At 34.7% G+C, this 288,358-nt stretch overlaps 5 protein-coding genes and 1 non-coding gene across 19 annotated transcripts in view; 3 read left to right on the top strand and 3 right to left on the bottom strand.

Annotated features, from left to right (window-relative positions):
• LOC128993318 (NFX1-type zinc finger-containing protein 1-like) overlaps window positions 1-86,759 on the top strand; it is a 98,343-nt gene extending 11,584 nt beyond the window's left edge. Inside the window, exons 2-19 of the mRNA XM_054417134.1 lie at window positions 1-2,553; window positions 3,957-4,099; window positions 6,522-6,605; window positions 7,539-7,810; window positions 11,900-12,043; window positions 16,248-16,527; window positions 17,398-17,602; window positions 24,460-24,573; window positions 26,941-27,139; window positions 31,918-32,184; window positions 32,754-32,988; window positions 34,025-34,190; window positions 48,431-48,572; window positions 53,117-53,316; window positions 56,712-56,995; window positions 59,795-59,958; window positions 61,051-61,217; window positions 85,479-86,759. The exon at window positions 1-2,553 is cut by the window's left edge and continues 426 nt beyond it. Coding sequence (XP_054273109.1) covers window positions 1-2,553; window positions 3,957-4,099; window positions 6,522-6,605; window positions 7,539-7,810; window positions 11,900-12,043; window positions 16,248-16,527; window positions 17,398-17,602; window positions 24,460-24,573; window positions 26,941-27,139; window positions 31,918-32,184; window positions 32,754-32,988; window positions 34,025-34,190; window positions 48,431-48,572; window positions 53,117-53,316; window positions 56,712-56,995; window positions 59,795-59,958; window positions 61,051-61,217; window positions 85,479-85,926 — 6,067 coding nt within the window. The 3' untranslated portion in view covers window positions 85,927-86,759. The remainder of the gene's footprint in view (window positions 2,554-3,956; window positions 4,100-6,521; window positions 6,606-7,538; window positions 7,811-11,899; window positions 12,044-16,247; window positions 16,528-17,397; window positions 17,603-24,459; window positions 24,574-26,940; window positions 27,140-31,917; window positions 32,185-32,753; window positions 32,989-34,024; window positions 34,191-48,430; window positions 48,573-53,116; window positions 53,317-56,711; window positions 56,996-59,794; window positions 59,959-61,050; window positions 61,218-85,478) is intronic.
• An 8,269-nt stretch (window positions 86,760-95,028) lies between these two features.
• Window positions 95,029-95,099, bottom strand: Trnag-gcc (transfer RNA glycine (anticodon GCC)). Its single transcript has one exon. It is a non-coding gene; the product is annotated as a tRNA-Gly (tRNA).
• A 23,983-nt stretch (window positions 95,100-119,082) lies between these two features.
• Window positions 119,083-210,128, bottom strand: LOC128991610 (serine/threonine-protein kinase OSR1). Of its 8 annotated transcripts, XM_054414636.1 has the most exons (14): window positions 200,398-200,470; window positions 192,538-192,720; window positions 173,039-173,104; window positions 156,021-156,232; window positions 155,716-155,828; window positions 144,044-144,294; window positions 141,144-141,309; window positions 139,464-139,699; window positions 138,664-138,778; window positions 137,875-138,033; window positions 131,046-131,150; window positions 122,703-122,818; window positions 121,429-121,615; window positions 119,083-121,325 (listed from the first exon to the last, which is right to left on the bottom strand). In XM_054414636.1, exons 2-14 carry the CDS (start codon window positions 192,597-192,599, stop codon window positions 121,248-121,250), a joined length of 1,866 nt encoding a protein of 621 aa, XP_054270611.1. In that variant the 5' UTR covers window positions 192,600-192,720; window positions 200,398-200,470; the 3' UTR covers window positions 119,083-121,247. The 8 variants fall into 8 exon arrangements, with proteins under 8 accessions (XP_054270611.1, XP_054270614.1, XP_054270612.1 ...); XM_054414639.1 differs by lacking the exons at window positions 173,039-173,104; window positions 192,538-192,720; window positions 200,398-200,470 and adding exons at window positions 200,987-201,071; window positions 210,106-210,128; XM_054414637.1 differs by lacking the exons at window positions 192,538-192,720; window positions 200,398-200,470 and adding an exon at window positions 200,987-201,039.
• Window positions 171,640-214,854, top strand: LOC128991611 (uncharacterized). The gene is made up of 5 exons (XM_054414645.1): window positions 171,640-171,754; window positions 212,925-213,005; window positions 213,348-213,476; window positions 213,979-214,137; window positions 214,661-214,854. Exons 1-5 carry the CDS (start codon window positions 171,677-171,679, stop codon window positions 214,832-214,834), a joined length of 621 nt encoding a protein of 206 aa, XP_054270620.1. The 5' UTR covers window positions 171,640-171,676; the 3' UTR covers window positions 214,835-214,854.
• A 6,661-nt stretch (window positions 214,855-221,515) lies between these two features.
• On the bottom strand, window positions 221,516-281,752 carry LOC128991537 (tRNA-dihydrouridine(47) synthase [NAD(P)(+)]-like). 5 transcript variants are annotated; one of them, XM_054414506.1, is made up of 11 exons: window positions 281,535-281,752; window positions 253,584-253,711; window positions 252,803-253,025; window positions 251,806-252,178; window positions 250,631-250,825; window positions 247,931-248,047; window positions 246,626-246,802; window positions 239,853-239,993; window positions 238,544-238,717; window positions 237,766-237,947; window positions 236,970-237,178 (listed from the first exon to the last, which is right to left on the bottom strand). In XM_054414506.1, exons 1-11 carry the CDS (start codon window positions 281,558-281,560, stop codon window positions 237,100-237,102), a joined length of 1,815 nt encoding a protein of 604 aa, XP_054270481.1. In that variant the 5' UTR covers window positions 281,561-281,752; the 3' UTR covers window positions 236,970-237,099. The 5 variants fall into 5 exon arrangements, with proteins under 5 accessions (XP_054270483.1, XP_054270481.1, XP_054270484.1 ...); XM_054414509.1 differs by lacking the exon at window positions 281,535-281,752 and adding an exon at window positions 260,193-260,211; XM_054414505.1 differs by lacking the exon at window positions 281,535-281,752 and adding an exon at window positions 257,366-257,571.
• On the top strand, window positions 253,031-282,174 carry LOC128991538 (sulfiredoxin-1). 3 transcript variants are annotated; one of them, XM_054414512.1, is made up of 3 exons: window positions 253,031-253,049; window positions 263,277-263,413; window positions 280,660-282,174. In XM_054414512.1, exons 2-3 carry the CDS (start codon window positions 263,279-263,281, stop codon window positions 280,861-280,863), a joined length of 339 nt encoding a protein of 112 aa, XP_054270487.1. In that variant the 5' UTR covers window positions 253,031-253,049; window positions 263,277-263,278; the 3' UTR covers window positions 280,864-282,174. The 3 variants fall into 3 exon arrangements, with proteins under 3 accessions (XP_054270487.1, XP_054270486.1, XP_054270485.1); XM_054414511.1 differs by lacking the exon at window positions 253,031-253,049 and adding an exon at window positions 257,938-258,099; XM_054414510.1 differs by lacking the exon at window positions 253,031-253,049 and adding an exon at window positions 258,113-258,346.
• The last annotated feature ends 6,184 nt before the right edge of the window (window positions 282,175-288,358 follow it).

The raw sequence follows: 288,358 nt of genomic DNA, 5'->3' as shown, positions 1-288,358 counted from the left end.
TGATGGTAAGAAAAGTTTTGATGATTCCAAGAAAGATGGGCATAGTAGAGGATGGAGGTCGAATATTAGTGATAGCAATAATCAAGCCCAGAGAAGTAATGAACGTGTCAATAAAAGTAGAGAGCCAGAAACATGGACAAAAAGATCTAATAAACCTATGGGTTATAAGTTTTTGGAAAGTTTGTTAGATAAAGAAACAAGTTTTGTTTTAACCACTTTGGCAAGTCCAAGATCTGGTTTTCAAGAACTAGTAAATGAAACTCCAATAAGACCTGACTTGTTGATGTTAATAATCAAGGTTTTTGACAAAATTAATTACTCTGAAGCGCAGCAACTAAAAGTACAGATATTTTCAAATACTTTTAGGCCTGAGTTTGTTGATGAATTGAAGAAGTTTTTTTCACAGATTTGTATTGATGATAACCGTACAAGACTAATGGCCATGAACACTTTCTTTGTAAATGTTCTTAATGTCTTAGACACCGTAGTAAATCATTTCCCCTCGCTCATGAATGAGAAAATGAAAAGCACTTTAAACACGTTAAACCTTGCTATGCTAAGTGTTAAAGATGAACATCATATTCAAGTCAGTGAAGAACTGTTTTCACAACTTAAAGAACTTACAAACCAGGTTAGTTCTTACATTGAGCTTAGAACTAAAACTAGCAAAGAGCACCGCTACAATGTAAATAGAAAAGAAATTCCACCACCCAACAATTATAGAGACATTCCTTTAATCCCAACAGAAGAGGATTTAACGACAGATGGATACCTGCGACAGAACATTGTCAGAGGATCATACAGAGATGTGGACCACTACCTAGATATTCAGTTCAGACTATTAAGAGAGGACTTTATAGCTCCTTTAAGAGAAGGAATTTTAGAGTATGTAGTTAGTCTAAACACTCCTTCAGCAAAGCGCAGATATTCAAATGTGCGAATATACCCCAAAGTTAAATTTGATAACCCCGTCACATCTAGAGATGTTTTTGGTTTCGACATACAGTTTGACTGTGATAAAAGATTGCCTCGCAACATAAACTGGGAATATAACAAAAGATTCATGCCTGGCTCATTACTACTCTTGAGTGATGATAACTTTCAGACATTCTACCTCGCAACTGTCGTCGAACGTAAGATTGATAAACTGCAAAAGGGGAAACTATTTATAACATTTGTCCCAGGAACTGATATCCCGGAATATCTTGTCAATCCCGGAGTGTTTTTTGTGATGGCAGAATCTGAAGTGTATTACGAGGCTTACAAACATGTATTGTCTGCCCTTCAGCGAATGAATGAGAAGAATTTCCCAATGAAGCAGTATATTGTAGACGTTGATACAACTTGTTTCCCTCCAGCACATCTGGTTGATAACTCTGTTTACAAGATTTCTAAATTCGATGTAAATCTGCTTGATGACAAAAGTTGGCCATCCCCAGAAGACTTGAATCTAAACCTGTCTCAACATCAAGCTTTGAAATCCGCTTTGACAAATGACTTTGTCGTTATTCAAGGACCCCCAGGCACCGGCAAAACCTTTCTTGCTCTCAAGATAACAGAGATCCTTTTGAAAAATCAAGTTTCATTCAACACTCCGATTGTAGTCATATGTTATACAAACCATGCATTGGATCAGTTCCTCGAGGGAATCTTGAAATACACAAAAAATTTAATAAGGATTGGAATGCAGTCACAGAACGAGACTTTACAGCTGTACAACCTAGAAGAAGTGAGAAAGAAAATGAAAGAAGCTAGGAATACAAATTATTCAGCTCTCTTCAGAGAAACAATGGATCAGAAACGTGGGTATCAGTACAAATTGCAAGCAATAAAAGATAACATTGAGCAACTCTCAAATCCAGTGGGCATTTTGGACATACATGTACTGCGCTCAGTAATAACCCCTCTGCAGTATAATCTACTTTCAGAGGATCCCAATGTTTTGTTAAGTTGGCTGTTTTGCTATGACGATCCAGAGTTTCAAACCAAGGAAAGAAATGAAGGATCCAACATCTTAGATGAAATACTGAACGAGAATGACAAACCAAAAAAGGAGCTTGACAGAACTAATTTTTTAGAAGAAGCTACAAATGTAACATATAATCCTGAAGAAGAGCTCGAAGAATTTGATGAAGAAGAGAACGCTAAACGCCTAGCTGATATGAAAGAAGATGACTTCTACGAAGAAGATTTCTTTGATGAAAACTACGACAGTGAATTATCATACAGTTTATCTTTTGATGCCATTAATGCTAAGATAAACCAAATTAGAAATGATTTTGCAAACAGAGAATATGAATCCCAGGATGCTAAATATTACTATAATCAACAATGCAAACAGCAAATTGATGAAATGAATTGGCAAGCACAAGTCATGCATGAAAGGTTTGAAAGATGTAGAGGTTATGTATTCAATCCCGATAGATTTCAGTTGTTTCAAAATGTTGGCAATTTGTGGGATATAGATGCAAATGACCGATGGGAATACTATATAACATGGGTTTATTTATACATGTGTCAACTAAAGCAAGTTGTTCAACATTACACCAAAATGTAAGTAGCCTACTCAATCACTTTAAATTTTAAATTTAAGTTAGCCTATGTTATACATAAAATTATAATATATATTAATCGTACCTAATATAAATTATACATAAGTATTTATTGAATATTTGAGTGGATGGGGCCAATAACTCTAATTTTATTTATATAGATTTGAGTGGATGGGGCCAATGACTCTAGCAAGTCACAACCTAAATAATCTTTTTAGTGACATTTTCCTGAATACACCACTTAAAAGCTAAAATGTGATGTGATGAATGATTTGGAAACAAAATTGATTTTTTTAATCTGAGGAATTTAAGCAATACAATCTATATTTTTCATACCAGGTTTGCTGCTACAATGACGGTATAATAAAGTGGGTTTTTAGTAAAATGTTCTAGCTTAGTATGAAATGAAAAAAATGAATTTGTCAAATTTGACTAAAATATAATCTACAAACAAGCAAATGCCTTAACTTATCCTCTATATTCATAACTTAAGAACTTCAAATTAACTTAATTGATTTTTTAATATTGTCTCCGTGACACACTAAAAGAATTCTTCGATCAAAATTGTTAAGCAAGATGAAAATTCAAATTGCAACCTCTGTATGACACTATGTATTTCTTAAAGAAATTGATTGATTGACTATTTAGTGCATAACAAAGATTAAAAAGCCTATATTAAATTATTTATTTGTTGACCTCTACAAAATGATCCACGAAGAAATTGCTATTTGAAATTCGTTAAAACAATTCATTTTGTACATTATAGCATTATTTTACAATCAAAGGCGGCTACAGGAAAAATTTCCAAAAGATTGTACCTTTAAATTCCCTTGTTATGTTCTTATAACGGAGGAAAAGTTAACTGTTAGAGTTACCTTGTTTTTTTATTTATTTTGTACACATTTTGTAAATTTAGCCTTATTCTTTTATATGCAATTTTTTTCAAATATCTGTTACAGATATTTGAAAAAAAACTTTTTATTTTCCTGTTGCAGCAAACAAACCTAACTATTTAGGTAGGTACTTGTTACTAGATAGGGTACTTTAAATACTTTATTACTTACTGAAATGGCGAGCATGCGAAGGTACTGTAGGTATTTTAAGCCAAAAAATCAATGGAAATTAGTGTAGGATGAGTGGTGCGTTCTTGTAATCTTGTTACTGACTAAGGTCGACATGTTCCTTAGACAATACTGTTAATTAATAGCCCATACAGCCAATGGCAAATAAGGGACCTACAGTTTATAGTGGAATCTGAACCACATTTTTGCCTTGTAATTTACTTGTTAAGTCTAACTAGGCCTATACTAATGAAAATCTAATTTCATACTCTGTTATATAGGGTAAATATGCAGTTAGTGTCTTTCACATGGAATTGTACTATATTGAATTGTTTTTTTTCAGTTACCAAGACATAATCATGAGACTACACGAGTTGCGGCAGTTGGAAGATGTGAGATTTGTACAGACCGCTTCTGTGGTAGGCCTCACCACCAGTGGGGCAGCAAAGCGCCGAGTGCTTTTGGAAAATTTAGGCACCAGAATCGGTAAGTTATTAATTTAGAAATAAAACATTCTTTCAAATTTTAGTCGCAACATTAGCCAATGGCCATGATAGGACCTATTGGGCTTTCATACCATGACTTCTTAAAGCGATCACAGTCCTATCTGTAGAGTTTTTTGTCTGTATCAGTCCTACAATTTTTTTTAGGAAAGGTAAGAACTACTAATAATCAACCCCATTGTGATACATGTATCATTCATTCTGAATACAACATTCTGACCGGTTATCTTATTAAAAAAATGAACTTTCAACTGCTTTGTCCATGACTTGTCTGAAAATACACAACTTGAGTACCTAATATTTGCCTTAGAAAATTGCAACTGTTATCAGTGGTGATTAATGGGACTTAGTGCTTTTACTGATGTTTAGAAAACAATAATTTTTGTAAACATTTGGTTTTGGAATCTGTGGAGGTAAGTGAGTGGTTGTTTATCTGTAAATCAGCTGGAGTTAATTTACTAATCAACCTCATTTGGCACTTAACACGTTCACTGCGCTACGAGATCCCGAGGTCTCGTATCGTACCTAGCCCGTAGTGCGGGACCCATAATTTGGCTTCTTCCCAAAAATTACGACATCGATATTTCGGCGTACAGTTATCGTAAAGAAATTAAACTTGTACATATATAATGCATTTTTCTTGATGTATCAACTAGTAACTATGAAATGAACGAGATAAATAGATCTCGTAATGCACTGAAGTAATAAACTTTTACTTAATTACGATACGAGACCCCTGGGTCTCGTATCAAAAGTAGTTGTTCCAAGCACTACTTGAGGCTAATGGGGTGATTAGTAACCATGGTAACCTTTGTTGAATGCTTGGATGAAAGAAGGAAACCAAAGAAATAATTCAAGAACAAAGAGAAAGAATAATGGCGTTTTTATACTGTTATTAGCACTAACGGATGCGTAATAAAGGTCACTGGTAAATGACCTAAAATATCACGATTGTGCAATGTTGTATTTTGATGTAAACAAGCAAATCATTTACATTAATTCGAATATTTCTCCTTGTCCCTACTAAATCATACAAAAATCAATGCTAAATAATCGTCAAACCGGACAAGAAATTTCCGATAAACAACTTTGTATCATTAGTTTTTGTTTTGCGATTGGGATCCCTTTCCCAGCCCTTTAGGGAAGTGGTGCAAGTCTAAATATAGCTTCAAGGTTGCACCCATCCCTTCCCCCCGCCCACTCGACTCACTGTTGGCATGCACTCATTTCGAGGTCATAGCCCAACCCCAAAATTATAACGAAATAAATACAGTAATTTGTAAACATATTTCATTTGTATTTTATTTAGCCTGAAATCAGCCGTAAGGAAACGCATTAATATAAAAAGTGACAAAAGAAAGATCAAATATATTTTTTATAACGATTACGATTATAGGGAATTCGTAAATAAACAGGTAACATATATTTTTCTTAATTTGTTATTGTAGGAAAAGAATAAATACAAATAAACAATGAACTATTACAGCTGTGCGGTACGAGATCTCGGGGTCTCGTACAATGACGTCATTTACTTCCTGGGCTGGCTGAAGATTGTCAACATTGTACTGGTTCAGATAAACAAACACTCAGCGCTCTCTTGCCTTTCTTTACGAGGTTATGATGCGCAAAAGATTACTGCGCAACGTAATCTCGGGGTCTCGTATCGCACCTGGGTAATCATAGCGGACGAGACCTATAGATCTCGTAACGCACCATTGGAATAATGGTGGAAAATATGCAACGCAGTGAACGTGTTAAAAAGAGGATTTCATGCGAGTACTGTAAACACCTTCCCGTATGACTTGAAAACTTTACTTTTTGCCACACTTCCTGCAACAGATATACTGGATAAGTGAAACACAACCCATACAATGACAACACTGTTCAATATACAGAAACATGTCATACAAAAACAATCTGATTGTAAAGAATTAAACTAGATTCTTAATTATAATATTCCAAATACAAATCAATTAGTCATAGAACATTAAAATATTATTGCAGTCAAATCAATCATTGCAAAGACATGAAAACAATATGTACAATTAAAGTTAACTGTCTCAATTAGATACCTACAGTGGGACCCTTCTGATAATTATTTAGGTGCGACCGACAGAGGGTTTACTTTAAAGGTAATGTTTTTAAACCTTTGCGATATTTGTGAAAGTGCAATATGCTTGACCAAACCTGTAGAGCCTACTGGAGAAGCTCATATTATGCCTTTGAACAATGTCATGTGTATGTCAGAGTAATCGGTAAATTTATGGTACTCCAGCTGGCTTTACCCTTCACTTTCTGTAAACAATGAACTTCTGGTCTACAGAAAGTACAGAAAAGACTGCTTACTGTGTAGAATGGTAAAAACTGTATTATGTTAATTCTATGGATTGTTTGAACATTTACAGTGATAGTGGAGGAAGCCGCAGAGGTGTTGGAAGCGCATATAGTCACATCTCTTGCCCCAAGTGTCCAACATGTCATACTGATTGGTAAGTATCAAAAGTCTGCCCAGTTCAAATCCTTCCTATTACCAGTGATGAAGTTGTAGTTCAGCTGTATGTCCAATTATATGAAAAAAGGTTTGGTCTCTCTCTCATCTGAAACTGTTATCATTTTATTTCTACCTCATAACTAACTTGCATAGTGAGTTGATAATAATATGCACCTTGATATGAAGTGGAAAACTAACTGTAGAAGTTTGATTAAATATATATTTAGATCTATTTAAGTTAGTTATGTTGCAACCTACGATTGACTCTGGACTCATATTTGAAACTAGATAGTTAATAATAACTATACACAAACAATGTGTCATAGATTTGAATATACCCTTCTAATTCACCGTTTACAAAATATAACAATTATTCTGTTCCTTTGCCATCTTATCTAATCTCACAATAATAGTTTCAAGCTCTTGTAAAGTACAACACTGCTCAAACAATAAGAAATGTGCAATTTTCTTACTTTGAAATTTATCAAATTTTATTAACCATTCAAGTGAACAAACTAAAAATGTAATAAATTTCTAATGTACGAAGAATTATAGAACACCCAACACCAACACAATAAATTCAACAGCAAAAACACTCTGTAATTGGTGATGAAATTTTGAAAATTGATGTGTCTAAAATTGTAAACAAAAAGTTACCCATAACGCTGATGGCTATTCCCAATTTAGTAAGGTCTCTGATTTTCTACCATATTGTCATTTGATTTTTTACCTCCAGCTATGCCTTTTTGTTAACCACTTTTTTTATGAATCTTGAAATTTAAATAGTTTTTTTAGGCTTTGGCCTAATTATGTTCCACACCAACTGCATAAGGTACCTAATTAGACACATGTTTTGTGTTGTTCTAAATTTGTGTTTCTTTAAGACGCCCTTTTACTTTATTTTTCTCTGATAGTAGTACACCATTTTCAGGTGACCACAAACAACTGAAACCCAACCCAGCTGTTTTCAAACTGGCTAAAAAGTACAACATGGACTGTTCCTTGTTTGAGCGGATGTTGAACAACGGGTTGGGTTGTTCTGTTTTGAACGAACAGCATCGGATGAGGCCAGAGATTGCGTCACTCATCTCCCCCACCATCTACCCCCAACTGGCCAATCATCCCTCAACACTAAACCGTTCAAAGGTCAGAGGCATCGACAAGTTTGTCTTCTTCCTCACCCACGACAAGCCGGAAGATCAGGTAAGGAAGATATGTGAAAGTTGCATTCTAATAACAGATGTTGACAAAAATTAGTGTCCACCATGAGAGAGATATTCGAGGTCAATATAAGTGAGTTTGTTTACATTATCATCATTGTCATCATTAAAAAACCCTTAAAGCCAATGCTAAAATTATTAAAATGTCATTTGAAGTTGTTTATGAAAAACAGATTTTCCCAGAACAAAGCCTAGCATAAATATTGTTTTTGGCCTAAAACTAAGATATTTCAACGAATTTGAACAAAATTGTTGGAGCTGTTTTTGAAATCATTAAGCAAGCAAATGTTAACTTGTGTAAGTATAGATTTTCCTCTTGAATATTGATAAGTCTAGAACCACTTACTTAAAATATTTCAATTGATAAAATTAATGTTATCATTTTTGGTAATTAGCAGATGTTTGAACTAGGTGCTAACTATTTGAGGAATTAAACCTTTTCTATTCAAACAAAGTAATAAAATAAATAAAGTGTTCAGTATTTAGTTTCAAGATATTTTACTGTTTCATAAATTGGTGTAGGTTTTAACAGAAAATGAGTATTTGACTCAATACCAGATAAGAGTGTTGGTGTTAGTCATCACTTATCACTGACAGATAAAGCTGTTATCTGATACGTCATTATCAGCTCAACTTAATATTCCCTAAGTGTTTTAATACTCATAACATAACACTGGTGTATTTTCTTAGCACTATACACAAAACAAATGTCCAGTCCTTAGCATAAGCATAGAGTGAATAAGCTGTAACTATTAATAATATAAAACCAACAAGCAATAAAATTTCTACCCTGGGAGATCTCCAGTTTTCTTTTGTCAGATGATAAAAGTGGCTCATATTTTATTTTATCTAGGCCTATCACATTTTATGAAATTTATGGCAATCATTAAAATGTGCTTTTTAAAATGCCTAAACTGAGAAAAATCCTGTTACTATTCAAATCAAATCTTTATAATTCATTAAATAACATGTGTTACAATAAATGTCGTCAAATTTAAACAACTAGTGTACCTGTGGCTCGAATTCGAGCAATTGCGAAGCATTACAGGCGACTCAAATATTATGGAAATACTCACACTCTACACAACAGTTAGATACAATCAAAATCTTTTATAAATATCTTATCTTTTTTCAAAAAGCTGATCTTGTTTTTTTTAATGTTTTCTACAAATTTTTCTCTCTCATAGCCGCATTAGGTTGTCTATGATAACGATTATAAATGAAAAAAAAAACATTTCTATTTCTTCTACTTGGTTGTGTTCTATGACTTTTTCTATGTTTCCATTGTTTGCAAATCGGTTATTTCAATGATTACTCAAGAAATGTAGGACAGTGTTAATTCAGTTTTATTTCTAGCCTATATCAAATTGTCCAGGATTTCTCACTCTTTTCCATTCTAATAATTACACCAACCCAAGTTTCGTCTATAGATGCAATATGCCAATGAATATCACGTACGTACAATCTCCAAGAAGTGGTAAAAAATGCAGAAACCAATAGATACAGTAGCTATAAGTTAACTCCAAAAGAAATAATTTTAAGAGTTACTGTGATATTAGGATTTTCCACTGATTTGGTAATAGAACATTATATTTCAAAACATGACACGATGCAGAATAAAATCCATTTTAAAATCAGAAAACCCCATTGCAAATACTGTACTTCATTTTGACAAATAATTTAAATATTAACAGCTGTTTCATTAAAAAGTAGTGTAGAATTATGCATATGGTCGTAATGTAAACAAATCTGAAGAGGCAACTTTAACCCTCCAAGTGTCCATAGTTTAGGCCTTAATTTAATGTCCACCTATTTTTGGCGCATTTGCAAGGTTTTATTAAAACGGATCTGAGAAGCTTAAAACAATGTTAATTCTAATGTTCTATATACCATTTTGTTTGGAAAATCATGGGCTTCAATATTATATATAAAACATAAGGAACATTTAAAAAAAAAAAAAATTTTTAGGTAAAAAAATATAATTTCGAAAATTTTCAAAAAAAAAAATAAGTTCGCGCTCAATGAAATTGTATAAATTATAGGCCTATAAATATTTGAAAATAGCCACTTTGTTCTAAATTTTATGAGGATTACAAATATATAATAATATAAGGAAGTAGATTTGCAAATAAATAAGTTATGGGCAAAAAACTGATTTCAGTACATAGCGTTTAGCTAAGAATGCATAGCCTAACCATAGCTAGGAATCTTGCTGATAATTTACATCAATATCACTACCTACTTCTTCAGGATCATCAACCAGCACTTCAAAACCACTTAAATCTTCTTATAATGCACCACGTATATCACTACTTTTGATTTTTAACACTAAAACAATGATAAACGTAATAAAACACATCAGTCATCGGTCCGGGGGAACCTAGCTGTTTACAAATACACGCACGTCAGCTGTCTGCTACAATATTTTCGGAACTAAAATGAATAGCGCTTAGAGACAGACCTCTGGAGAAAGCTTAGAATATTACGGAAAGAACGATACCTAACTCGATCCAGTTCAATCCAATTCAGTCAGTCATAGAGCCTTCGCCGTAAACGATGTCTGCGTGTCGAAAAATCGACAAGTAACACTACACAAAGTGTGCTGCTTGTCGAATTTTCGTCAAGTAACACTGGGAGGGTTAAAGGCTTCTGGGGCAGAGCCCCAAGGGAATTTACCTCGTTTCTCTTTGATGGCTCATCTACAGAACAATACCTTTCTTTAGAGACCCCTACCAAGTTTCTACGCCCAGCCGTTCTCTGAAATTAGCTGTGACAAAAACCCGTTTTCCCCCCATAAGAATAACATGGGATGGAAATTTAAAGGCCACTGGGGCAGAGCCCCAAGGGAATTTGCCACGTTTCTCTTTTGATGGCTTATCTACAGACCAAGCCCTTTCTTTAGACACCTCTACCGAGTTTCTACGCCCAGCCGTCCTCTCGAATTAGCTGTCACAAAGAAAAACAGTTTCAAATTAATATATAGATAACCATAAAAATAACTCAAATACATGACTAGGCCTACAGCAAGCATGACATTAAATATTCTCTATTAATATGTTTCCAGACAATCAATAAACAATCTCAGATAAGCAGGGTACGTAAATAAGTTAAAAAATATCATACCTAAAGGCTCGGGGAAAACGACTTATGTTGATAAATAACACTTGAGAAACTTTCCACACTTGGGGCTTGTGCATAACATTTCTCTCATGTTCAGCAAATTGCCACTTCGCACACTAGTTATAAATACCCCCGCCGCAGCAAACCTGCAGACTAAGCGAATTTCCATTGACCTGATTGGATTTACACTAAAATGCCTCCATAAAAATAGCACATTTATTTCCTATTTAAATAGAATGAGTTTAACAAGTACCTTAGGTTTTCTGCAACAGGGAGGGTAAAAAAGATTTTTTTATAAAATGATAATAGTTTAGTAAGAAATAAAAGTATTTTCCAAACTCAAGTTATCGTGCGGATGGACACATATATATATATATATATATCTCTATATATAGATATATAAAAATTTGAACGAATGGTGTTTTTGGCCTCTGGGGACATCAAAATGAAAAAGTTAATCGGTCCCGGGCTTAGGTCTTACCATGAGACCTACGGTAATAGCTACTTCCCTATAGGGAAATTCGCTAATAACTATAGTTTGTATTGTCTTGTAAATTGAAGGCTTATATTTGAACTAGTTGGTATAAATTATTTATAGTATATGCATTGTTAGTCTAATTTAAAACTAACTAACTTATTGTAAGTATGTGGGATGTAGTATATAACCGAACACTGAATGGAGCGCTGTGTACAATGACGCCACAAGCAGCTACTGTTTAGAATTGATTATTGTTGTTTGAATTGGGCAGCTCTTTATGTTAATCAAAATAAGAAGGTTACAATACCTGCAGACTGCCTTTAGTGGTTCTTAAATATCCAACAGGATTACGCGTTTCGGTATTTGTTAAGTCTTTATGTTAAGTTTTGAAGAAAATCTTAGGAAATTTGACTTAGGCCTAATCACTTTAATAACATAATAGATTTTATGAATCACTGTGTTTGTTCTATGTAGTTGCCAGACTCGTCCAGTAAGCAGAACACGCACGAGGCAGACATTTTGATGGAGTTGTGCAAATATTTGCTGCTGAATGACTATAAGCCTGAAGAGATAACCATACTAGCGACATACACCGGCCAGGTGTGGTATATGCGCAAGGTAAGTAACAACATACACTATAACATGTAATCAGCACTATGTGATTGGGTGGAACAGCAAGTTTACTTACTCATAGAAATAGTTTAATTAAAGGTACCAATTAAAGGTACACTTGTAACATACAGGGTGTTTCAAAAAGAATTATCCGATCTCGTAGGTTTATAATTTGAAAACTAATAATTATATATGGACACTAGGTTATTTTATACAGGGTGAGTTTCTACTAAGTGCGTTAATTTTTACCAGTTATTCTACTCACTAAAAGGAACAAAAAATGACAAACAAAAATTTTCCATCCCCACTCGTTATGCTGTAATGGCCGATTATGTGAATTTTTAAAATTACCTGTAGTAGCTTCACTAAAACGAGCATAGAAATTAAGCCAATACACGTACAGCATAATAACTTATACCAATAAAAAGAGCATTAAATTTCCTACAAAACCATTGCAACACCTGTAACATACAACCATATTTTCACCGTTGTATGTCTCACATAACATAAAAAAAGAAGTTTCAAAATTATTAAGGAAATTGACAGGAAAGCAGGCTTACCTTTAAATAAGTCCATAGAGACACATAAAACATCACAAAATTAAAAGTAGAAATTTTCGTGGTCACTGACCACTTTTTCAACCACTGGAGATTGGAGAAATGGCAAAGGCAGTTGCAATTTGAATCTATTACACCTTGTCCAATTGGTCTTCTGGAGGACGACGATTGGCTCAGGACAAGGTGTAATAGATTCAAATTGCAACTGCCTTTGCCATTTCTCCAATCTCCAGTGGTTGAAAAAGTGGTCAGTGACCACGAAAATTTCTACTTTTAATTTTGTGATGTTTTATGTGTCTCTATGGACTTATTTAAAGGTAAGCCTGCTTTCCTGTCAATTTCCTTAATAATTCCTGGCAATGCCCTATCTTTTTATAAGATAAGTTTCAAAATTAATTCTTTACAACTTCACAGTGGTTTTACAACTATACATACTAATGTGATGTTTTGTCAAATTACGTAAAAAAACTTTCCCATTTCATGCCCTTTAAAATGATGTAACCCATAAGGTTATTGCTGTATTAAAAGTTCGAAAAATTAGGTCAAAACCGCGTCAAGGTCAGAGTTTTCGGAATCAAAACATTGAACCAAATGTAATACAGTATCTGTTAATTTCTTTGCTATCTTATAATCAGCTGACATCTGATCAGCTGGGTGTTAAACTTTGTTTACAAAACCAGCTGATTGCAATTGTTGGCTTGTAAACATTTAAATTATTAACAATTTCATTATTTTATAAATCTATGACAAAAATTCAAAATAAATTTGATAAAAATCTAGGTTAATACATTTGTACAAATAAACAAAATGAATCCTGTAAAGTCTGGTTTCTAGATTTTTAATCAAAGTAAGTTTTCAAAATGTCCACCATTTTTGCTCTAATGCATGTGGTCATAAATATGGTCTTTTCTAAAAGTTTCTCACTGTTGCCTTTAATTTTAGCTCCTCTTGAAGAAGGTTGGAAGCTTAAGTCCGATTTCTTAGCTCATCCGCTGTTTGAACTAGTGTTCGGTAATTTTCCTGTTTGAGGTAACCTCAAGCGTAGTAGTCCATTGGAGTCTGGTGACTGTGGTGGCCAAGCAATTGATCCGCCTATTCCAATCCACATTGGGAAAGTATTTCCAATGTAAATTCGCACCCCATTATTGAAGTGGGGAGGTGCACCATATGCTTGCTAAACTTTTCGCTTACGTACATCCAACGGGACGTCTTCAATGAGCCTTGGTAGAGTATCAGTAAGGACGTTGAGATACTGACAGCAGTTTAATGAATATGGAACATCAATGAAAGGGCCAACTAACTGGTTTTAGAGTAATCTATTCAACTTAAATCTTGTTTGGTTTCGACACTGGTGTATCACATGTGGGTTTACTGTAGCATAGTGATGTCCATTATGGATGTTGTAAATACAATCCCGAGTAAACTTGGATTCGTCTGTCCACAAAATCGACTTGAGGAAGTCACGATGATCAAGTCAACTAACAGAGCGACATAACTGAAGTCTCTGTAGACAATCTCTAGGTTCAATAATCTGTACTTGTGTAAAATGGTAGGGATGCAATTTTTCCTTTCTCAATAGCTGAGAAATACCTAAGTCACTAAAAACTGTCATTGTTCTTGTCCGTGGACCGTCCTCAAACCACCCCAACACATCTGACTCAGCACAACACATACACAATACACATCTTGTATCACGTTCCCAACAGAATTATGTTTAGTGGCCACGGAAACTTGTATGGACACTGATGAATATTTGTTCATTTGAAAGTCACCTATTAGGAAACTGACGACTGTATTCACGTCAGATTACAGCTGTATTTGATAACAGAACCCGGAAAATAAAATCATATCAAGACACTTTGTTGGTGAACACCAACATAGCACTAAACAGTTATAATATTTTTCAAGTATGTTCATGAAATAGTTAATAATTTAAATGTTTACAAGCCAACAATTGCAATCAGCTGGTTTTGTAAACAAAGTTTTAACACCCAGCTGATCAGATGTCAGCTGATTATAAGATAGCAAAGAAATTAACAGATACTGTATTACATTTGGTTCAATGTTTTGATTCCGAAAACTCTGACCTTGACGCGGTTTTGACCTAATTTTTCGAACTTTTAATACAGCAATAACCTTATGGGCTACATCATTTTAAAGGGCATGAAATGGGAAAGTTTTTTACGTAATTTGACAAAACATCACATTAGTATGTATAGTTGTAAAACCACTGTGAAGTTGTAAAGAATTAATTTTGAAACTTCTTTTTTTATGTTATGTGAGACATACAACGGTGAAAATATGGTTTTATGTTACAGGTGTTGCAATGGTTTTGTAGGAAATTTAATGCTCTTTTTATTGGTATAAGTTATTATGCTGTACGTGTATTGGCTTAATTTCTATGCTCGTTTTAGTGAAGCTACTACAGGTAATTTTAAAAATTCACATAATCGGCCATTACAGCATAACGGGTGGGGATGGAAAATTATTGTTTGTCATTTTTTGTTCCTTTTAGTGAGTAGAATAACTGGTAAAAATTAACGCACTTAGTAGAAACTCACCCTGTATAACAAATTAACTACAGTAATTACGATTTTTTTACATACCATTTACAGGTGCTCAACAGGGCGTCCTTTAGATGGACAGCATATGTGCAACTTGCAATACAAATTTACTTAGGTAAAAAAAGTTGTGAAAACAATTGAAAATTTGAAAATAAATACAATTTTTTGATAGTAGGTGGTTTTTTGGGATGAATGGGTGCGATTTTCGGAAAACTCCTAAGAGTGTCTTGTAGAAAATCAATTCCTGCCCATGGAAATTCTTTCAAATCGTTGCTAGCTCTTACTGCTTTCTAGTTATAACGGTTTAAAAAAAAAACATATTTTTGTCGTTTTCAGATGTCCAACATTTTAGATTTTTCGGGGGGTTGAAATTTGAAAATGGGAATTTTGGATATTTTCTGGATAATTTTTGGTGACATTCCACACCGTTTTCAAATTTCAAAAGTCTCTAGCACGTTTCTAAGAGATGAGCATACCAAAGTGGGTCTCATTCAATGCCATTCCCCATAGGAATAACATGGGGAAAATACAAAATTTAACATGGGGGAAATACAAAATTTCAGGGTGTTTAATTCTTACGGCATTTTTACAACTACTGAGCTGGGCGTTGACAGAAGCGTGCTACTGCTACTTGGCAGAAACCCCGTGAAACTCGAGAACTTCCTCTTTCTAACAGTATATAGTTCGATCAAATCAGATTCATAGATGAGTAGCTATGATTTTTCAAAATTGGATGATTCTTTTTTAAACACCCTGTATTTTAGGTCTCATAGGTTCCTCTAATGCCTGCCAAAAGTGGCAATGCCGCAGTTCCAGCCTACCAAGACAGCTGTAGCACTAATTTATGCAGTCTGCACAATGTTTATGATGGTAACACATTTGTTATTACTGTTATTATTATGGTGAGTAGGCTGCAGGTTGCCACATTGCATTAGAGGAGACTATGGTTATGGTAATATCACTAAACAATTTGTACGTGATTGGTTAGGAAATTGTAAATAGTTCTAAGAAGAGATCTGATTTAAAGGCATGTCATGTCACGAACAGAAATACAAAGTTTAGCAAATTAAAAAGCTATTTGTTTCATAGAAAAAGAAAGAGATGGGGCTCACTCTGCCAGACATGAAGGCTGTTAGGATCACCCCGGTTGACAACTACCAAGGAGAGGAGAACAGAATCATTCTGCTGTCCCTGGTGCGCAGCAACAGGGAGAACAAGATCGGCTTCTTGAGCACAGAGAACCGAGTGTGTGTGGCTCTGTCTAGAGCCAAGGAGGGTCTGTACGTGGTGGGAAACATGGACAACTTGACAAACAGCAGCAGTATCTGGCCAAAGATCAAGCAAACGCTGGAGTCCATCAATGCCTTTGGTCAGTATCAATAAACAATTTCCAATTCTCTTAATTTGTGATTTCTTAAATAGATACAATGGCGTCACAAGATTAAAGGTTGCTCTTTCTTTACAGAGGTAAAATTTTTTTACACAGTAGTTGTTTAACACATTCGCTACTGATCACCACATATTGCGACAGTGCGGTTTTTGCCTCGGCCCGAGGTATACATTTTAATATCACACATAGACCGGGTGTCGCAGTACACGTAGACCACGGGCCAGTGATGCAGCAAAGTAAAAAACAGTTTTGCCAACTATCATATGACGTCACTAATCATCATATCCACAGACCAAGTGACACACATATGTGACAGACATCCCTGTAGAGAACTGAAGAAAATTTGGGGCCTTCAAATAGACCGTTAAAAAGATATAAGCTTTTTAATAACATTAAGACACCGACACAAATATGCGACGTCAGTCTATTTTATTTCAGGTGACCAGCCGTCGCAGAAACTGGCGGTCGCATATGTACGTCCCTGGTTCATATGTATGAAAATTTAAGTACTATTGCGTAAAAATCTCATCCATTGAATAAACCAGCTCTCTACTACCCAATCTCGAAGTTGTTTCAGTTTGTTTCAAATCCACTGCGCTTAGAGACTAAAAAATCTTGTAGCGCCTGTAAGGTCTTGGTTATATTTGTACCCGACCCCACTGCAGAGGTAATATAGGGATTTATAACCGTTAAGAGCTTTAGTGACTTAAACGTTTCTTTATAGTTGTGGTTGCAAAGGTTGAAAAGTGACCTTTCCCTTATAGATTTTATAGATTGGAGTTTTATTAAAGTTTGTCTCAAAGGTCCCTCCCCATGAGATTTACTTATAAGGTACATTTTTTCTTGTAGGTCAAAGACTGTTGCTGCGGTGTGAGAGGCATCCAGAGCAACTGACTGAGGTATCCCATGCCAATGACTTCAAGGCAGTGCCGGACGGTGGCTGTAGGCTCAAATGCAACTCTGTTCTCCCCAACTGCGGTCACATCTGTCCTCGGATTTGTCACATCATCGACAAGGACCACTGCCTGTACAAGTGTCAACAGAAATGTGAAAGGTACATTACCCTCTCTTTGTTAAGATTTATACCTCTCCAAGCTTTTTATCGAGGAAAACAGGCCTTATTATACTATTACTGATTTTTTGCTTCATATAAGTTGAAAATCAATTTTATGTAATTGTAAAAAATAAACTTTCAAAGGTTTAATGAAGAATTTTAAAATGCTTGTGACGCAAAATTCTAGGGGGGGAATCGTGGTGTATTAATTTAATTATAAAATGAATTATATATTTCTAATTCAGATTCAAATATTACAAGTATTAAATTTGCTAGCTCGATCCATGTACCGTTAGATATCGTACGATGTGACGTCATATGGCCTGATCGAATAAACTAACCCCATTGGTTGTTTCCATCACACCACCTTCCGTTCCCACTGCTACCTCGATCACCCGACACTCTCTGTACAACAGTCATCGTCCTACCTTACCGGCTCCCGCACACCAATGCAGTTTTTCTTAACATAAAATGTGTTAATTATTTCGAGTACCCGATCCTCCTTCGCTCGCATCCAGGTTCGGATGCGACAATGGCGACGAGTGCGACAACCTACTGTGTGGATAAAGGAAGCGCGTTTTACAGTGCAGTGCCATTGTTTCGGTACGTTACATGCCACTAGACGGCAATTTTTACACCGCGTTCGGTAAATTAACGTTGATAGAAGAAGAAGTTACTACAATGAGTGTCATCGGAAATTTCGGGCCGTTCGACAGTTCGGAGGAGACGTGGTCTACATACGTGGAACGTTTTGAACTTTACATAAAGTGTAATGGAATTTCGGACGACAAGAAAGTAAGTGCGTTTCTAACAGTAATCGGAGTTAAATCGTACAATCTGCTGAAAGACTTAATTACGCCTGAAAAACCATCGGAGAAGTCGTTTAAGGACATTGTGAAAGTGCTACAGGATCATCTTCATCCTAAACCCTCGTTTATCACGGAGAGGTATAAATTCAGCAAGCGCGACCAACTGGAACACGAGACTATTTCGGAATACATCGTTCATTTAAAGCAATTATCAAAGCATTGCCAGTTCGAGGACAAGTTACCGGACTATCTCAGGGACCGATTAGTGAGCGGTATTCGGAATAATTCGATTAAGAAGAGACTACTGGCGGAGGACAACCTGACGTTTACCAAGGCGGAGCAGCTGGCGACATCGCTAGAGACAGCAGAGAAGGACGCAGCATCCCTGACGTACCACGGCGGCAGCGGCAGCACGGGGACAGCGATGAGGCTTCAGAGATTCTCCTCAGCGCAACGACCTCAACGCAGCAAACAATCAAGTGCCGTTCCAAGTGTTGTGCAATCTACAGAGTGCTATTGTTGTGGAAAAAAGGGTCATTTAACGCACCAGTGCTATTTTCGTGAATACGTGTGCAATTTTTGTAGAAAAAAGGGTCATTTGGAGAAGGCATGTAAATCAAAAAAGAGGGGTAAGTCCTATCATTCTTCCTCTAAAAATAGTTCAAATGCCAAGGTTAATTACTCCAAAAATACTCAGGGTAACAGATACCAACATAAACAATATTATGTGGAAGTAGATGAATCTAAAAATAACGATAAAGTTGTAAATGATGAGGTATATGACATTTCTAATATTTTTTAAACTGACAGTGAACTGACTGTTAATGTAAATCAGGGTATGGTCAACAAAATTGAACCTATTCAAATAGATTTGCAAGTACAAGGTAAACAAATGAGATTTGAAGTAGATTCAGGTGCTTGTGTTTCTGTTGTTTCGGAACAATTTTACAATAAGCACTTAAGTGATGTAAAACTAAACCCCACAGATCTAGTTCTGAGTTCCTACACTCATGAAAAAATCAAACCTGTAGGTAAAATCAATGTTAATGTTAAGTACAAATCAGTAGAAAAATGCCTATCATTGTATGTTATAAGCAACGGTGCTAATCCTCTAATTGGTCGGGATTGGATTAAAGATCTCCAAATTGTTGTTAGTATCCCCAACAATGTAAATAGTGTAATGTCGACTTCAAATGAAGTAAAAGTAGAATCAGGTAATGAGTCTAAAGTTGTGCGAGATTTATTAAACGAATTTCCAGAGGTATTTACCACTAAGCTAGGCTGTTACAATGGAGATCCTGTTAAGTTAAAGCTCAAATCAAATGTAGTACCTAAGTATTACAAACCAAGACCTATACCTTATTCTTTAAAAGACAAAGTAGAACAGGAATTACAATGTTTAGTTGACGATGGTATCATTTCCACTGTTTCAACTAGTGATTGGGGTACACCTATTGTTCCCGTACTAAAACGTAATGGCAAAATACGCATTTGCGGTGACTTCAAAGTTACCTTAAATCCATATCTAGAAGTAGATAGACATCCTATACCTCGCATTGAAGATCTTTTTGCAATCTTACAGAAAGGAAAACAATTTTCTAAAATAGATTTATCATCAGCCTATATGCAACTTAGGTTAGACGATGAAAGTAAGAAACTTTGTACCATAAGTACACACAAGGGGTTATTTGCATATAACCGACTTTGTTACGGAATATCTTCTGCCCCAGGTATTTTTCAACGGGTAATTGAGCAAACACTACAAGGTATCCCGGGTGTAGCGTCATTTCTTGATGACATTATTGTTACCGGAGCTGACACAGCTGAACACCTGTCGAGACTAAGAGAAGTGTGTAGTAGGCTAAAGACAACAGGGTTAACTGTTAGTAAAGATAAATGTCAATTTTTCAGTGATAGCTTAGAGTACTTAGGGTACGTAATTAGCCAAGAGGGTCTTGCCACATCCAAAGATAAAGTCAAAGCCATTGTAGAGGCACCAGTTCCAAAAGATGTTACACAGCTCAAGGGTTTTCTAGGTCTAGTTAATTACTATGCAAAGTTTGTACCAAATGTTGCTACCATTCTAACACCCTTGTATCAATTATTAAGGAAAGACGTAGTTTTTAAATGGTCTTTGTCATGTCAAAAGGCGTTTGAAGCTATAAAAGAAAGATTAGTTTCAGCTAATGTGCTAGCGCACTACAACCCAGACTTGCCAATTAAATTGTCATGTGATGCGTCACCCTACGGTATCGCAGGAGTGTTAAGCATTGTTGACAAAAATGGAATGGAAAGACCAATTTCATTCACAAGTAGAGTACTAAACTCAGCAGAAAGGAACTATTCTCAAATAGACAAAGAGGCACTAAGCATTGTTTTCTGTGTAAATAAATTCAATCAGTATTTATGGGGCAGGAAGTTCACTCTTTGTACAGACCATAAACCACTATTAGCTATATTTGGTTCGAAAAAAGGGTTACCAGCATTTGCAGCTGGCAGACTACAACGCTACGCGTTATTTTTGTCAGGTTACGATTACGACATTAATTATGTTAAGTCACAAAATCATGGTAACGCGGACGGATTGTCTAGACTTCCGCTAAATTGTAATGACAGGGAAGACAGTAATGTAAATATTGATTATTTAGGAACATATCTCCAATGTATATCAGAGTGCGATGTACCAATAGATTTTAATGATGTGCGTAAGGAAACTCAAAAAGACAGTGAGTTAAACAGAATCCTTGGATATGTTTTGTACGGCTGGCCAATCAATTCGGACGTTAATCTAAGTGACTATGTCAAAAGGCAAGCTGAGCTAACAGTTGAACACGGAATACTAATGTGGGGCTATAGAGTAGTCATTCCAAAATCATTAAGAGGGGCTTTATTAAAAGAATTACATAATGGACATCTAGGAGTTGTAAAAATGAAGTCGTTAGCCAGGTCGTATTTATGGTGGCCTTCTATTGATAAGGATATTGAGGCCGTGACTAACAGTTGCTCAGCGTGTCTTGCACAGCGGGAATCTCCTGTTAAAAGTAAACTTCATGTATGGGAATTTCCTCCCAATGTTTGGCAAAGAATTCATGTCGATTTCCTTGGACCATTAAAAGGACAAATATATTTAATTGTACTAGACGCCCATAGTAAATGGATTGAGGTAGAACTTGTTAGTTCCACTTCAGCCAAACAGACCATTGACAAACTCAGGCCTATGTTTTGTAGATTTGGCTTACCAGAAATAATAGTTAGTGATAATGGTCCACCTTTTTGTTCTGAGGAATTTTCAAAATTTTTGAAACAGAATGGAATAAGACAAATCTTGACTCCACCTTACCATCCAGCTTCTAATGGCCAAGCTGAGAACGCGGTAAAATCAGTAAAGAAAAGATTAAAATGTGCAATCTTTGAAAATGAGGATGTAAATATAGCTTTAAGTAGATTTCTTATCTCTTATCGTAACACAGTCCATAGTACCACTTGTGAATCTCCCGCCAAACTTATGTTTAATCGACCATTAAGAACTAGGTTAGATTTAATCAGACCAAACATTCAGTCAACTGTTGCTCAAAAACAAGAGAAACAGATCATAAATGCAAGGGGTACTCATACTAGACAATTAGCTATAGGACAATGTGTACTAGCAAGAGACTATAGAGGGAAGGATAAGTGGGTTGAATGTACGGTTGTTAGACGACTAGGGCCAGTAACATACATTGTACAACTAGAGACAGGCTTAACTTGGAAGCGACACATAGATCAGCTGGTAGGCTTGCAATCAGGCAGCAACATCAACACGGAACATAGCAGATACTACGATCCCGTGACGTCAACATCAGCTGTTACTACTTCCTGTGTATCGTCAGCACCGGTGTCGTCACCAGCCAGGCCGCCCCACCAGCACACCCAGCCTCAACAGCTGAGTTCCCCCACTACTACGCGTCACTCACCAACTACACGCCAGTCCGAGCGGCATAGTCCTATTGTTGCAAAACGCCATTCTTTACAACCCGATCAGCTGACTGCTACGTCACCTGTTACAACTAATACTAGACGATATCCACAACGGGATAGGAATCCTCCAAAGAAAATGGATTTGTAATTGTTTGTTATGGTTTTATATTTACGCTTGTTTGCAATTCTATTGTGTTTATTTTCAGCACTGATGTTTCAATATTTTTGTGTTTATTTTCAGCACCGATGTTTACAATCTTTAATGTTGTTTTTAACTCTGATGTTTTCAAATTGTGTTTTTATTTTCATTACTGATGTTTTCAATTTGTGTGTATACATTTTTCCATAAAAGTTTTATACAAGCTATGTTCAAAAGTAAGGGCGGAGGAAATGTGGTGTATTAATTTAATTATAAAATGAATTATATATTTCTAATTCAGATTCAAATATTACAAGTATTAAATTTGCTAGCTCGATCCATGTACCGTTAGATATCGTACGATGTGACGTCATATGGCCTGATCGAATAAACTAACCCCATTGGTTGTTTCCATCACACCACCTTCCGTTCCCACTGCTACCTCGATCACCCGACACTCTCTGTACAACAGTCATCGTCCTACCTTACCGGCTCCCGCACACCAATGCGGTTTTTCTTAACATAAAATGTGTTAATTATTTCGAGTACCCGATCCTCCTTCGCTCGCATCCAGGTTCGGATGCGACAGGAATAAACTAGAATTCACCAAGTCAGGCTAGGCCTACCCCTAGAACCGGCCACACTCAAATTTCTTCCCCGGAGTGCTCAGAAGGAGCCGAGAAAAATCCAGGGGTCGATACGAAGTTGTTACGGCTTTGACTGATCAATTGATTTAAAATTTAATCAAAGGCTCAGAGCTCTAGAAGCGCTCAGGAAATCCTGCAGACGCCCAGTTGGAGCTATATCATCCCAGCCTTCGTAAAAGTGTTTTGGTAAATTTTGCCTAACTTTTGGATTGTCTCTGTAGGGCCGACGAGTATCCAATCTTAAGCCGATGTGATTTAAATACTCGTAATAAACTGTAAACTATCTGGCTAAAGACATGGCTAAAATCGGCCGGTTTAACTTTATTATGTGAAACGAAGTGCTATTGTGAATAAATATGTAGTTGTGGATGTGTTTGTGTACTTCACTGTGAATAAAAATAGGCCTACGTTCTTTGGCCCATAGCCCAAGCTATGGCCAACACATAGGCCTCGGAGTAGGCTATTGTGGTTAAAAATCGGGTAAGTTCTGATGTTCATTTATTCGTAGTACGTTTTTACCCCCCTTAAAATTTGGTACCTTACATGCTTCAGAATCAAAATTCAGAAGATGAATGTTTAGTTTATCCTTTTATTGGGCTCATCTCAGAGGTTACATATTTGAAATGATTTAGACCTGAATTTAAAGTTTAATATAGAAAGCAATATAACAACTATCCAAAACATTTATTATGTCCAAATATTTTTGTTTTTAGGGAATTTCCAATATAGGGAATAAGCTATTACCGTAGGTCTAATGGTAAGACCTACTTTACCTTTTCTTTTTGTTTTGATAATCCCAGAGGCCAAAAACACCATCCGTGCGAATTTTAATTTATATAGGCTATATACTAATCTATTATATTATTCATATAAATGTGCGTTAGCACAGTAACTCTAGTAAGAAACGAGCATTGGACGATGGGAACAGGGTTGTATGGGGTAAAAATTAGTTTTTCTCATTTTTGACTCTCAAAACATAGAATTTTCCAATTCTTCTCTAAAACATTTTGAAAAGGTTAAAAAAAAAACTAATAATAACGTAATATAGAATTTGGTAGGATTGAGGATACTAATAACGGAGGTGCTCATAATTAGCAGTTTTTTTTTCTATGTATGACTATCAAATAAGTTTCAAGGCCTAATAAGTGTTGCTGATTGTTATTGTCGTAAAAACTAGTGAAGATGTAATGTAAACACCTTCTTAATATTAAACAGCTAGTTAGGCACACTGATTGTGGAATGATTAAAGTAATCACAATCTTGTCTGTCTGCTTCTCACTGAAATCCTTCACACATTTATTTCAGACCTCCGTGTGACGTGGAAGGACACAAGTGTCCTTTGAAGTGTTGGAGGAACTGTGAACCTTGCATTATATCTGTGGAAAAACTGCTGCCTTGTGGCCACACAGCCACTCTCGCGTGAGTATTTTATCTTGTTGAACATTTCCTCATCAAATTAAAAAATAGGTACTAAAATGATTTATACATATGAGTTCAAAGACCAGGGTTTGGACTATTCCCTTAAAAACACACAAAATGCCAATGGTGTGGTTGTGAATAACCATACAAAATAAAACTCTTAAATTAATCTGGTTGAACACCAATTGATTAAGGAGTCGTAGACAGTTTCACCCTATCCCTTGAACCCATAACTAAGTGTTATAACAAATTAACTATGTAGAGGTCCGTTTTAAATACTGTACAATATGTGAAAGCAACCGTTTGTTTACCTTAGAAACAGTTTAGGGTTTTTTCTCATCTGCCAGACTGGTTTCTCAGCAATAAAGGAAACCTTGTGAATAAAATCATTACTTACTTCCTACTGTGGCCACTGGTACCCTAAATGGTACTTGGACCTACCCAAACACACTGCTTCACATCTTACGTCCTCCTTCCTTCTTCCCAGTTATCTTAGGTCCTTTTCTACTTGGTCCCAACATTTCAGTTTCGGTCTAGCAAGGTGTCTTCCCCTTCAGGGTTGTTCTCCAGTTTCAGTAAAGAGTGTTCTTCTTTGTTAAGATATGTCTGCCCATCTCATCATTCCTTACTCCTTACCTAAGGTCAATAAATCATTACACTGAATTTAAATGTTTGATGGTTTAAAATCAATAGAACACTGAATTAACATAGTTTAACTGATACCAACCTACACCAATGAATATTTCCTAGCTGTTTTCTCAATGGTTATGACACTTACTTGATCCTTGATGTCTTCATTTATAATTGGATATTCCAGATTGATTGTGTCAGGTTTCTTCGCATTTTCTAAAACTGTATACAGGATGATTAAAAAAGAATGACTCAATGTCAAACAGTTATATTTATTTAAACAAAACGGTACACACAAACCAGTTTTACCTCAAATTATACAAAAGCATCAAGTTTATGATGATGTATTACAAGTGTTCTATGTGCCCTCCATTTGAGGCTCAGATGACATCTAGACGGTGGGCAAATCCATCCCAGACTGTTCGCAAGATGTCTTCTCGGATAGTAGCTACTGCATCAGTTATCCTGATCTTCAGCTCCTCAATATCACGTGCTAAGGGAGGATCAAAAACACAATCTTTAAAGTATCCCCACAGGAAAAAATCACACGATTATGTCAGGGGACCATGGAGGCCAGGAATGCATAGCCAAGTCTTGTGGTCCTGTGCGTCCTATCCAACATTGAGGCAAGTTGGTGTTGAGGAAATGGCCATTGTGGTGGTGCTCCATCTTGTTGAAAGATGAAGTTGTCCGAGTCAGGAATTAGTTGAGGTAATAACCAATTTCGTAGCATTGCTAGGCATGATGCAGCATTCACTATGTTTTCCTAAAAAAAAGTAGGGTCCATAAACCTTTGTTTGTGAAACCACACAAAAAACGTTCACTTTAGGCGAATCTTGTTCATGCTCCACTGTTTGATGGGGGTTTTCAGTTCCCCATGTAAGAACATTATGTCAATTAACTTTACCGCTCACATGAAATGTGGCCTCATCACTGAATATCAACCGTGGCAAAAAGGTATCCTCCTCCATGTCTTCACCGGAGCACTTGTGCTGCAATCGGTATGGTCTTAAGGCCAAACGCCGCCTTAACACACGCCACACAGTAGTCTGAGCTACTCCAAGTTCTCGGCTTGCACACCGTGTTGACGTTCGCGGGCTCCGTTGGAACTTTTCCCGAATCTGTTGAACTGCCTCTTCAGATGTGTGTGGTTGACCGGCACTTTTCCCCTTGCATAAACACCCAGTATTGCCCTGTATATAAGCCTTTTGTGAATTCTTTATTTCACCTGGGATTTATCCAGCTGTCTAATCTCCTCTGGTAGGCTATAGAAATATTAGATCACAGATACTGAAAGAAAAGCTATGTACAGTTTTTGAAAGTCTACAAGCGGGGATGTCATTCACTCTTGCGGCTGAGGATTTTGGAACATACTGGCGAGTGTCCCCATAATACAACACTATTGGTAATATGGCTATGAAAAGGTGTATGGTACACATTAATCAAATATCTCTCAGTAACAGCATATTTCAGCTTCCCTAACAGACAAATCACTCTTGACCACATGGTACATGCCCCTCTATTGCCCTTCCAATTCGCAAAAACAAATCATCACCAGTTCACCAGTAACTAATTGTGACCACTCCCAAATAAACACATTTAGGTATTGGTTCAATTTATCTCCTCTACTTCTAAGAGTAATCACTCAAGGATATTACTGCACCTCCACTTTCTACCCAGTAAGTTTCTGGTGTTAGAAACTTAATTACTTTGCTACAATGAAACATTGGCTTGCAGATGCCATCAGGAACCGGCAAATCACAAGTGCCTGGAGATAGTGCCTGCCATACATCCGGCATGTAACCATGAAATAACCAAATTCTGCTACTTGGACGTAAACCACTGCAGGTGTACCAATAACTGCTCATTCAGGCTGCCGTGTGGTCATGCCTGCAACCGCAATTGCCATGTCAACGATGACCCCGATCACCTACAGGTAAAATATACATTGTCGTGGAAATCATATTTTAAAAGTTAATTTACTCAATGCATTTTTTTCTTTGCTAGGATTTTTGTTTTAGAGAACTGTAATTTTGCATTTAAGAACTTGATAAGTAAACTAACTGTTTTTTATTGGATAATCCTTCTTCAACTATATTGGGGCTTATAATTGCTCAATAAATGTTATGAGAATAACTTGCTTATGTTACATAAAACAATGACATTAACAAAAAGTACCAAAAAGCAAATGTAATTTATCAAAACTAGGGCAAACAATTACCTAAATAATATAATAAAAATAATCAATGTGCTCTTTAAAGTTTGATATGTGTTCAGTTTTAAAGAACGAGTACTCTAAAATAGAGTATAGTTTTATTGTATGGTATAGGTTTATTTTACAAAAATCGCGGTCATGGTGCGATTGTTAATATGTCCCACGTTCACGGAGCCATCTTAAAGATCTCCCAGAATCACGGAGACATTGTCATCGCCTCTTAGGTTCACGGAATCATTGTGAACATCTCTCTCCAGCAGAGACATAATTGTTTCCTGTGACGCAGAAAAATCGTGGAGGATCAGATCCAATCCCGTCTAGAGAAAATCCCAAATCAAATAAAATCCCCTCCTTACAATCAGAAATATTTTTTCCCTGAATACTTCACAAAAATTCGGGAGCGGTACATCCCTACCATATACTGTATTTATTACTGTACCATATACTGAATCTATTTTTAAATAACTATTTCCTCATCTCCATTTCCACCTTAAATTGGTACAAATAGGTTAAAATACCAGCCTAAAGTGACCACAGAAACACTATAGGTATATTTGTACTTTCTCCCTCAAATACATAGATTAGGAGGATAAAGTATTGTTTTTGACCAAATTTTCAATACCTCCCTGAACACTGTAAGTTTTAGGGTTCAATCAATCAATCAATCAAATTCTTTATTTCATAAAATATACAGATTGGTACATGAAATTGTGTCAACATAAGTTTTCTTATCTAGATCGCTAAAACTAGGGATTTTACAGTAGTCAAAACAGAATATATATAACAATTATTGACCTTCAAATTGATTTTCCTTTCTTTAAATAATAATAAGTCCAGCTGCTTTATTATTTACCGTCGAAATCGGCGGTTACTTTCAAGGCTTATGTTAATTCAAATAACTGCGATTAATTAGGTGAAATACACATATTTTGAGCATTTAGCATTGTTTAAAGAGTAACTAGGGTACATGTTGCTCGAAATCGAGCAATTGCAAAGAAGTACAGTAGTTATTTATAAACAAATAACTTGTTTAAAAACTAATAACAGTCATAATTTCCCATGATTTTAAAAGAGTCAACTAAAAGATTATTAACTAATGGAAATACTCACAATTTGAATTTACATAACAGTCCTATTCCAGTTTAAAGGTATAATTTTTAACAATCAAACTGCCCATGGACGGGTAAAAGTTAGCTTACAATTTAAGTCAACGTAAAAAGGCTGTCAGCTTTTTTATAAAATACCGTGCCTTTAAAACAACTCCACATAAATTTATTTAATTTATTTTTGTTATTTAGCCAATTTGTAGACAATAAGGTGTAGACTACTTTAAACTCTACAGGCCAGAGATAGGGAAAAACTGGCAGAACTCTGAAATGGTGTTATTTATCATATGCCAAATCCTTGAAAAGAAATTCCATAACTAATTAACTTATATCATTACAAACCAACATCCAAAACTATACACATTTTTAATACAACATAGATAATTTACACATTGACTGTTTACAATTAACATATGTTCTTCTTCAAACTATTAATTTTTGCTTCGCAACGGGAAAAATCTGTTTCATAATCATTGAAATCAAATTATAATAAATAATCCATCATAAAGTAATTAAATAGATCTACCACATAGTTATTTTTTTTGGATCAGCTGTCTGATTTTTTTTTTAAATAGGCATTTGACGGTTCTGATTGTTTACATTTAAATGTCAAAGCAAATGTAAACATTGTGAATTTTCTCATGCTTCCATGGAGACCAATTATTAATATTTAATTTCTGACAACAGCTGGAGTTTCAAAACAATGTTTGTTTCCCATGTTTATCTTATGGAGAAATACGAAACTTTAAAGGGCCCTAGGGCCTCACTCTCTAATTATTTGTCTAAAAAGAAAGTTTCCTGTACAGCTTCACGTTAAAACGCTCTTTCCAATGACACCAAAAACATGTCAATCGGTTCAGTAGTTTCGGAGGAGTAATTGTCACAAAAATCCTGCTTGCGTATTAAATAAGTATAGATAAGTGTAAAAACAATAATGATATTAAATGCGTTAGTTGCCAAATATGGTTCATCATTCAATGAATAAAATATTTCCCATACCGTACGTCATCGGAGTTATTATTAGTATCTTATATGGTATCTCTTCCTTTGGAAGAACCTTTAAATAGTATTAAAATCGTATTGGCGGATCTTTTGTAGTTAAACACTTCCGTGATTTCATCAGTGTAATATGATTTTATTTGAAAATAAAATTTTTTTGGGAAGATATATTCTAACTTCAAAGGGAGGTATATCCGTTACAGTGTAAGTTTGATTTTTCCTTCGTCACGTCGCGTCAGTTCATATCGTACTTCTGTGCCAATGAATGAATCCTCTAGCATAGTTTTGAGAAATTGGTTGTGGGGTTACTGTTAAAGCTGGAATTCCTTGACATGCAGGATGTCAGTTAGTTGTCTCAGCCTTATCAATAACATAAAGTTGTCAATATAATCTCTCTACGGAATGTTAGGTGTAGTGGAATACTTGAAGTGAAGTTGGCTTTTATTCTTGAACTGTTGGGGGCCTCCTAGTTTGTATGGTCTTGGCAGCTTCAATGGCAACAAATAATGCAAATGACATAGCAATGGGACATTTCCAAAAAGCAAAAATACTGTAAATTGGCTGTTACGTATATATTGACGTTTACATATTATTGTTAATCAACGTATCTTATAAAGGATTATGTGATCTAGTTTAAAAGGAATATGACCTTTCTGTCATGACAGTAGCTGCTTAAATAGTATTTTCTCTTTGTACCATATTTTACAGCCAAAATGTCGTGTTATTTTCTATAATGTTACCAACCCAGTGTGCCAAAGTTCGTAATATAGGCAGGTGCAAATAATTTTTCAAGATGGTTAGCATTTTAGGCAAGGTATCTATGTTTGGATTTTATTAGACACGATAAGAGCAGATATTTCTACATAAATATTTGATATGTGTAGGATAATATGATAAAATGTAGGCAAAAGTGGTGAAAAAGGCAGACACCAACCCGTACAATAGATATAAGATATTTCAATAAGAAATTATTTAAGAATTGCTGCGATAAAAGGATTTTCCACAGATTTCATAATGGAACGTTATATTGCAAAACATGACATGATAAGAAGAAAATCAATTTTAAAATCAGAAAATAACATTGCAAATACTTATTTGGTAGAATTCAGTAACTCCCAATAAATATGTGTTGTTTGAAATACAAAATGAACAGCTGTTTCATTAAAAAGTATCATTCACATGGCCAAAATGTAAACAACTCTGTGGAGGGATCTTCAAAGGCTTCTGGGGCAGAGTCCTAAGGGATTTTGCTTAGTTTTTCTTTTGATAACTCATCTACAGACCAAGACCTTTCTTTGGACACCTCTACCAAGTTTCTACGCCCAGCCGTTCTCTCAAATTAGTAAGGACAAAGTTTCCAATTAAATATTTAGATTCCAAGATTCCCCCATGTTAATCTTATGAGAGAAATTCTAACTTTGATGGCCTGTGGGGCAAAGCCTGAGGATTTTTATTACATGAATTGGTGAAAGGGGGAGTCTAAACAAAAAATACTTTATTTTGACACGTCGTTTGTAAAAATCCGTCCATTATTAACGGAGGAGTAGTGTTTCGTAGAAATCGCCTTCACGTATTATATATAAGGATAAGTCCAGCTGATTAATACATCAAATAAAAATTAAAGTATAGAAAACAAACATAGAACAAATCAATGGAGATACGTAAATGTTTTAGTTTTTTAGTGATTTTCAATTACAAAAAAATTCTTGAATGGAGTAAAATGCAGATTCAATTAAAAATCTTTTTAATGATTTTAAAAATTTATTTGGATTTGTCTCCAATTTTAAAGTTTCTGGAAGGTGATGTAAAAATTTGTTTCCTAAATAACTAGTTTTTTTCTTTTAAAATTCCAAATTGTGCTGCTCTACCAATTGGTGTCATCTTTATGAATATGGTTACCTATTGCAATTTTATCATTCGTCAAAACCAATTTAATTGACTCATAAATGAAAAGACTGTAGACTGTGAATAATTTATGTATACAAATTTAAAGACTTGCCTTACCAAGGCCGTTGATCTTAAATTCAACATTATCCTCTATGCCCTTTTTGCTGGTGCAAAACTCTGTCCATGTTTTTTTTTTTTTTTTTTTTTTTTTGTGGTAGATCCATAGACACAGACACCATAGGCAATATGTGAATGAATTAATGCATAATAGACTGCTTTTAACGTTTCAATATTACATGATGTAGCAATCAAAATTTATTACAATTCATTTTTATTTTCCCATAAATCTCCATAGTTATCCCCTCTCCACTTACCCATTTTGATTGTTTTGCTTACAAAACAAGTAGGATGTTCAATTTTAATGTCAAGCTTTGGTAGAAAGTATGTGTCAGTTTGCTGATGTTGTTTATTTAAAATAGCTTACCAGTTTGTGTATCCTTGTTGCAGTACAATTGTTTCAAGGATTGTGCCAAAGAGTTTACTGGCTGTGCCAAAAAGTTGCACAAGTGCAAGAAGCGATGTTACGAGGATTGTGGAGATTGCTTAGTGCTGATGCCTACAACACTACCTTGCGGACATCACTATGAGATACCCTGCAGCTCTGACCCGAATACCTTCCAATGTAAAAGACATTGTAAAAGAACCATGACATGCGGTCACAAGTGTAAAGCGCTCTGCTGGGTGGAGTGTGACCCCAATCATTGTAATGAATTGGTAAGGGTATTTATCATAACCGATCTCCTTGTACAAGAATAGATTTTATGTTAGGTGAAAAGTCTAGGTTTTGATGACCCTTGAAGTGAAATCCACAGATTGATTGTTTGACATGAGAAACATTAGTTTGCTTTTCCGAGTTGTCATTCGTCTATGGGATTTTATTTTATGTCTTCTTACAAACAGTATGCAGACAGACATAATTTATTCATTTAATTTATTTTGTACAAATTACACTGATTTCGGAGGTGATATTATTGGCAATGCGTATTGCGAGTAGACTTTTTATTCATTTGTCAATCCATAAACTTGTTTGATGTCCTTGAATTATAATTTTATTTAGATAATGATAAACGATTAGTAGATATTAATAGATACCTCTGAGATTCCGTTCATAATGCCTTAAAATTGACTACATCCAATTCATTAAATAAATGTACAAGCGAGTAATCACTTGATCACTTGTGGTAGTACAATGTACTGCATCTTGCTCAATTTATATGCTCTGATTTAAACCTGTTAAAGTATTTACGTCACATTCTGTATTCTGAGACGGTTTTTATGCTTAGGTCGATAAATTGGCTCCCTGTGGACACATCATGACTAAGATTAAGTGCAACGAAGGTACGGACAAACGGGTGTGCAAAGAAAATTGTCAACGCAAACTTAGTTGTGGTCACCCGTGTCCTGACAAATGTTTCAAAGATTGTAAGAAGGTGAGATGCAATAAGGAGGTGGATAGTCCAGTGAAACCTCGATGTGGACATTCTGACATCAAAATACCCTGTTTTCTCGCTCAATCAGGTTAGTTTTTACAAGTCTTGAACACTTTTATAAGATTTTTTCACTAAAAGATCATCATGTTGCTGAATAAAACTAGAATAAACATTGTTCTAGATTTTTTGGGGTTTTGGGGCATTCCAACCCCTAGCTGCTTCAATTAATTGTTCAACTTTGGTAGCACACCTCTGCTTAATTTGACATTAGTTGCCTGAACGTCTCATCTCAAGGAGGAGACGTCACCAACTCTTGACCGCCCACCGCCATCTAAAGCTTGAGTTAGTTGTAAATATATGTTTTATTAAAGAAAGTTTTATTTTGAAATGTTAGACGCTGTCTATCGGGCCCTGGCTGGTCAAAGACGAAGAGGAAGAGTAATAAGGTAATCTCCTCTGGTTCACAAGCTGCAGCCTTCTTAGAGAAATCAAATCTTCTTAGGGCCAGGGCCACAGTCCAGTCACCAGTGCACTAATTGTAGTTTATTATTTGTATATTTGATCGGTAGTAGTAGTTAGTAGTAAATGATTTTAATTAATCAGGATATAAATCATGCAGTAGATTATTTCTATCCCTAGGATACCTCAGGACTGTATCAAACGAATGTCCAAACTAAATTTCTAAATCATTTGAAGTTCATAAAAAAATTATTATGTTTCAAAACCAGACATGGTAAGTGTGTAAAATTAGTCAACTGCAGTAATGTACTACACAACTTTTAAGGATTTATCAACAACATCTGTAAGGATCAAAACAGCACCTGACAAAGAGCAAATGGCCATGGATGAGGTGACTTTCCCAACCTAATGGAGGCAAGTAAGGGGAAGTCAACTGATTTTGTGTAATGCATTATTAGTAGATCCCTCTGTGAATTTCCGTCATTCAAAATTTTCAAAGACTTGATTTCCATTGGAATGATGCTTGACTTATCATAACTCAGTGGAAAGTTTACATTACAGTCACAAGATGAGGCTTTTTACAAAATATTGTACATTTTTATGTTTATTTACCTTTACAAAATGACTCCATTTGTCTTTTGATTTGCTAATTATTTTATTTGCAGGCCTGAATGGAGGTAGTGACGAGCTGCTGGAGTTGTGTGAACACCCGTGTGGGAAGCTCATGAGATGCGGCCACACCTGTGAGGGAACATGTGGTGCCTGTCTGCAAGGAAGACTGCATGTGCCTTGCGACAAGCCATGCAACAAGACGTTGATTTGTGGCCATAAGTAAGTTGAAAGGGATCAAAAAAGTCGCTTTAATTTAATTAAGATGCCCTCACAATATCCTAAAGGCATTTATGTTTCTCAATTATGAGTATTTTTATTGCTTGGGCAGTTACATTTGAGCTCAGTTAGCCTGTCATAATAGACATTAGCCCAGTCAAATAAAACAAAAAATTGCCATTCCGGTGAAAAAATCCCCGGAGAGTTGGAAGTTTGTTTAAACGTTCCTCTTGCTCATTAGATTGAATAAAATAAAAAGTCCTGATGGGTGGGGGTCGAGCTTGACTAAGGGAAGGGCTCTGAATGTGACTTTTTTAAGTTTTTCGCTTATATATCGGAATCTGTAAGTCATATTGAAAAGTGTTAAATACAAAACTTATAGCTGACAAAATTCCCTACAAAAATGACACTATGCATTTTTTTGTACGACTTAACCGTTTAAAGCTAAAGGGTAAAGAAAATAACAGTATATTAAAATCGTGTTTTATTTGCATTTTTGTTTTTAAACTTAATATTACTAAAAATAATTTTAATGATTACAAACATGGGTCATGTCGTTTAAACTAGGGGATCGAGGGATTATTCAGAATCATCCACATTCACAGAATCGTCGTCTACCAGAGGGCCATTGGTGCACACTCCCTCTCAGTTCCGCACATTGTTGAGCAGTAGACCCTCGCTTTATGCATAACGTGTTCCACATCCAAAATTGCTAAATATTGTTGTGAGGATAGCGGCCGGAGTAGTAAGATCTAGGATAGTAAGGGGTTGTAGTAGTCCTTCGGTGCCCGTTGTCCAACCCCAATCAGTTAGTGGTAGTTTATTTCCCAGCCATTCTTGCACTTGCACATTTTCTATAAGAATGCTGCTGGGCAGAGCCTTTTGTTGGTGGCAAAGACGGGAGGTCTGCTCTCATTCTAGTGGTGGAATTGATGAATGCGATTTATCGATATGTACTGATGTTGTACATCAGTAGGATCATCCGCTCACCGGCTATTGAGACTTCCTTTTGGGCCAAAGTCGGGCCGTAAAATACGTTGGTGATGGTATCGAGATGATTTCACAATTAATGAATTGCCTTTTCTGAAAAATGACGAGGTGGTATCACACCCACTAAACCCGTGAATGAACAATATGCTTCTGGCAAAGTCACATTTCTGTAATTCATCAGAGTAATAACTTCTTTGTTCTACTTTAGGCTACATTTTTTCTTGTTTGAAGAAGATAATTTCTTGATCGAGTGGAGCAATCAGTAGGACCAGCAAATTTATATTCTCTTCAACGATAGCAACATGACCACTGAATGCTGCTTTTTTCACTGCACAACGCACAATCGTTGTATCAGCATCAGCTTCAGAACGTCTGACTTCTATACCCTCGGAGATCATTTTCTGAGAAATCATTTTGATGAACTTGGTCTTATTTTTGTCATTACAAAGAAAGTTTTCTTTCTATACTCTCACTGTCATTTCTTCAGTGAAATCAATGTCGACTGATACGGTCTTGGTGATGGCTCCTGTTCAGCATGTTTTGTGCTGTTGACAGTATCTGAGTAACCATTAAACACAACAGTGCAGAATTCACCATAGTGTTTCTTTATGTACGTCACATATTGGTTGATTACAACTGAAAAAGTTGAGTCTACGCCCCACTTAACGTGATGTAACAAAAAGCCACCATCAATAAAATTATTTTAGAGCTTAAGGTCTGGAGCTAACTAGTGAACATAAAAAAATCATATAAAGAAGACTTGTGTCTTTCTCATATCTCTTCCATCAAACAGAGCTATAAGGGGAAAGGCGCAGCTCGTGGCGCAGAAGTCCTCTAGATCCTTGTTGTTTTTCTTTGAAATTGCAACTCGTTGTAATACGAGTAGTGGATCTACCACATGCACTACTTTATTAATTTTGATAGTGCTGCTCATTGAGACCAATGATAAGACTTTGTCTTTTCAAAACTGTTTCATATTCCATGCAAATAAAACACCATTTTAATATACTATAGTCTATTTTTGTTTTCTTCAACTTTGTTAATTGTTCATTTGTTAAATTGTTTATAGTCTATTGTGATTGTTAACCCTGTAGTTTAAAGGAATTTGTACATAACATAGACTCATACCCAAGTTACCTCTGATTATTTAGACAATGAACATTGAAATTTTATGGGGGCGATGTCTACTTGTACCGGCGTCTAGTTGTACCTGCTGCATTTTGGTGACAGGCGTCTAGTTGTACCCCGTCCAAAGCTGTAGAGACAACTTGACGATGGTGCGGACGTCTAGTTGTCTCTACGTCTAGTTGTCTCTACGTCTAGTTGTACCTCTTAAAAATCTACAGGTACAACTAGTCGGGAACGTCACCGTCTACTTGTACCTCATACGTCTGCGTCTACTTGTACCTACGACTACTTGTACCTACGACTACTTGTACCTACGACTACTTGTACCTACGACTAGTTGTACCTACGCCCACTTGTACCTACGTCTAGTTGTACCTGCGGCTAGTTGTATCTCCCCTTCAACTTGTCACCGGTTTAAGAGATTTATTTTATTTCTTTAAAAATCATACAATCTTACAACAATTTATTATAAACAACTTGCTACAAAAGCCAGGAAAATTTGGCTTGTCTGCAGCTCATTGAGAAACAGTTTGTTATTAGTCTTTCTTTGCTTTTGTTGACGTTATTTTTAATAAATAATTTATATTACTCCAGAGGTTTAACTCTACTACTAAAGGCAGCAAACATGTTTGTGAATAAATATTGGTTTACTAAGGTAGCTTTGGTCTTGTGTTTGATGATAATGATAATAAAAAGGCTTCCCTGATTGAAAGATTGGAAATCGTCTTCGTCAAAAATGAAAAGGCAAATAAAGGTGTGTTGAGATAAGCTTAGTTCTTGGTCAAAACCGCTAAATTAGCATCCCTACGAAGTTATTATTTCTACGTTTATGCTCCTTTTGGAAAGGTTTAACAAAATTAGTGTAAAGTAAAAGCATCCCATTGACCAAACGTTTTGCTAGATTTGTTTCTGATCAACATAAAAACTACTATTAGCCTAGTGTAAGATTATGTGGTGGTATTCCTCCTAAAGGTGCGATTGATTTTAAATATTCTATCAAAAGGGGTCTATTCAACGGCTGATTTCTAACTATTTTGCGACTGGTTAGGTTTCCATTACCCAGTTAAAAAACAATTAATTACTTTTCATCAGAATCTTCGACATGCATATTTTTGGTTGGTTCTAAGAAACGGAAACTACCTCTAGGTTTTACTGTTATATATGGATGCTTCCTTTAAAACCGTACATGCTGGGCTATATTATTTGAACCTTATTTGGAGTACCTGGTTAAAATCTCCTCTAAAAAATTATGTGTTTCCGCCCATTGGAACTTGTCATAGTACTTACTTGATGATTAATGAACAAATATATTGCCTGTCCTGAACGAACCTATTTCATCTTTATTCCCAGGTTGATTTCCAAGAGTGGCCGTTGAGGTTTATCCCTTTATACAATAATTGATTAAACACCACAATAAATTAATCTAAAATTAAAATTGGTAAAATAAAATATAAAAAAATTGAATAAATCTTGAACATATGTTTTGAAATTAAAACAAAGCAAAAGTTTTCCATTAAATCCTGAATCATTTATTTTTTAATTATAATTATCAATACATTTTCAAAGGAGAAACAAACGCAATTAATATCAATATTGTTTTTACACTTATTATTCTTTAAACAATGCTAAATGCTCAAAATATGTAGCCTATATTTCATCCAATTTATCGCAGTTAGGTGAATTAACGTAATCCTTGAAAGTAACCGTCGATTTCGACGGGTTTCACCTAGTTACTATTAAATAGTATTAGATAATATATCGATGTTCACATGACCGGACGAGTCATCAGCTCTATCCCTAGTCCGTCGGTCATTATCCCTCGAGGCACCGGCCGATGGACCAGGGAACAGCTATGATTTACACTATCACCCTCTACTACGACATTTTTTTTAGGTAAACATTCCAACGCTCATGATGACATCGAACACTCATGCATATTTGTATATAGGCCTAGCCAGTCCAAAACCTGAATACACTGTAGGTATGAATCAGACCGCTTATATCATAAACAACTAAATATTAAGGCTAGTTTCCTAACCAGAGAACACACAAGAATGGCACTTTACAAGACTTTTTATACCAAGCCTTCATAAACTAAGAGTATTTCATAAGTTACGTTGCCTGTGTAGATTTAGACTTAAAATCAGTATAAAATCAGTAATGGATTGAAAATCTAAGTGTTATTTACGTTTTGTTTGCACTATAATGTAGTGTACCTGTTTCTCGAAATCGACTAGTTTTTAAGCTATGTGTATTACCAGGAATTATTTCAAAACTAATAAATAAATAACGTCTTTGTTGGGCAGCGTACATCAGATTATAGATCTGTTTTACATTAAAACTTTTGTCATTCAAGGAGTTTAAAATACTCAACTAAAAGCTTATGTTATTAATAAAAAAATCACACTGTTCATAACAGTTTGATATAATCAACATTTTTTTGAAAATGTTTAATACTGTGAGTGAAAGAGTTTTTTTTTAGCAACTACCACAGTACTACGTAAAATCAAAACAATATTTAGGTTGATTGGAGGTCAATCACTTTCTCGCAACTACGCGATAGAGGGCTGACCCAACACCCCAATAACTGGAATGGATTGTTGTGAGAGGAAACTCTAAGAATTTGCAAATGAAGTCCATTCTGAGTAACGTGTGGGGATTAACGGGACATTCTGTACGCTGTTTACAAAATATTTCCTTTGCCTTTCCAAGTACTGAATCTATATGGTTTTGCTTATATTAAACAATAAGTCAAATACGTTGTAGCAGATGTCTTTAGCTGCATTTTACAACAGGTATTTCGTTCACCTTTCTCAGAAATAGCTGTTCATGGCGTGTTCCTGAATCAACAATAAGGTATATTGTGTTATTGTCCTAATAAACACGAGAGACATTCGCCTATCTTTATGGTCGTATTATATAAATAACATTGAACTGATTAATTTAACAAATGATCATTGTTAATTTATTGTAACAATTAGGCTATTTATGTACTGTACATTTATGTTTTATGTTTTACATTTATGTTTGTTTTGTACTGTATTTATGTTTTAGTATATATACTGTTTAAATATTTATTTATTCAATCAATGTCCTGACTAATCAATACACAACCTAAACGATATTAAATAGAGATTTGATCATATTGTCATGGCATCTCTTTATAAGAAATCTGTCCGGAGTATGTGCAATTTTGGTTTATTAAACTTATTGGTAAATTGGTGTAAGATTGTTTTAGGTTTATTCGTAATCCGGACGCATACGAAGTTGAAGCTTTTGCTTTGGTATTAACAGTCAAGTAAAATAAATAAATAATTAAAATAAATAAATAATTAAATAATCTTATAAATTTAAGAAAATGGGTTATTCATTTGGCTCTGCTACCCGACCATTTTTATTATTGAGGTCTCAAATTAAAGGTATGCACGCACAGATTTGCCATCAAGCATCGGCGTATATTTTTCTATTATCTCACTCGGCTTATACGTAAACGAAATTGCTCCCCATGTTTTTCTTATGGGAGTTAAATTTGGTTTTCATGATTTTCTTCGTTAGGCTAAACAAATCATGTTAACAATTTAATTTTTGAGTTGTTCTAATTCTTATAACGTAGTTTTCTTAAGTTATCTGTTGTGGCTGCCTAGAAATAATCGGACGTTTGTTTCTCCTTTGAAAATGTATTGATAATTATAGTAGTGGTAGTTAGTTATGTTACAAGACTATGACAAATTGCCAATTATTGAGTCAACTTGGTCCCCACGCACAGGCTTCGCATATGTGGGCCCTGTCGATTTTCAGAAATTACGTTCATTCTGTATCTATTATTCTTTTGTTATGAATTGCTTTTGATTTTATTTATTTGATTTAATTTTACTATGGTATTTTTCCGGACAAACTCCATTAAACATATAGCACGGGTCGAGGTTAATTTAACAACTTAAAACTAATTCATTCAACAATAGTTTACCTGAAAACTATTTTACTAATATTTGTTTAAAGTTTTACAGAATACACTTACACATGATGCTATTGTATGTTTTTATTTATACATGATATAGGTACTTACAACAAAACTTGTGAATTTTTGTGTTTATTTATACATTTATTGTATGGCAACAACGTAAACTTAAAGATAGGAGCGAGTGTATGCAATTCCAAGATAGAGTTTAGTATTCACCGATCCTACGATAGTTTAAGAGTATATTTCGTACCTAGGGCCGAAAATGACTTTTTTTCAGCTCGGGATCATTTTTAAGTTCGAGACGAAGATGAAATCGGTCCGTGGTACGATTGCTGTTTTTCACCAAACTATACAAAACTGAGAAAATATATCAATAATGTAGGCAAGCATGTTTCTTTACAACCTTTTTATCAGCTCGTGAACATCACAGAGAAAATATCCGCATATCGGTGGAAATGTATTTTCCTGTCGATCTACAGAATGCCTTTATAAATTAAAATAGGCTAAAAAGACATAAAAAAAAGAATTACAAATGTTTAAAACTAACATGGGTTTAACGGGTTGCTATGCTGGTGACGAAATAACAACTAATTATGAAAATAAAATCAAAACAAATGGAACATATTCCAATCACATTTATTATTTACAGTGTATGTTAAAAGGAGAAGTATGTGTAGTACATTGCATAGTTTTTGTCGAGTTTTCAACCGCTGGACCTCAACTTCATTGTACACTTCATTGTTCATTGATCACTGGGAAATCCATTGTAAACTATAAGATATGCACACTAATCAATGCAAATACTTTAAGGTTATGTGAAAAAATATTTAAAGGAATCAGCAAAAATAGTAATACATAATTGCTGGGCAGCGGTCTATTGCAATTCATTAGGGATATACTGCTTGTATATTTAATGATATACTAGCTGTGTGCCCGTTCTACGCACGGGGATCTTATTGTAGTCAGTTATTGAAACCTTTTTATTAAGAACAGAATTTGGTTTGCATATTTTCAGATATGCTGGCAAAACTATTATACAGTATATAAACCTTCGCAAATACAGTAACTGACAGTTTCAAGCCAAAACAAATGCTTCGAAATTAAATGTAACCTGGGTCGTATTGGTCCATATGTTAAATCCAATGATTAAACTAAAAAATGCTTTATAGATCTATGAGGCATAGCCCTAATGTAGGCCTATAATTGAAAGTTACCTTCCACAATGGTTAAAAGTATATAAGGGACTACTTCAACCTCCCAATTTAACACTTTATTCGTGTTGACATTTTCATTATAAAGGTACTTTTGTCCTTTCCGTGAAACACTGAGAAATAAGGACATTAATGCTTTACTAACAGACATACACACAAAAATACAGAACTTAATTAGGGGGTTTGCTACGCTTTAAGCATAACAAAGTACTTGTAAAATTAGTATCTAAAATATTTTGTTAATGTCATCAAATTTCATCATAACAATGTATATTTGCTTGGACCGATGATGACCCGAAATGACGGCTTACTATATGAAATGAAGACGACTGGTCCAGGGTGGTCCAGCCACCCTGGTATAGACGATTGGTAATTTATAGTAAATATTACCAAAATAGGCCACTAACTATTGATACATAAACAACGTAAAGCGTTTAAACAATTCATTATGGTTAGTTGAATAAATGTTTTACTAAAGTGCGTTATCGTTTTCTTAGCATAAACTAACATTTTGGAATCAAGAAAGAAAAAGCAAAAATTGTACAGCTAAGACATCAATTAAATTGAATACGCCTGTAATAATAAATAAGGTGCAACACCAACGATAACTAATTTGTAAAGTACAGTGATGTGTTGGTACTTAAAAATGATTCTTGCTACTACCAACAGTACCAACGGTTCTAAGGAATAGAACCGGTACCAAAAACCAACGTTCACAGTTGAGAACTATAGTACAGCCGACCAATTATATGAGTTAATCAAGTCCCGAGGTTATTGATCTCTTGGTTTTTGATTTTCTCGTAAAACGTTTTAAAACGGCAATCAAAGTTATTTCCCAATAATTGCTTTATTTGTAAACAACTTTTAATGTAAACTTATCTGTGTCAGTTTTTAAAAAAAACAACCTCATACAAACAACTTTTTGTTATTTAATAGATTAGGCCCTACGTACCTATTCTCTAAACAATGATTGGTAAAGGCTATCTAATAACATTAGATGGAAATGTGACAAAAATCACACAACGTTGGGTTTTTGGACGTTTGTAATTTTATTTCTTAAGTAGGTAGGCCGTGTATTCTAGGGAAAAGTACCGGTATCAAGGATCGTCGTCGAACAGTTTGTTATGAATAATTTGGTAGGCGTACGTACCCAAGAGCATGGCTGTATGGTCCAGCGATTGTATCACACGGTGAGTAGGTACTATTGACTATATATATATAGTCAATGGTAGGAACAGAAAATAACACATTGTTACAATCCACCACTGCAGTTGTGATTTTTTACTTACCACTTTACACAACCGCCATTGAAGCGCCGTGTCAATGAGTGGAAACCATATTTCTAAGCCATTGGCGACGATCATTATTAAATTTAAAGTTTCCCAGCCGTATACAACACTGATTCAAGGTCTTCTTTCTGGTTATCAAAACTCAAGAACAATTTATACACAAAGAATCTCTGGTTCCTGAACTGGATGATGCCTAGTTATTTAATTTCATTTACACGGTTACACTATTACACTATATTATTGCACTTTCGATTAATTAAATCCGTTATGTAAGAAAAACGTTTTTAATCACTTGGGATTTACATTCAAAACGTGATTGAAAAAGGTTGCGGTATTTGTAAACAACATTTGTAAACATATCAGTGACAGCTAGGAAAAATAATCTTGATCCGAACAGCTGTTCGTTATTTCATAGATGATTATGCAATAAAAATTGGACGAAAACTTGACATAAATCGCACAAAACTACATTTTTGAACGTTCGTAATATTATTTACAAAGTAGTGAGGCCATATTTTAATGGCTAAAGACAATCTCGCCAATCCAGTGAATACATTAAAATGACTTGGATCTTGATAGGTACTCTCGTTTTCCAGGAGAAGATAGCGTAAAATGCCATCTTGAGTGTTACAGACAAAGGGAAAGACAGACAGACAGACAGACAGACAGAAATTGAGATAAGACTCGTTTCTGCTTATTTAATGTATAAGACGTAAAAATAACCTAAAAATATATAATTCTGAGCAATGTACAGACAAAACTCTAATTTTATTTATATAGATATATAAATGTTTTAATTAAATAAGCGATTTTCGGTACTAGGGCTGGAAAATTTTAATCACAACTATAGCTGCCATTTCGACCCTGGACAGCAATGCGTAGCTTTCAGCCTCCAATTAACGTCTGTAAAACTACTAAAACATCGTATTGCGGTGAAAAATATTTGCCAATCATACTCAATCGACTGCAGTTCCTGATTTAATTAAGGGTATTATTAAAAAGTACTCGTGCAGTAATCAATTAAACAGGGTAACGAATTGAAGGATGGATACAACTAGACTATAAGGACGCAAAATACGCGTAGGTACAACTAGACGTAGGGACTACTAGACGGAGGGACCACTAGTCGTAGAGACTACTAGTCGTAGAGACTACTAGTCGTAGGGACAACTGGTCGCATCCGTACAAGCTACGTGATACTACTTGTCGGTGGGATACACGTCTAGTTGTACCTACGTCTACTTGTACCTACGTCTACTTGTACCTACGTCTAGTTGTACCTCCTAAAAATCTGCAGGTACAACTAGTCGGGTGAGCCACCGTCTACTTGTACCTACGTCTAGTTGTACCTACGACTAGTTGTCCCTAGGCCTCGAGGTACAAGTAGACGGAGGGACAACGAGACGGAGGGACAACGAGACGCGGTCCCATTTTATGTTCTGCTCCACTGACAATGTCAATGCATGTAAATGTCCATGATAATAAATGATTTGATTTGATTTGATTTGACTGTTATTTTATTTACCCCTTAGCTTTAAACGGTTAAGTCCTACAAAAAAATTCAAAAATGTGTATGACACTGAAGAATCCCTGTATCCCCTAGTTTAAACGACATGACCCATGTTTGTAATCATTTAAATTATTTTTAGTAATATTAACTTTAAAAACAGAAATGCAAATAAAACACGATTTTAATATACTGTTATTTTCTTCACCCTTTAGCTTTAAACGGTTAAGTCGTACAAAAAAATGCATAGTGTCATTTTTGTAGGGAATTTTGTCAGCTATAAGTTTTGTATTTAACACTTTTCAATATGACTTACAGATTCCGATATATAAGCGAAAAACTAAAAGAAGTCGCATTCAGAGCCCTTCCCTTAGTCAAGCTCGAAACCCACCCATCAGGACTTTTTATTTTCTTCAATCTAATGAACAAAAGGAACGTTTAAACAAATTTCCAACTCTCCGGGAATTATTTCACCCGATTATTCTAATTTAACTGGGCTACATTGCTGACATAAACAGTGGGTAAGGCTATCCATCTTTATCTACCTATTAGCTCGGCTACCTCTAAGACAGCCCCTACCAGTTCAATATTATTTTATTTTCAAACCCTCCCATTAAAATCACTACCATATGGCTACACATCCAGTGCTGCTGGCCTTCCCAGCATTCTTGTGTTTCCTTGTTAGTCTGAAGTATTGGCCTTTTTTAAGCACAACCAGTGTTTATATAAGCTACAGTGACCCACGTACGCAGCCAGTACATCTGCTTACCCAAACGAGCTCACCGGAAAAAATTATCTTTCAGTTTCTGATGGCAAAGGGTTCAATTAATCTCAACATGTGAACCACCTACAAAGTCGTTATAGATCTAAAATGGAATACAATTAATAATTAAAGATGGGTTTATTTTTTTCCTACAGTTACCTAACAATGTACATGTTCTCTCACTGATTTGAGAAAGCAAAGTGGCCAATTCGCTCATCAGTGAGACAATGTCTCACTCTAAATTACTCTGTCTCACTCACTCCAGATTTGCAACGTCAAGGCAAGAAATAGTGAGCGCGTAACATGCAGACAAGGTCTTATGCGCGCGAAATACGTTTGGCAGCACTGGTTGTAAATCAGCTGGTCAGCTGGTTGTACTGTTGTATCGTTAAAATGTAATATTAAAAGTTCACTTCTGTGTAAAAAATATGTCACGTTTCTTTACCAATTTATTTGTTTTATGGTAACTGTAGGAAAAATATAATGTGCAACTCGAGTGCAAAGTGCAATTGACTCACTCGAGAGAAATCCTTTGCTCACTAGTTGCACAAATAACTATAATGTCGGTTAAGTTTGACCTGTTTTTATTAAAAAATCAAAAATCGAAAAATTAACATAAAAAATCAGTTTGGTCTATAGGTTTCAGTTGTTGTGCATCAATTTTGCCCCGTTTTATTAGATTCCGACAGTCATTATTTATTATTTGGGTAATGATGCAATTGCAGTTTTTCTACAACATTGTTACTGCCTTACCTTGTATTGTTATAAAATCCTGTACTGTAGTTTTAAACTAGACTTTTAGTTGTAAATTTTATAGATGCCATAACGTGTTAAGTTCAGGGTACGTTGTGTAACCTTATCGTCTCCAAAATATAATGGCCTCCACTTAAAGCATTAGTTAAAAATGTTTAAGCATGTGTACTACCTTCGGGTAAGTACATAGTAAAATTCAATTTAAAGGTGAAAACTAAAAAATTGACAGCTGACAACTGATTTAATAAAAACCAAACCGATAAATTTGGCAACCGATCCATTACTAAATACAATACTTCCTTAATCCTTGCTAACACAGTAATCAGGATTTTTGTGTGGACAGCAGGCTTATTTGAATAGAAAAGAGTCCAAACTGGCATTTAAAAAAATGAATGATTAGAAGAATATTTCACTGTCACTGACATCAGAGTGAAACCTTTATACCAAGTTTGAATTGAAAGAATCTCAAGAATCCTGCCAATTGTGTTCTTTTAAAAATAGTTTACTGTTTAAAAGTATAATAAGAACCGTTATGAACAACTGATAGCAAACCAGTATTTTTTGCAGATAAGAGCTCTTTTACTAAGCACAAACTTGCAGTCCATTTGTAAAATTTAATCAAGTACTACCTGGCGTGTGTTGCTGCGCTTAACAACTATTATTTTAAATGGTAATTTGTTCTGTACGATAAATAATAAAAAATTATACCAAAAACAAAAATTGTATATTTATTTTACTTAATTGTCAGTGGATAAACAATATTTTTGTTTTTCATTAGGTATATAATTTTATTTTAGGCATAAGTTACCCTTTTATGTTTACATATTTAATGTTGGAGAATTTAAACGTTGTTGAGTGCACAGGTGTGCTGCAATTGGGGCTTAATATACAGGGTGGTCATAAATTATTGTACACATTTTAAGATGACATAAATAAAAAACCAAGCAACATAGAAACATGGAAATTGGTTCATTAAATAGCAAATTTAAAACAGTTTTATACAGTAACTACAAAAAATTTATTATAAAAATGTCAGCAATTATGAAAAGTAGTTAAAAAAAGTAAAGTAGTATGAAAAAACACAGTCAAAATCACCTAAACTGTTATTGTAAGTTATGTTCTTTTGAGATGAGGACCCTTTAGACTATATGTTGGACACTTCCCAGTCGTTCGAACTGACTGTACCACCATTTTATAAAATTTTTACACGGAGAATTAGGGCTATACTCTAAACAAAACCTTCTTTGAACAGTTATTGCGGATTTACTTTCATTAAACCAAAGACTTTGCTTTTTATTGAACCCTAGTAAAATTGTTACTTTTAAGTCAGTTTAAGGTTTGATTCACCAAATATCATACACAGCTGGTGGAGAAAGGTCCATTGTTGGTTTTGCCATGCTAACTATGCCATGCTATCCATGCTGTATATGCCACAACACGAGTCTTTGAGGAAAAAAACTTACACAAACTGTTTGAGTGATTTTTGCACATTTGTATAACCACTTTTTATAATTATTGACATTCATGTAATTATTGTTTTGCAGTTACTGTATAGTAGCTATTTACCTTACAAGTGTAGTAAGAGCGTTTTTACATCACGCAGGTGAATGTTGTATGCAACGAGCGGAAGCGAGTTGCATAATTTACCGAAGTGATGTAAACACGCTCTTGCGTAACGTGTAACGTACAAGATTTTACCTGACCCGACAATATACAGGAGGTTACGAATAATATTTTTCATTACCCATTTCACTCATCTTCTAACAGTAACGTTCATTTACAAACAAAAGCTAGGTTAGGAAAATTCTTCAAAACATAACAATAAAAATCAAGCGCACAGCTGATTTCTAGCGTTGAACGTCGTTGGCTCCATAGAGGTATATTTTTTAAGTTAAGCACTCAATGTTATTTAAATGGGTTTCATTACATCACCGAGTGAGTTTTTTTCAACTTTACATCACCCGAGAAGTAACGAAGTTATATACATCACGCTTGGGATAGGGAAGTTTAACATGGCGGGTTAGGTAAAACTATTTTAAATTTGCCATTCAATAAAACAATTCCCAAGTTTCTAAGTTGCTTGGTTATTGGTTTATGTAATCTTAAAATGTGTCCAATAATTTATGACCACCCTGTATTTAGACTTATCCAAAAATAAAATAGTTCTCTGTACTGCATTCTGTGGAAACAGTGTGGCACTATTTCATATCATGACTAATACAGAATGTTGTGATTATTGAAACCTACAAAACAGTTGGTGAAAGTAAACATCTGCTTTTAAATTACATTTATTTCTAAACATTGTAGTTCCAAACATCTGACATTGGATCCCTTAAAACTCTCTGGGGCGGAGACCTTTTGACGGATCTGCACCAAACTTCACACAAACCATCCTTGAATAATGCTTAATAATGCCTCAAAGTTTCATTACAATCTGTCCAGCGGTTTTGGAGTCCATAAGGTACATACATACATACATAGTTCCTCTTTTATCTTGTAGATATAAATTTTCTTGCCTAACTTTTTTCATCTTAACAGCTAAAATATTTTTTTTAACTTGACAATTTAGATTATTAAGGTATTTTTTATTACCCTTTATCCCTTCAACCTTGTGTTATCAATGTTATTTGTTGTGTTTTAGGTGTGGGAGCACATGCAGTGTACTGTGTCCTCCTTGTAAAACAAGATGTCCAATTCAATGTTCACATAAAAAATGCTTTGATCCGCAAGATAAAAAGAAAAAACAACATTGGTGTAGTCAACCTTGCCCTGAGTATTGTAATGTAAGCATCAGTCTTATTATAGTAGCACATATTTGCAATACTCACCAGAATTAATGAAGTTCTTACTATGCAATAGATTACTGCTTCTACAAATCAGTAGAACTATTGTTGATGTTTTTAATTCTAAGATAAATTTAAATGTGATCGAGTTCCACAATATTCTGCTTAAGAATACTGAAATCACGTTTGTGAAGCTTATTTACTAATGTTTAGTTAGATTATATTAGAAAATTTACCCCCTACACATGATCAGAACCATGTTATAATTTGTCATCCCTCCCAAAAGACTATATCCTTAAAGCCGCTTACCCACGTGGTGTGAATCACACATTCGTAGAATATGCTCTGTGGCAATTACGCTCGAGTTTGCCTCTGACGTCACGAGGAGTGAGGAGAGTTCATGACCGGCCAAGCTTCGGATCAAACTGGTTTGGTTTTCAGTCTTGAATAGAGTGGTGACCAGTACTCAACAACCTGAAATTTTGAATTTCTGGCAGGCGTTTTGTTTGTTCCTAGTAGTTGTTGGTGTGTTTGTCAAGTGTGTGTGTTATGTCGGAGTCATCAGGAACTTGTGTAATTAAATTATAAATTGCAAGGCAATAAAACTGTGAAGTTCCTAGAGTTGTACGCTGCTGAACGTTCACTGTACGATAGATACAACAATCAATCAATGCACCTCTGCGTCCCATTCAAGTATCCACTTTCTTATCCTAAAACGGCTTTTTCTTCTCTTTTCTGATCAGTTCACAAGACTATGACTTGTCGACTAAAATTTGACTAAAAACTGAATTTATCACTGCACAATTCTCAACAATACACTCTGCCATCGTTTGCTTTCTGAGGTAACTTAATGATGATTCTGATCCCCAATTCAATGAAACTTTTGAGACCAACAGATTAAGCAAATGTGGAGTCTCGATATATTTGACTTTCACTATCGCGGTGAAAGAAGCAAATATCATTTGTCCCTGCAATCTCAATGGTCAATGGCATTATGAATTTAAATTAAATTTTTGTATTAGGTACCTGTCCGTCAGTGACACTATTGTCGTCTTTGGTGACCGGTTTCGAGATTAAAATCCCATCATCAGGCGGTTAAAAATGTAATTTCACTCAAATTATTCTAAAAAAGGACTGCTTAGAAGAATTTGAGATCTACATCCATAAAGAATGAGCTTCAACATACTTTAAATTAACAACAGACCTATTTCAAATCCAACATTATCTATGACGCAGTGATTAGAATAGGACAATACCACCGCCATTCTATAGATAACTAGGGGTCTGCGGGTCCCCGATTTTTTCGGGTCGGGTCGGGCCAGCGGAAGGCCCGAGAGACCGGGTCGGGTCAGAGATTTGATCGGGCCAAGATCGGGTCGGGCCAAAAAAAATAATTAAATTATTATTTTCAAAGTTATAATAAGTTATTTTCAAAGAAACACTCTTATATATATTATTACAGAGGAATTAAAACGTTAAAATTCAAATTAAATATTAAGTTTGCTCACGATGGTTTAAGAACAAAGACACAACAGAGCAATTGCCGTACTGTCACTAGCCAGAGCCAGTCGTCTACTGACAAAAGCCGTGACACAACAGTGCAAAGAAAACGAAGTCAAAAGAAAGACTATTTATCCAGAGGTACCAGTTTAATTATTTATTGTTTATTCCATACCTAGTTTAAAATATATTTTAGTATTTTACATAATAAATTATAAACAAAAGAAATATCTGATATAGTGTACAGATCTGTATCTTGTTCTTTTATTTTCCTATTGTCCTTTTTGTCATTCAGTAACAAAACAAAACAACACTTCTGATCGTCTGGTTCTGCATTGTATGGTCACCATTTCATTTTTAAAAAAAGTATCAAGTATCAGCAAGTCTACAAAGAGGTTACGTCTAAATATTTTATAATTTTTATGAAAGTTTTCATCAGTTAAATTATTTTTTCTTAAGTTAGATTGAGTTTCAAAAAGGATATTTCTAAGATCCAATACAATATTTACAAGACACAGACTACCATGAATTTATTTCTTTTGAAATTATCTGTAACAGTTTTATATTTTTTAATAAAGAAATAATATATCTTTTTGTCTCTACTTCCTTGTTTCGTTACTTGCATTTTGTCAGCAATTGGACAACCGGGTGGTGTAATAGGGCGGGGGAGGGGGAGGGTCTATGACCTTGAGTGTCCCCAAGCCGGGTTGTGCAAGAGGGGTGGGGAGGGGGAGGGTCTGTAACCTTGAGTGTCCCCGGGCGGCCCGGACCTGGCTGTGAGTGTGATTCATGGTTTTTTGTTTACATTCTACTACCCTTCCTTCCGAGAAAAAGACCTTACAGTTTCAAAAACATTGACTTACAGTATAAAAACATTGAGTTGTGTTGCTAATTAGGGCACTATAATTTCTGTGCTGTCTGCTTTTTATGTTGCTAAATTAGCATTTAACTTTCTTTTCTCTTGATTTAATATAATTTTCTATAATTATATTAAGAGTTCCTTTTCGGGTAGGCTACCTAATTAATTGTGATATTGTTTGACTTGAGTTTATGGATTTTTAATTCTTTTCATTTATTAGCTATCAAAATCAGTTGTTTTAGGATTTTAATCTCTTGCAATACCGTAGGTCTATACTACTGTGTATAACATGATATGCAATTTTTACAGCCTTTACTATAACTATACCATAAACAATGTATGTGTGTTATTTACTGTTTTAGAGTGTTATAGTAAATTAGTTTACACAATATCTTTTCTTCAATGAGTTCTCCACTTGTCATGTTGCTTAGCCTATTACTATAAAAATTAATTCCTATGTAAAGCTGAAGGCCTAAATGCCAATAATAGCTGATAATTCTTTATTTATGATGATGTAACTAATAATTGTAAATGTGAGGTTTTTATACTTAGGAGGTTAGGAGGCAGGGAATGAATGATTCATATTGCTTGGTGGAAACATAGAATTTTTATTTTCTTCTTACTTGCAGTCTTGAAGCCAGTCCACAGGCCCTAAACTTGTGATAAGGTTAATTGATTTGTTTATGATCCTTTTATATTAAGTTCCAATTCAAACTTGTTGTAATATAACTATTTAGATATTTCAACAGTTATGAAAATGGGAAAGAATGGCTTGATAAAAAAAAATATTTTCTTCTTTCTTGCAGTTGATTCAACTCCTAAGCTATAAATAAGTTATGAACATGAAATAATATACATAAATACAATCTTTTTTCATATTTTATTTTCAAGTAATATTGTAAACACAGAGTTAAAAGAAAAAAAATCCGGTAGGCCTAATTAATAATTTTTGGCCCGACCCGATTTTGGCCCGAAACCCGAAGACCAAAATTATCGGCCCGACCCGACCCGACCCGAACCAAAAAAGTCTGACCCGCAGACCCCTATAGATAACGGGAGAGGTGCAAGGACACCTTAGTCATGACCACACATCTACGCGTGCCGCGTCGTGTTACAAATATTTGTACATTCTCCATCCGTGTTTTCATGTTTTATGTGCGTGTTTTTATGTTAACCGACGACCTCAATTTGAGTGAAATGACATTTTTAACAGCCTGATGATGGGATTTTAACCCCGAAACCGGTCGCCAAAGACGACAATAGGATAGGATCACTGACGGACAGGTAATACCCTATAAACCACTTAATTCAATAAGTGATCCTGGACCACTAAGCATAATGAGATTGTGAATGTCTTCAGTGTCCCTTCTTTTAAATATACAGTCAAATTTTAAATGCCTTTCAGTTAATATTGATTAGGCCCTAATAAATTATTTATTTAGTAGATTTTGTATCCATTATTATGACTAGAGGTCACCTCCCGTGGTCTAAAAACTTACCAAAAATATGTATTGTGCACACTTCTCTATTTTCACCCCTCGCTGTTAATAAAACATGTGATTGGAATTTCTTTAATTTGTTTTGACTATATGTTTATTTTTATTTTAAATAGAATGAATGAATAAACATATAGTTTATTCCAAAAAACATTGGCTACAAACTGTGATTATAAAATAAAGTTAATTTTTTCTGCCAATTTTTCAACCTATTTTAATTTATAAAGGGATTCTGCACATCTACAGGCAAATATCTTTTTAACAGTATGCGTAGATTTTCCCTGCAATGCACACAGGCTGAGAAAAAAAGTTTTCAAGAAACATGCTTGCCTATTAATATATAAGAAGATTATTATTCAGTATTATTATTGTTTGTCACCATAATATAGTTGAATAAAATGGGTGCAGTGTGCATTCATGAAAATGCCACCAAAACAGGCATAAACTATGACTTATTTTCAAGTTTGAGTAATTAACTACTCAAAACTTTAACTGATATGTTTATAATAAAAAAATCACTTATTGTAATTTCTTCAAATACGCCCAGTTTTGATCCAAACCAATTGAAGGAGCAGACTCTGTAAGTGACTCCTTGAATTATGTTTTTTTTTTTTTTATAAATAGGCTACAACTGGTTAAATAGATGGGATGTCTACTTTAGTATCTGCAATGTTACAATGATATTTCAGAAACGTTGTGAGTGGAAGTGTGAGCACCTAGAGTGTAAGAGGAGATGTTGGGAAATGTGTGACCGGCTTCCATGTCTTGCGCCGTGCCCTCGCATGTTGGACTGTGATCACCCTTGTATGGGCTACTGTGGCGAACCTTGTCCACCTACATGTGCAGTCTGTGATCCAAACATTCTTGTGGCAAACTCTATCGGAGACAGGTATGTTCCTCCTCTTGTGTCTTATTACTTTTAATCGGTTCGGGTTTTTAATAGTTGAGCACATAATATGCTTTATATAAGCAGGGTGTCTAGTAGTCGGGAAAATTGGGAAAGTCTGGAATTAGTATTGAATTTCAAAACGGTCTTGAAAAGTCGGGTTTTAGTCTTAAATTTGATTTCAAAGTCGGGAATTTTCATGATTTTGCCGCGATCGTCGTCTTGCGTTTACGTATCCGCGAAAGCCAATGATGATGATGTCTACACGGCCTCGGGAGATGTTCACGATTTTGCCGCGATAGTGTACGACGACGATGACGTTTCCGAAACCACGAGAGACGACGATGACGTTTCTGTGACAGCGGGAGACGACGATGACGTTACCGTGACCGCGGGAGACGACGATGATGTTTCCGTGACCGCGGGAGACGACAATGATGTCTACACGGCCGCGGGAAATGTAAATGATTTCGTCGCGATCGCGGACGATGACGTTTCCGTGACCGCGGGAGACGACGGTGATGTCTACACAGCCGCGGGAAATGTTCATGATTTTGCCGCGATCGCGGACGATGACGTTACCGTGACCGCGGGAGACGACGATGATGTTTCCGTGACCGCGGGAGACGACGATGATGTTTCCGTGACCGCGGGAGACGACGATGATGTTTCCGTGACCGCGGGAGACGACAATGATGTCTACACGGCCGCGGGAAATGTTAATGATTTTGCCGTGATTGCGGACGTCGACGATAACATTTCTGTGACCGCGGGAGATGACGATGATATCTGCTCGGCCGCGGGAAATGTTCATGATTTTGTCGCGATCGCGGACGATGACGTTTCCGTGACCGCGGGAGACGACGGTGATGTCTAAACAGCCGCGGGAAATGTTCATGATTTTGCCGCGATCGCGGACGACAACGTTGACGTTTCCGTGACCGCGGGAAACGATGATATCTGCTCGGCCGCGGGAAATGTTCATGATTTTGTCGCGATCGCGGGAGATGACGATGACGTTTCCGTGACCGCGGGAGATGACGATGACGTTTCCGTGACCGCGGGAGACGACGATGACGTTTTCGTGACCGCGGGAGACGACGGTGATGTCTAAACAGCCGCGGGAAATGTTCATGATTTTGCCGCGATCGCGGACGACGACGTTGACGTTTCCGTTACCGCGGGAGATGACGATGACATTTCCGTGACCGCGGGAGACGACGATGATATCTGCTCGGCCGCGGGAAATGTTCATGATTTTGTCGCGATCGCGGACGACGACGATGACATTTCCGCGACCGCGGGAGATGACGATGACGTTTCCGTGACCGCGGGAGACGACGATGACGTTTCCGTGACCGCGGGAGATGACGCTGACATTTCCGTGATCGCGGGAGACGACGATGACGTTTCCGTGACCGCGGGAGACGACGATGACGTTTCCGTGACCGTGGGAGACGACGATGATATCTGCTCGGCCGCGGGAAATGTTCATGATTTTGTCGCGATCGCGGACGACGACGATGACATTTCCGCGACCGCGGGAGATGACGATGACGTTTCCGTGACTGCGGGAGATGACAATGATGTCTACACGGCCGCGGGAAATGCTAATGATTTTGCCATGATTGTGGACGTCGACGATAACGTTTCCGTGACTGCGGGAGATGACGGTGATGTCTCAACAGCCGCGGGAAATGTTCATGAGTTTGACGCGATCGCGGACGATGACGATGAAGTTTCTGAGACCGCGGGAGACGACAATGATGTAATTGATGTCTACAAGGCCGCGGGAAATGTTCATGATTTTGTCGCGATCGCGGACGACGACGATGACATTTCCGCGACCGCGGGAGATGACGATGACGTTTCCGTGACTGCGGGAGATGACAATGATGTCTACACGGCCGCGGGAAATGCTAATGATTTTGCCATGATTGTGGACGTCGACGATAACGTTTCCGTGACTGCGGGAGATGACGGTGATGTCTCAACAGCCGCGGGAAATGTTCATGAGTTTGACACGATCGCGGACGATGACGATGAAGTTTCTGAGACCGCGGGAGACGACAATGATGTAATTGATGTCTACAAGGCCGCGGGAAATGTTCATGATTTTGCCGTGATCGCGGACGACGACGATCACGTTTCTGTAACCGCTGCAGTCAATGATGATGTCTAAACGTACGGTACGCGGAAGATTTCATGATAATAAAAACCAAATTTGCTAGTTAGAATTTTTTATTGCTGCATTATTTTTTTACTTGAAAACACCACATTATCATAATACTACTTTATGACAAAGACAGGGGTTGGTGTAGTATTATTTAGAAAATTTTGTTAAGCTATAAAAATTGGTATCGGTATCAAGAATCGAGAATCGATACATTTTGGTATCAACACCCACTAATTGTTGAAAAAACTGGTCTTGAAAAATCTGGAATTAGTCTTGAAAAGTCTGGAATTAGTCTTGAATGTTATAATGGAAATAAACTAGACACCCTGTATAAGGTATGTACAAACTTGGGAATAACGATTACAATAACGCAACGTGTTACTGTAATCGTTACCTTTTGAGTAACATCTGTAACTCACCCGTTATATCTTAAAACAAGTAACTTGTATTTGGTAATCGTTACAAAAGATTAGTAATGTTTAATAGTAACAGCAAAAAGTTACTTTTGTTGAATTGTTTTGAAGTTATATTCAAATTAAAAATGTAAATTCAGTACATCATTCACAGACAAGGGTAGATAGGAAAGAAGAGAAAGCGGGCTAGGCCAATTTGTTGACCCTAGCTCCGCTACCTGACCATTCCACCCTATCGTTGTGAACTTTTTTGGTCCGTCAATAGCCTGGAACCCTTTTAGTCGATAAGTTGGTTGTGTAATGTGTATCCATTCTTTTTTCCATAATATTAACCTAGCAGTATTAATATATGATTTTAATGTGAGGAAATGACTGTTAACAAAATGTAAAAGTCCTGACTGAGTACTAGATGAGTAGAGAACATCAAAAAAACAAAGTGCTTGACTCAAGTCTAATAGAGAAGTGTTCGGCCTATAGTTTTTTTTTTTTTTTTTTTTTTTTTTTTTTTTTCTCTACACTATTTGTTTAATGATAAATATTGAATTTTGTCAACCATGAAAAACCTGGATTGAACCATAAATATTACTACAGTATTAAAACAAAAACTTGGGTGCTAATATGGGCAAATCATGATGATCAGTGCTCGCGGGATCTCTTGTTAATCGCAGCAATATTGTGATTGTTCGTGTTTGACCAATTCATATTCGGGTTGAAATATGCAGAGTCACACCTGAATGTTGAGATAATTTAGTCAGGGATTTTATTAAGTGGTTTTTGAAGACCTAACTGCTAATGTCTTTCCGTGGCAGGTATGTGGTGCTACAAGACTGCAAGCATGTTGTCCTGAGCTGTGTAATGGACAAGATGATAATTGACACCAAAAACGATGTAATCTCCATGCATCAACTTGTATGTCCACATGAGGGTTGTTTAAAACCCATCGTCAACACAATGCGCTACAGAAATGTCTACTTAAATTTCCGCAAGCAGGTATTAAAGATTGAAGAGACAGTAGCGACTAATGAGACTATCAGATTAAAGAAGCTGTACGCTCTTCAAACCAGCCTTCTTGGATCAGACCCCACTTACAATGGTGAGTAAATTTACATTCTACGTTGATGACAGATTTTTTTTTTAAACCAGCCTCTAGCTCAACTATGTCTTTTTTTAGGACCAAGTAAATAGGTCCCAAATATGTGCCAGAAGTATAATAGTCAAGAGTATTTTGCACTGTCTACGATACAGTAGATGTGCTGTGGCAGACCACCATGCAAAGCCAAACTGTGTAAAGCAAGGGTTTTGGCTGCCGTTTTCAGTGAAGGAGTTATCGTGCAAAGCGGGACTGAGTAGAATGAGGTTTACCTGTACAGACCTTAACTAGTATACAGGGTGGCAAAAAAATTCCAGGACCAATAAATATTTTTTTTAACTATAAATATAGAGCTGCAAAACTTAGAACAAGGCACAAAAATTGTTGTAACAAATTATTCAGTAATTGTTAGGACAGCCCAGAGCTTGGAGTCAGAAGAAAATATCAAATGTAAGCATAGCTTTGTATACATGAGTGGTGTTAAAATTTCAAAGACAAGACTAAAAGACAATTAGTGGAAGTATATTTAACTAAATTGGACATATTTTCCAAATCATAATAATAACAAATAAAACATATGTTACTTACTGTTACTCTTACTCCCATGGCAATTTGTACCCCAAGTGGTAATTGGCCTCACCATCACACTGTCTCCACGTCGCCCTGTCTCTTGCGGTATCTTCATTAACTTCCATCCTGGCCATATCTTTCTTTACTTCATCCGTGGGATCATACCACTTGTTATAACTTATTGCCTGCCTTAACCTTTCTTATTTAATTGAACTGACAATAAAACATATGTTAGTTCAATTAAATAAGAAAGATTAAGGCAGGCAATAAGTTATAACAAGTGGTATTAATGAGTAGAATCTTTGACTATGAATACAGAATACAATACCACAAACCCTACACTGAAACAGACAGCCGTCTTATTAAATTATCTGTCCAGGGACTTTTTTACCACGCTCTATAAGTAAGTATACAGGGTGTATATAAAGTCCCGCACGGGCTTAATATTACTCGTGTGAAGTTGGCCCCACCATAATGAGCACAAATTATAAAAACATGTCCATAATTTAGTGCTGAATTTGTGCTTCTCAAAGGTATATATAAAAAAATTTTCTCAACAATAATGCACCAAAAAATTATAAAAACTATTGGCAGGGCTCACTTTACGTTCAGCCCGCCACCAAAGGATTTAACAATGTATTATACATAGAAATTTAGTGCTCATTTTATGCTACAACAATATATAGTTTTTATAATTTGTGCCCTAAAAACAACCGAGTAAATGAGGAAAAACTGCTGCCTGTGATGACGTCATCCGCCCCGCCACATTGAGCAAATTGGTTGAAAATAGTCACTTTTAGATTAAATCCATACAGTACAGGGTGTTTTATTTTTTTATTTTACTGTGCCACCATTAGGATCTTGTAAACAATATCGTTTACAGTAAACTAAAAATGGGGAACATTCCATTGTTTTTAAAGATGTTGAAAAATAAGTAAATGGGATGTTTGTAAATGGCCGCCATTTTCCAACATGGCGGCCAACTTAGAAATTTAGAAAATGCAAAAATGACCGTCATCACCGGCAGCAGTTTTTCCTCATTTACTCGGGTGTTTTAAAAGAGCACAAATTATAAAACTTATTAGCACAAAATGAGCACTAAATCATGACGCCATTTTTAACCGATTTGCTCAATGTGGCGGGGCGGACGACGTCATCACCAGTGGCAGTTTTTCCTCATTTACTCGGTTGTTTTTAGAGCACAAATTATAAAAACTATATATTGTTGTAGCACAACAAAAATACTAAATTTGTTATACTAAATTTCTATGTATAATTCATTGTTAAATCCTTTGGTGGCGGGCTGAACGTGAAGTTGTTATTGTTGAGCACAAATCTATTTATATATACCTTTGAGAAGCACAAATTCAGCACTAAATTATGGATGTGTTTTTATAATTTGTGTTCATTATGGTGGGGCCAACTTCACGGGGTTCTTAATATTTTCTAAACGACAACAGATAAATCAATAAGATTTGGTACATCAACACCACACCTAAAAATCTACTTTTTCAAGGAACCATGAATTTTCTGTCATATCATGGGGGACGTCCCGCAAGGATTCGGAAGAAAATCTTAAATGGAAGCATAGGTCAATATGCACATCAAATTAAAGGTCTTTTTTAGTAGAATACAATGCCGCTAACCGCACTTAAAAGGTTGATCCTGCGCAAAATGGCATCCGTTCAAAGATTTCTTGAATCTGCCATTTTGAATCTTTGAACGACTGCCATTTTTTACTCAGGCGTTCTTTTGAGCTTGAATTTACGGCATTGTAATCTACTAGTGAAGACCTTTAATTTGATGTGCATATCGACCTATGCTTACGTTAACAATTTTCTTCCGATTCCTAGGTCAGTGCCCCCTGAGGAGTAAGCGTATAATAGCAATGCAAATTAAATGAATCTTTGAACAACTGTCATTCTTGGCTCGGTTGTCTGTTTGAGTTCAAATTTGCGGCATTATATTCTGCTAGTAAAGACCTTTAATTTGATGTACATATCAACCTATGCTTCTATTTAAGATTTCCTTCTGACTCATTGCAGGACGCCCCCATGATATGACAGAAAATTAATATTTCCTTGAAAAAATCGATTTTTAGGAGTGGTGTTGATGTAGGTACCATATCTTATTGAGATATCTGTTGTCGTTTAGAAAAAATTAAGCCCGTGCGGGACTTTATATACATCCTGTATATGTTTCTTAAGTATCTAACTTCATCTTATTGTCCAGTCACGATGAATGTGGTGATGAAAATGTGCAGCCATCCTTTCAAGGGAAACAGAGGACAAGGGATGGATCAGAAGGACATGGGAAGGCTGATTGTTGGGGTGCTGCTACAACCCTTGGCTGTCAGGTGTAAGGATCTGAGCCGATATAGATATGAAATAACAACTGTAAGTTCGTTATGTGTTCACATATATTCAAACGAGTAAATTTATTGCTTCATTTATTAAGTTATCTTTGTCTATTTATTTTATCTCTAATTTATTACTACATCAGTACTACATTTATTATCTTGTGTTTTAAATCCTCCCTCTGTTTAAATGTACAATATATGCCTACTCCCTATAGTTCAACATTTCAATAGTTTAAAACTGTGACACTTAGTCTACAAAGTAGCATGGCAATGTGGAAAAATGCATCATACAAAAAGCTTGGTTCAGGCTCGGCTCAATCAAAGATTTCAGGCTCACCACCTCCAATAACTTGTCTTACAAATGTTGTTAATTTTAAGTTAGCTCTAGATATTCGTTAGATATTTTGTGTGATTTATTCTGTAAACTAATCTTTACTAATGTACCGGATGGAAATAAATATATTTGATTTGGCAGACAAACAATAACCAATTCAAGGCATCTCTTTTTATTTATTTATTCAACATACTCCATGCATCCCCCATAGAATTTTTGTAAATCTTAGTTACATCCGTTATTTAACACGTTCAGTGCGGAATACCTTCAAACAGGCGCTCGATAATGGCGGCGGGGCCCGGGCGAAGCCCCGCAGCGCAACTGAATTGGTGAACGCAATTGGCATTAAAATATTTCAGTCTGACGAATAAAAAAAGAGCAGCGGTGATTGTGCTGTGTTAGCCCGAGAGTGGACGTAGTTCACTGAAACACCCAAAGGTAGCAGCATTGCCTAGATTCGTAGCCAGTGTCTTTGTAAAGTGGCTCGAAAAGAGAAAATTGCCGGAACCGGGACAAAAGTATTGCTAGACGGGATTTTACGGGAAATTTTAGTACCAACCTACACCAGACTAAAGCTACATAATCTAAGCTACAGGCTGGCAACGATTATAACGTTCCCCGGCAATGGCTGAGCTCACACTAAACTAACGTGCAGAGAGTGGCATGACGTCAGCTTTAGCTGATGTCCGCCACCAGTGCTAGTGTCGGACACCATCTATTGATGATGCCCGCACTCAACGTGTTAAGACACCTCAAATATGTTTGAGATTACTCTATGATTTCAATATGTTACAGGAATATGGGGAGAGATTGAAACTTCGCCTTGGGTACTTGGCAACTGCTCTGATTAAGAGAATGGACCAGATCAGTTATGAAGCGATTCTGCAAATTGAACTAGTGATTGCCAATATCCTTCAATTAGCTTCAGAGGATTCATTAATTCCACCCACTACTTTATCGTGGTATGTATAAATGTTGTATGCAATACAATGTGTCAAATTACCCATTTAAAACAAATGTTTCCGGGCACTTCCAAAATTTGCAAGAACTGGTCAGTACTGGGACAGGACCTGGGCAGTATGGGCCAGTATTTGGTTAGAATTCTGGACCATACAGTTGTGAGAATTGAACCAAAAGAAGATAAAATAATAAGACATCTTTAACAATAAACAATTTGTATTTGAAAATTAAATGCTAAAATACTAGTTATTTTAACAAAAAAAAATCAAGGTTAGATGATAAATTATTTTGTTGCAAAACTACGATAAAAGTTGTATGAAAAAGTAAAATTACCAATAACAATACATTTGATAATATAATCTACGTAAAGCACATAATCTACATTTTATTTTATTTTGTAGTTGTAAAACAAACCAAAATATCCAATGCATTTAATTTTTTGTTGTTATAATTATAAATTCTATTATTTGTAAAAAAATAGCCTTGAGAAAAATGTCAGATTCATAGTACAGTAGGCTCTCGCTCATCCGGATCGGCCTTGTCTGGACTCCCGGTAGTCCGGATCGGCAATCGTGATTTTTTTTAGCGACACAGTACAGTAGAAGTCCGATTATCCAAGCGAAACGGGACCGAGACTACCTTAAATAATGAAAAAAATCGGATAACACGGTGGTAAAAATTATTACCGGTGGAAGTGCATATGCCCTGTCTATCATTACTGTGGACCTGGAACAAAATTCGGCCGAAAAGATTATTACCGGTGGAAGTGCATATCCCCCGGGCTATCATTTCTGTGGACCTGGAACAAAATTCGGCCGAAAAGATTATTACCAGTGGAATTGCATATCCCCCGGGCTATCATTACTGTGGACCTGGAACAACATTCGGCCAAAAAGATTATTACCGGTGGAAGTGCATATCCCCCGGGCTATCATTACTGTGGACCTGGAACAAAATTCAGCCGTAATGATTATTACCGGTGGAAGTGCATATGCCCGGCTATCATTACTGTGGACCTAGAACTAAATTGAAAAAACGGCTATATACAGTACCGGTACTGTGTATTTGCTAGACTCTCGATAGTCCGGATTTTTTGTAATCCGGACCGGACGTCCGTCACATTAGTCCGGATGAGCGAGAGTCTACTGTATTGACACAATGGCCTTTTGAATATAAATGTAGTAGTCGTCATAAAGTTTTGTTGCCTAAACAGACAAGTTACAATTATAAAAAATGGTGAGTTGGTGTTAATCTATTTATATCTCCAGAGCTCAGCTTGGCCTTTGTGTTGTGTTGTCTTTAAGTTTGGGCTAATTCACTTTCAATGTAGCGTTATGTGCAGGCTTGCACATCTCCATTATTTATAATGTATAGCCGCATAAGCTGCAGTTCTTAATACGGGCTAGGCTATATTTCCATTGAATGAAAATACGGAGCTTGTACATATCTCAAAAATCGAATTAACTTTATATTGAAACATAACCTGGCAATACACAGTTTAGAATCAATTTAGGGCCTAAGTTAATCTAATTTGGGTACTTTTCTGTTAAAGGGAACATTCATTATTATCGATTATTTTTTTCTCGGTATATCGATATTAACTAATTGAAACACATCAGCTGACAACTACTATAGCTTATATAAATATTGTTAAAAATCAACAAACAATAATTAAAAAAATATATTGAAATGAAACTGTTCTAAACCAATCTAACAAAACTAACCAAACTTGCTGTAACATTTAAAAAACTCTGTTTAATATTCTCAACTCACCTTTTCTGTTAGCAGTGTTATCAAACGGAATTTTTAAATGTTACAGCAAGTTTGGTTGGTTTTGTTAGGTTAGCTTAGAAGAATTTCATTTCTTAATCCATATAATAGATTATATTTTAGCATTAAGATCAGCTGTCAATTTGTAATGTATCGTAAAGGAAAACAAAAATATCAATATATCAAGAAAAAAATCATTGATATAATGAATGTTCCCTTTAACAGGAAAGTACCCTAATTTGTTTCAATTCAAGTTAACTTAAGCGGCTATCTTAAAACTTTTCTGTAATAGCCTATGTAACTTATATTAGTATATAAAAAAATCATTTCAAAGACCATAAAAGTTAAATAGGTAGGCCTACTTAAATACTTTGTTATACTATAAATAAAACATAGTCCCTTAGTAGATTTCCCATCTTTATAGAACAGCTGAAGCCAATTTTATTGTTAGTTCTGTCCGGTTTTCTGTAGATGTTGTGTTTTGTTTACAATTTGTTTCTATTATTTTCTGTGTCTCACTGTTTGGTTATATAGCTAGCGGACGAGTTATCGTTTATGATTAGATAGTTTTATTTGGTTAAACGAGGTTTTAAATTACTGAAATAACGAGAAACAAATTGTAAACAAAACACGGCATCTACAGAAAACCAGACAGAACTAACAATAAAATTGGCTTCAGCTGTTCCATAAGGATGGGAAATCTACTAAGGGACTATATGTTTTATCGGGAATGTTGCTGGAAGTCAACAGTCCCGGAAGATCAAATAATTTATACCTGTGCCGCTAGGTCAAAAACTACAATGTTTGCAGTGTATGTAGATCAAAAGTCCCAGTAAGTCAAATACTACAGTCCGAGCTAAAAACGTGGTCTATGTTAAAGCAATTGACTTATTGGGAATTTGATCTAATGCAACAGCAGTTTTAATATTTTTTATTTTACAAAATACGGTAAAATACATGTTCAGTTTCGCTGAGTCAACAGTGCCGGAAGATCAAAAGCAATAAAAGTGAACGTCGATTCAGTGTAAAGTAGACCTCCTGCAACGCTTACTACACCAACAAAACTCGCTTTTAGTTACTTCGTGTTTTGTCATAATTAGAATAGAGCTAAAATTATCATATTTGGTACATAGCTTATCTATTCATGCTTCTTGCCAACTGTTTGGTAAACACTGTAAATAGGTATAGTTGATGTAATAAAAAGCCTTTCGTCAAAATTTGTGGCATGAAATACACGCAAGGACGATCTGAAAATTTCTGGTTATTATATACGTTTGTAAAAGGAGATCCATTTAATTTTAGAACTATTTTATGAGTTATAATGTAGTCTACACATAAACTGTGTAAATGTATTACGCCTCGGAAGGGTTGAAACCTGTCCAACTATCATATATATTATTAAAACGTAAATGGGGGTTTTTTCACATTCTGAATCAACCAGTCGACGGATTTTCATAATTTTTGTGATGAAAGAAAGATAATTTTGAGAACTAGGGAATGTCAAAGCCATAATTATAATTAAGGGTCCCAGTTTTTTAGAAATTCAGTTTTAATTTTTAAAAAGTCTACCAGCCGACGCCAACCTTCTAAGCTAGCTTTTAGTACAAAATAATTTGCTTAACATAACAGCTGTAAACATTCATCATTTGTGACACAAATTCAGCATTTGAAAACAAATGTAAAGACACATATTTAGAGTTGACTTATTTATACTATGTGTAATGATGACCATTGATACATTTAATTCTTAGGTATGAGTATGGCAGATTAATTAAATATGCATAGTAAAATAGTAGGATGTTCAAATTATTTTTTAAAGGGATCTTTGTAATCATTGATTTGTTTTAGTCCCATATAATTTGTTTTAACTAACAGCTGGTTGAATGTAATATTGTTCTATATAACTATTAGGTTTTTGGCGAATTTCCCATATAGGGAATAAGCTATTACCGTAGTACTTATAGTAACACCTGGACCCGGGACCGATTTAATTTTTCGTTTTGAGGCCCCTAGAGGCCAAAAACACCATCCGTTCAAATTCATATATACAGGGTGATCAACTCAAGGAGGCCACCATTGGGAAATCGGAAACGGTAAGAATTAGAGAAAACTTTAAAATACATTCCTTTATTTTTTGTGGCAGTTAAAAATATGATTTTAGTTTTTTTATCATGTTTTCGGATAGAATATGCAGTTTAAAAACGTTTTTAGCCTTGACATTTTTTCGATAAACCCACTCGTTTAGGAGTACAGCATATGGAAAAATGACTTCCGGTGTACATTTTACATCATGTAGCTCCTAAACAAGTAAGTTTAGAGCAAAATTGCAAAAAGTAAATTAGTCTTAGAATTGCATCTACATTCCTTAAAGACTATAAAATAAAAAGTTGTCCACTTTTCAAGTTTGCCGCCATTTTTTAAATAGTATAATTCATATTTTTAATGAATTTTATGGTCTTTTTGGAATGTGGATGCAATTGTTAGACTTTTTTACTCTTCGCATTTTTGCTATAAACTTACTTGTTTATGAGCTACATGATGTAAAATGTACTAAAAAGTATTAAAAGTATTACACCGGAAGTCATTTTTCCATAGGCTGTACCCTCCTAAACGAGTGGGTTTATCGAAAAAATGTCAGAGGTAAAAAAGTTTTTAAATTACCTATTCTATCCGAAAACATGATAAAATATAACAGTAAATTCAATAGACGATTATTTAAAAACTTTTTGTATGCAACAATATGAATCACTCATTTGTAAAATAAATCATAATTTTTGTATGTTTTTACGCCAATTTTGTTTAATTTAATGATGAAAACAATATATTTATTCCAAAAAGCTTAAAACTCTATTTGTACGCATGACATAACTTCTTTTTAAATTATCTATATAAACATAGATTACAATTAGCATATAGTACAGTATTTTTTTGGTGAGGTGTACAAGCCTACTTGACTAAACGGACTGTGTTTTTTATGATGTGGTTTTTTCTTTGCCATTTGTAAATTAACTACTGTTGTCAACTATAACAAACAACTAACAAAAAGTCAAGTATAGTAATCTTAATGTTTATTTGGTCAAACTCATTGGACACAACTGTAGACCTCACTAACCGACTGGCTGCAAGACCCATCTACACTAGAAAAATACATTCGAACCAGAGAAATACGTCTGTCCCAAATACTTAATTTTAAACTGATACTATACATTGCTAAAGTAACAACAAGTTCCTTATTCTAATAATTCAATATTATTATTATTGGCTTTAAATAAAAATTGACAACAAATTTAAAATAAACAAAGAGGATGTCGTTTTCCTAAAAAAATAAACATAAGTTATGTACCATCAGATTTCTTCCTTCACCATATACAAAATGGCAAGAATTTATTAATATATTAAAAGGTACTAGTATACTTATAAAAGGTACATCTTAATCCAGGGTCATGTAAATTCTATTGATATGAAAAATGAGTGGTATAAAATAATTTTATCTGGTCGTTTAATTTTATTTGGTGTTCTTTAAATTTACAAACTGAAACATTTTGTGACTTCATCCATAGTTATTGTTGCGATTGGCTGCAGTTGGGGAAGCGATCTTGTTCAATCCACAATGAATATTGTCACCTTGTTAGGTAGCTGCAGTTGTATCTTTACAGCGTCTTGGGATTGGGTGCTAGCATTCTGTTCACTGCAAACACCTTGGGTAAAAGGATTTGTCATCGCAACTTTTCCTTTGCTTGGAATATGAAGACCCTCATGTTCTACAAATCAACCAGGATACAATGATGTTTTGCTCTCTTGCATACCAACAAATCTTGGCTGCAGACTTCATCTCTTCTCCACTTCTTAGGGCAAATTTGGAAAACCGATGTATCGACAGTTCCTCCTCTATTTAAACACTCAGTCATCTCCTTCGCAGTGGACTATTGGTGAACATTTTCTAGCCATGAGCTGAAACAATACAAAAACCGTTAGCTCTTTATACATAGGTTCTGTCTAAAGGCTGGAAAACAGCCACATAATGCAGATTTTAAACGACGACTAAAACTATAGAACGACTGCAAACTGCGTAATGTTGCCTGGCTGCCTGTCATCGCCCGAGACTGGTCCCAGCAACTTGAAGTCGTCTCTGCTACACACGGGACAACACCCACATTGGGGCAGTTGTCATTCGACGATTATTAGGTACTGAAGATCGACTGCTGCCGCGTAATGTTGCCTGGCTGCCTGTCATCGCCCAAGACTGGTCCCAGCAACTTGAAGTCGTCTCTGCTACACACGGGACAACACCAACATTGGGGCAGTTGTCATTCGACGATTATTAGGTACTGAAGATCGACTGCTGCCGCGTAATGTTGCCTGGCTGCCTGTCATCGCCCGAGACTGGTCCCAGCAACTTGAAGTCGTCTCTGCTACACACGGGACAACACCCACATTGGGGCAGTTGTCATTCGACGATTATTAGGTACTGAAGAACGACTGCTGCCGCGTAATGTTGCCTGGCTGCCTGTCATCGCCCGAGACTGGTCCCAGCAACTTGAAGTCGTCTCTGCTACACACGGGACAACACCAACATTGGGGCAGTTGTCATTCGACGATTATTAGGTACTGAAGAACGACTGCTGCCGCGTAATGTTGCCTGGCTGCCTGTCATCGCCCAAGACTGGTCCCAGCAACTTGAAATCGTCTCTGCTACACACGAAACAACACCCACATTGGGACAGTTGTCATACGACGATTATTATGATGTTCTGCTCTATGATCAGGGTTTTACAACTAAAATGTTATTCTAAAAACTATGATTTAAAATTCAGCAATGAGGTACTTATATTTTGTTTCCCAGTTGTTTTTTGGTTTGATATTAACAATCCTCCAGAGCAGCTATGGTGGGATCCTGCAAAAGAGTTGGTACAAGCTCCTGTGGTTGTAGGGCTTCTGAAGTCGAGATCTTCTATCAGCTGATGTCTCCTAACTGTCCTTCAGCAGTCCAATAGTAATCTACAAATGAAAATATTGTTACAATGGTTTAAACATTCTTACCTTATACTCAATTTAGCACCTCAAAATTTAGAAGCATGAACGATAAGGATTGAGGTGCAAAAGTAACGAGAAAACACATTTAGTGCAAAGATATTTAGCAAAGAATAAATTTTTCAATCAATTAACAATAAATTAATGTAGCGACTATTCAAAAGTTTGTTACACCAAATTAAATAAAACTACAATAACACCAACAATGGATAAATAAATGGAAATTTACACAAATAATACTGCTGAATAACTACAAACTTACCCATGGCAAGGCCGGGCTTGGTGTTTCGCATCCAAGGCAGGCTACCAGATTGTGCAGGAGGCTGTTTCTGAGACAAGGTTTCTGATTTCAGCTAACGTTGTCCAGTGTATGTGGAGTTTGCTCAGCCCCTTTTGCATGCCTTCTTTTGAATGATTGCTTACGCTTACAGTTGACAATTTAATTTTTCATGTATGAATTTTTGTTCTTCCTTTACTTTGGGTTGTGTGTATTGTAATGAAAAATATTATGTTTCTATGGATACGCATATTCAGTTAGTTTTATCAATGGTTTTATTAACGCCGGTTACACACTGGGCGGTTACTGCCGCGGCGGCGAATCTGTCGTCGCCGCCTTGGAAAAAAGTTGAGCTTACACATTCAGCGGCAAAAATACCGCCAAACATCGAGCGGCAAAATTCATCAGTAGCCAAAACAATTTTTGTAGTTCTTCATCAATGTGTTGTGACTTTTCTGTTTCATGAGTGTTCAGTTAATTGTATTTTGCACATTTTTTAAAGTATATATTATTAAGTGTTAAACTCAAAATGGAAAGGCAACAACTTTTAGCACTTTTGCTGTACCGTCGAAGTTAGGGATAGGGAAGTTTAACATGGCGGGTTAGGTAAATGTTATAAACAACTCACACACTTAACAACAAGACACAAATTAAAAGACTGATTTTCAAAGACCCCTGACTTGGAGCAACTGGGAAGGACGACTGATCAGCGGCGACGGTAGACATCCCCCGAATGTGTAAACGCCCATTTGGTCACGTACGCCACTGCGTAGACAAGCCGGCAAAAACACCGCCAGCCGCAGTGGCAGTGGACGGCTGCACACCGGCGATATGGCCGCGCGGCGTTTCTGCCGCCCAGTGTGTAAGCTTCCATTTAAGTCTATAGACTACTGCTCGAACGGCGGCGACGGCGAAATTACCGCCGCGGCCGAAACCGCCCAATGTGTAACCGGCGTAATACTTAGCCTTGTGTTGGATTGAACACATTGCTGTATAAGCATAAAGATAAATATTTGTATGTAAAAAATACAAATTGGCGGGTATCTAATTTAACAAAACGATTTTGGAAAAAATGTTATCCTTCATTTTCTGTTTATTTTGACCCAAGGAATTACTAGGTGCAGTATCTCCCCGCTTATTTTTAACACCCTGTTTATGATGTATTCTTATTAATATAAGTGAAAAATGTAAGCTGGTAATACAGAAAGATGTTTTATAAATAACTAGCTGTACCCACGGGCTTTGCCCCGTTTAACTTCATTCGCATAGCTCAATCACGTCCCGGTTGAAGTTCGTTCGCTACGCTCACTCACCTTCAGGTTGGAAATCGTTCGCTGCGCTCACTTGTTTTCAGGTTAGCTCGTTCGCTACGCTTACGCGCCTCCAGGTTGATGTTCGTTCGCTACGCTCACTCACCTTTTGGTTGCAAATTAGCTGTTGTCATAAATTAAAAAAAGTCATCCCTGCTATTGTTTATAATACAGTACTTTTATAAAGGTTTTTATGTTTTAATATTTAATATTGGAGAATTTAAACGTTGTTAAGTGCACAGGAATGCTGCAATTGGGGTTTAATACATTTGGACTTATTTAAAAGTAAAATAGTTTTCTGTGCTGCAATCTGTAGAAACACTGTGGCACTATTTCAAATCATGACTAATGCTAATACAGAATGGTGTAGTTATTCAAACGTACAAAACAGTTGGTGAAAGTAAACATCTGCTTTTAAATTATATTTATTTGTAAACATTCTAGATCAAAAAGTCTGACATTGGCCCACTTAAAACCCTCTGGGTCAGAGCCCTTTTGACGGATCTGCACCAAACTTCACTCGAACCATCCTTGAAAGATGCTTAATAATGCCTGAAAGTTTCATTACAATCTGTCGAGCGGTTTCGGAGTCCATAACGTATATACACATATATATACATACATACATAGTTCCTCTTTTATAGATATAGATATGAATGTACTGGTGATCTGTATTTCATCTTTTTCATGTCCTTAGAACTGTAAATTAAAAGTACACTCAGCAGTCGCATCGTACGATGTAGTTCTTTCCATGCGTTGCGAAATGCTAAATTTGCCGTCCTCTTCAACCCAAGCTATCTATTGAACCACTGATTGTAAGAAATTCAAAAAAATATATTTTACGCATCACACTTTTGGCTACAACTTTGCCACAGACAAAACCTCTCTAACCCAAAAACAAAAAAAATCTCGCATGCTAACTTTTTCATGTTAGAAATCACGATTTAAAACTATTTCACCATACATATCAATTTTTATTAATTAGATCGGTAAATAGTTTAAAGTTCCAACAAAATAGTGATCGAGTAGGACTAACCAAGAAGCTCTGTCCCAATTTTCAAAATTTTAGCACAACTTTAAGTACACCAAAACACAAAATTATTGAAGTCATGCGTCGAGAAGACTATCGTTGTTTTTAACAGATTATACTTTTGACCTTCCGGCACTGTTGACTCAGCGAAACTGAACTTATATTTTATCTTATTTTGTTATATTAAAACTGCTGTTGCATTAGGTCAAATTCTCAATAAGTCAATTGCTTTAACATAGACCATGTTTTTAGCTCAGACTGTACTATTTGACTTACTGGGATTTTTGATCTACAGACACTGCAAACATTGTAGTTTTTGACCTAGCGGCACAGGTATAAATTATTTGACCTTCCGGGACTGTTGACTTTCTGCAACGCGTCCGTTTTATCTATGGTTATACTTAAGGACGCGTTGCAGAAAGTCAACAGTCCCGGAAGGTCAAATAATTTAAACCTGTGCCGCTAGGTCAAAAACTACAATGTTTGCAGTGTCTGTAGATCAAAAATCCCAGAAAGTCAAATAGTACAGTCCGGGCTAAAAGTTTAGTCTATTTTAAAGCAATTGACTTATTGGGAATTTGACTTAATGCAACAGCAGTTTTAATATAACGAAATAAGATAAAATATAAGTTCAGTTTCGCTGAGTCAACAGTGCCGGAAGGTCAAAAGTATAATCTGTTAAAAACAACGATAGTCCTCTCGACGCATGTCTTCAATAATTTCGTGTTTTGGTGTTCTTAAAGTTGTGCTAAAATTTTGAAATTTGGCACAGAGCTTCTTGGTTAGTCCTACTCGATGACTATTTTGTTGGAACTTTAAACTATTTACCGATCTAATTAATAAAAAATGATTTGTATGGTGAAATAGTTTTAAATCGTGATTTCTAACATGAAAAAGTTAGCATGCGAGATTTTTTTTGTTTTTGGGTTAGAGAGGTTTTGTCTGTGGCAAAGTTGTAGCCAAAAGTGTAATGCGTAAAATATATTTTTTTGAATTTTTTACAATCAGTGGTTCAGTAGATAACTTGGGTTAAAGAGAACGGCAAATGTAGCATTTCGCAACGCATGGAAAGAACTACATCGTACGATGCGACTGCTGAGTGGACTTTTAATTTATCTAATTTAATTTATCTAAGGACAAGAAAAAGGTGAATATACAGATCACCAGTACATTCATATTATTTATAAAACATCTTTCTTTATTACCAGCTAACATTTTTCACTTATAAGAATACATCATAAACAGGGTGTTAAAATAAGCGGGGAGATACTTTACCTAGTAATTCCTTGGGTCAAAATAAACAGAAAATCAAGGATAACATTTTTTCCAAAATAATTTTGTTAACCAGATATCCGCCATTTTGTATTTTTTACATACAAATATTTATCTTTGCACTTTTCCAACCGATGTTTATCAAACTTGGTATGTATGTTAAGGTAGGAGAGACCCATGTTATAAACAAAGATTCATCTCGATTCACCCTAAAATTTCAAAATTTAACACTTAACTACAATATAATATACTCTACTACACCACAATATTTACGTATCACCATAAATCTTTAACAAAATAAAACGTTAACATTTTTAAAAACCAAAGTAAATCAATATAATATTTCTTTTTTGAAAAATATATTTAAAAAACAGGCGATGGTAAAATAACGACAGGCGAGTTTCAGGTTTGAATCTAGGAGGATTTAACATTAATTAACATTAATGTTTAATCCTCCTAGGTTTGAACTGATTGAGAGGAATACATGAAACCGAAGGGGGGAGGTAGCAACAAGTGCACTAGTATTTACTAGTGTCCAATTACAATTTGATGGATTTAACCAAAACCTTTTCTATTTCACTTATTTTCAGCTGTTAAATTTCAAACGATACGTTTTAGCGACATCATTAACGTTATTATCATCATCCTCGTTTGAGTTTGGGTTTGCAGCAATGTATTTTTATGAATAAAACCTTTAATTTGATACCAAACTTGACCTCTGCTGCTATTAATTGACTGTATGCACTATTAATTAACAGCTGTGTCTAAGGATTATGTCGGCCTTAGTCACAAACAGGACAACAAGATCGCTCCACTCATCCCACACTCATCTCCATTCATACTTGGCTTAAAATGCATACATTTTGTATGGTCGCCATTTCAAAGCAACATGGCTACATTATCAATGACAAACGTGGAAAACCTTATACGAGTGTGAGTAAGTCCGAAAACAACTCTAAAAAACAATAAGCAATAAATTGCAAGAACCGTTGCTTATATCATTGGGTATACACGTATGTACTGACGTGTATACTCAATGCTTATATCGAACGAATGTACATCGTGAGAATTTCCATTAGTTGTTCCATTTAGTTGTGTGTCCATTAGTATAATAGTTTAGTTGACTCTTTTAAAGTCAGCGGAAATTGTGACTGTTATTACCCTTGAAATAATGTTTGTGTAGTACTTTGCAATCCTACCAATGCTTATAGAATCATACGATTACAATATTCTGGCTAGAATATGTCACATAGAGTGGTGACTACTGTATCTTTTTGGTTTGCTTGTAAAACAGGATCAACAGAGATTTTCCATCGACTTAAACAATACGATAGGTACTCTCAAACTGTTCATTGCTATAACAAACTATCACACAGTTTGATGAATATTTGTGTGTAAACCACATACAGTACACCTGTAGTCTATCTATTTTTCCTTTTATTTTTCCAAGACTTTATAGAAAATCACGCATTACGTGATCAGTGAAGAAAGGTGTCAACCTTGTTTTATAGGTAAAGAAGAACACTGCTTCATGTCAGAGCATTCAGTTATCTTTCAGTTATCATTCAGTTTACCAAATATTTGGTGAGAATTGTAAATGCTAGTCGACCTGTACCTACCCTTCTAGACCTGTACGTAAAAAGAAATGTACTGTACACTGTTTAAGCTCGTCAATTGTACTCTGGATGAATGGGCAAGAGATAAGAGGGGCCCAATCAGCTGTTTGATAACGGTATTCGTGCGGTTTACTATTTGAGTTTCCTCGTTCATAATTCTACTATAGGCTTTATTTCTGCATAATACAACCGACTTGCTTGCCCGTAAAATATTTGGGATTGAAACTGTTTAATAGTAATAGTATTCATTAACGTATTATTATTAAATTTCTTGTTGTCCTATTATTCAACAGCGACTCGAAAACCCTTGTTTCTCTGTAGTACAGCAATATTGTTACGCACAAGTATTAAGATTGTTTAATACTGACATTGCATTATTATATTTTAATTTGAGCCTAATTACGACGGTCTACGTACACGTTATTAGTGATATAGTAACATTGTTTATTATCATATTGTTGTATTACACGAAAGACATTAATTTACGACGATCCTTCGGCTTACATATTATTGGATCATTTGTTTACGTATCACGATTGTAAACGTTGATTGTTGGGGTATAATTTTAGCGATTTAAATATTATACAGAGCACCTACGGTTAGGAACAAACTCCTACAACAGTTTTATTGTTATTTAACATACTAATCAACAATAACGTTTGCCGCCAATTGTATTAAATCTAATATGGGTCCTTGGAACCTATTTTTGTTAGTTTGGATGTACTATCTCTTCCCGATGGTGTAAGTGCTGACTGAGCCAGAAGACAGGCAAAAAACAGCCTTGCAAGAACAACGACTCATCCGTGCCTACCACGACCACTCCCGCCGTTATCACCGTGACACTGGCGTACTACACCCAAGGCAATAGTTTTAGCATAGATTTATCATTAACTTTAGATACTGCAAGTAGAGATTTCATTTAAGAGAAACAGATAAAGCATTGACTTTGGATACTACAAGTAGTCATCCCATTTATGAGAAACAATTATACAATTGACTTAGTGGACTTGTAGGAGACATCTCAATTACGTGAACTATATTTAGCATTGACTTTGCAAAAGTATTGGATTACAGTACTATGATAGCTCCGCTCAAAATTGCAAGCAGACAACTGCATTGTACACCTAGTACATATTAGTACACGCAAAATAATGCAAGGGACCTTGAAAGAAATATTGGCAATGAATTTTTCATAATGGCAGAAAATAATTACAGTACAAAGCACTGTGGTGCATAATCAACACAGTAAATCAATGAAAAAAGAAAAAAGTTCAAAATCTACACATTTCTTTCTACATCTATTATTTCTTACTTTACAAAATCACCGAAACCACGCTCTCCTCGTGTAAGTATAGATATATTGTGGGAACTACATCTGCCCTAGGTTGAATTAGCATAATAGCGCAAGTTTAAATGAGAACAATTGTATGACTAAAACTAGTAAAAATAATTGATTTGGTAACTGATGACGTTGTTTAGACCTATCAGGAAACTACACTCCTTTACCACGTAAATATCTAACATAGTTTGTACCTCTGTGATTTCGTCTAATCATATTCAGTGATTCATTATTTACATAGTTTGACTTTTTCGTAGGCCTGGTTGTAATATAGCTTATGTCTGGTTTTTCATAGGTGTTGTCGTTGGTTATACAGTAGTACTTGCACATATTCGCGCCTTTTTTAATCCCGCGCTTTTATCGAGTGCGTTGACATTGACTAGTTATTCCAACTATTGTCATCAGTTTCTTGTTCTGTAACACACATTCTAATCCTGATGTATCCCTCACTACATTTCCGCCTTGAACTGCATTATTTGACGAGCGTCTGGTTTAAATACATTAATCGATTTACAAGCTACATTATGAAATATTCATAATGTACCTTGCAAATCGATTAATAGATAGTCTACTAACTAATTTACTCCCTACAAATAATTAGGTAATACATTATTTAATACAGTGATATCAATGACAAATGTATATGATACTTTTACTAATACAATATTCTTAAATTTATTACACCTATTTGCAAATGTTTCAGCTACCTTGTCCACAGTAACATTTACATTCGTGTAGTTCTTGACAGAAGACTTTAATACAAAACTAGATGTATGTCTCTTGGACTTGACATGATTTCAAAAAGAAGTGATATTGTATACAACTCACAACAAAAATCAAATAGTTAGTATACGCTGTCCTAATTGTTATTTTTACTTCCGATTTTATAGTTGTAAACAAGGCAATAATGGTGGTTGGAAAACTTAAGTTTTTCGCATACTTGTCTTAATTTACAGATTCGGTTGCATCCTTTGTTAACCAAAAAGGATATTTACATTTATTGACAAAATAAAACTTAGACTGATCGATGATTATAAATTCGATGACAACTGCATTTGCATCACCATACTTATGCAAATAGGTCCAAAATAAATCTCTCATAGACAATATAACTTATAAAGACCGGCCTCTGCAGTAATATGGTTTACCGTACTTATTAATTGCGTACTTATTAATTTACCTTACTTATTAAAAAATAGCAAAGTGCCGAAAATTACCAATTTGTGGGTAAACCAAAGTAATCCAACCTAGCTTACTCTAACCTAACCTAACCTAACCCATGCTTAGATCAGCAAAGTGCCGAAAATTACCGATTTTGGGTAAACCCAGCTTAGGTTAGGGCTGAGGAGCTCAGCTAAAGGTTATTTTAGGGAGTCCTTGGAGGCTAGTGGCCATTTTGGATAATTTCAAACAGCTGCTGAAGAGCGATTTATCGTCCAAAAATATTTTTTCAAACACCAAAGTGATTATAATTTAACATCGAGTATAGTGTGAGATTAGAAATGTTCTTTGTAGTTTTTTATTGTTCTCCAGTGGAGTCAATGAAAGCTAACAGCCATCTTGGATTTGTCCCCCATAAGAGCGATGTTAATTACGTTAATTTCAGACAGCAGCTGGAGATTTATTTACAGTCCAAAAGTATTTTTTCAAACATCAGAGTGATTGTAATTTAAATATCTAGTATATTGTTAAATTATAAATTGTCTTTGTAGTTCTTACATTGTTTTATGAGTTACAACGTCTAGGCTCCAAGGACTCTTTTACACTCTTTTATTGACACTTACCAGTCAAATGTGGCGATATTAATGATTTATAACGCTTTTAACGATTTTCAAACGTGTTTTTCGTGGTGAAATATGTGTTTGCTGAAAAAGTGCAAGAGGAAAAGAAGTTTGAAATGACTCGAATAATAAAAAATAGGCTTCCATTAAAAGAAAAAAAGATTTTTCAAGCGCTTATAATCGCCGATTTCTAAAGCTTTTCTCGATTTCCAAACGTGATTTTCAGGGTGAAATAGTCGTTTCCCCCTAAAGTGCCAAAGGAAAATAGCATAATTTTGGTAGATAAGGTAAAAAATGCGATAAAACATAAGTAGTGCAAGTTCAGTATTGCCTCCTGGATTTCACCAATCACGTATTCAGACCCTAATTCCAAAATTTAGTTAACCTTGCGCTGAATTTTGAGATAAATATTGCAAACCCACAACGGACCTTTCCAGTTCTTGCTTATCTTTACCGCATATCTCTCTTATCTCCAAGACTACAGACTGCGCAATGAAGGAGGGTCTCGTGCCTATGCCTAATCTGACGAAGAATGAGCAAGAGCAATCGTACATTTGTTTTTTTAATTGTGGTGTAAAACTTTTTAATTTATGTTTAGATGTTATTTAATTTCTTGTTATGTGAGTTTGAATTTAGTATGGTAGCCATTTCAGAAGAAAGTATTAAAGTAATTTGAGATGTTAAGATTATGAAGAAATGTCATTTCTTTAACAGAAATACTAAGATAACTTCTCAAAATGACTTCTAAATTGTTATTTATTTTGCTAATGCAAACAAGCATCTGTTTAGTAAATATAATTAAATTATTTCGTTTATTACGATTGTGTTAGTGTACATTACTATCGATATGTCGAACTATTGACAAGAATGCCACATTTAGCTACCCCATTCAGTTTTTCATATTTAAAAATCATATCTTACAAACAGAACTTTCCAAATTAAACATCAAAATTATTTAACTGACCTTTACCCTATAGAATCAGGAATCCCCAAAGGAAGCGTACTTGAACCATACTTCAATATACATTCCATATTACGAACCATTCCCTATACATCGGACCTACCAGAAATTGTAAATACTATCGTTGCCACATTTGCGGATGATATGACCATTTTATCTGTCCACGACAAACCGGTTCAAACTACAGCAAATTTACAGTTAAACTTGGATGAAATTTCACATTGGTTTAAAACATGGAGGTTCAAAATTAGTGAAAATAAATCAGAAAACATTACTTTTACCCTAAATCTGGCTACATGTCCTCCAGTATCCATGAACAATATTTACCACCCTAAAGTAACAGAAATAAAATACTTGGGCATGCACTTAGATGCAAAGCTTAATTGGAAGGCACATATCTGGACTAAAAGACAATATCTAAATTTTAAAATAACTAAGCTTAATTGTCTTCTTGGATCTAAATCAAAACTTAGTACACAAAATAATGTTACTTTGCAGAAAAGTTATAAAACCAATTTGGACTTATGGGATCCAACTTTGGGGATCATCAAGTACATCAAACATTGAAATTTTTCAACGATACCAATCAAAATTGCTACGTAAAATTGTCAACGCACCTTGGTTTGTTACTAACAGAACACTTCATAATAATCTTAGAATTTGAAAAGTCAAAGAAGAAATTACAAAATCTAGTGAAAAAAGATAATCAAATTGGAAAATCATTCAAAATCGTCTTATACAAAACAACTTTTGCAAAACTTATGACAGCTAGCCTGACCATACTACTGGAACGAATTACACGCGGTTGGTACCAAATGAAAGATATTTTCCTGTAGATGTGATGAATCCCTTTATAAATTAAAATAGGCTCAAAAATAAACACAAGAAACGAATTTAAAATTTTAAAAATAACTTGGGCCGTATGGGTTGCCATGTAGGTAACGAAATAACAACTAAATGTAAACAGAAAATAAAACCAAATAGAAGAAATTCCATTTACATGTCTTATTTATAGCATAGGGTAAATATAGATAAGTTGGAAAAATACATACTTTTGGTCAAGTTTCCGACCACAAGGCGAGCTCTCATCTTGCACTAAATTTATTGGACAATCACAACACCATTTACGACATTTAAACCTCCCATTCAGATTCGGCTGTGTTATCAAAATTATCTTTGTCAGCTAGTGTTGAGAGTGGTAAATCACTATACTTTTAACGTTGTATTATTGTTAATGTATTTGCTTATTTTTCTACTTTTGAAACAGACTGTAAATTAAATAAAGTTGAAACCCGATTAAGCTACAACCCATTTAATAGTATATTTCGTACCTAGCTCGAGATAGTTCGACTTCGTCTCGATCGAGAGCTGCAAAACCATTTCGGTCCGTGGTACGAACGCTATTTTGCACCACACTATACCCTATTGCCACTATTCACCTCTATAATAATGCACACTGATGGTTAGCACAACTACAACTTTAAGGTTATGTGAAGAAATAATTCGAGGCATCAGCAAAAATAAAAATAAATTGTTGCTAGGCAACGGTGACAATAAAATAATTCTATGGATACTGATTGTGTATTTAATATGCATTCATGTTTTAAGTAAGTAAGCGGACAGCTAATTTTGCGGCCCTAGGGACCAGCGACCACAGAATTAAAATTAAAATTTTAATTCTGTGGTCGCTGCTAGGGACCTGCTCGGTCCCCGAATAACGATGACAGCTAAAAACCTAATAATTCTATAGAATAACAAGCTGTACCCGCTGGCTTTGCCCCGTTAAACTAATTAATTTTCAAGATTAGCTCGTTCGCATGGCTCAATCAAGTCCTGGTTGAAGTTCGTTCGCTACGCTCTCTCACCTTTAGGTTGGAGCTCGTTCGCTGAGCTCACTTGCCTTGGGGTTAACTCGCCTCCAGGTTGAAGTTCGTTCGAAACGCTCACTCAGCTTTTGGTTGCAAATTAGCTGTTGTCATAAATTGTTAAATTGACACAGCTGTTATGATTCATTAATTCCTTTTAAATATGAAAAATCATAAGGTTAAGATGGGAAACTCCAGAGCCACTGGGGCGGAGCCCGAATGCCCGATCATAATAAAAACTACTTAGTTTTCCTATTTAATGCCCAAAGAATCGGTGTATCGAATTTCAGCCTCCTAGGTAAATGTGAAGTGGAAGAATTAGTGATGATGCGTGAGTGAGAGTGAGTGTGTCAGTGAGGGCTTTGCCTTTTATAAGTATACATAGCACATTCAACCAGCTGTTAGTTAAAACAAATTATATTGGACTAAAACAAATCGATGATTACAAAGAATACTTTAAAAAATAATTTGAACATCCTACTACTGTATTTTACTATGCACATTTAATTAAACTGCCATCCTCGTACCGAAGAATTAAATGTATCAATGGTCAGCATTACACATACATAGTATAAATAAGTCAACCATAAGTATGTATTTGAATTTTCTTCCAAATGCTGAATTTGTGTCACAAATACTGAATGTTACAGCTGTTATGTTAAGCAAATTATAATGTACTAAAAGCTAGCTAGAAGCATTGACTTATTGGAGAAGGTTAGCATCGGCTGCTAGACTTTTTAAAAACTAAAACTTAATTTATAAAAAACTGGGACATTAATTTTAAATTATGGCTTTGAAATTATCTAGTTCTCAAAATTGTCTTTCTTTCAACACAAAACTAATGAAAATCCATCGACTGGTTGATTCAGAATCGTGAAAAAACCCCATTTACGTTATAATAATATATATGATAGTTTGGACAGGTTTCAACCCTTCCGTGGCGTAATACATTACACAGTTTATATGTAGACTACATTATAACTCATAAAATAGTTCTACAATTAAATGGATCTCCTTTTACAAACGTATATAATAACCAGAAATGTTCAGATCGTCCTTGCGTGTATTTTATGCCACAAATTTTGACGAAAGGCTTTTCATTACATAAACTATACCTATTTACAGTGTTGACCAAACAGTTGGCAAGAAGCATTAATAAATAAGCTATGTACCAAATATGATAATTTTAGCTCTATTCTAATTATGACAAAACACGAAGTAACTAAAAGCGAGTTTTGTTGGTGTAGTAAGCGTTGCAGGAGGTCTACTTTACACTGAATCGACGTTCACTTTTATTGCTTTTGATCTTCCGGCACTGTTGACTCAGCGAAACTGAACTTGTATTTTACCGTATTTCGTTATATTAAAACTGCTGTTGCATTAGGTCAAATTCCCAATAAGTCAATTGCTTTAACATAGACCACGTTTTTAGCTCGGACTGTACTATTTGACTTACTGGGACTTTTGATCTACAGACACTGCAAACATTGTAGTTTTTGACCTAGCGGCACAGGTATAAATTATTTGATCTTCCGGGACTGTTGACTTCCAGCAACATTCCCATACTTAAAATAATTCTATATTTATATCGTATCGAATAAGTTAGCATTCTATGCTTAAATATCGATTGTATGTTTTTCAAGACTTTTTTTACACCTTCTGTTAGGTTAGGTTATTTTAGTTTAATTTATGATAGTAGCAAACAAGGTAAAATTTTGGGTAGCCTAATAGAGTTGGATATTACTTTTTGTCTGGTTTGTTAAACAGAAAAGTCACGCAACTTAATTTAACAGAAAATAAATATTGAAATTCAATATTGATATCGATCGAAACACGTTAATTGATAGTTAGGCCTGAGTTATAACGAAGTTTGGCTGACTTAATATTCAATCTGATAATATAACCTATCATGGGTTCTCTGCGGAACTGTATCTTAGCACTTCGGCCTATTATCATATTATTTAAATAATCAGCGCTAATTTAGAAGGCTTCTTATTATAAAATAAAACAGCAAACCTAACCGAACATGAAACAGGTTTAGTCAGGCCTAAGTTACTAAACTTAATAAACAATCTGTGATTAAAACTAGCCCATTCGTTTTTGTGTAGGCCCTAACTTATTCATTAGTTTTGCATTTTGATGTTTAAGCCTACTTTTGGTATAGGCATAAGCTTATGTAAGATAGCCATTGAGATCGATACTTTCTTTCAGCCTAACTCATATAAGATGTAGCCAACAATTGGAACCTAACCTACGCTACACAAAAGTTAGGCTACTAAAATTTGACTTGATTGCAAATGAATTTCATCATTAGTTTACAAATCTATCAAGGTTTGCTTTACTTGCAGGCTATCAAGGCCTAAATTAAACTTAACCCAAGCAATTTGTGAGATGAAATAATAAATTAACTTAGGCCTATTGATTGATTAAACAATTCACAACTCCAAATTTAACACTTAACAAAAATTTGAGTAGAAAGTTGTTAAAATTGTAACTACTGTAGTTTAATTTATTGCATTGGATGGATGAGGTGTGGCATACTTTGATGCACACATTGGTGATTTTGTCATGTGATTTATGATCCTAACCAAATCGTTCATGTTGGAAACGAGAACTGGACACATTATTTTAAACAGAGGAGACAATTTACCGCAATTCACAGGCCCCAAGAGCCAGCTTTGATGATTGTTTGATTAATTAAAGCATTTTTATTACAGAAATATTCTAATCGTTCATTATATGGAATATTTAATATATAGGTCAACCGGACACAACGTGAACTAATATTTGAATAAATTACCAAAAGGCCTAATAAATGACAGAATAAATGACATAGGGAATTTTGACTACATGATCTGAAATTAGATATTAATTAACTACTACTAATCTACAACACAATACCTCAGGGGGACCTCCCCCATATCCCATGTAGCTATCGAACCATGTTGTCGGTACCAACCCCTGAACAAGACAGAGAGCTTACCACGATCATCTGACTCACCTGCTCGCTGCGCATGCACGAGCAAAAAAACTTAACCTAGCAGCCACCATCCCCAAACGGAAGCATCCTACCTTTACATTAACAAGGCAAATTATGAGTTTAATATGGTAATTAGCATCCTTGTGGTGCATTACTTACGACTTTTGTCTAAAAAGAGCCCCATGATCTCAGTTGTCTAGAAACTTGACAATTTGCCAAGTTCCACCCGAATCGTAAGTTAACTTACTTTTTTCTTTACTTATGATTCTTTGTCGAAAATCAACTCCGATTCCACACAAATTAAAACTAATTTTTCTACAATTATTATAATGATATAACTTAAGACAAAAACACCTTAGTTTGAAATTAACTATTAAAGATGTCGAGACCAAAACTGACAGGTTGAGGTTAGAAACAACGCTGCTGTTCTGCTGTTCATCTCCGGCCGGCGCGGCGTGGGTGGGTGCGTCATGTTGGATTGGATTTTGGATTAGAATGGAATGGAACTGAAACTCTGACAATATAATTGTTTTCTTCGTCTTCAGGTCTTCTCGCTTCTGTCTTGTGCTTGTCTGGCCTTAATTGTCCTTGTATTAGATTTTGGTTGGTGTTGCTCAGAACTTTAAGCTTGAGCACTTGAATAAAAACGTTAAATTGTGTATTCATTGGTTAAAACCAAACTGACAATTGGACTATCTTGGTTTTTACTCTTGAAAATTATCCAAACAGTAGAAAGTTTGTCTTTTAATTTTTTAAACGTAATTTTTCAATAAATATAGTTATATATAGTTAACTAGTTTTTTCTTAAAATATCTGTATTTTATTACTTTAACCTCCGTTCATTTATTTACATAAGTACAAGAGTCAGGAGTCAGGGATTAATAAATTATTAGGGATACATTTCTTAAATTTTGTATGAAAATCTGTTTTAATTGATGATAACCAAATCCCAATTAATGTAAGAAAATATTGAAATGTATAAAAAGTACTAGGCTATACTTAATATTATTATTTAATACAGAGCAAATTGAAATTAATGCAATGGTATGCAAAACCTCAAACCAAACCTACTCTGAATAGAATTTTTATACAGAATAAAAGAAAACCACCTTAAAACATTTAGATATGAGATCCTAAACATTAAATGTAAATAACTCTTAAAATCACTCATTAAACTAAGCTGACAGCTGAGCTGAGACTGCCGTAGGAGAAAGGAGTGATTGGGGTAGGGGTGGTTCCCAAGGTCGACCGTCGGCCGGTCGGGCAAAATAAAAATAGAATACGGCAGCTACAGAGCAACACCGCGACATTGCAATATTGATTGATATTAAGATAATTAAGTTGGGACAGAGCCTTCAACTCCACAGTGGAGTTGATTATTAGGCTATTATTACTAAATTTAATTCAATACTATATTGATATTTAATTTGGGAAAACATTGCAAATTATAAAGTGATTGGTATCAAATAATATGTATTTGTTCAATAAAGGCATACAACGTAATATTCAACATTCAGTTACACACAAGAATAATAGAACTAGTATTCGTGGTTATACCTAACTTTCCAAAATACATTATGTACATCTAACTTTTTTAAATTTAGTTGCATTACTTTTGCCGCAGCGCCCAGGGCGGTCGCCCTGGTCGCCCTACCCACGCGACGGCCCTGGCTGTACCTACCAGAACCTGGACAGTACTGGTCCAGAACCAGTGGCGTAACAGCTGGCCCCGCAGACCCCGCGGTGCAGGGGGGGGGGCCCGCGAGGTTGAGATACCCTTTTCCCCTAAAACCGTCCGTAAAACCAATCCTTTGTTCACGGATGTTTTTCTCTCCTGAAAATTTTTTTAAAACACAATGTGTTGGTAGATACTTTTATTCTGCCAAATCTACTGAAGTTTTAACTTTTAAGTAATAAAATTGTTAACGAAACGCCACCTCCCGCCTTGATCAACCAATGATGTGTATTGTCCGTGTGGTTGTGTTGCTTCAGGCTAGGAGCTGAGCGACTGCCGCCTAAGCGATACCTAGGAGGATTAAAGAGACACACACTCGGAGCCAGCCCCTCCCCTGTCCACCACTACCTGCCCCTGTGTAGCCCAGCTGACTGTAGAATACCTGATTTTGATTTTGATAGAGATCCATGTGGGTTACTCATCAGCGGCATTGACTTTATATCTACAAAGTCAATGTCAGCGGTGCCTGTCGTGATCGTGACAGGCTTTGTTTGGTTCTGTATGTACTGTAGTCTGGGTCTTGCGTATATTGACAACAATTTGCTCTGTGTGCGTCGCGCCCTTAGTTTACAGCTATTATTTGAGCTATAAATTTATTATTATTAATTTAATAATTGTATTAAAAAAGTAATAACATTAATGTTAGTAATATCATAGATAAAACATACATGTTTTATCTATGGTAATATGTTGACATCGTTTAATGTTGTCAGGCCTAAAAGTGAGAATGAACTAAGGTAAAAAAATTTAACATTTAAGGTTAGCAAAATTTAAAAACATTTTGATGAACTAGCAGAGAACGAACATCTATCGGATCCTGACCTATATATTAAAACAGTTGTACCATGGAACTTAACACTGTAATAAATCAAATCATTAAATATTTCAGGGGATGAACAATGTAAGTAGTATGTATTCTGTTCTCACCCCGGATTGTTTATCGTAATCTATACAAACAGTTTAATGTTAAATCAACAGAAATAGCTGACTTATATTTAGCATTAATATCATGCTTATTGTTGATGTGTTGAGGGAATGTATTTTTAGTTTAGGAGCTGGTCGGTGCTCTTTGTATCTGATTTTGAAAGGTTTCCCACTTTGTCCTACATAGGTGCTCGAACAATCGGCACATTTTATGCAGTATACGCCTGTCTTTTCACATTTTATCAACTTGTGGGTGTTTACTTTTAGATACGTTTTGTAGCCGATTAGAAGTTTTAAAAGCCAGTTTAACACCAGGAAACTTTGAGCTATATGTATGTGGTTTTATGTGTGGTAATTTATACATTGTGATAGGTTTGATGTGGAGCCGTGGACTTGGGAAAAGGATACACAGTATAATCAACGGAAGCCTATCCGTGACAAGCCTATTTCTTCTTCTCATCTATCCGTGACTCTGATAACCAGGGATGGAAACAAGAAGTGGTTTGAGTGTGTCAAAGGACATATGTATGTGGCTGAAAACACAGAAGTGTGCGACTTCTGTAAGATTGAGGAGGAGGAGGAACAGCGGTTAAAGGAGGAGCAACAGCGGTTAAAGGAGGAGCGGAAGAAAGAAGAAGCTGTAAAAAATGCTAAGAAACAACCAAGAAATGAACCTAAAAATTGGAAAGAAAGAGAAAGACAAGGTCCACATGTAACCGACTGGCGAAGGGGAGGCAGAGGAGGAAGGGGTGGGGGAAGAGGTGGGGGTAGAGGAAACCGAGGAAATCCCAGAGGGGGGAATAGGGGATACCTAGTCTAGCATACTTCCCCACATGGCTTTAGCTCTTAAGTGTTTGCGGAGTAATCCAAACTAAACACTGATAGTTAGAGAAACTTTGATACCAATGGGTTTAAGTTTGTATTTTGATAATTTAATAGAAAATAAGAGGGTTTAACTGTTCTTTCAATTTTGATCTTGTATTGCACTTTGTATTGTTATCGTGCTTGGTTATGAGTAATTTGTAATTGAGCACTTATTGTGATATTGATTGTAGGTAGCTATAAGTTAAGGTAAAATATCCAAAGATTTGTTGGTATATTCATATTGCTATCTGGTTTGTGATATGTATAAACATTTGTGCAATAAGTCTGACAACCATGATGGTTTATATGAACAATGGCTCTCTTACAGTGAGTGCCAAGAATGTCATGCTTGTGGGGGGGGGGGGGGGGGCATTATTGTAGGCCTATTGAGGTGTTGTGATCACAAATCCAACTTAGTTGGTTCTGATTGTACCCTCTTAATTTTGAGTTAGCTGTAATGTTTCTACTTCATCTTAGTTGGCATTTAGTTGATATAATTTGGTAACATATGACCATAAAAAGTATTGAATTTCAATTCATAAATAAAACAAATTACTGTATATCTAATTATATTTTATCTGTAGTAAACATTTCATTTATTTTTTTGTTTCATTTTTAATTTCATTTCACTTATTCGTTACTAAGTTCCTAAAGTTTATGCAAACACTGTGCCAAAAATGTGCCTTTCAAAGTATCATGTAATATTATTATATAGTAATATTTTATAAAGGAATATTTGTAGTTAATTCCATTTTTAATGTTTATGAATAAAGTTTCTTGTTCTCTTAACTGCTTGTTTTACTATCCCCTTGCTAAATGCTTACCACCTGAATAGTAGCCTACTGTCTATACTGTATAGAAATGGGACAATATGTGGACAAAACATGTCAAATATGTGGCAGAAGATGAAAACTCTCAAATTCAAATAATATTAAAATTGAATTATTTGTAAAGAAAGGAAGGGTTAAAATTAAAAGCAAATAAGTTACACCATGTAAAAATGATACCCCCGCCGCAGCAAACCTGCAGACTAAGCGAATTTCCATTTGACTGATTGGATTTACACTGAAATGGTTGCTTAAAAATATAACATTTATTCCCGATTTAAATAGAATTAGTTTAACAAGTACTTAGGTTTGCTGCATCAGGGAGGGTAAATTTTTTTTTTTTTTTGTAAAATGTTAATAGTTAGTAAGAAATAAAAACATTTTCCGAATTTGATCAAAATATGTTCATAAACAAGCAAACTACAACAGTTTACTTATTCTCCATAAGAATAACATGGGAATTTTAAATTTACAATTTTTTGGAATTTTCTCTGTAACCGTTAGGCGCACAATATCGCTTCAATATACTAAATTATTTGTTTTTTTAAGCTCTACAAAATGGTTTGGAAATAAATTGCAAAATTTTAAGTTTTTTGGGTCAAAAATGGGAAAAACCTATTTTTACCCCATAAAACCCCCCGTAAACACCCGTTCCCATGGTCCGATCATGCTGGATCGCGAACTCGTTGGAATAAACGTAGGTTTACACGTTTGTACCAAATTTCATCAAAATCGGATAATTTTTGCTTGAGTTATCGTGCTGACGGACACATATATATATATATATATAAATATATAAATATATAAATATATATATATATATATATGAATTTGAACGGATGGTGTTTTTGGCCTCTAGGGACCTCAAAACGAAAAAAAAAAATTGGTCCCGCGTCCAGGTCTTACCATGAGTACTACGGTAATAGCTTATTCCCTATATGGGAAATTCGCTAAAATATTAATATAATGTATAAACGGTCTGCAGCCACTGCATACAATACAGTAGAGTCCCGCAAACTCGGCACTCGATAACTCGGCAGTCTGGATAACTCAGCCATCACCTGGCTCAGAAAATTAGTGATTTTTTGAGTCTGAGTTAAACATGGACTCAAGCCAGCTCAAGTCAAATCATTCTCAGCTCGTACAAACGATTTGTTTTACTATATCTGATGACTTATTACTAACTTGTAATATAAATATAAATTAAAGAAGTAGTTAATAAGATTAAAAACTGTATTGTTCTTGTTTTTAACCCTAGTTCCCGATAACCCGGCATTTCACAAACTCGGCACCCTTCCAGTCAACATTACGCCAAGTTTGCAGGACTCTACTGTAGTACAATAACATTGTAGCCTACTTACATCACATCCTATATCACTAGTCCTCAAAAATGTGTTTACATTTATGTATACATTTATGTAAAATTTGAAAATTTAATTTTTTAACAATTTCATATTTTTGTTATGTCATTGTGTCACATCGTATATTTTGCTATATTATCCTTTATTGACATCAAGACAAATTTATATAGAAAAGAATTTCCGTTACTTAAATATCAATTTACCACAGAGACAGAATTGTTTTGGCGGAGTAGTAGTGTTGCACCTAAAACAACTACACCTAACACGTCCTGTTGAAGATTACTTTTCCTTTCTGATTTTAAATGGACAGTTTTATACAATAGGTATATAAGTGTAACTTTCAAAATTGAATCACTTTCACAACATCAGTGCAACTTGTGCTAGGAAGCATTAGAGTTGTGGATTTTTTACAGGCTGGAAAAAGTCCCAAAATGGTTGAATATTTCAAAAAATAATAAAGATAGATCTACAAATCTTGGTACAACGTCACTGGGCATAAAGAATATTTAAAATGTTACTTAGTGATATTCTACAACCTCAGGGGGACAGGCTGGAAGAAAATGTTAAATGTAAGCATTACTAAAGTTAGTAAAATACAATGCTGCAAACCCAAACTCGGACAATCGAGTCAAAAATGACAGCCGTTCAAGATTTCTTGAATTATTTTCAATAATATCTAGTAGGTTCATATGCTACTGCCCACTAGAAGTCGGGAAAAAATAATTAATGTAGACATAGGTTGATTAAGGCTCAAAACAATAACTGAGTCAAAATTTGTAGAAGTAAGAAAGTTGAGTCTTAGAGTAAATTTATAAGTGCAAAGTCTAACTAGCCATTGCACTATCCTAAGTCAATGATAAAAGAAAAGATTAATATAGTAGTTTCCTCTTGCAAAAAAAGCAGAAGTTGTGATAGTAATTTAAAACTTTGATTCAAACACTAATCCTAAATTGAATAACCATAGGCCTATATTCAATTGTATTGTATATAAATTGATTTGTTGTGGTAATGAATATATTATTAGGTATTTTTTTGTCTTAGATTAATGAGCTTGTTTCACTTAAATTATGTATATCAACAAAAATGTATACAGTACATAAGAATTGTAACTGCTGCTTAGGCCTACATAAACAGCATTATCAACCACTTTATAAATATTTTAACTGATTACAAATAGACTTAAGATTAGGATAAATTACATTTACCATAAAGACTGCTCTCGTTCGGAGTATACCAATGATTCCCCCCCCCCAGGAAATCAGGAATGTGTCATTAAGATTTGCTGTTAACAATACTTTTTCCAACTTTACAATCCCCAACCAAAACTGACATAAAAAATAATTGTTCTTTCATTCTCAAACAGGTTCTTCAGCCCATATTGGATGGCGGTAAAACCAGTTTAGAATAGAAAATCAATAATTCCTACTAAAATGCAAAGAATGAACATCTCCTCAATGTTGCAGCTATAATAACTACAGTTACAGTACGGTAGTTGAAAAATTTAAATAACACCAACAAGTTTTATTTTTAAATTTTAATAATATTGTTGAATAATTACCGCAACAAATAATTGTTGCAGCCCTCAAAGCAAAACATTATGCAGCCCAGGGTAATTTAGTTTTGTAGAAGATCGTGTTGGTAGCCCTGCCTTTGTTCGGCGGTCGTGAATTCCCACCCCTCCACACCACCACGATTACAATAATAATTACAGACCAAGCCGCGCTCCTATTGGTCGAGCCCCGCTCTTTGTTCGTCGGCCGTTACTATTTGAAAGTTCAGTCTGACCGAAGCTTCGTCCCAGTGAAGGTGTGTCATGGTAGTCTACGTTGTTTTCTTTGTGGTTTGTGTAGTTTTTGCTGATCGTTTGTTTTGTGTTAGAATGTAACCAGACTAGTCGAATTGATGTTTAATTTATCACAGTAGTGGTACAGTAAATTAGTATTGATGCACAGTGTTTGAGACTTACCGCGCCAAATTGGCGCCATCATTCTGCGTGCGTCCCTGGCGGGAATGAGAAGTGAGAAGACAGGTAGGCCTACTGTAAATGGGTAATTTGTACGTACATATTCTGTTTTGTGTTTCACGTTATGCTTTGTAAATTGTTTGCATGGCGTGTGTCAATAAAGCATGGCTTAGACAATTTAACTTTTTAGTCAAACAAATAACTTTTTAAGTTGGGGCCTAGGCTATATTTTACTTTTTTAAATAGGTATATAGGCCTAATGAAAATGAAATTTATGTTATTCTTGAGCTTCCTCCTCGAGCTAGACTTGCTCGAATTACAATGTAACAATTCTGGAAAGTTGGTATTGATTAATTAATCAACACGGTTAATATAGGTATTCCTCAAATTATATTCAGGCTGGTTTTTATTTTTTCCTCCGGAGCTAAATTTAAACACGTCACTTTTACTGAACGTTCGTTCAATCAAATTGATTGGTAAACGTGCTGATTAGGAAAGATCAAGTCTAAAATAATTGCACATTTGTTGCTTTGCGTGTGGAAAATCAACATTTCCTCGGACAGGTAATTTTACCTTCGTCGTTGGCACCCCTGCTTCCAGAACCGGATCTGTTCCCTCCATCGATGGTTCCCTGTCCCTCCCTCCTTGAGTGGAGCCCGGCCCATGCGTCTTCTTTTTTGTCTACGAACGATTCGAATACGCTCCGTAGGCGCGGCGTGATGCACACCTCTTTGGTTTTTTTTTACCTACTCACTCAGTGTTTAAGAAAGACTTGCTCATTTACAGGTCTTATACGAACTGGAACATTGGGCCTACATGAAGCACTTTTATTGTTGAGAACACGAAGCACTGTTTTAGTTAAATTTTAATCGTCCCATCATCTAGAGTTTTTGTTGTTTTATACATGTTTTTGATTGTGGGCCTCACGAAATATAATTTAATCTAATATTAACAGGCTGATAATAGTGTAACTTTTTGTCCACATTTATTCTAATTTTGATTATTTTTGAGATAGTAGCTACTTGTAAATAAAGGAAGACCAAACCGTTCGTTTGTTGTATGTAACTGTAATAGATAAGTTTACTTTTGGAAAAGAAATAGAAGGTGTGGTTAATTTTTTAATCAAAATGTAAACTGCGAGTGATTGAATATTTATGCATGTATGTCGTTCACTTTTTGCTTTTTCGACGCCTACTTGACTTGTAATGTAGACTATGTTAAAGCTTAAAAAAAAACACAAAGCTATATTGTATTCAATTTTTTCATACAATCAGCAATTGCCCCAAAGTGCACAAATAAGTTATAATCACATTTGACATGAATTCACAAAAACGTCAATCACAAATATTTGTATTATCCTACATTGTATGGATTATGAAGATCATTAGCGATTGAAGGTGATCCTTTAGGCCGGGCGCACACCTGATGCGGCACGGCACGGCACGGCGCGACGTTTTGCCTTAAGGCGCCTGCGACTAGATTTCTATTATTTCAAATGGGGGTGCCGCACACATCATCGGGCACGGCAAGGCAAGGCAAAACAGTGCCGTACGGCGCTTTGTTCTGCCTTTTCAATTTTCATCTTTCGGGCAAAAGGCTTGAGGCAAAACGATGTGCGCATGCGCGAGGATCGACACCACGTTCAGCGCAGTGACAGCCCCTGTCAAAATCAGTGTGCACTTCCAACGATTAGTAATTATGAATTTTTTCCGGATCTGCTCTTAGTTCTGCAATGAATGGTTTCAAGTCCTTTTTTGGTTGATGGGATGCACCAACGATTCTCTGTTAGGGAGATCATCCATTACATTCATTAGGTACCATCATTGACTATATAAACACAACAGTTAATGGTACCATATAGCAGCGATGGCAGCAGCCTCTTCTTCGCCTTCTGCATCCATTCTCACAAAATGTGTAGTACAAAGTGTCACAAAATGTACAAACAACCTCATAACACACAGTATCTCACTTTACTGAAACCATGGGATCGACCATGTGGGTGCTCAAGTCGCCTTGCCGTGCCGTGCCGTATGCATCTCAAATCTCCATCGGGCACGGCAAGGCGAGGCAAAGACGTCTCGCCTCGCCTTGCCGTGCCGTGCTTTATCAAGGTGTGCGGCCGGCCTTAGTCAACAATGGGGCTGATGGCATGACTAAGGTTCTGTGGAACTATCATGTAAGAGTTTCTTGTAATTCTGATTCACACTGGACCAGTCATTTATTGCGCGGGGTTACAGCAAAATTCCCAAGCCTCATATAGCCTACGGATATTCAATTGGAGGATTCCATTCAGTTATTTTTACACCGATCTAAAAGTGTCATAATAACCTGGACATTTTTACTTAGCTCTAGCTGTCACAACAAAATCAAATATTATTATGGTAACATAAGTTAAATCTACAATAATATTGCCTGCACATCGATTAGTTCAATGTTTTTACGCATTGTTGGTAGGCTTAGTGCATGTATAAAAGTAGGCCTTAAACCATAATCAACAGTTTTGTAACATGTTCTCGAGCTTGTCCTGTTCTTCTGTTTACTTTAGTGGGGAGTCGGGCGGTTGACAATTTGTTTCACTGTTTGTGTTTTGTCGTGTTGTGTTGTCTAGACAAACCTATTTGGAAGTCAAACAGTTGGAGGGTGATCAAGGTCATGTTATCATTGCAGCTACACTCCCCTCTTATCAGCTGTTGCACTTATTTGGAACGAGCTTTGATAAAGCGAATTAGAACTGTTTTGTTATAAATATTAACTAGTATAAAAACTTTTGCCAAAGTTTAATCTATATTAATTACGTAATGCGATTATTTGCGTCAAAATTGTGGGTGACTGGGGTGTCTTAAAACGATGGGAGAGGGCTCAAATTGAGGGTCTCAACCCCGTGACGGCGGGAGAAATGGTGGAATTCCCAAAATTTAACCAAAAATTAGACATAAAATGTTCTCCATTTGTAATTGGAAGCCATATATGCCTACAACTGATTTTTGTTTACTTAAATATATTTGGTCGTGCTATTTTCCAAGCCAGTATTCAATACACGCACTTGGTTCACTTCTTAGCCAGTTAACTCTGCAATGCGTATACTATATTAAAACCAGGGATAACGTTCTAAAGACTTTCGTGTCAACTGTGAATATTGGTTTTAACAACTGGTAAATGGAACCCTAAAACCATAAAATATTACCTTTGACTATTAATACAACTTTTGTATCCAATAGTCAATGTAATACTCAATGTGGCTGGTAAAACTGTTCATTTTGTATAGTACTCATTTACTTCCCTAAAGTTTCGTCACGATTGGAAGGTCGTGTAGTAACGCATAAAAGACAATCATTGGGCCGGGGCCACACGTGGCGGATCGTCCGCGCGGCTTATGATCGTACGATCATAAGCCGCGCGACGATGTCCCGGCCACACGGAGCGGATGAACCGCTTCCGGTTGAGGTTTCCCAGCCTACGTACAAGTACTTAAGACTAGAAAATTGTTTAATTCACTCGTTCTCGTTGTAGTCATGGACGAAACACTTATGTTAGTTTGTGCATGTGTGTTGAAACCATAGTTCGGAGGTTTTTTTTTTTTTTTTTTACTGTCGCATGTAGATAGCGAGAAATGTACAACATTAAATACAACATGATAAATCCCACATTGTCTTTAACAAGTTCTGTTAATTTGTCTGTATCGAACGTTTTACACCTATAAACCGAAACGCACAAGCACAAACTAAAAAAAAAAACTAAAAATGCTTAAAAATTAGCTCCAACCGCGCGGACAATCCGTATCGTGTGGCCACTCTCATAAGACTACGTGTGTCATCCCCTCCAACGCGGCTTATGATCGCGCGGACAATCCGCCCAGGCGGCTTAGGATCGCCCCGTGTGGCCACTCTCATTTGATTCAATGTGTTGTCGGACCACGCGGATCATCCACGCGGACCGTCCGCGCGGATGATCCGCGTCGTGTGGCCCCGGCCTTGGATTGCATAGGCCTATAGATAGATAACAACCACCAAAGCAAAGAGAGATAATTTTTTTAGACAAATATAGGGTGTACATGCATATCCATCTAAACAAATAGCCTAAATAATTGTATTTTTAGTTTTTCTAAATATTAAAATAAGTTAGAGCTTTTTAGAGACTTGTGTCTTCTATGCCACTAGTAGCCTATTGATTAATTATAACTTAGTAATATTTTACTTTTAACAACACATCTTCTGATAAACTAGCAAAAAAAAACTCCGTTCTCATAGTCCGATCAATGAACGGAACTTGTAAGTTATGTTATTTACACTTTTTACCACATACGGCTCGTTTAGCCCCTATTGGAATTTCGCTAATATGTTAATGTCCATTATCACAAAGTTACATCTCATTCCCCCACGCAGATAATGTATTCGCCGAGAAGCTCTCAGTATAGTTTTCTCACAGCGGTTTGTTGTATGCTCTACTGCGTTATCTAGAAATCACGGAACCACGGCCAGTGACCGTTCACAGTACCACGTGTGTAATTATTTCGTGCTGTAACGTTGACCCCACTGTTTCCGGTCTATATCCGGAACTCTGCTTCCGAATAGCATGCTACAGCGACCTCCCGGAAGTTATCTATGCTGATAGCGTTTTATCATTTGTGCCTCTTTTTGATTTGCTCAGCAGAGCGATTTGAAGATTTAAAAAGTAGTTTTTGTCACTTTATAAAGTTTGTAAAACGTTAATTTTTATTTTACAAAACTGGTACGCTTTATTACATATACGTAGTATTGGGTGTACTTTGGTATAGGAATGTACTTGTCTTGGGACAGAAAATGATTATAGTAGGCCTACTACTAATATAAATGTCAAGAGACTTACTTGGGTTGAAAATTGTAAATTCCATTTGATTTATTTTGTATATCAGCATTGAAAAAATATCTTGCATCGGCCGGGAATCGAACCCGGGCCGCCCGCGTGGCAGGCGAGCATTCTACCACTGAACCACCGATGCTTCTTTTGATCATCATTTAATTTAGGTATGTTTATCTCCAAAGAACTGGGCCCACATACTACTTCACTGTAATGTTATGAAAGAAGGGTGATTTATTATCACCTGGTCCAACCCCAATAAGGGTGTAAGAAGTAAAATAATTTTCCCCCATTTAAATTATACCCTGCTGCATCACGTCATGGATTCCAATCAAGAAATTTGGAAAATGTAAGAAAATAATTGGATCGGTCGTCAAATTGTTTTATTTCACATTCGTGGCATTTTAATTGCAATCAAACTAATAACTACAAATCAATTTTAAAATGTTTAACATAGGAAATAAACAAAATGCGAATGTCTTGTACAATAGTTTAGAGTGAAGATCCTTTTTAACCGACTTCCCCACTACCAACAAAAGGAGGAGGTTCTCAATTTGTTTGTGGCGATGTTTTTTTTTTTCTATGTATGTTCACCAATTTCTCTGTGATTCTTTTACCGATCAGTGTGGTTCCACCACCAAAATAACCAGGAGAGTTTCTATTTGGTACCTTATATATTATGTTTAAGTATAATATTTGTTTCGGTGAAAAATTCCGAAAACCTTAATATTCAACATTCATTTTGTTTACATTTGTGCAGATTGTTTACATTTGTGCAGAGAAGGCAATAAATAATAATAACATTCCTACAGCTGTTAGTTGAAACCATTTAAAAGACAAAGACAATTCTTCATGAAACAGTTGCTTCATATTGATCAATAAACTATTTCTTGCCATGAAGCCTAAATGAATTACATTGAGAAAAAAATGCATTTTGTTTTGGTTACCATAAAAAATGTATTTTAACGTTTGACCTGATTTGTGTATATACAGTAATTTTGTTTTTAGTATTGAATATTCTGACTTACAAAAAATATATTTTTTGCAGAGAATAGCTGTATGATATTGACAAATAAAGTTGTATTGTGAAAACCAAAGCATTTGTAAAACAGGCCTAAATATAAATCAAATGCAATTATTCCTTACACGACCTAAGAAGTGTGACAGTGCATAATCGTCTATTGTCTTGAAAGTGTTAAATATTTTAATTACTAAACATGCATTTGCAGATGTGGAATGTTTATTGGTATTCTCTACCCAGTTACTATAACATATCAATACTATTATGCCTGCTTCGGAAAGTCCTAGAGGAAGACGATTTGCAATTTCGACTAGGCTATATCTTGATCAAACAAACCCCCCCCCCCCTACATGACTTACACCACTTTTAGCTGAACCAATCTTTCATATAATATTTTCCAAAGGTACTATACGAAAGGTACTATGGTGTTAACAACCGATTTTCCACTTTTTAGAGATTTTTTAGTGCTGGTAGCTGAAGAATAACTTTCATATTGTTCCAAAAGGCTTGAGACGTTACTGTATTTCTTTTTATAACGTAGAAGTAGGCCTACACCGATTGCAAGAAACGATGATGTCTGACATTTCAATGTATCTAGAAAAGACAATTAGTTTTTCATTAGGCCTAATGTAACGGACAACTCTTTCTTTCTTAAGGAATATCTCAAAATGTTTATTTTCATACCCATTAATTATGTAACCTGAACAGGTGACTCAAGCAGTTTTAAAATGAATGTTCTGTGGAACTTTTGATTGTTTCAAACAGTTTTGCTTATCAAAAATCCTCAAGTAACTAATATATAAAAAATTATACAGTCACTAAAAATCATGAAATAATTTAATTTTATGAAAAATTACAACCGACTTCAAACGCTCTAAAAAGAATGAAACAATTTCAATAAAGTTAACTTTTGTATTAGCAAGCTCACGTATTTCAAGTCGGCGCGGCTCAAACTGCAAATATGATTGGAATTAAATATTGTGTGTGTATTTTGAAAATCAATAAATTGTAGCTGGATAACATAAATATATAAAAAACATACCGAACTGTTTTGTTTATATATTAAAGGAAATATTTTCTTGTATTTTATGTTTACTTCAGAATAAATGCATTATGAAAATAACACACACAAATGTTCTATATGAATAGGAAAATAATTTAGTTTGATATTATGATAGGGAAAAGAAGCTAGTTTAGTATTAATACGTTACATTTCCAAGTTAGAAACATTTAAATGCGTTATAATCTTTTTAAAGATACTCGTTAATACCACTATAATGCCGATCTCTGATTACGGTAATAAAATAACACTTAACGCATAACTATGAAAAAGACATGCAGATTAACACCTTTAGTTATAGATAGTCACCTGCAATATGGACAACCTCTTTCAATTTTGTATCAAAAATCATCATAGAGCCGCGCTGACTTGAAATACATGAGCTTGCCTAATACAAAAGTTAACTTTATTGAAATTGTTTCATTCTTTTTAGAGCGTTTGAAGTCGGTTGTAATTTTTCATAAAATTAAATTATTGGTGTACAGTATGTGAATAGTTCACACTACACAACATTAATACCGGTAGCTTAATTGTGAATTTAGATGACAATGGACCTAGGTTAGTTAAATTTAGCCAACTTTGACAGAACACACGCTGATGTCAATAATTACTGTAGTTAGGTACTGATGTTTGTGGAAAACGCAAACTTCCAACCTTTACAGTGTAAAATTGCATACTTTATGTAACATTACTCATAGTAACTAAAACCTAAGGGAGTATGTTTTATCTATGCTAAAACTAAGGAAAGTGAAATTTTAACACCAGCTCACTTAGAATAGCTCAATCAAATATGTTCAATTTGTATAAGAAATTGGCCCGTATAGATGGGATGTATTTCAGTGTCGACTAGTCAATGCATCCAACATCCAACACAACACAATCTACAAGAGTTGAGGTTGAGAGTAGCAAGACAGCAGCGACAGTGGCGCCGCCGCGGCGGACGACCTTGACCACGAGTTTCGCAGAAGATGGTGAGTGGCGAAATCCGGGTCATCGTACCGGAAGTGAGTGCTGAGTGGCGGGTGGGTGTGAGTCTGGTACTCGGTGATGACTTCCGTGACTAGATCCACACTCATCCACTACTCTGCGCAGTGACGTCATCCAGCAACAATGAAACAGCTGACGCAACCAGGCTCCCTCCGAGTCGACACTGCCCTTGAGTTATGCTTCACTTTTCTGTAATGTTTGGTTTAATGCGTTAATTGTTTCGTTATATTGTTTTGGTTTCTCTTCATTTGTTACCTGCCAAAAATATAACGATCAATATATTTATTTTGTTTTAGGCATGTTACGACAAAAGAGTAGACCTATTATAGCCTTAATAACTATCAGTGAGATTATAAATTTCCTGAGTTAGAAGGTCTAGGTTCCAAGGACTCTTAATTATTTTTTATTTTGGACCTTTTTCAGTAGTTTACCTATTATTAGGCTACTATGTTTTTTTTTCTTTCGAGTAAACAAAATTTGTTACCTAATCGACAAATCCTATTTAGGTAATGGATTTTAGGTCAGGTTGGGTTAAGTTTAGGTTTGAACCATACAATGTACAATCATATACTTAATATAGACCTATGCTTGCACTAATGATATTAGGTATCAGTTTAAACCATGGAGATATAACTAAAAACGTTATAGTAACTTCAATTGTGTATTGTTACATACAAAATTATTGTGGTATTGAACTAACAAAAAATTCCACTTTTTTAGTTGTGAAAAGTCCTTTGAGCATTGTATTTTGAAACGACCCTGCTGTAACCCAAAATTGTTGTGTGTCTACGTTATTTATATTGGGCACCTAGGCCACCTTACTCTTTTCAACCATAAAATTAAAAATAAAATTATGTCAATTTTGGCATTGTACGGTTTGAACTATCGCAAATTGTTTTTTTTTCTCTGTGAGTGAAAAGGTATATTTTTCTTACCTTGTATTATTTCAAAAGGAAATGGTAAAATAGAGTATAGTTTGTAAGTATGTTTATTTATATAGTTATGCACAAGCAAACTAATATTAAATTATTAGTAGGCCTAAATGTTAAGTCTAATTTATTTTTAGATATTATGTACCGTCTTTTGTCCTACTACAGCTCTTTGTTGTTTACATTGTACTGTAAAATTAAGTCCAAATAACTTTGTAAAATGACCATTTTTTACACGTTGATTCGTAATCTAGAACCTGCAATTAATTGTCATATATTTGTAAAATCCATTGTTGAAGCACAATAATTTTATAGACTGTTAACTAAAAACCATTTGGGAAAGGAAAGACATTGAACTGGAATTTCTTCACAATCCAACCTAAAGCAGCTCAGTTTTACTAAACCAGTTTATTGTTTAATATTTGATTAATGCTAACTGTAATATGTACTTAACTAATTATTGTTATTATTAAGACACATTTGACCCGTCTCGTCGGTGAATCTCCAAGACATGGCCTAGCAGATAGATACTTTCTGTTCATCTGTTGCTTTGTTGTTTTAATCCATTGCTTCAGTGAACAGACTTTCTGCATAAGCCTAAGTTCTCCAACCAACACGAATGTCAATCCTAGTTTAATTTATAATATTTTACGTCAAACTTCTTAATTCATACCAATGAACAAGGGACTCTGAACCATACGTTTTCGATAATATAATAATATCGTTGTATGAAAAGTAAGAATAATAACCAGTAATTATTTTACCTAGATAAAAAGAAGGGCACACAATGTATTTCAGTCTATTTTATTTTATTCTATCTTTTAACTTGTTTTTCAGTAAAAACCCAAAAACACATTTGCAAAAAGTATACATTGTTAATTACTCACTATTGTCATGTAGACTAATCAATAAAATGTGTACATTGTGAATTACCTACTACTTTCATGTAGACTAATCAATAAAACGTGTACATTGTGAACTACCTACTATTGTCATGTAGACTAATCAATAAAATGTGTACATTGTGAATTGCCCACTATTGTCATGTAGACTAATCAATAAAATGTGTACACTGTACATTGTGAACTACCTACTATTGTCATGTAGGCTAATCAATAAAATGTGTACATTGTGAATAAACCACTATTGTCATGTAGACTAATCAATAAAATGTCTACATTGTGAATTAACCACTATTGTCATGTAGACTAATAAATATGTGAATTACCCACTATTGTCATGTAGACTAATCAATAAAAAGTGTACATTGTGAATTACCCACTATTGTCATGTAGACTAATCAATAAAAAGTGTACATCGTGAATTACCTACTATTGTCATGTAGACTAATCAATTAAATGTGTACATTGTGAATTACCCACTATTGCCATGTAGACTAATCAATAAAAGTGTACATTGTGAATTACCTATATTGTCATGTAGACTAATAAAAATGTGTTAATTGTGAATTACCCACTATTTTCATGTAGGCTAGACTAATCAATTAAAAGTGTACATTGTGAATTACCTACTATTGTCATGTAGACTAATCAATAAAATGTGTTAATTGTGAATTACCCACTATTGTCATGTAGACTAATCAATAAAAAGTGTACATCGTGAATTACCTACTATTGTCATGTAGACTAATCAATAAAAAGTGTACATTGTGAATTACCTACTATTGTCATGTAGACTAATCAATAAAATGTGTTAATTGTGAATTACCCACTATTTTCATGTAGACTAATCAATAAAAAGTGTACATCGTGAATTACCTACTATTGTCATGTAGACTAATCAATAAAAAGTGTACATTGTGAATTGTCCACTATTGATGTGCGCCAAAGTAAGGCTTTCTGTTGTATGTACTATATGTGGAAGGAAGTCCACTTTTCAAACTATGATCTACATGCAAAACTGTTACTCGTAATAATTTACTACTACAAGTATGAAACTATCCTGAGTAGGCACTTGTTTAAATTCAAGCACAGATTCTCAAATTCCATTTTACATTTGTCTGACGACAGTTTATTCAATTATCAATCATTGAGATGGGGACGCCACCTAGGTGCATATTTTAACTCAAACATAAGTGTAGAATGGTGTGTTATTTCACAGAGTCCGATCCAAATAATATACGTATTGATTGTTACAACCCCTTGCTGACGCTTGTAGCTGTCGCAGCATCTCCCTCTACCTCAGCAGTCAGCACACCGTTGCTGGTAGTCGCTGATACAAGCTGCTGTCCAGTTCCAGGGACTGCTGTGCTGACTCCAAGTTTGTCATGCTGATTCTCGAGAATCTGCCTTATCTGCATCCGGAGATGTTCTGCACCCAACCTCAGCTGTGAATAAACAAGTCTGGTCTACACTTGATAAATTTGCGATTATTTAAGCAGCTTTACTATTGATAAAACTAGACATTCCGCTCATATGCTGAAGCTGTCTATTGACTCAGTTGAATGGTGGATTGGAACGGTAGATATCTTACTTCTCTGTGGATACGCCAACTTTTTGACCAAGTTAAAATAGAATGTATTGCAAACTAGCATCTTTTATGCCACATCAGCTATCTCAGTAACACAAAATAAGGGGGAAAGTATAATGTTACGGTAACATTATACTTTCCACACTCGCACACAATTCAATTTAAGTGTACTTTACTTTCAATCAATAATCAATTATATTAATAATATAGATTTCAATTTCTCCCTCATGCATATTATATGGATAAAGTATTGTTTTTGTAAAGATTTTTGCTCAAACTATTCTTTATTGAAATGTAGGTTATACAGTAGTCCCTTTTACCACAGAAAACATACTGTGCTTTTACTCTAAACAAAATTGGAAAAATATTGCACAAAACATTGATGTTCAAAGGTTATTACACTTTTGTGATTTCCCAATAAAAAATCAATGGTAAGGGTTGTCGACAAGCTAATGGGATAAAGTATGTGGATTGCTGCTACAGTTTATTTACAACATAGGCTACATTTGGTCCATCAGATAGTGTGTATCGGTAAAAGACAAATGCTAGCAGATGGTTAAATCTTTGAATCATAAGCTGGTTAAATAATGGTTTCAGAGGTATACCACAATAGAGTGGTTATACCATTGACTTCGCTACTGAAGTGACACGGCCACATGGCCATTTCTGGCTAGATTCTTAGAAAGTATATTGTTGGTGATCATCTCATATGGTGTGCTTCTTACCATTGATAATATTTCCGTATTATTTCTTCACTCAATCGTAGTTGATGGGAACACAATGGATTCCACAGTTTAAGGCGACAGTAAAATTAATTTGCCGTAATACTGAATGGGTCAATCAAATGAATTCACTATTCTACTCCTGGAGAAGTCTACAACAAAACAAAAAACATTCTTGTTTATCTAAAGCTAAAGGGGCCGATATCAAATAAGCTGATTTTACGCTTACCAAAACAGCAGAATATAAAATTGTAGGGGGAAACCGCGAAACAAATTGTATAATGCGTTAACATTTTTTATTGATTCATTTACTACAATTTGGGAGTTTACGCAACGATCGCGTAAAGATAGTCTTTCTTAGGTAGACACGAGAAGACAATTTAAGGTACGAGCCTTGGCGAGTACCTTTAAATCTTCAACGAGTTGTGTACACTACTTTACCTACGACCGTTTTTAATTAATATCAATCACTACTCATAACGCCAAAGAGAGGTTATGTTTTTGCTTATAACCTCTCATTGTCACTGATTGTGATGCAGACTCTTTGTCCAGCCACTCACTCACTGTACGATAAATTAAATTATGGCCCTAATAGCCGATAAGTTGACGTTCAAAACATTACAATTTTACTTCTTTTCTCTCAATCCATGAACAAGGCCCCACTAGGGCAATGAACCTCATTGGTCCAAACTTGTAGTGTTAAGTAACAAAACAATGCTGTAAACTTGTAGAGTATGGTAAGTAAATAAAATGTTAAATGAATCTGTTTTAATTTTCTAACAACTTAATCTAAAAAAGGCTATTATCATCACTTAATTAATCCTATATTTATTTGAGACAGTCCATAAACAGATTAGCTCAATATTGACGTACAAAACACACATTTAAATAACCAGTCAAGAGAATTGTGTAGTTGATCTGCAGTACTCAGATTGAATTAGTTATTTGTGTAACTAGTGCGAAAAGTGGTGCTTTGCTGCACATGAGAAAAATGTTTACGCACGAGCCATAGGCGAATGTGGAAAGTTTATCGAGTGCAGCAAAGGCACTTTGCGATCGCATTACACATTAAACGTTTTCCTACAGTTATTATGCAGCATATAAATAATTAGTCTTTCAAACACTAAACAACACGTTTTAGGTTCTGTTAAATTCCAGCGTTGAACTAAAATATAATGTGAACCCGAAACAACAGGTTAAGTCGAGTATCACAATACTGTACTCAGAGCATTGACTATAGTCAAAAGACTCAAAGGCTGTGAAACGCTGTACCGGATCGTGGTCGTTGGATTGTCTTTTCCTCAATACTAGCCATAAAGCTGGAGTAAAAAACGTCAATAATTTACAGAATGAGCATGAGCTAAGAACGCCGTGTGGGGTTTGTGAAGGTAGAATACCATCAGGGTGGCCTAAGCTTAGTTGGAGCGATGGAGGGATCAAGTCCAAAAATACATTAGAAGATTGCCATAGACTGAAAATGATGCTCAAGAAAGAGACACCTGGAAGCAGTGCGTGGGCAAGGCCAAGTAAGAGCAAAAGTAAGTGAGTTTTAATCGAAACTCATGTTGAGTTGAATAGTTTAAAATTGTGAAAGAAAGGTTATCAAAATATTTAAAAAATACCCCCGCCGCAGCAAACCTGCAGACTTAGCGAATTTCCATTTGCCTGATTGGATTTACATTAAAATGTCTCCTTAAAAATATCACATTTTATTCCCTATTTAAATATAATTAGTTTAACGAGTACTTAGGTTTGCTGCAACAGGGGAGGGGGTAAAAAAGTGTTTTTGTTGTAAAATCTTAATAGTTTAGTAAAAAATGAATGCATTTTCCAAATTCAAACAAAATTTGTTCATAAACAAGCAAACTACAACAGTTGACTTATTCTATATAAGAATAACATGGGAATTTTAAATTTACAATTTTTTGGAATTTACTCCGCAACCATTAGGCGCATAATAACGCTTCAATGTACTAAATTATTTGTTTTTTTAAGCTCTACAAAATGGTTTGGAAAGAAATTGTGAAATTTTGTGTTTTTAGGGTCAAAAATGGGAAAAACCTATTTTACCTCATAAAACCCCCCATAAACCCCTGTTCCCATAGTCCGATAATGCTGATTCGAGAACTCGTTCGAATAAATGTAGGTTTACACGTTTGTACCAAATTTCGTTAAAATCGGATCATTTTTCCTCGAGTTATCGTGCTAACGGACATATATATATATATGAATTTGAACGGATAATGCTTTTGGCCTCTAGGGACCTCAAAATGAAAAAGTTAATCGGTCCCGGGTCCAGGTCTTACCATGAGTACTACGGTAATAGCTTATTCCCTATATGGGAAATTCGCTAAAATTAATTAAAAACACGATTGACTTCCCAACGGTTTCCTCATAAATCCACCAGGAAATAAATCTCATAAACTAACTTCAAAACTCAGACGCAGATTATAGGTTGGTCAAAGGTTGACACAGCAACGATAGAACCATTCAGTCCGATTTTAAACTAGAAACGATCAAGATGAACTATTTTTATGTAGTGTGAACATGCGTGTTCCAATAGTCAAATTTTAAAGTTATATCAAAGTTTCATTATCAATGAACCATAATTTGTACAGCATTGGGGGTTGAACCGTATTGTTTAGAGTTAAAAAGGGCCATAACGTGATAAATCTTGGTCAAAATAGTTCGAGCAGTTCAAGATAATTTCCCAGTTATATTTTATGGAAAAATCACCATTAAAATACAAATTTTTTAAAAATCTGGAAGTACCAAAGGTTAGTACAGTACTAACATACCTAATTTCTATAATATCATACTCATCTATAGGCAATATGCAGTGGTTATACAGGGTGCCCTGTAAGAACAAATATTCAGGAATGACTCAAAGTCACGAAAATCAAGAATGGTTTTTTCTTTACGCCTCGCTAGCAAGATATCTGTACTTTTTGTTTTTGTGATCGATATTTTTTGTAAAAATATAAAATATTTTATCGAAATTTGGTTTACGATTTTCAAGTCATAGGCAATTAATTAATTTGTAAAAAAATAACCACTAAAAATATTTCTTTTGTTCAAAATGGCAATATTTAAACACTCAAATTACAAACAAATGGGTGATTTTAATGGAAAATGTCGCGGTAATGTTTTCGTAGCATTTAAAGTTTCCTATCAAACGACTTCAAGTTTAAAAAATATTAAATAATAATAACCTGAGAAATTACAATTTGTACAGGACAGGCAAAATAAGGCTAATCTGTTAAAGTGCGACTCATGTTGCGCATACGTATCGTGATTTAAAATGTAGTAACCGAAACATAACCAATGTGAAAAATACAGTCTAAGATTTTTGTCTTATAATGTAGTAGGTAAGGAACCATAATGTGGAACACGTTATTAGATTTGTGTGTTCCCATTCAAAAAATGTTGGTCACATTATTGTAAACATACCGGAAAAACCAATACTTAAGTCAAAATTGAACTTAAATTTCGTTTGAGGTAATGGACTTGTATTCCATAAAAATTTATAATTTTTTCCTACAAAATGCCACTAGCGTTTCAACTGCACATTACCAACCCCTTAGTCAGGGTCCAGGGAAGGCCCTCTTAATTCATGTTTATTGTATTTCGTTGCCGAGCCAATAATAACTTACCCAATTGATAGTCCTCATTAGTCATTACCCTCTCCCCAATATGCGGGTGGCACCACGCGACCCTCATCCCCACACGCGTGTCGTGATACTCGCGAATACCGTGAGATCTGCGGGCGCACGAGCCACACACCCCTCACCTCAACCCGTATGTTTTGTGCACAATAACACAGGAGTGTGTGAATTCTTGAATAGTGAGAGTGTCCTATCTCGTCGTAGGGGTTCTCGTCATAGTAGGGGTGTTGAGAAGTGGGCCATTTTTTATATGTAACCCAGTTTGATTTGACCCTAGTAGTTTTAGATGGTAAGGAAATAAACTGTCCTTGATCATTGATCGGACCATCAATTCTTTAATTAATTCTTTAATTCATTAATTCTTTTACTTAATGTCGCTGGCTAAAGAATCATCGAGTGACAACTCTACTAATTTATTAATGAAAACTCATCATTCACTCAATAAGTCTTCAAATACGTACCTGTGGTATATCGCGAACAAATCTGATTCAATCCCAAGTACATATTTGGAATTTTAGTAAACCACCGATTCAAGAGCATTCTCTTTAATCTTTGCTTAAACTGATACTTTTAAGGGATTTTTAACCAATTTAAGACATTACCTATATCTACTTTTCAACGTAACAGAGTACAATTTTAGAACTTATTTAGCTGTGATTGACAAGCACATATTCGCACTAAAATTACGACGGTTCTCATGACTTTTGGGAGGGATGTTTAAAAAGAAGAGACTTGTAAAAACAGTTATATGTTCACCAATGTTTGTCATTTCAATTTAAAATGAGTGTTTGTGACTGCCCTGAATTGAAAGCGACTGACTGTATAAATACTTTTTACGTATTCAAGATCAAATTAAGCCTTCCAGTCAGCTTTACACACATAATCGTTGATAAATATCCTGGGTGTTGATCGCTTACGGATTCTATTGGCAAAACATATTTGTACAGAAACAACAGTAACAGTAACAAACAACAATAAACCGAATGCAATGTATATATAGTTAGTGATTCCTCACAACCCCCGTGCTAGATTTTCAGCCCTCCCTTCAACATGAAACCACTTAAATCTTTAGTCGAGTAAATCCGTACGAGAACCCTAAAAAAATTGCTTTAAATTGTTTTATTGGTTATTTTGACTTAGAATTGTGTGTATTTTCCAGGAAAAAAAGTCTAATGAAATCGGAGTCTCGGAAGTCCAAAATTCAAGATGGCGTCCAAGATTTTGGTCAAATGTGTCCGGTAGCACAATAACTCAAGCAAAAATGATCATAATTGGATGAAATTTGGTACAAACATGTAAACCTACATTCATTTGAACGAGTTCGCGAACCAGCATGATCGGACCATGGGAACAGGGGTTTATGGGGGGTTTTATGGGGTAAAAATTGGTTTTCCTCATTTTTGACCCTAAAAACGTAAAATCTTGCAATTTATTTCAGAACCATTTTAGGGCTCAGAAAAAATACATTAATACATTGTTAATACATTGAAGCGTTGTCATGGGACTAATACCTAGTTACTGAGAAAATTGAAAAAAAATTAAAATTTAAAATTCCTATGTTATTCTTACGGCTAACTTGTTGTAGTTAGCCTGCATATGAATATATTTTTATCAAATTTGGAAAATGCATTTGTTTTATACGAAACTATTTGACATTTGACTAAAACACTTTTTTACCCTCCCTGTCGCAGCAAACCTAAGTACTAGTTAAAGTAGTGTTATGTAAATAGTGAATAAATGTGATATTTTGAATATGATATTTTAGTGTAAATTCAATCAGGCAAATTGAAATTCGCTTAGGGTGCAGGTCTGCTGCGGCGGGGGTATTTTAATTTATGACTATTTTTTGCATGAAAAATCCAATAATAGGTCTTAAAATAAAGATCACAAGCTTGCTAAAATTCAACATACATATTTTATTTTCTTAAATAAATATCTATAAATTTTTAGCCCGAAAGGATTTTTTGAGATAAGAATAGGCTTGTATTAATAGGGAATCTGAGCTATCATAAAGCCACATTTCAGCCCAATCCGACCAGTATTTAATGCGTGATTGAAATTCAAACAAACAAACTGTAACATTTTTAATATTAGTAATAGTATAAATAAAAATTAAACATTTAAAAACTTAGTACCCAAGTAAAATTATTTATTAAAATATTTACTGACTATAGTTTCGGTATTTTCAAAGTAAACAAAAATCAAATTAAGATATGTAAATAAATAAATAACATGATATTATAAAACTTTTCTAACTTGTAACATAATTTTGTCTTCATTGATTAATTTATATACTATATGTTAATATATATTATTATATATAATAATAATATAATATATTATATACTATATATATATATACTATATTTTTCACATATTAATAGTATAATATAGTCACACTTTCTTGTGGTTAGTAGTAGAGCATTATACAAATAATAATTCATAATGTTTATCAAGTTGTACACTGTTATGATCACTTTACGTACTGTCACATTGTTCTCCAAGCTGGTAAAGTCCACAAGCTGTAGTACAAGGTAACCCATACTTTGTTGCAGGAGCATTGCAAATTCTTGCAGCCAGTAGAGTAGTTGCATGCAGGACTACTAACATACATAACATACAAGTGTATGTTAGTAGTCCTGAGTTGCATGAACAAATCTTAAAAGAATCTCTGGAGCGGTACTTTGGGGCATCGAGTCGGTTTTATTGTTTATTTTTTTCCAGCAGAGCATCTCTTCAAATGAATAATAGTTCTTTTCTTTTTTTAGCAGTTGATTCACTAGATTTATGAAATAATTTTGGTTTATTTTACTTTTTAATTTTGGTAGGAAAATGATTCAAAAATTTTGATCCCATGAAGGTATCCTTTTTTAGGTTTTTTATAGAAGCTGAGATTGATAAATTTATATAAATTTGATTTCTAGTTTCATATAAATGGACATTTTTTCTAATTTCCAAATTTTGTTTTAAAATTCAGGGACAAATTCATAGATATATTTCTGACTTACTATCGCTAAACGGGGAGTTGCCTTTATAATAATTAATAATAATTTTAACCTTTACATACATTTGGTTGTCATAATGGAAACTATAACAGAATTCGTAAGATTACAAAACAAATCTTCAATTTTAAACTAGAAAAGATGTGCAATGTTTGGCCGTATGATTTCAGCTCTGATTCGTCGTTCTCCGGGCTCAGGCCAAACCGTGTGCACGTTTCCATTTGTTATGTTGTGTTATTGATTTAATCATTATTTTACAATTGTATTTCATTAACACATCAGAAGTAACTAATATACGACTCCAACGGAAGGATAACCAAGATATAAAAAAGAAACACTGTTAATTTTAAGTAACACAAAATTGATAATTTTAAAAACATATTTCGAATATTTGTCTTTTTATATATGGTTTTTTATTGTAGTCTAAATTAGGGGCTATGGCCCCTACAGGCCACTAGTTATAGTACATATTTATTGATCAGACAGTCAAAATGTGAAGTTTTGAAATTTGTTTACAGTTATCGTTTGTCTAAGTACAGCATGATTCTTATAGCATTTTTAGAGTTTCAGAACTGTATCTAAATTTTTGGGTGTTCCTCCATAGATTGCCAGACCATAAGACAAAATATTTTTATTTTAGAATGTCCAGGTTACATTAGTGACACTGGCCTAAGAACATATAACCCTGAAGAAAGTTGTTGTATTATGATTTGTGTATATTTAAGATTTGTGTCTAGGTTAAGCCCAAAATTTGAGTATGCTTAAGATCTCCTATTTTTTTACGGGGTTAAAAATGGGATTTTCCCATTTTTCACTATAAAACGTTGCAATGTATTTCCAAACCATTTTGAAGAGATCATAAACAAAAATAATTTAGTATACATAAGCGTTGTTGTATGCCTAACGGTTACGGAGAAAATAAAAAAGTGTACATTTAAAATGACCATGTTATTCTTATGGATAATAAATAAAGTGTTAAAGCTTGCTTGTCTATGGAAATATTTTAGTGAAATTTGGAAATTTTGGCCATATTGAAAAGAACCCCGATTTCTGAGACTTAGATTTTATAAGACTTTTAGTATATTATTCCACATACTTATTGGAAATGTACATACAAAAATCTTTTAAAGCAATTTTTTAAGGTTAAGGGGTTTTATTTCATCATTGTTTTCATCAAGGGGGGTTTACTAGACTAAATTTGATCTAAATAACTGTAAACATGAACAACAATACAATTGGAATCAAATGAAGTAAAAAAAAACCATCTGATTAACAGCAGTATTGCCTAAATAAACCTGTAAACATTATACATTTTTTTTTTACAAACTACGTGTGAACTATTACAAAATAAAAGAATTGAATGAGCGTAAGAAAAAATATTGAAACAAATTCTATTACTTGACTCAACACAGAATTCGCTTATGACAAATATGTGTGTGTTTGTATCTGTGGAGACGATACAGGCCACGATGAATTGTTATCCAAGCGTACCAATTAATTAACAATTAAGATATGGTAATTTTCAGAATTTCCTTAAGAATTACATAGCTTTTTTATAACCATCCCACCACCACTTAAAATAATTTAATGATTAAAAATACTAAATTCCATATATTTTTTAAGGATTTACAACATGGGTATAGCACAGACTAGGGATAAAAAGTTTTGTTCACTATAGTAACCAATATTGAAATAAGTTATTTACTACTAACAACTTAAGACAAGATTTTTACCTATTTTCAACCCCATACAACACGTTTACTGTATATTATTTATCTTAAATCATGAATAGTTTACAGATAATACAGTTTCTAAGGTTTGTACCAAATTCGGTCTAAATTGGAGGTTCAGAAGAAAATTTAAAAGGAAAATAGTAAGGTTTATTATTTTTTTAAATTTTTGGACGCCATGTTGGAAAAACCCAATTTCCGGGACTCCGATTTTATTAGACTTTTAGTATGTAATTTAACATACTTTTTGGAAATGAAAACCATCAAAAAACCTTTTAGAGCAATTTTTTTAAGGTTAAGGGGTATTTTTTCATATCTTGACTAGACTACTTCTCAACATACAGTTCTAACCGACCTTTAAGCTTTGTGCTTCTATAATGTTAGTAAAACAATTTTAACTCTATATTGTACACTAGGTAGGTAAGAAGTGTGAAGATTGACAATAATACTGTGTATACCACTATCGCTCATAGGAAAATGCCTTCACTGCAACAACAAACCTAAGTACGTCATGTTAAAATTAATGATTAAAAGAAACTTAAATATGGAATAAATCTGACATCTTAAAAAAAATATTCTGATAAAAAGAGATCAGGTGAATTGAATTTCGTAGTCTGCAGGTTTGCTGCGGCGGAGGTATTTTTGTAGTAGTCTTATTACTTGAACAAATATGATACTTATAGACACCCACGATACCGTCAAATAACAGGTTAACCTATAATATCATCATTTTGAAGCATAAACAAAAATAATTAAATATTTATTATATTTGTCTACTAGCTGTAACCCGCGGGCTTTGCCCCGTTTAACTTCTTAATTTTCAAGATGATCTCGTTCGCATGGCTCAATCACGTCCTGGTTGAAGTTCGTTCGCTACGCTCACTCACCTTTAGGTTGGAGCTCGTTCGCTACGCTCACTTGCCTTCAGGTTAGCTCGTTCGCTACGCTAACTCGCCTCCAGGTTGAAGTTCGTTTGCTACGCTCACTCACCTTTTGGTTGCAAATTAGCTGTTGTCATAAATGTAAAATAAATAATAGTGCTGCACCCTGTTGGTAATCCTTGTAACTTTAATGCTATTGAACATCATAGAACAGAACCAACTTGTTTAATTGAAACAAACAAAGGTGTTCAACCCGTTTGTATATTATGATAATAAACTAAACAAAGGTGTTCAAACAGTTTGTATATTATGATAATATTATGAATATTAGCAATATTATGATAGCTGAAATTAAATGTCCATAATCATAACACTGTAATTTTAAGGGTTTTATGAGCTGAGCCCTTTGTGTAAAATCACTATGAAAACGATTTAATTTAATATGTTCTACTTTTTACTGAATTTCAGCCTTCTAGCTAGTTCAGAGGTCGAAGAATTTTTGATGAATCAGGCAGTCGGTGAGTGAGGGCTTTGACTTTTATACGTTTGGACGAGTGAAAGATGAGTGCTGAAATAATGCGATGACAGCTTTGTCTTTGTCAGTGACTCAGACCAGCTGGTTCTTGAGCTGGAACAGTTTATTAAAATCCCAATGAACAACGACACTAGGGGCCTGTTTCAAATAATGAAAAGGCTTCTGAATTTTCTCTGGAGTGAACTGTCTCTTTTTTGGAATACCATACTTCTGATAGCAGCGTCGCTCGGGGAAAGTTGATGGACACACGCAATCAAAGAAAGAGACATTGGTCCGATTGTGATGATAATTTTTGTTAAATACCAACTCCAGGCAACTTGGTTCGATGTCTCATCGGAACTCACGTCATTGAAGCAGGATCTTCCCTGCTAGGTCAGACCTTGTTCTGGGTAGTCTGATAGTGTGTCCGAATACAGAAACAATTCTCTTGTCAGCCGTGGACGCTACAGACAGACAGACAGACAGACACGCAGCTCAGCTAACTACAGGGTGAGCTCGCAATCAAGATGGCGGCCGCTCTGCCTTTGCACGAAAACCTCATTTCTCAGCCACAGCCTCTGCCCTGCCGCTGGTCTCTCAGTTTCATCCTGTGCTGAATTTCCCGCGCGCGTGATCCTGATCCTCACGACTGATGGTATCTGCCCCTCTGGGTCTTCGCCCTTGCATCTGTGAAACTGTGACTCTTGTAGCGTAGCAAGAGTTGGTTTGTTGTTGTACGCTTCTTCATCTGCCAGCGCTAAAAATGCTAATGATTAAAGTACTGTTGTCATAGCACAGAAAACATACTACTATAACCCATAGTCATATTCAAGCACATACTGCATTGCCCTCATATTCAAGCACAGAGAAATACCAGAAATAACAAAGTGCCATTTGTAGTTTATGCAGTAGACTTATTTTGTCTATGTTTTAATACACGTCTTATCAAGTAGAAGTAGTATATTCAAACCCCCGCCGCAGCAAACCTGCAGACTAAGCGAATTTCCATTTGACTGATAGGATGTACACTGAAATGTCTACCTACTTAAAAATATAACATTTATTCCCGATTTAAATAGAATTAGTTTAACAAGTACTTAGGTTTGCTGCATCAGGGAGGGTAAAACTGTTTTTTTTTTTAATGTTAATAGTTAGTAAGAAATAACAAATTTTCCAAATTTGATCAAAATATGTTCATAAACAAGCAAACTACAACAGTTTACTTATTCTCCATAAGAATAACATGGGAATTTTAAATTTACAATTTTTTGGAATTTTCTCCGTAACCATTAGGCGCATAACAACGCTTCAATATACTAAATTATTTGTTTTTTAAGCTCTACAAAATGGTTTGGAAAGAAATTGCAAAATTTTATGTTTTTTGGGTCAAAAATGGGGAAAACCTATTTTTACCCCATAAAACCCCCGTTCCCATGATCCGATCATGCTGGATCGCGATCTCGTTTGAATAAACGTAGGTTTACACGTTTGTACCAAATTTCATCAAAATCGGATCATTTTTGCTTGAGTTATCGTGCTAACGGACACACACACACACACACATATATATATATATATATATATATATATATATATATATATATATGAATCTGAACGAATGGTGTTTTTGGCCTCTAGGGACCTCAAAACAAAAAAAAAAAAATCGGTCCCGCGTCCAGGTCTTACTATGAGTACTACGGTAATAGCTTATTCCCTATATGGGAAATTCGCTAAAACGCACTTGAGCTACGGTATGAATGTATTTTACATCAACGGTAGCCTATGTTTAATTAAAAGAAGACTTTCCTGAGATGAATTTAGGTTGAGGTTAAACAGCACATGCTCTGTGTATTAGAGGCGGGGGTGGCTGTGTCTAAACCAAGTCGCATATCACAAGCTGGTTTGGTTTAATTTTTGTTTTTAAATTAACAGTATTTGTTACCAATTTGAACTAATTACGAAATATAACCCGTTGGTCTTATGTTGCGAGACAACTGTAAAACTCGTATTGAATCTCTCAAAATGTTGCTTATTTTTGTGATTTTACCCAAATCTTACACTTTGTATTTTGCAGCATGGGTGGTATTGAAAACGCGGAAAGAATGCGTTTTAAATTAAATTATTAATGTTTTCGAACCAATCTTACATAAGGATTTAATATTTTTTCAAACTTTCAGTTAATACTGTACCTACTACATTGTGACTAAAGATTACCGTGGTGTAATGTGTTATTATACATTATATGCGGGCTCGATCTTTAAGTTGGATTGAAGTTCCTTTTCTTTGGGTATAAATGAAAGGAAGTTTGGTTGGACAGATCTCACCGACTGATTGGTGGAGAGAGTGGGAGTGGGGGCACAGTATTATTGTGGAACTGAGAATCGAAGAAAGGGATGCAGGTATACCTGGACCTGACCTATCCAATCAGTGCTACCACCTGCTCACACACAAAATAGCTCTTACAAATTAAATTATGCCCTACAACATATCAGATCAACAAAAAGTGGTTGGTTTTTACTAAAATTAATTATTTGTTATTCTCGTGCCAATACAACTGAAACCAATATCTGAACTTTGATGGACAAATTCGCCATGACAATGATTTCTGTATATGGCTAAAACGGCTAAAATGGTGCACAATTAATCTGTAGCATGAAAAGGCTCCATTTCTGTAGCTTCGTCAGGTTCAGCAATTCGTGAGCATTTACTAATTGCGTGTTTCCCAATACGTGTTTTTGTAAATGTCACGTCTATGACGCAATTTGGAATTATATAACCCAGTATCTAGATAGTTTTTTTTACATAAACCAACAAAATAATTTATATTCATCCAAGGATTTTGCATTTATTATCTTTTAACTCGCACTATTGCATGTAAAACATAGTTAGAAACGCGCTATTCATTTACAAAGATTTATGGTGCTTTATATAGTCTCTGTATACAATACAATTCAGACGCCATAGACAAAGCCGACCCAGAGGCAGATGAGTGTACTGACCGCTTGCGGCCAAAGACGCAACGCTAGGAAAAGCAAAAAGACGACGCACTCCAGCACAAAGGTGGAAGATAATTGTGTGGTGCAGCATCAATCATGGAAAGAGCGGGGAGAAACTGGTTTCTATACCTGGGGCACCCCCCCCCCCCCCCACCTACGACGTCCCTTTGTAGCCATTCGTTTCCGTTAAGTTCAAAATCTGGACCTGTTTTGGTGTTTGTCCGAGGGTTAAGTAGCAACGGCAAGGTGGAGGCGGCAATGCTGAACCGGACGATTCATTCGGATTTGGTTTCACTGGATTGGCACAACTGGCAAAAACCGATCGGGTTTTTAACGGTTTCTATTTTGGGGCAAGGGGTCAGAGCGCGAGATGGAATTGCGGCTGGTAGAAAAGAAAACTAACTGAAACACTGAAAGTAACAATACTTTATTAGTCGGTTAGCCAAGTGGTTATAGTTTATGCCTTCAAATCTGAAGGTCGCTGGTGATTCCCAGCGAGACAGTTTCTGGACTTTGATAAGTTGGATATATATAAGAATTGGGATATAATTCATGTTTCTGGCCCCTGGACAAATTTATTAGGAATACAATAGGTTTTGCCGTCAAATACATCGTCCAATGATCCACCGTTTTACTATTTGACGGAGGTATGTAATTATTGTGTATAAATAAAGATACTATCCAATCCAACAACAAATGGTCGACTTAAGATGGTAACAAGACCTCAAGACCAGAGTTCCGGCCCAATAAACAATCGTTGATAACGATTACACTGTACTTCACCAGTATCCAGTACTGAACAAGCAACACATTATTAGGGACAAATTAAAACATCATAAAATCCATGCTTTACAAATATTGAAATATCTTAGGTTTTTACTAACCTAGGCTATTTTAACAATCCAAGCACTTTTGGATTTGTCATGCAATTTTATTGAATATATTTCAATTATTCTAAAAACATAAAACTGGAACCTGTCCCAATGATCATAAGCCAAAGCCGCTATTCAAAACGTGCAGTTCAATAAAAGTATGAACAGTTTCTGCAGAGAATACAAATTTGAAATGGAGTATTCCTTTTCAATTTATCAAGATAATAACTTCTACTTGAGGATGGACAAGTGATACGTTCCAAGCACAGACCCGATGCCTATGTGGACTGGCGAACACAAGTTTAAAAGAGGCCTCGAGTTTTATCTAAAAAAAAAGACAAGTTATACGCAAGATAATGCATCAACTACTTTGTTATCTTTTCTAACTCTAGAAACAATTGTATATAAATGTTTATAGTGTTGTGGCTCCACCCCAGTGGCTCTGGAGTTTCCCATGTTAACCTTATGAGTATTCATATTGAAAAGGAATTAATGAATCTTTACAGCTGTTTCAGTTAAACAAGTTGGTTCTATGATGTTCAATAGCATTACAAATTTACAAGGCTTACCAACAGGGTGCAGCACTATTAATTTTTTGTTTGCATGTATGATGACAGCTAATTTTGAATCGTTTATTGTATAAACCCCATAACAAATATTTTTTTTTATTTAAATTTTTAGTATATTAATAATGATGTAGAAATTGAAATACATCGTTTGGTACAGAAATCTCACACCTGTGATGTGATTTCTGTGATACCGCCCCCTTTTGAACCAACAGGGTTCAACAGAAGAGAAATTGAAAAATATACAATTTTTGAGAATTGACCAGAGAGGGGTGTAAAATTGTTTTAAACACCGTTTAGTGGTATGAAAACACTCTGACTGATGATCTTGAATGAAGATTAGCTGATCTGTAAATTTGAGGAGCTGGTGTGTTGGAGAAAACAGGGTCTACACACATCGAGGTTTTCTTTCTTGAGGTTCCGTTTGATACAACGCTGCCGTTGAGGGGCCTTCTAATGTTCTAGACTCCAACGGCAGCATAGAGGCTTTGGGTGAAGTCTTAATGTAAATTATCAATAAGAGGTAAGGTCTTTATTGGGTCAGGAACAGATGTCAGAGAAGAGTTGATAAGAAAATGGCCAGGAGTTACAGCTGTCAGTTTCGAAGGAGAAAAGAGGAGTTAACAGTTTTGAGTTCATGATGGTTTCTTTTTGTTCTGGGTTGGAGGCTTTTTGTCTGTTATCAGGCTTAGTAGGCTTCAAAAAATGTAGGAGTGTATGATGAGTTTTGAAACAAATCTTACAAGTACTAGTAGACTTGTAGCTTTCAGCAAAGTGATTACCGAGGCAATTTGTACAGCGTTTAAAGTCGTGTATAACTTTAAACCTTTCCTGAGCCCCTGAGCGGTTTTATTCTGAAATACAGGGCACCTGTATATTTTGTGATCTTCATTACAGTACAAACATTTCAGATCATTTGAAGTACATATAAAAGCCATAGGGGGATGTTGAAACATGCAACAATGGGAATTAACATAAAATGGTCATGTGATGGAAACAACAGGATAGACTGTTAAAAACAATGACATATAAAACTGATACAAAAGTACAAAGACAACTTGACTGAACATTAACTGATGAAATATTTAGAAAATATTTCAGTTCGACTTCTTCTTGAGAATTGCCTGTCTTTGTGATGTTGGTGTCATCAGCATAAAGACACACTGAACCTCCTCCATCATAGCTAGTGGGAACCCCCTCCCTAGTATATAACAAATAAATAAAAGAGGTCCCAAAATAGATCCTTGGGGACACCATATTTAATATTATTGTATTCAGAGTAAACATTTTGAGTGTAAGGGTATTAACTATTTGGATGGCAGAAATTATACTGTATTTGGACACATTGTTGCCTTCCTTGCAAATATGAACTGAACCACTTAAGCTCTTTATTATTAATATTTAAACTATGAAGAATTTCTAGCAATTTCTTATGTGAAACAGAGTCAAATGCCTTTGAAAAGTCAAGAAAAAATCCAATTACCTTCTCATTTCTGTCAATTGAGTCAATTATTGATTCAATAAAATCCATACCAGCAGCTATCGCAGATTCATTCTGGTATGTTTTTTTTGTGATGGAATTATCAATGTTATTCTTGGTTTCTCGATTATCCTTCACTAAATTAAAATTATACACTATTACTATAAAGATGGGATAAAGTTCAGGTTTTTATCAAAACCCTGAAATAAAGATTGAAAAATAAAGAATAGGAGGAATAAATAAAGGAAGAGGGTCCCTCGGATTTGATTAATATAATATAATCCACATAGACTTGTACCTCTTCAAGTTTGGCATTAATGATTAATTATTTTGTTGGTAAAAGTATGTTAAAAAGCTGGAACAAATGCTTGATTCCATCTTAACTCCAATCATGCTTCATGTGCATTTTCTACCTCCAAGCATTTTACTCCATTCATATCCGTCTACTGGAAACTGGAGTTCACTTTTAAGTTAAAGCACAGAAAACTTATCACAGAACATGATTTATACTTGACGGGAATGAAGATTTTCCTTCAAACCATTTTGGGCTACTTTGATGAGTAATCTTCGCATAGGTGAGGAAACCAGTTATAACAGTAGTGAACCCAATGTCGGTCTCAGATTCGGTTAAAACAGTAGTGAACACGATGTGTGTCTCAGATTTTAACCGTCAGATTTGGTTCAGATGGCTTAATTTATTGACAGCCCTTGTAAAGTGTATGATCTGTTTTTTTAATCATATTGAAATAACACACATCACTTACTTCAATGTATTTCCATTGAAAAATACACATAATTAAAAATAATGAGTTTGGTTTATCTTTGTAGCAAAACATTATACAATCACCACATTTCACAACACCAAACGAATTAGCCTTACACCCTAATAAAATCGATAAGGAAACACTAAAAGAAAACCATCCTATAAAGGAGCTGCATGCCTAACCTCCTTCTAGAACACCTTTAGCAAGAGATCAATTCAACCTGCTTCTTTGTCTGAAGATGAACCAATGTTGTGTTGTGTTTTCCATATTATGGAAATTTGAGATGTCGTTGAATTGAAAAATGTATTTATTCCCATCCAATTTGTCGACGTAAGGGACTTATCGAGTTAATTGGGCAGAAATAAAATAAAAACTGATAAAACACTTTGTGGTGTACCTAACAAAATCAAACAACAGAAAGTTCCAGGTGTAGACCAAAGACAAAGCGTTTTCAAACAAATTTAATTTTTAAGTACATTGGCAATTAACAAAGTAAATAATTAATTTCTAGTTTTGTATACGAATACATAGTGAATACGGGGATATGAGATGAAACTAACTATTGGGAACGGAGGGGAAACCACTGCGTGGAATGTGGATTTTGATTTTAAATGTACATAAGGGCTTATATACAATAATACGCTACATAGAATTGACTGCATCCAGTTAACATTCAGTAGAAAATGTTATGAAACCAATCAGATTCCAATGGAAACATTGTTGTTATCAGATTATAATACAACAATCCCAGTTAGGTAATGAAACTGAGGTTGAATGACGGATTATTATTAGTTAAAATTACAAAATAGGATACAAAATCTTCTGAACAAAAGATTAAAATAAAGAGACATATCTCTTCTACCTCTTCTAATACAAGGCTACGGTGAGGCAAAAGTGGCTACACCGATGTCCCGTCAAACCAAAACCACTGTTGCTGTAATGTATAATGGATCATGTAGGCAATTTTTACACTTTTGATATTTCTGCTATTACCATGGCAATAGGGATGCCGTTGCAACGTTGCCACACACCAATGCCGCGGCCTAGTAATAGAGGAGGCTGCTAATAAATTCTTGTAATGTGTAAAAACTCAATACATTTTGTATTGAAATTGGCAATATTCATGATTATAATCAAGCAGATGGCAAATAAAGAAGACTGACACAAAAATGTAATCAAAAATTTGAATTGTAAATTAAAAATATCTGGTAAATTGAAAATCATACTCCTATGCTGATTGGCAATGATATTTTAAAGACTGAAAATGCAAAACAATTACATGTAATAAATAAATATAATTTACAAATTCAATGCAAAAATGTTGCAAAATCATTTTTTTAATTTTCATTAGAAATTAGTTTGCAATATCTGGCTCAAAAGCTTTAATAAGTTTTATTTTTACTCTACTTGATACGTAAAGAGAAGATTATATTTCTATGATCTAAATCACATGATACCTTAGCTTCTAATATTATATATTAACCAGTCAACAGGCAGGAAAGCTAAATCTGAACCCAGATAGAGTTCAGATCATCGATGGCCATTTAGAATATTTGCAAGGATTCTAAACAACAATGTTTTGTGGCTAAGCTATAGAGTCTGTCCACTAGGCAGGTCCCTTCCCGTCCGAGCAAGCTACTACAAACTGATGAAAACAAACAACCGAATAGAAAAAAAATACAACAAAAACAAAATAACACTTAGTCTACAAACTGTGGTATGTATGCATTTCTGGCACAAACCAACTAAATTCAAATCACTTAACTAAAAGCACCACAAGATTTAAACAATAACAATATAACAATAAATAAACTGTATTGTACACACTTCTATTTTTGCTTTAAATATTATTGTCTTCGATGCTTCATGACTTGACTACAGACGTTTGTGAGGCTCTTAATACTTGTTTTGGAGTCGCTCTTATAAAAGATATTCCACCTTGAATTTTCTATTGTTACAGACAATATACATGCATACATTTGCAAGTACAGATACAAAAAATTTATCTTTTGATGTAATTGAAGTACATTGGAAAATATTCTCGATGTTCATTAAGGTTTTTGGTAGAATTTTTTGACAAACAAATGAAGTAACAAAAACTCTTTTACCCATACATGACTAATAACCAATTACGTTGAAAAAGAATGAAAATATTATTAATTTTCCAAGTTCTAAATATTATTAAAATAAACATCATCAAATAAATACTACAGTATACAGGATATATTACCTATGTTTACAAGGCTTTTTAAACTATTTCACAAATATAGAAAGACACTTTCACTGATTTACATTACCTTTAAACAAAGAGTTTGAAGAATAATAACACTTAGATAAAATTTAATCTTTGCTAACAAATGGTTAAAATTATCTGTACAAACTCAAGGTTAAGAAATATAAATACAGAATGATTTAAAAGACCAAACCTTTGAAATATGCCTAACGGAATAATCTGAGGGCTGTTTACTTTGTTGAAGCAATTGTCTGTCACTGGGAGTAATTGACGGGGCTAGAAGCGACTCACGACCCGCTACCGACCTGATTGTCCGATATCTACCCGTTATCGGCGAGGTGAAGTGTCTCTCTTCTCGCGCCGAGGCGAGGGCGAACGCTAGTCCGTCAATGAGATTTGTGCAAAGCCGATCAACGCCTTGTCATCAGGAACTTCATTGGCTGCAATCCCTGAGTTCTGTAACATAGGACGTAGTTAATATATAATTTTCGAGTAGTGTTAAAATGAAAATAAAGGTGAAAATTAAATATGGTTAACAATTTTATAATTCCAAACTCACCAAGGGAAACGTAACTTGTCGTTGCTGGCCGTTGCTGTCAATCAGCTTCTGTAGGTTGGCAGCAATGACGACCATGTCTCTCCCGTCAACCAACCCTGCGCCCACGAGCTCCGTTGCAATGCCTTCTGCACTATCTTTTCCCATCAAGAACTCGAACCTGATGTCGTTTAATTCTCGTCGCGAGTTCCTAAAAATATACTAGTGAATAAAATGTGCTCTTTAAAATTAATTGATCTACAAGGTTAGTGATTGGTGTAGAAGCAGAGCAAAATGAGTTGGAAGTGACAAAATTCGACCATGTTATATAAGCATTATATTTGTGAACTCATATTAAAATACAACTAAAAGTTTGGGTCCGATGATAAAAGAAATGTATTTTGAATGGCAGTTTTAGTTAGCTGTGACAAAAAATGTTTCTCCCCACATTTTATGTATACATTTTTCTATTTTACTAAAAAACCAACTTAAGTTAAATCAACTTGTTTCAGTGTGTCATAATAAGATATTTCACAGTATTTACATTTAAATTTAATGCTACGGTATGTACAGTTAGCTACGTGCTAAAGAAGCAAACTTACTTTATGTCATCAATAAGGAAGGGAACATAGGATTCAGGATGTCTGGAAAAATTAGAAGAAACGTAACTTCTATCAACTATTCAAGTTAGTTACTTAAACTCTGATAAAGTCTTTGGATTAAAAAGTAAACTAAAAAATAAAAAGTATAAAGTAAAACTGTGGATGACTGATATTTTGCACCAAGAATTACCTACATGATTAATATTGTTAATTACAAACTTAATAATAATCTCATTCAGAAAAAGAGTGATTTTAAAGTCTTTATCAATAATGGTTGCTAATATTCTTTGGGTAATGGTGAGGTCTAGGTGTTGGTGGAGGATTTCTAAGACATCTAACTATTCCAAACAGACTTGAAAAATTGCAGTGAAACTAGGTAAAGCTTCAGAATTTAAATATAATTAGCCTTAAGAAGAGGAGTAAAACAATGTTTTTTATAATCATTCAAATCTTTTATTTTTACCATGTTTCAAAATAGCTCCAACATTATTATCAAAAATTCCACCACTCATGACAAGCCCATCGAAAATTGAGAATAACCACTCTTCTCATCGTAATAATAGATCTAGCCTATTGAAATCCCCCACACAATCTAAAACACGCCTGACAAAATATCATATCATAGATGTAATTTTTCAAACTAAATACTCTCTACTGCTCAATGACATGTTCGGGCTAGCCCAGCTGTACACATACCTCATCCGGAGGACCAGGTTGATGGGCATCGTAGTGCTCAAAGCTTCGTTCTCAGTCTCATGCTCACTTCCGCTGGAATTTCCTCCTTCTATGTTGTTCATCGGCTTCTCAGCTCCCTACCACATGAGAACATTGTAGTAAATTATTTATAGTAAAAATAAATCTTAGTTAAATAACCTATTGTCCGTACGTTTGGCTATGATACCCAGCGGATTAGGGACCTTCTCAGAAATCAACTCACCCTCTCAACCCGTTCGTCGGGCTTACCGGACAAACAGTGACTCACCCACTGTCACAGTCCCACAGATCTGTAACTTTTTTGTTTTAAGTTAAAATAAATTTTTCTTTATAAATTTGAGTTCTACATGAAATACCAAAAATAATGAGTCCAAACACGCTGTGGATTCTTAATATCTACGACCTGTAAGTCGGACAAAGCTGGTGACGATACGGAGTAATTGTACTACTTTCAGATTGTAGATATTAAGTATCCACATCGTGTTTGGACTCATTATTTTTGGAATTTCATGTAGAACTCAAATGTACAGAGAACAATTTATTTTAAATTTGAACTTAAAATAAAAAAAGTTACAGATATGTGGAACTGTGACAGTAGGTATAGGTCAACTTTTTAACAAAAGCCAGCCTGGCGAGCGGGTCTGAAGGGTGAGTCGAGTTCCGAGAAGGTTCCTAATCTGCTGGGTATCATAGCCAAACGGACGGACTATAGTGTTTAAATAAACAATTTCTAAATTGAGTCACTCACTCTCTTGTTAGAGTTGTTGGAGTCCTCACTAAATCATGTTGTTACAGTACAGATATCATTCCAGCAGATGCGGTGGATTACCACTAAACACTGATCACCCTCCCACTACTGAGTGGGGGGGAGAGGGGGGGATGCTTTTAATGGGAGGATACCTGGTTGGATGGTTGGTGTGAGCCCCACACTACCCTTTAGAACTGAGGGCGTGCACAATTGCATTTTACATCTCCCAATGCAGACATTCATCACCAGATGAATTAATGAAATGATCCTAATTGCAACAAGTCAAGGTTAAGTGTGGAAATAGATTTAAAAAATTTTAAATTGCTGTGAAAATGTCTATGATGAAGAACGCTCAGGCTGGTCCCAAAGGGCTTTGGCTTTGAAATTGACGAGGGAGTTGAGTGCTGTAATTCCGTTGAATTATTGCTTGGGTTCACGGGTAAATATTAGATACCATATTTAGGGCCATAAACTTCAGTCATATGGCGATGAATTTCTGCATCGGATATGTTTTTTTGCAGTACAAAAACGTACCACTGACCTTAACTTGCATGCAGTGGAAGATTCAATAGTTAAAAATATTTTCTTGTCACACAGCAAAGCATAATGTCAGCTACAGAGCTGCGATTGGTGTGATTCTGATAATAAGTTAATGCCAGTAAACAGAACTACTGAGCTATATGCACAAACGGCCCTTACATTAAAAAAACGCCCCTCGTATGTAGTACTGAATATGTATGAGTGGATATTTGATTTATCACAGTGACAAGTCTTACAGAGAAGACGAAGACATTAGTTTTAAAAAGGCATTGTATTTTCAAAACTCAGGAGTGACAAAAGTGTTTATAGTGCATTGGAAACAAGTGCAAAATGTGCAAGGATTGATGTTGGTAAAAGGTAATACTCTTTATTTATATGCCAGAGTCCACCTAATTCAAACTACATGTTGAGGAGAAAAGTTTACTAATTAAAAATTAACAACACATTGTTGTGTTCTGAAATACCAAACAGGGTGTTCACGAATGCTGATGGGTGTCATGTGTGTGGGGATGTAAATGAGTGTCCTAGCTGCTAAATAAGGCTAAGGAATCGTGGATGTTGTGCGATTGTTTTTGTGGCAGTGTTTTCAGGGTAGTGCCAGATTTGGTAGCTAGGTAAACCGCTGTTCCCAAGTCTTGTGTAAAGTTTTTGTGCCAAAATGTGCAGCTGAATTGGTTAACTAGGAAAATTCGCCTTAACTGAAAATATTAGGAATCTATATATTAATTTGAAACTGTTTTTCTTTGTCATAGCTAAATTGAGAGAACGGCTAGGCGTAGAAACTCGGTAGAGGTGTCTAAAGAAAGGTCTTGGTCTGTAGATGAGCCATCAAAAGAGAAACGTGGTAAATTCCCTTGGGGCTCTGCCCCAGTGGCCTTTGAATTCCCATCTCATGTTATTCTTATGGAGGAAAAACTGGGTTTTTGTCCCAGCTAATTTGAGAGAACGGCTGGCCGTAGAAACTTGGTAGGGGTGTCTAAAGAAAGGTATTGGTCTGTAGGTGAGCCCTCAAAAGGGAAACGAGGTAAATTTCCTTGGGACTCTGCCCCAGAGGCCTTTAAAGTTCACTCAGAAATTTTTTTTACATTACGACCATATGGATAATTTTACACTACTTTTAATGAACCAGCTTTTAATATTAAAATTGTATTCAAAGGTCTACTGAAACTGTCAAAATTAAATGTTTACATTATTATTTATGATTTAAAATTTATTCTCCACTGCATTAGTCCAATCATAAAGGAATTTCCCGGGAAAAAATTCCCGAAGATTTTTTCTCAGTGGTTTCTTATGTATTTTTTGACGCTGAATCCGATTTTAAACTTTGCCACCTCGCCAGAGGTGAGCTAACTTCAGAAATCGCAAAAAACTAATAAAATACTGTACTTTGTTTTACTTTTTTGCATATAACTCACAAACGGAGTATTTTTTTGCAATAACTGTCATTTACTAAATTAAAGTACACTAAATTCCCTACAATATACGTATAATAACTTTATTTCTACGATGTTCCAAACTGACGCTAGAGCGCGCTCAAAATTCATTATTTTCTTTTACTAATGGAAAACGTAGAAAACACCATTATAAATCCTTGGATTAGACACTCAACGGACTGATGAATATTGATTATTTTATAATTATATGGTACCATTTAGTGGTAAAAAAATGTAAGTGATGTTTATAGTCGGTAACCATAGCATAGCAATAAATAAATAACGAAACAATTTTCAATTTAAACTAGAGGACCCATGCTGCTCCGCAGCGTTAAAATAAATATAATATCCGAGAAATAATCAAATTTATAATTTTTGATTGAACAATACAGTATCCCAATTACTTATATAAAAGAAAGTTCTTAGACCAAAATATATACAGTACGATTATATAATTACAAAAGGTGAAATACATCTTAAATTGATGTAAGAATACGAAAATAATCAAATTATGTTTTTAGTGGAGTAAAACAGTAGGTAAATATATGCCGATGCATGATGTGAATTATTTGCGTGTATGGCATCAATTTGTGACCTAAATCATTAAAATCAGTCAGGTAGAAGAGCCAAACGAACTCGGAAAAGAGAAACCAAATTTATCTCCCATAAGAAATACATGGAGAGCAAATTTCTTTTACATATAAGCCGAGTGGGATTATAGATAAATATATGCCGGTGCTTGATGGCTAATCTGTGCTTGCATACCTTCAATTTGAGACCCTAATCATGAAAATCGGTCGGGCAGTAGAGCCAAACGAACTCGGCAAAGAGAAACCAAATTTATCTCCCATAAGAAATACATGGAGAGCAAATTTCGTTTACGTATAACCTGAGTGGGATTATAGATAAATACATGCCGATGCTTGATGGCAAATCTGTGCGTACATACCTTCAATTTGAGACCTAAATCATGTTAATCGGTCAGGTAGAAGAGCCAAACGTAGTCAGAAAAGAAAAACCATGTTTTTTTTATAGATAAACCATGGTTTTTTTATATAAGATACCTTTGAAAATTATTATTATAAATCAATGTGTCAATTCTAACTATAGTTTACTATGCTGGGGCTGCAGTATGGATACCATTTTCCCGTTATATGTACATTATATAGATAGTATCTTTATAAAATGTAGACACTATATACAGAAAATAGACAGAGATGTTGACTGAAATGCTATAGACGAGCTTCTATTTATTAAATTAACATGTACAACTATAACTTTTATTTTCCTATTTTCTCCTCACTTGTCATCTTTATTTTCTTGACTGGCTAGGGGTCCTCGGATGTGGGCTGAGCTTTGAGATGGATGTTCTGTAGAAGGACCTGGGATGTTGTCCACCAAGAGTCTCTCCCCTGCCTCGGTAATTTCGTTTGTTGTTGAATTGGGATTAGAAAACCGGCAATGATAGGTATAGAGGTTGTTAGTCTTATAACTGTCTTATGACTCGACGTCCGCTCTATTCCAACAAGGTAAAGTAAAGGCACTAAAGACAGTAAATAAAATAAAGACGGCAAGTGAGGTGAAAATAGGAAAATAAAAGCTATGGTTGTACATGTTAATTTAATAAATAGAAGCTCATCTACAGCATTTCAGTCAACACCCCCTGTATATTTTCTGTATAGTGTGTCTATTCATAATTATACTATCTATATAATGTACATATATGGAGAAAATGGTATCCATACTGCAGCCCCAGCACATTAAACTATATTTTTAGTCGACCCTATGATTTATTTATAATAATAATTTTCAAATGTATTTAAATTGAAAATTGTTTTCTTATTTTTTTATGCTGTGGTTACCGACTTAATACACCGAATAAACTTCACTTACATTTTTGTACCACTAAATGTGACCTAATGCTACCATATAATTATAAAATAATCAAAATTCATGAAATAGAGCTCGTTGGGTGACTAATCCAAGGATTTATAATGGTGTTTCCTACGTTTTCCAATAGGTAAAAGAAAATGATGAATTTTGATCGTCCTCTAGCGTCAGTTTGGAACATCGTAGAAATAATGTTAATATACGTATATTGTAGGGAATTTAGTGTACTTTAATTTAGTAAATGACAGTTATTGCAAAAAAATACTCCGTTTGTGAGTTATATGCAAAAAAGTAAAACAAAGTACAGTATTTTATTAGTTTTTTGCGATTTCTGAAGTTAGCTCACCTCTGGCGAGGTGGCAAAGTTTAAAATCGGATTCAGCGTCAAAAAATACATAAGAAACCACTGAGAAAAAAACTTCGGGAATTTTTTCCTGAAAACATCATCTTTTTTCCCCATATGCTTGGACTACATGGCAAGTTTGTTATAATTTCAACAAAATGACGAATTTATGATACGTTTTAAATGTTTTGATCAAAAATATATGCTTTATTGCTCTTAGAAAATTTTAAATTATGAAATAAGAGTGACATATTAATTTCAAAGGAACATAATTATTCCTTATCGGGTTAGCTTATATATATTGTAAGGCTTGCACTTGCCTTTTTTTGCCTACTCTCAATTACCATTTATTTTTGAATTCAAGAAAGAACACCAGGAATTCATTTATTGGTATACAAGTTTTCGACAATCGGGTTAAAAATTGTGTCATCGATGGGTACGTTGAGGATGAGAGCTGTGTTCAAGTTTTGGAATAGACTAACTACGGAGTATGTTTCATCTATAGTTTTGGTGAAGTAGGTGAACTAATGACAATTCAGGTATTTAAAAAAATGCGTACAGGGTTTTTACTTTGCTGTACACATGTAGCTAGGTCAAACAACGCATCTAAACCTCACTACATACAAAGCATTCGGAAACACAACAGTGTCATCACATCTCATCGCATTTGCATAATTTGTTACCAAGGCTGGACTAGGTTATGGATTTGGTTCCGCAAATGTTCAAGATTTGTGATCAAATGCCCAACAATTATGGTTCATTCCATCCACGAAATACATGCACAGCTTTATGTTATCGATCTGGCCAAGGCGAAACTATCCCATAAGTTAATGAATTATCAAGTAAGAACAGGATGATTAAATACATGGGTCGATGTGGCAAAAGAGGGAATTAAAATTGCTTGGATCGAAATAAGAATCTTACTGCTTTCTAGAGAATCAGATATTTTTATCAAATACAAAAAAACTGATTTAATATGCTGATAAAATTTTGTATTTTTATGACCAAAGATGAAGATTTATTTATAAATCCGGATACAATCTGAATGATTTTCCTAAAGCAAATTAAATTAGTTGTTAGTAATAAATATTGACTCTTTCCGTAACATGATAGACTAATTATATGAACTCATTCTCCCATATAGTGAAAGTGGCTTTGACATGAAACAAACTCATGAACTAACAATTATAAGACTCCTAAAAAACCTTTTGGGCAACCTAAAGCCGATAAAAAGGTAGGAAATATTGTGTTAAACGAATTCATCAATCACGTTTTTTAAGGAACACAATCGTCATACTTATTATCATGCTTATCCTCCCTTCATTTAACTAAGATTTTAATGACTTCACTCTATCTATCGCAGTTAGCTGAATTTACATAAAACCTCAAGATTAACCGTCGATTTTGACGGGGTTCTACTAGTCTATATATTAATTTGAAACTGTTTTTCTTTGAGACAGCTAATTTGAGAGAACGGCTGGGCGTAGAAACTCGGTAGGGGTGTCTAAAGAAAGGCCTTGGTCTGTAGATGAGCCATCAAAAGAGAAACGTGGTAAATTCCCTCGGGGCTCTGCCCCAGTGGCCTTTATATTCCCATCCCATGTTATTCTTATGGAGGAAAAACGGGGTTTTTTCACAGCTAATTTGAGAGAACGGCTGAGTGTAGAAACTTGGTAGGGGTGTCTAAAGAAAGGTATTGGTCTGTAGGTGAGCCCTCAAAAGAGAAACGAGGTAAATTTCCTTGGGGCTCTGCCCCAGAGGCCTCTAAAGTTCACTCAGCAGTTTTGTTTACATTACCACCATATGGATAATTTTACACTACTTTTAATGAACCAGCTGTTAATATTAAAATTGTATTCAAAGGTCTACTGAAACTGTCAAAATGAAATGTTTACACATTATTATTTATGATTTTAAATTGATTCTTCACTGCATGGCAAGCTTTTTATAGTTTCAACAAAATTATGAATTTATGATACGTTTTAAATGTGTTGTTAAAAAATCTGTGCTTTATTGCTCTTAAAAAATTTGAAATTATGAAATCAGTGTGACATATTAGTTTCAAAGGAACATATAATTATTCCTTATCGGGTTAGCTTATACATATTGTAAGGTTCAAGAATATTATTAAATTCAAGAAAGAAGACCAGAAATTCATTTATTGGTATAAAAGTTCTCGATAACCGGGTTGAAAATTGTGTTATAGATGAGGAGAATAAGAGCTGTGTTCAAGTTTTGGAATAGACCAACTACGGAGTATGTTTCATCTATGGTTTTGGTGAAGTAGGTAAATTAATGTCAATTCAGGTAGCCTATTTAAAAAAATGTGTACAGGGTTTTTACTTTGATGTACACATCTAGCTAGGTTGAACAACGCATCTAAACCTCACTACATACAAAACATTCAGAAACACAACAGTGCCATCACATCTCATCGCATTTGCATAATTTGTTACCAAGGCTGGACTAGGTTATGGATTTGGCTCCGCAAATTTTCAAGATTTGTGGTCAAATTTCCTACAATTATGTTTCATTACATCCTCAAAATACATGCACAGCTTTATGGGATCGATATGGCCATTGCAAAACTATCCCATAAGTTAATCAATTAGCAAGTAAGTACAGGATGATTAAATACATGGGTCGATGTGGCGAGAGAAGGAATTAAAATTGCTTGGATCGAAGTAAGAATGTTACTGCTTTCTGGAGAATCAGATATTTTTATCAAATACAAAAAAGAAAAGAGATTTAAATATGCCTCCCTCTGAAAAAATTCTGTATTTTTATGACCAAAGATGGTGATTCACTTATACAATCCAAATACGATCTGAATGATTTTCCCAAAGCAGATAGAACCAGTTATTTTAGAAATATTGACTCTTTTCGTCATATGACAGACCAATTATATGAACTTCTTTCCCTATAAAATGAACAAAATTCATGAACAAGAAACTATTAAAATTGTAAGTAAGACTCCTGAAAAGCCTTTTGAAGCCTAAAGCCGATGAAAGGGCAGAAAATATTGAATTCAACGAATTCATCAACCACGTTTTTTAAGGTACACTATCGTCTTACTCATAATTATGTTTATCCTCCCTAAGATTTTAATAACTTCACTCTATCCATCGCAGTTAGCTGAATTTACGTAAAACCTAAGTATCCGTCGATTTCGACGGGATTCACCTAGTTGTACATGTATTTTGATGACTTGATGATACTACACAGAAATAATACTTAGCCATTTAAAGTTATAAAATACATTGTTCTTATTTTTGTGTAATATTACTGCATTTTCAGCTTATCTGAACAATTAGGTAGTTTAAACAGAGTTTAGTAAATCTCTGAAACATTTTGATTACTCTATGGCCAACCTCCTCGTCAGATGAACGGTCGCCCTCCTCCTCAGAGCTCCACACCCACTCTCCAGTCACTGTGCGGTGGAGTCTTCCCGAGGCTCCTGGCTGTCTCTTGGTGGCCTGCACAACATCATCAATACAACTACCAAGCAGTTCAACTCGTGTCTTTCCAAAATGCACAAAAAAAACAGAAACTATATCTAATTTAATTTAATGAAAGAAGCTAATTTAAAAACCTTACATTCAACACTTTATTTAAGTTTGGACAAAAATGTATGGGGATCACTTACAAAGTACAAAGCAATAAACCGTTTACAATGTTTTATAAGAGCTATCAGGTGAGTGAAAATAGGAATATTTTGCACATCAGAACAACACTTTTTGACTGACAAAACGTAAAACATACGCCTTTAAATGATTGGATGTAACAGAACCATTTCCCATGATTTTTAAACAAAATAGTAAAGGCTTAACTAATTATTTCTAATTTGAAAACACAAAAGTACATAGACATTACTGAATGTTTTTTTAGCCTCACATGCAACTGGGTGGATTACTAGTGGGTCAATAGGCCTACCTTTTTACATATGGAAACACTAGCAGAGTACCCGTCCTTCGAACGAGATTGGCATATAAGTATAAAATGCTTATTTCATTTATACTCAAGCTTTGCGTTTACAATGGGGGAGGACACAGTTTGATAAAATTTCCTTCTTTAAATTTACAGTATACTATAGTATTACACATCTACCATAGTCGTAATGTTATACCACTTCAGCCAAACAATTAGAGAAAAATAAATTATTAAAGATTTGCAAAATATCACAAATTATGAAAGATTTGATTTGTAGATGAAAGTTGAGCCAACTGTTGCCACAACATGAGGACAAATTTCATTGATATATTTGACACTACACTTCAAGCAGCAGAAGAACAGAGTGGTAATAGGCATTGTCATTTTGTCCAAAAAGGTTTAAATAGCTAAATAGGTAAGAAGTTGAAATGAAAAATGTGTGTAGGGTATATCATGTAAAAAAATAGATGTATACTTAAGATGCCCTGAGATACTTCAGATGCAATAATTAAAAAAAAACTCAACTACAAACACATTGTTCAAATAACAGCAATTATTTTTATCAAACCTTAAACCATTATAGGAGAGGTTTATTATTGTTAATGGCTTGGTCAATTCATGCAAATATTTAATAAAAAAATCATACCATGAATCTAAATATCCTGTCAGGTATTAAAAAAAATTATTATATAGTTGAAATATTAGCCTATATTTTTTCCTGTTACATGAAGATAGGAGTTTATGCTTTCATACAAAAGTTAATATAGGCTACTTATATAATTGTACTAAGGTGTGCAGATATAGCACTAAGATTGGTCTAAATTTGGATTTTGTAAATTACACTTTCCTATAAATATGCAACGTACACAATTTACTAACTTGTAAAAAAGTTCAAATAAATCAAGTTCTAAATATTATTTTAAATTTGTGAATATGCAAATTTGCATTAATACTAATAAATTTATATTTTAAAATGAATACATATTACAATTAGGCCTACCCAATGATCCATAGTGGCAAGATTTGTACGTCAAAACAGTAAGAATTTGATACACAACTGTGATAACGTTTAGAGAAATTCAAAACATTTTAATCTGCAGATGAACTGTTTGATAGTTGATGTTGATTGAGATTTTGCTTGATACAGTCGCTAACTTGGATTAAAGAATATAAGATAAAAGCTGCATCAGTTTCCAGAGGCAGAAAAAACTTCAACTACCTATACAGCTAATCAGCAAATTGAATCAGACATGAAACAGGAATTTAACAGCTCCAAGTCACGTCACACTACTGTACTAGCTTATTTTTTTTGTAACATGAAACCATGAACAGTATTCACTAAATAAAGTTATTCTTTACGCTGTAATCTCTAAAAATAGACTAATTGTATCACATAGTTGCAGCCTGTTGCAAGTGGTTTATTAAACTGATTATATTATATTCAATAATTTGTTAACAAATTATTCAACTAATTCTTGTTATTAAGGCTATTAAGATTAATGTAAAATAGGGAAGTGACTATTTTTTATGCCCTTCCTTCAGATCCTAGAAAGCTAGGCTCTGCCCAAAACCAATTTACACACTACTTCAAGCTAGGTCTACAGGCTTGCCCTTGCGGCATTATAACATAGCTAAGCCATTGATGATTGGAAATATTTGAACCCGATACCTCGGGGAGCAAAGCCCCATACTCTACCACTGGATCAGCTCGTATCCAGAGAAGTAGCTATTACTATGGTCTGTATAGTGAGACCTTTATCCTCTTAAGGGTACCTACTTACTACTTAGAAACCAAAACAACCCGTAAAAATTCTACGCTTTTGAATCAAACATCAAAATCTAGTGTAAGGTCATGGAACAGACTGATCCCTCCATAGGAAGGGGGTTCCCATACAAAAACTTCAGTAACACAATTAATGACGATCTGGTGTTTATTAAAGAATATAATGAATATTGGTCCAAAAGAAAGTTTTTGGTAAATTTTTCCCATTGCATTTACTATCGACAATTAGGCAATGGAAACGTGTTGCAACTTTATTACGGTTTTGGTTGACACTCAAAGTATTGGAAATTGGATACATCGATTGCTACATCACGTTCGATGGTTTGGTTGTGGCATGGAATGTGTGGTCTATTAGTTATGCTGAAAAGAGGAGCATTTCCTGTGACTAGGACTGCCGAACCGAGAGACTTGGTAGTCAGTCATGTTAGAAGAGTCTGTGAGTTTTAGTTTTGCACTATCTTTCCCTCCCTGGCGGTTGTCCACAGGGTAAACGATGTTTTTGTTCAAAATAGTTTAATGTGTTGTTAAGTGTTTTGTAGCAATAGTAACTCATCTCAAATCAACTCTTTTCAAAAATAATAAATCAATTATTGAAATCTCTACTTGGCTTTCGCTCATTGTGTTTTCCGCCCTTCCCATGTGTGGTCGTTGTTAGTTTTATGAGTTGACTTGTTATTGTTCTCACTCCCCTCCTCATGAAGTCTTAGGAAGAGCGTCCCAATGGCTAGTGCAGCATTTAAGAGATAGAAGTGAAACAAATACAAAGCATTTAATTCCCCAGAAGTGAAAAAGACAAGTAAAAGTAAATAAAGGATAATGACGCACAAGCCGAAATAAGGAGCCTTAACTGCCTTAAGTTGAGACGAGACAATCGATAGAAAATCAACTGTTGACAGGCTTTTGCAGAAGCGAAAGAACAGAAAAATCTAAGAACAAGAAGAAACACTTAGAATTGACATCACGAAGAGCATTTGACAACTGATGCACAGTGATTTGATTGGAAATGGTTATAACACTCTTCCTACCACGAAGCAACCTCGGCATAAATTCAGAAAGCAGATGATCACAACCTGACTTCTTGGTGTACCAACTTCAAGTACCTGAGATGTAATAAAATGTGGAGGTTTGGTCTGCTTTTCCTTAAAACTGCCAAGACAAAGGTAACGTCTGTGTGACTGAATCAGAACTTGACGATGAATTGACAAACCTGTCTGGAGTGATCTGTAATTGAGATTACCAAGATCTTTTAGGATGAATGAAGTGAAATATAGCTAGAGACCAGTAGGACAATGAGAGATCTAAGATTTTATGTTTATTTATTTGATCTAAGTATTTCATTTTTTAATTCTTCAATTTACATATTGGACGGATGGTAAATTTACATAAAAAAGTGGAAATACACGTTGTTTTATCAATACATAAAACATAAAAATTAGCAAGATTCAAAATTTTCAAATAAATATAATAATTTGAGAAATAGTTATTTTAAAAAGAAATACATCATTGTATTTATTTACAATTGTCTCTTATGGTGAAGAAAAACATAATAACAAACGATTAGACATTATAATATACTAGTGACATGTAGTAAAAAACCTCAAAATGTAAAGCAACTTATTTGAATAGCCAAACAAACTAAGATTTATTTATTTGTCAAGATACATCTGTACACCAAATCTTTGTCTAAAAAGGTCTCTCTGTTTACTTTGGTTGTTGTTATCTATACATATTAAATCCAATGTTTGTCCTTTATGCGTTGACCGATCGTGATGAAACTTACTATACAAAATGAACAGTTTTATTAGCCTCATTGAGTAATATTTTATGGTTTTAGGGTTCCATTTCCCAGTTGTGGAAGCCAATATTGACAGTTGACTCGAAAATCTTTGGTTTGGTTTTCGGCTTTCAAAAAGTCTCAAATATAGATAGCGTTATCCCTGGTTGTTTTATTATAGTATACAGTGCATTGCAGAGTTAACTGGCTAAGAAGCAAACCAACTACACGTATTTAATACTGGCTTGGAAATATAGCGCAATCAACCGCAATAAAAAAAATCAGCTGTGTATGGCTTCCAATGCTATCCTTATGGAGAAAATTTTACGTTATATCTCAATTTCGGTTGAAATTTGGGAATTCCAGTATTTTTCCCGCTGTCATGGGATAGAGACCTTTAATTTGAGCCCTCTCCCGTCGTTCTACGATATACCAGTCACCCACAATTTTGATACAAAGAATCGGCTTACCGGTACGTGATTAATATATAGATAAGAATTCTAGAAAAATAAGCCTAATAGATAATGCCACTAAAATTAACAAGATATAAAGACAAAGACAATAATACCATATCAAAGTTTTAGAACTTCGAGAGGTACAGGTAAGCATTCATTTGTATTACATATACAGAGCCGCAAATGCAAAGTCTATAAACTTAATACAAGAAGGGTTTCTTCGTGTTATTCCCTTCTTATTCCCTTCCTTCGTGTCATCCCTTCTTCAACCGTCCGACTCAACTATTTTTACAATTGAGGTGTTATTACAAAGCGTATGATGATCTAGCGGAGTAACGAATGGAAACTAAGGTGAGGCTTTTAGGGTTTCGCCCCTAAAAGATATTAGTAGTTCTGTTTACCTAATAACTGTCTTAAATCTTTGAAAAGTAATGCTTCATTTTTATTTATTTTGCCTCGGAATCAACCCTATAAAAATTGCAATTTTTGCATTGCTTGTGTTAATTTAATTCACAAAGCCGTTTTCCCTTCTTCAGAATATGTTTAGACATTTTATTTGGTTTGTCTATAGACAAATGTCAACTCTTAATGAAATAGAATAAGAAGTCCAGTAATTAAATGGAAATAGAATGAAAAGTCGCAAATGAGACTTTAAATACAAAAAATATTACTTTGGAAATGGATGAACTTAGAAGAAGAAAATGGGCTGCTTAATTCAGTATGAAGGTAAGAATTTATAAAAGAATATTTAGAGATATCATGCTTACAATGAAGGTATGGACCTTTGAAAGGAATATACCTTGAAATAAAATTGATGGATAAAAACAAAACATTTTACAAAGCATGCAACCAAATTTTGCAGAGCTTTATATTTAAATGAACACTACTGAATGAAATGTAATGTTTTTTTCCAACCCAGTCATGCAGGTATATTGTACTTATTACATACATATGTTTGGGGACATGTATAAATTTAAAGGCCGGTCCACACGCAATGATTTCTCGTATGTTTTACCTGCCGTTACAGTCAAGTCGTTGTGCGTGGACAGTAAAAATGTGCATTTTTTTTAACTGTGCGGAGACGGAAGATGGAGGGATAAAACTATTGAGGAGAGCATAGTTTTGACAACGTTTTCAGACAAGTCGTTGCGTGTGTACACTGTCATCCGTTTCAACTCCGTCTTCACGCTTGAACTCCAGTGTTGTTGATCTTCACCAATGTCCCTGTGAGTTTATTGTCGAATTCATCGAACTGTACAGAGGTTTTCCTTGTTGATGGAAGGTCAAGGTACATAGTGACCGTGATAAGAAGGGTCAGGCTTAGAGTCTTGTTGAAAACCAAACAGTAGATTCAAACGTGAACAGAGAAACTATTATAGAAATGTTTGCCTTTTAAGTAAATAACGTCTTGACCATATTGAGCATCGTCTTCGCTCAGACTAATTTCTTTGCTTTCTTACAACACAGAATGCAAATTTTGACCACGGTAACACATCTTCCATGATATTACGTACAAATACACTGAAAGTTGTCAAAAAACGACAACTTGTACTCTGTGGACGCATTTATTTGCGACGACTTGACTGCAACGTTTTACCTGCGCGGATAAAACGTAAGTGAAATCCTTGCGTGTGGACCGGCCTTAAGAGAATAAAAATATAAATCACATGTTTGCAAATCCTAAAAGATTGTGTGTTTTTATTTTACAGGGTGCTCAAAATATTTTTAAAAAATCCACTTGGACACAATTTTTCCCAAACAATTAAGCGTCGGAGCAATTTGGGTGGGTTTCAGACAGAGATAAAGCGTTGATCATGTTTTTTGTCCAACCCAGACCTTAAGATGAGATAGGGTAATTTTTCACAACTTAAACAGGTGGTTGGGTAACAGAGCGGCTAGCAGGGGGAAATATATTCAGTATTATTCACAACTTAACTGTGTTCAACGGTACTATATTGCTTAAACCTAGGCATGATGAAGACTCAAATATTCAGGATTGACCTCTATAAATTGTATTACAAGATTGGCTTCATAATGTTACAAAAAAAGTGTAATCAAACTTTAAAATTGTATAATTAAATCTAGTGACACCTACTAAAAACATAAATATCTTTAAGCAGTTGTTTGATTCTAAGAATAGTTTTGATTTCTGACATAACTAAACCCCGATTTAGGAACACCCCGTCATGCATGATTTCCGACATAGACCTAGAACATTTTTCCCGAGGTTGCACTTTCCCAGACGAGCAAACGCTTACCTTGGGACGAGCTCTCAAATGAGATGGGGGTTTAAAACTGGGGATCCTAGCAAGAGATTTTTGCCCTCCCTGCTTGTGTCTATAGAGGCCCAAGTATTGCATCTGCTGCATGTAATACATGTACTCTATCATCATTTCACGCGTCACTGCTGCCTGCTTCTAAAAACAGTCTTTATTGTACCCTCTGAAGTAATTTGGACTCATTGATTTATTTTACATTTTATTACTAAGGCGTACATTAACAAATTGGGCAGACACGTTTATTAACCACTTAAGTAAAGTTTACCCTAATAGAACTAAACTTTAGAACCGATAAGTGAAAGACTGTCAGAAAATGAAGAAGAATTCTTCAGACTATTAATTATGTACAATCTACAGCCCATCTACATCTCCTACTATCCTTCCCATACAGCCTTGTCAATCAGTTTACCTAACTCGATCAGATGCAGTATGGTTACAATATTACTGGTATACTTTGCAATGCCTAAAAATTCAAGTCAAATGTTGGTTGCAGATAAACAGTGAAACCCCAATAACAAGATCCTCAGCAGCAAAAAAACTTAACAACAAACGTCATTCTTCAATACCCTCTTGCTTGTGTATGAACGTTGTTATTGCATACGTAAAAAAGGTCTACCTTAATAACAAGCCTTATTTCATCATCTTCATGAGGGACTTGTTATTGAAGCTGTACTGTAATGAATTGAAAATTGCATTTTATACTCGTAAGGACCTACATAAAGTATACTGCTTCATGTGCTACTCATAATGAACAAAACTATAATTTACCTTCTGCACTCTGGTTTCAAGGCTTGGTCCAATTGCCACCAAAGTCTGTTGTAGGTACTTGCGATCCTTTGCCTTTTTGAAGAACGGATGTTTCAGTAGTTCGGTGGCAGTCGGCCTACAACCAATAACAGCTCAACATTGTTGTCAACAAGGATAATTCTTTTTAAGTTACCGACAAACCATCACATTGTGTCTAGATATTCATGTAGTAAATCTCAAAGGAAACTAGGTGGTGCCAAATTTAGAACTAACTAAAATAGCCTTTTGTGAAATTAGATAAAAGTATTCAGTTCAAGAAAAAGCTACCCACTCACAATTGAGATACTTTGTCTTTGTTTACAGGTTATCATCAATTTGTATATTTTTAATTTTAATGTAGGACAAATGTGTTTTATTTTCCCAACAAAAAAGTAGTATATAAAGGTACAATTAGTTAAAATTGAATATAATAAGTTACTATTTTTAGCTTAAGGCTGTGATTGAGGAAGATGTTGATTATTGATGTCACCATCATGAGATATCTTGATCCATCTAACATGATTCAATTGAGGCTCTATTCTAAAAATATTTAGACCCATGGGTTAAGTATAGAAAATTAAAAGGTGTGACTTTCAACTTACTAAAATCATCTCAACTAGTTTTTACTAAAACTACCTTAAAAGTACACTTATTAATTTTTATTTGCAAATTATAGTCTAATCTTATTTTACTCCTATGCCTTATTGACCCGTCCTATCATGTCTTGAAAATCTAGGGACAAAATTGTTTCCCATCCCGTCTTGTTTTGCTGTCGTACTCACCTCTTGGTGGGGTCCTTCTGCAGACAGTCTATGACCATCTTGCGGAAGGTCTTGCCATACGCCTTGTACTGATCCCTCTCCTCCGCCCCAGTGTCCAGTGTAGGAGGGTCGTTCTGCAATGTCAGCATCAGTACCTTCATGGGAGGGTACTTGTGGTAGGGTGCCGTACCTGTAGCCATCTCTATGGCGGTGATGCCAAAAGACCAGATGTCGGCTTTAAAATCATACCCGTGATCCTGCAAAGAGGTTCCAAACTAAGAAATGCTTTGTAAGATACATATTAAGCCTCCCATCACCTAATAGGTGACAAACAGTGGCGGCGAGCTTTGACCAGGATTTTTTAGAAGATTTTCCTGGGAACCAAACCCGTGATGGGCCCTACCATATTGGCCCTATTATAAAATTATTTATATGAGTATTACCATTTTATGACAAAAATATTTTGAAACCAGAGAGAGCGCTAGGATTAGTAGCCTAGTTACAACAGCTTAACTGACACTACTTAACCTGTAGATAGAAATTCTCTACTAACCAAGTCAAAAAATTGTCTGCAGTTATGCGGGTGCTTTTGAATCTTTGCATCAAATGTCCTCGTGGCCTGCGTGAAGGCGCTATATTTATAATCAATTTGGCTGGCAGGTCACACCAGATAGGCCCCCTCTAGGCTGATTCAACTAAATGTACTAGACCACGTTTTTAACGATCAAATCGGCGAATAAACCTAGGAGGCTAGGGACAGGTGCTAATAAATAATTCCATTCTTTTATCAATATTATTAGATATGAGCAAAGTCTGGCCTACAAGCTCGAGAGATTTTGCACAAAGTTAGAAAATCGAGCTAAAGTCGAGCTTTTACGACCGCGATAACATCCCAACCGCAGAACGCGTCTGCGAGGATCACACCCACGCGTTTGCGATGTTGACGAGAACATTCCCCCGCTGGTGACAATGATGATGTTTCCATGACTGCAGGAGATGTTCAAAATTTTGCCGCGGTTGCGGAAGAGTATAGTAATGTTTTGGTGACCATGCAAGATACGTAAGATTTTCATGCTATCACAGTAGACGATGATGACGTTTCTTTTCTAAAGGAGATATTTAGTACATTGCCGTGATTTCAGAAAAAGATGATGTTCCCGTCACTGCAGAGATATAGGGATTTGCCTGCAGTCACGGGAGGTGATGTTGTTTACACAACTGCAAGAGATGCCCTAAATTTGTTTGCAATTGCAGTAGATAATGATAATGTTTCCATGACTGCAGGAAGTATTGACGATTTTGTCACATTCACAGAAATGATGATGGTATTTCCGTGACCAATGAAGATAATCAGGTTTTGGAAGCAATCTTAGAAGATGATGATGACGCATCGGTGCATCGGGAGATGCCAAGCCCAAGTGCAAGCCTAGGTGAAAATACCTGTGATGTTTTTAAAGATTATTGAGAGGGGGTGAACAAACTTCCGGGGGGAGGGGGGGGGGCGCAGGTTTTTATCGCCGCCACTGCTGGCAATGCTTGGTTTTTAAACACTTTGGGTCAAGGACACAGACATTATTGGTAGTTCATTAAAAAAGTTTATTTGCAAGCGATGTGTTGCTTCAATATCCTTATCATGAAATCTGCTTAGCCAAACGGATACCTTCTCCAAATGATAACAGGTTTACCAAATTATAGGATTACCTGCTCCATGACTTCCGGAGCCATCCAGCAAGGAGTTCCTACGAACGTGTGCCTCACTTTCTGCCTAGAGAGGTCGCGGCCGGTGGCCAGCCAAGCACTCACACCAAAGTCTGCGATCTGCACTGTGCCGTCCTCTCCCAGTAGAATGTTACCTGCCTTGATGTCCCTGTGATCGACACACCACATTTTTAGAACTACTACTCAAGGGTTTTGGTAGTGCTGTAATTTTTTAAGTCCAATCAATGGCCAGGGGGCAGGTGGTCTTGGCCAGGATATTGAGGATTACAATCCTGCCACAGTCAAGTCTGGTATACAAGTCATGAGGGGTTCACCTGTCTGTCACAGAGTTTGATAAAAATTAAAATTACTAATTTTGAAAATTAATATTAACAATTTATTTGGATTAATATTGACTAATCTCTATTCAAAACCATATATTTTGTACTTTTAGAAGAAAATATTATAACTGAAACCATTTATAAATGTCCAAAAGATAAAAAAACAAATATGACCCAAGACAGTCTTTCTTATTTCATAATTATGTGGTTTCCACTTTTACTTATTTGGATTCTTTAAAATTCTATACAAATACATGTAGGCCTACATGTACACATTAGTTAAAGCCTAATCCTAAATGCAGAAGCATTCTGACTTTTAAAATGTATTTTATCTGTTTTAAATCCATAAAATTATTGCTGAAAAAACACGGTTTAAAAAGGTACTTCCCACTGTTTGTAAATTGAATTGTAATAACATGGACTTTTGCCAAATTTGATTGATTTGTTTTAACCTAGTTATACACTCGACAATTTAAATTGGATGTTTTTTAGTTGTATAACAAATATCTGATATTTATGACATGTTAACTCTAATTAAACACCTCATATCTTTTATAAACAATTTAATGGAATGAAAACAAAGAAGTTGCAAGGAAGGGGTCCAAGGACAATGCTATGCAGCTCTAATCTTTGCCAATACGTACACCAAGCCAGGACATAAATAGAACAATCAATCCCCAAATTACACCAGCCAGCCATTGATAGGATGTTTTTAGGTTGCTATATGTTAATACACTTTACTACGCATTAGCTGATAATGTAAAAATTCTCTATTTGCTGTAGCCTTTTCGATAATCTTACAAACACTTTGAATTTGAACTGGATTAGCCCAATTAGTTTATTGATAGTTTAAATAAAACTGTCTCATCCTGCATAAGCTATTTATAACCAGTATCAGTGACAACTAAGCTGAAACGACCTTGTTGCAAAATCATAACAATTGTTCAATAAGTGTACTAATCTGACACAGGATTTTACGGATTTGAGATATCAATGTTGTAATTATGATTTATGATGTCATGTAAATGAAAGGTGCAATATAAACAATTTACTGCACTGGAATCTAAATTTTAATTCAATGCAGCAAGAATAATAATTATTTTATGGACGATAATATACTAATTAATTATCAATACAATCGACATTATATTGTTTAACCTAACATCTGCAGTCAAGATAGGTTTGGCAACACATTATCATACCTAATGCCAACAACCACGCCTTCATTGGAACAGTTTTACGTCGTAAAGTCTACTTAAATTTGAAAGAGCTAAAGGGTAGGTACAGCAAATATCTGTATCTATGATGAAACTTTCTTCTTCTTTGTTCAATTTACATCCGCCTATACAAAACGGTTTTAAGTAAGAAACAACTAGTAGGCCACACAATGAAAACTCAATGAATAATAAAATGAACCAAGATCCTAAAACATTTGGTAATATGTAGATTAAAGTGGTTGGAATCTTTTTAGGCTGGCTGGATAAAACTTGGTTGGCTAGTGGTAAGGGTTGATTTCAGTTGGATCTGGATGGACCAAAGTGATTAGAAATAGGCTGGTAATCATTTTGGTTGGATATGTGTCAGTGGGTGGAATAACTTTAAGCCTGGATACTATAAAGGTTGGTTATTATTTTGGTTGTATAATGTGATTGGAATCACTTTTGGCTGGTGTGACCTTTGTACTCACTCGGATAAGATAAGATAGTTGTAATCAGGAAATTAACAGATAACAAACTAGCCTATTAATTTATATTCTCAAAAATGTAGAGACAAAAAATCATGTCCTTGCAGACTTGAATTTACGCTGCGTAGATGAGTGTGCGAAAATGTTTAAATTCAGTTTCATCCAATAGGAAAGGCAAATAGCACATGTACTGCGTTTCAGTCGTTGTGGACGTAGTTTTACAATAACCCAACAGATAGCAGCACTCTCAGTATTGCCAAAGGGAGGGAAAAAGCAGGGACAAAAAATCTGAGTACAACATAAAAAAATATCGCAAAAAGGTGTCAAACACAATTTTGAGGTTAGGTTCCTTCCACAATGCTTCACTGCAGAAATTATTATCATTATTAATTTCCATTTCACTAAATCCAAGCCAAAACCACACACTACACACACTGCACTAAATTAGGAACAATCCCTTCCACCGATAAAATAGTCGTATCAGAAAACGAATGATACTGGATTGAAGTATAAAACTGGCACAATAAGCGGCAATCGGAAAAAATGTTCCCCGTGTGAGGCTGAGCTCACACTAAAGCAAGGTTGTTGTTATGCAAGGAGGATTACATTTTTCACCCCGTGCCAGTGTTGCCAGTACTGCGGGACGAGAATTCCCGCACCTCGCACTCAATGTGTTAAGCAGGTATCCCTCTAAGCCGTTATCTGACCACAGCCTACTGCTACTATTTGGCCACAACTAGTTGCCATAACTTTCTGCCACATTGTCTGAAGTCATGTGAAAAACGATTTGGGCTAGCCTTATGCCCTATGATGTCAATGTAGAACTTAAAAAAATATGGAAAATATATATTTTTTACAATTAGTAACCATTAACTGACCTGTGTATTTGTCCGTTACTGTGGAAGTACTCGAGTCCTTTAAGCACTTCGCGCAGCACAGTCGCGATGGTGGACTCGTCGAACACGCCGTGTTTGCAGTTCGATGCTCTCATCTTGTGTTTGATGATGTCCAACAGTGAGCCTCCCTCCAGTAACCGTAACACCAACCACAACTCTTCCCGCACCACAAACGAGGTGTAGTACGTCACCACGTTTTCGTGGTTACATGACGACATTGCTTGGATCTCTTTCTGTAGACACAAAAGAACAAGTATAGTATCTCTAATACAATTTTACTCCGATACATTTTAACTAATGTATTATTTGTCTAGGATAAAACCGTAGTTAATTTTCTAGAGAAAAGACACCGAGAGCATCAGCTGAACGTCAATTCTGCAAATCACCTAGAAAAACGCCTTGTGCTAAAATAGTGAAGGTTTTGATGACCGAGAAGGGCATCTGCTCTTAGTCTCTCTAGAATTCTGGCATTTTATTTTGTAAATATGTCTTGTGATCCTTATAGAATAAATAAGTTAAAGAACAAACATAAAACAGGTAATAATTGTCTACTGTTTTTGCTATTGTAATTAAGAAGTTAAAATTCAAAAACTCTTTCTAATTTAAATTGTAGTTTCCAGTTGGTCGTAGTTATAGAATTTCAGTGCTGTGCTTAGTTCCTAACTATTTCCAGAATTTATTGAATTTCCAAGCACAAGTTTGTGAAACAAAGATAAAAATGTGTGTTTTTTTTTTAAATCTTAGGTAATAGGCCTATATGCGTTGCAATACAAATTTAAGTGCCTTTACCATTTTATTCTTAAAGTTAAGATAATCCTATCCAGCCAAAGTTTAAGTGTATTTGCCACTCTGTTGAACACAAAGATTACTAGAATATAAGAGCTCAATCGAACATAGTTCAAAATTACTTGTAAATTACAGTACCTGATAATACTTAGTAACGTTGTTATTGTTGTTATTAAATTATTTACAATTACAAACATGGTACCAAGATCACAGGCATGAGACTAATATTGATTGTACATCTGACCGACTTCTTCCGGATTTAGCTGATTATACAGCTGGTTATGTGTAGAGTGGGACATGAACTGGATTAAAGGTAACATGGGAACTAACTTTTAAAACATTTAAGCTCTAATCTTATTCTATTTATGATGAAACTACATGGGTTTATTCAATTTTGATTTTTAACAGAAATGAAATCTTGGTTAGGGAATGAAACGTATTAGAGTAATTATTAACAGTTTAATTAAAAGAGATTGATACACTTATTTAGTTGTTGGTCTTATAAAGTAGAAACAAACATACATCAATGACATGAGATGAGCTTTTTTTTATAAATATTGAATAGTTCTTAAACAAATTTTACATGAATTAAGGAAGGTCTAATGACGCAGAACACTCATATTCCAGTTTAAAATAGCATTAGCAGATCATAATTTATCTGTGAGCTATTTACGTGTGAGTCAATGACCTCTCCTGAGCTATGCTGCAGTAAGTTAAACCACTTAAGAGACATGCACAAATAATTACCAATGTTACTGCAACACTTTACAACTTTAGCACTATGGTGGCAACAATGGCAGAGCATTATCGTTAGAAAATATTGACAAATGAGATAGTACTTAGATAAGGTGTATATAGCTATCATTGTTTAGCATACAATTTTTAAAATTTTCACAAAAAGCTGTTACATTCTTATTTATTTTAGGGCTGTGGGTAGTCCATAGACATTGTATTAACTCAACTCATACTAACAACCATAAATAGTAAATTAACTTAACTCATTCACTATTTAACCCAAAAGCTTTTTTCAAATTTAAACATGTCACGTAAAACTTTTAATAAAATAAAATCAAATAAATCAAATAAAATTAGAGTTTTGTTGATTATAAAACTTTGCTTTTTAAATGTTTATTAAAACATATTATTAACATTTATGAAACCATTTGCAACCAATCTAAAGAGGTACATTATTCAATAGCTACCAATTTTATAATTTGACTTATAATAGGCAAATAGATTAGGTTTGAAAATATAAAAAAATCTAGCCAGAAGTAAATATAAGCCAGTTCTTGACAGTCTGAGAAAATAAAAGGAGTTTTGATTATGTAAGCCAAACTAACCTTAACCAGACTATTTGATTTTTTGCCAAGTGTTGAACAAATCTTTCTCGCTCAACAAAAAATTGCAAAAAATATAAAAGACAATTTTTTTAATGGAATTTAAATAAGCATTTTTCTACATATAAAAAGACAATTTTAAGTCAGATGCTGTACTTTCATAAACCAAAAACATTTTATCGACAGTTGTTTAACAGTTTCAGTTTTATATTTATCTCACATGAACAATTTCTTTGTAACAGAATAACAGTATTATGACCCGTACATAACCATGTTAAAAGGCTGCACGTCAGTAGAGTCATTCAAACAAAATTAGCGTAACCAACTGAATGAGTCGAGTTAAACTGAGCTTGAAATGGTAAAGCACAGCCGTCAATCACTTTAACAGATGTTATTGAAACGTAGTCTTGCCTTCTCATCATAAAACCAACAATAGAAATATCGTGTTCAGCGACCACATCGGAGCAATGTCGGTGTATAGCCTATGTAAAACCAAGAGGGAGGAAATTTTACTTAAAATTATTAGTTGTAGTGTAAAATAAGGGAATATTGTGTTTTTTTTAACATACCAAGAATTTAAAAACCAACAGGGTATGTAAAAATAATTTACATTAATTTTACCTCTTAAGTTATACAAGGATCTAATAAGTCACTGACAGATAGAAAATCGAGGTTACAGATTTTCAAAATGATCCCTTAACTCTTGTTTATTCTTGTCTGCTTACGCTACGCTGGCCCTAACAGTTATTTAAGACCAGAGTTTACCATACAAAAAATGTTGTTCTAAAACTACAACAATCAAAAGACTGTTAGGACACATTTTCAACATTTCTTTCCAGGGTTTATAACAGAATAATTATTTTCTATTACCACAAGAAGGGGGTTAAGAGTGTTGGAAACATATATTTACACCTAACACAGCCTATATTTTAACATTTATATTATCTGTTTTAAGCTTTGCTTTTATGCCTACATTGGAATTCATCCCAAAATGTTAAAAACTTTTTTTGACAAAATAGTTTTGTTGGTGTGGCATAACAATATACATTAGAAGAACAAAAAAAAACAATATTCTCATGAGGATAATAGAGTAAGACTTGTAATCAAGGTCGACTTTTTATAGAGGTTTACAATAGTATGTGATTATTTAGGGGTAAAGAGTATTATAAAACTACACTTGTTATTGAGGTCCCAAAACTGTAATTGTTTAACAATTACATGTACCGATATTTTTTTGAATAAACTCATCCAGTCCCTAGATAAAATACAAATTAAAAATATTTAGTGATCTAAGGACCGATTGTTGAGGAATGCAAACAAAACAGTATGAGTCACAGTAAGGTCACCTACTGACGGGTAACACACGACTCGTTAGTTTGTCTTTTCAAACTCGTGACACACTTTCAAGGTCTACGTTATCTAACTAGAAACTCGTACAGAAGTAAAAGCCATATTGCAATGAACATAATTTGAGCTAGAACTGCAGTAATGTTGTAATTATTTAGTTGACTTGGCTTTGATAGTATAACAGTTTGAATAATAAAAGAAAGTAGGGCCTAAAATACAATTGTTTGTACTTCCAAACCAGAAATTGATTTTGATTTCTTACTCTAGTTAAAATTGATTGAAGTTCTTTTATAATTTACGGTTTTGAACAATTTTGTAAGTTAGATTAAAATAAGACTAGACAGTCAATGTGAAATGATGTACTACTGTAAAATAAAAATATACAAAACCCTAATAAAAACTAGAAGAAGTAGACTTAGAAAGAATAAATAGGTAAATGTAAATATTATACCTACAACTGTGTGATGAGATTTATTAATTAAAAGAAAATAAACTTATTGGCCTAATTAAAATCCAAAGCAAAATACAGAACAATATGATTACTTAAATAAATACCATTTATATTTTAATTATTAAGATTAAACGCTATTTTGATCTGGTGAAAAAGTTAAGGTCAAAAGATATCAAGGAGGCGCCATACTACAGACTTAATCAATTGAGTTGACTGAATGGCGTACTAGAAAAGACTTTGTTATCGGAGAGTAAAGAAAGAAATGATATCAATAGTCTCCAATTGATAAAAGGCTTAATAAAGTCTACAAGACGTAAAATATTGTATTGGGTTCTAGTACTTAACTTTAGAGTGGTTTAGTACTACTTAATATGAAAATCTTTTCAACAGATTTTTTCAATGTTGTATTGGTTTGTTTTTTAATTTAAATTGATTTATTTCTTTCAATATATTTTATTTCTACATTCCATTATATTTTGACTATATATATAATAGCCTATAAAATGACTATATATTTTATTAAAGTTGTATTTACCATCAAACCAAACAATGTTGAAGAAATAATCAACCTTTCATCTTTTATACCTTGGGAGTATATGTTTCAACTTTTAAAGTTAAAATGTTCAAACTTAAAAAAATAACAATTTTTATAATATGATTGTATTATTTTACGTTTTTCTGACGATTTGAAAAAAATACACCAATTACAAAGGTGAAGAGTGCATTACAACTATTGATGGCAATCTCAATCAATTATTAAACAAAAACTTAATAACAAAAGTTTAGTTAGGAAAGAAACGACAACGTTTTGAAACATATTTGAAAAAGTCTTATCTAGGACTACTTTTTGAAACTAAAGTTGCCAACTTGGATGACTCTAACCACACAGAGTTCAGGCCCTAAAAATTATTTCTCCTATTCAAAAAACTAACCATGGAACATTTCACTACAATACTTCACACTGTGCTTACTACTTGAGTTTAAAATAGGCTACGATATTGTTGGAAGTTGTTGTTCATTCTGCATGGTTAATAAGGCAGAGAATAGGTTCTAAGATGAATGGTGTTATTTACGGCAACTTGTGGTCAACAGAATAATTCACTTGGATCTACTCTTATCCAAGAAGAATAGGTGTACATGTTGCTCTGGAAAACAACAATGTTACAAATTAATAGACTGAGCCAATGTTTTAAAGACTATGTCGATTTTTCTGTAGTAGCAAATAATAATCATTAAAATACTGTTAAGTAACTAGGCTACGCACAGCAGCTAGCAAAAGCAAGCAAACTTTTAAGTTAGGCTGACTTCTATTACATCCTATGAATTGTAAATAGGTGGATTAATAAATGAAAAGTTACTACTGTAGTAAGTTAAAAAAAAAACAATTAATTTATACTGTGAATCATAGTTAGTTAGCAATAGCATAAATTAGGGCCTAATTTATAAATCACAACAATATCTATTTACATACTGGGTGTTTGATATCAGACCTAAATTTTACTTTTCAAGCCCATTAAACAATTACTGTACACCCTTTAATATGTACACCAATAAAGTGATGTTACAAAATTCTTTTAGAGGCACACGGAAGTAAAAGGCACCCGGGGCGGTATTTTAATCTGTGCCCCCCCTTCCCGATAAGGGGATTTTTGATTTTTTTTTTGGGGGGGGGTCTGATTTATGAGAAGTGTAGCAAGTTTATAGCAAATTTCACTATAAAGAAGTAAGTTAGCTATTTTTTGGCTAAAAGTGAAATAATTAAAAAATAAAAATTATTTCAGAAAAAGAATTTATTAATTATTTATTAATCATCTAATATATAAAACTAGGGAACCCGTGCGGCTCAATGAGCCGCCTAGTATGAAACATAACGCCGAGGAAAACCTTATGCTTAAATGCTAGTAACCTACATCTTAGAGTTATTTGAAAACTTGTTAGAAACTAATTTTAAATATCTCTAATGGCGTCACCAAGGTTCACCTACATCATTTCTGCTCTCGATTTTAACTGATAACTTCTAATGAATGTTAAACGATCTGCCTTAATTCGAGTTAATATGTTGCAAACAAAGTTTTTCCAGCATTGAGAATTGAAGAACAATGTTACCTTACTGATAACCTTTCGGTACTTACGTATTAAACGGAGGCCACATATTTTACAGCGCGCTGCAGCGGTTATGTTAGGTTGGGTTATCATAAATATATGTTTTTTTATCAAATTAAACTATCTTAACCTAACCTAACCAACCAAACTTGCTGATGGTGAAGGTTTACTAATCGAATCGAATCTGTAGGTTAGGTGGCCTCCGTTTAATACGTAAGTACCAACCTTTCTTAAGTAATTAAAGTTGGGCCATTTTATTTTTTTGATTTGAGACATCCCCCGATCAAACAAATTTTCTCCGTAGAGTAACCTGAAAGTGGGGTGATGTCAACCATTTCATGTGCTCCATTTTTTACCCACAAACTCGGGGTTACCAAACTGGACGGACATAATCTGCTTTGAATAGGCTAAAGCAGCAACACCATTGAAAGTTGGGTAACGTAATTTTAACCAAATGTTTTGAAATATCTCGATCTGTCAGTGTCTGAAGTAAACATTTCTTGCATGCATTCATTTGATCTGACATTTAGGCAAGTTTACTTTCCCACCGTGACAACACTATGAGCTTCGTATATTTTTTCACTTCCAAAGTAAGTTGCATAGCAGAACTGGCAAATATTATTCATCTCACAAAGTGAACGTGTATCTGGATATCTGTTACCAGGTCTCTCTTTTTCTACTCTCCCCATACGCACAAAATATCTTATTATTAATTGTGTCCTACTACCGTGTTTAATATTTCTTCTTTGAACTTAAGGCATTTTCTGTACTTCCAACAAAACTGATTTAAACTGTTTAACTTGGTCTTAACCTACTAAACATTGATGTTTGTAATAACAAACATAAATATTTACTCCCAAAAAGCTACAGCTTCTTATAAACAGCTGTTTTTTTGTTTTAAATTTGTTCTACGTATTTCTTATGGGGAAAACCCGACCTTTGAGTGGGCCTCACGCTCTTAAGAGCAGGAATTTTAGAATTCTAAAACCTTATTGCAAAACTACATATTGAGACGAATCTTTTGACACCTCAAACGTTGAAATTGGTCCACAAATAAGGGAGGAGTTGCGTTAACAAAAAACGGCTTCACGTATTATATATATAAAATTCTCGTGTCACAGTGTTTGTCTGCAAACTCCTCCGGAACGACTTCACCGATCGTTATGAAATTTGGTGTGTAAATTCTGTAGGTATGCGAATCGGACGTAAACTATTTCCCGTTTCGAAATTCTTAAAAGGGCTCCGCCCCAGTGGCTCTGGAGTTTCCCATGTTAACCTTATGAGAAATGGAATTAATGAATCTTAACAGCTGTTTCAATTAAACAAGTTGGTTCTGTTCTATGATGTTCAATAGCATTAAAGTTACAAGGATTACCAACAGGGTGCAGCACTATTATTTCTTTTACATTTATGACAACAGCTAATTTGCAACCAAAAGGTGAGTGAGCGTAGCGAACGAACTTCAACCAGGACGTGATTGAGCGATGCGAACGAGATCATCTTGAAAATTAAACGTAACGGTACTTTCTTTCCATCGGTCTGTCTTAGGGGAAACCTATAACTTAGGCGATACGAAGTTCGCCGGGTCAGCTAGTTTATTAATAATATCATTATTAATGAATATTACTCGACAATTGCAATTTCACTAACATTGTTATTAGCTCGAACAGCACTGAACCAAGAACTAACCGTAACGCACATCACTGACCTTAATTAAGATTGCATTTAAAATATGTATGAACAACGGACAATATCAAGATGAGAAATTGACATTAGAGCTTGAGATTAGAAACAAGCAAGAAACGAGTGAGGGCGTATCGTATGTGCAGTGTACTCAGACTCGCAGTGTTGCCAACAAGTCACATCATACCAGATATCGCACAAGTTGTATAATAAATAGGCATAGCCTACATTAAATATATTTTATGAATAAAACTAAAATTATAGATTGCCCCTTTATTAAATAGTCTTTATTGATGGTTTACGACTATCCCGTAAAATATATTTCTTCACCAATAATGTTGTTAAATTTTATTTTTACTTGCCACGGCGCCTAGGGCGGCCCTGAATTCCATGTAACAAAACCGGGTGAACTTTGTTACTGTATGTTAACTTAAGCTTCTTAAGTATGTTGATCTATGATTTGATCTATAGTTCATGGGATAAAAGCCTATCAGTTGATATTTTAATTATTTTCCTTGCGTAACTTTCAGCTGAGCACTGAAAATTATAGGATTTTCTTTATCACTACAAGTTTCCATACATTTCTTTAAATGCAAACAATAGTTGGGACTTAAGTCAGAAAATTAAGCTTTGTTATACAAAAAAGGTGGATGGTAGCAGTAGGCCACCAACGTATGAATGTACTGGTAATAATGAATTTTTCCTTATTTGCAACTGATACTATTGAAATGTTTGATGTTCCGAATCTATTGACGAACTGTCACCACCAGAAGATGGAAAAAGTGTACAGAGAAAACAACCAACCGTAGGACCCAGGGGGCCACCCCAAGTTAGGTGCGACAAAAAAGTCAATCTCCATCATCATTTGATGTCTAGATTTATGATAATCCTTAATAGAAAAAGTCAAATCTCCAATTCAGACAAAGTTAAATTTACACTGCACCTCACAGAAACATAGGCTTAATCCCATTGCATTTTTTTCCTGACGCCCTTCAAGGAATGCTTGCTCAACCAAGAAAAAGATGCATTCAGCTCAAGAAAAGGAGGCATATGGCATTGTAGAACACATTTCTTGCCAATGTTTGTATTTTTATCACTTTCTAAGGACTATCAATCGTGGAACTAGTTGCTAGTATTAATATTTATCTGTGGCTGAAACTACCGCAACACAGCGCAGCACTAAGAATTGAGTGGTGTCTGGTCATATTAACAGATTGGTTCTCCTTCTTTCGATAAGTCCTCATTCACCATGCCAACCAGTGCTCGGAGAAACTCAGCGGGCCGAACACGGTTGTGGAAATCTAAGGGGCAAAGTTTATACGAAGAAGAAGCCGTGAACACAGGTAGGGTAGAGGGCCAGTGGGTCTTCGGCGTTGTGGAACATGAATCCAGGAAGTCGATCTTGATGCCTGTGGATACGCGCAATGCTAATACCTTCCTTTAAATTATTAGGTAGTGGGTTTTACCCGGAACCACTAGGCCTCAAATAGTGATTGCTGAAAAGTCTAAAATTGTTTGGAACATAAGGGATATCAGCATCTAACGGTCAACCATTCCTTGCACTTCAAGGATCCTAACACCGGCGTCCACACTAACACTGTGGAATGTAGCTGGCAATATGAAAGATCTACCATTCCACGGTACGGTGTAAGGAAGGTCCATTTCACTGGTTATTTGGCTGAATACCAATTCAAGCGCAAATACCCTGATGAAAGAGAACGACTTCACGTGTTTCTTATGGCAGCGGCAGCCCTCTATCCTCCCATCTACTAGTAGGTACGGTATCCATGCACCTCATCTGTGAGTGCTTAGGCCTAACCCAAGTTCTTATTTAGCCACCAGGTGTATTTTATTGTAGCCTAACTACAATTACACATAGTCCTTATTTAGGCATGTGCGGATGATAGATCGTTCTTTAAACAAACTCGGGACTCTAAATAAGTTAAGTGTTTTCAGGTAGGTATAGTTAGATTAGGAAAGTAAAGTTTATGTTGATGATGAACCAAGTTGTTAGTTTATGTTTTCTCCAGACTATCTTTGTTCAATTAAAACACTGGGTAAGACACTGCAAGTGCAAAATAATGTTTCAAAAACGCATGCCTAAGTGTCTAGGCCTATTTGAAAAATTACTGAGAACCAATCTTTTGTTTTTGCAAATGAAAGGCCTAAGTTAACATTCCGTTGGGCGCATTGATTTTCAAACACCAAAGGGCGCTCAGGGAAGTTACCTCCTGGAGTACAAAAACTATCCGTGAGTAAAAAACATTTTAATAGCAATAAAACTGTAAGAAAAACATTTTTTATGAGTTATTACACTATTACTTAAGTTGTATATCAAAGACTTAGGTTACTTTTTGTATAGGCCTATATACAGTAGGCTACTGTCGTATATTAGAAGAAAGTTTTAAAAGTGTATGACATATAAATAAACATATGATCTAATGAATATAATCATTTGTTACAAGGACAACTCATTCGATCAAAGCTCCTAGACAAAAGTTGCACCAATGCAACATAAAACCACCTATGGTATTTATTATAAATGCATAAGGAGAACTTACTTTGCCAAAGCTTTTAGAAAAAATTGCAATAATGTTTGAAATAAAACACCTAAGTCATTGTATAATGGAAAAAATCATTTGTTAGAAGGACTGGGCCCTAATCATTTGGTCAAAGCTCTTTTTCTTGAAAAAAGTACCCGAATTAACACACCATTAGGTATTTCCATTAAATGTTGTTCCCTATCCTCCCTTTCAACACTAGCCAACAATCTCACAATTCTTCTTGATCCATTTTATAATACCGCTAAATAAGGTCAAACACAAGGAACTAGGCTCCGGGAAACCCGTTACATCACAGGGCACTCTCGGAAGCTACTTCCAGTAGTGATGTTCTCGAACCACTTCCTAAGGTTGACTGACAACTGGGAAAGGGGTAAGAGTAGACAAAACCGATTCCGCAAAAGATATGCGTTTGGTAAATCAGGCGACAGCCCTGCCGAACACATACTATGGCTTTTATAACAAAAAAAAGTAGTGACCTGGAGGTAACTTCCGTTATGCGCCCGATTGAAGGTTAAGTTAGGTACCGTGGTTGGGTATTTTATTTATTAACTTATTAAAGTTATTTATTAACTAGACATCTTATTTTTCATTCCTAGAAGTGAACAAACTACAAGTTAAACACCATTCAGATAGTAACTTAAGTAAGTTTAGGTGGGGTAGAGCTCTGCAAATAACCTCTGATAAGTTTTAAGTTTAATATTTATTAGATACATAAGTTAAATCGTAACCTACCGTTTAAGTAGTTACTTGCAATATAGCCCACAAATCACATTATATTCAATGCCATAAGTTATGATCAAGTTATTTAATCCTTAGATCTAGGATATCTTTTAAGAAGGCTCTTTCCAACTTTTCTGCACCAGTAAGGTTGTGTTTGTTTGGTTATGTTTTTGTAAATTAACTTTTATCTTAATAACTTAACTCTCAACTAAGTTTAGGCCTTTCAGTAAAAATGGACTGCACTTAAGTATCTGTCATACACTCATTAGAATGAATATATTGATCAATATAGGCCTATCGATTATTTGATTAGGGCCTCGAAGTATTTCATTCGAGTTAGGCCTAGTTAGTTAAAAGGTTAGGTTCGATATATCAAAAATTTCATTAGTCGGATACTAATGTGCAGCTTAAAAATGGGCTAGGCTATGTTAGACCCCTTAAAATGTACCAAGTTAGCCTAATAGGCTAAGCAGAAACTAAAAATGCACTGGTAAGTAATTATTTAAGTTATGTTTCTTTAAAACATTAAGTTACTGGGCATAGACATATCAAGTCAAACGTAACTAATTCAAACGACGGATCTTGTTTGTTAATAACTTAGAATGTTATTTACAATAACAAAATAAGGCTAGGCCTAGTCAGATTTTAGGTTATGTTACTTACCAGCAATTCATCCATACTCGTATTCCATTTTTCGAGATTTATCCTTTTGATGGCACATTTCTCTTGTCTAGGCTTGCAAAAAGCACCGTGCACTACAGCAGTTGCACCAACACCTTTAACAAATAAAATCTTGAATGGATAAGGTTAACTAGGGTATCCTATTTTTATCATAACGTTAGCATATCACCGGTAGGCATAGTCCGCACTTTACATGACATAACAGTGGTTGTTTAGTAACTTTGCGAGTTATTTTTTTGAAATATTGAAAATTAATGTTGAAAATAAGTTAATTAAAATTTACTAACCGATCACTTCTTTTAATTCATAGTCATCTTTTTGATTTGGCCAAGTCTGAAGTGTAGTGGCCGATGCGGTGGCCGCCATCTTGTTTTCTGAAGAGTCGTCTGCACCTGCGCTCGATCTCGCGATGATTGTGGCATGGGGGGAAATTTCTGTTGACGACTTCCGCCTAAATATCCCTGGCGATCCAGGAGGCATAAGGCCGGGAGATATTTTCCTGAAACAAAATGTATTTTTCAAAGTTAATAAATTAAATGTAAAAATACCCCTGCCGCAGCAAACTTGCAGACATCAGACATTATGGTGAAATATACTATAAACAGTCAGACCTCTCAAGCAATGATAAATGCTATACTTTTTTTTATTACTACCTACCTAACCTACTGATTTTTTGAATGGGTTCATGCATGGGTGTATCTTAATTTGAAAATCGACAAACACTATGGGACATTGTTCTAATGACGAACAAGAAAATTTAAATTGCTAATGTATCTTATAGCTTTGGCATTACAATAGAAAAATGTTTTATGCATTAGTAGTCCTATAACAAAGTGTCGTTATTTAGCGATATGGTGTTTAATCATGGGGTTTGGTTAACAAGTCATTACAAATTCAATAACATATTTCATGTAAAATTGTTTGGAGCTGGGTTCAGCTGACCTTGTCATAATTTGGGTTTTCATTAATATGGACCTGTCTAAATAACAGCTGATCTTAGCCAGTAACAAAAGCTTCACAGGTTTCCTCAATGAATCCTACACTTAACATGTTTTTATATTCAGCTTAAAATACGCATATACATACAACAGGTGTGCATTATTGTCTATAAAGTGAGGAATAACGAATTAAGTCAATATCTTTAGGGGTAAAAACATAGCTACATTAGGGGTAAAAACAATCACGTTGAAAACTTTAGGAACTACTTATTTCGTATAGTAGCAAAACATCACATAACAAAAAACAATAAATATATTATAGCCATCAACAGAGTATGTCACCTTAATATGGGTTAAGAACATATAAAACTCACTTTTGTTGTCGAAAAACGCGTTTAAACGGACCGAACCACCCACAACGTTTCTCCATAACAAATTAGCAAAGACTAAATGAATTCTGAAATACAACCATCTCGAGTCTAGCTCACCCTATGATGTCACGGGGTTGAAACTTAGGTATGTGTGAAAGTACAAACCAGACGCATACCAGAATATGGACGCAGCTCGAATTTATAGAGGACACTCTGCAGTCTATAGAACACTTACTCATAAAATACAACGTTTTTCAAGATAAAATTCTTGAATAATTTCACTGAAATACAAAATACTATTCTAAATAGTCAAACTTGTAAACAGATATGATACGGTTATTATTGACCACTAACTTCCACGAGATAAGTTATTTTAACTGATTGAAATCCATTGATAATTCCTCAAAATTGTAAATGATTTTTAATCACAATAATGACATAACTTGATGTTTTCCATTGTTGGTTGTCATATTGTTTTTGTTGATTGATAGTACGACAACGTTGTTGTTTGTATAAGTCAACATGTATCTGTATGTTATCATGTTCATGTACGACAACAAAAGTCTGTTGTGTGTCGACGTCTTGCTATCTTTGTATGCATACATATAAAAATGTAAAACGGAGTTGTCCGCAAATAAATAAATGATACAATATTAGCGAAACCTGTCGTGAAATAATAAGCAAAAGAACTATTGTACGAGAAAATTTGATTATGTAATCATGGCATTTTTCGTCAGACAAGTTAATAATTCATTCAAAAAAATGTAGGTAGATGTTTTGTGCAGTGAAGTATTGCTTTTTGGAGATAACGATTTTGCACATTATATTCCCTTGATAATATATTTTAATTGTAAACTTTATACAGTATTGTTAGTGGTTTGTGTTTGTTTTTACGATGTGGCAAACTAGTTCAAGAAAATATTACAAATTTTACAATGTGTTGCTTATTCCAATAACATACCTACTCTTTTTGCATTTATCTAAATGTTAACTAAGATTTCACTAAAATGACTTGCGGGAAATTGTTTGTTTTGTTATTTTAGCTGTTTTTTTTTTTTTTTTTTTTTTTTAAAAAAAAGCTGCTCTTATATGTAGATTTGAGATAATTTGAGGTTGCATGTTTATTAATATCACGTTCAAAACTACATCATAAAAGTGAAATGTCGTAAAAATCACGAGCTCGTCGATGAGCCATCAGCTAAAAGAATGCTACATTTTTTACAACAAGATAATTTACCCACACAAGTTTACTATCGGACTATAGACTCTCGTTTTGGTGTCAACCTAAACTCTGCCCCGACCTTTCAAGGTTTCGAGGAGAAACATCTGGAAGCAAATACTGACTATGGTCTCCATGGCAACAAATATGACAATCCACTCTTCATTCAATTTAACAGTCTTTAACGAAATCTACAGTTATATTGGACCGATTTTATTAATTATTAATTGGTCATTGGAAATCTCACTCTATGTAGATTTTCAAATAATTAATTATAAAAGTTGGTTTTTGTTTGGATTTTTGGTAAAAAAAAACATTAAAAACATGTTTTCCATAAGAAATACACTAAATACCCCCGCCGCAGCAAACCTGCAGACTAAGCGAATTTCCATTTGCCTGATTGGATTTACACTAAAACGTCTCCTTAAAAATATCACATTCCTTATTTAAATAGAATCAGTTTAACACATACTTAGGTTTGCTGCAACAGGGAGGGTAAAAGTGTTTTTTATGTAAAATGTTAATAGTTAGTAAGAAATAAAAACATTTTCCAAATTTGGGCAAAATATGTTAATAAACAAGCAAACTACAACAGTTTACTTATTCTCCATAAGAATAACATGGGAATTTTAAATTTACAATTTTTTGGAATTTTCTCCGTAACGATTAGGTGCATTATAACGCTTCAATATACTACATTATTTGTTTTTTTAAGCTCTACAAAATAGTTTGGAAAGAAATTGCAAAATTTTATGTATTTTGAGTCAAAAATGGGAAAAACCCATTTTTACCCCATAAAACCCCCCATAAACCCCCGATCCCATGGTCCGATCATGCTGGTTCGCGAACTTGTTCGAATAAACGTAGGTTTACACGTTTGTACCGAATTTCATCAAAATCGGATCGTTTTTGCTCGAGTTATCGCGCTAACGGACACATATATAAATATATATATATATATATATATATATGAATTTGAACGGATGGTGTTTTTGGCCTCTAGGGACCTCAAAACGAAAAAAAATCGGTCCCGGGTCCAGGTCTTACCATGAGTACTACGGTAATAGCTTATTCCCTATATGGGAAATTCGCTAAAACGGGGTTTTTGAATTTTTTTTTTGTTGGAGGCAACTTTTGGCTACCTTTATTGAGTATTTTCATAAAATGTGAAGAAGTAATATAGACATTTCCTTTCACCTTTCACTTTGGTCGATTTCCTCACCATTTAAAAGTTAGTAAAGCAACCTCCGATATAGTGGAAAAGAAATAATGGATTAACTTTTTTTTACTTTTTACAACTATAAATCCACAGTTCTACTGAATCGACTTTGTTAATTAGTGTGTCTTTGGAAATCTTAATTCACGTAGATTTACAAATAATTATGAATGTTCGATTTTTTTAGATTAATGGTAAGTAGGCCTAATATGGGTTTGCCGGTATGCATCATCATGGAACATGTGTTAATAATTTATCAGCTGATTGTTGTATTGTAATTTCCTTGATTATTCTTTTTACATCTTTTAAATAAAGCACACTATTATACAGTATAGTGTTTTTATAGAGACCGTTGTATTTATTTAACCACAATAACGGGCTCTGTTGCTAGTCGAAAAATGTTTACACTTCCACTTTACGTTTGTTTGGTTTACATTCCGATTAAGCTGTTTGTATTTTACTACATAGCTGACTGAATTATACTACAGTATTTAAAGATCGTAAAACTAGTTGTGAGGTTAAGTTTTATCCGAAAAATCTACAGGTTGAACTGTTTTACTAAAGCACACCATTTAACCACAGACTATAGAGTAAACCAGTAAACTATAGAGTAAACCATTACAGTATTCTATAGTCAGCGATTTAACAGTTCTCCTGATTGGGAGTATGTTTTGTTATACATCGAGAATATTAAAACGGAACCGGTATGCATCACAAACATAAACAAATGACGTCACTGGCCCGAATGTCTGTATAATAGTTGTAACAGCTGGTTCGGACGTTTTTTAACAGTTCTATTTAAATATACATGATTGCTTTCGGGACCGTGACGTAATTTGATTGGCCCACAATTATACTCATCGTCACCCTCTCACCGTTGCGAAGTTCTGGTACACCAACTACTAGTTTATTTATAATGTACAATACTTTATAATGCACTATACTGTACAGGTTATACTACATATTTTACCAAAAGTGGCATTCAAGTGACCACTGAATCAGCTGTTGTTAAGCTCAAGGTCATAATACTCACTAACACATGATTGATAACACGTGCATAAAACTACTATTTTAACAGAGTTTAGCGACTTTCTTGGGATAGAGTACATTAAAAACACTGAAATCCGAGTATTGGATCTATATCCTTCGGATGTTTGCGATGGTCAGAGTCAGAGAAACCGGCTGTGGTTGTCCAAGGTTAGTAGAGAAAGTGTGATAGGTGATAATTGAAATCAAGATAAGAAACCAAGGATTTGTTATCCTGCTCCACACAGTTTAGACCATACTATTCTCTGTGTGACATCGGCGATGATTTTAAAATATAATTTTAGTTTAAAAGGGGTAAATTAAATTATTCCATCTAGCCTATGGACTTGTGATGGATCTTTATACAATAAACCGTTTGTCAAACTAATACATTTTTGCAGCTAGGTTTACAGATTTTGGAAAACTTTAGTCTTGAAAAATCAAATAGAGCTGTATCGAAAAACGACGCGAGATTTATTTTTGAGGTAATATGTAAATTTAAGGCAGAGTTTAAGCCGTTATTTTATGCTATAAACATAAAAAGGGTTTTTTATTTTGATACGTAAAGATAATTAATTTTTAAATGTTTGGTATTTTTAAACTGAATGTTGGTAAAAGTGCTAAAACACCGGGGTCCTTAATTATGAGTTTATTACTACTCGTCATTCGTCAGCTAACCCAAAGCTGTCCTTTGATCTATAAAGATTATATTTCTTGCTTTAAAAGGATTTGCTTTGCTATTTAAAACGATTATACTATTACCTCTCAATGATAAAATAAGCTATAAAAAAACTAAAAATGATGGATGAACGGTGTAAATTATGGTACAACTTACCCCACGAGGGCCATGTTTAGAAGGGAACTCAAGTGAGATACGCCAGCGAGTAACTCCACAGTTGACTGACAGACAGACAGACGGACGTTCAGTCAAGTTCGAGGGACAAGTTGACAACTAATGACTCATTGCGATACACGGGTCAGACCTAAAACTAGTTTAAACCGAGGGGAGTGGAAAGTTGGACTATCTACTTGCAGCCATCTTGTGGGTTTGTTTGATTTACCAAATGTTTGAGGTTATGATAAGATCTACGTAAAAAAATTTAAAACCTCTCTCTGTGAAGAGCTAGGCTTGTAAAGTACCTAGGTATATAAATACATGCAATACTAAGCATGTCCTGTTAAATATCCCTTTCTGGTATTTAGGTAATCATTAATTACCTGAGTTCTCGTTTGAAAAATACGTGGAGATAACATGTACCCAGCAAAATTAAAATTGTTGTAACAAGACAAGAACATACCTTATTACCAGGATTTAACAATAGTGTTGAAAGTAACTAAATAATATTTTATTTGTACTTTTAAGTTTGCTAAACTTTAAAAAAAAATAGAACAAACTTCAACTTTAGCACTAAAATTCTCAAAATCTATCTGGATAATTTGTAAAATATTTTTAAACGGGTGATAATATTTCTTTAACCACTATTCTTATTTTGAATTGATAATATTTGCATACTTTTGATGACACATTTTTTCTATTGTTACTATACGTATAAACATCAGTGAAGCACTAATGAGAAAGTTTACAAACCACGATGTATCCTGTTACTGTAATTATCATTCTTACGCATTTTGAAATGGTAACATTATTACGTTTTGCGACAATGTACTTATAGAATCGCAGCGGCTACCCAGTGTGGCGACCGCTGGTGCATAAAAGGGGCCTTATGTAAACCATAGACAAACGTGTAAACCAATACTTATGGCAGTCTGATTTGTGTATTGTGTTCAGTGAAGTTATATTTAACAGATCAATATCATAAAACCATAGCTGACTAGCCAATACTTAATAAAGCGTTAAAAAAAACATTCTATTTTGTTCTAAAGTTATATTTATTTGTTTGAATACAGGTAATACGAAATTACCTTGAATCAGTGATGCTGTCTGAAGCCAAGCTACTGTATGTCAAAACAGTGTATAATTCAAATACAAGAATGCATCACAAGACTACAAATACCTTACACAGGTATTTATATTAGACTACAAATCAGTAGTCTACTATAATATTACAAAAATCCACTTGCTTGTTTTGTGGAGTCTTGACTAGGCTTTTCAGCACGAAACGCTGTGTAATTTGGAACCTGACTGGAAAATTGGCTTTTCCTCGCAGTTTTCCTCCGTTGTTACGATAAGGTTGACACGTAACGCGGCCATGGACGTATCAGTGCGTTGTTTTGTACAACTCTTAATTGGCAAACTATTTAAATCTGTTTACTAGTGTATTTATTGTTTTAAATCATGCATACACAGTTTGGCAAACAAAACCTCATTGGTTTAATAAGGTAGTAAGCCTACAGCATTTAATTTCGATTAAGTCTCAATCATCCCAAATGGGAAAGTAACACATCTCAAACCCACAAAAACAACATACCCACACTACAAGATTACATGTTTCAATTGAATAGTACATTACCGGTATCAGCTTTTGTAAGCACAGCAACATGGTGGTCTTAGAACACAATACATTTTGTAACTGTACAAGTTTTCATTTATTCTTTTTCTTTTTAGTTCATATTCAGTTATTGATTAAATTTATGTTTCTTTGACATATTATTTTCGGTATGTGCATATTTCTCAATTAGTCTCTAATATTTTTAACATTTTAATACAGTGACTATCTCTTAAATGATTAAAACAAGAATAAAAATATAAAAAAAACTGTTCTCCTCTAGTTAAACATGCTTATCGTCGAAAGTCAACAAATTTAATCTGTGGACACATTTTTGAAAACGTGTATGAAATTCTATTAAATTATGTAATTGTATTATGAGTCACAAATTTCAAAATGATGAATGTTTTAGAGCTTTTGAAATGTTATATGCTAATATTGAACGAGAATGATAGAATACATCGAATGATTAATCTATTGAAGATTAAGATTGTAATACACTTTAGAATACAACGAGATTGCGATTGGTTTTATATGTTTGGGGTTTTATTTAAAGTTTACAATATTTTAATTATGTATTTTGTAAGATAATATTTTAGTGGAACATCACATTTTTGAACCAGTCCTTACGATCTTAATTTTGTTGGAAGGAATTTAACATGAACTTTTTTACACAACTTTTATGTCGGAAACAAAAATTGCAATAATATTTTATACAAACTTTCTGTAAATACCTGTACTATGGATTCACATTGAAATATGTTTTAGCTACAGTATATTTAAACTGAAACCACATTCATTATCAGAGCATCATCACAGAGTAGGCCTAATTTATAATAGCGTCGTTTTTGATTAGGCCTCGACAGGAGTTGTAATAAATCGTGCACATAGAGAAATCATTTCTTTAGGACAAAAAGGACAGATTATTATTTCTTATTGCTTTATTAAACATGCAGAATAAACTATTATTCATATAGTAAATTAACAGTTTAATAAACACGGCTTGGGTTCACCAGTAGGTTTACTTCAAAATCAATGGTTCCCAAAAGTTGCCTTTTCCTAAGATCTTGTTACTATGTAAATACAATTGCGAAATCAATAAAAACACTGAGACACATACGTAAAGCTACAGATTAAGAATCATTGTTTACAATAAGGTCCACGATTGATAGCTTGCTACGGAAATAACTCAAACACATAAGTGGACCATTACGATAACCCCTTACTTCAGATGTGATAGTTTTCTCACGTAACATTGGTCACGTCGTCATCTTTGGAACTCCGTTTTAAACTTAACGTCGCGTCGTCATATGTTTTGCGTTCTCAAGAATTCTAATGGAAATATAATATTCAACAAATCCATATAAATCCCAAAGCACCCATGAACTTTTGAGAAAACTACAAGTCACACCCCCATAAACCATATACTTAAAATGTTCATATGACGAGAAACCTTGCGCAAACCATTTGCTCTTTAAGGTCGTAATTCCTTTCTAAAGGGAGCTTTCCATACCTAATGTTAAAAATACCTCAGCTGTACTTATTTGTTTGAATTACTGTATTCTGTTTTGTTTATTTCAGCTTAACTTAACCAATCAATAGTTATTATTACTTATGAAGTAAAACGGGGTGAAAGTGGGTAACAGCTAGTTTTGTTTAAAAGCTATGCGCCTATTTCACGATTGCAAGAAAACAGTTCCACCCCCTCCCCAGACCCATTAGATGACTTGCACTGTTCTATCTGTGTCCTGTAAGACTAGATTGGTACTCACACGCAGTAGGAATCCGGCGGATCCTTATGTCTAATCCAACAACACATGATTATGACTGGCCAGACTATCGTTCCATTCCGATATCAACAGCTTCCACGGGTCAGCGAAGAGGAGGTCTTGGGCAAGGAAACGTGCAAAGTGCGAGACACCAGACACCAGACACTACGTATCTATGAGTAAACAGGGTGAGTTTGTATTTTTTCTAGGAATCCCGGAAAATTTACAATGGTTTTGTTTTTGAGTTAATAAGTTGATATAGTTTTGATTTTATGCGTTTGAAGTCAAATTGATTGCTATCTTTGACTATGGTATCAAATGATCGCGCTTGAGTTGTAGCTAATTTAGAAAAAAAACTTTGTTTTGTCGATGTTGATAGTAACCGGACAGTGTTGTGGAACCCCATAATAGCCTACCTAAAAATTCCATATCTCCGGCGAAAAAAAAATAATATTGAGATATTTTACTAGGTATTTGCCTACCCGTGAAGCCTTGAACGAATGCTGTTTTCTCACGATTTAAATAATTAACTGCAACCTGCAACTTAAGTATGCGAATTCATATCACAGTATATTCTATGCTGCACTTTTTACTATTGGTAAATTACAGTGAGGAATACATTCCAAGTTACAGCACCGACTTCACCCTATTTATGTTCAATCTATCTTTCTGGGTAGTTTTAAATAAAACCAATATGTAGACCAAAGTAACAACCAATAGAATATGCTGCTGTGAAATAAATTTCTTTCTTGTTGAAGGACTCTTTTATCATTCCAATATGAAAGGGTTATTTACGGTAAACTATAGCATATTTCGTAACTATAAAAGTGAAATACGCAAAAGAAAATTGCACTTTAATATTCACATAGCACCACACTCTGTGAGGATCCGACAACGAAATCATCCTTGATGTAATTAAAACTGGATACAACTGGTTCATATAGATACGATGTCCAACTTGAGAATACTAAGTAGATAGCCACACGTTACACAGAGAACAGAGGTTTGACAGCTTTCATATAAAGCAATATAAAATGGGATTAATGAGTAAGAGAACAAATATTAAAAACTTGTTGAGTTAGTATTATAGTTAATCAATTTTGAGTTCACTTCTCGTTTTAGTTGTCGCCAATATACGAATTGGTAGTGGCGCTTTATGAACCCCTGCAGGCCTCACAATAATTTGTTGGGATAACCTTTAGACTTTATACTTTATATTGTAACGTATACCAGAAAATATCGAAAACGACAAACTCTTGAAAGTAATGGCTACGTTTAGGATGCGAGATTGCCCACTGCCTGTTTATCACAGTTCCAGTAAAACATCGCTAGTGCTGGTGAATCATAACATTGGCCGGAGTTTAAACATTCCAATGATCACTGTTACTTTATTGTTCTTTAACCTCAATTTGTTCCAGTTTACGAAAACATATCACTGTTTGATTACCAATGTATAATATATTGTGAAATAAAATATGATATTTCTTTGACCTGGCAAAATGGGTAATGCCTCCTCACGGGGTTTCTCCTGTTATAATCTTTTGATACGTAAATCACCTTTACACGTTGAATCCATTTCTCAAATCGAATATTCAATAAATAACATGAGTCCAATGAAATATAGGTCTGAAAACTTGGAGAATTTTGAAATGATAAATAACTGCTTATTATAGCTGCTGGAGTATATAATTTAGGATCACATTATTAATACTTTTATGTACAACTATACGACTGTGTTTTGACTGAAAATACTCCATGACACTTTTATAGCTTACAAGTAAATGCTACACATACATATTTTAGGAATTTTACAAAATATTCCATAAAGTTTTGAGCAAATCATCTCTTCTTACATTGAATGAAAACTATTTGAAACACATTATAAGAGATTTTGTAAAGATTAGTACAGTATTTTATGTTGTTAGAATGTCGTTTTACAAAACAGATTATAAAAACAGTGACTTTAGCTTTGTAGCTGAAGTTAGTTTGATAAGAAAACTTCACTGCTTCTTTCAAGCTGTAAAGCATTATCATTGGAGTACAGAAGGTGGCGGGGTTTTGTTGTGATCGTCTCTCGTATTTGGAAATATCTCCAATCTCTTTCCATAAATGGAGCGAATGGCCTCGGCTGGTGCGTCCTATAAGACCCTACAGGATTGTTTTTGCTCTTGTGTACGTTGAGTGTTTAAGTCAGTTTCTTAGTTAAAGTTTGATTAAGACGTGTAAATACTTTTTTCAAATATATTATACATGATATATCCGTGGAAGGGATATGTAGTTCTACATTACCTTTTGGAATGAAGGATTTTAGTTTTATTTCAATAGGCATTTACTAACAGTAAACTACAACACTTTTCAAAGAGTTGTCCACGAATTAGACAATTACAGTAGTTTTATTTATCAAAACACCTTTGCTACCTTGCTAAAACTAAAAGCACAGAGCTCTCCTTATTCGATAATACCCCCGCCGCAGCAAACCTGCAGACTAAGCAAATTTCCATTTGACTGATTGGATTTACACTGAAATGTCTACTTAAAAATATAACATTTATTCCCTATTTAAATATAATTATTTTAACAAGTACTTAGGTTTGTACTTAGGTTTGCTGCATCAGGGAGGGTAAAACTGTTTTTTTTTTGTAAAATTTTAATAGTTAGTAAGAAATAAAAACATTTTCCAAATTTGATCAAAATATGTTCATAAACAAGCAAACTACAACAGTTTACTTATTCTCCATAAGAATAACATGGGAATTTTAAATTTACTATTTTTTGGAATTTTCTCCGTAACCATTAGGCGCATAATAACGCTTCAATATACTAAATTATTTGTTTTTTTAAGCTCTACAAAATGGTTTGGAAAGAAATTGCTAAATTTTATGTTTTTTGGGTCAAAAATGGGAAAAACCTATTTTTACCCCATAAAACCCCCCGTAAACCCCCGTTCTCATGGTCCGATCATGCTGGATCGCGAACTCGTTCGAATAAACGTAGGTTTACACGTTTGTACCAAATTTCATCAAAATCGGATCATTTTTGCTCGAGTTATCGTGCTGACGGACACATATATATATATATATATATATAAATATATAAATATATATATATATATATATATATATATATATATATGAATTTGAACGGATGGTGTTTTTGGCCTCTAGGGACCTCAAAACTAAAAAAAAAATCGGTCCCGCGTCCAGGTCTTACCATGAGTACTACGGTAATAGCTTATTCCCTATATGGGAAATTCGCTAAAAACAAAAGATTCGTTCAAGTAAGTATTTGATTTCTGAACGAATGTTTACATTGTTTAGAGTTTTATTAAAATTGACGTAGTTGAATCCACCACTGTTGTAAATGAGCGATTTCTATTAGCCTAAACATACGGACTTCAACCAACTCAAACTGATTGGAAGGTTTATTGTCTCTTTAAGTATAAAAGATTTGTTTCTTGCTGCCATGTGGTTAACGAATTATACATTTACATATATTTGAAATACAATATACTATATAAAATGCTGGTAATACATAAAGATATCTCATTTAAATAATCAATAACTACGATTGATATGTTTCCTGGTAAGTGTGTTGTAACTGTTTCTTTTAGTAGATTTTACAAACAGATTTATTCTTTTCTGCATTCTCACCCCGTAGCGAAGCACGGGTAGAGCTACTAGTAATCTGTACAAGCTTTTATGCTACGTCAACTATCTCAATAACAAATACTTAAGGTAGAAAGTTGAACTTTAAACACAAGCACACTATGCGACTCAACTATCTATGTCTTTTTTAATACAAGAAATGGCGACAGTTAGTCCATATAGATGGGATTTTTACTTCAGCATCCAAAAGTCAATTACCACGTATTTCCTGCCTGACTACTCTGTTGGCAATCTTAATTTTTTGTTACACTTCGCAAGCGTCTTTTCAACGAATGACTGAATGAAACTTCACCATGACCCGGCCGTTATCACTAGAGTGAGATAATGATAGTGAGTGTCACTATTTGTAGACTCTTATCACTGCCCGACCATAACAAACAATGTATTTCACTGGCTTTTAATTTAGAATAATTTATTGGTGTGACGTAAATAATTTTAACACGAATCATATGTTTTCGATGCGTTTAATGAGAACATGTATGGTGTTGTGAAAATTGAAGTTATATGTATTGTCCCGATGTGTGGGCTGCACTCGAGTTTTGCTGATGTAAACACGACTTGCTCTCCAATTCGATACTAAACCTAATGGTGACCATATGGCATAATACACTATCTCGCAGCCATGCAATCATACAGTTGTACGCCCAATATGTGCTATCTGTTAGATAATGTGACAATTATCTGTAATTGTTCACGTTACGTGGACGAACAAATGTAATTGTCAAAGTAAATTTGAGTCGTCTGTATGACGAAAGGTTTTATATAAACAAATCTAAAAGGTTACTAAGTATTGTGTAAGATCCAAAATTATCTCTTTATGCTCTAAAAATCTCTTATCTTTGGCCATGCTCCTTCTATTTGATATTGACTTTGGTATAAATTAGGTACTAATATAAGATAACCTTACATTGGAAAGTATAGAATACTGTATAGGCCTACTGTAATTACTCAACTGGACGCATCCATGATGTTTATAACTATTCAACAAGCTAAAGACTAAATTATAGGCAGCTGTTATTGGGCGAACGAAGAAACAAGAAACTGTAATGTTTTTAAGTAAATATAGTAAAATATTTTCTCACTGATATCGTGGGCATCGAAAATAGCGTTATCGTGATAAGGTTTACAGAAAATCAAAATTTACAATAATATAAAATACAATTTTAACGTGGGAATTGGATTTCCAGTTATGTCAATAATCAATGATAATAGGTTATTGGTAGGTAATAGGTAATTCTTCCATAAGAGTTGTATTAAACGGCGAGGTTCGTATGGGCGACAGAGCGTATAGCGTGGTACAGGCGGAGGTGTTACGGTAGAGAAAGAGAAAGAGAGGTGTTACCGACAGACAGACAGACAGACTCTGAGTCACTTCCGGTGTTCGACAGGTCACTGACCTTGCCACGAGGTCAAGGTCACCTGGAACCACTTTTACGACCTTGGGGTTCCTCCTCAACTTCCTACCACTTGGAACATGGAATTGGAATTATGAACCGGAATAGAAACTGGCTGCTAAGTGCAACTGTGGAGTAACTCAGTACAATCCTAAAAATCAAAATCGTTCTTAAAAGCGTCTTAAAAAAGTGGTATCCGCTTGGATTACTGTATAAACAATAACGTAGGCCCAACCTAGTTTCAATCGTATAATCTATGGTACCGTATCTCCCGAGGATAGACAACGGGTTAACAAACCTAGTTAGCTTTGTAACATTTATAATTTTTAAATTTACTGTATGAAAGTGTAAAATTGATAGTAATTTGAGAACATTCGAAAATGAATGCAAAGTTTAGTTCAATTAGCACGGCTATCAGGTGAATCAGTCAAGTGTTTGATTCATAATATTTGGGCCAAATACCCCTTCGTGTGTTATAGTGTTGTTAAATATTTAAAACAAACTAAATGTATACCAAATCGCTTCAGGAAATGTTTCATTGATGTCAAGCAATCTATAAATAACAGAGAATGTATGAATGAACACCGGTGTGTTTATTTGAGCAGGTTTATTAAATTTTCTAATTAATTGATTCGGGAGTGTTTTGATGCTATAATTAGTGAATGATATGAGTGGTAGCCATAGAACATAAACCCCGCTTTAATTGTTCAGGAATCTGGTTTTTATTATTGGAAGTATAAAACCATAAAATAAATTATCATTGATTAGTTTAATAGCGCAGGAGTTGTCATATTATGATTTATTAAGTCTATATAGCCATGGAAAAAAATAAACACCGGATGGTTTAATTGAGACGGAATTGTTTCACTGTTATAATAGGTAGTATCATTGACTATTAACCATAGAATAAGTAAACATTTTTTGCCTTAATTGAGGCGAAGTTACCTTAGTTCGTTGTTTATAACAATAAAAAATAAACATCTTTTTGGAATTAATCCCGTATCTTACCATTATTAATGGTAAACGTGTTTAAATTTCATAATAAACACCCGATGGTTTATTTATTCTCTGCTACAACCACTATGAACGGCGATACACAGTGTATAGTGAAGGGTGTAGCAGTGTCTGCGACCCAAGGTAGGCAATCTCCACATGTACCTATTTTGCATACCTGGCGCCTTGCGGCTTGCGTCACGTCGTCGCGACGGTTTGACCGAGTTTTTAATCAACTAAAAAGTTTGTAAATAATATTTTTTTCATATATAAAAATAAATATTTTAATTATAAGCTTTTTGCCTAGTTGTGCCAATAAAATCGAAGCGAAATGCTTTGATTCAAGAGTTATACAATAAATACAAAACACGAAGGGGGGTATGTTTAATATTATACGAGTGCACCGACTGATATGGCTTTGCATTATTTAATTATTACCTAAAAAATGTAGTAAGGTTTCTACACCCAACTACGAAAATTCAATGTACATTAAAACTCTCATTTGATCAACATCTTTATCTCAGTTTGCATATAGAGAAAAACAAAATCGACATACAAACTTCATAGTATTTTTCTATAAAAATCATTTAAATGGAAAAATCTAAGAAAATATAAATAAAACACCTGCTAAAAATTACTTTCCTGAGACGTTTCCACAAAAACTCAGCTTCATTATCCAAATAGATATTTAATCCTTCAGAAAATCCCATGGATTAATTCTTCAAGTTTATCCGTTTTTAACTCCCCCTCAAAGTCTCGCTGAAACCCATCAGTGAACTGTCGTTCTTGTCAGGATATTTTAACATCCCTCATTATTATTCGGCAATCAAGTTAAAAGGGTGTTAATTTGTCGGTTTCACAGTGTGGCTCGGTGGATTATCTAGGTAACATCGCCAGTTGGTCGGATGATAAAGGAGATAAAAGCCACAATATTCTCCTCCCTGGCCACTCCGAAGCAGACCATGGGACTAGCAGGGCTACAGGTAGGTTTGGATACTGATGTACAATTGCCGTTGTTATGTGTATGTCTGGAGAAGCTCACTGATATCGACGAAATGCCTTACTTTAATTTTATGTGGGGTTTTATAGTTTGCGCTGTACTTGTGATAGAAAAATACAGTTGTTAATGTAATAGCTTGATTTAGCGTTACTTCTAATAGTAAAATAATAAAACTTAGTAAACTAATTGGAAATAAGCAAAAAATATTTTACCGGGCATAAATATACCTTTTTTCAACTGATTCATAAGGATAAAAAATCCATAGGAAGCAGCGACCACTTTAAGAAGTACCAATGTTCAAAAATCCATAAGAACATAGGGTTCAAGCTGTAATGTTTATTTGATTGTATCACTTCCACTGCGGTTTCTGTATAAGGTATATTTCAACAATATAGATGTTTCGTGTTCTTAAATATCTCAAGTCTTATTTACTTACATACTTAATAGGAAACAATAATAACGTACCTCTGTAATAAAGAAGAGGTTTGTAAAAACTTATTATTTATCGCATATAAAGAAAATTCATCAGAATGCTGGATTTTGGACCATAAGAAAGTATGATGTAATTTAACTTTTTTTTGCGGAAATATAACTTTTCTATAAGTTTAACATGACGTAAAATTTAAACACATGTATAAATAATTATGTAATAATTATACGCACAATTAACATTCAAATCCTTGTTTTTAATTCGTAATTTGTTTCTCAGATTTGATTTTGTCTACAGAGGCATTATACAGTATAGATTCCCCGCATTTTTAAATACTTGTAAATTTAAATTAAAAGAATTTTGTATGGTCCTAACTAATTTTGATGCGCTTGCCAAAAAGTATGTCTGAAATGTATAATAAGTTATATATCTCGATTCTCTTATGATCTCATATACCACACCATGTACATTTATGTTTCAAAATATCTCAACGTTTTATAATTTAAATTAGTGATCCAACGAAGAATCAATATACACAATATACACAATATATACACAATATATATTGTAAATGGCAAAACTGATTGGTTAGAATATCGTGCTTTTTCAAGTTTAAATACACTTTGTGCTAAATTTATTTGTGTCTAAAATGTATACAATAGTTTTGTATGAAATTAATACCTTGAAGATATATACACTTTTCATAATAAAGCAACAGTAATGTGAAATGAAGCTGTGTGAAGCGGTTTTCACCTTTTTACAAACGTGCTGCAATAGTGTGTAAGGTTTATTTTCGCATGCACCTTACTGACACATGCAGTACAGATAGTTCTATACCGCATTTTCAGAGTGTAGAAAATACTGGAACGGTCTTCAAAAGTGATGGGGCCCCGGCTCTCGGATCTGGTGCAACAATAACAATAACACATGAAACCAACAACAACTATGCTGAAATCACAACACAAAAACAACAGATATCATAGGGCTTACAATTGCACAAAAAAAAATATTTAACACATATACAGACGAAGCAAATAGATTTTAAAGTGAGGTAGGTATAATAATGACACATAATAATGATGATGAAACCTAGCAAGACACTCGCCAAAGCTTTTGAATGTTAACGTTTTTTAATCTAAGACGCACTAGACTGCTATATTCCTGTATAATATGGTCTGTTGGATTAAAGTACATACCAGTTTCTAGCTAAATAATATTATTACCTTTCATAGACCCCCGTAAATGTAAAAAAATGGAAGCAAGCTCACAAAGCTACCTTTTAACGATTAAATATAATAATTGTAATATTTATTTTCATATTCACTTCAATATTTGAACAGTTATTAGACTTGATAAAACTAGCAGACTTTCAGTGATATTGAATATAAAAAAAAAAATAGTACGATTATACTGTATTGTATCTTTGGTATTAATATATAGATATGTAACAAATATTTTAATTGAGGTTAACTCATACATCGTCTTGTATCAGCTTATTACTTTTACGATTTTAGGTTAACCTAGATTAAGTATTTACTAAGTATTTAACATAAACAATTTAGGGTAGCTAGGTTTGTAGCTCGCACTCAGATATGAAGATACAATAAATTGTAAATATTTCCGTCAGGTGAATTTAATTTACGAAAAATTAAGAAACAAAAATATAAATACGGTACACATCAGTTATTAAATCATTAGAATACATTAGACATACTTTGGAATCAATTATTGTCATTGTCCCACATTTTTAAATCATGCATCAACGATAGAATCACTGATAACCTTGAAATTGTGTAATAGATCATCTACACGCAAACGACGGACTTTTTATAGTACACAATATCGCGTTGCGACAGGTTGGTCACACTGTCGTGACGCAGCGAGAAGAACAAGAACAAGAAGTGCCGCCTTGATCACGTTGATGCATCTAAAAATAAATCAAGGTCGTGCAACAATCAAGCCTATACATAGCCACTGCCTTATTTATTGCAGTTTCATTGTTGAGGCGGAGCTTCCTGTACTCAATAGTTTCCGCCGAGTTAAATTAGTTTTGTTGTCATTTTTCATTAATGTTGTGTGAGAGGAGTAGAACGAATCGGACGCGTTGCAGAAAGTCAACAGTCCCGGAAGGTCAAATAATTTATACCTGTGCCGCTAGGTTAAAAACTACAATGTTTGCAGTGTCTGTAGATCAAAAATCCCAGTAAGTCAAATAGTACAGTCCGAGCTAAAAACGTGGTATATGTTAAAGCAATTGACTTATTGGGAATTTGACCTAATGCAACAGCAGTTTTAATATAACGAAATAAGATAAAATATAAGTTCAGTTTCGCTGAGTCAACAGTGCCGGAAGGTCAAAAGTATAATCTGTTAAAAACAACGATAGTCCTCTCGACGCATGACTTCAATAATTTCGCGTTTTGGTGTACTTAAAGTTGTGCTAAAATTTTGAAAATTGGCACAGAGCTTCTTGGTTAGTCCTACTCGATGACTATTTTGTTGAAACTTTAAACTATTTACCGATCTAATTAATACAAATTGATATGTATGGTGAAATAGTTTTTAAATCGTGATTTCTAACATGAAAAAGTTAGCATGCGAGATTTTTTGTTTGTTTTTGGGTTAGAGAGGATTTGTCTGTGGCAAATTTGTAGCCAAAAGTGTGTTGCGTAAAATATATTTTTTTGAATTTTTTACAATTAGTGGTTCAATAGATAACTTGGGTTGAAGAGGACGGCAAATTTAGCATTTCGCAACGCATGGAAAGAACTACATCGGACGATGCGACTGCTGATTGGACTTTTAATTTACAGTTCTAAGAACAAGAAAAAGATGAATATACAGATCACCAGTACATTCATATTATTTATAAAACATCTTTCTGTATTACCAGCTTACATTTTTCACTTAAAAGAATACATCATAAACAGGGTGTTATAAAAATAAGCGAGGAGATACTTTACCTAGTAATTCCTTGGGTCAAAATAAACAGAAAATCAAGGATAACATTTTTTCCAAAATCGTTTCGTTAACCAGATATCCACCATTTTGTATTTTTTACATACAAATATTTATCTTTGCACTTTTCCAACCGATGTTTATGAAACTTGGTATGTATGTTAAAATAGGAGAGACCCATGTTATAAAAAAAGATTCATCTCGATTCACCCTAAAATTTCAAAATTTAACACTTAACTACAATATAATATACTTTACTACACCACAATATCTACGTATCACCATAAATCTTTAACAAAATAAAACGTTAACATTTTTAAAATCCAAAGTAAATCAATATAATCTTTCTTTTTTGAAAAATATATTTAAAAAAAGGCGATGGTAAAATAACGACAGGCGAGTTTCGATCTGGGTGTTTCAGGTTTGAATCTAGGAGGATTTAACATTAATTAGGTAACATTAATGTTTAATCCTCCTAGGTTTGAACTGATTGAGAGGAATACATGAAACCGAAGGGGGGAGGTAGCAACAAGTGCACTAGTATTTACTAGTGTCCAATTACAATTTCATGGATTTAACCAAAACCTTTTCTATTTCACTTATTTTCAGCTGTTAAATTTCAAACGATACGTTTTAGCAACATCATTAACGTTATTATCATCATCATCGTTTGAGTTTGGGTTTGCGGCAATGTATTTTTATGAATAAAACCTTTAATTTGATACCAAACTTGACCTCTGCTGCTATTAATTGACTGTATGCACTATTAATTAACAGCTGTGTCTAAGGATTATGTCGGCCTTAGTCACAAACAGGACAACAAGATCGCTCCACTCATCCCACACTCATCTCCATTCATACTTGGCTTAAAATGCATACATTTGTATGGTCGCCATTTCAAAGCAACATGGCTACATTATCAATGACAAACGTGGAAAACCTTATACGAGTGTGAGTAAGTCCGAAAACAGAGTAAGTCCGAAAACAACTCTAAAAAACAATAAGCAATAAATTGCAAGAACCGTTGCTTATATCATTGGGTATACAACTGACGTGTATACTCAATGCTTATATCGAACGAATGTACATCGTGAGAATTTCCATTAGTTGTTCCATTTAGTTGTGTGTCCATTAGTATAATAGTTTAGTTGACTCTTTTAAAGTCAGCGGAAATTGTGATAATTTAATCCATTTTACCAAACAATAAAAATTAATGGACAAAGTACTGTATTTCATGAGCAATCATTGAAAGGGCCGATTGAAGTCCTCATCAACCAAAAGAATGCCTACTAAAGCAAATAAAATTGAGACGAACATGTAATGCACGAAATCAGGTGGTTCTTAATAGTCCAGGCAACGAATGCTAAAAAAAGGGTATAGAGGGAAATGTTTGGAACACAATTTCTGACTTCGTAACTTTGTTTAGTATAGTTATGAGGTTAACATACCAAAAGTCCCCGCCTCTAGCCCTTGTGCTGTGGGGGAGAGGGGGGCTTGAAGGTACAATTTTTCAGTTTTTTGCTGATATCTCGGAAACCATGCGTCCAAGCGAAATTATGCTAATATACAAAATGAAAGCTTATTAAATTTCCAGCAAGTTTGTAATTTACTGTTTTTCGATATCTTGTATAGTTTTCGCGTTATTTGCTATCAAAAGTTTGTAAATTTGGAAAAATACATTTTTTTCTCATGTGTTTTGTTCTTTTTGACAAGTTGCCTCTCAAACAATGCACCCAAAAAATAAATGCTGGGCATAGGGTTGTAGAAAATTAAATTCCCTTCAATAATATATATGACTTTACTAGTTTACCTCCTTCCGTTCAGATTTTAAAGCAAATTAACCGTCAGTATAAAAAAAATTAAATTTAAATAAAATTTAAGAAAACTAATATCTAGTATTGAGCAAGGAATTTGAAGTCTTGCAACAGCTGTTGACTACTTAATATTTCAATTTATCACCTTACACAGTCAACTAATTGGTTGGAACATTCACTATCTAGTAGCTAAGGTGAGTGATGGGCGTCTAAAAATAGTACAGACACCCTATAGAAAATGTATACTTGTGGGCTGCCTAACCAGCTTCCTCACACTTGATGATCTAGCTAGACTATTGTAATGGGAAAATATGGTGTTGTAACCATGTTTATGCATATGACTGTCTATATGACACTGGAGACCAATCACAACCAGAAAATTGAAACCAAGACAATTGACATATTTAAGTAGGAATTAACATAAAACATTACATCTTAGCCTACTATTGAATCAATTCAGCCTTGCTATCTTAGTTTGGAAAGGACTGCCATCCTCATAATCGTTTTTATCCTCTTTATCTCTAAGAAAGAAGGTAAGGGATCTTTTTCTCGCACCATAAACTATCTTAACAAGGATTAGATGATATTTTGAACGCGATTCTACTGGTTGTGACAAAAAATTTCAGCATTTGAGAAAATCAAGGTTGCTTATGCGAAGTTGTATTTGAATTCCCCAGTGGCCCAAAATGCATCATCGGTCTTTCACGCCCCCTCTCCAACACCGAACACCACCCAAATACAAAAGGTAGGGAAAATGTACATCTTGATTTGATATGGGCTCCAGTGAGAGAGGTATCGTGCACTTCAACTTCAATCTATACAGGTACAAGTATTTAAACAATTTTTAAATCGATGGTATCCATCAAGCCTAATATCTCTTGTCTTCCTCCAACTGATGGTGCTTTCAAACATAGTTTCCTATCATGTACATTCCAAAAGGTTCAGCTGTGGCTGGGAAATAACCTGCCTTCTCTTATGTAAGAGTGGAAAAGAATAATAAAAACTCTGTAGTAGCAGAGCACACTCAGCATGAAACTACACTGAAGGATATTCTCAAAATTGTTTTCTGCCTATGCACGTAAAACTGTACTCGTGCAAAATCAGGTAGCAAAAAAGCAAGCCTAAAATAAGTATGCCAAAAATACCAAAATGTTGTCTCTGGGAAAGATGACTAAGAATATGAAGAAAAACAGTATACCTATTTCCAAAATAGGTCCGATGGAGAAAAAAATGATAAAAATGATGAGGATGGTATTCCTTAATAAACTAAGATAGCAAGGGATAGAATAGTAGGCTACTTACTGATGTAATGTTTTATATTAATTCATTTAAATATGTAATTTATCTTTGTTTAAATTTAATGGTTGTGATTGTTTCCAGTGTCATATAGACACTTTTATATGCATAATCATGGTTATAACACCATATTCTCCCATTACAATAGTCTAGCTAGATCATCAAGTGTGAGGAAGCTGGTTAGGCAGCCCACAAGTAGGCTATATATTTTCTATAGGGTATCTGTACTATTTTTAGACGCCCATCACTCACCTTAGCTACTTGATAGTGAATGTTCCAACCAATTAGTTGACTGTGTAAGGTGATAAATTGAAATATTAAATAGTCAACAGCTGTTGCAAGACTTCAAATTCCTTGCTCAACACTAGATATTAATTTTCTTAAATTTTATTTAATTTTTTTTTATACTGACGGTTAATTTGCTTTAAAATCTGAACGGAAGGAGGTAAACTAGTAAAGTCATATATATTATTGAAGGGAATTTAATTTTCTACAACCCTATGCCCAGCATTTATTTTTTGGGTGCATTGTTTGAGAGGCAACTTGTCAAAAAGAACAAAAAACATGAGGAAAAAATGTATTTTTCCAAATTTACAAACTTTTGATAGCAAATAACGCGAAAACTATACAAGATATCGAAAAACAGTAAATTACAAACTTGCTGGAAATTTAATAAGCTTTCATTTTGTATATTAGCATAATTTCGCTTGGACGCATGGTTTCCGAGATATCAGCAAAAAACTGAAAAATGGTACCTTCAAGCCCCCCCCCTCCCCCACAGCACAAGGGCTAGAGGCGGGGACTTTTGGTATGTTAACCTCATAACTATACTAAACAAAGTTACGAAGTCAGAAATTGTGTTCCAAACATTTCCCTCTATATCCTTTCGTTGCCTGGACTATAAGTATGTGAAAAAATGTATCGCTATTCAAAAACAGACGGAAAACTTTTAAACATATTTGTGATAATGGGTGTAACATGGCTACATCATCAATGACAAACGTGGACAACCTTAATACGAGTGTAAGTAAGTCCGAAAACAACTCTAAAAAACAATAAGCAATAAATTGCAAGAACCGTTGCATATATCATTGGGTATACACTATCTACTGACGTGTATACTCAATGCTTATATGTATCGAACTGTTATATGTACATCGTGAGTATTTCCATTAGTTGTTCCATTTAGTTGTGTGTCCATTAGTATAATATTTAAGTTGACTCTTTTAAAGTCAGCGGAAATTGTAACTGTTGAAATAATGTTTGTGTAGTACTTTGCAATCCTACCAATGCTTATAGAATCATACGGTTACAATTTTCTGGTTAGAATATGTCGCATAGAGTGGTGACTACTGTATCTAGTTTTTTGAAATTCAGCCGCCATTTTCCAAAATGGCGGCCAAATTTGAAATTTCTTATGGAACACCCTATATTTTATCATGTTTTCGGATAGAATAGGCAATTTAAAAACTTTTTTACCCTAGACATTTTTTCGATAAACCCACTCGTTTAGGAGTTACAGCCTATGGAAAAATGACTTCCGGTATACATTTTACATCATGTAGCTCATAAACAAGTAAGTTTATAGCAAAAATGCGAATAGTAAAAAAGTCTAACAATTGCATCCACATTCCAAAAAGACCATAAAATTCATTAAAAATATGAATCATATTATTTAAAAAATGGCGGCAAACTTGAAAAGTGGAAAACGTTTTATTTTATAGTCTTTAAGGAATGTAGATGCAATTCTAACACTAATTTACTTTTTGCAATTTTGCTCTAAACTTACTCGTTTAGGAGCTACATGATGTAAAATGTCAAATCAAATCAAATCATTTATTGTCCATAAACATATATATACAATGCATAGACAAAAGTCACCAATGTCAAAACAAAAGAAAAAATAATACAATTTCAATGTATATAAAACAATATTACCTCTTAGTGTACAAACCTGGGCTCAACTTAGATCACTCAAAATGTAGTTTTCCAAATTGTTATGCCGAATCGGTTAGATCTGAAATTTTTGATGAATACGGTCTTTTTTTAACTAGCCAATTCTTCAGAGCAATTTTGAATTTAGTGCCTTCTAATTCCTTTATATTGTTTGGTAGGAGGTTGAAATAAATTGACCCCATCACAAAAGGACTTCGGCCAGTTTTGTTGAAATTCCTCCTCACACGGTGAAAATCATCCTTCCGTCTCGTGTCGTACCTGTGGATTTGACTATTTTTATTTGTGTGCTTTACATCATTTTTCACAAGCATAATTAATTGATAAATGTATAGTCCATACAAAGTGAGGAGATTTAAATTAACAAAAATATCTTTACAAGACCTTTTGTACCATACTTTGGCTATCAGTCTGATTGCTCTTTTCTGGAGAACAAAAATTGTATGTAAATTACAGTCGGGAGAACTTCCCCAGAAAATAAGGCCATAAGACAAGAAAGGAAATATGACACCAAAATAAATTCTTCTTAACGTATCTGTATCTAAATAAAAAGATATTCTTCTGAGGAGGCTGATTCCACTTAAAAGTCTAGATCTTACATGAGATATATGATTCTTAAAAGTTAAGGTCTGATCTATATATAGTCCCAAAAACTTACAGCACTCTTTACTTTCAAAGATCACATCATCCTTAACTAAATCTATCAGAGGAATGCCCGTACTACTCAATCCGAAAACTACAATTTCTGTCTTATCTAGGTTGACTTTGAAATTAATATTTTCAAAATATGAGCTGGCTTTATGTACAAATTCGGCCATGCCCTGCTTGAGTTCATCAAAAGACTGAGCCCAGCATACACCTGACGTGTCGTCAGCATACATACTAATTTCAACCTTATTGATAGCAGGAAAATTACTAACATAGATATTATACAGATAAGGGCCCAAAATGGACCCTTGTGGGACTCCTGAAACAACATTTTTTTTTTTTTTTTTTTTTGTACACCGCAAGTCTTTTTTCCATTGGCTGTACTTAATTAATCTGCCATCCTCGTACCGAAGAATTAAATGTATCAATGGTCAGCATTACACATAGTATAAATAAGCCAACCATAAGTATGTATTTGAATTTTCTTCCAAATGCTGAATTTGTGTCACAAATGCTGAATGTTACAGCTGTTATGTTAAGCAAATTATATTGTACTAAAAGCTAGCTAGAAGAATTGACTTATTGGAGAAGGTTAGCATCGGCTGCTAGACGTTTTAAAAACTAAAACTTAATTTATAAAAAACTGGGACACTAATTTTAAATTATGGCTTTGAAATTCCCTAGTTCTCAAAATTGTCTTTCTTTCAACACAAAACTAATGAAAATCCATCGTCTGGTTGATTCAGAATCGTGAAAAAATCCCATTTACGTTTTAATAGTATACAGACTGTCCCAAAAGTCCCGGACCGGTTTAATATTTTCGAAACGACAACAGATAAATCAATAAGATTTTGCACATCAACACTACACTTAAAAATCTACTTTTTTAAGGAACTATCAATTTTCTGTCATATCATGGGGACGTCCCACGAGGAGTCAGAAGGAAATCTTAAATAGGAGCATAGGTCAATATGCACATCAATTTAAAGGGCTTTGCTAGCAGAGTTCAATGCCGGAAACCGCGCCTCGAAAGGATCATCCGTTACAAAATGGCGGCCGTTCAAAGATTTCTTGAATCTGCCATTTTGAATCTTTGAACGACTGCCATTTTTTACTCAGGCGTTCTTTTGAGCTTGAATTTACGGCATTGTAATCTACTAGTGAAGACCTTTAACTTGATGTGCATATCGACCTATGCTTACGTTAAAAAAAATTTTCCGATTCCTAGGGCTGTGCCCCCAAATGCAAATTAAATGAATCTTTGAACCACTGTCATTCTTGACTTGGTTGTCCGTTTGAGTTCAAATTTTCAGCATTATATTTTGCTAGTAAAGACCTTTAATTTGATGTACATGTCAACCTATGCTTCTATTTAAGATTTCCTTCTGACTCCTTGTAGGACGTCCCCCTGATGTGACAAAAAATTTATATTTCCATAAAAAAGTAGATTTTTAGGTGTGGTGTTTATGTACCAAATCTTATTGATTTATCTGTTGTCGTTTAGAAAATATTAAACCGGTCCGGGACTTTTGGGACAGTCTGTATATGATAGTTTGGACAGGTTTCAACCCTTCCGAGGCGTAATACATTTACACAGTTTATATGTAGACTACATTATAACTCATAAAATAGTTCTACAATTCAATGGATCTCCTTTTACAAACGTATATAATAACCAGAAATTTTCAGATCGTCCTTGCGGGTATTTTATGCCACAAATTTTGACGAAAGGCTATACCTATACACAGTGTTGACCAAACAGTTGGCAAGAAGCATTAATAGATAAGCTATGTACCAAATATGATAATTTTAGCTCTATTCTAATTATGACAAAACACGAAGTAACTAAAAGCGAGTTTTGTTGGTGTAGTAAGCGTTGCAAGAGGTCTACTTTACACTGAATCGACGTTCACTTTTATTGCTTTTGATCTTCCGGCACTGTTGACTCAGCGAAACTGAACTTGTATTTTACCGTATTTCGTTATATTAAAACTGCTGTTGCATTAGGTCAAATTCCCAATAAGTCAATTGCTTTAACATAGACCTCGTTTTTAGCTCGGACTGTATTATTTGACTTACTGGGACTTTTGATCTACAGACACTGCAAACATTGTAGTTTTTGACCTAGCGGCACAGGTATAAATTATTTGATCTTCCGGGACTGTTGACTTCCAGCAACATTCCCGGTCTATGTTAAAGCAATTGACTTATTGGGAATTTGACCTAATGCAACAGCAGTTTTAATATAACGAAATAAGATAAAATATAAGTTCAGTTTCGCTGAGTCAACAGTGCCGGAAGGTCAAAAGTATAATCTGTTAAAAACAACGATAGTCCTCTCGACGCATGACTTCAATAATTTCGCGTTTTGGTGTACTTAAAGTTGTGCTAAAATTTTGAAAATTGGCACAGAGCTTCTTGGTTAGTCCTACTCGATGACTATTTTGTTGGAACTTTAAACTATTTACCGATCTAATTAATAAAAATTGATATGTATGGTGAAATAGTTTTAAATCATGATTTCTAACATGAAAAATTAGCATGCGAGATTTTTGTTTGTTTTTGGGTTAGAGAGGTTTTGTCTGTGGCAAAGTTTTAGCCAAAAGTGTGATGCGTAAAATATCTTTTTTTTTATTTTTTACAATCAGTGGTTCAATAGATAACTTGGGTTGAAGAGGACGGCAAATTTAGCATTTCGCAACGCATGGAAAGAACTACATCGTACGATGCGACTGCTGAGTGGACTTATAATTTACAGTTCTAAGAACAAGAAAAAAAAAAGATGAATATACAGATCACCAGTACATTCATATTATTTATAAAACATCTTTCTGTATTACCGGCTTACATTTTTCACTTATAAGAATACATCATAAACAGGGTGTTAAAAATAAGCGGGGAGATACTTTACCTAGTAATTCCTTGGGTCAAAATAAACAGAAAATCAAGGATAACATTTTTTCCGAAATCGTTTCGTTAACCAGATATCCACCATTTTGTATTTTTTACATAAAAATATTTATCTTTGCACTTTTCCAACCGATGTTTATGAAACTTGGTATGTATGTTAAGGTAGGAGAGACCCATGTTATAAAAAAGATTCATCTCGATTCACCCTAAAATTTCATAATTTAACACTTAACTACAATATAATATACTTTACTACACCACAATATTTACGTATCGCCCTAAATCTTTAATAAAATAAAACGTTCACTTTTTAAAATCCAAAGTAAATCAATATAATCTTTCTTTTTTGAAAAATATAGTAAAAAAAATAAGGCGATGTTAAAATAACGACAGGTGAGTTTCGATCTGGGTGTTTCAGGTTTGAACCTAGGAGGATTTAACATTAATGTTTAATCCTCCTAGGTTTGAACTAATTGAGAGGAATACATGAAACCGAAGGGGGGAGGTAGCAACAAGTGCACTAGTACTTACTAGTGTCCAATTACAATTTGATGGATTTAACCAAAACCTTTTCTATTTCACTTATTTTCAGCTGTTAAATTTCAAACGATACGTTTTAGCTACATCATTAACATTATTATCATCATCATCGTTTGAGTTTGGGTTTGCGGCAATGTATTTTTATGAATAAAACCTTTAATTTGATACCTACCAAACTTGACCTCTGCTGCTATTAATTGACTGTATGGACTATTAATTAACAGCTGTATCTAAGGATTACGTCGGCCTTCGTCACTAACAGGACAACAAGATCGCTCCACTCATCACACACTCATCTCCATTCATACTTGGCTTAAAATGCATACATTTGTATGGTCGCCATTTCAAAAACAGGTAAAACAGTATTAAAATTATATAAGAATTTTGTCTTAGTCTTTGTGGTCCATCCCCCTTAAGGGATAAAAAAGTGATAATAGCTTAAGACAGTAGATATTTATGGCTGTTATTGATATACCAAGTCTCACTGCTACTTTATCTATTTTGTTAAAAAAATATAGCCAATCCAGGACTTTTCAACCATACTGTATAACACCAACACAAAATTTTTTCGTTGAACTCCTCCGCATTTCTTAGGCGATTTTGACCATTCATGTCTCATTAGAAAGAGCGTGTCACGTACATTTGCAAACTAACCTTACATTTTTAAATCCCTTGGGCTCAGCCCCAGCGGCTCATGTTATGAAGCCATGTTATGCCTATGAAGAACATATTGATTTATTTATATTAGGATCAGCCCAACTAATTGCTGTTATGCAATTCAAGGAAATAATGTAGGCTACATTATTAACATGTTACTGATTTGTTTGAAATACTATATTTACTATTTCAATTTGGGTTTGCTGGATAATTTAATCCATTTTACCAAACAATAACAATTAATGGACAAAGTACTATATTTCATGAGCAATCATTGAAAGGACCGATTGAAGTCCTCATCAACCAAAAGAATGCCTACTGAAGCAAATAAAATTGAGACGAACATGTATTGCACGAAATCAGGTGGTTCTTAAGTATGGGGAAAAATTTATCGCTATTCAAAAACAGACGGAAAACTTGTAAACATATTCGTGACAACGGGTGTAACCATGTAACATGGCTACATTATCAACGACATGGACAAACTTATACGAGTGTGAGTAAGTCCGAAAACAGAGTTAGTCCGAAAACAACTCTAAAAAACAATAAGCAATAAATTGCAAGAACCGTTGCTTATATCATTGGGTATACACGTATCCACTGACGTGTATACTCAATGCTTATATCGAACTGTTATATGTACATCGTGAGTTCCATTAGTTGTTCCATTACTTGTGTGTCCATTAGTATAATATTTTAGTCGACTCTTTTAAAGTCAGCGGAAATTGTGACTGTTATTACCCTTGAAATAATGTGTAGTACTTTGCAATCCTACCAATGCTTATAGAATCATACGATTACAATTTTCTGGTTAGAATATGTCGCATAGAATGGTGACTACTGTATCTTTTTGGTTTGCTTGTAAAACAGGATCAACAGAGATTTTCCATCGACTTAAACAATACGATACTCCCAAATTGTTCATTGCTATAACAAACTATCACACAGTTTGATGAATATTTGTGTGTAAACCACATACAGTACACCTGTATTCTATCTATTTTACCTTTTATTTTTCCAAGACTTTATAGAAAATCACGCATTACGTGATCAGTGAAGAAAGGCTGTATCCCATGTGTTTTATAGGTAAAGAAGACAAGGGCGGTCCTAGACATATATTTTGGGGGGGTCACCGGGGGCCTGGGGGGTCAAAAGGAGGGGGGTCCTGGGGTTCCCCCCGGGAAAAATATATAAATAAATAAATATAGGCTATACAGGGTGATCAACTCAAGGAGGCCACCATTGGGATATCGGAAACGGTAAGAATTAGAGAAAACTTAGAATGGAAACATTCCTTTATTTTTTGTGGCAGTTAAAAATATAATTTTAGTTTTTTGAAATTCAGCCACCGTTTTCCGAAATGGCGGCCAAATTTGAAATTTCTTATCGAACACCCTATATTTTATCATGTTTTCGGATAGAATATGCAATTTAAAAACTTTTTTATCCTTGACATTTTTCGATAAACCCACTCGTTTAGGAGTTACAGCCTATGGAAAAATGACTTCCGGTGTACATATTTCATCATGTAGCTCCTAAACAAATAAGTTAATAGCAAAAATGCGAAGAGTAAAAAAGTCTTACAATTGCATCCACATTCCAAAAAGACGATACAATTCATTAAAATATGAATTATATTTTAAAAATGGTGGCAAACTTGAAAAGTGGAAAACTTTTTATTTTATAGTCTTTAAGGAATGTAGATGCAATTCTAAGACTAATTTACTTCTTGCAATTTTGCTCTAAACTTACTCGTTTAGGAAAAATGTAAAATGTACACCGGAAGTATTTTTTCCATAGGCTGTATTCCTAAACGAGTGGGTTTATCGAAAAAGTGTCAAGGTTAAAAAAGTTTTAAATTGCATATTCTATCAGAAAACATGATAAAAAAACTAAAATCATATTTTTAACTGCCACAAAAAATAAAGGAATGTCCCCCATTTAATGTTTTCTCTATTCTTACAGTTTCCGATTTCCCAATGGTGGCCTCCTTGAGTTGATCACTCTGTATATGAATTTGAACGGATGGTGTTTTTGGCCTCTAGGGACCTCAAAACTATATTACATTCAACCAGCTGTTAGTTAAAACAAATTATATGGGACTAAAACAAATCGATGATTACAAAGATTCCTTTAAAAAATAATTTGAACATCCTACTGTTTTACTATGCATATTTAATTAATCTGCCATCCTCATACCTAAGAATTCAATGTATCAATGGTCAGCATTACAAATAGTATAAATAGGTCAACTCTAAATATGTCTTTAAATTTGTTTCCAAATGCTGAATTTGTGTCACAAATGCTGAATGTTTGCAGCTGTTATGTTAAGCAAATTATATTGTACTAAAAGCTGGCTTAGAAGGTTAGCGTCGGCTGCTAGACTTTTTTAAAATTAAAACTTAATTTCTAAAAAAACGGGGACCCTTAATTATAATTATGACTATGACATTCCCTAGTTCTCAAAATTATCTTTCTTTTAACACTAAAATAATGAAAATCCGTCGACTGGTTGATTCAGAATGTGAAAAAACCCCATTTACGTTTTAATAGTATATATGATAGTTTGGACAGGTTTCAACCCTTCCGAGGCGTAATACATTTACACAGTTTATTTGTAGACTACATTATAACTCATAAAATAGTTCTACAATTTTTAGCCACAAATTTTGACGAAAGGCTATACCTATTTACAGTGTTGACCAAACAGTTGGCAAGAAGCATTAATAGATAAGCTATGTACCAAATATGATAATTTTAGCTCTATTCTAATTATGACAAAACACGATGTAACTAAAAGCGAGTTTTGTTGGTGTTGTAAGCGTTGCAGGAGGTCTACTTTACACTGAATCGACGTTCACTTTTATTGCTTTTGATCTTCCGGCACTGTTGACTCAGCGAAACTGAACTTGTATTTTACTGTATTTCGTTATATTAAAACTGCTGTTGCATTAGGTCAAATTCCCAATAAGTCAATTGCTTTAACGTAGACCACGTTTTTAGCTCGGACTGTATTATTTGACTTACTGGGACTTTTGATCTACAGACACTGCAAACATTGTAGTTTTTGACCTAGCGGCACAGGTATAAATTATTTGATCTTCCGGGACTGTTGACTTCCAGCAACATTCCCGAACGGGACTATGCACTTGTAAATTGCACTGACTTAAACCGGTTCGCTGTGTCAACTACATGATACTTGTAGAGTTTAAGTCTATTTATAATTGCTCTTTTCTAACCAGCATCATACGTTTTCATAATTTATTCATTCAAATATACTTGTTAACTTGTTGCAGTAAACCTTTAATATATTTAGTATAGACCGCTAGCAAGACCTTAAGGGGAACATGTTTTCGTTATTGAAAACACTCGTTAACATACTTATCTGTACAAAAATAATAATTTTAAAGGTATGGCAATCTATTAGTCCAAGTAAATCAGAAGAGAGTAAAATATGTGGATAGGTAATTTTTAATGAAACTTTATATCACCACAAGTATCAACATCAGACATAAGATGAAAATTGTGTTTCTTATTGGAAGCCAATATTGATGGTCGTACCACCACAAAAACAACATTAACGTTTGTATATATATTTTTCATTGTATTGGTTTAGAGCTTCCAGTTAATTGTAGTTTTAATTTACTTGTATTAATAGTCAAAGATTGTATGCAAACGAAGAAACAATTTAACACAATGCAGATGAACTAAAACTGACCCAACCCCCCTTGATGATAGTGTTTACATTGGTAACATCTAAAACAAACACAAAAAACAACCACTGTTTACATATCCTCAAAGGTAACGTTTCAACTAAAACAATAAAACTGTATAAATAAGTTCTTTGAGAACCATATTGCATGAAAAACAGGTATTGAAAAAAAAAACAGCGCAACCAACAATCTCTCACACACAATCATATACCAACACCACACGAAAAATCTGACTATTCCGTTGTTTTTAAAACTGTACTTCCAAAATCACAAGGAAGATTATGAATAAGATTATGTTTAAAAACGGATATCCATTGCCTATATAGAGTGTAACTTAAATGCCGTTTATCTGTTACAATACCACAGCACGATTTAAAATAGTTTGTTAACGCTGCAAAAAACTAACGAATTTAAACTGCATAGCTAATTTAAAACAAGCGCTTGAATTCATCCGACAGTTTTATAAACTGAAATACAATCGGGCAAATATCTACATGTTTGTTTTAATGACTACAGTATGCTATCAATGTAGAAAACAATTACGCGACATTTATTGGAATATGACAAAAATTCGTTTAATATGTTACAAATTTTCTGGACAGAAAACCATTATTTTTGACGTTACAATTTTGCCCACCATGTCTTAATAAGCACAGTTAAATATAAATAACTTTAAGAAATTAGGAAATACAGTATATTAGTCTTAACTAGTATTATGAAACAAGCTCCATAAAAATGATCAGTAAATAAATTCATCACTATTGTAATATTTTTAATCTTAATATAGATGCAGGATATTAGAAATACAGTAGAACCTTCATAACAAGACTCTCATGGCGACTATAAAATAAAATAAGACTTATTAATGTTGTCTTCTTACAAGGTTTGCAATAACATGTGATTAGGGGTAAAATAAATTCTAGGGGATTTTAAAAAATGACACTTGCTATCAAGGGTCTTCTTGTTATCGAGGTTCCACTGTAACTATTATTGTAAGGCAAATACAGTGTGGGGCGCGATCATGTTTTTCGCTAAGTATATTCCAAAATAATACCACTGTCCACACAGTAGGCCTTTAAATCAAAACCCCCATAACAATGTAAAATTAAAAAAAAAATCATATAAAAATATATGTTTTACTATTTTTTATTGCTTGGTGATTTTTTCATAAAATTAGATTTGAGGACGCCGTTGTACCTCAATATGTGCGCAGTGCAGTGTTGCGGACAGCATACAGCATGTTGAAGGCATTACCTTCCACAATTATAGGTAGAGTCCACAGTAGGTCACGCGATGGTTCGTCTACGGTCATGTCAGTAACTTAAATAACATATATCGTGTTACTTTTTAACTCATATTTAATGTCTACGTGATATAATTTGGTAGAAAATAGAATGAAATATCCTTAATTATTTTATGACTCACAGTTAAATTAATTTTATGAACTATTTATTTAACAGTGTCGACTGTATATCGTTTCAGTTTAAATACCAAAACACATCAGGTTATATATAACTATTAATTTCTTATTAGACTTTATCCATTACAAAATTACGAAAAAAATTGTCCGAAATTTTAAGTTTTCTAATGGTGTGTTTGATTTATTTGGACATACTGTATGGCTCACATAATAATAGAAGAATCGTAAAATATAATTTGTTTTACAATAAGCACACCAATATTACACAATTATATCCAAATTATCAATTCTGTGTCAAATCATTGAAATCTACTGAAAACCCACGGATTTTCAGAAACAATCTAGTTGTCTATTCAAGCACATTCAAGTTAGCGTTGCTTCATTTAAATGGTGGAATCCAACAGTCTAAAACACCCCTTCTGGTGGTGATCGTAAAGGGCAATCATTCACCATTCTCTATCTTTCATTCCAAAATGAATTATAACAATGGCGCTTTTAAATCACCAACTATTAACAAATTACCTAAACGCGATTTATTATGGCAGTAAATTAAATTGGTTTGGACTATTATACCCCAACTGATTGTACTTAGCCTTCAAACTGGAATACTGAATTTAATTTTCCTGATTACTTTTGAACAAAACAAAATGGAAAAAATAATCATTAAATACGCATCATTAACAAATGTTTATGGTTTACTAACCAAAGAGGCTACGAGGTCATTTATATTCTTAATTAGACAGATTAGAGCGAGATATAGTTTTAATATTAGAAGATGTAATAGTTTTGTCCGTTTCGTGAGTATTTTAGCAACTGATGTGCCAGGAGGAGTTAAGAGAGAAGTTTATATCCATTCATAAATTCATCAATTTGTATATTTAGCACAGTGATCTGGAAAATAAAATAAAATTCTATACATACCATCTTTTACCCCTAGGAGACCAAAAATGAAGAACATCCGATGTATCGACAGTTTAAACAAACCATTATTAAAAAAAATAATAATAACAAATCAAGAACAGCATGCAAGAAATTATGTGAAAGAGGAGTTCTATTCAAAAGCTATATCCTTTTTTCTATAACATTGCAGAAACTGTTAAAAGTACCCCGGTCCTAAGCAGCACGTCATATATTATAGGGTCGGTGTCCAAAGGGTCGGTATATGTATTTACCGTCTTGTGAGTAAACAGTATAAGTGTAAATATATTATTGAAAGTGTTATTTGACGTATTTTTAGGTAATTTAATAACACGTACGATACTGATCATGAAGTTATTCAAGAAATGTAATTATATGCAGTATATTGCTTTTCGGTAGCATCTCTAATGAATATAAAACTGATCGTATGCATTCTAGACATCGTACGGCTACGGCATGTAACGATGAGTCCAAAGTAAATACAGGATGCAAGGCAAGGAGATTCAACCTATAATTAACACTCTGTTGATAGTATTCACGGCTAAGTGGTACAAATTGGTCAATGTTTTCCTCAAATTTGTCTCAGCTAAATATACAATCTGCTGTGGAACAGTGAAAAATATTTTAACGTCGTGTGCATAGTCAAGCTTACTCATGAAAAATTAAACATATATGCCTAGTTATCCCCATTTTTGTCAATCTTACAGGAAGTCTTAAGACTAGTACATGCACGATCGTTTATTTCGTTAATCTTCAGTAATGTTAAAATCACAGTTAAATAAATTACAAATATTTTCATAGAAAAACATTTTAAACATACATGATTGATGGTGCCTTTAATTCTATAGATTTTGGGGGTTTTCAGATTGAGGTACGTAGAAACAAAGGGCGTTTTATACAAATTAACCAACGGTGGGTTAGTATAACTTATGAATTTAATAAATTACCTTTTTAGGACAGCGTTATTAAGATATAAGTTTATTATTCGCACGGTGAATACCAGCCTAATCAATACAAGCTAGCCGGGGATACTATGTGAAAAAGGTATTCAGCGAAAAATGTAATTAATGTAATTCAAGTTCTTAAAATCGTAATTGCAAAAAATATATGCATTTTGATTGTTTAGGCTATTTACCCTTCGACGCATAAATAAAATATTCCCGGCATTTATACAGTAAGGAAAGTGGGGCATTGACACCACCCTTTCGAATACATTTAAGGGATTTTTTCGGGGAGGTCATTTTTATGATCCTTGCTATAACGATGACCACAGGTAACCAACTATCTCACACTCGGGACCAATACATTAAAATGTGTAAATTTTAATATAACATTTCAAATTAAACAAACTAATTCCAGAAGAAAAATATGCTTTGTTTAAACCGAATACCGAATCAATTCGGTCTCGACGGCACGAGGCATCTGTGTATGATCTATGAGCCATTAAGTCATGAGCCGGCTGCATGTCTACCAACCATCCAACGCCGTCCACAGGAAGTTGTCTCTTACCTAATTGGCCTCAAGATGGCGGACAGAATGTGGTGATGCTCTTCCTCTTGTTTCTCCACCATGTTGGTCACTGTAGTGATTCACTAATCACTAATCACTGATCACAAAACTGTTCACTGTTCACTGTTCACTTGACTACTGATCACTGTACGAAAGTCTCCACTGGCGGGCGACCTTCTTAAACTATTAGGAACGAAATAAATTAAGTTGGATGGCGGTCGGTTTGGCTGTGAAAACTATTTTACAGTAAAACTGGTGTAATATTATAAACTGGCAAAATGTATAGATATAAAAAAGACTATGGTAATTTTTATATTCTTCCGGGAGATGTACGATATTATGTGTGTAGCACGATTTCTAAAAGTTTTGGTAGCGAGTAAAAAAAGTGTAAAATACTCGTGCAAAGATGTGTATACTTTACTGACAAGAGAAAATATTTGAAGTTTAAATATTTTAAAATAGTATTGGGAATGTATAAATAAGTAATACCATTGTAATACTAGTTTAGGAGTAATGATCATCATAATAATTTCTTAACAATTTGAAAACGTTTTATTAACTAACATTTGTTTCGAATGACGCTAAAAATGCTGCGAGTGATAAACTGTTTTTTAATTAGTACAAATAATGATTACTTACGGATTCTCCAAAATATCTTGCATATCTTTAAAGGTTTATTAATCAAAGTTGAACATAACACTACCACAGCACAATAAAACTAATGGTATCGATTATTTTTACTTAAATTATTCCTCTTTGTAGTCACAAAAACGTTTGAACTATAAACTCGTTACGTATCACTAAACCACGACTAAAAGAACCATTATAATAACGGTGTATGTAATTTATATCTTTAAGAAATCTAATCTTTATCGAGATCTTAACAGATGTTAAGCTGGTTGAATTAGATGCATCACTGGCTGTCTATTAGATGTAGAGGTTGGGGACAAACAGCTTTTAATTTAATCTTTAATCTGTTTATCAGAGACTCATATTTATATTATTTTGGGAGATGCAGCCTTAGAGCAATAAAACGTGTTGTGTAATATTTAAATCGTGTACTAATTTACGTAACTAAAGTATAAAGAGGGAAAATGATTTACATGACATAGAGCAGAATAACACAGTTCTTTACTTTTTTATAATATTGTTATAATGTCAAGTGGTACACCAATTTAGTGTATGATTGTATTGAGTTTCAACTACGCTTACTGTTGTAAAAGTCTGTTATTCATTTATATTTTCCACTTTAACAAAATTAACATGTTCAAAACTACCAATCGTAATTTTTAAGTCTTACCATCATTGACTATAAAATAGTCAAAAGTGCTGTAATACAAACTACAGGATATATATCTACAAAGAACGCCCTGTATGAACGAACATATGAAGCTATAGTTGTTACCATAGCAACCTAAATGTTTATTATCAAATGCTGTTTACTTTCTATTCTGATTTCAATGCAACACAGTTTACTTTTATTTCAACACTTTGTCTTTTTACTATATTTCAAATATTCCACTCAATGACATATTTTTTTGCTTTCAGGTTATTTAATAACACGTTCGATGCTGATCAAGAAGTTATTTGATAAACAGTTGTAATAATAATATTAAATATGTTTCGAGTCCATTGCACTTGATTGAACTATAATTTATAAAAAGTCAATGATTTTGTCAAATTGTAGGCTAGATCAACATGGACAAATATTTACTTGTTAACTATCTATAGACTCTTTAGATCGTATGCACCGTTAAATAATCACTTGTTTATCTGTGCTTTTCTTTGAATATGTGTATTTCAAATGACGAGCAACACTGTGTATTTTAGGTCTTGTTCGTAAGCCAAATTATTTAACTGGGCATGTGTTCTAAAAAACATATGTTTAGTGTTTCTATATTGCAAGTGAATTTCCAGAGGTACTTTATGGAAAAAACTGTACCTTTAGGGTTTAGAAAATATGTGCAACTTGATGCATCTTAGTATGACATGAAATCACGCGTACAGTTTTAATGTTTTTTTGTAACATTATAAGATTTTTTAATTTGTTTTAACTACCTTTATAATTAACTTATAAATTATCGTTTAAAATGAATGATTAGGCTGTATTACAGTATTCTTTTAGAATGTAAAACCATAAACCATATGTAACCGCATTCCTTCCTGTTTAATTTCTCATAGTAAACAAGTTCCTCAGATCACCTTTCGTCACAACAGATTTGTGCTTAGGTTGTTGATCATCTTTACCTTGGATATCCTATACTCTAATACAAGCAATGTTTGCTTGTATGTATGTATGTATGCTTGCTTGCACAAAGATCTCGAAAACGGTTCCGACGATTTTCTTCAAATGTTGTATATAGCTTATTTCTGGCCTAAAAACGAGTTTACTGCAATTAGAACTGCCATCAAAAATCTAATTACGTAGAAAAATGAAATTGAAAATCACATATTTTAACATTAGTCTTATGGGTTGCTAGGTAACCATGTTGGCTGAATTAAATAACAAGGAAAAAGTAAACAAAAGACTTGTAGCTTGTAATTTGTCTATCCACAGTATACTAGCAAAACAAAACACAGTACAAAAGGAAAAACATCAGTTGTTACTATTGAGCAAAGATTATACTGAAGATTACTAGATTCTATAGTCAAGGGTAGCAGTGTGGAGTGTGGGATCTGTTTATGACGATTAGATTACGGTATATGCAATCCTTAAATGCTATGGAAAGGGAGGAAAACAGGTCCACGACATAGGAAGTGGTGAAGGAAGTAGTAAAGGCGAGCAGTCTGGAGTGTGGGAACTGTTTATGACGATTAAATTAAGGTATCTGCAATCCTAAAATGTAATGGGAGGGAGGAAAACAGGTCCATGACGTAGGAAATGGGGAAGGAAGTTGTAAGGCTAGCAGTGCAGAGTGTGGAAACCGTCTGTGGCATTTATGTATCTGCAATTTTAAAATAGTATAAAGAAGGAGGGCAAACAGGTCTACGACATAGGGAGTGGTGAAGGAAGTAGCAAGGCTGAGCAGTCCGGAGTGTGGGAATTGTTAATAACGATTAAAACAAGTTATCTACAATCCTAAAATCCTATGGGAAGGGAGGGAATCAGGTCCGCGACGTAGGAAGTGGTGAAGGAAGTAGTAAAGGCGAGCAGTCTGGAGTGTGGAAACTGTTTAAGACGATTAGATTAAGGAATCTGCCATCCTAAAATCCTATGGGAAGGGATGGAAAGAGGTCCGCGACGTAAAAAGTGGTGAAGGAAGTAGTAAAGGCGAGCAGTCTGGAGTGTGAAAACTGTTTATGACGATTAGATTAAGGAATCTACAATCCTAAAATGCAATGGGAATGGAGGGAAACAGGTCCGCGACGTAGGAAGTGGTGAAGGAAGTAGTAAAGGCGAGCAGTCTGGAGTCTGGGAACTGTTTATGGGAATTACATTAAGGTATCTACAATCCTAAAATGCTACGAGAAGGGAGGAAAACAGGTCCATGACGTAGGAAATGGGGAAGGAAGTTGTAAGGCTAGCAGTGCAGAGTGTGGAAACCGTCTGTGGCATTTATGTATCTGCAATTTTAAAATAGTATAAAGAAGGAGGGCAAACAGGTCTACGACATAGGGAGTGGTGAAGGAAATAGCAAGGGTGAGCAGTCCGGAGTGTGGGAATTGTTAATAACGATTAAAACAAGTTATCTACAATCCTAAAATGCTATGGGAAGGGAGGGAATCAGGTCCGCGACGTAGGAAGTGGTGAAGGAAGTAGTAAAGGCGAGCAGTCTGGAGTGTGGAAACTGTATAAGACGATTAGATTAAGGAATCTGCAATCCTAAAATCCTATGGTAAGGGATGGAAAGAGGTCCGCGACGTAAAAAGTGGTGAAGGAAGTAGTAAAGGCGAGCAGTCTGGAGTGTGAAAACTGTTTATGATGATTAGATTAAGGAATCTACAATCCTAAAATGCAATGGGAATGGAGGGAAACAGGTCCGCGTCGTAGGAAGTGGTGAAGGAAGTAGTAAAGGCGAGCAGTCTGGAGTCTGGGAACTGTTTATGGGAATTACATTAAGGTATCTACAATCCTAAAATGCTACGAGAAGGGAGGAAAACAGGTCCATGACGTAGGAAATGGTGTAGGAAGTAGTAATGCTAGCAGTGCAGAGTGTGGGAACCGTCTGTGGCATTTATGTATCTGCAATTCTGAAATAGTATAAAGAAGGAGGGCAAACAGGTCTACGACATAGGGAGTGGTGAAGGAAGTAGCAAGGCTGAGCAGTCCGGAGTGTGGGAATTGTTAATAACGATTAAAACAAGTTATCTACTATCCTAAAATGCTATGGGAAGGGAGGGAATCAGGTCCGCGACGTAGGAAGTGGTGAAGGAAGTAGTAAAGGCGAGCAGTCTGGAGTGTGGAAACTGTTTAAGACGATTAGAATAAGGAATCTGCAATCCTAAAATCCTATGGGAAGGGATGGAAAGAGGTCCGCGACGTAGGAAGTTGTGAAGGAAGTAGTAAAGGCGAACAGTCTGGAGTGTGAAAACTGTTTATGACGATTAGATTAAATAATCTACAATCCTAAAATGCTATGGGAATGGAGGGAAACAGGTCCGCGACGTAGGAAGTGGTGAAGGAAGTAGTAAAGGCGAGCAGTCTGGAGTGTGGGAACTGTTTATGACGATTAGATTAAGGAATCTGCAATCCTAAAATGCTATGGGAAGGGAGGGAAACAGGTTCACGACGTAGGAAGTGGTGAAGGAAGTAGTAAATGTGAGCAGTCCGGAGTGTGGGAACTGTTAATAACGATTAGATCAAGTTATCTACAATCCTAAAATGCTATGGGACGGGAGGGAATCATGTCCGCGACGTAGGAAGTGGTGAAGGAAGTAGTAAAGGCGAGCAGTCTAGAGTGTGGAAACTGTTTATGACGATTAGATTAAAGAATCAACAATCCTAAAATCCTATGGGAAGGGATGAAAAGAGGTTTGCGACATAGGAAGTGGTGAAGGAAGTAGTAAAGGTGAGCAGTCCGGAGTGTGAGAAATGTTTATGACGATTAGATTAAGGCATCTACAATCCTAAAATGCTATGGGAATGGAGGGAAACAGTTCTGCGACGTAGGAAGAGGTGAAGGAAGTAGTAAAGGCAAGCAGCCCGGAGTGTTGGAACTGTTAATGACGATTAGATTAGGGTATCTGCAATCCTAAAATGCCATTGGAAGGGGGAGAAACAGGTCCGCGACGTAGGAAGTGGTGAAGGAAGTAGTAAAGGCGAGCAGTCTGGAGCCTGGGAACTGTTTATGGGAACTACATTAAGGTATCTACAATCTAAAAATGCTACGAGAAGGGAGGAGAGGAAAACAGGTCCATGACGTAGGAAATGGTGTAGGAAGTAGTAATGCTAGCAGTGCAGAGTGTGGGAACTGTCTGTGGCATTTATTTACCTGCAATTCTAAAATGGTATAGGGAAGGAGGGCAAACAGGTCCACGACGTAGGGAGTGGTGAAGTAAGTAGTGAAGGTTAGCAATGTGGAGATTGGGAGTGGATTAATGTATCTGCAATACTTTTCAGAGTAAAGTAATTGAGGGAAATACTTTTCCCCGAGCAAAGCTCGGACCCCAGGTACTGTTATTAATTAGGTCAATACTAGCAACCTGAGTCACATCGTGACTAACCCATGATGTATACAGGGTGGAATCTTAATTCGTCTGTTATTCCATACCTTTGAGGGTGTGGAAATCTAAATTAGTGGCATTTTGTTACCAATAGTAAGTAGTTTATCACATACAAATTTTAACATTAACTTCGTTCCACCCTGTATATTTGATGTATAGTTAATAAGGGTTAAATTATTATGTCTCATCATATTCCTATTATTTGCATTGCGAGCCCTATTACTTTCATCGCGTGCGCGATCTCTTCGAGGCATCTGAGAAAATTTACAAATATTGATGAAACATACAATTAAAACACAAAATCTAACGCATGTCAATTTATTCATTACATTTTACACAAATAACATAACATTTTACTTGAATTCACTGAAACATCTCCAACAACAGATAACCCCATTTTCGTATGGATGTATACAAAATTGTATGATTAATCTGTTTTGATGTAAAAAATGTAAACTTGAAAAAGTGCAGATGATTGACAACAGAATTCAGCACGAACTATGAAATTTTAAAAGCCTATAGGAAGAAGGGCTTTCACGGGATATCATCCAAACCCACAAAAGGCACATCTAGAGGATAAGAGCTTTAAATTGATACCCAATATGCTTATAAAATAAATATTTAGGGGTTAATTTGCTGCACACAAAAATCAAATAAATTATTTTAATAATGTAGAATTTCTGTTTTTATTTGAAGTACATAATAAAAAAAAATACCTTATACAGTTTTTATTGTTTAAGATTTTGCGAATCTTGTACAAAATATTATAAAACAAATATCCCTGTGGTTCAGTTTTTAACATTGTCTCACTGATGAGCGAATTGGCCACTTTGCTTTCTCAAATCAGTGAGAGAACATGTACATTGTTAGGTAACTGTAGGAAAAGTATTGTTTGTGTAGCGAAAGTAATGTTTATGTCAGGAAAAGTCAGCTGATCACTATTTGTTTTTGGTGTTAGGAAATTGGCAGAAGATCTCAGCTGTATGGACTATTTTCGAATACAGAGTGATGAAAACCAATTAAACGTACAGTACTTAGCAATGCACTCAATGTTTAGAATTGAGATATGGTACCACTGGTTCTGCTTCTAGAGCCAAATGCTTTGTTTATGTGACATTCAAATGTTACATGTTGACAGTGGAAAGGTTGGCTTCCTGACAGATTAAAAGATTTACTTTCTCAAGGTGATTGGAATATTTACTATTCAGAAGTTACATAACAGAACAAAAACTCGTTCAGAATAAGCAGGTAATAGCCGTGCTACACTTGTTTGTACAAATCTGGACCAAATAAAGTTTAACTGATCATTTAATTTTTAAAACTAAAAACACAATAATTACACGATTAAACTTGATCTTACGAATTAAAAGGTCTCTCAGTCCTTAAAAAGGTATTTCTTTATATAATGTATTCAAATAAACTAAAACACGGTAGGTAAAGATATTTCCCATATGTTTACACTTCAATTAAAACCATGAAACAACAATACAATAAATCAATAAATCAATTGTTCTTGAAACAATAACATTAAACTCTTTACTATAAATGAAACTACGAGTATTATACGAGAGAATTGTTCAGTGACATAGTGAAAACATTGACATACATTTGATCAACAATTTGAATTTGTACATTTTTAAATTGAAATTCCTAGCTTATTTTTTAACGTTTCAACTATCCTTGATAATTAAAACGATCTCAGCCCATAATAATGGGGTTTAATATTTGCAAAAAAGGGTGATTATGTGGACCAATTTTAAAAAGCAAACGCTCATTGCATAAACGTTATCTTGCGATTCTATAGCTACAAATACTGACGATTAGAGACCAACCACAGAAAGGTTCTTAGGGAAACCATCACTCACAAATCTTTACAAAAGCTTAAATGCTTTTTTCAATCCAATGATACAATCTTAAATAATTGATTGTATAACTCCCATTTCCATGCTACAACTATGATTAGTTTTAGGATAAAATGAACGTTACATAAGTGAATGTAGAATTGAGCAGTTAAAGGGCGATGATGTCGTTTACAGATTTGTAGAATACACTGACTTTATATCCAGCAAAACCAAAAGAACCAAATATCAAGGGAGAAAATAGAATCGTAACAGTCGTGCATTTCATGAGAGGCATTCCAAAATACTATTTTATTAAACAATTGGCTACGGATGTTTCAATAGATGGGGTGACTACCTCTGTATCCAAAAGACAAAAATACAACACCAACCACCATCCAACAACACGGGCGAACAACACAAATTAAACAACAACGCGGCAACCCTCTACCACATCGCACGGTGTCCGCGGCGCGGCGCGACGAAGACAGAAGTCAGACTGGGACTTGGATGTCTAGGTAAGTTTGACCTTGACCTTGAGGTCAGCTGATAGTGTTATCTGACACCTTGGTCACTCGTCGCCACAGAGTCGCCGGCCCTTACATGGACCGCCATCTTAACATGCGAACTGACAACTCGATACTTCCCAGAATGCGATTTGAAGGAAATGTGAAATACGATATTGCGGATCCAAGCCAGGACATTTTCAAGCGAGTAATCTCGAAATTGTATGGTTTCGGGGTTGTTTGGTAAAAATACACACTATCCACTGTGATTGACAGCATATAGAATTTGACCATGATTTTATAAGAGTTTATTAATGTTCTTAATATAAGATGGCTTTAACTGACTACGATAAGATCCCCGTGCGTAGAACGGGCACATAGCTAGTAACAAGCTATTTTAAAAACTAACTACCAAATATTACTATTAACTAAATTGCTAACCTGGTTGCAAGCGTCATCTTGATGAGGTCAGCTGGCATGTTTGATGTTGGGTTTGATGCCGAGTTTGATGTCACTGCATCACGACCTAAAACACATGTTCGTCTCACAACAATGGACATTCAACTGAACACTGAACAGGGGGATTTCCGGTTTGTCTTACCGGAAACTCTAGCACGAACTGTTTTACACTCGATTCTAGCCTCCATTGTTATCGGAATTGACCGTATTCAATAATTAATTTGAAATGTATTTTAATCACCGAGTTAGGTTAAAATGGGACAATTCCCCCTTCAATTAATGCCATGTTTGCTTGGACGAAAGTTTTCCGTCACTACAAAGTTGGTATGTAAAAATTTTAAATGTGTTGTTGATGTGAAAAACCTTGAATAACCATTATGGATTTTGATTAAATTTCGTGCTTATACTCGTGTTTTCAACTATTACAAATTGCATTTACCTTGATATTTTAACACGATGAAAATCTCAACAATACTGTATACAAGGCGTAGATCCTGAGACTAGCTCAGGGGAAAGGGGCTTATTCTAATTTATAATGTGGACAATTGGTATACGAGTGTTAATCGGTGAATGTATTAAAAACAATAAAATATTTCATTTATTGATTATTTATATTATGCAGCTATTAGACAGAACTATAAAATGTAATAATTAAAAGTATTAGAACTTAAACACAACCTCGATCACGGTAAACGAAACAACATTATACTCAAGCCCAAGCCTCCTCAGCAACAGCACACTACACTATTTACTATTTCCATCAATTGAAAGTATAAATTTGTGAAAGAAAACTAGAAAGTTTTTTGAATGTATAATTTTTGAGTAAATGAATATATTATAATGGTTAGCAAACACCCTGTAAATCGCTAGAAAACCAGTAAGCCTACAAATGAGTAATTAATCATTTTATTTTTATTTTGAAATTCAATAGAAGTCCATCCAAACGATATTTTGAATTCTGACACCGTCAATATATTCTTCGTATGTAGGATGTCCTCGTATATTATTCATGCGAGGTTTGAATTCTGGTAATATTAACACCACGCTTGCTCGTGTGTTTACGATGAATTATTGAACGCTCTTGGACTGCCTAAGGAGCGAATTGATGTAATTGTGGGAGTTGTCCAATGCATTCAATGCATTAACTATAGACCGGCCGCTTAGAAAGCGACCTCCTCCAGCATTGGTTTAGCATTAGCGCGCAGGTCGTTTTCTAAGCGGCCGAACTATAGTTCAAATACCAATGCAGTTCTACGCCAGGGTTACTTTTCCGTGCGACCAAAAACGCTTTGTATTGTAAACGAAGCTGAATAATAATACCTCCGCCACAGGAAATCTGCAGACTAAGCAAATTTTCATTTACCTGATTGGATTTTCAATTAAATCTATTTAAATAACATTAGGTTTAACAATAGTACCTACGTTTGCTGCTACAAGAAAACTAAAAAAGTGTGTTTTTTTGTAAAATATTAATAGCTTAGTATAAGATAAATCAATTTACCATGTTTGATCAAAATATACAAAAAAAGCAAACTACAACATTTTACAATTCTCGATAAGAATCACACAGGAATTTTAAATTTAAAATTTTCTCCGTTACCAACAGTCATACAAAACACTTTGATATACTAAATAATTTGTTTTTTAAGCTCTTTAAGAAGGTCAGGAGAGAAATTGGTAAATTTTGTATTTTGAGGGTCAAAAATGAGAAAAGCCGATTTGTACTCCATAAAACTCCCCGCAAGACTCCGTTTCCGTGGTCCGATCATGCTGGTTCGCGAACTTGTTCAAGTTTATGCCGCTCTGGGGACATCAAAATGAAAAAGTAATTCGGTCCCGGGCCTAGGTCTTACTGAGCCATCTACGGTAATAGCTACTTCCCTATAGGGAAATTCGCTAAAACTACCGTCTCTTGAGACACAATGACTGATGCAACGGTAATAACATGTGGTTTTCCTTTACTTTTGAAATGTTGACTACAATTGACATATTTCCATAATAACACTCTATGACGGCTAGACAGTTTAACCTAAAATATTCAACAACGATGCTGCAATCGTCATCGTTGTAATCGTTCATCGATTGTATCTTTACTAGCTACTTCCATGTTCACACAACTATCAGGAATTTTCGCTAGATAATACAACTAACCATGACTAAAGTAGACCAACGTACTTAAAGTACTGATATTAAGCCCCAGTTTTATAGCCTCTGAAGTAATGCTTTCGTTACTGGAAAGATATGTCTAGAATGTACCCGACACCACAGCTCAAAATAAATCAGATTTGTTTGTTTTAATGTTGACAGCATCGTCCGCAGATACTAGTAGATGGTAGCGAAGTTTCTTTACGCCGGTGACATCGTCAGATTTACTTACTCACTTTTAATACCGAATTCTGTCACTTTTACCCGTGTGCGACGCAATCGTGAATGTATCAATAGGCCTGAAATGTGGAAATCTGGCAAATTTTGAGCTGTAACGAAGGATCGATTACATAAGACAATTAATTTAGTCTTACGGTCTACAATCTTTAGAAGGTTTGTAAAACGTGTTTACCGCACACATCTACAGTGGTAGCAAAACGGGAGTGCCGATGGAGACCTGTGTGGGTGCGTGCGTTTGAAGGGACTTGACCTGGTCTCCATCGGACTCCCGTTTTGCTACCACTATAGTTAAGTTCGCAAAAATATTGTTTGTAATACTGTCAACTCGTACTGATATTCTGTTTTTCTTCCGATTGTATCTCTTTTCCACTTTTCCTTTTCCAACGCCTCGTTGGAGACGTGGCGTAGCGTAACATAGCGTGTCTACCGTCTGTTAACTTTTATCTAAATTGCTACAATCAAACGATTACCACTTCTTCTATCTTATCGTCGATTCGATTGGAACTGCAAGTGCAAAGTAATAATGTTATCGAGAAATCCGTAGAAGTGGATTTTGTGATTCGTAGAGTGCTAAAAAACTGAAGTAAATTGTGAATGGACTATTTAAGGATTCGACTAATGAAACGAGAACTTTTCATCGTGATTTAGCCTCCGGATAACCAATATTTCAATAAAGTGGTTTAAATACCTGCATAAAAGTTATCCAAATGTTGCTCACGGCAACCGGTTTCAATCCACAATAGGGATCTTCATCAGGCCGATCAGGATGTCAAAACATTTTTTCTCTTCTTGCGAAGGTCGTCAAAAGGCGTAAAAAACATGCACACATAGTCATTTCGGCGTGTCTTCAATGTTAAATGTCCGTGTTTCGTGTTTGTGACTACAATGTGTGCATGTTTTTTACGCCTTTTGACGACCTTCGCAAGAAGAGAAAAAATGTTTTGACATCCTGATCGGCCTGATGAAGATCCCTATTGTGGATTGAAACCGGTTGCCGTGAGCAACATTTGGATAACTTTTATGCAGGTATTTAAACCACTTTATCGAGAACTTTTGTTGAAACTCGCTATTAATAGGTAGCCTAAATTGAAAAGAAAAAGAAAATACTAGGATTTAGGGTACTTTCATGATTAGAGCTCGTCCTTGCTATGATTAGAGCTCGTTGACTATATATACACCCTTTCTAACGTCACCTTTTCTAACGTGACCATTTCTAAATACAATCCTGCTCTTTATGCCAATAGTTTATGACAGTTTCTAATGACCCTTTCTTATCACAGTAGGCACTTTCTGATTGAGACAGTACACCTTTTAAATTACCGACTTCGACTACCTTCCTTTCTAATGGCATTTCCACAATTTATGATGCTAGTATAGTGGTAGCAAAACGGGAGTGCCGATGGAGACCAGGTCAAGTCCATTTAAACGCACGCACCCCCACAGGTCTCCATCGGCACTCCCGTTTTGCTACCACTATAGGCCCTTTATAATGTGAATTGAGTAAACCCTTTATGATGATAGTTCACCTTCCCGATGACGATTGCAGCCTTTCTGACGACACTCTTTCTCATGATAATTATAATCATTCTGATTTTGAAACCGGCCTTATTAACGGTTAAAGATTTGAATGTGTGATGTAAATGTCATTTTAAAAGTTGAATTGTTGTGATATGATAACAGTGACGAGTGTAGCGTAGCGGTGCTATGACTGGTTGCTTACGAAGGGTCAAGACGGCGGCCCCGACTCAATTAGTAATTACATAACACCTTGTGGATTGTTAGGCTACACCGCATACGGACTACGAAACAAAATCATTTCAAAACTATGTCAATACCCAAATATATGTCTGTGACAAAACAATACCGTGATTAGTGTGAATGTGAACTTTAAGTCATTTCCTCAAGTTTTATGCTTTTAAAATGTTCCTCCGGCATTATTTTTTTGCGAATTTCCCTATAGGGAAGAAAACTCAAAAACATTTAAATTTAAAATTCCTATGTTATTCTTATGGAGAATATTTTAAAATGTTGTAGTTTGCTTATTTATGGATACCTATATTTTGATCAAACTTGGCAAATTTATTTATCTCTTATATACTAAGCTATTAATATAAAAATAAACACACTTTATTAGTTTCCTTGCTGCAAACCTAGGGGTACCCTCGTTAAACCTAATGTTATTCAAATAGATTTAATTGAAAATCAATTCAGGCAAATGGAAATTCGCTTAGTCGGCAGGTTTGCTGTGGCGAGGGTATTTATACACAGATTACAACTTAAAAGCTAACAAAGTATACAATATTTAGTATAATGTTTATCGACTAAATATGTGTATTCGGAACTAAATGGCATTGTTTAACACAAATTAGCACAAAAAATATACCACTGGTAAAAATAATCTGTAATCTTCTCTCGAATAAAATAAAAAAACAATAATATTGTATTTTGTGTAATCATTCTTTAGACGAAGAATATAAGAATCGCTAACCTACCTTTCCTGTCACTCTTATATCACTACTACCTCTCAAGACCTGACGGATAAAAGATATGATAACATACATAAAACTCATACATGCCTAAAAGCACATTGAGACACTATATGAAAACGTAGAAAGCACAAAACTGACAAAAATTATAATAAACACTTAACGTGTTATCTATCTAAATAACTAAATTGTAAATAATTTTTGCATCTAAATAAAGTTTAATGTGAACATTCTAATTCATAGATTTTAAAGACGTTAAACTTATGATTACATATAAAAGGAAGCTATTCAATATTAACACTTATAATGTGCAAACTCACAAATTCCTTTTTTCATTCCTATTTTTATCATCTATTTGGACAGATGCAACCCTCAATTTAATTAAGATATTGAGAAAGATAAAATAAATATGGATTGGGATAAACTAATTTCTGAGAAATTATTCGAGTACTTACTAAAAAAAGGCTGAAACTCAAACGTTTTCAAGAACATTTTTGTTGCCAGTTATCAGCATAAAAATAGTCTTATGTACCTACTTTTTGTAAATGTTGTTATAAAATAAACAAAATGGAACGATTGTCCTTATATTTTTACTGTATAACAACTATAGATGTCTAAATGATTAACGTTTTCTTTTAAAGTTTTCTTCAGCATGACAGCATGTTCACGTAGAATACAAATATTTGGAAATTTATTTTGGCCAATGAAATTCAAATTGACAAAATCGAATACTAGGCATTTCTTATATACTAGTGAACCTGTGCGGCTCAATGCCCCGCAAAATAACATATGAATTTAGAAAACAAATTCATCGTATTTTATATTGACTCAACGTCGAAAATTAAATACATAGTAACAATAAAGCCTTAGGGTGAGCCAGTCCAGCCATTTTCTAGCTGTGTGTGTCTTATATTTAGTAAATTGATAAGTGTTTTAGTTCAAGTATGTTTTTGGGTAGTTATTTTTTAAAGATTTTTAAATACACATTTAACAAAACATTTTATTATATCAAACCAATAGGCCTATGTAGTATATTTTGAGGGTCATAAAATGCTGCTTGAAGAAAACACTCTTAAAAATAAACACTTAAAAAACAATATTTGTATTACAAAAGCACTTCCATGAATACTATGATTTTAGTCTTAAAGTTACCTTCATGAATATTACCCTGGTCAGAATTTTCTTTAGTGAATATGCGTATCCTATTAAAAGATGTAGCCTTACTTAAAACAACATATAATATAGTTACTCATTACTGAAATTGGTCCGGGTAAGAACAGAGCTGCTTTTTAATTAAAGGGCTTGTGCTGCAAATGCCAAAAATAGAAATTAGCATCTTTCCATTTTAAAAGGTAAGTTTGTTTCAGACGGCCAAATTTTTATCCTCAAAATCAAAATATGTCCCCTCTCACTTATTCCAGTTAGGACTTAACATTCTATTAAGTTGTTACCTGTTCTGATCACATGAAGCCTTGTGACATTAATGAGGCCTTTTTTATGTATTCCTCATCAATAAAACCACTGCCCCCTTTTATTAGTCTAATCTGTGTCTAGGCAAACCAAACCTCTATATTTAAATACTCCCGCCGCAGCAAACCTGCAGACTAAGCGAATTTCCATTTGACTGATTGGATTTACACTGAAATGTCTACTTAAAAATTTAACATTTATTCCCGATTTAAATAGAATTAGTTTAACAAGTACTTAGGTTTGCTGCATATGGGAGGGTAAAATTGTTTTTTTTTTGTAAAATGTTAATAGTTAGTAAGAAATAAAAACATTTTCCAAATTTGATCAAAATATGATCATAAACAAGCAAACTACAACAGTTTACTTATTCTCCATAAGAATAACATGGGAATTTTAAATTTACAATTTTTTGGAATTTTCTCCGTAACCGTTAGGCGCATAATAACGCTTCAATATACTAAATTATTTGTTTTTTTAAGCTCTACAAAATGGTTTGGAAATAAATTGCAAAATTTTAAGTTTTTTGGGTCAAAAATGGGAAAAACCTATTTTTACCCCATAAAACCCCCCGTAAACACCCGTTCCCATGGTCCGATCATGCTGGATCGCGAACTCGTTCGAATAAACTTAGGTTTACACGTTTGTACCAAATTTCATCAAAATCGGATCATTTTTGCTTGAGTTATCGTGCTGACGGACACATATATATATATATATATAAATATATATATATATATATATATATGAATTTGAACGGATGGTGTTTTTGGCCTCTAGGGACCTCAAAACGAAAAAAAAAATCGGTCCCGCGTCCAGGTCTTACCATGAGTACTACGGTAATAGCTTATTCCCTATATGGGAAATTCGCTAAAACTCAGTTGGATTTTCTAGATGGGTTTCTCCGCCTTCGTCTGTTTTTGAGGACCCACTCCTCTTCCCCTTGGCATACTGACAATTAATTACCTAACTTGTCAAGTTCATTAATACTGTTAGTTTATAAAGAAAATTAAATAAAAGCTACTTTGCTTGGTTGCATAACTGCAAACTTAAAATACACCCACAAGTAAAACAGAATCAAATTATGGGTTAAAAAAAAAACTATATTTTCACCACACTATGATGTTTTTGGCTGTATTACATACGTTAATTGGAGGCTGAAAGTTACGTTTTGCTGGCCATGCCAGCTGTCATCGTAATTTGGGGACCGAGCAGGTTTTTACAGGCCGGGGCCGCAAAATCAGCTGTCCGCTTACTTACTTAATGAATGCATTTTAAATACACAATCAAAGTACATTGCATTGCAATAGAATTTTGTCACTGTTGCCTAGCAACTATTTATTTTTATTTTTGCTGATTCCTCAAATTATTTCTTCACATAACCAAGTTGTAGTTGTATTGACTATCAGTGTGCATTATTATAGTGGTGAATAGTGGTAATAGGAAATAGTGTGGTGAAAAATAGCGTTCGAACCACGGACCGAAATGGTTTTGCAGCTCTCGATCGATTTAAGTTCTCGACTTCGTCTCGAACTTAAAACTATCTCGAGCCGGCAAAACCTAATTTTCGGCCCTAGGTACGAAATATACTATTGTGTAACAACATTATCCACATGAAGTAGATGATTTTTTGTTTGATTGGTCGATCAGCTGTTTTTTTTTTCAAATTAATTAATAATGTCAAAGATTTGTGAATTTAAATACATAAATTACTATAGTAAAGTTTTCTAAATCATGGTAACTTATTCTCAACTAAATTTTACCATTCCCAGGCTTGAAATAAAGAAGTAAGATCCATTAGGAGTAAACTCTAAAGGTACACAATCCTTGATTGAAATGTAGTATACATTAACAGTCATAATACACAGCAATTATTATGTAGTAGACTTTGAATATTCTCAAGTAACAAACATATGTTTCTGTAAATAAAAATTATCTCCCATGTTATCCTTATGGAGAAATACAAAACTTTAAAGGGCCCCAGGGCCTCACTTTCTAATTATTTCCCTAAAAAGAAAGTTTCCTGCACAACTTCACGTTACGCTCTTTCCAATGACACCAAAAACATGTCAATCGGTTCAGTAGTTTCGGAGGAGTAATTGTCACAAAAAACCTGCTTGCGTATTAAATAAGTATATAGATTAAAAAACTTTTGCAAAACTTATGACATCCAGCCTGACCATACTACTGGACCGAATTACACGCGGTTGCTACCAAATGAAAGATATTTACCTGCAGACATGCAGAATCCATTTATACATTAAAATAGGCAAAAAAATAAGCACTAAATATGAATTTGAAACTTCCAAAAAATTAACATGGGTCTTATGGTTGCCATGCTGGTGACATGACAAAATAACAAAAAAATTTAAGCAGAACATCAAAACAAATGGAAGAAATTCCAATCACATGTTTTATTTACAGTGTGGGGTAAAAATAGAGAAGTTTGCACAATACATAGTACTTCTGATCGACTTTTTGACCATGGGGCGAGCTCTTGTTAGAGACTAACTTAGTTTTAAATACACCCAGTTTGGCCTCCATCTCAATTATTGGTAATAATACTAACTAAAAAAAGTTAAGTTTGCACAGTTTTTGGAAGCAAAATTACTTTGACTCAGTATTTTAGACTACATTAAGCAAACTGATGCCGGTGATTATAAAATACTTAATTATTCCTTACAGAGTAATTTCAAAAAATACTTTAAATTTATGAATTTAACAAGTTTTTATAGAAACTAGAAGCAGGCAGTAGTTACTTACCATCTCGCCTGTGAGGGGCAGTGTCACAGTGTCCACTAGTGGGCAATTACTTCCTATTACTAGACTATTGCTGTACAGTCCCCTCCCACTGTCTTAACGGACTGTACCATCATTGATAACTTGCGGATCAAATTTTGGCCATTGAGAACTTTCGCAAGTGAGAATTTTTAGATCATAATTGCCTGATCATCGGATGATCAGTAACTACATAGATGTACAGTACCATCCCTCTTAATCTGTAGTCTTTGATAACTTGCGGATTAATTTTGGCCAATGAGACGATTTTCAAGTGATTAATCTTTACATTAGGTAGCATTTGTTTCAGAACTTTACTTATAGTACCAATAACTGATTTATAATAATATTGCCGGAAAGTTATTACCTGTGTTTCGCTCCAAGACTGGGTCTCTCTCTATTGTCAACAATAATTAGTAAATTATATTTTTTTCTTCACCAATTCAAAAAGTTGGAAAATAAAAATCTAAGATTTTTTAAAATACCTATTGAGATTGTTTTTAGAAAGTGACTAATGCTACTGTCATTGGTAACTTGCAGACAGGGCCGTCCGAAGGGCGCCGTGGCTGAGGGGGCGCCGTGCAGCGGCTATTTGTACAGTATTAAAATAAAATATGCGAATGCTACTACTACTGGTGGGGAGGGGGCGCCACGACCACATTTGCTCCGGGCGCCGCCAACCCTAGGGACGGCCCTGATGCTTGCAGATAAACATTGGTCAACATTAACATTATTATTCATATTTGGGATAAAATACACCTAGTTTCTGTAATGGTTGGCTCTACTGACTATATCATTGTCATTCTGGTTTTATATTATCATGTGTTTATGTTATTGTTTATTTCTTGTTGATTTGTATAAATGAAAAGACTATTACCTTCTTTTACTCAAACTATTCTATTGTGATAAATTCTTATTTTCATGGGTTTAATACATAGCGCAGTCTTTATTCGTGTAGTTTGGGTTGACCACAGACTTTAAGGTTGTTTCAACTTTTTATGTATTAATATACAGACACTAAAATTTAATTTTTTTACCTATACAAACAATCTGCGTTCCACTACCATGATCTAATAAAATGCTGACAGACAAAGGAACCATAGTTAGTAGAAACCGGTTTCACCTGCGACCAATGCCAAATGATTAAAAGGGTAAGTTACCACAACCATCAACCATCAACAAATGATCAGAAGGATCATCGCCACAACCATCAACCATCAAGAAGTGGTCAGAAGGATCATCGAATCGAGGAAGACAACGGTATGTGCTTAGTAAAATTTTCAACAGTTAACCACAACCATCAACCATAAACAAGTGGTCAGATCAGGGCCGCGTTAAGGGTCAGTGGAGCCCTGGGCAAACCCAAAAGCAGCGTCCCCTTTTTTCCTAGTACGTACGGACAGTGGTTGGGGGGCACCCGGTGGGCGCCCCTGGCTGCCCGTTTATAAATGTGGACCTGGGTCAGATGGATTATCGAATCGATGAAGACATAACAAACTTTTCAACGGTTCCTCCAAACTTTTCAACGGTTCCTTCAAGCACCTCTAGAATGTCTTCAGCTAACATAACAACCAGATCAAGACGGCTTATAAAACCTCCCCAGAAACTCAGCCTTTTAAGAGGGAGATGTAATGGTTGGCTCTACTGACTATATTGTCATTCTAGTTTTATATGTCTTTATTGTTATTGTTTACTTCTTGTTGATTTGTACTAATGAAAAGACCTTTCTTTTTACCTTTCTTTTACTAAACTATTCTATTGTGATAAATTCTTATTCTCATGGGTTTAATACAGTTTCATATAACTCCAGTGATATAGTTGATGCATGCATGTAGTAATAGTTTTAACTAGGGACTTGTTTTTTTTTTTTTGTTTTTTTTTGTGATAGGCTAGAGGCTTTTGAAAAATAGAAATGTTCAAGGATGAAAATGATCAGTACATGCAAACCTATGTTTAACTGTTATATCCATCCAATACAGTTTCAAATGTTCTTTTGTTTTTGTTTAAAACATTTTATGAGGATTATTCACTGTTACTTATGAATTAGGAACTAATCTAAAACTAAGCTGCAAACATTCCACACACAATATATCTTGTTTTGGAAAAAAAAGATTAGTCCAAATTTTGTTAAATAGCCTACATTAAAAATTAATATTTAATAAACTTTACTTTTGGAATAAACTTCTTTTGTGTTTTCATTACTTGAGATTTGTAAACCGTTTTGTATCAAGGTACCTATCTGCAATTTGTGAATTGCTTGCTGATTGTGTATACGACCATATATCTAAATTATGTTTTAGAAATAAAGATCTAAGTACCACAGAGAAAGACAATTTCCTTCAAATCTTGTGGGAACATGCATGAGCAGCAGATCTCTATATCCCTTGTGTTTATGCTGCAATGCTTGTTTAGATTAAACCATTTAACCCCTCAATATGAGGAGTCAATTTTGAAAGATAGACTCGAGGTTAAACAACTGGTGACAAGTGCATTTACAAATTCTCATCCGTCAATTAAAAGAAGCAAAATAATAGGGTCTCTGGTTTGTTACAAAAAGTCCAACAAACACATTTTCAAGTAACACTTTTGTTTTAGTAAAGAAAATTAATAATTATTTCAATTTTGTAAAGTTCTGAAATTTGTCCTCAAACAGACGGTTGTAGGCCATTGTTTAATTAAGTGTATGCTTATGTTATAAGAGGAATGTTTATTAATAAAATAAAGCAAGCACTTATCCATTCATTCATTCAGAATCTCTACGCCAAACTTTGTTTTATTAACAACTCGTGTTGATGATGTTGTAGGAAATACTATCAGTAGCATGTCTACTGACCACCTCGGGGCTAACATTTCACATAGAGAATCATCAGCAAAACCTTCACCAGGTAAGACTATATAAACAGGATGAATAATTATTCAGTTGTGCATTTATAGCTTCAGATTTTGTGTCAGTATTACTCATCACATTTTTGTCCATGCCTTTTACAAATTAGCATTTTTAATAACCATGTTTAAGAAAATTAAGGGAACCTCCCAGTCTGCTATTTTCGAACCCTCAAAATGTGTTCCCTGAACCCCAAAATTTCGTCTCCAGATCAATCTCCAAAGGTACCTAACTAAACTACCACCCCTGTTTAACAACTGAATTCAATATGTAGTTATATCTGGTAAAAACTAAGAGCTATGGTTTATGCTAAAATCACACTCAAATGAAGGCGCTGTTCTAGAACAACGGCAGCAGAGTAGTCCGCAGTGTTTCCCCGTGGGACTACTTCCCCATGGTTCCTCTCAACATTCACGACTTCCTCGAGACGGAACAGATGTCAGGAAAGACTGAGAGGGATGTACACATGCCAGTAAGTGATGAACATAATTTGTGGAAGGGATAAATATTTGTGACCGTGCTTTTGTGGACGGTCTTCTAACGTTGACAACAATATTGTAAGTTTTATTACTATATAACAAATTGTGATGGGGACGCCACCCAAGTGCATAGCTTCAACATTTAAATTCTAACCAAGTGTGCTATCATTACTAATACTGTCATTACTGAACTATTTTTAATACGCCAGCTCTTGGGTGATTTGCAATGACAGTTCGTAGTTTAAAATCCTAGGACACGCATTTAATCTTAAACAGGTTACAATGATGTAGGTCCTGTCATGATGGCGTCAACAATATTGTTGATATTTGTATGATAAAATATGACGTATGAATGATTAAAATTAGCAATTGGCAATACTAGAAGGCTTTTTGCCGGTTGTTTTTTAAGGCCTTATTTTTGTAGTGTAGGGCTTAAACACATGTAAAACTCCTATTAACCAACACTTTTTATATTCTTAATTTTACGTTATATAGGAGTTTCGGCCGCTGTGCCAAGTGATCCGTCGAAGGGTGGAACTGAGGGATGCGGGAGGCGATGACGAGTATGAGTACAGACCTCCTCATTACTTTGAGAGCATCTGCAAGGGCCCCAACCAACGGAACCCTGACTTCGCTGGCACTGGCAACAGTTTGGTAAGTGTTAAGTGTAATTCAGAACTCTTCAAATGTTTGTCATCCAGTCAGTGTGAGGACAATTTATATCTATTCATACATACCAAGTTGAGTTCAATAAGTCTTAGAACTTATTTATAGATACGCCAGGTAAGAAACTTGTATTTACAGCTGTTTAATTTTGGAATTGAGTACTGGCAGTGAGAAAAAAGCTAACTATTATTATTTGTACGCTCAGACTTAGTTTGTGTGTCTTTTTTTTATTTTTTCAATGAGGTGTGATAATGTAAGCAAAAATTATGTATGACAATGTGCTTTGCTTCAAATGCCATCTTCATGTCTCAGTGCAAGTTACAAAACAAAAAGACATGAATTAATTGAAAAGAAGATGCTTATTTTATGTCACAACGTATTGATGAACAATCTTTCTTTTCAATAATCCACATACAAGGCATCAAACCCATCTTTCCCCTTAAAAATAGCAATCATTCTGCTAATCATGAGTCATCATTGGCTTGTTTTACATGCAACTCTTTTTCCCTAGATGTGTGTGTATCCTGGATTCTCGTGCGTTCAGAGGTCCCAGACAATCTACCTGACTCGTCGTAAGTTTGACTCCAACTGCTGGGAAGTGTTCACTCGTACCATTCCCTCAAACTGCGAGTGCATGTGGCCTGTACAGTCCTTGGGCGAGGTCGCTCACCATTACCAACAATAATCGCACAATAAACACACACTGCAAACTTACATTGTGTTTTATTTCTTCCTAAAGCCTTATTTTAGAAGACTTCCGTCGCCTTACAACCAACAGTAACCGCTGAATAAACACACTGGAAACTTACATTTGAGTTTTGGTATTTCATAAAACCTGTTGAAGATAACTGCCAAAGGAATTTAAGTTTACAGTTTTTGCTTTACATATCTTGAAAGTGGGTAAATCCTTTAGATTAATATTATGCCTGGATTTTGACACATTTTAGCGAATTTCCCTATAGGGAAGTAGCTATTACCGTAGGTGGCACGGTAAGACCTAGACCCGGGACCGATTTACTTTTTCATTTTGATGTCCCCAGAGGCCAAAAACACCATTCGTTCAAATTTTTATATATGTATATATATATATAGACTTATATATATATATATATATATATACGTCCGTGAACGCGATAACTTGAGTAATTTTTGTCCGATTTTGATGAAATTTGGTTTAAAGGTGTAAAGCAGGATAAACTTGAATGAGTTCGCGAACCAGCACGATCGGACCATGGGAACGGGGCTTTACGGGGGGTTTTATGGGGTAAAAATTGGTTTTTCTCACTTTTGACCCTCAAAACACAAAATTTCCCGATTTCTCTTTAGACCTTTTTAAAGAGCTTAAAAAAACAAATAATTTAGTATATAAAAGTATTTTTGTTCGATTGTTAGTAACGGAGAAAATAAAAAAAATTGTAAATTTAAAATTCCCATGTTATTCTTATGGAGAATATTGTCAAATGTTGTAGTTAGCTTGTTTATGGATATATTTTGATCAAACTTGGCAAATTTATTTATTTTGTACTAAGCTATCAATATTTTACTCAAAAACACACTTTATTAGTTTCCTTGTAGCAGCAAACCTAGGTACTCGTTAAACCTAATGTTATTAAAATATATTTAACTGAAAATCAATTCAGACAAATGGAAATTCGCTTAGTCGGGAGGTTTGCTGCGGCGGGGGTATTAATAGTCATACTGTACCATCAAATTAGAGTACCTAGCACTAACTTGTTTCACTAAAACATTCTGTAGGTTTAGGTAAAATATAATGTTAGTGTTTAGACACACACATACAGTTGATGAATATACTACCATAGACTAACCACCACAAATAAACTTCTCATGCTATTGTATATTTTTAACACATTCAAATGGCGGGCGTATCCCCAGTGCGGCGCAGCCCTCAGCGTCGAACAAGCCCGATAGCCGCGTGTAATTGGCTTTCCAATTTTGGTCTGACGAATTGCAAATAAAGTGCGGTGATGTCCTGCTTTACAATGATAGTCGAAATAGTTCGCTAAACACCCACAGATAGCAGCACTGCTTGGAACGTAGCCGGTCCCATTGGAATTGTATTGCCAAATGGAGAGGGAAAAAGATGGGACAAAAAGTTGATTTTTGAGATTGCCAGACGGGGATTTTACAGGGAAATTCATTACCAACCTAAGAAACAATTTACAAATTTACAAAGTTTAGTCTAAAAAAACAAACAATTAAATACATAAAAAAGTCCAAACACGACTAAACACAAGCGCAAACTAAACATAAAGGCAAGCAGGAACTTAAAAATCCGCAAAAAATCGGAGCGCGCCCGAACTAAGGAGCGGCGGCAAAAACAGATTTCTATTGTATTTACAGACCACGCTCAGCAAGTAATAACGTTCTCCGTCAAACACTAGACTCATACTAGTCATACTGGCTGCTTTTGTTTAACAAGCTTGGATGGCTCGGACCCGGGACATGCGCAGGACGCTACGCGTGTCCTGAATCCGAGCCACCAGCAGCGAATGTGTTAAACTAATTTTTTATGTCTATCTCATGTCCTGTGACACTGATCGCTAGTATAGACAAAATTTTGTTTATTATATTTTAGGGTTAATTTCATAATTTAAGCTTTAATTATATAGCTAGGGGATGAGTTTATTGTTTATAATTAGAACATTTTATTTGGTTAAACGAGGTTTTAAATTACTGAAATAACAAGAAACAAATTGTAAACAAATCACAACCTCTACAGTGCACTGGACAGAACTGACAATAAAGTTGGCTTCAGCTGTTCCATAAGGATGAGAAATCTACTAAGGGAGTACCTATGTTTTATCTATGACTAGCTGTAACCCGCGGGCTTTGCCCCGTTTAACTTCTTAATTTTCAAGATTATCTCGTTCGCATGGCTCAATCACGTCCTGGTTGAAGTTTGTTCGCTACGCTCACTCACCTTTAAGTTGGAGCTCGTTCGCTACGCTCACTCACCTTTAGGTTGGAGCTCGTTCGCTACGCTCACTCACCTTTAGGTTGGAGCTCGTTCGCTGCGCTCACTTGCCTTCAGGTTAGCTCGTTCGCTACGCTAACTCGCCTCCAGGTTGAAGTTCGTTCGCTACGCTCACTCACCTTTTGGTTGCAAATTAGCTGTTGTCATAAATGTAAAAGAAATAATAGTGCTGCACCCTGTTGGTAATCCTTGTAACTTTAATGCTATTGAACATCATAGAACAGAACCAACTTGTTTAAATGAAACAGCTGTTAAGATTCAATAATTCCATTTCTCATAAGGTTAACATGGGAAACTCCAGAGCCACTGGGGCGGAGCCCGAAAGGATTTTTGAAATAAGAATATGCCTATATGTTAATCGGGAATGTGAGCTATCATCATGCCAAATTTCAGCCCAATCCGACCAGTATTTTTCGAGTTTACTTTTCCCATACACACATACACACATGCAGCAACCACCTCTTTTTTATAATAGTATAGATAGTACAGTACTAGGCTACCTAACGTTTCTTTCATCAAGTATAAAAACCTTTCATGTGTATGAGTATCTAAGTGTCAAAGGTTAGTGGTAAAAAAAATTTGGCATACTGCAGCAAAAACCACTATTTTTAATGCATGCTTTACGGGTCTAAAGTAGCATTTTTACTCTCTAGGGAGTAAAAGGCGTTTTTAGCCCCGAGGGAGTAAAAATCAGCTTTTGTCAACTAAGTTTTAAATTTAGATTGTAAACAATTGAAAGTATGAAATTGATTGTTTATAGGTTGTAGCTTAACTGTTACCTTCTCGTAAATAGCTCGACAATTGTAATAGATAAAACGATTGAATCATTTACTAAAAAGCTGCTCGTTTCCATTAGCAAATTAAATTGAAAAGTAGTTTGAGAGGTTATCTTTAAAAGATTGACAATATGATACAAAATTGGAAACCATGGGTACCAAATGTTTTCTCTTACACTTCTTAAATTAAAAAAATTCAATATGAAGTAAGTGCTGAAAAAGTGTTGGCTGATGTCCTAACATGTATTCTTATGGATGGCAAAAAGCATTTTAATAGTGCTCCAATGGAAAACAACCTGATATAAGCAATTGTTTACATTTTAAATTGCCTTAGCCCATTTTGTTGTTAGGATCTCAATAACACAATTTGCAATAATCAACAAATAAATATATTTTAATAGCTACTAACATATTACCGGGGTAACATCTTACTGATTGGGACTCCAAGCATTTGCTTTGTGTTTTGGTGTGAACTGGAAGCCTTCAGGTGCAGGTCCCAATATCAGCTCACTGTAAAACAGAAATATTGTTGAAAACTAAATTGGTGAAGAACATAACAAACTCGATCATACACCATTGATCATCAGCGGCCACTGATCATCATCTACCATAGATCATCAGCGGCCTGATCATCATCTACCATCGATCATCAGCGGCCACTGATCATCATCTACCATCGATCATCAGCGGCCACTGATCAGTCTAGGTGTTAAACAGTAAGTGTAGAATGTTCATCAACTTTTTTTTAAATTAACAAACAAGCCTCAAAGGCTTTTCAGATTGGTATTTTACAAGACTGAGAGTTTCAGAACAACAAAAAAAGCTATTTCAGGATTGATAAGTCCTTTGGCTTTCCATTATGAACAGGTGTTCTTGCACCTTTAGTTTGTTCTTGTAACTTTAGAGCATGACTGGACTTAGATGACTGTTTGACTCTTTGGGGGGGACTCGCTTGACCTGTGTGCCTAGACACAGTTACTAAGTCCAGCTGCTAAGTCTTTAAGCTTAATATTCTGATTCTGATCAAACCCTTTTCAAGAGTGACTGAAATTTTTATTTTTTTATAGGGTACTAGCTGTAACCCGCGGGCTTTGCCCCGTTTAACTTCTTAATTTTCAAGATGATCTCGTTCGCATGGCTCAATCACGTCCTGGTTGAAGTTCGTTCGCTACGCTCACTCACCTTTAGGTTGGAGCTCGTTCGCTACGCTCACTCACCTTTAGGTTGGAGCTCGTTCGCTGCACTCACTTGCCTTCAGGTTAGCTCGTTCGCTGCGCTCACTTGCCTTCAGATTAGCTCGTTCGCTACGCTCACTTGCCTTCAGGTTAGCTCGTTCACTACGCTAACTCGCCTCCAGGTTTGGGAACCAAGTGGCTATTAGGTTTAAAAAGTACTTCATAACATGCCAAAAAGGTGTGTAGAGTTTAGTTTTCCTAGTGTGAGCCGTTACAAAATTTACAGGGGGTCTCCAGACTTTCAAAGCTGTAAGTTAAGTTTAACTTCTGATAATTTCAATTGGCTGCCATTTTTTACTGGATTGAGATATAGACCTCTAGTTTGCGTTGTTGGCTTTCTTTTACCAGGACCTTCAAAATGAGGGGTCACTCGATGGGTCTTTGTATTTGAAATTTTTGAGTTTCCCCCAAAATACCCCATTTTGGGGATGTACACCAAGTGGTGGTTATGCCAAAAAAGTACTTCATAACATGCCATAAAGGTGTGCCGAGTTAAGTATTCCTAGTATGGGCCGTTAAAAAAATAACAGGGGTCTCCACACTTTTTACTAACCCTGTATATATATATATATATACTAGCTGTAACCCGCGGGCTTTGCCCCGTTTAACTTCTTAATTTTCAAGATGATCTCGTTCGCATGGCTCAATCACGTCCTGGTTGAAGTTCGTTCGCTACGCTCACTCACCTTTAGGTTGGAGCTCGTTCGCTACGCTCACTCACCTTTAGGTTGGAGCTCCTTCGCTGCACTCACTTGCCTTCAGGTTAGCTCGTTCGCTGCGCTCACTTGCCTTCAGATTAGCTCGTTCGCTACGCTCACTTGCCTTCAGGTTAGCTCGTTCACTACGCTAACTCGCCTCCAGGTTGAAGTTCGTTCGCTATGCTCACTCACCTTTTGGTTGCAAATTAGCTGTTGTCATAAATGTAAAAGAAATAATAGTGCTGCACCCTGTTGGTAATCCTTTTAACTTTAATGCTATTGAACATCATAGAACAGAACCAACTTGTTTAATTGAAACAGCTGTTAAGATTCATTAATTCCATTTCTCAAAAGGTTAACATGGGAAACTCCAGAGCCACTGGGGCGGAGCCGATTGGACGGATCACGAAATTGATGGTGTATAAACCTATTCCATGAAATTCTACACGTATGTACCAAGTTTCGTGGCAATCGGTTCAGCGGTGTCTGAGTTTATCACTGCCAAATATATATATACAAACATCCTCTTTTATACTTATAGATCTGTAAAAATCCCATCTTTCAAGGGCTGTACCAAATTTGAAAATAATGGAATCAGTTCCCCTAACTAATGACAATAGGCAGACACTGCCTCAGGTAAGTAATAGTCAGGATGGTGCAATTCTTCAAGCACCTAAAGTTCACCGGGCTCAGAAGCATGCAATAATGAGCACAAAAACGCAAAAGTTGTTGGCGTGACTTGGGAATAGGCCTGCCTCTCCTCAATCAATCAGAACAAGCCAGGTGTGCTATTTTAAATAAATGCCTACATAAAAATAAAATGGTTGGGGTTTACAAAGTCTTTGACAAGTAACATTAAGGTAATTAATGCCTTTTTTCCCTTGTGCACACACACTATTTCAACAACACTCAATGTAGAGGTCTAAGGTTTACAAGACATTACCTGATCTTGATCCAGTCAGTAGAGTTAGGACTGGCCATGAGACATTCCAGCTCATCCCTCCCCTCAAACAAGGGAACTCTCTCATTCATCTTCTGGGGAGGTTTAAGATTTTGAAGACATTACCTGATCTTGATCCAGTCTGTAGAGTTAGGACTGGCCATGAGACACTCCAGCTCATCCCTCCCCTCAAACAAGGGAACTCTTTCATTCATCTTCTGGGGAGGTTTACGATTTAGAAGACATTACCTGATCTTGATCCAGTCTGTAGAGTTAGGACTGGCCATGAGACACTCCAGCTCATCCCTCCCCTCAAACAAGGGAACTCTCTCATTCATCTTCTGGGGAGGTTTACGATTTAGAAGACATTACCTGATCTTGATCCAGTCTGTAGAGTTAGGACTGGCCATGAGACACTCCAGCTCATCCCTCCCCTCAAACAAGGGAACTCTTTCATTCATCTTCTGGGGAGGTTTACGATTTAGAAGACATTACCTGATCTTGATCCAGTCTGTAGAGTTAGGACTGGCCATGAGACACTCCAGCTCATCCCTCCCCTCAAACAAGGGAACTCTTTCATTCATCTTCTGGGGAGGTTTACGATTTAGAAGACATTACCTGATCTTGATCCAGTCTGTAGAGTTAGGACTGGCCATGAGACACTCCAGCTCATCCCTCCCCTCAAACAACCAAGGGAACTCTCTCATTCATCTTCTGGGGAGGTTTACGATTTAGAAGACATTACCTGATCTTGATCCAGTCTGTAGAGTTAGGACTGGCCATGAGACACTCCAGCTCATCCCTCCCCTCAAACAAGGGAACTCTCTCATTCATCTTCTGGGGAGGTTTAAGATTTAGAAGACGTTACCTGATCTTGATCCAGTCTGTAGAGTTAGGACTGGCCATGAGACACTCCAGCTCATCCCTCCCCTCAAACAAGGGAACTCTCTCATTCATCTTCTGGGGAGGTTTCTCCATGAGTCCTACGGGCATGTAGCGGTAGAGGAAGGACAACCATTCTAGCAGGAACTTACGTGTAGATTCCACACCCTGGGGGATTGTAGATTAACATTTTAGTACAATAATAAAAATTCATATTTATCATCATAATAACCATGATGAGGCAGACTAACTGATGAGAAAGCACCAATGTGGTCCTGTTCACCTCAATCAAAAAGAATTTCATTTTATTTAATCATCTAAAAAATTTAAACTAAGAAATTCCTAAAGAAAACTATCCAGGACCCATACTCCACTGGGTTTGCGTCATCCTTATTCATAAACCGATCACTTATTTATAAACCGATCATAATTTTTTCATGTTCGTTGTGTGTGTTTTGTGTTTAAATGCTTATTCCTATAACTTTTATAATCTTTAAGATAATACTGTAATTACAGATATAACCAGAACGTCCTTGTTTTCACTGATGATGAATCCATGTAGGAGCCAAACTGGTTGTGCCATCTGCAATTTTTGTAGGACCAGCGTAATCAGAATGAGAAAAGTCAGTGGCTTTTTGATGGTTCCGAACCGACTCAGATGTCTTTGATTATTGGGGTTTTAAACATTTCCCAGTCCAAATAACCAGTTGGTTTTAGTTTAAAACAAATCTATCCTCATATTCATTCAACACTCTTCCCTTAATTATCTTAACCTAATCTGAAAAAGTTCCTCCTGCCTCTATGACATAATTGACTGGCATGCATGCCCTCAGCAGGATTCACAGAATGGTTGTGGGCCTGTGAGATTGGTTTTGTAATTCAAGCAAAACACAATAGCTAAGCTATTAAATTGTATTTGGTCAAGAAACTACTAAATGTTTATAATTCTTAAGCCAAGTGCTTTTACCTCCAAAAAACTATAAATGTGTATGGCATTTTCTCACCTTGGTGTCGCTGCCCCAGTGCTCCAGGCCATAGTTGGTAAATTTTCTCAATATCTGGAGCCTCTCCTGGCTGGAGATGTCCCAGTGTCTACGCTCCTTGATCTCTGTGAAGATCCAGGGTTTGATGAGAGCTCCTCGTCCAATCATCAAACCTGCAGTTGTTGGACTCTTCTCCTGACACATTATGTAAATATATGAAAGTGGAAGAAGGGGGAGAGCACTATGTTAGATTTACAGTTTCAGTGTGGCTCAGTCTGGAGAAAGAAACCTGATTTTCTTACAGAATTTTTCATCTGTTGTGTGTGTGTCTTCTAATATATTTGATTCACAAAATGAAAAGAGAGTGGTAGAGCAGGGAAGGGGCTGAAATCCCTGTTGTCCCAACTTTCCCCTGCACTTGGTACTACTAGCGACGTTACGGGCACTAAGCCTTTGTAGAACAACATTTTCAAACACTGTCTCACAGTATATGACTATAAGAATGGCAAGCCCGGCTGTGCCCCTAAAGGAATATGTATAATTCAATTCATTATCCAGTGTGCTGATACTCATTGTCAAACTATGTTGGTTTTATTCCGAGTACCAATAAATTAAAATGGCATAAACACCTGATAATGATCATGAAAATTGCCCATAGAAACTAGTTTGGGCATCGAGTTGGCTGCACAAAAAAATACCATAGTTTACAAAAAAAAAAAAAACAAAAAAAAAACATGCAGCTTCTATAATAATATAATTGTTTTTCTAGCCATGGTAAAGTTTTGTTTGTCGTTTTATGTTCAACGTTGATGTTGATTATGTTTTACCCGACTACAAGACCAGTCCCAAGATCTCAACATTTAGTAAAAACTAGGTCTTCTACAAGAAAATAAAGAAATTCTGGCATACATTTCTTGGTCAACACAAAAAACATACTGCTTACTTTGATAATGTCGTAGTCCTCAAAAGAAAGGACATCTCCGTTGCCCACCATTGACATAGGAGCTGCCAGCTTAGCACATTGCTCTATGTACTCCCAGTTTGCTACATTTGTATACCTCTGCTCCTTCGATCTGCCATGCAGCTGTGGATAAAAAAATACATTCATTTTGTATTAATTGTTGAATCACAATAGTTTACTTGTATATTTTACCACTAGAGCGTAAAGTGACTCTTTTCGGCACAAGCACAAGGAAAATGAGCTCAGTTCTTAAGTTAAGAAAATGAATAAGGGTTGAAGACACTCAACCCCGTGTGATGAACTATATTTTTTGCACCATTATTAATTTAAGAAAACTAAGTTACAAAAGAAAATAAAAACTACAAAAAATAAACAAAGGCTACCAAATAAATACCCCCGCCGCAGAAAACCTGCAGACTACTTCAATATACAAAATTATTTTTTTAAGCTCTATAAAATAGTCAGGAAAGATATGTGAAATTTTGTGTTTTTAGGGTAAAAAATGGGGAAACCAATTTATATCCCATAAAATTCCCCATAAACCTCGTTCCCATAGTCTGATCATGCTGGTTCACGTTCAAATAAACGTAGGTTTACACGTTTGAACCAAATTTCATCAAAATTGGATCATTTTTGCTAGAGTTATCGCGCTAACGGACACATATATACAGGGTGTACCGGAACTCTCTGGAACCCTTTTGTATATTTGTTCCTTAGGTCAAAACAATGCAAAAACACCACATAAACATGGGTATAAGATGCCTGGTTTTATGTCTGTGTGTCACTTTTTCATAAATTTTCATGTGTGGTTTTCACAAATGAATCCATAACTTTCGCACTCCTTAAGCAATTGACTTGAAACTTAGTACGTAAGTAGTAACACGGCTAATCTTTGCACAAAGTATCAGGTTTATAAATTGTACCAAACCAAAATGGCAGCCATTTAAATTTTTCTTTCTTAAATAACTCATAAACCGTTGATTAAAAAAAAACTACAAGAATAACATTTTAAGGCAATTTAATTACAAATTGATTGACACCTTATTTTTTAAGATTGCAATTTTAACTGAGATATGGCAGCTTTAGGGATACGCGACCGCTGGAGTTTAGTTGCAGTGCATGCCGAGGCATGGGGCTAAAGTCTGCCACAACAATGCAACATAGTCTCCGTCCGCTTTGCAAAATATTTTTAAGCTATTTTAGATTATTTCAAACAATAATAAAATATTACATAAGCCTAAAAGTATCTTTTTTATAAATTATCTATTATTAGGATGGCTTAAAAATTGCACACCTTTTTACTGCTTTTAAAGTTCACACTAAACACCCAAACTTTTTTTATCAGCTGTGGTGAAAGTCAACATGTTTACAAACTAATCAACTGATTTTATTGTTGCCTGAAATAGTTATTTGTGTAACTAGTGGTGAAAGTGGCACTTTGCTGCACACGAGAGCAATGTTTATGCACGAGCCGCAGGCGAGTGCGGAATGATCTCGAGTGCAGCAAAGGCCTTTTTCACTCGTGTTACACATTATATTTTTCCTACAGTCACTATAAAGCATATAAATAATTAGTCTTCCAAACACTATACAACACGTTTTTAGGTTCAGCTGGCAACACAAATGGTGCCCTAGAGAAAGTAGTACCCACGGTCCGTATCACTCCGCTATTTTTCCTCGGCAAGAAATGTGCTCCGCGTTTTGAGAATATAGTTCCATATGTTTTTGTAATTTGAAGTGGTTTCCGCGCCTAAAAAAATGCTTTAAAGGTATTTTCTTGTTTATTAAGATCGTAGGAATGTTTTAAAAACGTTTAAAAGAAAAGTCCAGAAAGTTTAGAAATACCGAAACTATAAACACGAAATGACAGATTAAATCGTAGTTATAATAGTCAATCAGCTGCTCGTAGAATTTTTATCTTTAAGTGTTGCCAACCTATTTCCAAGCGTACACGGATTACGTGCATAATAGAACCACGCTGTTTTGTGTTGTTTCATTGGAATCCTGATGTGCGGCAAAGTATAAACCGTGCGGCAAAGTATAAATATGCAGCAATTAGCAGCTTTCTGTACTATAAACAGTACAAGGAAGCCAACTTTGTCGGGTGACTGTAGGAAAATGTTATTATTTATGCAATGTAGACAGTTCTTCTAACTTTTTACACTGAATGTTCACTTAAAAATATATATATATATATATCTATTCCAGGGTGCTCAGTTGTGCTTTTTACTACTATAATTACTAAATACTATATATTATATCGGCAGCCCTATTAAATGAACACCTAAATTAAAACATAATATATATATATATATATACCTATATATATATACAAACTAGTTAATCGGTCCCGGGTCTAGGTCTTACCATGAGACTTATGTTACCGTAATAGCTTATTCCCTATATAGGAAATTCGCTAGAATAAAAACAAATACGAGAAAAATAAAAATAAGAAAAATACTTTCCATGTCAAGATGATATCCCAAAATGACTTCAATCTTGTACTCAATTTTGATATTTTGAATAAGTAGACGTTTAGTAAGGTATTTATTAAATCATTTTGTTCATTCGTCCTACGATTGATTTTGTGTACTATCGATATGCCAAACTATTGATGTATCAATCTCTAGAACTTCTTGGCCTTTAATAAAAAAAAAAAATAAATAAAAAAAGTTTACCTGTGTCATATCTATCTTTTTCAATCCAATGTAAATTAGTTTTTAAACCCAGGCAACAACAATGCAACAATGAACTACAATCGATTGAAAACCATTGATACATACAATACTCTCAATTCAACCGATTGCTTACAATCGCAAGTGAGCAAAATTTACTGCTGACCTCATCGACTCCAGCTGGTCTTAACATCCAAAGGAGAAAAACCTACTTCAGACCCACAACAGGTTGTTTTGAAAACAGCCAATTTTGCAGCAGTATGACAATAGTTATTTGTGTAACTAGTGGGCAAAGTGGCACTTTGCTGCACACGAGAGCAATGTTTACGAGAGGAATGATCTCGAGTGCAGCAAAGGCCTTTTGCACTCGTGTTACACATTATATTTTTCCTACAGTCACTATAAAGCATATAAATAATTAGTCTTTCAAACACTATACAACATGTTTTTAGGTTCAGCTGGCAACACAAATAGGTGCCCTAGAGAAAGTAGTACCCGGTCCGTATCACTCCGCAATTTTTCCTCGGCAAGAAATGTGCTCCGCTTTTTGAGAATATAGTTCCGTAAGTTTTTGTAATTTGAAGTGGTTTCCGCGCCTAAAAAAATGCCTTAGGCCTAAAGGTATTTTCTTGTTTATTAAGATCGTAGCAATCAGCTGCTCATAGTATTATTGTCTTTAAGTGTTGCCAACCTATTTCCAAGCGTACACAGATTACGTGCATAATAGAACCACGCTGTTTTGTGTTGTTTCGTTGGAATCCTGATGTGCGGCAAAGTGTAAACCGTACGACAAAGTATAAACCGTACGGCAAAGTATAAATATGCAGCAATTAGCAGCTTTCTGTACTATAAACAGTACCGTACAAGGAAGCCAACTTTGTCGGGTGACTGTAGGAAAAAAATAATTTTTTAAATAGTTTTAGAATCAATGTTAGATGTCCTCAGTAAGAATGTATTAATTTAAACATTTAAAAAAATGATTACAGGTTAAAATAAAATGTAAAGCAATCGAATCTATGACCAAACTAAAATTTCAGTAGTATAACGATAATGAACATCTTCAGACCATGAGAACATCAGCCCCTGCTTTCGCAAGATCCTCCACCAAGGTGTGTGTGATTGGTTGGTCTGTCTGTAGCCCCATCCTGGTCTTGACTGATAAAGGAATGTTCATCACAGACTTCATATCCTTCACCATGGACATGAGAACATCCCTTCTACTGAGGAGGCCACAGCCTGCACCCTGGAAAAGAGTCATTAACTTTTGTATATTGAAGTAGTCATCAGTCATCCCATAAATATTGGGCTTGGCCAGCTGTAAGAAATTTTTTATGAACATTATTGAGAGCTACTCATAAAGTCTGCTACAGTCTAAAATACTATTTCCTCCCTTAGTTCGTGTTCCTTAGTAATAGTGTATGTGACATAAGAGATGATGTAGTTGACAATGTGTTGTCATTTCAATTTGACTTCGGTAAAATTTTGGTGATCAACAAAAATCAGTAATTTATATCATTACAATTTTGGTGCTTTCATCAAACTACTTTCATTTTTATTCTAAAACTGAGAAAACCTACGTGGGAATTGACTGTCTGGCTATGTCAAAGCCAGTGTAGAGTACCTATTTCATTCCCAATATCTGGAAATAAATTCTGGGAGCCTTTAAGACGCTTTTACACTAAGCCAGTTGGCAAGCAGATTGAAACTCCAATCCTCATGAGACCCCATTAAGTGGTATTTATCACTAATAAGTACTGCACTGCGATGTGTAAACATGCCTAGTCTGTGGAGATGTTTTAACTTAGAATCTGCCTGTAGTTTTTTATATTTTATGAGCAAAATAGTACATATTTAGAACACGTTACTAACCTGATTGCAAACACGTTCTATAGGACAGCCAACGTTCAGATCTATGAAGTCGACATCAGTTTGTTCTTGTAGCAATTGAGCGCATTTCACCATCTCGTCAGTGCTTGGACCACAAATCTAGCAATGTTAAGATTTCTTTTTACAATAAAGTTAAACTAGCAATAAAGTACCTACCGGTACTGTTAAATACGGTACCAATATTAACATTTTAAGAATAATTGCCTTATAAATACAATACCCCCGCCGCAGCAAACCTGCAGACTAAGCGAATTTCCATTTGCCTGATTGGATTTATACTAAAATGTCTCCTTAAAAATATCACATTTATTCCCTATTTAAATAATATACCCTATACCCTATTTACACGTTTGTACCAAATTTCATCAAAATCGGATGATTTTTGCTCGAGTTATCGCGCTAACGGACACATATATAAATATATATATATATATGAATTTGAACGGATGGTGTTTTTGGTCTCTAGAACTAAATTTTAACTAGTTCTATAATAATCGATAAAGTAATTTTCAATATATAAAATCTGTTTCAGAGGTAATTTTTTTGTCTAGTTCTATTAATGGAAAACATAAATATTGGAATGATAAACACAAACATTAATAATTTTGGTTAGAAGGGGATGAGTTTGTTGAGTAAACGCGTGTTCAGTTCGTCGATAACACTCCAATCATCATCATGATCAATCACTGTTTAGCATCTTTTATGTATTTTACCGTCTTGTAAGTCAATAGTGTAAATATACGTTTCAAGTGATGTATATTTTTATTCACTTTACGTGCTATATTGACTAAACAAAGACTTTATTTGGTAATACATTCTTGTAGATTAGATTTTACAGCACTGGGACACACCACGTTGCTTATTTGGCAAAGTTGAGTGAAGGATGAATATTTAATGACAGATGACAGCTTTGATACTGAATAAGATCAGCTGTTTCCTTAGCCTGGATAATAGTTACCTGGATTCCAAATATGTCTTCAGAGCCATGCCGCCTGATGATAGACCACTCCTGAGTGTCACCTTGCAGTAGAGATTTGGCCATTGTCATCTCACTTATAGTGACGTCCACCCCAAACTCCTTGCAGACTCTGCGGAATGGTAAGTTGCCTAGGGTCGTCATCGGGGCAAGAACTAACTTTCCATTCCAGTCAATCTACATAACGATAGGTTGAATCATGTTACCGTACATGTGTGTTGATGAAACATTATTAAAATGAGTAACATGTAAGAAAATACATGTACAATTAAATGGTAGGTAGTGTTTGCAACCATAGCCTCCTCTAACAAGACAAAGGTGGCAACGCTGCAGTTCCCCATTCTGAAAGAGCTGATGCACTAATTTATAATGGAACATATGAGCAATGTTTATGTTTACAAGTTTGTTATTCCTGTTATTACCATGACAATAGCCATCTCGGTGAGACGTTGCCACACACCAACCTTGTATTAGAGAAGGCAGTACACCTATAAAATGACAATTTACCTCTGTTTATGGTCTTGAAACAAAATTCTGATGCAACTGATATTTGAAATAATGTATACTAGTGTACCTGTTGCTCGAATTCGAGCAATTGCGAAGCATTACAGGCGACTCACGAAGATTATGGAAATACTCACGATCTACACAACAGTTAGATATAATCAAAATCTGTTGTAAATATCTTATCTTTTCTCCAAAATTTGATCTTGTTTTTTAGTGTTTCTAAAAGTCTTTCCCTCTCATAGCCGCATTAGGTTGTCTATAATAACGATTATAAATGAAAAAAATATTTCTTTTCTTCTACTTGGTTGTGTTCTAAGACTTTTACCATGTTTACATTGTTTGCAAATCGGTTATTTTAATGATTGCTCAAGAAATGTAGCATATTGTTAATTAAGTTTTATTTTTAGCCTATATCAAATTGTCCAGGATTTCTCGCTTTTTTCGATTGTAATAATTTCACCAACCCAAGTTTCGTCTACAGATGCAATACGCCAAAGAATATCACCTACGTACAATCTCCAAGAAGTGGTAAACAAAGGCAGAAACCAAGCCATACAATAGATATAAGTTAACTCCTTAAGAAATAATTTTTAGAATTACTGTGATATTAGGATTTTCCACTGATTTGGTAATAGAACATTATATTGCAAAACATGACACGATGCAGAATAAAATCGATTTTAAAATCAGAAAAACCCATTGCAAATACTGTACTTCATTTTGAAAAATTCAATAAATCACAATTTATATATTAACAGCGTTTCATTAAAAAATAGTGTAGAATTATGCATATGGTAAACAAATTTGAAGAGGCAACTTTAAAGGCTTCTGGGGCAGAGCCCCAAGGGAATTTACCTCGTTCCTCTGTTGATGGCTCATCTATAGACCAAGACCTTTCTTTACAGACCCCTACCAAGTTTCTACGCCCAGCCGTTCTCTCAAATTAGCTGGGACAAAAACCCAAATTTTCCTCCATAAGAATAACATGGGATGGGAATTCAAAGGCCACTGGGGCAGAGCCCCAAGGGAATTTACCACATTTCTCTTTTGATGGCTCATCTACAGACCAAGACCTTTCTTTAGACCCCTCTACCGAGTTTCTACGCCCAGCCGTTCTCTCAATTTAGCTATGACAAAGAAAAACCGTTTCAAATTAATATATAGATTTTTGTGCTTTTAAAACTGACAGTCATCGAAGACGACTAAAATAGTAATGTTTTTTTACAGCCTCATGGAACCAATTTGGTGCAAAAATTAGTTGCTTTATAAAATATCAAGAATTACTAGGTACGGTACTTGCATTATTAAAAAAAATATATATTTTTACAATAATATGAATACAACCTTTTTTATACGTTTTTCTTCATACTTTGTCCAAATTTAAGCTAATAATAATATAAAAATTCATTTCTGTAATTACCTTAGTTTTTTCTAAGTGAATATTTTCATCATTGTTAAAATTGTAGATATTGTTTCTCAAAGTGTCTTGAAGATTTTGGTTCAGGACATTTGTCGTATGAAAGGTAGTATTTTTCTGCCATTCTGTGTACAATGGTTCATTGACAATGTTGGTGCCTTTTTCTGTCAAGTGTGTTGCACTGAACCTTAAAATTACTCACATTAGACATGTAAAAAACTAAATTACCGTATAAATTATGTTAATTTGTAAAAGTAACATGGACTAAGTAACTTATGTGAATGTCCAAATCATCAAATAAGAATATAGTCAGAGAAATATAGGATATGACCTAAAAAAATTTGCAAGAAAACGTTTTATGGTTTTTATTTCGTAGTAATGGGTCTTCAGAGTGACATACTAAAAGTTGCCAAAAATCTGTCCACAGGAACCCACCTAAAATCACGATTAAAAATGGCAGATTTTCTCAACATTGGACAAATTTGAAAAAAAGATGCCACGTGCATTTTTTATTCAAAATTTTTTAGATATTGACTTGGGACGACCACCGATGTTTATTGGGTGGTTAGTACTTCATTTCGATAGGGAACTCTTTTTTGGCCGCCATCTTGGATCCGCCATATTGGATATAAATAACAAACATTAAATGTAATGATAACGTTGTGACACATCATTATAAACTACATTTTCACGCTGATTTTAATTTAATATTGTTTTGGGGATCGTAGCTCGTCTCTAATTCGTTCGATTTGAATGATCAATAGCTCAAATGAAAGCCCTTATATCACAGAATATTTAAAAGTTAGACTGAACTGCAAGCATTCATAAGAACTGGAGATATAAGAAAAATTATCTTAAAATATCTTCAAAGTACGTAATGTCCATAGGAAATGTATGGGGGAGAATTTTCGTTTGAATATATCATCAAAACGTAAACAGATATTTAAAAACGGATTTTGGCATTGAAATCAGCGTGAAAATCTAGTTTATAATGATGTGTCACAACGTTATCATTACATTTAATTTTTGTTACTTATATCCAGATGGTGGATCCAAGATGGCGGCCAAAAATGAGTTCCCTATCGAAATGAAGTACTAACCACCCAATAAACATCGATGGTCGTCCCAAGTCAATATCTCAAAAAATTTCGAATAAAAAATGCATGTGGTATCTTTTTTTCAAATTTGTCCAATGTTGGGAAAAGCCGCAATTTTTTATCGTTATTTTAGGAGGTTTCTTGTGGACCAATTTTTGGCAACTTTTAGTATGTCACTCTGCAGACCCAACACTACAAAATAAAACCATAAAACTTTTCTTGCAATTTTTTTCACGTTCCCTGTGTCAGTTTTTTTAGTTTGCTTAGACTAACAATAAACAATATGAAAATAGCAGAAAAAAGACATACTGAAAATAATTAATTATTACATCAATTAACTAACCCAAATCACAACATACAACAATATTGACTGTTTTAATCCCATGCATAGTGTATAAATAAAAAGTAATACCTATATTTTGAATCATGAGTGATAAAATATCTTTTCTTCATTAAAAAGATTACAACTTTAAGTAAAACTGTATCGATATTCTAAGCTTATTCATTTAAAATGTAATGTTTTTTGTACGATTACATATTTTTGTGATTTTACTGTGTACACTGACAAAAGGCAGTACACCAAGGCGGGGTTGGACACTTTCTAACAGGTCTTATTATTTATTGTGATTTCTGTTTAGTTGTTTAGTAGGTATCCTACACTCTAATATGAGCTATGTCTGTTTGTCTGTCTGTAATATGGGCTTTTATTTCTCGAAATCCAGCAGAAAAATGTTGACTAAATTTTGGAGTTAGGGACTTTTAGTCTTAAAAACGTGATTAGCGACAGCCACTAAACGGCCACTACCTCAGGAAAATTCGTATTTCCCTACACAACTCATTTGAAAAAAAAAATTAACATTGGCCTTATGGGTACCCAAGTATGTAACTGTGTTGGTTGAACAAAATATCGAGGAAAAAGTAAACAAAACAATTGTCACATGTGTTTATAACAAGCTATCCACATTACACTAGCAAATTACAAAATACAGTACAAAGGAAAAGACATCAGTTGTAACTATTGAGCAAAGATTACACTGATTACTCGATATAGGCGGAAATAGTTACGAACAAATACTGGTTTTTTTTCTTAGCCCTATCCCACCAAAACTTAATCCCCAAAGTACTGAGGCATTTCAAGTAAACTAATTACATCTGGGTTTTTAATTGGCATAAAACTACTATACCATATCCTGAATCTCAATGAAAAAAGAGACAGATTCTCAATTTCTTTAAAAGTAGTGGCAAAAAAGTGAAAAACCGTTGTCAGAAGCCTTTTTGAAACTAATATGATTTTGTTTAATAGTTGTTTGTATAAAATATATGTTTAGTGTTTACGATATTTTAACAATTAAACCCAATTAACTAGCAAGGCTCAGTGCCCCAGTACTTTATATATTAATATTATGAGCGTAAAGTACGTCATTGCCGCTCGAGAACTATGGTCGCACAAAACTTTAGCTGAGCAATGACTATTTGTGCTCGTAATACACCTAAGATATTTTCTTACCACCATAACTCATTACATCACACAGATTAACTTTTTAGCTGTACTGGTATATAATATGTCATTTAGGTTATGTTTTGCTTCCTGGTTGTGAGTGTTTTTTAGAAATGCCAACTGTGAAATCAGCTGATTTAGCGAGCGGCAAAAGTCATTTCCGCTTTAATCATTCTCGGTTGCTAAATCAGCTGATTTCACTGTTGGCATTTGCATAAGCAAATAACATAACCTAAATAAAGGAAAAACATAACCTAAATGACAATTTATATACAACTAAACGGATAATATGTGTGTTATATATTAACAATCTGTGTGTTAGTAACTGCTGGTATTGATTACCTGCAGTTGGCACCATAGGGACAGAAGCCACTGGTTCTGAAAAGATAACATTCGTCTATTGGGTAGGTGAGGTGGTCCATGATGAGCTTAGACCAGGACTCCTGTACAGTATTTAGTGAATACAAATACTCTGCACTTTAATAGCACTACCCCAGTACAAGGCACAGGAAACAACACACAGTTTAACTGTTGGCTTATCTATATTTGGGGAGTGGTACTTGATGGTTCTATACAAATATATTGCTTCAGCGGCTAGATGATAGTGAAATTGATAAGATAACTTTCAGTAACAAATTAATTTGAGTGACTGTTTAAGATATATCTCTGTCATATGCCTCTCGTGGTATGCTATCACTTGACGGCGTGATCTTGGAAACCCTAGCTTTAGAGTGCCATGCAACAATATATCGGCGTCTACTAAAATCTCTTAGGGATATATTTTAAAAACCTAAGGGTATTATAGAGAGGAAGGTAATTTTAACAAAAAGAAGCAAAACGGCTTTTAGATTCTTAGCATGAAGATCTAAAAGCACTTAGCTAAAAAATTTTCCCAATCCGATGATTCGAGGTGTATGTCTAAACCAAGGATTATGAACACCTCACTTTGCCCCAGTGGTTGTATTATATCGCTACAAACACACAGGTCATAAATTATTTTTATTTGCCACATAGGACGGGATTCAACCCGAGCAGACGAATGCCACTGGCCGTGACACATGCCCTAGCCACCTCAGCTATCTGTGCTTGGAGACTTAGGAGTCAAAAACCGGTATTTAAGCTGACGCCAACGATTGCGAACGGATAGCGCTACAGCAAGTTGTTCAATGCGTTACTAGATAGCAGCACTAGTTAGTCACTGACTATTTAGATGATATTTTTTAGTTGAACCACAACAGTGATCATAAATTGTGTTACTGAGGCTTTGCTGCAAAAAAGTATTTTTCCTAAAATGGCTATATTTATATTATAATATAACCTTATCAAACTAAATCGAGGTTAAATTCAATATTATATTGTAAACTAGATGTCTTTGATTTTATGAGATTTTGGTTTCAATGTTTCAAACAATGCTATCAGAACATTACAATTTATGAGAAAACTTGGAAATTTACAAAGAAAACAAAGTTTTATTTAATGTTTACTACAAATACCCAGACTTTTATTTGTTATATATTTGATATTATCTTATTATTCCAAATTAGACTAAATTAATAAAATAGTGACAACAATTACAGCTACAATTCAACAACAGGTAATGGAATTGAAAGGCAAACAAAAAAGTCTTACAAAATACAAATTATTGGCATAGCACTGAAAGGGTTAAAGGAGTTAAAAAGCACTGTTCAAAAATTAAATAGCAAAATATTTACAAATATTTATTAACTGTAAATTTCCTATTGTTTTCTGAAATGTAATAACTTGTAAGATGGCTTTTTCTTGTTGCACCACTAATAAGCTGCAAGTATTTATTGAATAGCAAAAGTCACTTCATTATAGCAAGTGCTATAGCCCCTGATGATCTGCATGAAGGTAAAATGGCCGTTGCTTCTCTGCTGTAAATGCTGTTTGTAAAGTTCGTATCTAGTGCGACAGTAACTGCTGATAAGGTCAAAATACGAGGTGAAAATAAGAGCACTTATAATCATTCCCGTTCTGCTTACATCCTGCATGACAATGTAGTAATTTCCCACAGCCATTAGCAAAGGTAGAAGGATGTAAGTTGAAAAGAACATCAAATACAAACGCAACCACTCTGTCCAACATATGGAGGGATATTGGAAATATGTGAGTTGTCTGAAGTCCCCCTGGAATGGATGTTGGCCACAGACAGTTTCCCATGGTCGAGACAGGTGACTTCCGTAGACGAGACAAGGGTTGACAGGGTACAGTGGTCGAGACAGGTGACTTCCGTAGACGAGACGTGGGTTGACAGGGTACAGTGGCCGAGGCAGGCAGCAAGTGGGGGAAAATTGAGAACAACATGGCCTAGAGCTGGCAGGGGTTATGGGAATAGAGGGAAACTGAGTGGGAAAACTCTTGGGAGTTCTCACAGATAAAACGGAACAAGGACAGGGCATATTGAATTTTTAATTTTCTATGTTAATTTGGATTGCATGTGTTGTTGCTAAGGAAAACTAGATGTTTTTTCTCAGCCAGATATCTTCTGAAAAAGCAACTTTTTAAAATATTGTAATTGTAGATACTAGCTGATAGTAATTAGTATCTTAAGTAATTTAAAAATTGTATATTTCATAACCACTAGGACGTAAGTGACTCTTTTGACCCCAGCTCAAGTTTCAAAATGAGATGGGTTGAACAGACACCTTTTTCCCGTGTGATGAACTAAGCCATTTTTGTCATATTGTACCATTATTTAAACTAAGTTACAAAACAAAAATACTTTTCATGTAAAGGTAACTTCTCAAAACGACGTGATTCAATCATTTTGTCTATTACGATAGTGTTAGTGTAAATTATACTATCAATATGTCAAACCTTTAACAACAATGCAACAATAGCCTCAACCGATTAAATATATCAACTACTTTCAATACATTGCAATACATAACTACTTAAAATACATGTGATTGCATTTTCATACAATCGAAGTTTACAACAGCTAACTTTTACTCCTAAGGGAGTAAAAGAGCCACTTTGGACCGCAACGCATGTATTTAAAACGGCAGTTTTTGATGCAGTATGACAAAACATGCATTTTCAGATGTTAAGTTGTATTAATTGAAAAATAATTTCTTCAAGTTATTTATTTGAATTATATTGTTTAGGATTTATCTTTGTTAAATTAGAGTAAAAGCCAGATGTTTTGTCCTTGTTCTGAACTGGCATTCTGAACTGGCCTAAACCCATCACGGTTGACAAATAATTAATGGATTCCTACCACTGCCTGTAAAGCCTACATTGGATGATTTTGATGATGAAATAAAACAAAGTTGGTATTTAAACGTCTTTTAAAGTTTATTTGATTGACAGTTAACAATCACAAGTGGAGTATGAATGCCTTATCGATAGAAGATAGAAAAGTATTATCTGTCTCCAACGGATGTAAACAGTTCAACAGTCTTACGTAGCACTCCATGCATTCGCCTTGTGTTTGGGTATGAACTGGAAACCATCAGGGACTGGGCCAAGCAGCATCTCACTACAACAAAAACTCACGTAGTAAAATGTTCTTTTGAGAACACAAATCCAACAAAGCTAATTTTGACTAAATAACTTTCTGCATTCACACAAGGCCACACTAAAAAAACAGGCCGTAATGCTCGTCCAGCATGACGTCACGATAGAAGACGGCAATGACGTAATTTTGCCGTTTGTGATCAGCTGCTTGTTTTAATCTTTCATTGGAAAATAAATAAATAAGTACTTATACGTCATAGCCGTCTTCTATCGTAACGTCATGCTTGGCGAGCATTACGGCCTGTTTTTTTAGTGTGGCCTTGGTTCACAACAGGTAAAATCCAAAGTTGGACTAAACTAATTATTAAAACCCTTGCCATAAAAAAATGTTTAAAATGCAGCAGCGAGTCTGCATTATTATTAGAGTTGTTATTACAAAAATTAGCTAAGTGAGTGATTACAATCATCTGCTATGTTAGCAGTGCAGTTGTGAAATGTGGCAAGGAAAACTCATAATAATCTAGTAGAGTTAGGACTGGCCATGAGACACTCCTTTACTAAACTCTTTCATTCATCTTCTGGGGAGGTTTAAGATTTAGAAGACATTACCTGATCTTGATCCAGTCAGTAGAGTTAGGACTGGCCATGAGACATTCCAGCTCATCCCTCCCCTCAAACAAAGGAACTCTCTCATTCATCTTCTGGGGAGGTTTCTCCATGAGTCCTACAGGCATGTAGCGGTAGAGGAAGGACAACCATTCTAGCAGGAACTTACGAGTAGATTCCACACCCTGGGGGATTATACAATAACGTTATTACGAAACAACCCTGTGGGAAACAGTGGTTTAATTCAGTACACTATATACACTTTACCCTATGATATGGATTGAGTCATTATGGACAGGAATTTCTTATCTTTCAAACTATAGTAAATCAAATCCCGAATCTCAACCATTTGTTTAGATTTTAAGAAAAACATATTGGCCACCTAAACAAACTGAAATTGATCTCATGATTTTACTTTATTTTAGATAATCCAAAACTTATAGGCTAATGTCATGATTTGCAATCTGTCCACGCAAAAATCACAGCATTGATGTTGTTATGATCTTTTGCGAACGTGGATAGTCTACATCATGACATATTTTTTCATGATTGTGATATTACTGTGTGATTCCCATCCTGGAAAACTCTCTTCATTTTGGTATACCCCACCAGAAAACATAAATATTTTTGTACCATTTTATTATATTGAATTTCCTTCCTCTTGAATGAATGCTCAGATCATGGTAGCTCAAGGAAAGGGTAAGTTAACTAAATATGATATTTGTATTTGACTCTCGAATACAATAAATTGTAATCCCTACTTGATAATTAGTGTTATCACCTTAGTGTCACTGCCCCAGTGCTCCAGGCCGTAGTTGGTAAACCTGCGTAACATCTGGAGCCTCTCCTGGCTGGAGATGTCCCAGTGTCTACGCTCCTTGATCTCTGTGAAGATCCAGGGTTTGATGAGAGCTCCTCGTCCAATCATCACAGCTGCACACGTCGGACTCTTCTCCTGTTACATACAATGTTATGTTCACTAACAAGTGATAACACTTCCGGATCACTAATACAAAGCCAAACACAAATATAAATTGGAACACTATATAGTATTGGCTTAAGGAATGTTAAAATACAACAATTCGTTTATGAATCCTGGCTGTCCTACTCAGTTGAGGTGACCATACAAAACATATATTGCTGTTACTGCCGAAGATGTTCAAAATTTCATCATGTCAGTGGACAATTATAATTTTAGTAAACAATTTTAAAGCAATTGATGCTATATAATATTGTATAACCCAATTGTAGAATCACAATTCATATTTTTAAAAACCAATACTTTTCAAAGCAACCCGATTTTAGCCCAAGACCAAAAGGAGAAGATTTGTTACCATGAGATCCAAAGTAAAAATTCCGGCCCACAGACCTCTAATTTATAGTAAGACTAAATAGCTATTAATAGTTTTACATACGTTTATGCTTACGTTTATGACTTCTTTCAAACCCCATTCTCCTCTCATGAAGATGTTAATTAATCTATTAGATTAATCTATTTACAACTTTTAAATAGTTAATAGTAGTGGTTGAATACCGGAATTTCAAATCTCGAATCCGAATCCAACGTCGTCATCGTTTCCCACAATCACAGCAACGTTGTGAAAATTTACCTAAATTGTGATTTCTATCATTAAATAATTTATTTTAACTACAAAGAAAAAATAACAATTTCACAAAAAAGTTAATTTTTTTTAGTTTAAAAATCTGTACTCGCATTACACTTTTACCATGTTTACTACTTTGAACAAACATAACAAGTTGTTTGCGCAGGCAAAAAAAAAGGTGTAGGCAAACTAAATATGACATATTTAATTTTTTTCTACTGTCTAGCTAATTGAACCTCAATCAATCACCCATGTATCTTTTCTTGTGATTCAACATAGTCGAGATTTGACTTTTAGTTTAGGTTAGTCACTACTTGTAATAGTAACTTTTAAATCTGCATTAACTCAATTTTGAAGTTTTCCCCGTAGCTTGATTCTAACTTGCTGTGACTTAACATTTATCAGATACCATTTCTTGCCTTATTATTATTGTATGACATTTTTTTTAAATTTATTATAGATGGTCAATGTTGGCAAGACACTTACCCTAACTAAGTCATAGTCCTCATAGGACAGTATGTCTCCATTACCAACCAACGGTGTAGGAGCTGCCGCCTGAGCACATTGCTCGATGTACTCCCAGTCTGCCAGCTTAGTATACCTCTGCTCCTTGGATCTGCCATGCACCTGAAAACACAACTTGCTTCTTATCCTGAACATAAGATAACCTTGATCATAGATAAATGTATAGTGGCGAGTGGGAAGTGCATTAGAATCCTTCGCACACCACTATTGTTTTTGTAAATTTTTTGTCACCTCAAAAATTGCTGTTAGAAATCTCATTTAATGTATGTAATTAGTAGGCAAAGAGTGGTGGGGGAATTTTTTGTCTCATTGGTACTACGCTCCTTCCTTGCTATCCTAATTAACACAATATTTACCAGCCTTTGCTTTTCCTACTAAGGACAATACTTTTTTATATCATAATATGACAACTACCCTGAACTAGCCACCCTAAATACAAGTTCTACTAGGATTGAAATGGAAAATGGGAGGTTAATCTATAAGTATAAAAGAGGATGTTTGTATATATATATATATATATTTGTTTGGCAGTGATAAACTCAGACACCGCTGAACTGATTGCCACGAAACTTGGTACATACGTGTAGAATTTCATGGAATAGGTTTATACACCATCAATTTCGTGATCGGTCCAATCGGCTCCGCCCCAGTGGCTCTGGAGTTTCCCATGTTAACGTTATGAGAAATGGAATTAATTAATCTTAACAGCTGTTTCAATTAAACAAGTTGGTTCTGTTCTATGATGTTCAATAGCATTAAAGTTACAAGGATTACCAACAGGGTGCAGCAGCACTATTATTTCTTTTACATTTATGACAACAGCTAATTTGCAACCAAAAGGTGAGTGAGCATAGCGAACGAACTTCAACATGGAGGCGAGTTAGCGTAGTGAACGAGCTAACCTGAAGGCAAGTGAGCGTAGCGAACGAGCTAACCTGAAGGCAAGTGAGCGCAGCGAACGAGCTCCAACCTAAAGGTAAGTGAGCGTAGCGAACGAGCTCCAACCTAAAGGTGAGTGAGCGTAGCGAACGAACTTCAACCAGGACATGATTGAGCCGAATAGAAAGACCAAAAATATTGTCTACCCACTAGCATTAATATAAGAGCAATAATAAAGAATCGGTTATCCTTTGTACTATATGTGTTTCATTAGTTGTCGTACGTATTTTAATTTAGTTATAAACACTTCATATACAATAAGACAATTAAACGTTACGGTACTTAAATTATAACTAGTCAAAGGCAAGACAACGTCTGCCGGGTTCAGCTAGTAAGTAATCTATATATTAATACGCAAGCAGTTTTCTTTTCACAGTCATAACTCGATAACAACTTGACGGATTTTAACGTTTGAGGTGTCAAATTAAAGGTATTTTCACGTAGATGTGCAAATACGTCTCAGAATATTATGAAAGGGCATCACTTAAGTATAGTTAAGGGCTAAAGTTTGGGAACGGTGGCGCTATCTGTTGACATTAGACCAAACCATCAAACTCAATTCCCTTTGTTTACAACTAAACATACAGGGTGAGTTTTAATTGTCCCCCCCCCAACTTTTTTCTACATTTTTTCAAATATCAATCCCAGACCACTTCCAAACATTGTTGGGTAGTAAGTACTTCATTTTGACAAGGTGTTCATTTCTGGCCGCCATCTTGGATCCGCCATATTGGATGCAAAATATTTTTTTCAAATGTAAAGGTGGGGTTGTGACCCATTATTTCGAACTAGATTTTTACCCTGATTACAATGCCGCAAACCGTTTTAAAAAATCTTGATTCATTCTAAAGTTATGAGGCCTTTTTAAAACTTTATTTTTAGCCCATTTTAACATTGTGCATTTACAAACTAAGATCATAATCTCAAAATAGTGCTAGATAAAGATAAGTATACACTACCAGTTATTGTAAACCTATTTTCACTTATTTATGACTGATGCATTTTTTTCGGCCGCCATCTTGGATCCGCCATTTTGAAATGGGATAAACTATTTTAAATATGAAGGGTGTGTTGTGACCCATCATTTTGAACTACATTTTTAAGCTAAACACAATGCCGCAATCCATTTTTTGTTATCAAGTTTTATTTATGAATTATTGCAATATTTTTGTTTAAAATGTTAATATTTCAAAATTAAAATATGAAAATAAAAAATGGACCATGGAATTGAGTTCAGCTTAAAAAAGTAATCCGAAATGATGGGTCACAACACCCCTTTTATATTAAAAATAATTTATCACATTTCAAAATGGCGGATCCAAGATGGCGGCCGAAAAAATACATCATTCATAACCAAGTGGAAATAGGTTGGCAATGACTGGTAGTGTATACTTATCTTTATCTAGCACTATTTTGAGATTATGGTCTTAGTTTGTACAAGCACAATGTTAAAATGGGCTAAAAATAAAGTTTTTAAAAGGCCTCATAACTTTAGAATGAATCTAGATTTTTAAAAACGGTTTGCGGCATTGTAATCAGGGTAAAAATCTAGTTCGAAATAATGGGTCACAACCCCACCTTTACATTTGAAAAAAATATTTTGCATCCAATATGGCGGATCCAAGATGTCGGCCGGAAATGACCACAATGTCAAAATGAAGTACTTACTACCCAACAATGTTTGGAAGTGGTCTGGGATTGATATTTGAAAAAATGTAGAAAAAATTTGGGGGGGGGGGACAATTAAAACTCACCCTGTATGGACGTATTTTGAAATAGTTTTTAAGTTTAACCACAGACAGCAGGACTTATTACATTCAGAGCAAAGCCGGAATTTTATATTTGTATTTAAACATCTGTTAACTAAGCCTGGTTCATAAATAAAGAGTTTCCTAGCAAGACTTGACAACAAATTGTTTGTAATACTGTAAGTTAGTTGAATTTATTTATTTAACTTACATCGTATTTTACTGAATTATCATGTAGTTTTGGTTACAGTTTGGTGTGATTAAGTGAATGTTTGAACGTGATTATTCACAGTGCAGTTACCCGTTACATTACCATATTATCACCCATATCTTATTTATTTGTAAACCTACTTCCTTAAATTATTACAAGCTGCTATACCCGTGCTTTGCAACGGGAAGAAAATGTGACCTAGAGAGCTATTAAAGTGGTGCTGATGTGTGTTTTAAAATACATCAACTCTATGATTTAGTTTGAAAATAAAACTGATTTAAAAAGTGTAAACCTACTTACTTTCAAACCCCTACTTTTGATGTTAATAGATCCCTAAGAATATGACAACATACCTCAGTGTTGTAATAGCATCAATTATTGCTTCATATAGATGCTTCATGAATGACATGTTTTACCATTTTCTTCAATTTTAGTCCAGCCTCTTCACATGTAGTTTAATATATAAATTAAAAAACGAAACTTTGAGCAATACTTTACAAAACATATACAACCTCACAAACAAAACATAACCCTCCTCAATCTACATAAAGCAAAACAAACATCTTATTCGAGTAAATAAACAAACACCAGTTCATTGCACTGACCAGCTGTTTCATTAACAAAATTAAATTAAATCATTTAAACATTGGAAGCATGCCAGGCGTAGCCCTTTGGAAATCAGCCTGTGGGGCAGAGCCCTTAAGAAATTCGTCCATATCAATACTTTTCGGCATATCTACACACTCTAAGCTTCATTTTGATGTGCCATATGCCTATATTTTTATTTGGTAAATGACCTTAACAGTTTACATAAAATTTGATTGTATCACTTTAATAATATAATAGATATTTTTGGGATCCTCATAAAATTTAGAACAAAGTGGCTATTTTAAAATATTTGTAGACCTAAAATTATAAAAATTTATTGAGCGTAAACATAAATTTTTTGAGAAATGTTAACCCCACAAAAATTGTTGAGAATTTTTTTTGTAATGTTTTATATATTACACTGAAGCCCATAATTTTCCAAACAAAATGATATATAAAACAGTATACTTCAGAGTGTTTTTAAGTTTCTAAGATACATTTTAATAAAACCCTGCGATTGCGCAATAAATGGGCGGATCTTAGAAACTAAAAAACACTCTAAACACAGCCACCTCTAATACAAGGCCGCGGCGAGCAAAAAGTGGCAACGTTGCATCCATGTCTTGATGCGCGGTTGCCTTACCATTACAGTGAATGGAGGAGTCGCGTATTCGACGTACATAATCACGTTTCTAATACCCTTAATCATTAGTAACGACATTGAACTTGTTACTACAGCATGTCAGATAGATGTGATGTGCCTGGATGCAAGAATAATTACGAAAGCTCAATTAAAAATGAATAATACATACAGTGTTCTAAGATTCTACGTGATCCGCCGCATAAGCAACAATAGCTTCCTGCTATTCTTCGGTCAAATTAGACATCTTAAAACAATTCTCGTTTTTGTGTGAAACATTTTCACGAATATGAACTTAAATTTGTAAAAAAATGTGAGAATAAGGCAATGATTCGTGTAAATATACACGCGAGAAGCGAGTTTTAGGTATGAGAAAGCCGTACTATTTCCTTGTTTATTTGTCTATCTATTGATAAAAGCTGTTGTTAAGTGATTAAAATAACTTAAATAACCAGCACTTCGAAGAAATGAACCGGTGTTTCTGTTAAGTAGGCCTACTAGTAAAAAATATGTACTACACCATCTAACAACTAAAGCATCATATTCTCCGACTCCAGTCTGAATGTTGATGTGATAAAACAATTCTATTAATATTGTGGAAAGCCATATGGAGGCCTAGCTTCTGAAATCGTTTACAAAATGAAAAACGTTTTGCTTAGTAATTATTCAAAGAAAATAAATTATTTATAGTCAGTATGCCTTCAAAATGAAAACTTCAAATTTTGTTGTCGCTAACTAATGGTTTTCTCAGGTAGACTAAAACATAATATTCCTATTGAAAATTGAAAATTAATTTTATTCGAACAAATTGTAAGATGTTAGTCTCTACAAATCCCAAAGTCTCTACAAATATTGAAGTGGCAATAAGTTAGTCAGTCCTACTGTATTACCTTTCTTGGTATAGTAGCTATATTTTGTAAAATTTAAGCCCAGTCAGTCTAGTAGTTTTTATTATATTGAATAACACACATATATACAGACACCATGAGATTGTTATATAATAGTATAGATTATCAAATTAACAAAGGAAATATGTAAAGTCCATCTATTTCCACATTTATCGTACTTACAATACGATAAATGCAACCAAAAACATTATGCTAGTATTTTTAGTTTTAGACATATTGTGGTATGTTGCAATTTTTCACTAAATAAAAAAAAACCTAGATTCTAATTTGTCTATTTTACCATACCCTAAAATCCATTAAAATATGTAATTTAAATACTTTGATTCATTGATACAGAGCAGCAATACTCTCATTGATGTTTATAGCCTAGCACGAGTGCCGGACTCAGGCGGCGGGTGAGTGCGGCGTTGCCAGTTCGAACGTCGCGGCCTTGTATTAGAGGTGGCTATGCTCTAAAGTATACTGTTTTATATATCCTTTTGTTTGGAAAATTATGGGCTTCAATGTAATATATAAAACATTACAAAAAAAAATTCTCAACAATTTTTGTGGGGTTAACATTTCTCAAAAATTATAAAATAAATGAAAAAAATTTATGTTTACACTCAATAAATTTTTATAATTTTAGGTATTTTAAAATAGCCACTTTGTTCTAAATTTTATGAGGATCCCAAAAATATAATAATATAAGGAAGTAGGTTTCAAATAAATAAGTTATGGGTGAAGAAGATTTCATACATTTAGCGTTAGCTAAGAATGCATAGCCTAACCATAGCTAGGAATCTGGGGGATAATTTACTCAATATCACTACCTACTTCTTCAGGATCATCAACCAGCCCTTCAAAATCACTTAAATCTTCTTATAATACACCACGTATATCACTAATTTTTATTTTTAACACTAAAACAATGATAAACGTAATAAAACACATCAGTCATCGGTGCGAGGTTAACCAAGTTGTTTACAAACACGCACGTCATCTGTCTGCTACAATATTTTCGGAACTAAAATGAAAAGCGTCTAGAAACAGACATCAGGAGAAAGCTTAGAATCTGCCGAAAACAACGATACCAATCTCAATCCAGTTCAATCTGATTCAGTCAGTCCCAGAGCCTTCGGCGTAAACGATGTTTGTGTGTTGCTAAAGCGATGCATAACACCACGGCGGGTCTGTTGTGGGTCGATTACGCTACAATAGACATAAACAGATGACGCTTAACACTCGGAGGGTTAAAGGAAAGGAAAGAGTACAGAACCCAATAACTAGTAAAAACTGAAAGATAAAAATAAATGGAAGTTTGGTCAAAATTAAAATTACCGATTCGCAGATACTAAATCCCTGATATAAAAAAAAAAACTTGTGTTTACAGCAAGCTAAAAAAATTGTTGAGTAATATTTGCTGATTGCATGTAAGAATGAGATACTAATCATACAACTATTCATCTGATATAAGCTTTTTAATAACAATAAAATGCTGATGATTCTCGAATATCCGACCATCTGTGTTATTAGAGGTTATTAGGGGTTGAGATTATTACATGTTAGTAGTTTAAGTGGTGTTTTTACTTTATTAATGTTATTTTTTATCATGACATATTTACAATGGTGTTTTTATTATTTTTTGTGTTTTCTGACTTTGCTGCAGCTGGTTTAGGCCAGTAATATCAAACACACTGTTTAACATTGAGTCAACTGACCATGACTACATCAGCTCCAGCGTCTACCAGATCTCTCATCATTGTATGAGCCACAGGTTTGCTGGAGTACACGCCTATCCGTGTCTTGACTGACAGAGGCACGTCAATCACTGACTTCATACTCTTCACAATGGAAAACAATGCCTTCTTCTTGTTCAGAAGTCCACTTCCAGCTCCCTGGGAAACGGAAAATGTTGTAATAGCAGGTTTTATCATTGTTGATTTATTTGCAGCAGGTCATGTAAATGTACAGTTTTAATTTACGTGTGAGTGAAGTTTTTAGTTTTGTATGCTTGTCGTATTAAACTAGACACAGTCTATTCCCTCTGCCAGAGGGTCAATGAATAATGAAAAATAATTTCTAGAAAATTCTTCAAATTGGATTTAACCTTTTTACTGGCCTGGGACTGTTAGACAAGTAAAACAATAAAATATTCGGTATCAGCAAACTGACACATACTTTCTCACATTAGATGGACAATATATTTGAACATACAACTTTTACGAGGAAAAAGTGTATACTAACTATACTGGGTAACTGGAGGGGGCTATATGGGGAGCGAGCTGGTCTGTACTATAGGGCTTCAGAGCTTGAGGTCCCTGGTCCAACTCCTGCTAACCACTAATACATTTTATATATGTGATAATGCAGTAACCCCCAAGTAATGTTTAAAACAATTCCCAGCTGCAGCTGGTGCCTACAGTCCTATAGGATGTAAAGAAGTGACATAAAAAACGTATAGTGTAGTTATTCTATTGGTATGTTAGGGGAATGTCACAATAATTACAAAAACGTCTGAATCTTTACAGTGTTGGGGGTTGAGCAGTTTTATTTAAAGTTAAATATGTAACATACTAAATTTCTATCAAAATCATTTGAGCCATTTTTGTAGAAAACCTCAATTTTGGTTAATTTATGGGATTTTATCACCATTAAAATTCTAAATAAAAAACCAAAAAATCTAGAGAAAAATACCAAATGCACGTACACCCTTAAGAAACCGAAATACGAAATTCAAATTTATATCCCTACATAAGTTATATATCTCTACAGTTTTAACGTTAACACCTCGTTAATTTTTCAAAAACGGTAAAAATAAAAATCAACCAGTTTGCGAATTTACAAAATTCTCTATGGCACTAATCTGAACCAAGCTCAAAAGATAAGATAGGGGTCATCTTGCAAAATGTTTAAGCTTTTTCTTAAAGCGCGTATAGTATGGTCAGAATACTTGTTTGTCAATTTTAAAAGAGTTTTCAGTCAGTTGACAAAATTATAAAAAAATATATAGGAAAGATTATTACCTGATTATATACAAGGTCTATAGGACAGCCAACATTAATATCTATGAAGTCTATGTTGGTTTGCTCTTGTAGTAGTTGGGCACAGCGGGTCATTACGTTGGTATTGCCTCCACACACCTTTAACATATTTACAAACAACTTTTACTTTTTGGAAACTACTTTTAGTTGTAATGTGAATAGTTTTAATCAAAAATAAAAATGTCTTAGTAGAGTTAAGCTTAATTATTTTGTAATAAAATATTCCCTACATAGAGATTCTTCAGTTTGCGTGAGCCAAGTTAAACACACCATTACATTTGAATGTTAGAATGTTAGAATATTAGATGGAGGACTATACTTTCCAATTTGCAGAAAGTACTACATATACCAAATAATTTTGTTGTTGTAATGAAAAAAATATATATATATATATATATATACAGTCCAACCTCAGTATAACGAATCTGAAGGGACCGAACTGAATATTCGTTATATCAAAGATTTTGTTAAAACGAGGTTCGTTATATAGAGGTTAGGTTTGCAGGAATTTCGCTAAGTCGAGGTTCAGAACCAGCATCGGTCAATATAGGTCGGGATTTGACCTCATTCAAATACAATTAAAGTAGCATAGGCTACGATACTTTACAGTACAGTGTTTACATTGTACAGTAGAACCTAAATTATCCGGCATGGCATAATAAAGGGGAGGGATCTTGAATATTGCGCAATCATGACAATGGCATTGACCTTGGTACAGGTTAAAAACTGTAAGTGTAAAATCACAGCTTGTTCTAACCCTCCTAAAACCTAGCCAAACACTGTATTGCGTAGTCATAAACCATGTAAAGAACAAAACAAAACAGTAGAAAGTTTTGTAAGCTACTGCTCGTGATAGGCCGGTAGGCTACTTACAGTACAGTACTGATTTATCACAACAGAGGAATGTCAATAATAATCATTAACTATAGCATTGGTGTTGCTAGTTGAAACAAATCGTATTGAAAACAATAAATTATTAGATAAGTCATTATAAAACTATATAATCATAGCCAACTTAAGGATAATAAAAACAGTCGTAAATGGAATGTTAAGATAACGATGTTGCTATTCTTTCTCTTTGGGTTTGTTTTTATATTCTTTCTTAGTTTTCTCGTTATCCAAAAATTGTACAATTCACCATAGTTATCCCATATCGCCCAATCACAAACACAGCTTACTAAACATTACGTCGTCATCAGTCCTCAGTAAATGAAATCAGTTCAGTTCTCAGTTGCAACATAGCGCGCGCATCGACAGCAGACAAAGATGTAAAACGGAGCAGACGAATGTTAGCGCAAGCGATGACGTGACCTTTCCATTTCATTTGATAAATAAACAGATTTTCCCAAAACAATAATTGGGTGGGGGATTTGTTATATTGAGGGAAAGACGTAGACAATTCGTTATGCAGAGGTTAAATTCGCAATATAGAGGTTCTGACAATGACAAATTCGTTATATTGAGGTGTCTTATTTTAGCCGAAATCACAAAAAATTTGTTAAATCAAGGTCGTTTTTATGGTTTGTTCGTTATGTAGAGGTAAAATATACATTGTGTCTTATGGAGAGTTCTAGGGGATTAAAAAAAATTCGTTATATCAAGGAATTCGTTATATCGAGGTTCGTTATATCAAGGTTAGACTGTATATTTATACTCAATTTACAGGATGGTAGCATATTATGATTGATAATTTAAATTATGTTTCAACTGAATATAGTCATAAAAATAAGAGTGGTCAATAATATTAATAATATTTGGTCCAGTAGTAGGCTAGCTGTCATAAGATTTGCAAAAGTTTTTTAGTATATAAGATGATCATTGTTGTAATGTTGCATGGAGATGGAACAGTTGACCCAAAAATATTCGGGATGCTACTGTTCCATCTCCAACAATCACTAAAAAAACTACTTTTTTATATTAAACCAATAACATTTTGAGTTAGCATGAGGTTATTTTCATTCTTGAATGCATATTTAACTCAAATAAACTTTTAAATCGGCGAAAAGATAATTACATTTTCTTACATACATATACAAAGTTGCTTTTGTGATAACTCAAAATTACCAAGAGTGGAGATAAAACAGTTGCATTCTCAGCCAGCGATATGCCTACAGTATATTGATTTTAAAATACACTTTAATCAACTTGATCTTTCTGTCAACGAAGCCTGCCAATCAGAAAAAAGCGCTATTTACAAATAAATAAGGTAACTTAGTGTTTTCTATAAGCTACAGTGGAACCACCTTAATTTTATTTACCTTATTACTTCTTTTATTTGAATTAATCTCTCGGTCCTTAAGTAATCAGTGTCAAAATAATGTGGGTAGCCTGTAAACAAAATTATAGCTTTGTCTGTACATTGCGCAGAATTTTTTGTTATTTTAACATTTTATAGCCAAAGAAGCCGAAAAAAGTCTAGTCTCAATAGGAAATGCAACATTTTAAAAATGAACTAAATACATATGCTTTGGATAAAGTTGTTCAATTAAGTGTGAATTTTATACTTTTAAACCTTTAATTACTAAAAACATGTCTAATTCAAATTGTTAGCGTTTGAATAATTAGCCTTCTTAAATTCCACTGTACGCACATAATAGGCTATCTTGCATGCATTAGCTGACACCGTTTTCTCGAAAGTTGATGAAAATTTGAACACTAAATTTCATTGAAACTCTCATTTACCTGAACGCCAAAGATGTCCTCAGATCCGTGCCGCTTAGTGAGAGCCCACTCTTGGGGTTTGCCCTGCAGCAAACATGATGCCATCGCCATCTCACTGACCGTCACGTCAGCTCCAAACTCCTTACACACACGGCGGAACGGTAGGTTACCTAGCGTGGTCAACGGAGCTAGAATCAGCTTGTCCTTCCAGTCTATCTGAGCAAACAAGTTGTTGGAATTACACATTAATAAAATGCACTAGAAATCTTCATTCCTTACCTACTATTATGGTATTATGTACCAAAATTGTGAGCTTAAAGTGCCAAAGTTTTGCTTTTTGGGGTAATTACATAGGCCCTATCATTGTCTTTTAGATACTTAGTAGACACCCCAGCTGAAGGTGATATTATTCAAATTATAATAGAGTTGACGAGCACTCAAAGAATGTGCTTGCGTCAAAATTCTATTTCCTTTTACTTTCTCCCCCTATATATAGTATATGGAGAAAGTATGGTTTTTGTCCAAACTGTTGAGTTTGAGTGGATATATCCGTTTTGGGTCCCCCTGAACCCAAAAAATAGAGTAGGTGGAGAAAGTACTGTTTTTGTCAAAATTATCGAGTTTGAGTTTTGAGAGGATATATCCGTTTTGGGTCCCTCTGAACCCAAAAGAGGTTGGTTTTTGAAGTGATGTCTGTGTGTGGATGTGTACAGAGCTACAGACCACAACTTCCTGTGGTCCAATTTTGATGAGATTTGGTCTGTAGGTACTATGGTACTACTAATCTATGGTATCTTCAGGTGTTTTATTTATGTTTTCAAAATTTTGATTTTTAATGGTGGTCTTCCCATGAATATTACGACTTTTTCAAGGCAGTAAGTATCAAGGTTCAGTATTAAATTGATAAGGCAACATTTCTACACCAACATGTTTATATGTTGTTTTTGTTTGTCTCAATTGGTTATTATTTAAGTTTTTCTTCTTTGTACCTTATATTGAGATTAAGACAGAATAACACATTTATTGAAAGTTAACTGAAGGTTTGTGTCCAGTTTACTTAGCTTTCGGGGTCCCAACTAAAATATTCTAGGGTCCATACACTGTATTTTTAATTCACTTTTTATACAATAAAAAATAGGTGACCACTACTTTAAATATGAGGTTAAAATTTAACATTTTAAAACTGACTTACTTACCTTTTTCTTCTCTGAACCTTCAGATTTGGCAGTGCCATTGTTTAATGTTGGCCCAAGTGTTTTGTCTACCACACACTCACTAGGCCTATCATCTTTGGCGTCAGCAGGTTTTGAAGTACCTTCAAGTTTTGTTTCTAGCACAGGTTCACATTCTATGTCTTTTGTTTGTTGTTTATTTGCTTGTATCCCCTTGTTCAATTCAACCAATACCTTCTCTGACTTGTCAAAATTATATGTTCTTTTCCTCAAGGCATATTGTACACTGTGGTTAAGCCCGTTTACTGTATGAAGGCTAACGTTTGCCTGCCATTCAGCGTAGAGAGCTTCATTAACAATGTTTAGACCTTCAGCAGTAACATGCTTCGAGTTGAACCTTCAGTGAAAACAAAATTTTAGAGTCAAGCATAAAAATCCATTAGACTAAAATTAGTTCGAACTAAACAGGGTAGACATAGTAACCTGCTTAAACAACAGCAATTTCCAAAATAGTCCGAATAGACCATTAAAATTTTGTATGGCTACACCTAAACGACTTAGAGGTCTAGTAAAAAGGTCTTATGATTTACATTGATCCTAGTTCAAAGTTATTGAATATTTAAATTGAGAGTACATAATTACCTATCAAAAAGTATAGATATAAGGCAAGTTATTACCTTTTTTTTGTTACCTTAAGTAGGCTACTGGAAACAAAAGTGTTGGGCTATTTTATGTTTGAATAGATATTTTAAAAGTTTGTTTAATTTGCATTAAAAATGTTGGTATAATTTCATATGAACAGAAAAAATACAAAGCCGCAGTATGTAACATCACAATTTAAATTACCCACAGGCCTAAATCTTAGTGTTTCAACAAATATCTATTAAAAGGTATTTTAAGCAAAAATATTAGAAACATGAGTACCTACTGTAATACCTGAGAACAGAACATTTATGGATATTTTCAAGAACTGTAGATTTTACAGTCAGCTCTTTCAAGTGTCAGTGTAACATAAACAAACCTGCAAGTAAGTCCACGAGGACAATGTCCTCTGGTGTTGAAAACATAACACTCATCTCCGAGGCTTGGCAGTTTGTTTGATGAGTAGTGCTGCAAGTCATGTGTAAATTTGCAGGTGTCCATGTTACATTTGGGATCAGTATCTGTCCGTCTGTCAATCAACCGAGGACACAGTTCTTGCTCTCTGTCCACTTTGTACGTCACGCCTCGGTTTTTATTCATACCTAGAAAAAGTGAGGGTTGATAAGGTAGGTCTACCTATAACTTTTATGTAAAATTTAAATTAAGGCTGTTTATAATGTCACAGTTCTGTATTTGCTGGTGTTTGAGTGAACAAATACACTGTTGGTTCGTTAAGTACTTAGGTATTTTCACAGAATAGTTTAGTTTGCAAATTATTGACTAAAGAAGACTCAATGCAGTATTAAAATGAGAACATATCTTATGTTTGATTTAAGAACTTTTATCCTGACTTGGTAACTTTATGGTTGAAACTGGACCATGTTGATCATGATGAGAGAACTTAGAATGGAAAAAGTTCTTCTCCAAGAAACAGCTGGTCTAAACCAGTAACAAACCTACGTACACAGACCATTTCACTGCATTCTACAACTGCGCTGGATTCACATTCAGCTTCAAATACATAACTAGGCGTGACTTAGGACCTATTATATTATGTGAATGAATTGGATTTGTAAAAAAAAGGTTGACTTAGGGCCTAAGGCCTAACACATAATGGAAAAAATAAGGTAAAAACAAGAAATGTAATTATGATAACTTACCTCTCTGCTTCTTGCTTCTTTTTGAGTTTCGGCCACCACCGTAGCCATTTTCCCATTGCTTCCGCTTCTCCCCAGCCTTGCTTCCAGTGACTTCTGAACTTTGATTTTTTGACTCATTTGAGACATTTCTACAATTAAATAAAAATAAATTAGAATTACATAGGCTATCACCTAATGCTACATAGGCTTTAAGTTCCCACCGACAATAGGCCTACTTACTAAATTACCCATAATTTAAGTTGCCAGTCAATGTTAAAGGCTAGATTCCTGGATTAGGATTTCTGAGGTACCTAACCAATGTAATACTAAACCAACAACCAGCTTCTGGAGAATCTCCATCGTCAATCTAGTAACCATAAACTAATCAAATTGGACAAATAACTAAAACCAAATACAATCAGTCCACAGATGATTTATAAAATTTCTTGGTTGTGAAGCTGGGTTCCCTTTCCTCGAGGTCTTTCATTTAGAGGATCCAGTTGTGAATTCCAAACCGAGCCAGGCACCAGCATCTATTTGAGCTTGGCTTTGCTGGCAGGAACTATCAGGGCCGGTTCTAGGAATTTTTCGGAGTTAAGCGAACACCCGAATCAGCGCCACTTAGGATTTCCAATAACATAACATAACCGTATTTGTGAATTTTTTCCCAATAATTTTGGGAAGAACTTTTTTATAAGCTTAGGTTAGAAGAATACTTGCAATAAAAGACTGTTTATTATTCGCAGAAACTTAACATTTTTACACTTTTACTCATCATATAAACTTTAGCAAAACCAAGGCCACATTAAAAAAAAAAAACAGGCCGTAATGCTTGTCAATCATGACGTCACGATAGAAGACGGCAATGACGTAATTAAGTTTATATTTTTGTTTTCCATGAAAAGATTAAAACAAGCAGCTGATCACAAACGGTAAACATGACTTCTTTGGGCTGACTGGACTCGCCACCAGATGATTTAAACAAAAATCTTGTTTTTAATTGAAGCATGTATCTTCCTCTTCCAAATTCGCCTTACCCTTTTAGCGAATTTCCCTATAGGGAAGTAGCTATTACCGTAGGTGGCACGGTAAGACCTAGACCCGGGACCGATTTACTTTTTCATTTTGATGTCCCCAGAGGCCAAAAACACCATTCGTTCAAATTTTTATATATGTATATATATATATATATATATATATATATATATATATATATAGACTTATATATATATACGTCCGTGAACGCGATAACTTGAGTAATTTTTGTCCGATTTTGATGAAATTTGGTTTAAAGGTGTAAAGCGGGATAAACTTGAATGAGTTCGCTAACCAGCACGATCGGACCATGGGAACGGGGTTTTATGGGGTAAAAATTGGTTTTTCTCACTTTTGACCCTCAAAACACAAAATTTCCCGATTTCTCTTTAGACCTTTTTAAAGAGCATAAAAAAACAAATAATTTAGTATATAAAAGTATTTTTGTTCGATTATTAGTAACGGAGAAAATTAAAAAAATTGTAAATTTAAAATTCCCATGTTATTCTTATGGAGAATATTGTCAAATGTTGTAGTTTGCTTGTTTATGGATATAATTATTTTGATCAAACTTGGCAAATTTATTTATTTTGTACTAAGCTATCAATATTTTACTCAAAAACACACTTTATTAGTTTCCTTGTAGCAGCAAACCTAGGTACTCGTTAAACCTAATGTTATTAAAATATATTTAACTGAAAATCAATTCAGACAAATGGAAATTCGCTTAGTCGGCAGGTTTGCTGCGGCGGGGGTATTTATAATAAGTGCCAGACGTTTTCTTTTTTTCTGCCATTGTTTTCTTAGTATCGGCTCGCTAGATGTTTTACTCATTTATTCAGTTTATACTTTCTTCTTATTTAATGCACTATAATTATAAATTAAACTTAAAACACTCGTAATCATTCACTTATCAACAATCATGAATCATCAAAACAACGCCATTACGATACCGATACACGCTATACGCTAATACACTAAAGAGTGCAATACAACGTTGTGCTCTGTTCTAGGATAAGAGTCAGAAGGGTGGGAAGGGAGGGGGAAGTTTCATGTTGTGACAATTGGCGCTGCAAGCTTGCTTATGTCATCTCGAGTATGAGTGAGTCGTGAAATGAAACCCACAGGAGCCGCGCCGTACGCTGCCGAGCGTCAGCTCACTACAAAATCGAAACTGCAAATGGCATTGAGGCCTTGAGTTGTAGTGCTGTACAAATATACACATTTTTCAAGTGCTGTTGGTACAAACAGAATAAATGCCTTTATTGTGGTATACTTGAACTCTGAGCGAAAATAAACAAAATTATGTTGTTCACGTAAAAAAATTGTTCCGTTGGCGCCACGGCGCCACTTTTTCGTGGCGCCATATGCGGCCGCGTAGTTCGCGTATGGGTTAAACCGGCCCTGGGAACTACCTTCAACACAGCACCATTCCTCGTTTTATGGGTCCTGGAAATGGGTTACAGTCTGCTCTTTGGTTGTCTTCTTTAGCGACAGTATGAATGGTCGCCATTTTATAAAAAAGTATTAGTATTAAAGTCTAAGATCTGTGAAGTGTATTGCTGCAACCCACAATTTGTCAAATACATGAACGTCTTCTGGATCAAGATTTACCATTGTATTTATTACGACAGTGTATTAAGTTTTCTTTTGTTAGTATTAGCCTTTTATATTATCATCTCTTCACATTTAACTTAGGCCTAAGTAGGAGATAAGTCATAAATAATTTATTCAGCCAAATCAACCAAATACAATTAGCGTTAGCTATGTCAAAATAAACTAAAATAAACTGGAGTAAAACTAAAATACACATCTTCTTAGGTAGTTAACATTTATACAACTATCTACAAGTTGTGACTACCAGCCAAAATTACCCGGACACTGTAATATACTTTATTTAAAAGCACTCTCTTCACCTCAAAGCAACATCAAACATCGCAAGATTGTTTTTAACTAACGACAGTGTCTCCAATATGTACAGAGACACTGTCGTTAGTTAAAAAGAATCTTGACATGTTTGATGTTGCTTCCTGTCACAGTTACTTACTCCGAAATACTCACAACATTCCCATCCCCAAGCACTCCACTTCATTCTTCCAACATCATTTCCAGGACAACGATACACAGCTATACAACAGCCTCCAACTGGCGTTGAAGACCGAGCAGGATCACCAGACTTTTAAGAGGGCTGTGAAGAGATTGCTCTTAAATAAAGTACCATTACAGTGTGTCCGGGATTTTTTGGCTGGTAGTCACAACTTCTAAATAGTTTTACAAATGTTGACTAACTTACCTAAGAAGTTGTGTATTTTAGTTTTACTCCAGTTTGTTTTGACATACCTAACGCTAATTGTATTTGGTTGATTTGGCTGAATAAATGGCTTATGACTTATCGGCTGCACTTTACTTTAGGTCCTACACTCATTCGAATGAAAATATTGATTATTCAATTCTTTCATTCGATATATCGTTTGGTTAGTTAGGTTAGGTTTTCTTACCTAACTAACCAAACGATATATCGAATGGAACAATCGATTAATTGATATATCGATCGATATTTTCATTCAAATGAGTGTAGGACCTAAAGTAAAGTGCAGCCGATATATCTCCTACTTAGGCCTACATAAGTTAAATATTTGATACTTTTGATAGCTTACTTAAATATTCTGTTATTAGCCATCTTAAGCATCGAAATGTAAATTGGTGTATGCCTATTTCCGATGGAATTATAAATAAATAAACAATAATTCTAATAACATTGCCCTTACATGTGAGAATCTTCGGCTCCTATTGATGCAGCTAAATCTTCGTCCATAACACCGGCCCCTAGGCTAACTAATAACAATATCCCTCTATAATAAACTAAATATACAAAAATTAAAAATGTCTACTAAAACAAGGCTTTAGTTTGCTTTGCATGAAAGCAACAAATTAAGCAAACGACATTTCATTTAACCTACAGTGCAATATCTGATTGACTGCCTTGACTAGTCGGCACACACACAGAACAGACGACAGGATGAGGATAGACAGACAGACTGACAGCACACAGACTGACTAGCAGAATACGTCTGTCTAGTCTATCCGTCCAGTCCATACATCTGGAGTCCAATCTCCGCTCACTCCAGTTCAGTCTACAATCGATCCAGTCCAGTCTCCATTCACTCTAGTCAAGTCTGTAGCTTCAGCTAGTCGATCCAATCCAAGTCGACCGCGATCCGCGATCCTCGACTCCAATCTAACTACTTATAGTCGAAACGAAACTCTTTCTTTGCTTCATGCTTGGGTCTTGGGTCTGTCTTGATGGAATTGAATTGAATTGATTGATGGATGAGGATGAGTGTAAAAATTTAAAATATGTAAATAACAACAACACCAAAATGTCAAATAAATATAAGTTTTATATATTTTTTTAAATAATCTAAACGTATACATTGTGAAATTAAACTAATATTTTTTTATAGCTTGTTTTATATAGGCTACTGTGCAACTCAAATTAAAAGTGAGTAGAACGAAATCAAAAGTTATGCAACTTGTTGTGCCCTCCCTAAGAGTCATGTAATTATAACCTACAAAAGAAAAGCATTCTGTTCTGTGAAGTGAATGGTGATTCAATGATAGATAATTGTGACAATCAGTGTTCCCCTTCATAAGTTCTTCGTTTGTTTATTGCCAATTAATTGCCACCATTAGGATTTAAAAGCTTTAATTTATTACAAGTTAGATGTTGAGGAGGCTACTTTCTAGAGGTGAGACCCTAGATCAGTAATAACTTATTCAAGCCTAGGCTGTCACTACTTGTGTGAACCTAGCAATAACTCAGCAATAAGTAGTGTGCGCGCCTTATAAAAGCTATTGCAGGCCGGTTTGCGGAACTTATTGCTGACTTTACCCCCCCCCCCCAAACTTAGTCCCCAGATAAATGAGATTGATACTGCCCTGTCCGTTAGTGTGTCCTCTATGAGGTAACATTATCGGTAATAACCTACTCGGCTGTATTTTTCTGCAAATGGCCAGCAATAGATCCCCCCTAACTTAGTCCCCAGATACATGATATTGATACTGTCGTGTCCGTTAGTGTGTCCTCTATGAGGTGACATCATCGGTAATAACCTACTCGGGCCATTTTTCCGCAAATGGCCAGCAATAGATTTTATAAAGCGTGGGCACTATTTATTGCTGACTTTACCCCCCCCCCCTAACTTAGTCCCCAGGTACATGATATTGATACTGGTGTGTCCTCTATCAGGTGGCACTATCAGTAAATAACTTACTCGGCTGTATTTTTCCGCAAATGGCCAGCAATAGATTTTATAAGGCTACATGATATTGATACTGTCTTGTCAGTTAGTGTGTCCTATATGAGGTGACATTATCGGTAATAACCTACTCGGGCTATTTTTCCGCAAATGGCCAGATTTTATAAGGCGCCCCTAACTTAGTCCCCAGGCACATGATATTGATACTGTCGTGTCCGTTAATGTGTCCTCTATCGGGTGAAACTATCGGTAATAACCTACTCGGCCGTATTTCTCTGCAAAACGGCCAGCAATAGATTTTATAAGGCGAGCACACTACTTATTGCTGCATTTACCCCCCCCCCCCTCCAACTTAGTCCCCAGGTAAATGAAATTGATACTTTCGTGTCCGTTAATTTGCCCTGTATCAGGTGACACTATCGGTAATAACCTACGCGGCCGTATTTTTCCACAAAAAGGCCAGCAATAGATTTTATAAGGCGCGCGCACTAGGCCCTACTTATTGCTAAGTTATTGCCAGGTTCATACCAATCCTGTCACTTACTTAAAAGGTTTTGACAATTAAATATAATTTCTGATTCTCCAACTCACCTGGAACGTCCTATAAGACGTTTTTAAACTGTACCTAGACACCAACACTACAACTTTCTCAAATGACTTTTTTGTCGCCGAGACTTCCTGTACTCACCACCCCTGAAAAACTCCCTTAAACATCAGACAGGGCAGTTTACTATAGCCTACTAGACACCACACACAGATTACTGTTAGGTTAGGTTAATCTAGGTTATGGTGTCTAGTAATCTGGGCTTAATGTCTAGTAATCTTGGTGAGGTGTCTACTAGTAGGAAACTGCCCTGTCACGATGTTTAAGCGAGTTTTTCAGGGTGGTGTCTAGTAATTTAGGCATGGTGTCTACAGGAAGCCTTGGCAACAAAAAAGACATTTGAGAAAGTTGTAGTGTTGGTGTCTAGGAACAGTTTAAACATGTCTTATACAGGGTGTGGCAAAAAAACCGATCTATTTTCTTCAGCGCACTGTTCAGCGACAGGCCGTCTGAGGGGGGTGGGAGTAGGCTCGTTGGATAGCCTATACAATGCCATTTCTTGTAGTCATAAAACAGTGGTTGTATGAGCTACGTGCGGTTGCCATCACGTCGTTTTTAAAAAGTAGTTACCTAATCAGTCATTGCAACCCAGTGGCAGTCCCGTGCTTTTATTCTATTAGGTCGACGGAGGGGTACCGTCGTGATTATATGTATGGATAACACAATTAAAGAGATTATAATTCTAAATAATCTGTAGGTATAAAAATTAACCTCAAAATTTGTATAACTGACCAGTCAGACATGTTCGGGCACTGAGCAGCCACTTGTTTTCAGGCGGGCCTGCAAGGACCGTTTTCCACAGCAGCACGAACTCTATCGAATGTTAGTTGTCTGGCGTCCGATCTGACTTTGGACGTTCTTTCACCTTCCTTTTCAACGCAGAAGCCGTTGCTCTAAAGTTAGTAACCCACCGCATTATTGTGACGCAACGGAACTTCTCCATGTCGCCTTAATTAAAAGAATGCATGAAACTGCCGATGTCGCTGAGTTACATACATACATGCATGATACATGATCTCTCCGTCCATAGTCCTTTGCCTTAAGGAATTTGAGTGGTCAGGGTTAATACAAAGAATAACCAAACTTAATAGGTACTAGTTAAGATCACTAGTTACTAGTTAAGTTCGCAACAGCCTAACTCGACCAAGCTGAGCTGTTGTCCTGATCTGGACAACCAGCTGCAGTTAACTAATAGTTATTTGTGCAACTAGTGAGAAAAGTGAGCAATTGACTCACTCGAGAGAAATCCTTACTCACGAGCCGTAGGCGAGTGAGGAATGGTTTCTCGAGTGAGGCAATTGTACTTTGAACTGAGTTGCACATTATACTTTTCCTACAGTTACCATAAAACAAATAAATTGGTGAAGAAACAGAAGTGAACTTTTAATATAACATTTAATGTGAAGTGACAAATACAACAGTACAACAGCTGACCAGCTGATTTACAGCCAGTGCTGCCAACGTATTTCGCGCGCATACGACGTTGCCTGCATGTTACGCGCTCACTATTTCGTGCCTTCACGTTGCAAATCTGGAGTGAGACAAAGTAATTAGAGTGAGACAATGTTAACATTGTCTCACTGATGAGCGAATTGGCCACTTTGCTTTCTCAAATCAGTGAGAGAACATGTACATTGTTAGGTAACTGTAGGAAAAACAATTAACTGTCAGGCTTTAAATAAATGATTCTGGCTATATAACAGCTGATTTTACATTCATATTTGGGATAAAATACGCACCTAGGTGGTGTCGCCATATCAATGCCTGGAAATTATAATTGTATGCTTATTTTGTATTTGTAAGTGTATACCATCTATAAGTCATTAGCATTATTAATAGCTGGTAACTGAGTGTTTAAAGCGCTAAGTAGCCTACTGAATCTTATCGGCAAGCAACGGCTCAAAGATTAAAGTCCAGAGACTTTTGGGAGTTAAAAATGGTACTTTGAGCTATTACTTTTAACTACCGGTATCCTGAAGTTCAAACCCTCCACCCACCAACCCACCAGTTGTCATACTGGGTCATTATAGGCCTAACTTATCTAAAATCTCCATCGGAGGCGATTGCGGTTAAAAAAAATAATAATAAACAGCAACCAACACTGTTCCTAGTTTAAACACAACATTTTCCAGTGTTTTAACGACCTGTGACGTCTTTGCTAACTGTTCTACCTAAGGCCCATCATTGTTTTTATTCTCAGTGATGGGATTTAATCTAGAACTAGTTGCTCTGCCCGTGCTTCGCTACGGGGTGAGAATGCAGAAAAGAAAAATTCGGTTTTACTTTAAGATACTATAATATTCTATGGGAAACAGATACAACACACTTACCACAGGATACACACACTTATCAGGAAACATATAGGAAAAAGCTCAATCCTGCTTATTGATTAATTAAATTAAGATCTCTTAATGTATTACAGTACTATCATTTTATATAGTGTATAGCATTTATTTAAAATATATGCAAAAGTATAATTCATTGACCACATGGCACCAAGAAACAATTCTCCTGGTAAACAAATTAAATTAAATAGCAGAACAGCATTTCTGACAACAGCTGTAGTTTAATAACAATGTTTGTTTCCCATGTTAATCTTATGGAGAAATACAAAACTTAAAAGGGCCACCAGGCCTCACTCTCTAATTATTTCCCTAAAAAGAAAGTTTCCTGCACAACTTCATGTTACGCCCTTTCCAATCACACCAAAAACATGTCAATCGGTTCAGTAGTTTCGGAGGAGTAATTGTCACCAAAAACCTGCCTGCATATTAAATAAGTATATATAGATAGACTAGCTGTGTACCCGTTCTACGCACGGGGATCTTATAATATTCAGTTGAAACCTTCTTATATAAAGAACAGCAGTTGGTTTGCATATTTTAAGATATGCTGGCCAAACTATTATACATAGCTTCATTTTATGTTGTTTTTTGTTGTTCCGGATCGGTATGACAATCAATAAAAGGTTAAATTACCTCTGTGTCTGCCGGTCGATCCTATAACGGTAGGCTTACTTTTATTTTTACTATCTGATCTCGTTTGCATGGCTCAATCACGTCCTGGTTGAAGTTCGTTCGCTACGCTCACTCACCTGTATGTTGGAGCTCGTTCGCTGCGCTCACTTTCCTTCAGGTTAGCTCGTTCGCTACGCTCACTTGCCTTCAGGTTAGCTCGTTCGCTACGCTCACTCGCCTCCAGGTTGCAAATTAGCTGTTGTCATAAATGTAAAAGAAATAATAGTGCTAGTGCTGCACCCTGTTGGTAATCCTTGTAACTTTAATGCTATTGAACATCACAGAACAGAACCAACTTGTTTAATTGAAACAGCTGTTAAGATTCAATAATTTCATTTCTCATAAGGTTAACATGGGCTTCCAGAAATTCCACGTCAAAAATCGACAAAAACTTGATTTTCAAGGGTTTACTGTTAAATATCTAACTGTCTCATATTCGATGAAATACGTCTAAAACCATCTCATATATGTATAGTATTTGGAAAATAAGTTTCAGGCGGGACAGTGCTATAGTTATTGAGGAGTAGTTGTAATAAAGTGCGTATTTTAGCGTTACCAAGAGAATGACAGATAGACAGACAGACAGACAGACAGACAGACAGACAGAAATTGAGATAAGGTTTGATTCGGTTTCTCTGACCTATGAAATGTAAAAATAACCAAAAAGTTCATTATTCTAAGCAATGTACAGACAAAACTCTAATTTTATTTATATAGATATATTTTGAAACAGAACCTCTTTTATTTTCTAAAAACCGTATCATTGCAAAATTGAAAAATGTGTTTTTTTTTGTTTCAGCAATGTCAACAGAAGTTACCAGCATTCATTCCCATCAAATTGGAGAAGTCCATGATGTCCCAATGAATGTAATAATAAGACCATTTCCACCAGAAGTAAATGAGGAGAAAGTCAAAAGTCTAATGAATACACTACAAGTAAGATTGCAAAAATCTTTTCATCAAGTTTTTTTTTGCCATAGGCCTAATAAATTAAAAAAATTTCTTTGTCTAGCTTATATTTTATTAGCTAAAGCTCTTTACTCACATTACTGCTGTTGGTGTTTGAATAGTCTTATCACAGTCACAGTCCGCAGTAAATGGATGTAAAACTGCCAATAAACCAACATTAAGCTATGACGTCAACGTCAGATCAGCAGATCAAGAAGGCCGTGGCTTCAGAACTTCCTAACCTCAAATGCATGTTTCACTGAAAAATGTGGAAATCATATATTTTGAGCAGTGTTTAAGTGTTTGTTTTACTAATGTACCATTTTTATATAACTGAGTTGCCTAAATAAAGTACAATAACCATTAATATCACTTGTTGTTATTCCATTGTATCACTCTATGAACCACTAACCTCAAAGTGCATTACTCGCAACAAAGATATGTAAACATTCCTTTCAGCCTATTTTAATATTAAATTTAATTAATTTGATTAATAAATGTAACCGAGGCACATACGAAAAAAAATAATGATATAACACTGTTACTGTTATACCATAATATTGAATCACGAAATATACTCCCGACGTACGAGATTGTAACAGTGTTACAGTAAATAAAAACAGCTTCAACTGGTACAATCAACAGAATGAGTAAAGTGTATTATTTCAAATCTGGTTTGATTCATGTTTATTATTTTCATGGAGTATGTTATTTACACGTATATACATGCCATAATAAAATGGCAAGCCCATTCGATGCTTATAATGGTTACTGTAGGTGGTATAAGATAGGCCTGCTCCTTACTGGGCTACGTTTTTTTCAGATAAAAAAATTATATTTCAAATTTCTCTCGATAAATTTTTATTATTTTTATGGAGTATGTTATTTAGACTTCTATACATGTTATAATTAAATGGCAAGCCCATTCAATGCTTATGATGGTTTCTATAGGTGGTAGAAGATAAGCCTGCACCTTATTGTGCTACCAAATTTTCATAAAAAAAATTATATTTCAAATTTGGCTCGGTAAATTTCGATTATTTTTATGGAGTATGTTATTTACAAGTATACACGTGACATAATTAAATGGCAAGCCCATTCAATGCTTATGATGGTTTCTATAGGTGGTAGAAGATAGGCCTGCTCCTTACTGGGCTACGGTTTTTTTCAGATAAAAAAATTATATTTCAAATTTGGCTCGATAAATTTTCATTATTTTTATGGAGTATGTTATTTAGACGTATACACATGTCATACGTAAATGGCAAGCCCATTCAATGCTTATGATGGTTTCTATAGGTGGTAGAAGATAGTCCTGCTCCTTACTGAGCTACCGATTTTTCAGAAGAAAAAAATTATATTTCAAATTTCGCTCGATAAATTTTGATTATTTTTATGGAGTATGTTATTTACAAGTATACACGTGACATAATTAAATGGCAAGCCCATTCAATGCTTATGATGGTTTCTATAGGTGGTAGAAGATAGGCCTGCTCCTTACTGGGCTACGTTTTTTTCAGATAAAAAAATTATATTTCAAATTTCGCTCGATAAATTTTCATTATTTTTATGGAGTATGTTATTTAGACGTATACACATGTCATACGTAAATGGCAAGCCCATTCAATGCTTATGATGGTTTCTATAGGTGGTAGAAGATAGTCCTGCTCCTTACTGAGCTACCGATTTTTCAGAAGAAAAAAATTATATTTCAAATTTCGCTCGATAAATTTTGATTATTTTTATGAAGTATGTTATTTACAAGTATACACGTGACATAATTAAATGGCAAGCCCATTCAATGCTTATGATGGTTTCTATAGGTGGTAGAAGATAGGCCTGCTCCTTACTGGGCTACGGTTTTTTTCAGATAAAAAAATTATATTTCAAATTTCGCTCGATAAATTTTCATTATTTTTATGGAGTATGTTATTTAGACGTATACACATGTCATACGTAAATGGCAAGCCCATTCAATGCTTATGATGGTTTCTATAGGTGGTAGAATATAGTCCTGCTCCTTACTGAGCTACCGATTTTTCAGAAGAAAAAAATTATATTTCAAATTTCGCTCGATAAATTTTGATTATTTTTATGGAGTATGTTATTTACAAGTATACACGTGACATAATTAAATGGCAAGCCCATTCAATGCTTATGATGGTTTCTATAGGTGGTAGAAGATAGGCCTGCTCCTTACTGGGCTACGGTTTTTTTTCAGATAAAAAAATTATATTTCAAATTTCGCTCGATAAATTTTCATTATTTTTATGGAGTATGTTATTTAGACGTATACACATGTCATACGTAAATGGCAAGCCCATTCAATGCTTATGATGGTTTCTATAGTTGGTAGAAGATAGTCCTGCTCCTTACTGAGCTACCGATTTTTCAGAAGAAAAAAATTATATTTCAAATTTCGCTCGATAAATTTTGATTATTTTTATGGAGTATGTTATTTACAAGTATACACGTGACATAATTAAATGGCAAGCCCATTCAATGCTTATGATGGTTTCTATAGGTGGTAGAAGATAGTCCTGCTCCTTACTGAGCTACCGATTTTTCAGAAGAAAAAAATTATATTTCAAATTTCGCTCGATAAATTTTGATTATTTTTATGGAGTATGTTATTTACAAGTATACACGTGACATAATTAAATGGCAAGCCCATTCAATGCTTATGATGGTTTCTATAGGTGGTAAAAGATAGGCCTGCTCCTTACTGGGCTACGGTTTTTTTCAGATAAAAAAATTATATTTCAAATTTGGCTCGATAAATTTTCATTATTTTTATGGAGTATGTTATTTAGACGTATACACATGTCATACATAAATGGCAAGCCCATTCAATGCTTATGATGGTTTCTATAGTTGGTAGAAGATAGTCCTGCTCCTTACTGAGCTACCGATTTTTCTGAAGAAAAAAATTATATTTCAAATTTGGCTCGATAAATTTTGATTATTTTTATGGAGTATGTTATTTACAAGTATACACGTGACATAATTAAATGGCAAGCCCATTCAATGCTTATGATGGTTTCTATAGGTGGTAGAAGATAGGCCTGCTCCTTACTGGGCTACGGTTTTTTTCAGATAAAAAAATTATATTTCAAATTTCGCTCGATAAATTTTCATTATTTTTATGGAGTATGTTATTTAGACGTATACACATGTCATACGTAAATGGCAAGCCCATTCAATGCTTATGATGGTTTCTATAGTTGGTAGAATATAGTCCTGCTCCTTACTGAGCTACCGATTTTTCAGAAGAAAAAAATTATATTTCAAATTTCGCTCGATAAATTTTGATTATTTTTATGGAGTATGTTATTTAGACTTCTACACATGTTATAATTAAATGGCAAGCCCATTCAATGCTTATGATGGTTTCTATAGGTGGTAGAAGATAGGCCTGCTCCTTACTGGGCTACGGTTTTTTTCAGATAAAAAAATTATATTTCAAATTTCGCTCGATAAATTTTCATTATTTTTATGGAGTATGTTATTTAGACGTATACACATGTCATACGTAAATGGCAAGCCCATTCAATGCTTATGATGGTTTCTATAGTTGGTAGTAGATAGTCCTGCTCCTTACTGAGCTACCGATTTTTCAGAAGAAAAAAATTATATTTCAAATTTCGCTCGATAAATTTTGATTATTTTTATGGAGTATGTTATTTAGACGTATACACATGTCATACGTAAATGGCAAGCCCATTCAATGCTTATGATGGTTTCTATAGTTGGTAGAAGATAGTCCTGCTCCTTACTGACCTACCGATTTTTCAGAAGAAAAAAATTATATTTCAAATTTCGCTCGATAAATTTTGATTATTTTTATGGAGTATGTTATTTACAAGTATACACGTGACATAATTAAATGGCAAGCCCATTCAAAGCTTATGATGGTTTCTATAGGTGGTAGAAGATAGGCCTGCTCCTTACTGGGCTACGGTTTTTTCAGAAGAAAAAAATTATATTTCAAATTTCGCTCGATAAATTTTGATTATTTTTATGGAGTATGTTATTTAGACGTATACACATGCCATACGTAAATGGCAAGCCCATTCAATGCTTATGATGGTTTCTATAGTTGGTAGAATATAGTCCTGCTCCTTACTGAGCTACCGATTTTTCAGAAGAAAAAAATCATATTTTAAATTTGGCTCGATAAATTTTGATTGTTTTTATGGAGTATCTTATTTACAAGTATACACGTGACATAATTAAATGGCAAGCCCATTCAATGCTTATGATGGTTTGTATAGGTGGTAGAAGATAGTCCTGCTCCTTACTGAGCTACCGATTTTTCAGAAGAAAAAAATTATATTTCAAATTTCGCTCGATAAATTTTGATTATTTTTATGGAGTATGTTATTTAGACTTCTACACATGTTATAATTAAATGGCAAGCCCATTCAATGCTTATGATGGTTTCTATAGGTGGTAGAAGATAGGCCTGCTCCTTACTGGGCTACGGTTTTTTTCAGATAAAAAAATTATATTTCAAATTTCGCTCGATAAATTTTCATTATTTTTATGGAGTATGTTATTTAGACGTATACACATGTCATACGTAAATGGCAAGCCCATTCAATGCTTATGATGGTTTCTATAGTTGGTAGAAGATAGTCCTGCTCCTTACTGAGCTACCGATTTTTCAGAAGAAAAAAATTATATTTCAAATTTCGCTCGATAAATTTTGATTATTTTTATGGAGTATGTTATTTAGACGTATACACATGTCATACGTAAATGGCAAGCCCATTCAATGCTTATGATGGTTTCTATAGTTGGTAGAAGATAGTCCTGCTCCTTACTGAGCTACCGATTTTTCAGAAGAAAAAAATTATATTTCAAATTTCGCTCGATAAATTTTGATTATTTTTATGGAGTATGTTATTTAGACTTCTACACATGTTATAATTAAATGGCAAGCCCATTCAATGCTTATGATGGTTTCTATAGGTGGTAGAAGATAGGCCTGCTCCTTACTGGGCTACGGTTTTTTTCAGATAAAAAAATTATATTTCAAATTTCGCTCGATAAATTTTCATTATTTTTATGGAGTATGTTATTTAGACGTATACACATGTCATACGTAAATGGCAAGCCCATTCAATGCTTATGATGGTTTCTATAGTTGGTAGTAGATAGTCCTGCTCCTTACTGAGCTACCGATTTTTCAGAAGAAAAAAATTATATTTCAAATTTCGCTCGATAAATTTTGATTATTTTTATGGAGTATGTTATTTAGACGTATACACATGTCATACGTAAATGGCAAGCCCATTCAATGCTTATGATGGTTTCTATAGTTGGTAGAAGATAGTCCTGCTCCTTACTGACCTACCGATTTTTCAGAAGAAAAAAATTATATTTCAAATTTCGCTCGATAAATTTTGATTATTTTTATGGAGTATGTTATTTACAAGTATACACGTGACATAATTAAATGGCAAGCCCATTCAAAGCTTATGATGGTTTCTATAGGTGGTAGAAGATAGGCCTGCTCCTTACTGGGCTACGGTTTTTTTCAGAAGAAAAAAATTATATTTCAAATTTCGCTCGATAAATTTTGATTATTTTTATGGAGTATGTTATTTAGACGTATACACATGTCATACGTAAATGGCAAGCCCATTCAATGCTTATGATGGTTTCTATAGTTGGTAGAATATAGTCCTGCTCCTTACTGAGCTACCGATTTTTCAGAAGAAAAAAATTATATTTCAAATTTCGCTCGATAAATTTTGATTATTTTTATGGAGTATGTTATTTAGACGTATACACATGTCATACGTAAATGGCAAGCCCATTCAATTTATTGCGAAATGCGAGTAGTTTACAGTCAGTCTTATCCACGCTGATTATCCATTCAATCCAGTAAACATTTACATCTGTAAATAAATTGAACTTAATTAATCATACAATAGAACTTTAATGGCACCAGTAAGAGTAAGCGTATGACTCACTCACATTCACCGGGGTGGCTCGGTGGCTGCCGCGAGGCTCGGGTTCCGTCATCGCCGCCGAGCTGTCAAACGTTGTTTGATATTCTTTTGTGTTTTAAATGTCGTTCGTAGGTTTTTAATCGATACAACAATTGATATAGGCTAATTCATAATAAATAAGACATATTTTAGGCACATGTATCTGTCTGTCCTTTATTTTTTTATTTTCATTCCAAAACATTAACTTATTTCTAGCGATAGTAAGGCCTCGCCGGGTAGACCTCGCCGGGCAGGCCTCGCTGCGCGAGGCCTTCTCCTGCGCGAGGCCTGAAGCGGCCGCTCCACTCGCTCCACCCTAAGGACGGCGCTGTCTATGTAATATAAAAATATACTAAACTAAAGCTTATTCCACTTACCTCTTTCATACTTTGAATCACTAAGAGGTTCCAGTGGCGTTCGTGGTGTAGTTGATAGCGTCTCGGACTGCTGTTCAGGAGGTCTCGAGTTCGAATTCACACGGGGGCATATACTTTTTGTCAAATATTTTGCTTTAGAATGCTAATACTTCTTAACTGTACATCTTTTGTTCGAATTTGAGCCATTTATAATGTTATTTATGAAGAGAACTATTTTTTTAAAATAGCAAACCTTTATTCAAATTTTTTCTTAGAGCTTTTTCATATTATCAGCAAGTTTGGTAGAATTGGTTAGGTTATGACAGTTTAATTTTATAATTCAACATTTATAAATTAGTTTCATAATTAAAAAATTCATTTTCCATATTTAAGAATGATAAAATGTTATTATATCATTGTGTATCCAGTTCCATTTGGTAACACAGGATTCCAACTCCCACGACACAGTTACGTCGCGGAAAGGGGGAACATACCCTCCTTCGCCATTACCTCCCCAAGATGCGCTAAAAATTTCGCGCAGGTCGTCTGCGCCGGCGCCGTCCTAGTGACTCATCGACGACAGACAGACAACGCAGTATGCTTATCCTCATACTCGCTATGTACAAGTTCATACGGACCGTTAACATGATTCGTAAACAGTATAATAACAGTCAGATAGCATTCATCATTTCACTTTGTACTTTCTTAGATTTATATAAAAATTAAAAAATATAATGATTTTCTTTTGCAATACAAGACGGATTAAAAATATTTTCAACAATTTTTGATTGAAAAAAATCCACTTAGGGATCTCTCCAATAAACTGTATAAGTCAAACACTACTACAAAGCTTAAAATCAGTAACAATAACCTTTTCAGTGGAACGGAAATTTGGCTCATCTACCACCTTCTGCTGTTTGTGGAGAACACCTGGATTTCCTTTGACCACCATATTGAAGAACACCCAGACTACCTTGTACCACGGATGAGTATTTATTTATAAATCTTAATTTTAGTAACAAACTGTGTAGGCCTACTGCTAACAATTTGCCTTGAAGCACCAGGACATGTACATTGATGCAGTGTTGTTTTATACATTTGTTAGAATTTTCAATAGCACTTAAACAACAAAGCCTAATAAGGCAATGTAATTGTTACAAGGCAATAAACTTAAAAACTTGGTACTTCCTAAATTATTTTACAAACTACCGGTTTAGTAAATCGTAACAATGAATGTGCATAGAGACATAAACTTAAACATAATACTAATGAAAAGCAGATACTCATGGAAACAAGTATCTGTTTCTAAAAAAATTGTTGCTATTGCTAAAATGTCTTTAAAACTACCAACATTGACAGAAAAAGAGCTGCAAACAAGTACCATTAATGCTGCATTAATTAATGATGCTATTATTCATTTTGGTTTAAATGAAAACAAAGACAAAGCTAGAGTTAAATCATTTATTTTTAGAAATGCTCACAGTATTGTATGTGAAGCAAATAAATTAAGATCGGATTTTGCAAACCAGGTGAGACCGACGGTAATTCAATTTTCATCAAAAGTTGAAAAGCCACAATTGACTTCATCAATTCGCTCACCTTCGTGTAGCAGTTTGTCAAACCAAAGGGTTAATCTTGACAACAATGAGTTCATAAGTTCATGTTGTATTCTTAAACATAGAGACCCGGAAATTAATAATTTAGATGGAACAGTGCTTGATAATACAACAATTTGTAAACTTAACGACTCTCAATTTGAGATTAATGGGGTTGCTAATGAAAAACTTGAATTCCATGAATCTCAATCTGAAATTGATGGGGTTGCTAATGAAAATACTTGTGAACTTGATGAATCTCAATCTGAAATGAATAACGCCTTTCAAGTCACATGTGCACAGCCAGACAACTCTGAATATCAACAGTTGTCCAAACCAACTAGCTCAGTATCTGTAAAGTTTGATATTTTTCCTAAATCCTTAAATACTGACAAACAAAAAAGAAGTTTCTTGTGTACCCACTACATGACAACGTTTTTTATTCCACTGTCAGTATGGTCACAGTTAATAGATGAAAAAGGTAAATTATTAACAAAAACTTATCCCAAAGTAATATCTGATTGTTTGTTTTCTGTAAGTAAAGGCTGCATCTTTCAAATGAACAATGTCAACTATTGTAAACAACCTTCAAAGAAGTTAATGTCTATTTATTGTTATTGTGGTCATAATTATGTTACCACATTTAGATTGGATTGTTGTAATCACAAAGAATCCAATTCGATTAAGGTAAATGTTTATACTAATGTGAATGAATGTATACACCCTAAAAAAAAAAACTAGAGAATTAAGTGGAGTTGCTAGAGATATCATGAAAGAAAAACTCATGCAAACAAGTGCATCTATTATTAGATTGGAGAGTGTCAAGAAGTGTGATGTTGAGGGTGTGCAATTAAACAATATACAAGATGCAAAATCTTATAGTGTTTTAAGGTTGGCTAAATCAGAAGAATTAGCTAAGGATGACTTACATAAAGATTGCCTAACCGATTTATTTTTAATGAGAGACCAACAAAGTGATCCAGAACATAGGTATTTGCAACATGTAACACATCCCTTTGAAGCTATTATTTATAGCAAAGATGTTTTACATGTTGCCTGCTTAGCAAAAGAAAAAACTAAGCAATTAAAAAGTGATTTTGTCCTACATCTGGATGCAACTGGCAAGGTTGTACGTCCAGTTGATCAATGTAATGGTAAAAGAGTGTTATATTATAGTATCGTATTCCAAACTGATGGTTCAATTTTACCATTGTCTGAATATATTACTTGCAAACATAATGCCATTTCTATTGGGGGTTGGTTATTAAAACTTAAAGATTTTCTTATTCAAGAAAATAAGTGGCCTCTTGCTCAACGGGTTGTTGTAGACTTTAGCTGGGCCCTAATCGAAGCTGTTATTGTTCAATGGAACAAAATGGACCTTACTTCATACTTAATCCATTGCCACAACTTTGTACATAACAAAGCCAGTGTGCAACCGGTCACAGTTACTGTACATGTCTGCTGTTGCCATTTTGTGAAAATATGTGTAAATAATATACATGCAGCAACATTAAATTTGCAGTCAAAGGAACGAAAATCAATTAAACAGTTTGCTTTACAAATACTTTGTTTTATCATAAACTGTACTTCATATGAAAAAATTAAAACAATATTGAGTCACACCTTCACTGTACTAATGACCTATAACAACAACTCTGAAGTCCAATACGCTTTAGGTATTTTAAACTTTGAATGCACTGTTGAGGAAAGCACATTTGAAACAGATTTTGATAGTGAAAATGAATGTACAGATGAAATGTTTCAAGATACAAGTTGCACAACTTTATACAAAAAAAGTCCATTCTTTAACGAAATTTGTTACACTAAGGCTGAATTGTTTGCTATGCATGGTTTAGTTGTAAGTTCTTTAAATGATGAAAATAAAGCCGATTTAGACCTTTGTCCTTTATCTGAAGAAAATAGCCCTGACAGCTCAAATTTAGACTGTAGGCCTAATAAGAATCCGTTTTACTGCCCAAAATTAGCAATTCTCATTGCTAAGAGATTTGTAGCTTTTTTACCACTGTGGTCTGCCATATTGTTAAAAAGCAAAGTTAATGTTAAAGCATTAAAGAGATTAAGCAATGCCCCGGTTGAAAGTTGGTTTGGTATGGTTAAAAATGTTATTTTAAAGGGACAAACTAATCTCAGAGCTAACAGGTTTATTAGGCTGATAAGAAAGGTTATTGAGGCCCGTTGCAAAGAAATCACACTAAACATACCAAAGGAAGGTTGTTGTGTTCGTAAACCGAGGAATAATGTTGGTAAAAGACATTTAAAATTGAGTACTAAATCTAAAAAAAATTCTAAATCACAGGCAGCACCGGAAAATAATAAAACTGGACAGCTTTTGCTGTCAGATGAAGACATGGATGTTGTCGAGGAGTCTTGGGAAAAACCCTCTAAGATAACTCGCCCAAGCTATTTTCAATCTAAGTACTTGCAAAATCATGTTCAAAAACCTTACGTTATGACACATGAACACCAATTAACGATAACAAATCTGATTTTAGATAATGGCTTGATTTCTGACCCTAACTATTATACTCAATTAACACAGAGAAACAATTACATTGTTTGTTCCATCGAAGGTCGAAACAACTCTAAGTGTTGCTTGTACATTAATGATATTGAACTGTTACGGGGCAAATCTTGGCTGGACAACTCTGTCATAGAGGCTGTAGGGCTTATGCTCATGGGAAAAGACAACCATAACAGTTCAATAATTCATGACAATGTTGCAACGTTAAGTCTTGTCCAAGGAGAATATATCAAACCTGACCACTGGTTGATTACAAAATCAATTGCAGATATTTCTGTTGCAGAACAGCTATTTTTCCCATTGAACATTGATAACGTACACTGGGTTTTAGGCTATGCAAACGTGAAGGACCATACATTTTACCTTATTGATCCTTCATCAGATTTTGTCAATCCTAACAGAAAGAAGTATATATTTAATAACTTTCTCAAATTTTACTCAAACATAACCAACACTAAGTTTGATGACTTAGTCAAAACATGGCAACATGGCCATTTAAGACATCCTGTTCAAACTGACAGTTACAATTGTGGTGTATTCATTTTGTATTTCATAGAACAATTAAAAACAAATGGTTCAATAGACTTGATGTTTGATGCAGACCAACATAGAATTTTGTTATTCAAAAAGCTCCTTAGCTATTCAGGCTATATGGTTAATACATGTTACATTTGCAATGTACAATTTCCCGACTCACCAAGAAACCAAAATGACTTTTAGCGTTGAATGTACTGCTTGTAAAAGGTGGTTTCACACTAGTAAGAAAGGTGGTGGAAATTGCTTACCACCTGATGTGCCATGTTCTACTCAAGTGTTAGAACACATAGATTTCTTTTGTATTTTATGCAGGTACTACCAAACTAAATATTTACAACAACAAAAATAAGAGTAATAGGTTGCCTTCATTCACTGTCTCTAAGTCTTTGAAAATTAGAGGCTGTAAAATTTATATTTAAATAAAACAGTGATTATCATTATTACATTAAAAACCACATGAGAACACTGTTAAAAATCTTACTAATATTTACTAAAATCATGCTCAAGGTTTTTACATCTAATATTGGCCTACAGTCAAAATGAAACAGTGGTAAGGGTTTAAACTATGGCGAGGTAAGGAGCAGCTATAAAGGGGTGGAGGAGGCTGCAATACAAAAATTTAAATATTCAATGTAACATATAATGTAAAGCCTAAACATAAAGATAAACCATTGTTGGCAATTTGTGAGCTTACTTAAGATAAAATGGCCCAGTGGTAAAATTATGGCGAGGTAAGGAGCAGCTATAAGGGGAGGAGGAGGCTGCATTAAAAAAATTTAAATAGTCAATGTAACATATAATTTAAAGCCTAAACAAAAAGATAAACCATTATTGTTGGCAATTTGTGAGCTTACTTAAGATAAAATGGCACAGTGGTAAAATTATGGCGAGGTAAGGAGCAGCTATAAGGGGAGGAGGAGGCTGCATTAAAAAAAATTAAATAGTCAATGTAACATTTAATGTAAAGCCTAAACAAAAAGATAAACCATTGTTGGCAATTTGTGAGCTTACTTAAGATAAAATGGCACAGTGGTAAAATTATGGCGAGGTAAGGAGCAGCTATAAGGGGAGGAGGAGGCTGCATTAAAAATAAGTTAAATAGTCAATGTAACATTTAATGTAAAGCCTAAACAAAAAGATAAACCATTGTTGGCAATTTGTGAACTTACTTAAGATAAAATGACCCAGTGGTAAAATTATGGCGAGGTAAGGAGCAGCTATAAGGGGAGGAGGAGGCTGCATTAAAAAAAATTAAATAGTCAATGTAACATATAATGTAAAGCCTAAACAAAAAGATAAACCATTGTTGGCAATTTGTGAACTTACTTAAGATAAAATGGCACAGTGGTAAAATTATGGCGAGGTAAGGAGCAGCTATAAGGGGAGGAGGAGGCTGCATTAAAAAAATTTAAATAGTCAATGTAACATATAATTTAAAGCCTAAACAAAAAGATAAACCATTATTGTTGGCAATTTGTGAGCTTACTTAAGATAAAATGGCACAGTGGTAAAATTATGGCGAGGTAAGGAGCAGCTATAAGTGGAGGAGGAGGCTGCATTAAAAAAAATTAAATAGTCAATGTAACATTTAATGTAAAGCCTAAACAAAAAGATAAACCATTGTTGGCAATTTGTGAACTTACTTAAGATAAAATGACCCAGTGGTAAAATTATGGCGAGGTAAGGAGCAGCTATAAGGGGAGGAGGAGGCTGCATTAAAAAAAATTAAATAGTCAATGTAACATATAATGTAAAGCCTAAACAAAAAGATAAACCATTGTTGGCAATTTGTGAACTTACTTAAGATAAAATGGCACAGTGGTAAAATTATGGCGAGGTAAGGAGCAGCTATAAGGGGAGGAGGAGGCTGCATTAAAAAAAATTAAATAGTCAATGTAACATATAATGTAAAGCCTAAACAAAAAGATAAACCATTGTTGGCAATTTGTGAACTTACTTAAGATAAAATGGCACAGTGGTAAAATTATGGCGAGGTAAGGAACAGCTATAAGGGGAGGAGGAGGCTGCATTAAAAAAAAGTTAAATAGTCAATGTAACATTTAATGTAAAGCCTAAACAAAAAGATAAACCATTGTTGGCAATTTGTGAACTTACTTAAGATAAAATGACCCAGTGGTAAAATTATGGCGAGGTAAGGAGCAGCTATTAGGGGAGGAGGAGGCCGCAATCTAAAAAACACTAAAAATTGTCACTGTAACATATAATATAAAGTTTTAGCTAAATAATGAAAACCTCATTAAAATTAAGATAAAGTGAAATTTTTAAAAATAAGTTTAATTAAGGTAAATTTACCCAGTGGTAAAATTATTACAAGTAAAAATTATGGTTAAAACATAAGGTACGGTATATGGAAAATTCCCTTTAGAAATTAATTTTGTTATTAAATGTTGTTAATAAATGAATTACTATTTATTATTTATATTTGCAACCATAAGGTGAGTGAGCGTAGCAAACAAGCTAAACCTGAAGGCAAGTGAGTGCAGTGAACAAACTCCAACCTAAAGGTGAGTATGCGTCGCTAACAAACTTCAACCACGACGTGATTGAGCGATGCAAACGAGTGTATCTTCCTAGTAAAGGACAGGATCAACTACAAACCACATATAGAAACCATCATAAGTATCGAATGGGCTTGCCATTTTATTATACCATGTGTAGACCTGTAAAGAACACACTCCATAAAAATAATGAAAATTTATCGAGCTAAATTTGAAATATAATTTTTTTAGAATCTGTAAAAAATCGGTAGCTCAATAAGGAGCAGGCCTAACTTCTACCACACATAGCAACCATCATAAGCATTGAATGGGCTTGCCATTTTATTATAACATGTGTAGACGTCTAAATAACATACTCCATAAAAATAATGAAAATTTATCGAGCTAAATTTGAAATATAATTTTTTTAGAATCTGTAAAAATCGGTAGCTCAATAAGGTGCAGGCCTAACTTCTACCACATATAGAAACCATCATAAGCATTGAATGGGCTTGCCATTTAATTATGACACGTGTATACGTGTAAATAACATACTCCATAAAAATAATCAAAATTTATCGAGCCAAATTTGAAATATATATTTTTTTTATCTGTAACATCAGTGGTCTAATAAATGGCAGGTTCAACTTCTACCTCATACAGAAACCATCATAAGCATTGAATGGGCTTGCCATTTAATTATGACACGTGTATACGTGTAAATAACATACTCCATAAAAATAATCAAAATTTATCGAGCCAAATTTGAAATATATTTTTTTTTTAATCTGTAACATCAGTAGTCTAATAAATGGCAGGTTCAACTTCTACCTCATACAGAAACCATCATAAGCATTGAATGGGCTTGCCATTTAATTATGACACGTGTATACGTGTAAATAACATACTCCTTAAAAATAATCAAAATTTATCGAGCCAAATTTGAAATATATTTCTTTTTATCTGAAAAATAGGTAGCTCAGTAAGGAGCAGGCCTAACTTCTACCACATATAGCAACCATCATAAGCATCGAATGGGCTTGCCATTTTTTTATAACATGTGTAAACGTGTGAAGAACATACTCCATAAAAATAATGAAAATTTATCGAGCTAAATTTGAAATATAATTTTTTTAGAATCTGTAAAAATCTGTAGCTCAATAAGGAGCAGGCCTAACTTCTACCACACATAGCAACCATCATAAGCATTGAATGGGCTTGCCATTTTATTATAACATGTGTAGACGTCTAAATAACATACTCCATAAAAATAATCAAAATTTATCGAGCTAAATTTGAAATATAATTTTTTAAGAATCTGTAAAAATCGGTAGCTCAATAAGCAGCAGGCCTAACTTCTACCACATATAGCAACCATCATAAGCATTGAATGGGCTTGTCATTTAATTATGACACGTGTATACGTGTAAATAACATACTCCATAAAAATAATCAAAATATATCGAGCCAAATTTTAAATATATTTTTTTTATCTGAAAAAGTCGGTAGCACAGTAAGGTGCAGGCCTAACTTCTACCACATATAGAAACCATCATAAGCATTGAATGGGCTTGCCATTTACGTATGACACGTGTATACGTGTAAATAACATACTCCATAAAAATAATCAAAATTTATCGAGCCAAATTTGAAATATATTTTTTTTATCTGTAACATCAGTGGTCTAATAAATGGCAGGTTCAACTTCTACCTCATAAAGAAACCATCATAAGCATTGAATGGGCTTGCCATTTAATTATGACACGTGTATACGTGTAAATAACATACTCCATAAAAATAATCAAAATTTATCGAGCCAAATTTGAAATATAATTTTTTTTAAATCTGTAACATCAGTAGTCTAATAAATGGCAGGTTCAACTTCTACCTCATACAGAAACCATCATAAGCATTGAATGGGCTTACCATTTAATTATGACACGTGTATACGTGTAAATAACATACTCCTTAAAAATAATCAAAATTTATCGAGCCAAATTTGAAATATATTTTTTTTTATCTGAAAAATAGGTAGCTCAGTAAGGAGCAGGCCTATCTTCTACCACCTATAGAAACCATCATAAGCATCGAATGGGCTTGCCATTTTATTATAACATGTGTAGACGTGTAAATAACATTCTCCATTAAAATAATGAAAATTTATCGAGCGAATTTTAAAATATAATTGTTTTTTTTTAATCTGTTAAATCGGTAGTTGGGTAAGGAGCAGGTCTAACTGTTACCACATATAGAAACCATCATAAGCATCGTATGGGCATGCTATTTTATTATCACATGTATTGACTTATAATGTAACATAATCCATAAAAGTAATCTACATAAATCTAGTCAGATGTATGTTTGTAGTGTGAAATGCACTTTGAGGTTAGTGGAAGTAGGCCTACATATCAATGGAATAAAAACAAGTGTTATTAGTGGTCATTGCACTTTATTTCGGCACCGCATTAACATAAAAATGGTATACTAGTAAAACAAACACTTAATAACTGCTCAAAAGGTGTAATTTAAACATAAAATGTATTTGAGGTTAGGAAGTTTTGACATGTGACACATGTGTTTGAGGTTAGAAAGTTTTGATACATGCATTTGAGGTTAGGAAGTTTTGATGCCACGGCCTTCTTGATCTACTGATCTGACGTGACGTCATAGCTTAATGTTGGTTTATTGGCAGTTTCACAGACATCCGCAGTAAAACCATTGGATTTGATAAGATCACACATTACAAACTGTATTATAAAATTTGTAACACTAAAGACATTTGATAACAACATACAAAGGATAATAGATTAAAATAGGTTTTCACAACTTTAAAAATCTAAATACCGTATGTTATTAATAAGACTATGGCATGCTCATTTCAATTAATTTGATAATATCTCTACTGATTGTTTTACTTGATTGGCCCGTCAAACCAATGTTCATGAAATAGAACATTTCACTACTAGTCACAAAAGTGACCCATTTCGGGGCGAGATTGTGTTTTACATGCGAGTCGAAACACAAGCGAGCCTCGAAATGGGACTTTAAACGATACTTTTCATCACAATGAAAAAAACTACTTCATCAAACTTAAAAAAGTTAAAACATAACTTTGTTGATGTCAGACAAAGGATTGTTACCCTATCGTAGCGAAAGTAATGTTTATGTAGCGAAAGCAATGTTTATGTCATGAAAAGGCAGCTGATCACTATTTGGTTTTGGTGTATGAAAATTGACGATTTTCGAAGATCTCAGCTGTATGGAAATGGGCTATACAATTTTTTAAATAAGAATTTTCACACTTATGCTGTGCTTAAATACACAACTTGAAATAGGCCTATGTAGTAAGGAAAACTGTGATTGACGGTAAAACATTGAAAGCCTTAAATTCACCTTTTGGTACTGATAGGGTACTGATAAGTTGTCATTATCATCATTAGGCACTATCATTAGACTATCCAATTAAAATAGACCACCATTTTCCATGTGATATATTTACTGCCCTATACATAAGTTTAGCTTGAGCTTAATATAGGTTCATAGTGTCATCAGAAATCTTTATGTAAAATATATAATTTAAATTTTACATTTACAAGTTAAATTTTAGTAAAAAGTTGGGTTTTTTAACAGTAGTGTATATCAAAAATATTTTACCGCAAAAACAACAAGGTTTTTGATTCAACATTAAGGTTTTGCTTTTACAGTCAAACCCAGACGCTGTTCCGCCTATAGACGTGTTGTGGATCAAGGGAAGGGAGGGAGGAGATTATTACTACTCATTTGGAGGCTGTCATCGCTTTACGGCACATCAGCGCCTCGAGTGGCCCACTGTCAAAGCCAAACTTGTGCGATCTACCATTGACGATCTTCGCTGTTACCTCGGCAGTTCTACTCCTGATCTCAAGTGATAGTTCAGACTCTAGAGTAAACTTCAGTATCTGAATTTCATTTATTCTGTTAGTGAGATATTAAAAAGCTTAAATGATGATTTTAAACAAAAAGAAGCTCTATATATTTACCATTTGCTAAGAAACTGGCAGCTTGTATTGGCCTTTCAATTTGTTGTACCCATAGGCTTCAGACCTTTATGTGGAACGTACCCAGCAGGCAAAACTGTTACCTTACTATGTTGTTTGAACTCTATGATGAAATATAGTGGTACCAGATCACAAACTCAGATGATAAGCTGCCATGGATTCGCAGTCTTTTAAACTTTTGGCTGAGCCAATGACTCACTTATTTGAACAATAATTAATTCATCAAATTAGATTATTAGCCTGTGATATTGTACTGTGAGACTAATTTAAGCGTACTGATTCTGCTACCAAATTATTTACATGAAAGACGTGTTGTGGACCAGAGGACGGAGATCTTTTACCCAGGCCGGAAGCTTGCATAGCCAGCTTTGATTTATCCTTATACAACTAATTTACTTAACTATCCTTCCAAAACTCCTTCCAAAACTCCTTCCAAAACTTGTGAGCTAGAAAATTACTATGTATGAAGTGATTTGGTGGTGATTGAACTACTTTAATCAGAAATAACTATGAATTTATTGAGATGAACTGAGGAAACTTACTGGGGAAAACGTGTTACCCTTTTCATGTTGAAAATGCTAACATTAATCTATGCGGCAATTAATTTATTCCTATATTTCCAAGGTCGGGGCGACCGTTGTAGGTCTCCCCCTTTAGTTTGCTAACTAGTGTGACATTACTATTTAGTATCTAACTATATAATTATCCTAGGGACTTAGCCATTTTAGGAAGGTTACTAGATGATTAGATTTCAGTGCGATTTTCTTGATGATCGGCGACGAAGTGGGGAGAGAATTGGAAAAGTAGGTGGGGAAGGCGTTCGCTTGCTCGCGGTGGGCTGACGAGATAACATGCAGCCCTGCCACGCGAAGCGCTGACACTATAAGAAATATAGCGTGCCGCTATGCGTCACAAGCCAATGATTTTTTTCAATTATATCCATGTCTAATTTACATAGAACTCCTATAAATTTGGAATGGGCACACGGGAGGGACTAAGGCTAGAGGTGTAGTGACGTCATATCTCTAGTGGCTAATGTATACTCTTGATACAACACGATTACCGTAACGAAACGATGTGTTTTCAGCGGCGTTCGTGGCATAGTTAGTAGCGTTTCGATTTGATGTTCAGGAGGTCCCGGGTTCGAATCCCGCTGGTAGCACTAACTTTTTGTCAACAAATTTTTCATATTAGCAAGTTTGGTTGGTTAGGTTAGGTTATGACAGTTTAATTTTATAATGCTAAATTTTAAAATTAATTTTATAATTAATTAAAAATTATAAGTAATCATTAATTAGATTTTTATCTTATACAGTTTTTATATTTATCAGAAAGTCTGGTTGGTTAGGTTATGTTATGACAGTTTTATTTTAAAAATTAAAAACTAATTTTATAATTTTAAAACAATATTTTATAATTAAAAAGTTTATTTTATAACCAAAAATAAAAAAAAAATATTTTTTTTCAACTTAGCGGTTCTAGCGGCGAACGCTGACACTACAAGATATGTTAGCCTTTGTCCCTCCCGTGTGCCCCACCGCTATAAATTTTGTCTGAATAGCAGTAGCTATTGGGTATATGACAAAACCAATGCCAATTGCATATTTCAGAATATCAACTGTTTATTTCATGGCCTTCTTTTAATCCTGATTTGTACGTATGCTACTTAATTAAACGTTAAAATTTAATGTTTAATTAATAATGTTGGCATTCATAATAGCATTTTAGGCTAGGCCACATTGTTAATGTTTGGAAGGATTGAAAATCTAGTTTTATTTTGTATGGCTTGTTTTGAAATATTTTTGTTAAGTAAAAAAAAGTGAGAAATTAAAAAAAGAAATAAATAAACACAAAGCATGGAGTCCAAATACTTTCAGTGGAATAAATTATAGTTGTAGGCAAGAGTCAATAAATTATTCTAATTTTAATAAGTTTAGTACTGGAACAGTGGCATCGTCCTGTAATCCTGCTACTAGGAGGTCACAAATTGTGGATTTTATAGGCATGCACTGTGGATGCGATACTCCCTGGTGTGGATTAACGTAGTGAGTACTAGGACTATCCGCAGTACTGTCCTGATAATTGGACCAATTTGTCAATACCAAGGCAAAAATGTGTAATTAAATCTAAGGCTTACCTTACGATCCAATTTATTTTTATAGTGGAGACCTAGGTTTATACGTCGAAACGTTATCGTCAGTCTGTGGCATAATGGTGCCTCATTTTGGTGACCTGGTCGTGTGAATTAAATTCCAGACCAAATCGTTCTTGTTGGAAACGTTAAACTGAACACATTTATTAATACAGAGGAGACAATTTACCGCAATTCACAGGCCCTAAGAGCCAGCTTTGATGATTGTTTGATTAAATAATGCATTTATATCTCAGAAATATCTTGATTGTTCAACATATGAAATAATTACTTTGTAAGTCAACTGGACGCAACGTGAATTAACATTTGAATTAAATACGAATAACTAATGATGGAATAAATGACATATTGGATTTCCCTACATGATCTGAAATTACATATTAATAAATACTACTACTACGACACAATACCTCAAGGGGGCGTCCCCCCGTTTCCCACTAATTTAGAGATCCATCTTGTCCGAACGAAGGCAGGCACACGACAGAGCGTCGGTTCCCTGCTTTTGCCCGCCTGCCCCCTGCGCATGCGCGAGCAGCTCTGGGGTTGAGACTAGGCAGGACATTTAAATACTGGTTGTGTTGTGGAGATTGACACCACAAGATCTCCCCCCCTCCCCCAAGCAGCAAAAAGGAAGAAAGGGTGACCTCCATGGTTGGGGTGTCCCCCCGTTTCCCACTAATTTAGAGATCCATCTTGTCCGAACGAAGGCAGGCACACGACAGAGCGTCGGTTCCCTGCTTTTGCCCGCCTGCCCCCTGCGCATGCGCGAGCAGCTCTGGGGTTGAGACTAGGCGGGACATTTAAATACTGGTTGTGTTGTGGAGATTGACACCACAAGTCCTTTGACTCATAGGCTAGCTAAACTTCTTGTTTGCCATCTCTTACTTGAGATATTGTTGATTTGGTATAATTCGTACAAACATTGAACACATATAAATATTTACAGACATAAATGAAAACAAAAAATACATAACTCTATGGAGTGATAAGACCATGCTGCTAGAGGTGAAGTCATCACATCCCAACTTCGGAGGTTAGGATTGATGAAGAAGATCATGGCCATGTATCTTAGTTGTTTTCAATTATGTCTTTGTGAATATTTATATGTGTTCAATGTTTGGACAAATTATACCAAATCGACAATATCTCAAGTAAGAGATGGCAAACAAGAAGTTTAGCTAGCCTATGAGACAAAGGACTGACGATAAAGTTTCGACATAGAAACCTAGGTCTCCACTATAAAAATAAATTGGATCGTAAGGTAAGCCTTAGATTTAATTATGTACAATAACGATCCAGAGGATATATCTCCAAAAGCAAAAATGTGGTTCGGATTTCACTATAAACTGTAGGTGCCTTAGTTGCCATTAGCTGTATGGGGTATTAATTAAAAGCTGTGTCTAAGGATTATGTCGGCCTTAGTTTCAAAAATGTATCATTTAATTCTTTGACATCAATTAATCAAGATAAAATATTTGAATCTTGTATAACTGAAATTAAAATTGGGAAAGAAAAATTTTTAGTTGTGGGTCTTTACAGAACCCCATCTGATAATGCTGAAATCTATCTAGACAAATTAAATGAACTGTTGCGAATTTTAAATAAAATTAACCGTAACATTCTACTGGGAGGCGATTTTAATATTGATGTTTTGAAGGAAGACAAAAAGAAAAAAAGTTTTGTGAATATAATACAAATGCATGGTTTTCAATATACTATTAAAATACCAACTAGAGTTACTGAACATAATGAATCAGCTATTGATAATTTTATCACCAACATAGATGACAAATGTTTTAAAGTAGAAAGTTTAATCACAGCTTTGTCAGACCATGATGGACAACTCTTCAAAATTTTAAATTTAAAAAGTACAAACAATATAAATTCTAAAATACATAAATTTGAAAGAAAATTTAAACCTGAAAACATTAAACTCTTCATTCATGATCTCTCCAAGGAGGATTGGACAAAGCTTTATAACTGTAATGTTGAAGACAAATTTACTTACTTCTATAACACACTTAAATATTATTTTGATTTACATTTCCCAAAAACTAAAATAGTCACGAGTAATGTAAATAACAGCTGGATCGATGATGAAATTATCAATGAGCACCGTCAATTAATTGCAGAGCACCAATTGTACAGGAATGATAGAAGTAACATTAAGTTAAAGAATTGTATTAAAGAACGTAAAAAAAGATATAGAAAAATTATAAAGCTTAAGAAAAAAAATCATTTTAACAATAAAATTAGGAACTCGACCAATGTTAACAAAACTGTTTGGCAGATTGTGAACTCTGAAACTAAAAGTAAAAAAGATAAGGTGCATAATAATGTTATACTAATGCAGAATGGTGCCGAAATAGAGGACCCATATGCTGTTTCAAATATATTAAACAATAATTTTGCTGATATGGTGGAACATCATGTTTTACCAAATCTGAATAAAACCCAAACTAGTTCTGAAAATTTTGCCTCAAACACTAAGTTTAAGTGCAAAACAATTGATGAACCAATTTTAATATCCATAATAGACCAATTAAAACCTAAATGGTCATCAGGTTATGATGAAATTCCGATTAGAATAATAAAAGAATCTAAATCTGTTTTATTAAAGCCACTTTTACACGTCATTAATACTTCACTTATAACAGGTGTTTATCCTGATAAGCTGAAAATTTCAAAAATTATCCCGGTATATAAAAAAGGAGACAAAAAAGATCCAAATAACTATCGACCATTGGCAATTCAACCAGCTCTTTCAAAATTATTTGAAAAATGCTTTCTTTTTCAGCTAGTGGATTATTTTGAAATTAATAACTTATTAGATAAAGAGCAGCATGGTTATAGAAAAAACAAATCCACCACTACAGCATTTATATCTTATATTGAAAATGTGTTGGAAAAGTTGGATGAGGACAACAAAGTAATTGGTGCCTTTTTGGATATGTCCAAGGCATTTGACAGCGTGCACCATTTAAAGTTACTAAACTTAAAATGTATGGAATTGGTGGCAAAGAGTTAAACTGGATTGAATCTTATCTGGAGGGACGCCAACAGTTTGTTAACATTGTTCATTTAAGTGGGAATAAAATGTACCATATTAAATCTGAGGTTAGGACAGTAAAATACTCAGTGCCACAAGGATCAGTGTTGGGCCCATTCTTGTTCTTGTGCTACTTGGGAGGGATGCCAAAACATTTAATTCAACATGTAGAAAATAATACTCTGTGCTTGTATGCAGATGACATAAGTATGTCGATTTATGATAAGAATATGGAGCTTCTTATAAATAAAACTCATGATTCACTCACAATAATTAAAGATTACTTGAATGAAAAAAATCTTTTACTAAATGAAAATAAAACAACGTTCATTGAGTTTGAATCTAAAAAATTTAGAAAAGAACTGTTTAACAATTTTGTTTATGAAACTAAATTTTTAGGCCTCACCTTAAATAGCACACTTAATTGGACCTCACATGTTGACAACTTATGTAATAAAATCAGTTCAAGTATTTTTGCTATTAGACGCTTATATCCATTATGCAACAGAGAAATCTTAAGAAAGGTTTACTTTGCTACTATTCACTCACATATTTCTTACGGTATAGAAATTTATGGTGGAACAAGTAAATTCAATTTAAACAAAATTTTACATTTACAAAAAGAAGCCATTAGGTGTATCCTTAATCTCGATATAAACGAATCCTGTAAAAATCATTTTAAAGAATTAGAGTTCTTTACCGTTTTCAGTCTCTATATTTATAAGACGATAATGTATGTTAAAAATCATGAATCAGAACTTCAAAGACAGAAAGACGTACATAATTATAACACTAGAAACAAACTAAACTTCATAACTAAAAAACATAAAAAAGAAAAATTTAAGGAAAGTCCTAATTATATTGGAATCAACTTCATGCATTCCCTCCCCAGCAGTATTAGAAACGAAAGTAGCGTAAATAAATTCAAAAATAAACTTAAGTGGTTTTTAATTTATAGTGAATTTTATAGTTTAGAAAGTTTTGAACACTGTAACAAAAAAACTGTATGACTAAGCAAGTAGGGAAGTAGGTGAAATCATGTGAAGTAGTTTTAGGTTGATGACACATTCATGTACACTTGTTGTATGTATTGAATAAAGATTTATTGATTGATTGATTGATTGATTAGTCACTAACAAGACTACAAGGTCGCACCACTCATCCTACACTCATCTCGATTCATACTTGGCTTATTCACATCCTTTGGAGATAAGTGTATGTTTCCCATTGCCAAACGTAGTAACGGAAATGCCGAGATTCCTAGAAAGCGGTGGTTAAACCCACTGCTCTCAAAGCAAGGTCGGTTACAACAAACTGTAATATTTTACGATCGAGGGCGGATAATCCGATTATCGGTTAATGTCAGGTCGGTTAACAGGAGGTAATGACTTTTACTCAACAGTATTTTTGTGTCTTACTTACTATTTTATAATTGAGTTGATAAGTATTCAAACTATAACAAATGGGAAGATTAAATCATATTTTAAAACCTATAATACTGACACATTACATACTTTTGCATTTATTATTTACTATTTTTCTATATTCTAGCTGTAATGTTACTTTCTACTTAAAAGTTAAGTTATTGTAATGTAACATTCGTCAAACTGTTTAAGTACTTGAACACATCACAGACTTTTCAGTAATAATGGTTTCTTTGTCTTTAAAATAAGTTTACTTCGCCTTAACCTTAATGTTAAGCCAATAAATTGAAAATTAGTTAAGTGTGATGATTATTGTCATTAGGTTTTCTATATTGTTGTAATTTATTGGGAAAACTCAAATAGGCCCTAGGCTATTTTGTTGGTCCTTAAAGTGCCTTTCCCTTGCACTGTGCCTTTTTCTTATTATAACGCCTGAATATATTTTGAAAAGAATATTTTCTTATCTTTTAGTGAGTTACTCTATAGAAATAAATAATTCAGTATTACTCTTTTTTAATCACATAAAGAACTGATTTTGTGCAATACTTGAGTTATACAGTACAGCTCTAATAATAAGGATCAATCATCTTTTGGCTGTATTGATTAACTTTCTGCGGATGATTGGGGTTTTAATATATTACATTTTATTAAGCAGGTAGATTATTGTAGCTTTATTTAGACTAGCACCTTTATATTGTGATTTTATATTGATATTGGCCAAAGTGCCAAATGATGTGGGCA

The sequence above is a fragment of the Macrosteles quadrilineatus genome, unplaced genomic scaffold (assembly GCF_028750875.1).
Source record: "Macrosteles quadrilineatus isolate MER2022 unplaced genomic scaffold, UCM_ALF_1.0 Scaffold_4__1_contigs__length_99947679, whole genome shotgun sequence".
In the NCBI taxonomy this organism is placed as follows: Eukaryota; Metazoa; Arthropoda; class Insecta; order Hemiptera; family Cicadellidae; genus Macrosteles; species Macrosteles quadrilineatus.
Note: the sequence above shows the minus strand (reverse complement) of the source record. Positions and strands in the feature narration are given on the sequence as shown.

Excerpts from the sequence above, each read along its gene's own strand:
- LOC128991611 (XM_054414645.1), top strand. The coding sequence starts at position 171,677 with ATGATAAAGGAGATAAAAGCCACAATATTCTCCTCCCTGGCCACTCCG. Across the intron at positions 171,755-212,924 it reads TGGGACTAGCAGGGCTACAG|GAAATACTATCAGTAGCATG; the intron begins GTAGGTTTGGAT and ends ATGATGTTGTAG. Across the intron at positions 214,138-214,660 it reads CTGGCACTGGCAACAGTTTG|ATGTGTGTGTATCCTGGATT; the intron begins GTAAGTGTTAAG and ends CTTTTTCCCTAG.
- LOC128991610 (XM_054414636.1), bottom strand. The coding sequence starts at position 192,599 with ATGGTGGAGAAACAAGAGGAAGAGCATCACCACATTCTGTCCGCCATC. Across the intron at positions 141,310-144,043 it reads AGTAACGGACAAATACACAG|GGACATCAAGGCAGGTAACA; the intron begins GTCAGTTAATGG and ends TGTCGATCACAG. Across the intron at positions 138,779-139,463 it reads CAGAAGGACCCCACCAAGAG|GCCGACTGCCACCGAACTAC; the intron begins GTGAGTACGACA and ends TATTGGTTGTAG.
- LOC128991537 (XM_054414505.1), bottom strand. The coding sequence starts at position 257,412 with ATGGACGAAGATTTAGCTGCATCAATAGGAGCCGAAGATTCTCACAT. Across the intron at positions 248,048-250,630 it reads AGGACATCTTTGGCGTTCAG|GTGTGTGGAGGCAATACCAA; the intron begins GTAAATGAGAGT and ends AATATGTTAAAG. Across the intron at positions 237,948-238,543 it reads ACTGGGGCAGTGACACTAAG|GGTGTGGAATCTACTCGTAA; the intron begins GTGATAACACTA and ends ATAATCCCCCAG.
- LOC128991538 (XM_054414510.1), top strand. The coding sequence starts at position 258,322 with ATGTTGAGGAGGCTACTTTCTAGAG. Across the intron at positions 258,347-263,276 it reads GAGGAGGCTACTTTCTAGAG|CAATGTCAACAGAAGTTACC; the intron begins GTGAGACCCTAG and ends TTTTTGTTTCAG. Across the intron at positions 263,414-280,659 it reads GTCTAATGAATACACTACAA|TCAAACCCAGACGCTGTTCC; the intron begins GTAAGATTGCAA and ends TTGCTTTTACAG.